At 38.8% G+C, this 288358-nt stretch overlaps 2 protein-coding genes and 1 long non-coding RNA gene across 9 annotated transcripts; 2 read left to right on the top strand and 1 right to left on the bottom strand.

Annotated features, from left to right (window-relative positions):
- Positions 1–63972: 63972 nt before the first annotated feature.
- CCDC91 (coiled-coil domain containing 91) lies at positions 63973–180012 on the bottom strand. Of its 7 annotated transcripts, none has more exons than XM_021535088.3 (14): positions 179859–180011; positions 177326–177476; positions 157513–157555; positions 157330–157408; positions 152233–152390; positions 149210–149377; positions 145059–145163; positions 125934–126011; positions 117231–117338; positions 104197–104289; positions 103954–104022; positions 102329–102505; positions 90662–90775; positions 63973–65156 (listed from the first exon to the last, which is right to left on the bottom strand). In XM_021535088.3, exons 3-14 carry the CDS (start codon positions 157540–157542, stop codon positions 65037–65039), a joined length of 1299 nt encoding a protein of 432 aa, XP_021390763.2. In that variant the 5' UTR covers positions 157543–157555; positions 177326–177476; positions 179859–180011; the 3' UTR covers positions 63973–65036. The 7 variants fall into 7 exon arrangements, 5 of the variants coding, with proteins under 5 accessions (XP_021390763.2, XP_021390765.2, XP_021390762.2 ...); XM_021535090.3 differs by lacking the exon at positions 177326–177476 and adding an exon at positions 171381–171446; XR_002465785.3 differs by lacking the exon at positions 177326–177476 and adding an exon at positions 70128–70292 and having other exon boundaries at positions 65109–65156.
- Positions 179930–206672, top strand: LOC116184824 (uncharacterized). Its single transcript, XR_004149509.2, has 3 exons — positions 179930–179978; positions 204901–205070; positions 206538–206672. It is a non-coding gene; the product is annotated as an uncharacterized LOC116184824 (long non-coding RNA).
- A 60168-nt stretch (positions 206673–266840) lies between these two features.
- Positions 266841–272964, top strand: PTHLH (parathyroid hormone like hormone). Its single transcript, XM_021535198.1, has 2 exons — positions 266841–266958; positions 272442–272964. Exons 1-2 carry the CDS (start codon positions 266858–266860, stop codon positions 272866–272868), a joined length of 528 nt encoding a protein of 175 aa, XP_021390873.1. The 5' UTR covers positions 266841–266857; the 3' UTR covers positions 272869–272964.
- The last annotated feature ends 15394 nt before the right edge of the window (positions 272965–288358 follow it).

Here is a 288358-nt window from a genome sequence, read left to right as displayed (position 1 = left end):
GAGAAATTAGATTCCTTTGGGTTTTCCATCTAAAAATACATTAATGTGTACACATGTATGAATCATTTACATGCACATGCAGGGCCCTCCTTATTTCTTCATAATTGCAGGTTCCAAGCTCTTCAACATTTTACAGATTTTTTTTTTTACAAACTGTATTTTCTACTCTCTGAGGTATAAAAGTATTTTATTTCTGTTTGTCAACTGAAGAGCTGAAAACCTGTGAAGATCAGGATCCTAATAAAGTAACCAGTTTCTTTGGATTTCAGGACCATCAAATTATTTATATACGTCTGAGAAATTAGCACTATAGGCTTCAAACAAGGACTAAGGAGAAAGTCATAGAAAAGAAAGGAGTTGGATACACTTCGAGATTCATCCAGCTCCAGATGAATGCCCTAGTTCCATCCTCTTCCATCCATCCTTTAATGAATTACAAAGCAATTAACTGAGAGTGAATAGAAAAACTCCAACCAAAATATATAGGAAAATAAGATAAAGAAATGTTCCAATTTTACTTGTACAGTTTTCCAGTTCTTCGTTACATTTAGTCTAGACTCAGCTGTATGCTGAGGACACTTTAAATCACCATAGTATATCGGAGAGATCTTGAATAAGATGAAGTAAAGAGGCCTTAGAGAAGACAAAATCTCTTTCTGCCTTCTCAATCCCCTCCCACTGTTTAAAAGTTACTTTGGTCTAATGAATATCATATTATAAGTCTCCATAAACCCCCCAGATTAACATCATTAGAATATTATTTTTTCTATGATGATATCTTCTGAAGGGGATGCAACATGCTGTATAGATGCAAGCAGCTTCAAATTCTGCTTGAAGCTGTGAGAACAAAAGTCTCTCTGCAAACAAAAAATCATAAATTAAATTTAAAAAGCAATATTTCACTTGCTTTATGGGTTGGCATGAGCCTGCAGGCCCACTGTTTGAGTCATTAAAACCATGGATGCACCCCATGAAAGGCAACCCAAAAGTTCTGACACTGAAGCATAATGGTTAGTGCTGCTCAAATATTTCATCTGTTTTTCTCTATTTTTTAAATGACTACATGAAAAATACTTGAGGGATTTTGTGGTTTCTTTTTTTTTTCCCCTCAGACAAAGAGATGGTATTGTTTAGCTCTTAGACAACAGAGCTGGGAAACCTAAGGACACATGGAATAAATAATACAGAAATTGGTATAAAGCCCCTTATATCACATGTGGTCTTATCTATAATCAGCTCTGCCTCAAAAAAAAAAGGCAGGTTTGAAAACTAATGAAAAAGAAAGGATTTCTTCATTTTTGAGAAGAAGGAAACAGCAAGGGACTAGAGACTATACAATGTCGCAGCAGTTTCGAAAAGTGAGAACAGTCACATTCAGGAAAGTCAAAGGACAAGTCACTTAAATATGGTGAAAATAAAACATTTTAGCAGAACACGTAACTATGTGCTTGAAACAAATAATTTAGCAAGGTGAAAATAAATTATACATATATATATATACACAAATAACAGCCCTCTCACTGTTATTTATGGATAAAAGGCTTAACAGTATAATTATTGGGATTAGAGAGCTGGATAAAGAGGATTAGTTTTTCACATGTTTGGAAAATTTAAAAGTTACAAGAGACACTCCTGCATAGTGTCGCTTATTGTCACTCCAACCCCCACCTACTAAACACAGACACTTGAGCTGCAACATTTCTGGTCTCAGGAGAAAGTTCTGAGCATGGTGAGGGGAGAGCAGAAGAGACTGAGTTGCTGCCAGTGACTGAGGAAGGAAGGCCCTTGCAAAGAAAAGGAGGGGAGGAGTGAAACTCTTACAAAGGTGTGGCTGAAGTGCCAAACCACAAATTTGGAGTAATAGAGTTCAATCATACTGAGTGTTTGCCCTTAAAAATGTTCATGTGAAGGGGACTGGGGAAAGACATGTACTAGAAATACATTATTTGCCAAAACCTCGGCGGTTACTAGGATCTAAGAAGAGTTCTTAAGAAAAGCATGTCCTACAGGCATTTGATGCTAACTGGTTTTTTGTGTACCATACCCAGATCTTCTGGAAAATGAGAAACAATGCTTCACATGAAGCTTGCCTAAGATTCTGGTTTTTCCCTACATCCTGCCCCAATTTTTGTGCATGTTCTGTAGCTTCAGCTAGTATTTTTAACTCTGCCATTAAGTAAACTGGGAAAAGAGGAAAGAAATCACCACTAATCCAGAGCATTTATGTAGAGAGGAGGAAGCACTCCAGTGTGCTTGCAGTGATGCAGATGAATGTATAAATAAATGTGCCATGAGCTGTTGTTGAAACCAAAGTTTATTAAACCAGATTCCTAAATCCCAAGCCTGGCTGAAAAACAATTTTCTCCTAAAAGTCCTTTTAATGCTCTATTTGTGTATCAGCATTACTGCTTTTTCTGTTTGAGCCTTTTGAAGTTTGAATTTTTTCAAGCTATTTTTTTTGGATGAAGGACATTTAATACCTACTTATGTATATAGCAACATGTAACAACAACAAAAACCAACAACAGAACAGATGATGTTGGAAGAAACATTCTTGCCTAATTCCTCTAAAACAGGAACTACTTTCTGAGTGTCTGATACTGCACTTTCAGAGACCTATGCCCTCTTGAAATTAATTTTCTACAACTTAAAACACTACTTATTGAAAATACTTACTATTTAATATTTAAACCAGTTTTCAATCAATCATAGAACTGTGGAATAGTTTGGGACCTTGAAGATCATGTTGTTCCAACCCCTCTGCCACGGGCAGGGACAATTTCTACTAGGACCTTGATGTATCCTAGAAAATTATCTTTTTTTATTAACTATGCTTTTGTTGTGTTTTGAATGCTCAGTTTATCAGTAACTTGTATTTTGATGAATAGTCCTAAACATCACTTGCTTAAAAGAAATTTTGGAAAACACAGATTGTATGTGAGACCAGCAACTGGTCTTACCAGTTAGGAGGTGAAATTCTCCACTTCTTTTATAACAGCAGAGTTGTATTAAAATTTTAGTTTTTATAAGAGACAACAATGTATTTATGTAATAACTTTGATCTCAACTGCTCTGAAGAAGCTAGAAGTTCTTTATAAGAAAAGAACTTCCTGTCAAAATCCTCTCAAATTAAATTTTTCTGCACATACATGTGTATGTAAACACAGTATGGGGTTTGCATGCTGCATAGAACTAGTATTAATTTGATTGTATTAGATTAATTAATTAGAAGAAATCTGTCAAGAAAATGTACCAAATGTATTTGAAAAATGCATTCAGACTTTGAACTTCAGGTCTTTTTCCCATTGGTTGATGTGGATTATTGAAAGTCACACCAGGCTAAGCTATGGCCTTGGGGTTGTAAGGAGAAAGCGATTACAAGAATACTTATTGAAAAGTGCTACATAATTAGTATAATATCTGATCAATTAGAAAATCACATCTAAAGTGGAAGAAAACACTTGTGAGTATTTGTTGAAGGGCTTGTACACAAGTTTTAGAAACAAGAAAGAGAAAATAATGAAACCATAAGATTTGCAGGATGAGTCAATAGGCTGTGCAGAATACGTCCCTTCTGAGGAGCACAGCTTGCTTTTAACTGCACTGTCCAGGCCAGTTATCTCCTAGCATATCTTCCTAGCTGACAAAGAAATAAATGAGATGAAAGCCAAAATTTATTATCTGGTAAGAATGAAAACCTGTTGGTTTCACCCATGGAGAAGTGGTTTTCACATTTGAACCATTGTATTGGACTTCCAGGGAAACGTTTTGGTAGTGAGGGGAGTATGGGGTGGCTTCTCTGGGCAGCTGTCGGAAGCTTCCCCCGTGTCTGACAGAGCAAATTTCAGCTGGCTCCAGGATGGACGCGCCGCTGGCCAAGGCTGAGCCCAGCAGGGATGGTAGTTATGCCTCTGTCTCTGAGATAACATATTGAAGAAGGACAGGAGGTAAAACAGCTCATTTTGCAGCTGGAGAGAGGAGTGAGAACATGCAAGAGGAACAGCCCTGCAGACACCCAGGTCAGGACAGAAGGAGGGGCAGGAGGTGCTCCTGCAGCTGAGGCTCCCCTGCAGCTTGTGGAGGGCACAAGGGTGCAGAGATCCACCTGCAGCCCATGGAGGAGCCCACGCTGGAACCGGGGCATGCCCAAAAGATGCTGTGACCTGTGGGAAGGTCACTCTGGGGCAGGCTTGTTTAAGACTGTGACCCTGTGAGGGTCCCACTCTGGATCAGTTTGTGTAGAACTGCAGCCACTGGGAAGGACTCACACTGGAGAAGTTCCTGGAGGACTATCTCATTTGGGAGGGACCCTGCACTGGAGCAGGGGAAGAGTATGAGGAGTCCTTCCCCTGGGGAGAGAGGAATGGCAAAGATAATGTGTGATGGACTGACCACAACCCTCTCTCCCTCTCCTCCTGCACAGGAGAAAGAAGAGAAAATTGGGTGTGAAGTTGAGCCTGAGAAGAAGGGATGGGTGAAAGAAAGATGGTTTTGCATTTTGGGTTTATTGCTTATTGTGCAACTCTGATTCAATAGGTAGTAAATTAAAGTATTTTCTTTCTCCAGGTTCAGTCTGTTTTGCTTATGATGTTAATTGTGAGCAATCTTTCCCTGCCCGTGAGCCCTTCATTGTTTTCTCTCCTCTGCCCAGCTGAAGAGGGCGAAATGATGGACCAGCTTTGGATACCTGGAATGCAGAGAGGGTCAACCCACCACAATCATTTTCTCTGTGTTTGTGACATTCCTAATGAGAAGCTCAGAGCCATGTCACACTGTGGGAAGGGATATTGGTACCCCATTGTATTCAGTAGAACATTTACAGCAAGACTTGCCCATTTTTCCCTTGATGTGCATATGACCTCACGACACTATGCCTAACCAGTTTTGTGGTGTGCAAGGGCTGTGTTATTCTCCTTGGAGTACTATTGGGGCAACCCAGTAGTAAGTAAGCTGTGGATAGGGCCCCTTAGCAAGTCTGTCTTCCTAAACCGCTTGGAAATGTCCTTTAGTTTTGACACACTCCACCCATCCTGCCTGCCCTGGCTTTGTTGGCTCCTTCATCTGAAAAAAAAAGTCCTCTCACTTGCTTTGCTTTGGTAGTCACTAGACAATTAAGAGTCACAAAACCAGGGACTGAGCTGCGTCTGAGAAGCCCTTACTAAAAAAAGCTCCAAACTCCATCTGCTTCCAGTAAGTTTTGCCTCGTTGACAAGTGCAGAGAGGTGCAAGTGCCCCTTGGAGCAGTGTGTCATCTCACTCTTCTAGCAAGTGGTTCGAGAACAGTGAGAGAAGTAACTAGAATTTGACCCTCGTATTCTGAGAACCATCCTTTGAAACCTAAAAGGGCATGTCTGAAGAGGGGAAAAGGTTCTGGCAGATAAGCTTTAGGTACGGGTAAGTTTGTAAAACCTCATGAATAGCCCTGTAGACAGACTGGTGACATTTTAAAAAGAGATGGAAAAAACCCCATTTGCAATAAACAGCTATCAAATGTTGAAAAGATTCAAATACTTACAGGACTCGTAGGTTTTTTTAATTCTGAGTCATGTCAGTGGTAGTAGGGCTGTAGAATCTTTCCCTGTGTGGGCAATTGCCTTTTTAATTCCCAGTATTTTTTAGGGAGATTGAAGTGGTTGTTCTTTCTCTCCCTATGTAAACCCATGATTCATCCATCATGTTAAGAGCATCTTAATAATAAATATACCACCATGGCTGGTGTTTTCCACTAAATTTGGTAAGCGTACTTAGAAATAAATGAAATTAAAATTTCAGTAATTTCCAATTAGGCTTGAAAGTTGTGAAAGAAGAGTGACGACTGCTATCAATGTAAAGAGTTATGAGCTGCCTGGTTCTTCTGTTTTATGGAATAGCTTAGCCATAGCACAGGACCTACTTCACTGCCACTGTGGCCTGGGCCTGGCCATGGCCTTAATTTTTCTGAGGATGTTATTCATAAATGTTCTCTTAATCAAGCTCAGGCCCAGAGTTTTACTGTAGAGGCCAAATTAATTGCCAGGATACATGAGAAGCCAAACCCTAGAAGGTAAAGCTAAAATTTGTGTCTCCTGGCTCAGAGAACCAGTATGTTTCAAACCTGAAATAAAAAGTGGGTTTTTACATTTCTTAAATAGTTGATTTTTCCACTTCATCAATTAGAACTCTGTGCTTCTCAAAGAATTCACACTGATTAACTACATAGCCTTCATTTTTAAAATATGACCACAACAAAAACCTCTCTTTATAATTTTTTTTTTTTTTTTTTTTTTTTAAGAAAAAGAGGTAAGGATTTATTCCAAAATTATCCCTGGCTAGTGTGCATGGTTACCACACTAAAAGAGACAGCAGTTTTCTGGGTGGAATGGCATTGCCCTGTGTGCCAAGACCCACATGGAAGTAATGCCAAGATGTGAAGATTTTAATGTGTCTCCTGCCATCATAAACAGAAATGTTATATCTTTCAACTAGACAGCTGGCATGTACCCCATTGATTATACCCTTTAACTGAGAACGGGAGAGGTGAATGATTTTCTGTGTTCTTTTCACATGTAAAAGCTTCTACAGGATTCACAATCTCTTAGTTCTTGATCAAAATACAGGCTCTAATGCAAAATTCTGTAGGATTTCATAATATCTTATGTTCATAGTATCATAAAACCCTTATGCTGGAATAGTCTCATCTATCCTTAAGGAACTGAAATGCTATTCAATAACTGACATAACATCCATGGTGGGGTTTTTTTAGTTCTAAATCTGCCAGCTCTCACTTCTGTGACATTTGGAAACATTTTGCTTAGTCATCCTCAATCACATGTATAAGAAGAAGTAGGATGAGGAGACATGAGGTGCATTGCCTGGACAGAGGAGATGATGAACCAGAAAGGCTTTTCCTCTCTGCATCATCCCTTGGTTTCATAAGAGGAGGCCACAGCTCCCAGCAGGCCATGCATCAGATCTTTGAGAACAACCTCTCCATCTTGAAAAGTTTTGCTGCACAGCCATCTGGAATATGGCACATCCACAACACCCCCTGGTTGAGATGATTGTGAAAGAGCAGCTCTGGAGCAAAATCTGTCTGACCATGTGGGGTTTCCTTTTCTTGGAAACCACTTTTATGCTCAGCTCCTTGACACTCACCCGAGTTATGTTGCTGGTACATCACTGCCCAGTTTAACACCTTACAAATTTTGGCCCTAATCCCACAGATCCAACTTTTTAGCTTGGTCTCACACCCGTCCTGTCCCTTTGTACTTTTTGACTGGTTTGAGCTATGAAACTGTATGGGATTTTGTAACCTTTAGTAAATGAATGCTACTGATGCAATAGGAATCCTAACCTGTCATCAGGAAAGACAACCCTGCAAACCACTGGGCAGATCCGTTAGATAGATATCCTAAAGGAAATGTTCCTACCCACACCATTCTTCCACAAGGTAAACTTGAAATATTTCACTTGTCCTCTAGAGCTCTGAAGAAGATTCTTCTGCTCTGTGCAGATAGTCAGGGCTCTGAAGGCTGGGTCAGATGAGGGAAAGCTGAAAGAATGCAGCCAATGAAGAAAAAAACTATAAAGAAACCCCCACCAAAATGCAGCAGAGAGCAATAAAAAAAGCACTAATTCTATTTCCTTTAATATCAAAGCCAAAAGGAATTTTGCCATAGACTTGACTAAGAACTGTTGAATGTAGAAACATGTTCTCATCAGCAGTTCTTAATTTATCCTTGCCTGTATTCCAGAGCAGTCATTTAAAATGTTGACACTAGCTGCAGGATTGGATATGGTTTGCGTATCAGAAGCCATTTGCAGAAGGCATGAATTAGACTCCCTGCATGTCAGGAGCAGGTTTTGCTGGAGTTAGATCCAAAGCATTCATTCTGGAGGTTAAGTTCTTCTACAAAAAAGTCCACTCAAGGCACTACTGCTTTTCACTGCCCTCTCTATCTTAAGAAGTGATGTCCAAACTTAAAATATAAATTTTGCAGTTATCTTAGATAGATGAATATTAACATTGCAAATACTCTTCCCACAAAGGTTTTACAGATAACCAAGGAATAGTTTTAGTACCTTCAGCCATGGTCACATCTTGGCAGCACGGACAGGCTTTTGTCTTCTGCCCTTATGCTGCCACCTCAAACCCACTCTCCCACTACTGCAGGGCCATAATGAAACTGAGGAACTAAATTAAGAAAAAGCTGTGGATTGAAAATTACCCATCAGGGAATATAAGAGTTTATTGAAAAGGATAAATCAAGGAAGTCCACAAGTAATTGTTGCCAGAACAATAGGCAGGGCCGTCAGGGAATGGAAATGAGCAGCTGGTGTTGGAAGGCAGGGCAAGGAATGGCTTCAACTGATTTTTTTCAATGAGAAAAATGTCTCTGGAAATGTGATGTGACACAGTGGAAGCATCACTGATTTAAAGGTTGCAACTTTGGACATCATTTTCAAGATAAAGCCACAGGTCCTTGTTTTCTTAAGGGGGTCAGAAGGGTTACTCATTTGCCACAGAAGTAAAAGTATAGATTTGAGCTCAGTATGCAAATAAAAATGAACCATTTAAACAGTAATTTTCCCTCTTTCATTTTTTTCTATGATAGATTATCACAGAATCAGAGAACATTCTGAATTGGAGTGAACCCACAGGGATCATCAAAAGATTCCTGAGGACAGCTTATAAAATACTCATCTCTGCTTTAATTCAAAACATTTGTGAATATCCTCAGCAGACTGGTACTGTTGTGGAATATTGTATGAAATATAGATAATTTCCATGTGCACTTACAGCATTAGGCACTACTGGCCGCATGGTTGAATGGAAAATTGAAAAGTCACGTTGCTTTTGGCTATGCAGTGAAACGTTACTGTGGACAGCTCAGAATTCAAACTGCAAAGTAAAAAGAATGTGTTTTCCATGACAATTCTGCTAGGAAAGCTCAACCATTCAGTAAAAGTGTACAATGAGGGACATGAAATTCACTTTTGAAGTTAAATGGATAGCTATATGACAGATAAAGTTTTGTTTTATTAATTTAAATCTATAAATATACATACATAATAATAGATGAATAGGAGAAACACTGTGTTGTTGTTCCACATAAGCACTCAGAACTGTCAGTTCTTAGCCATTTGTCTGGATCATTTGGGCATGGAAAAGCTGGGTGGGAAATTGTATGAGATTAGGGAAGAAAAGAGGAAATCTCATGAGAAAAGGGCTACAAGAATTGCTGCTTAGAGTGTTTTGGCAGTTTCTCAACCCAGAAGCACAGAACAAATGAAAACCAGCAATAACAAACTGCAGATACTGTTGGTAATTAACCAAACTACCAAGAAGAGGGCAGCTTCTGGGACCCTACGCACAGATAGAGGGCTTGTGGCATGCCATCCTCTGCTCAGTTGCTTGTATAATTGTCCAGGGATGGTGTTTACTGCTGACTCATGCTTGCAGACAAACCTTATTTATTCCATGTATGATACAAGATGTTTTGGAGAGTGCTGGCTGCAGCAGAGGAATCCTCCAGAGAGAGCTCCAAAAGCAGTTAAGCTTGAAAAGAATAGCTGGACTCTGTCCTTACTGTGTCCATTGAAATGACAGAAGTGAGGGAGTTGGCCTCAACCTGCAGCACATAGTCTGTTCAGAAAAAGGTGGGAACTTCAGCTGCTTACAAACTCTTTCCTGACCTATATTGCTAATTTCTAACAGATGAATCATTTGCAAAAGCAGAGCATGCTTGTTTGTCATCTACTCTAACCTTTAGCATCGTACTAGCACTGATTTGATTAGCTTCAATTGCTCTCCCTCTGACACATTCTCTTGTTATGTTAGAAAGGGAACTTTGAAAACAAACACTCTCATGTGTTTTTTGTTTTACATTTGTCTTGTATTGAGTAGAAATTATTACAAGAACTAGAGGAAAAAGAAAATCAGAGTCTGAGGGTGTCTCAGAAGGTAACCTTCCAGTTTGGTCTTCAGAATCTGGTGATGATCTCTTGGTAAGAATCTTTCACAGATGGAGCTGCCATGAAAAGAATTTGTTCTTACACTGGGTCTTATTCTAGAATGACACAGGTTGGCACAGTGCTAGCAAGTCTGACTCTTTGGAGAGACACCCTTGACAAGGGCCTGGAGTGACAGGACAAAGGAGAATGGCTTCAAACTGACAGAGTAGGTTTAGGTTGGATGTCAGGAAAAAATTCTTCCCTGTGAGGGTGGTAAGGCCCTGGAACAGGTTGCCCAGAGAAGCTGTGGCTGCCTCATCCCTAGATGTGTGCAAGGCCAGGTAGGACGGTGTTTGGAACACCTGGGATAGTAGAGGGTGTCCCTGCCCATGGCAGGGGGTTGGAAACTTTTAAGATCCCTTCCAACCCAGACCATTTTGAGATTCTGTGATCCCCAGGCAAAATTAGCAAGACAAGGCCAGCAGCAGGAGTGGAGAAGAAGTATCCTACAGCATTCTTGTAGAGTCCTGCAGCCAAGTCCTGTGAACAAGCAGAAACAGCCAGGCCTGGACACATGATGGGACTAGAATTTTAAGTGGAGCTGCTGGGGCAGTGGCTAGGAGGAAGATAGGCAGAAGCTTTTGGTGTTTTCAGGGCATGGATACTTTGGTTACAACAGAAGACAGATCTTTATGTGAAATTGTGATAGAAATCTTAAGCTGGCAAAAATATGCTGCTAAAAATTTGCCTCTGTAAAAAGGGCAAGATGTTCTGCTCCTAAGTTTGATGACAGATTCATAGTTGAAAATATCTTTAAGGAAAATGGTTAATTTGAAAATTGTACAGAGCTAAAACCACATCAGTTTCAGAGTATGCACCACACTGCCAAGTTGTCAGCACAAAAATGGCACTGAACAGTGGACAAGGACTGCACACATTTAGTCTGACCTTCTAGTGTTTCATACTTTCACTAGTACAGCCTAATTAAATAGTCACTTCATGAAACTTTACTACTATTTCTACCATTTAGAGCTAAAAGAGAAGTGTCTCATGCTTTTGAACAGGCATGTTTCTTCATATGACAGAACAATGGGCTGCAGCTTCAATATCATTACCTTTAGATGGAAGAGAAGTTAATTTATTATTAAATAAAACTCCAGTGCTTTCTCATGGTACAGATATTGACTCTAAGAGTCACTTGGTTTTGAATAAGAAAGATTCTCCTCCATATCATCCTAGAAAGAAAAAGTTTTCACAACATGTGTTTCAAGCAAATGGGAACTGTCTTCTGTGTTATTGCTGCAGTACTTTCAAAGACATCAAAATCAAAAGGAACAAGGAGAGGGAGAAGAAGATTCTCTTAGCTAGTATTTCTGTACAATATTGATATAAAATTACTAAAAGCATCCCTCAGAAGAACTAAATTAAATTATGTATACTGTCTGAAGTAAACCTCTGAAGTATTTTGGAATATCTCTTCTGCTATTTCTATAGTGTGTGGAGGAGAAAGGACTTTACTGCTTTTCTTTACATTAAGGAATGAATTCAAGAATTAACGGATTTGAAGTTTTTCTGATGAGCTGGTGTAATTTCAAACAAAGTCTGATACTCAGCATGATTATTGTTTTGGAGACAGAGTAAATAAGGTGTAGAAACTGTTCTGTAGAAGACATTAAGATGACATCTCGTGCCCTATAGGCATCCAGCACTGGTGTGTCTCTAGGAATATGCACAAGTCCACTTGTGATTGTTTTCAAAAGAACCTCTGATAGAATTTTTGTGCTGTTTGTAAGCCATCATCAAGCTGTGGCTTCAACCATTCTGTCTCTCCTCAAGTGAGATGGATACATTTCCTTCAAGCATACAACACCTGGAAGTTTTCCCCCTCCTTCGGAATAGTTCTGCCCAAACAAATTTCATCTTCATTCAATACAAAAGCCAACATACCAACAATTTATGGGAAAAGAATGAAACCCATAACAGTATTGGGTTTTATACTTCACAGCAAAAATCACAGCAGAAAACCTGTGGCAGAATTAGTGATTCATAGGTTAGATCAGGTTAGCACTTCAGCCAGCTATGTGTGTGACTCCTGCTTGTTCATTGATATGATAGGACCAGAATGCATTTAAAATATTATAAACACATTGTGTTGCTCTCCACCCATTACATATGAGACTACGGTAGTCAAGGTGCCTGCCACACTCAAGAGTTGAATTGGTATTTGATCTGAATTCTCCTTCCTGCTGGTGGATTTCTTTACTTCCCTTGATCACTGTGCTTTTGTGCTGCCCCAAAATCTGATGAGAACAAGTTGATTTTGTCTCTCAGGAATGCTTAGGAAATGTCAAGCATTTTGCCAGTATAAGAAAAGCCACTTCTACCCAAGTTCACATTTACCCACATTGAGTTTTTTCCCCCCAACTTACTTTGGAACTGTCATGCTTTGCTTCAAGTATTGATATGACCTTGCCAGACACAATGACTGAGATTTCTTTGCCCTCTTTGGTTGCCAGTAGCTGCAGCTAGTTGAATTTTGTACCTCTAGTGAATGCCTGGCCTAGAGTCCAAAGACTGGCTGTTATCCCTCCCCTGCGTGGAATAGAGTTAATTAACAGTCCCTCTGAATAACAGGAAACCCACAGAATTTCTTACAATAAGAAATCATAATAATTTTACCATCTGTGGAAGTTTTTTGAGCCACAGCCCTCCAAAGGCAGGATTTCTGATGAAAGTCCACCAGGTATTCACAGTTTTAATTTAATTAAAAACTGTAAAAGCTTTTGCTCCATTGGCCCTGGGCATGAGAAAAATCTAAATTACCCATGCTTTCAAAACACAGAAAGATCAAATTAATTTCAGGTTGTCATGGAAACAGATTGTTGTTTCAATAGCAGACCTCTGTAGTTGCAGATAATTAACCTTAATTACTCTGATGTACAGTTACCAAAAATATTTGGCTACTTATGATGCTTGCAGTGCATAGGTTTGACAATTGTGCTCAGTATGGGCTGTGTGGTTTGATAGCGAAACATATTTCACTGGCAGACCTGACACAGAAATTTGATTGTGCAGCATGATAACATTTTAGCAGCCATGCTCAGGCTAACAGTCCACCTTCCAATATCACTTCATCTAACACTGAGCTCTACATGTTGAAACACATTATTCAGGAAAAAAAAGTGGAACTTTCATTTATTACTCTTGATGTTTTTTTGCCAAAAAATATACACTATGCATCACCTAATTCTTCTTCTTTACTCACCTGGCAGAATGATGAGGAAAAAAAGTTTTTCTAGATCTAAATACCAACATTAAAAACTTGGAAATCAACCCTGTATTTTACTTCAATATGAAAAAAAAAAAAAAAAACTATTTTGCATTTAAAGAATAGTGGGATAGTGACACAAGAACAACAAAAGTCACACTGCTCCCAGCTAAGACCAAGAGCTTTTCTACTGCCATTCTGAAGATCTTATATTTTATCCCTTTTCCTCCTTTTATGATACTCAATTTCAAAGCTGGCATGTCAGTCTAAACCCCAAATTTTTATGGCTTGTGCTGAATTGAGAAAAAAATTTATGTGAAATAAAGTGGTTTGGAAGCATAAGGTTAGAAATACAATTTTAGTACTTAATTTCTTTCTTTTTCTTGTGATGAGTGGGATCCAGTAATAGAAAGAAAGAGTTTAGGGTTCATGTCACATTCCTGACACTGGCTTAAGACAAAAACTGGAGCACCTACTGTTGCTTGCAGAGTATTTTAGGTGCTTGGTCTCTATTTATGATTTCCTCTGCTTTCTGAAATGTTCCCAGCAGCAACTGAGGTTGTGCTACATTCTGTAATTTGAGCTGAGGTTATTACACCCAGGCCACACTTACCTCTTCACCTAAGTGCCTTTATTAAAATTTTTTTGTCTTTTCTTTCAGAATAAGCAGTTCTGAGCCCCTCCTGGTGGGTGCAAGATAACTCATTCTTTCTCATGGCCACAATACAACTGTAAAACTCAGACCCTCAAAACACCAAAACTGTTATACAGCTATAATCATCAGAAGAAGAGGATCAGCATTGTTTTAGAGTTCCTGTCAATCTTTTCACGCATTTCAGCACCTTCCTCAGATAATTCTTATGAATTTGTAAAGAATGTGTAAGTTTCAGAAATAGATTAACTCAGGACTTTTAAAACCTACATTATTAATATGCTATTCTGTTTATTACATTATGGTAAACCTTAGTTAAAGGTTTCAAGTTCTGAAACCAAATCAGAGAAAAATATTATAAAGATTCTAATAAAAACCTTGTATAGAGAAGGAAAGTTTTTGCCACTCACTGCTGGCATCAAAATGAGCACAGATAACAGCTGCTGTTTAGATCAAAGTGCTGAGAGTAAATTGTATTTGCAACTGTGTTCTGGGATAAGTATTGAAAATAGCTTGCCTTTCCCTTGGCCTGCAGAGAAATTATATTCGGTGTTGGTTGGGATGTTATTTTCTAACAGAGACAAAACTTGGAAGGATAAATGCTAAATAATGGTGAAAAAAATCCACCCTAACAAAAAAAAAATTAACAACACCCCCACCAACAAATGAACAATCAGTCAAACAAAGCAAAACAACAAACCCCAAAAATCCAAACCAGTGACTGGATAAGGAATAGTGGCCATAAATACAAACACAGAATGTTCCACCACAACAGGAGGAAGAACTCCTTTCCATGGAGGGTGGCAGAGCACCAGAACAGCTGCCCAGGGAGATTGTGGAGTTCCCCCTCTGGAGACATTCCAAACCCACCTGGATGTGTTCCTGTGTCACCCACTCTGGGTGACCCCTCCTGTGCAGGGAGGTTGGACTGGATGAGCTCCAGAGGTCCCTTCCAGCCTCAGGATTTTGTGATTCTGTGAAATGCATGCAAGAAATGACTCTACTACAGCAGTTCTCATGCCTTTTTTGTTTTGACTTTTGATACTTCCATGGGAAGGTAATGCATAGTGTTGTAGCCAATCACTCCTGTGGCTGTATCAAGTATTTTATCCATTGCTGCATATTTCTTCCAGAGAAACAAATGGACTTAGAGTAGGAAGAACTGGCTGTTGAATTTGACCCTTATTCAGGTCTTCTTTCTCCCAGTTCCCAATAATCTAACCTCCAGCATGGCTTTTCATGGTGTATTTCCAGTGGGGATCTACAATTTCATCTTATTTACAGAAAGAGGAAAAGACAAAGAGTTTAAGCCCTCAAGGCTGAGTTCTGACATCAGAAAAGGTGTCTCATCTTGTGACATAAATTATTATATAATACCAGGATATCTTGAAGTAGATGCCACTTTGAGATGAAGGACATGTGCATTCCAGAATAACTGGTACACCTTTAAAATGGAATCATTATTTGAGTCCCCTAGGCCAGAATCACTCAGAAATTGTTTTTGATACATGTCAGAGTGTGCAGCATCTTTGGGACAAAAACCTTTGTGCTATTATTTTACAATAGAAGGGAATAGCAGTATTTGGATTATCATAAAACAGTGTGATAATTGAAACCTGAATTATGAAATTGAAATTATGAATTGAAACCTGAAGTAGTATGCAGATAAAATGATCTGTGTTGGGTATGGTACTGCCCATTTTTGTTTCTTTCCCATTAATGAATCATATGAACACAATTTGCTGCCATGAATACTCTCAATAAATTTTGAGGAACGCTAAAAGAGCATTCATAAGAAGCAAACAATTCTGACAGATTGAATGAATTCAGAATACTCATTCATCACAGGTCTACTTGAGAACAAACAATGCCATGTGATTCATGCACCCAACTGAAATTGGAGACCAAATATTATATTTCAATATTTAACAGGGAGTGGCTATGTAAGACATTTATAGATGTGGCTTTACAGCCCAACCAAGCAAAATATGAATGGAAGAACATTGAAAAGTCCTTGCAGATGTGCCACAAAATGTAAGAGAGAGTAAATTGAGTGAATAGTGGTTGTTCACAAAGGAACAATATTATACTTGACAGCAAGGCATTGATTCAGATAAAAAGGGGAATTGGAGGCTGAGAAAAAGGTAGAATTATGCAGAGTGATGCAAAGAAAGCCCAAGTCTCGCAGCCTTGTGTCTCATAGTTTAATTCCTTGGTGTTTAAAGGGAGAAGGGCTCATGACCCACCCTTTCCCTCAGAAAGGGTCTTTCTAACCATTGTCAGAAAACTTGGTGCAAAATTCCTATGGGTAAGACTGCACCTGCATGTCTGTGCTCAGCTCATGGTTTCTTATCTGTATTAAAAGACCAGCAGTAATCACAGAATCACAGAATGGGCTTGAAGTAACCTCAAAGATAATTTCATTCAAACCCACCTCCCATAGGCAGGGACACCTTCCAGTAGACCAGGTGACTTCAGAGCCACATCAAACCTCTCCTTGAACACTTGCAGGGATGGTGCAGCCACAGCTTCTCTAGAAAACCACTGGATAGAAATATGCATACACTTTTGTGGGATTGATCTTGAGTGCACCACTGAACTGTGCACAGCATAGGAGAAACCTGGTTTAAATGTCATTCTTCCCAGGGATGCTGTGGGCCCAGGCAGACTTCAGCTGCTCTCAGACACATGGGATTCTTGAGGTGACCTACACAGGGCCAGGAGCTGGACTTGATGATCCTGATGGGTCCCTTACAACCCAGGATATTCTATGATTCCTTGACATGGTTTTTTGCTTCTGCTGACACACAGTCATCCATGAACACTCCACATGTTAGTAAAATTATTTTTTTATTGAGAAGGATAATTCATTCTAAAAAAGAGCTGGAAAAAAAAAAAGAGACATAAAAAAATGTTTATTTCAAATGATAAATTTATGGATCTGAACTCTGAGTGGCATCATCATGAGCCTGGGAGTGAGCTATTACTGCTCTTTGGAGAAACTGTGCTGATTTCTCTTGGGTATTTCTAAGCATAATTGTTCAAGGCTGGAGAGTTTTTGAAAGTTATTCATTAGGTTGGTTGCTTCTTGGGAGGGTAGTTAATCCCTTCCTTTACCTCTGTGTTCCCTCTCTTCCTCTCAGCCTCCCATAGAACTGTCTTCAAACAACCAGGATGCCCTGCCTGGGTGTTACCACAGTGAAACTCACAGAATTCCTCCACAGATTTTCCTGTAAATGTGGAGAAGGACAGGCATGATGGAATGCTTGCAGGATTACGGCTCTGGAGCAGTGTTGCTCAAGGAGGTGATTCGAAGCATGTTTTCTACCACCTACAAGAGTCATGCCAGGTATCCTGCTGGACAGATTCCATTTTCCTTAATGCATCCTTCCATAACAAATTTATAAGGCCACCAGAGGCCCGTTAGCTAGAAACAAATCTCAGATCATTAGGATGGTACAGCTATTCACTCTTTATTATGGAAATAAATCAAAGCAGGCTTTCAGCAAAAAAAAAAATCCCCATGGCTAGAATAACCACTGCCGGGTTCCTGATGATGCCAATGCCCCAACGTCTTTCATATTTCAGTGTATGTTTGGGCCACTGGAGGCTCAGTTTTCCAATTAAGGATCAAAAACTCAGCTTCGGGTAAAATTTCCCAATCTAGACAATGAAATTCTTGTTCTTAATGAGAAATTGTATTTATTTAAGCTTTAAATTTGCATTCATGTTTACTTTTAGAGTGAAGTGGTGCTGGAACTGGACTGTATCATGTTCAAGGAAAAGAAAATATGGGAACTGGATTGAAAACAGAGCAAGAGAGTCACATGAAGATACTGATAATTATGTATCATAGGACAAATGGCCACAGGGAAAAGAGAATTTCAACTCAGCTGGATGTGAGGGCTCTTTTGCTTTTTTGCTGTCTTGTCTGTACTAAGGAAACACATTCCTTGATCAAGCCCAATCCCCAGCTCCCTACAGCCTATAAGGAACATTTTTGTACCACTGTCATTGCAAACAGAGAAAAAAATAGGAAGGTCCTTTTATTTTAATCAGTCAGAAAAGTAAGTATATTTAAAAATCCACATTGGAACAGTTCTTAGATCTCAAATGCTGCACTTAGGAGTAGAAAAGTTTTACTATAGTACATAGTAAAGTTTCCAATGAAGCAAACCAGGTTTTAACTTCTTCTGAGCTACTAAATGCAGGTCTCTTCCCTTCAGAGCAATGTTAATAGTGCAGTGTGAATTTCAGACCATTTGCCTACTTTTATACATTTTCAGGATGACTCTTCCAGTTCACAGAGACATCTCTGGGCCCCTTCCAAGTATTTCGCAGTCTGCAGCAGTAAAGGTAAAACCATAACCTCCTCTTTTACCCTCTTTGTTTTTAAGCCTTTTTCCAGTCATTTTCCAGCAAGAGCTGGAAGGCTGCAATGCCAAGGGAACATGGGTCAGAGAGAGAGAAAATAATTTATTTGTGATTATTACAAGAGCCCCAGTGATATCAGTGTGTGTAACACGGTAGAATCAGGAAGGAATATTTTCACCTCCACTTTAAACTCAAGAAATCTGAGTATGACAGTGCTAATCAGAAGCAATAAAACCACAAAAAATTATGGATAAGATTATGTCCTGGTTTAAGATTATGTCCTGTCAGAGCCTATTAACCCTTTCCTATCTTCAAATATTCTGCCTATAAGCAAAATACTTTGCTTAGCTTTGGTAGTGAATATTTTAAGACATTTGTATGGGATTTCAAGCCCTCTTTTGAAGCAAATATGGATATCTCAAATATATGAACTTATAAAGTGTAGTTGCCATTTGAAGGCACTCAGGAATTCCAGGTTCTTTATATATTTTCCACTATCCATGAAAAGAGCTCCAGCATCTATATGAAATAAATAAATGTTGCTGTGGAGAAGTCTGAGGCAAGAGATATCAAGAAAATTTACATTGAATTTTTTCAGTTTGTAAGTTTTATTTATACAGCATATACTGCAGAAAATTATCACATACTGATTATTTTATCCCATTTTGCTCTCATTTCCTAAATATAAACCCAAGTAATTTATTTAGATATAATTCTAGTTTCTATTATAGTGTCTTTATTCTTCATTAATTAAATCCCACAACTTTCAGAGAAACCTAATATTCTTAGTCATTGCTATAAATCATGACTCTCTTGGATGAGAACACCGAATATTTTCTGTGCAATAACTGTTGCCTACTTATTTATAATTTAACAATAAGTCTAATTTTATGAGAAGAAGGTTCAAGGAAACAGAGTCTCTTTCTGAGGGTTAAATTATTTCAACTTTGTGTAATTTTCTACTCATAGTCCTGATTTAGACACATAAACATTCTGATTGTGAACATGACTGTAGGATTTGGTGTAAAGCTATTTTTCATTTTCTTCCCTCTGAATTGTGTGACTATCATTTAGGTATCTTGGAAGGATATAATTTAGGTATCTTGGAAAGAAGGACAAAAAGATGAGAAAAATAAGGAAACACCCAACATATTCTTTCAAATAGGGGGTAATAGTAAATGTAACATTAGATGCAAGGTAGAGGCAAACATTACAACTGTTTGAGTTTTCTTTGCTCTTTTTAGCCATTTCACAGAAGGGTGACTGACAGACAAGGAAACTCCAGAGCAAAAAGTATGTCCCATACACTTCATTATAAAATTTACACCTTTGTTCTTTAGACATGAGAAGCCTCTAATAGCTCTGCTACCAATGCCTATGAGACTGGAGCCCTGCTGTTATTTACTTGGAATCTCATGCATTTGATTTGTGGTTTCCATCACTTCTCCAATCCCTCCATTTGACAGGGTACAGAAATAAAGCAGAAAGGCTTGAAAGACCAAGTTAACTAAAAATTTACAGTTTAATGCTGGAGTTCAACAAATTGCTGGCCAAAGTTTCAGTTTTTTTAAATAAACAAACAACCCAAAAATTTACAACATAAAATAAACCTGAAGTACTAAAGTTAATATTGAAAAGGCTGGAATTGAACAGCTAGGTGATGCAGTTCACAATATAATACTTTATTGTGTTCATTAGTGGTAACAGTAGTACGAGTAGTGCTAATATTTTGATTATGGGACATAAAAAAGAGCTAACCAGGATGGGAATGCCATTATGCAACATACTGTACAAACAGGGAAGGACAAAATGACATATGTCCTCCAGCTACTTACACTATTTAACAAAAATTATTTTCATGCTCTGCTTCTTCTGAAAACATGCTGCTGAGTGCAAGTGGCTGATATTATGTGCTGGCTCTTTAGATTGAGACATGGATTTCCAAAGCGGTGTAATTCTGACCCCACCAAATTAGGAGTCCAGATTCTACACATTTTCTCAGTGTTACGTGTTGATAGAGTGTTAAAATAGATTTTAAGCATAGAAACAAAGTGATTGTCTTGCTAGGTTTTGCATGGTCATATTGTGTCATAGGTGTGAGGATATGTCCTTACAGTTCACGTTTTTGACTGGTGGCTGAAGGTGATGAACACACCATAGTGCCAGATTTTATGATGCACTTTAGGTCCTGCAGCCATGGGAGTATTTTTATTTTTTTTTTTTAATTATTGCATTCCAACTCCTGTTCCCCTCCCCTATAGTTTGAAGGTATCAATACTTAAGGTCAAAGAGCTAAAAGGCAAGTAAAAAAATGATAAAATATTTTTCCAATCTCATGATGTGTAAGTCTATCCTGTGATTCTGGGAGGATGGACTTCTGAACTTTCAGGCATTTAGATTAAGCCAATTCCAAAAATAAGAAAGAATGTCTGTATGTAGCTATGAGAAACAACATGTTGGGATGGGACACTGCATCTTTCTGCAGCCTGGAGCTTATGCTGCTAAAATGCCACAGATGACAGAAGGGAATCTTTACCCCTTGGCAAATGCCTAGAGTTAGCTAATTATGGGAAAGCGAGCAAGCATGTATATCTGTGTAATTATAATGGTGCATGCTGAAGCCTGTAGGTGCTTAGAGTAGGAAAGTCAAATCCATTGGGCACACAATTTGTCTTAAAAATGTGCCTGGAGGAACAGTAGAGGCAACTGACTAAATAAATGTGAAAAGACCTTATAAACTGGAGATAGAGGAAGGGTTTCTCCCTGGTATCCAGTGTAAAAGACTGGACCCTGTGTCCTCATGGGTGGTTCCTCCAGGTGCTCTATCCTATCCCATCTGACTGTGGAGTTTGGTGTTGTATCCCACTGAGATATAGAGGACAAAAGGCTGGTCAAAAACGTCTGATGAGCAGCTTGAGTTCTGCTTCTTCCACCCATGGAGGTTTTTGTCTGGGGAGCCAAACTGCCAGTATCCTGAGATGAAGGAGACTGGGTATTCCAGAACTGGAGCTGTGTTGGGTCTGGACTCCTGATATGAAATGTGGACTCTCTTAGTTGGTCTGATGGTCTAGCAAGTCAAGGTTACTGAAGAAACACCTTTCCAAAGAAGGCAGTTCATCCCCTGTGTATTTCTGGTACAGCTGCATGTATTCATAAGAGTATTTAAGACCGAACACCTTCTTTAAGCCTTTTTTTAAGGCCAAAGAGTGATATCATATCAAGGACTATAAATAAAATAAAAATCTAAATTAATTTACAAAATCAAGCTGTTTTTTAGATGGTCATTTTGGCTAATTTCAGTAGTTATTGTGATAAACAGAAGTGCTTTTTTGCTTTCCTGAGTGGCATTGAACATGAAAGAAGGCATGGGTTGAGTCATAGCAGCACATGGACCTCATTCCAGCCATGTTTTGCTCAAACCAAGATCTGATGACTTATATTTATAATGCTCTTACTCATTTACATTTTGTATAAGACAAAATTCCATCTTTTGTAACAGAGGGAGAAAAAAAAAAAAGGAAGAGCATTTACATGGATTTTTTTAAAAGCATCTTGTTTTTGTTTCGCCTGACATGAAGCCAAGTGCCTGATTGCACTCCTAAGTACACATGGGCTAGCTTGGGTCAGGGCTGTTCACATTTCATGTCTCTGAGGAGGGGAAAATAGTTGTCTTCCAAAAGTGGGAGATATCTGCAATTCAGCAGAACAACTATTTCTTTGTCCTAATAGTTTGGGGTCAGGCAAACAGTACTCCTCCTCCCCAAAAGACCATGAACAGTGGTTCAAGCACACTTTTTTAGCACTTTCTTGGAAGTACAGGTTGCCAGCTGTAGTAACGAATCAGTCAACAGGAATAGTGCTTTAACAAAATTAGCGTCTATATTTTTCTGTCTCTTCATCTTCATTCCTACCTCTGTCTCTTCATGCAAGTCAGCATCCTCTCTGGGCAGTGATGTTACACAGCACACATCTTCTCTGAAGTGATCTCTGTCATGACTTAAGTAGCTCTAAATATCGAATTTGCACTGTTATGGAGCGCTCCCAGCAGGTTTCAGGTACTGTGAGTCACATTAAATGCGAATGGAATAGCTTGGGTACTCATGCGGGAGTGATACACTTGGTAGAGCACCTATGAAGTTCCCAGGCAAAAAGTTCCCTTATTCCAACTAGCAACGATGCAATAATTGTTGTCAACTACAATGGAACAGCTTCTGGAGGAGGAGAGCAGCAAATGAGTGAGCAAAGAGATGAGACATTACCTCTATTAGCTGGTAATTTTTCTGACACAAATACTGTGGCCAAATTGTTGGTGTACCAAGCCTTTTAATTCTTGTATAGATTTCTATTGGATACTTGCTCTCTGTAGTTCAGCAAAAAAAAATTACTGGGACGATATGGCCAACTGAACGCATTACTTGGTCTCTTGCACTTTCTCTCACTCTATAAAAGATAGACGTTTGAGACAGCCCTGGTAGGATTGGCACCTGTTTCTTCCAAGCAACATTTTATTTTGAAGTGAATACTGAGAGAACTGAAGTCAACCCTTTAGGTGTTCTGTTAGGGATATCTTACATGATCTCCTAGGAAACCAGCTCTCATTCGACAACCATCAGTACGGAGTCTCCAAATTTTACTTATACCTTTGGAAACATGCAGGTTATTCCTGGAACTCTCCTTCTCATCCTCAATGCTCCCACTTTTGGTATAATTTCTCTTGAGAAACAGAATAATTTTTCAAATTACCCAATCCTTTGCTCAGCTACCAGCCAATGCAGTCTGGCAGCAAGATGCATACTTCAAGTTGGAATTGTTCAAGTGTGAGAAATGAGCTCAGAAATATTTTTTTAAGAGGTGATTTTTTTAGTTGTTTATATATATATATATATATATATATATATATATATATAATCTTGGCTATGAACCAATTGAATAATTTATTTATATTTTTTTTAATGTAATCATAATTGTAGAGATAAAAGAGTCATCCTTGCAGGCATTTAGGGCTGTATTGCTGGATGTTCCTGCTCACAGAACACACTGTAATGGGTCTCTTTCCTTGGCCACAGAACCATGGAATAACACAAAGCAGACCTTCTCTTTTGCAATGTAGAGGGACATATTAATTATTTATACCTTTCCTTAATGGATTCATAAAGCTACGAATCAAGCTGTAAAAACACCATTGACTCATATTAAATTCATGTTTAGAGAGTTGAAGATGTAATTTTTAATAAGCTTCATAATTCCTGTGTTTTTTTTATTTATTAACGTTACTTTAGTAGACATAAGTCTATCACTTGGAGCTGTAGAAGCTGTGCTCTGTCTAAATGTAAGTGAAACACTGCTTCCTCTATCAACATTTATTAAACCATTATTTTAAATTAGAAAGTATTTTTGAGAAAATAACAGTTGGTTATCATCTAAAAAAGCCTTCTGCTCTGGATTTATGGCTTATTCTGAGCATGAAATTGTGCTGGCACAGGCAGCATGTAAGAGTACAGGATGTGAAAAATCTCATGTCATTACAAATGGACTTGTCTGTCTTCTGGCTGTGGAATGCTAACAATGAGAACAATTGGGGTGCTTCTGGACAATTTTCAGACAGGTGCAGATGAATGGAAACAGCAAGGAATTTCCTTAGTGAGCAGGAGTGAATTCATAGCTGTCATAAACAGGGACTCTAAATTTGGAAATTGGAAGTATGACCTAAACACCTGTTTTCAAGCCCAAATCTCATTAAGAATGGAAGCTGGAGGGAAGCAAGGAAATAAATGGGAAAAAATTCCCCTTCACGGAAACATTTTCAAAGACAAGTCCAGGATGGGAAAACTATTGAAGTAAAACTTTGGCTTAGAGGAGGTCAACCATAAAAACATCCCCTTAGCTCCTCTCCTGGAATATTGCCCCTCTTGGACAATTCTAGGACTGTAAGAGCTGGAACAGGGCATGCTGAGTAAAGCTTAGGCAAAAGCCTCAAAAATTCCATTATTATGAAAGGATATTAACTTCATGACTTTACCAGACTGACCTCAGAGGAATTTTAAATTAATCTGCCTTCCCTACAGCAAAACCAATGCATTGCAGTGGATACGTCCCTGTACTTCCTGCAGCTGATGTGACAAAGCAAATTTTAAAAATTGGGAATGCACCATAACGGCCTGGATGGCAGAGGCTACATGGAGTCAGCAGCCCAACAGGCCTTGGATTTGGTTACTAGAAAGACATCCCGGTTTATTCTGTGTCTCTGAGAATGAATGCATCAGTTTGGTTATGAAAGTACAGGCCTGAACCTTAGCCTGGGAGTCAGACTTCAGATCTCTTGTCCCACCTCTGAGTTTCCAAGCTGAAGTGAGAAGCCAAGGTGTGAAACTCCCAGGCAATGCCCATCTTTGGAAAGCTCCTCCTGCAGAAAGCCTGGTGAGAGGGAGCAATACCCTAAGTCTTCCTCTCAGGGTGCTCTTGAGTGATACCTGGACATATTTTTAGCAATGTGCAGAGGGTCTGGTTGGGATGGGGTTAATTTTCTTTGGAACAGCCTCTATGGTGCTACAGCTTGACTGGGACACTCACACAATGTTGATAACAGAGCAGTGTTTTAGCTCTTGCTGACCAGCCTTTTCCCAGCCTCAAAGCACAGTCTGTCCTCACTCTCTATGTCCAGTGAGGAGGCTGAGGGCACATAGATGAACAGGTGATACAAACTGGTTGAAGGATTTGTCCATACTATATGACACAGTGCTCAGCAATAAAACTGGGGGGCATTTTTTCAAGAGTACCTGTTGCTCTAAGGCTTTTTGGGTGTGAGTCTGTTGGTTGTGACTGCTTTTGCACCTCTTGTTTCTTTGTTCACCTTTTCCCCTCACCTTTATTTAAAAAACTGCTTTTCTCTTGACCCACAAATTTGTCCCTTTTCCCCATCTGATTGTCTCCTCCATCCTGCTTTGGAGGAGTGAGAGAGACAGGGTGGGAGCTTAAACTGTCAGCTGAGGTCAATAAGCCCCAAAACATAAAGTTCCTAAAAATCATTGTTTTAAATGACATTGAATGAATTGGGTGTGTAAAACCTTGTTTACCTGGGCTATTTGTTGATTTATGGTAAGGTTAGGTGATGAGCAAAATTTCACAGACCATATGATGAGAAGTGCTTTAAGAATACCTGGAGTAATTTCATCAGAAATTTACCTATCTCTGGATTTTTGAGGATGTTTAGGAATGATTTCCATGGGTGTCAGTGATGATGACCTCACAGGCTGACAAATGATAATATTCAGTTCGGAATTTTTCCTCTCATCACAAGCTTGAAACTGACATTTCCAGTGGTGAGTTCCTTCACTTGAATACACATCTTGAACTGGACAGCCAAGGTCTCCTTTTACCTACAGACCTGGCAAGGCAGGGCAACACTTGTGGAATTCATCTCTTCTTTCAGTACATTTTGCTGATGACCTGATTGAAGACATTTTAAAGATGCTAGGTCAACTCCATCCATGAGGTGGAAGCAGCTTCTTCACTTGAACTGCCTGAACCAGATTAGAGGTGAACAGTTCCTTACCTCATGGCCAGTCTCACAACTTGTGTAATCCCATTCAGCTTCCACCCCTTTGATATTAGCAATATTAACAACAACCTCTCTTCTTTAAACTAGAATTAACACTTTTATTTTTGTTTTTATTTTAAGAACAACAAAGCACACGTGCCAGCAGTGAACAAGACATGGGCCAAAGTCTACAGGCTTCTGGCACTGTGGCCCTGCATCTTCCAGCTGAGGAGTAAGAATTTGACACCTTCGAAGCAGCAAGACCTCATATTCTGACAACTGCAGCCTTGTTCTACAGCTCTAAGCCATTTGAACACGTGACAAAAATCACAGTCAGCAACATCTATAGTGGATTTTTTTCTCACCTTAGCAGTTCTTTCTCTCCTCTGATGTGGGTTTGGAGATATACTCTGTGGTATCACTGTTAAGCTTTTCATTTATTTTTCCATGCTTACCTACACAGAATAAAACACTCCTTTTTAGACGCCAGCCCAAATTATTCAAGAATACTTTTGACAGCTGCCAAATAATTTAGAATGATACCTTCTTAACACCTTCTCAAAACAGGCCTGACAACCCTGAAGAGTAAAATTCCCCCACTTTTAACCATTTGGTACATACTGAACTTATCAAGGTTGTCAATTTTACTGAAGCACTCCTTTTTTTTCTTAGTTGGGTGAAGGGGCTTCATCTTTCTTTGGGCTAAAATGCACATTGCTATTTACAAATTATTATAGTTTTCCTTCACTTGTAACCATGATAATCCAGAGTTTGTCTGGTGAGACCTGAACACAATGGGGAGTGTTTTAAAGGCTATATTTTCTTTCAGAGAATGTCCCCTTGAAACACTAGATGGGTTCTGCAAAAAACATGCAAGGTACTGAACTGGTCAAACTAAAGTCTTGCTTTCAAGAGGCTGATTGCACCACTTCTATACTTACAGTGCAGGAACCACAAAATCACCTGATTAGTTTAATTCACTTTCCTATCTGGGTTGCCTCTCATTTTTAGTGCATCAGTCTGGAGTAATTTATTAGAAAATAAGGTGGGATGCTGGTTGATTGCTTTTGCAATCCTGAGAAGTGGTCTATGGGTAGAGCAGGAAAAACCTGGCACATGTTCAGAATGAAGGCTGTCATGGAGGGTGGCTCACTATCAATAAATATTAATAAAACATGTAACTTCAAATGGAGCCCTCACAACGAGCCTGCTAGAGGGCAAGTAGCCAGGAACGCTTTTAGGTATGTGGTCTTCTTTTAGTGCATGTGGCCATGAGCAGAAACCCTTGGGGGACGAGTATTTGGTTCAGGAAACAACCCCAAACTGGAAAAAAAAAAAAAAAAAAAAAAAGCAGCATCACTTACCTAAAACAATATGCCCCTGTGAAATACATGAATACATAATACCTAGGCAGCATAAACCATGTGTTCATCATTATGGATAAATACATCTCTCAGCACTAGACATTTCAGAAAGTAGATTAAAAAAAAAGCCCCAAGCAGTGTTAAAATAAAAGCTAAAATTAAACAAAACCAAACAAAAACCCAGGAAAGACCTGTCAGTGCTGTAGCAATTAACTCTTCTACCTTATCCCTCAATCCTAAGCCCCTAATGACTATAAGTCCAAGAAGTAGGAAAACAAAATTTATATATATATATTTTTGTTTGTGTGTGTGTGTGTGTGTTTGTGTGTGTATGTATTACTGAGAAGCAGGGCCAGGCAGGCTTAGGTTTAATTTTTGGTGAAGACATTGCTTATTGAGCTGGTTTCTTCCCAGAAGGAAGCTGGGAGTTGACATGGAGGTGTTAGGAGAACAAGACAGTAGCTTGCACTTCAGGCCTGCCCTAGAGAGCCTCAGATCCTATTCCCTAACAGGGACACAAGCTTTCATTATTGCAAAGGGTGTTACAACCAGAAATGCACCCAAACCAAGCAGCACTCCCAAGCCACCAGCAGTGACAGCTCCAGAAATAGCAGAAAGAGGAAAATTTGGTTGCTCTGTTTGAACAGACAGGGGACTGCCTGTCCCCCTTCTCTGTTCCCTAAGGAGTGGAGCCATCAGAAATCACATTTCAAGCACTTGGTGTGGCACAGGGATCCGTAAAGATCTCTTCAGCAGCTGGAGTAGGCTGGCACTTGCCCTTCAAGGAACAGACGAGGCAAGGCTTGGGGTCAGCCATGCCACAGGTGACACGGTCCCCTCCTCATTCAGTCCCAAGCATTCCTATGCATGGTGGGGTCAGATATTTTAAAGGCACACAGAGATCACAGTTATCAGCAAAATGGGATCCGCCTCCCTTTCTAATCTCACTCACAAGACAAAGCTGCAATACCTAATCAGATTGTTCCTCTCATTCAAGAAAGCAAGGGACAGACTGAAGAGGCTGCTCATCACCACAGGCTCCCAGGAACATTGGCTTTTCAATTAAGTATTGAACTGACAAAAGCCAATCCAGACCTTTTATTCTTTCATTTCATTATACCAAATATTTTTTATTTCTTTCCTTGTCAAACTGCAAATATGAAACCTTGAGGGTACACCTTTTAGAAATACAAAGATTTTTGGTTTTGTTGCCTTTGGGCAACAAATGTAGTTCACTCTTCCTATCACAGACACCTATCCTAGTGTATGGCCGGTGATTTCACTAATACAGGGTATAAATTTATTTTTTTACATACATTCCGCTCTATATAGGGATGATTGCTCACACTAGCATACATACACACCAAAACCTGACACAAGGTGGTAGTGGAGAGAAGGGAAAGAGGAGGGTGACAGCATTTAGAAGTATTGTAGAGATCAAATATTTTATGTGTTTTCCATGTGGAAAGCTCCCAGCAGACTGGAAATTAAGAGTACAGCAATAAGAATGTGATATACAGCTTTTAAATTTATGTGAAAAGCTTGAAAAGTTTGAACCAGAAAAAAGAGCATTGATGAAGAAATAGTGTGGGAGTCAAAGTTCTGGACATTCCCAAGGAGTGACTTTGGCACAGGATGAGAAGCATGATTGCAGAGAGCTAGAAAATAAAGTTTAAATCCTTAGAGTTGCAACTGGAATAAGAACTTCACGATTCTAAAGTTGGAAACCCTTTGGTAAAAGAGTGTGGAGGAAAGAAGAAGGAGAGGGTTGAAAGGACATGCCACACCCAGAAGAAGGGGAGTATCATATCAATGCTTTTAACAACTGCCCCAAACTAGTCTGCACTAGACAGCTACATGCTGTCTAAAACGGTGACACAACGAAGCGTATGATCTGCACAGATATCCAGGGGAATTGTGTGGTAGAGAAGCTTTGGTATTTATTTATTTGGAACCAAAGAAGGAATTTGAGAGCAGGGATACTTGAGAAAGATGGTATATTTTATAGGCTTCTTTAAAAATATAATTCTGAGATCAATTCATATTATAGAATCATAGGATCATTAAGGTTGGCAAAGACCTCCAAGATCATCATGTCCAACCTTGGACTGAACACCACCTTGTCAATTAGTCCAGAGCACTGAGTGCCACGTCCAGCTGTTTCTTGAACAATTCCAGGGCTCATGAACTTCATCACTACCTTGGACACCCCGTTCATCCTGTGTAAGCATTGCTCAGTGCTCCTCCATCAAGGAACAGACAAAGCTGAAATAACTTACCAACTTCCGATCCTTTATTTTCAATACACAAATGCTGTTAGAGAAGAAAGATGAAAGCAGGGAACTTTGAACTGGGAGTAGGACACAATGAAATTAATCATCATTTTTGGTGCATGGTATGATTAATTCACTGGCTTGGGACAGGTCCCAAGAAAGCCCAGTCATTTTTTCAAAGCAGCTATTTCTGAGCAGATCTGCTGAGCAGGTGCTACCAAAAATGCCTCTGGTAGTGTTGTAAGGTAGTTGTAACTACTCATGACCTTGAGAACAGCTCATGATGTAGTTCTGGCATACCAGAGCTCTGATGAGCTATCAGCAGATACCAAAATGGTTTTTTTTTTGCCTTTCAAACATTTTAACAGCCTGTGCTACAATCCTGGCCATTGCAGGTGCCCTGGTAGCGGTACACGTGGTCACTAGAGGTAATTAAAGAGCAGCTACACCCATGCTTTGAAGTGAATGTTGTTAACCTCAGGTGCTCACATCTTTGAATAAGTCATTTGCATTGAGATACACTGTAAACACACAAATATAAAATTTACACTGTAAATATATAAACACATATAAATAAATAAATAAATAAATAAATAAATAAAATATATATCCAGTGGCTGTTGAGTCAGCACTGCTTTCTTCATACTGGGTGTGGAAAGACAGACACATGTGGGTCCCTGATGCAAACAACTGTAACAAACTTTAAGTTCATTGCTTCAAAAGAAGACTGGGCAAATGCATTGAGGAGAAGAACTCTAACTAACTGGACAAAATGCATCAGACTCAGAAGCTACCTTAAGACTGAGAGAGCTTTGGAGAAAGTATAGTACAATTTGATCTTTGCTTTGCTAAATAAACATCTGTTTATGGCCACTATTGGAGACTACTCCCTTGCTAGATGGTTACAGATGACCCTTAGTGCAGCCATTCTTGAACAGCCAGATGCAACTTGGATTCCCTGGAAAGAGAGATAGATGTAACATGACTTACGTGTAGCATGTGTAGACAATGCTTGTGCACGTGAGATTTGGCTTGAGACTGAATAGAATTCATGCAGAAATAGTTCTCAGATGCAGAACCTGACTGGCATCAAAGAACTTCATTAGTTTACTACAGCCCTGTGCAAAAAAGGTAAAAATTTTCTGATTAAATGCTTCATGTTCTGTACTACACTAATCAGATGAATACAATTAATAAATTATTTGATTCTTGGTTTTGGCATCTGAAAGAAACATTTAAAATGGTTAATGGAAGTGCTTTCTACTTTTGGATAAAGGCTACTAAAAGGGCTGACTCTGAAATATTTGAGAAGTTTGGTTTGTATTAATGTTTAAAGGTTGAATTCTTATCCCAAACCTTTTGGATATTCACGGGGAGTGGATTGTATGTGAATGAGTTTTCCCATGTGGTTTTTAAGCCTTATGCTTGGCAGTGTTAGAATTACCACAGGAAGAGCTTTTTCTCATGGCATTTTGGCTTCCGGTCACAAGTGTAGCCTGAAGTCAAGAGGCGTGGGAAATTAAAACAAGAAGGGAAACAGTTAACCAAAATTCTGTGAAAAGGCTTTGGATTCACTGGAAATTATGGGAAGGTCAGATCCATTCTCCCATGCCTAATAAATTACAGGATTAGATCCACCCAGTTCAATATATAACAAAATGCTAAAATGTCTTATGTCCCTCAGCTTGCAAGCTGGGAGCTTTTTAGCCATGCTGTAGCCTCTAGACTAGCTGAGACAAATGCTTAACACCCTAATTAAGAGAATCCTTATTTTTTCTCTTGGGCGTCTATATCATAACTAAGTTTGTAGTGCCTCAATGCTTTTTTCCCTTCTGGTATTTGGAAGTATTGGTTAATCATATTGTGTTTTAATCTAGTTACTCCTCCAAACTACTCTGGGTTTTATGGATTTAGTTTGTTACATCTCTGTAGAGTAGGAGAACATATTTTCATTTTTACAAAATGCATAAAATATGACATGCAATAGACTACACACAAAATCTGAGACAAATCAGGCAACAGAAGTCAGTTGCTCAGTTTTTGAACAAGTATTTTAACTCCAAGTTTATCCATGCACTGTTGGAATATCCAGTTTGGTCCAAACAGTTGTCCAAAACCACATCTGGTTTAGAAATCATCAACCTGCCCCACTCTCATCATTATCTAATCAGGTGCTCTTGCCTTGGGAGTGTACTCTTCAATTTTCTCCTGAGAGAAGATTTGCTTTATCCTTAGTGCTGGTTTTTATTGTTGTTGGGTTTTTTGTGTTTTTATTTTTTCTTTTTTGGGGGGGGAAGGGTTTGGTTTGTTGTTTTTTTTTTCCCAAAGATTGCCACAGAGCGGCTTTTCCACCAGGGCACAGATCATTGTGTGTCTTCCCTTCATGATTCCCACCTCTGCCTTTTACTGAGAATGAAAGCAACCTCACAGTAGAAAGAGAGAAATAAAGATAGCTTAACCTTCAAGTTTAATGGAAACTTGAAATAAGAAGTGTCAAAACTTCAGTTGCATAATCCAGGTCATTTGGAAATCTTGAGTCTTCTGTCTGAATTAGAAGACCTTTTCAGAAGGGATTTCTAAATTAAGTTGTGTCTTCATCAGTACCCCTTGACCCCATGGCATGGTTCTACCTTGTTTCAATAAAGTCAATCACCCAAAAAAGCAAGATATCTGTTTTTGTATGAAGGGAGGTAATTTTAGAGAAGTGAATTTTGGGTATGCAAAAGCATTGATCTGATTTAGATGCATATTTATTTCCACAAGTATCTAATCTGGAAGTCTAGCAAATAACAATTGGTTTCACCTTCAAGCATTATCACCACTTTCGTTCCATAGAGGGTTATGATTTAGTAGTATTTGGAAAAGTAATTGATAGACACAGTATTTTCCTCTTCTAAAAAAAAAAAAAAAGAATATTCCATATATAATATGTTAGGAAGAGGTAACTCATGTGAAATATTCAAACATCCTAAAAGCTGTTAAAATACAGGAAGTCCACCTCATATATGAGTTGAAAGAGTGTGACAACTAAAAGAGCACTTCAGGGGAGCAGAGTTTGGGCTGTATCCATGAGTTTATGCTCACCAAAATGAGCTAAAGGGATCCTGTTCAGCCCTGTCCTTCCCCATAAGAGAGTCAGCATCTTCCTGTTACATCCCCAAGCTGTTAAAATCAGCATAAGTTCCTGGCTGCGAGATTCATTGGCCCAGAAGAAAGGGAAGTGGTGATACAGGTATGCAATGACAGTTTTCCTTGGGAAATTTTTGGTCCTTTTGATTCTGTCTCCTGAATTTATTGCAACAACTGTCTTTTAAGAAAGACTTCAGGGTGATGGGATATTGCTCACAGGATGCAGGTGAGATAAGGGGGTCTTTGTTGGGGAGAAGGTGTGGGAGAGAGATGGTTTCTAAATGCTTTGTTTCGGTCTCAAGACCCACGGCAGCTGGAATTATTGGTGTGCAGAAATAAGGTTTTAATCTTTAATCTTTGACACGGAATTGATGGCTTGGGAGAGACGTCCTTTTCAACCGATTTGCTATAAATCAAATATTCGTATATGGAAATAGCATTTGTTTAGAAACTGTCTATTTTTCCTCAGCAGACATAAGGGCTCTGGTTTCAGTGCATCCGTCTTAATATGTTTATCTTCAGAGACATCCAGAAAGTTTTACCACAGAAAAGTGATATGCAGAGATTAAATGACTCTCCCAAAGTCATATAAGAAGTCTGTGGCAGAGCAAGTAAATGAATGTACATCTCCTGAATCCTTGGCTACTATCTCAGCCACTTTTTTTTTTTCCCTGCAAAACAAATTTTATGTTAGAATTTAAATTTCTGGGTGCACCTCAATTCTCATTGGGAGTCTGACTCCATACATTTAGATGGGTCACTGTAAATTTTATCCAAAGCTCTTCTGACTCAGAAAGTAGAAAAATAAAGTAGGTCTTTTATGTAACTGTGTCAGAGGCAACTTAACAGCAGCCAAGCCTTTCAAGGAAAGTGGATTTCCCTTGTGTGTTCTGGCTTATAAATCCTGTCTCTTTTATTTTAGGAATATAATTGTTGCACCTTCCAAAACAACACACAATGAGCCAACTGCAACAGTCAGGCTTGTGTGCCTGTAATGGTCTTGGCCAATGCAAGGAAAGAGATATAAAATTAATGAAAAAGAAAGAGAAAAACCAAAATATGTGGGTTTAATCACTGCAAATAACTCTCTTTTGTCAAGACACTGTATGTTGGGTGTACATAGATGAGTCATGCTGTCTCTTGTGATCACTCTAATCAAAGGGGAGGACTGGACCCTTCCTGATGCTGATTCAGTCCTCCTGAGACAGGTTTCTAAAATAAGTGTGGTAAATCAGTTTCTAGCAGCTCCTATCTCCCTTCACTGACTGTAGAGTGGGCATTTACAGTGGACACATGACTTGGACACAAGAGAAAAGCCAGACATTATTTCTCTCATGTAGGTGCCAGTTGCAAAGCTTGTCCTAAGTTGTAGGTAAAGTGATTAGGGCATCTTTGTATTTTCACTCTGATTTGCTCCAGTCCCAACCCCTCTGTAGACATTGCCTAAGAGGAAAAAAACAAAACAAAACAAAACATGGTGAATTAAAAATGTCCAAAATCTTTAAATTTTGCAGAAAATATTTTCTTATACATAAATATCACTTCCTGACTCTATGTGCACTTAAAATTCCTCGTGAAAGCAAAATCTGTTTAATCACTTAGTTGTATTTCTTCTTCAGTCAGTTGATGAAGGAAAGTGATAAACATGAAGTAAAATCAGAATCTACCCTGAAAAGACACTGTGTTATAGAATCTTTTAGTTTTCCAGGAAATCCTGTTTGTCACTTGTCAATACAGAGAAATAACATCAAAACTCATGAGCAGATGAGATGTTGCATCCTTTTACGAGGACATCAGTGACCAACTGCTTCTGCTGCCTAAGGTAAATAAGTTCTTTTAGGGACATGAAAATAAGTAGCTTCCTCTAATTTCCTTTCATTTTCCAGTCTAGCTTTCACCCAACATTATCATTTTTAAGGTATCCATTTAGAGCATTTTTCACTTTAGAATCTTTCTTCAACCATTTGACTTGAGAAGAAATATCTTACCATTTATACTGCCTAACATCTAGCACAAGAGCACGTTGATATTTCTGAGTGCTATGTATTTATTATTAATTATTACAAATATAAAATAATATACTGGAATGGACTTAACAAATATAAATGTTACTATTTATAAACACACAAATAATTAATATTTTAATAAAATACAGACATAAAGTAAATTAAAAATCCAACCTAAGTGATAACAGTACCCACAATGCAAAAGCCCATTGCAACACCAAAACCCATTTTTGGTCCCATGATATTAGAGTCTCATTCCTGCTTTAAAAAGCCTGTATGTTTCTGTAGGGAATTAATATCAAATGAACCTTTGAGAAAACTTCGGAAGAAATGTGCTTAGGACAAATGTGATTATTTCACTTTAAATTCCAGGAACAAAATGGGAAAAAAAAGAAATCATACTTTATTTGTAATGATTGTACAACTGCAAGTACAATCACATAGTTCTTTGCTACTAGTTGTTTAATAACCCTATTTTCCTAGGGAGCTCTTTCTGCGTTTTTCTTTTGCATTGTTTACATTTTTGTGCTTCTTTTCTTAGCTGTTCTGCTGGTGCAGGTTCTTGCACCTGAGCAGCACTGGGAACTACCCATGCTGCCTCTGATGAACTCACCAGTCAAGCTGTTGACTCCAAAACATCCTCTGGTCTCAGGATTCCCTTCTGGCAGCACAAGACCTGAGCTCACATCACTGGGCAAAGACAAAACAGGAACCCAACTTAAAATAGTGGATGATGCCATACAGATTGTCTGGATTTTATTTTTAACTGGGTCAGCCATGTGCCAGTGGAAGTGATGACTGAGATGTCCATTTAAAGTCATGAATTGATCTGGGCTTGCTGGTGAGGATCATCTCCCTCCAGGCTGTGCCAGGGTAACCCACCCCAGAGCTACTTCCAAGTCTGACCTTCCATTTTTCTCTTAATATCTCTCTGTATCTTTGATCATATCTACTATTACCTTTGCAGTGTGCCTCTGTCCCGGCTCATCCCTTCTGCCTGCTCTTCCTGTCCTGTCTGTCTCCCAGATCCCCTCTTCTCCCCTCTGCTAATTCTTCATAGCACTCTGACACAACTACAGGAAGGCACTTCCTATACCACCGCAGAGTCGTTTGGAATAAATAATTCACAGTGATATCATCTGCAGCACTATGGGTCACTTGGAGATGAAACTGAAACGTTCTAATCCTCAACGGGAAATTATCAAGCCTGGTGAAGAAAAAGCAGATGTGTATGGCACTTACTGTGCACCTGGGCTCTCTTCATCAGGAAAGCAGTAGGCTTATGCTCTTTTTCAATGAAAATAAAATAGGTATCCTTTCTTCAGACAACAGATATTAAACTGTGGTGATTGAAAGAAACCATAGTTTTTACTTGCACTAAAGAGTGTTTAAATAATTGTCCAAGAATATCCCAGAAATCTAATTAACTTTTTTTTTTTAAGAGAAAGTGGGACACCAAGAAACTCTAGAGGTTTGATAAGAAACTATTAACAGCTTAAAATTCAGCTGGGACAGGACAAGATGAGCCTGACACTGATCTTATCAAAATCACAGAAAGGCTGCTATGTGACACTATCCAAAAGGAATGAAGAAATTATAACAATAAGATGAAAATTATACTGCCATAAATATTTTGTGACTCTTTTCTGATTCTTTCCTTTATTTTCAAAACTACAGGGTGGATGATTAGAGATAATTGTGTAGACATAATTCTTCTAGTACTCCCCAAAGAATGTAATCCTGTGTGACCTGTTTTTATATCTGAAAAATCAATAAACAATGCTAAAAAAAGTGAACATCAATGGTGCTCATGCAAACATAGAAAAAGTTAACAGATTACAGCAGTTTTTGTGAAAAATAGGTTCTTCATTGACTGCTGCTAATGCTGGTATCCCATGGGCTCCTTTTCCTGGCTGACTGTTACTTGGTGTTTTTATCAGAGATCTCAAAAGCTATAGGCAAAATAAAAAATTTGTGCATTTACAGATGTTGGAACTGCAAGTGATCCCATATTAACCTGGGTAAAAGTTAACAGAGACCATAGAGTAGAGTGGGCTTATTAAAACAGGTGCATTCTAAACCCTGTGAACAAAGAGAGGTTATCATGCCTTTAAAATGCCCAAATCAATGCTGCAAATCAGTAGCTCTGGAAAACATGAGGATTTTAAAGAATGGTTATTTGTGAGTTCTAGAGATGTGTTGAGACTGTCTTTGCTGATATAAATTTTGGTTACAAAAGGAGCAGACAACTGAGTACAAAAATAAATGGAATATTACTCTTTTATTTGGCACCAGGGAGAGTGTTTTGGGAGTCATCTATCCAGTTGGATGTCTACCCTGGCAAAAGAATGTAGAAAAACTGGGAAGTGTTTAGAAAGACCTGTGACAATGACCTGAGATTACAAATACTGCCTTAGAAATACCACAGCCTGAAAGCAATTTCATGTAATAGATAGCTTTTTAATCCAGGATGGGACATAAACAAGATTCAGTGACTGGAAGCTGCAGTTAGACATAATCCAGACTAGAAATTTGCCTTATTAACAGGGTGACAACTCACCCATTGGGATTATGGTCTCAGCATTGTCTCTCAGCTAAGAGTTCAAAATACAGTCCAGGCCTGGACACTTGGCCTCGACCAGCCTGAACTCTGGCCTTGAAGCAGAAATTTCTGGGAGACATGCCTGTACTATGTAATAGTCAGTATAATTTATAATTTTCCTGTGCAGCATTTGAGGACTCTGTGAAATGCTGTTTACTTGTTGTGGAAAACAAGACCAGAATTCTTGTGTCTTCAGGAGAGATGTGGCCATCCATGGAAGTGCACTCCACAGAACTAGAGAAGGGGAAGAGTTTTATGAGAAATGTGTCCCACTGGATTGTTTAAACTCACTGCATCTGTGGCAGACCTGAATGAGGTTTTAATATACATTAAAATGATTCTGTAGGCAGTTATATACTGTGAAGCCAAAACATTTCCTTTCCTCCCCCTTTCCCTCCTCCCAAACCCTAAGGCTTTTGATTTACAGTAGAAAAATGGAGCCTGTAAAGCTATCTGTTCTATAAACAAAGCAGCATAATGTGTGTTAAAATTCTGGGCAATTTCTTGTAATTGTATGTACTTAAGTAAAATTTACATGACCATTATGGGCTGCTCTTGGGCAATGGCTCTTTGTCAGCCTATAGTGATTAGCACATTGGTGCTGCCAGGACAAAATTCTGTCAGCACCACAAGAAGCAATTTCATCAGGTTTCTTTTTACACAGGCTTACAGCTCACACTGGCCCTGCAACCTACTAGATTTTTTTTTTCTTCTTTACCCTAGCCATGCAGTCTGACTCTTCAGATGGAAATTAAAACAATTTCAAGTATGAAGAGTTCTCTCCTGTTTCTAAAAATAGTCCTGATCTTCAGCTGGGGGTGTGATTCCTTAGCCATATGCAACAAAGATGAACTCTTTGTCAGGTCTAGCCTGCAGCAGGAAGTGTCTGCTCCTGGTCTACTTTTACATGGGTTCAAAAATAAACAGGCAGTTCCTCTGGCTGGCCTCCCTCTCTGAAGGCAGGCAAGGAACATTCTGTACAAGCAAGCACTCACAATCATTCGAGGGGCCAAGTCTAATGAAGTTAATTGATGCATCAAGGACCTGTGTTAAGCGTTTAACTAACATGTTCATGAGTTGCACAGCTACATATTGCATCAGTGCACAGTAAACACAGTGCCATACATTTGGGATACCCTAAGGACGTGAGTTGAAATAGAATGCATTTATTTTTGCAAAATGGAGTCTTTGTGCTCAGATCTGAAACTTATGTAACATGCCAGGGACACCAGAATATATCACTTTTCTAAAAACAGTTGAGTAAACCAGAAATGTGTGTGATATTTTACAGAAAAAAAAAAAGCACAAATTAAAAAAAGGGACACTTGAGTTCTATATGAATTACATCTTTTAGAGAAACATAGCAGGGAAGGGAAAATTTTAAAGTTAAAGAAACGTGGAAGTCATTGCAATGTGAACATAGTGGAAAATTAACCCCTCTTTTAACAATCTATAGTATCCAGGAATTAGAAAACTACATTATAGCAGCAGGCTCACTGGAAGAGCAAAATTTGAAGTGAAGAATGGGTGTCCAGTGCCCCATTCTGGCAATGTAAAAGAATTAACTGGAATAAAAGAAAAATGTACATTAAAATATGTTTTCTTTGTGAAAGAGATGCTCAGTACTGTTAGAACAAGAATCTGGGTGGGTCACTTTGACAATTAGCTCCATTAAGATGAGTGGTGGCACTAAAAATATGTTGATATGTTAAAATGTGATTGAAGCTCATCTCCACACAGATAGAGGTGTCAAGGACAAAAAGGCAAGAAGGCAAAACCCTGACGTGGATACTGTCCCAGGAGATATCAACCCCTCAGTGCCTCACCTCCACACATGGAGAGGAACAGAGTGGGAAAACCCCACAAACTCCTCAGAGAAATGAAGCCTCACGTTGACCCCTCCAAGGGCAGCCATAGGGGACTACCAGCCCCAGCACCCACCAGTGGCACCAAGTGAGATAAAATCACCAGAGCATCTCTCCAGGCCACCCCACAAATGGAGGGCTCACAGCCTGGGGGAGTGGGACACTTTACAGGATGCAGGGGGAAAGCATCTTGGGTCTGTACCAAATTTATGGGGTGTTTTATGAAGGAAACAAAAGCTGTGAAAGGGAGAAATCGAGGTGGTTTGGGAAGGAGGAAGCATGGAAATTAGGGAGGAAGGGAACAAAAGGGGCTGATGTAGACTGTTTCTTGCCTATATACTTTTCCAGCTGTGCTCTCTGCCTGGCCATCCCAGTCTGTCCTGCCTTCCCAATACACACACTGCTCCTGAGGGCTTACCTGTGTTTGGAGGTCTTAATGGCAACCACTGAGAGGACACCACTGGCCCAGGTCAGAAGCACTGCACGGTGCTTCTTATGATGAGAAGCAAAATCTACTTTCCCTGTGAGGAAAGTAGATTTTTTTTCAACAGTGTTAAAATTTAATTCAAATAATTGCAGAACTTAGTTTTCTAAAGTAATGATTGAATCAAAAACTTGAACATGAACTTCAGCAGAAGAGACACAGTGAAGTACCCAGAAGAGTGAGTGTGACTGTAGGTACATTATTGAATGATTTTCTGGGTCTCTGTAAGAATATTTTTCTTTTAAAAACCCAAAAAACCTCAAACAACCTAGTGATTCTGGTTCACTTGGCACATCATATGGAAAGCATTTAGCAATAAATGTTAGTGTCATCATATAGACATTTGAACATAGAGAGGAAGAGTGAGCCCATCCTCTGCCTCAGTCTTCAAGTGTGAGCTTAAGTCTGCTGTTTATATTCTTCACTCTGTAGTTATCCCATTTGTAAATGTGAGATGCCCTTCCTTAACTTACAGCAATTTTGTTTGAGGCTAAAAGATGGTATGGGGTGAGGTGTTAAAAGATGTGCACTGTGAAAGATACAAGTGGATAGGTAAAATACCCGCAGTATTTAGTATTTTAGTATTTGAGTATTTTTCCCACAGTCTGCATAAAAAGCCAAAATCTTTACTAGAGAGCTTTGTAGAGGGAGGTGCTTGGACAAGTTGTACAGATAGAAAACTGTGTTCTCATTGCTGATTGTTATTTTATAAAGTTTTTAATTAGTTTTTCTCCACTTAAGCATTCTATTTATCTCCATGTTTCCTGATTTCTCTTTCCCATTTTTTTCTGGCACTGAAGCCACCATTAGGCATTTGAGCCAGAGAATCCCAGATCTAAACTGTTTCAAAGGCTGGAAGATGAGGGATGAAACAGAGTTTTGGCTCCTAAAATGTAAGGTCAACTGGGGATTCAAATTCTACTGAGTTTTGGATTGTGTGATTTTGAGATTCCAGTTCAAGCCCATCTCTCCAGTCATAAGGTGGAATTCATGACATTAAAATTCTTTCCACAGCACGAAAGGGATGTCATCATAAACACTACATTATGACTTCCCTACAGGTTGCTGCAGAAGAGGAATCTAACCCAGGAACAGCAGAGACATTTAAAAAACATCATGACCTTTGAGTAACAGAAAACATGGGAAAATCTAAGTCTTAAAGAAGCTAATTTGATTCTGGTTTGGCACTCTGTGCAAATCCCTTCATAAAGAGAAGTTTAGGCCAGGGATTTCTACTCTGCTGCCTCTTAAAACTTCAGGTACATTTTGGCATATAAATGTTCTAAATCTGAGATCTTCATTTATTCCAAACCAGGCATTGATGCTTCTAAAGTGTAGCAATTAATTAGGAGAGTGTCATTGTGAGAAAGGCAACCACAATAACACTCAAGCTCTGAATCTGGACATGGAAAAAATAACAAAGCAGAAACAAAAACAAAGAAAAGAAACAGAGTCTGTGTTGGAGCCTTTCTAAAAATCATATGCAAGAATCCAGATGGAGAGAGTGCTGGCTGCTGTTCATGTCTAACATGATCAGCAGATAGATGAGTGGCTTGGAGATGTGAGAAGTGGGCTAGAGAAAGTGCCAGACTGCTAGCTGGGATTTCAAGGAGTGTTTGTGGTAAGCCACAGCTCAGAACTTTTTTTTGCTGTGGCCTGAGTTCTGTCTTAGAGACCATGAATGGAAACTTAAGGACCAAATATTTTGGGGCTGGTCATGATTTCAAGATAGTGATCCCATTTTCCAACCTGTAAGCCATTTCCCTTTTAAATCTTGAGAGCACCACTGAATCAAAAAACAAGCCAGTCTCACTTCACCAAAATGCTTGTAGCACACAGATCACAATATTAATAAAGAAAAAGTCTGCATAGGTATTCTCCTCTTTCCAGGTTTTAAACTTTTCTTGTAATTATCTTTCAATTCTCCTGAGCTTTAACTACCCCAGAGTTTGGGCTGGGGAAAGTTTCTTTCTCTTTGCGTCTCCCTACCCTGCTGCTATTGGCGATGCCCTCAGCCTCCCAGCTTCTTCTCCCAGTGGACATTTTAGGTTTCAGTGGTCATTTTCAGTCTGTGAGATTCTGTCCAGGCTTACCCAAGTGGTTTAGACTCTTTTCTTTTCCCTTTCACCACTGCTGTTACGTAAGGAGGCAGTGAAAGACAAACCTGGTAAAATTCCTGCTGTGAGTATGTGTGGTCAGGCTTTTGTGGACAAAAGTGGTGGTTTCCTATTCCCAGACTTGCTAGAGTGCAGAATAAAATGGATGAAAGCCAAAAAGGACATGCAGTGTTTAGGCCATCAAAAGTATCTCAACCCTTTGGTTGGTGTCATGTCCATTGACTCAGCCACAGACTTTTTCTTATTTGCTCAAAGAGAGAAGCATTACAATTTGACAAGTGACAATGTTATCTTCCTTCCTTTCTGTATTCTCTGGAATATCCAATACTGCTTGCTTAAGACCATCCCAGGTTCTCAGCACAAGAACAAGATCTGGAAAGGATTAGTTGACATTCTGATTTGCAGCAGAACCTGAACTAACCCAGAAAGTGAGGAACCAATTGGCCTGCACCTTATGGTTTTTAATCTGCTAAAAATTTTCTACCAAATGGGAAACACCAGGAAAGGCAAGGTTCCCAGATGTTGGAATGATGTTCCAAAACCCTAGGGAAAAATAGTCATTAATGCCTGAGCATTTACTGCAGATGTCACGTTGTTTTATTCAAAATCCATTAAAGTCAACAAGCATCTTTATCTGGGCAGCTTTTGTATATGAGGCCTATGCATGTGAAGGGGTCTTAAGTGACAGCTGGCCTGAGCAGGACTGATAAAAACTCTTTAGAAGGTGTCATGGAAAGGGATTTCCAAACAGAACACCCATGGAGTATTTCTGTCTCTATACTCATGCCATGGGTTAACATGTACACTGCTCCAGAAGAGGGCCCAGCACTCTGTGTATCTTAGTGCTCCAGCACCATCTACAAGCCGGATAGGGAGAAAAGCCCTTTTCCGGTTGGATTTCCCCTTTAGCACAGCTTTATGTGCTTGTATAATAGGAAACAGCCCTTTCTATTTCTGTTCAAGCTCTGGAGGCTTGGATTTTCCCCAGAATTTTTGATTAACAGCTAAGCCTAAATCAGATCTGCCTGGGGTCTCCTTTGCCTTACTCGACACATCATAATATCCTTTCATCTGCTGTTCCAAGTCAGTATCTTCAGTCTCTGGTTATGTCAGGCAGCTCACTCTCTCCAAGAGAGACCACGTCAGTCCCTCTCTCTTTCTTAGATCTTCCTGAGCTGTTTCAAAGTAGGATTTCCACCACAACAAGGAAAACCTCTTTGTCTGACTGCCTCTGAACCAGACTCCAAAGAACACCAGATTATGCAGGCTATGAGATGGATTTTGTTAAAGGTAATCAGCTTCTGCATGCTCAGTTGTACTTCAAGTTTACCTGCGTGGCTCAGAGGCCAGCATATTAAAGCCACAGCAGTGGATTTTCACAGTATCTCATGTAAATTAAAGTACTCTACAACACTAGCTGGGATCTGTACACTATTCCTCACCATCAGTCATACAGAGAAAATCGATCTGTGTGGTTTGAACTTGAATAGACTCATTTCTTGGAGGTAGAGAAGACAAGGCTAAACCAAATAAAACTCATTTGCAGTTTTATATGGGCTGCCATTTAATCACCCCTGAATTAACTGAGTCCTGTAGGATTTTTTTCTGTTCTATTTCTGCAAAGTTGGTACAGCTTGATAGGACTGGCAATGTAAACAGCAAAAACTGTAAAAGGTGAATGGCAAAATGGTAAGATTACTCATGTGTGAATTGCATGAGTAGGAATGCAGCCACGAAAAAGCCAAAGCTCAGATGGAGTTGAAACTATCAAGGAAGGTAAGAATCAGAAGGTTTTGTGTGTACATTGGTGGAAGAAAGGGCAAAGACAGTGTGAATCCATTGCTCAGTGGGTTCAGGGTCCTAGTGACAAGCTACAGGGAAAAAGATCAGATTTCACATGTGAGATTTGTTCTCAGGCCTCCTGAATTTCTGAGCCTCCTATCACAGTCTGTCAGTACCCACAGAAAAAAGAGCTGGGATCCTCTCACCCAACAGAGGCGTGTGGGTCCATCACAACATATCAGGGACATCCAAGGCTGCTAAAGGAGATGGCAATGAGGGAAAATTCCTAATGCCTGGCAAAAGGCAGGTGTTGCACCGGTCCCAAAAAAAGGCAAGAATGATCCAGGGTACTTTAGCTGGCCATCATAACTTATAACCTTGGGAAAATTGGGGAACAAATGCTCTGAGAAGCTTTTTAAAAACACATGAAGGATGAGAAAATGACTAGACGGAATCGGAATGGATTTACTAAGGGAATGTGTTGCCTGCCTAGCTTCACTGCTTTCTATGATAGGGCCTAGCATTGTGGACAACGGGAAGGAGAGGGATGCTGAATGCCCTGATTTTCATCAGGCCCTCAAAAGAGCCTTTTGTAGTATCACAATGAGTTATGAGATATTGTCAGATACAGCTGAATAGGAAAACTGAGTAAGCTTTTCTATTACTCTTTACCCTTACAACACAGCATATCATGCCCTGAACCATTCTCTAAATGACATGAATAGTCCCTTTGCACTATTCTTTATTGTGGGACAAGATGGAAAATGGCTGTTCTAAGGAAAATTAAGACCTTCCCAAATACAGAACCTGCCACCTAACTGGAGTCATGTGGAGACTGCAATAGATGAGACTAGAAAGACAAGAGTGTTTAAAATGCTTTTCCTTCTGGTTATTCTCAGAGAAGACTACAGTTAAAAAAGAAATTTGGGCCAGAATAATTTAACAAAGCACTTATTTAAGCTGCACAAATATCACCCAAACTCGTTCCTATCTCTAAGTAAGCACCAGCAAAACCCAGAGGCACATAATAATGATGGAAAACCATCTTCTTCCCACTCTATCAACCCAAGCCCAGCACTAAGGAAAGCTCAGCCAACCTCCCAAGCTGTTGTCTCCACTGAATATTCTTTCAGAATGTCATATTTATGCTTTAAATTATGCTGGCTACATTTTCTGACTTTTTTCCCCTAAGGATACACATCTGTCCATCCTGCCTTCTAATGACTCATGGAAGTTCCAGATGTTTCATTAACAAATCCATAATTGACTATTACATTGCTCCTTCTTACACAAAAAAAGGACACTCAGGTAATGACTTCAACCATAAGCTCGCTCAAATTGATGGGAATGTAAACAACAGAGGCATGGAACAAAACTATGGAAAGGAAAAGAGGAGTAGGGCATTACTGCAGTGTTAAATTTTGTCTGGTTATTTAAACAAAAATAGGGTTTTTTTTTTCCAAAAAAAAGTGTCTTCTCACTTCATATTCAACACTGTCATTACATAATGTCAAATATGTCAAAACATCTCCAAATTCATTCATGCTGACAATCAGATTATACTTACACAAAGTTTGTGTGTGCTCTTCTCTGGCAGATATCAATTAAACATCACTGTTTTAAATGCTGTTTTTAGAATTGGCTTTTATTTGTTGCCAGATGAGGTCACAAACTGCTTCCTGTCAGTTCCTAGACATTTTCCTAAAACTCAGAACTGACAGCAGAAGTGCTTTCGGTTGTTTGCTTGATTGCTTTATGTAAAAGGAAGGGTTTGGGGAGATGAGAAGCTGTGGGACACTGGTTAAGAGGTTGGAAAATGTTCATCCTCTAAGCAGTCCTTGCAGCCCAGGAAGATTTCAGCCACTCCAAGTTCCAAGCAGACAGCTGTCTCACTCCAAGTGTGCATCTTTCAGGATGTTAGGGTGCTTTATCACCGCTTGCCACAGCACAGCCTTCATACTTCACACAAGTTCCTCACCCAGAATGGGACTTCTCTGTAATGCCCAGTTTTTGCCCAGAGGCAGAGTACCAGAGAAAGTTTGCAGTCCTTGCAGTCCTATGCTGGAAGTATGGTCTGATGATGTGACCCTGGGATACTTCCAAGGAACTCGCTTTTCCCCATCCCGGCAAGTCTGTCGCACCCCATCACTCTCAAGGTGAGTGTCAGGATACATCCCAGCATTTTCCTACTCACACTTTCCATGGTCTGTTCATGTGAGGACCTTCTGTTTATTCCCCAGAGTCCCTGTGTAAACTAACACTAACTCTTGATCCCCTGTGGTACAGGCAGCCCATAACTCTCCCAGGCTTCGGAGCGAAGGCTGTGGGAACATTTGCCAGCTGAACCAGATGATATCCCCTGTCACACCCACTCTAGGACTCTGACAGACCAGGTTAAGTGTGATATTGACATCCACTACATCTGCACAGGCTGACACAGTGCTTTAAAATGTCTGAGACATCAAGATGAGACCCTAGTTGACAGCATGAAAAAAAATAGCATTTTTAAAATTGCAATATAAATTAATTCCTCAGCAAATTACATTCTATTCACTGGGAAAGGGAAAGTTTTCCCCCAATACTTCACCATCTGAAAAAGACAGTTAATAAAACACATCTTCTGGTATAAAGTGCAAATCAAAGTTTCTCTGAAGCAACATTTACCAGATTGATTCTATACACAAAATAAATTCCCAATGAAAATGGCTTAAAACAGCAAGTGAATGGATGTAGTACAAACTAGTTTGGTGACCACTGGATCGCAATCAACTCATCCAGATGAGATTTTGTGGGATGCTGTAGGTGACAGAGCATTTTTCTATCCAGGCTCTTTGGAGAGTATATGATCTTGAAAAAACGGTGTCATTGCTCAGCATGTGTCTCTGAGCAGGAGAGCTTAGATGGCATTGCTCTTCAGTCCTGCCACAACAGTGGTCTCTGCAAGAATGAAGCTGAGGAGCTTTCAAGAAATCAAATAAAATGTCATTTATGCCATGGGGGATAGCAATGCAGTACTTTCCTTCAGAGTCCCGTGCACACCTTTGCAGACAATTCACCTTTCTCCCAAAACAGCTACCATACTCAAGTCCATGAATCAAACAGGAGATGATGAATCTAACCTCACTGAGGGCAGAGAGGAGGGAGATCTGGAGGGATTGCAGCAGCCATGAGTTTATGTTAGTCCTCACAGGTGGAGTCAGATTCTCAGAAGCTGCCAGCTAATTCCAGCATCCAAAGGAAGCTTATGAAGATGGTGAAGGGCCAGAGGAGAAGCAATATGAGGAGTATCTGAGGTCACTTGACTTGTTCAGATGGAGGAGACTGAGATCAGAGCTCACAACCATTCTGTGGCTTCCTCATGAGGGGAAGAGAAGGGGCAGGCACTGAGCTCTGCTCTCTGGGACCAGGGACAGGATTCGAGGGAACGGCTGGAGCTGGGTCAGGGGAGTGTCAGGCTGGGTAACAGGGAAAGGTTCTTCCCCCAGAGGTGTCAGGCACTGCCCAGGCTCCCCAGGGAGCGGTCATGGCCCCAAGGCTGCCAGAGCTCTGGGCGCGTTTGGACAGCGCTCTCAGGGATGCACAGGATGGGATTGTGGGGTGTCTGTGCAGGGACAGATGCTGGACTGGATGATGCTTGTCTGATGCTTGCCTTCCAACTCAGGATAGTCTACAGTTCTGATTCTGTGAACTCACTACAATACCCACCTCTATGTATGCCAAAGCACATCCCATGTTTTGGTGCCTGCCATGTTGCTGAAGCTCTTCTCAGTTCAAACCAGCACTGTGCACCACCACATGCCCCAGTTCACAGTTCCCCACCAAAAGGATTTGGCAGAGCACACACCCCGAAGTTTTAGGTCAAACACACAATTCCCACATTCCTTGCAGCTCCCCTTTGGTTCCAGGCTGTGTGGAATTTGTGGCAGGAGTACATCAACTGTTTATGGACCACAGTGGATAGCTGCATAAAGATAAACCGCATAGAGCTTCCTTTGTCTCACACACATACCAGGCGTTTCAAAAAGTCCACTAAAACACACTCACACATCATGAATTCAGGATTTTAGGAGTATTGGGGATTATTATCTTAATGCTCTTCATTCACTGACTTCCACAACATCTCAGGGAATAGATTTGGATCTCTCACTGAAACCTCCCTATGACGAGTAATTGATCATTTCACTTTTTCCCAGGCACTATGGTTGTACTGGAAATATTTTTTAATTATGAATATACTTTACCTAAAGTTGTCTTTTTGCTCATTTCAATCCCGTTTAAGTCTGTCCCTGAATTCCCCTTGGAAATGCATATGCAGTGACAGAGTGACTGAAGGAAACAGCCGTGCTGGTCTGAACATCTGTGAGATGGGAGCGAAAAGAAAAAAATGTTCAAGCTACCCCTCCTAAAAAAAGTGACAGATGTGAGTAAGAGGTACCACTCATGAGACACCTCTGTGGAGTAAACATTTTGGAATAATATTCCAGGCAACAACTACAGAGGCTTTAACAACAGATTGACCAGCCATTTATTACATTTCAAACAAAATGACTCAAAGGAAAATGTTCCAAACAGGCACCACTGGGCATTTGACTCAGCCCAAGCAGTGTTTTAACTATTTCTTTGCCACACAGTATACACATGTCTCCTGTAACCCATGCCCTTCTACATATGCACAGCATATCTGACTAATTTCCTACCAAGTTTCTAAGGCTTGTAGCCATCACAGGGTGTTGTTGTTTCCTCTCAATGTGGGATGCCAGGTCAAAACTAATTACTTAGCTATTTTAAACTTTTTCTTATTTTGTTTCTTTATTTTTTCCCCCCTTTCTTAAATAACATTAGCATTCTGGGTTAGCTGAAGAGCTAAAACCTGGTTTTAATTTAAATATAAATAAAACCAGAAGTGACTGTGTGATTGTACTAAAAATAAATTGGTTTCTGTTCTAAATGTTTCACTGATCTTAAAACTGGGGGAGGAGGGAAACAGGACAGAACTCTTTTTTAGTCTGAGGGTGTCTTAAATCTGTGGCATTCTGTCTCTAGAGAAGTGGATAGTTTCTGATACCATCACTTTATCTGGAAATGTATTTACCACACTTTACTAGCACAACTATTCAGAATGTGGTTCAGAAATCATGAGAGGAAATCACACACTGTTAAGACAGAGCATTCTTGAGTGAGCCCCAGTTATGGCAAATTCAGCAACAGAAAAAGAGACTGTGGTGAGTGCAGTTACTGAAATTTTCCAAATAAATACAGCAAACAAGTTGCTCCAGGAACAAACTCGTACCTATATGATTTATAATAGCAGGAGTTGGGCCATGAAGACAGGATGAACCCAGCGAACCAGCAGTCACAGGCCACCCGTGGGCTGCAAGGCTGCCTGTGGTGCCTTCGCTCCTTGCAACCAGTCCGTGACAGCCAGGACAGACCTCATCTGCTCCGAGGAGTGTGTGGCTTCTAGCAGTGCTCAGCAACTTCCACTGCCTTGCAGGCTGCTGCTGAGCTTCTATGTGGGTTAGTATCAACAGGAAAAAATATAGGCATCCTATTTACAGCCTGCTGGCAGCAGATAGGTTAAAAAAAAAAATTCCTTCTCCAAAATCAATGTTTGCTTTACTGAGGGCCTCCTTAGGTGTACATTGGAAACAATTCTGTCTGTCTTCCACCACAGTTCAGTCACCCTACAGTTTAGTGTGCCAGCCAGTAGTAGTTAGTAGTCCAGAATCAACAGGTTTCTGCTGTTTAGCAATACCAGACCATATTGGCCAAAAGCAAATGGAAAATATTAAATGTGACATGGCATCTGATGAATGGTGATAAAGAACAAAAAGTAAAGCAGGGACTGTGGGCACCTTGGCTTCTTTTTTTACCCTATTTGTGGCATGACACACTGGCCCACATCTCTGACATGAAGAGTGTTTCAGCAACAGAACTCTTCCTCTGCAGCATAAATCAGCCTCTCCTCTCATTCCTCATCAGCCACTCTAAGCTCAAAGGATGTCACAGGACCAATTGTCTAGTGCTGTCACTGTCACCCTGTGCAATCATTTCATCCTGGGCAAAGCCACTGAAAAAAAATCAGTGTGAGCTCTCAGTTAATGTCCTTTGATAGCAGGAGCTTTACCCCTGCTGTTCAAAACCATGGTTGGCCATCCAATGCAGAGAATGAAGGAGAAGTGCAGTCTCTGAACACAGGCTGATAGTAGGACCTGTGTACTTTGGCCCCTTTCTGATTATCCTGTCTACATGTAGTTCTCTATGCCTGCACCTCTAGACATGACTTTTTCAATGCAAGAGGCTCCTACATGCAGAAACTGTGTGTTACTAACTCTTGGCATTCTAATTTAAGTTTAAAATAATTTTAACCTTAGAATTTTTTCTTTACCACTTTAAGTCATGTTATTGGGTTCAAGTGCTACATACTCCATGTCCATTCTGACTTCATTCTTTAGATTCTAGGTGCTAATGGAAACGTACTATTAAGGCCTTTGCTAAGGGGTATCTGTTTTTTCTCAACAAGTCAGTGGAGTGACCTTTCAGAACCACAAACTCTGTCGTGTTAGATCTGCTGCTTGTTTTTCCAAGTGGCAGATGCTCCTCAGACACTGCATTCCGTGACAAAGGGTTTTGTGCAGGCATGGCAATCTCTGGGTTTGCTAGCACAGCCAGCAAAGCACCTGAGAACCAAACAGCTCTGACACTGCTGGGGATGCGGCGCTGTTTGGTGAGGCTGCTTGTTGTAACCAGCCAGATGCACGCAGGGAATGGAACAGGTGATAGATTTCTGTAGCTAGTCATGTAGCCAAGCAGCCCCGGGCAGTGAAGGCAGGGATGGACTTTGATCGATGTGATTTCATTAGAGACAGAAGGAAAAACTGTTACTTGCTACCTAAAAGCCATTTTCCAGGGGCCAGTGGATAAAAGTGCCGTCCCAGAGACCGAGTGAAGCCAAAGGGACTCGACTGTGCACGACTCAGGTAGATTGCAAGGTCAGGCCGACAGTGTGGGAGGGTTTTTGTGCCACTGGAATCTCAACAGGGAAAAACAGGGAGGTTGGAACTCCAGGCCCTTGAGCAAGGAACAACCCATGCAGTGCAAGTTGACTAAAGGAGGAGAGTGTTTGGAAAAACTTCTCCCTTTCAGTGTGCCACCAAAGAAGCAAAACTGCAGGCCAGTGGACAGAGATGTTGCATTGCCAAAATAGTTATTTCATCTCCAGTTGACTGGTGGCACTGCACACACCTTCCCCTTGGTGTTCCGCTAACAAACAACACACTCCTCAGGGCTTGACTTTCTCCAGGCTGGCCACTTCTGTCAGGGCTTCATTTATGCACCTGGCACAAACTTCATTGAGCCACACTGGAGCAGGCAGCTAAAATAGGCTTTTTTCATTTTTTCTCCTCAAAAAGAGAAGAAAGTGTTTATTGCAAATCATTCCAGTACTATCAGAACCCCTTTTCCTACCCAGCCCCATGTCTTACTAAAAGGAATATGCATGGTTATTATACTGATTCCATGTTGTCACAATTAGATCCTGAAAAGCGTGTCAAATGTGCTTTTCCACATAATTTACTGTTTCCCTGTGATTCACGAAGCCTCTTTTCACATGAATAATTGGTCACTTCTTGTTTATATATCACCATGGTGCACAGCTCCTAGCAGGCCAAAAAAATAGGCGCAAAGCTGACATTTAATCATTAGAGTTACATGCAACCTTCCCCCCACCCTTGCTACCAACTCCTTGCTTTTTACCTCCTCCCATAAAAAGAAAGCAGATTTTTTTTTATGGAGGAAATAGTTCCTAAAAAAACCCAAAATTTTACCTTCCTTAGCACTCATTAACGACTTTTGTTCCATGCTTATTTTGTATTTCACATTTTCCAGTGTAAAAAAACAAATGAAGTGTCCCTTACAAACAAAGTGAGAAGGTGGAGAAGGAGGAATGTTCTGAGTGCATGGCTGCTGGGAATGGCAGCTTTCCAAGTACAAATTTGTTTATTTCTCAGGGGAGATACAGTCAGGACATCACTTACCAATGGTCACTTGAATTAGAAAGCACCTCAGCATATTCTCAGAATAGCATTTCAGCCTCTAGACATTTTAATGGCACTTAGTTTTTACAGTGCAGTAAACTGAGGTACAAATTAATTTATTTACAGTGAGTCACTGATCAAGCAACTCTGCAGGTCAAGCTTTGATTTTCAGAACTCCTCTGCCTTCAACTACAGCTTCTTAAACAAGCCTGCACTGTGACAACATCAGTGATGAGTAAGTTTGGATCTCCGTGTGTGCTTCCTGCCTGGAAAGTTGAGGACCACCTTGTGCAGTATTTTGACAGCATTTAAAAAAAATCAAAGAGATAAGTATATTTGTCTTGACAGTATCATACCATGGCAGGCCAAAAACACATCAGAAAAGAGAAGTCATCATGGACACTTAACAGCACAGGAAAGAAACATATTGGCTTAAGTCTGGCTATCAGTCCAGCCCAGTAGGTCATGTGATTCTACAGAACGAATGCAAAAAAACTGAATGCAAGAAGAAAAGAAATTATTTGTTGAGAATACATGAGGACATTAATCTCCTCTTTTGCCACAAACCAAAGCAACATCAGGTTTTAAGGCTGGAGGAAAAAAATAAAAGCTAAGTGGTTTTTACCTCATATAGACATGAGACAAAACCAAAACCTCAAGATCTGATCTTGTTAAAAAAACAGAAGTGTAAGCTGTAAGTTTTTGTTTTCCTTTATTTTTGGCAGCCAGATAGAAACAGAAGGGAGTGAAACTTTCATGAGTGTTGGGGGTTAGGACAAGGGAGGAGAGAAGAGGACAACGGATAGAGCAAAACAACTGCTCAGAGTTGACTTTTCTGATTCAAATACACCTTAGCAGCACTCAGTGGAAAGCAGACTCAGAAGTGGAAAGAATTTCTGGATCCAGATCAAGACAGAAGAAATATCTTAATTTTTGCTGGACCATAATCTCCTGAGAAGGCTTGTGAGAATTTGATCCTGTCATTCCCAAACTAGAATCTTAAAACTGATTTGGACCAGAATTGTAGTTGGTTTGAAAATATTATTACTTCTTCCTGTGGAAAAAAAAAAAAAAAGGAATCAAAATGGAAAATAATTCAGCCAAACCCAAAGTGCATGGACTCATTACAAGCTCAGGAAATCATCTCTATTTAAATCCCTTTCAGCACCACTCTCCAACTGTAATAGTGCATGAGTGGAAGCAAACATTACACAGAAGTTCATCCTGGTCTCCTGCCTCTCTGTCCCCACCCAACCCGAGTTCTCCATCTCAATGGTCACTATTTGTTTCTTCCTTCTGATTAGCCTTGTCAAGCCTTTCTCTAAGTAACCACCATTTTCATTCTTTTCAGTATTGCTCACTCCAAGGTTTTGGTGATCTTCAGTATTGCACCCTTGCACTCTTGTCTTCATTCCACTCCCAGCTTTGCTGATTTCTCTGGTGCGAGCATGAAAGCGCTGCGTGCTCCTTTCTTTCAAGCTGTTTTGCTGTTCCCTTACTTTGTCTTCTCTCATCCTGTCTTCTGACATTCAGGACAGAATTTCTCAAAGCTGGCTGAGTTCACTCGACTTTCTGTTTGCTGTTCTCCTATGCTGCTGGGACCTTCATCAGGAAATGTGTGCCAAGGAAGGAAGGACTTGGGAAGAAGGAGCAGTCTTTCCTCTGGTACTGGCACTGCATGCCAGCATCTTCCTCTAGACTATGCCCTTTCTCCCTACTTCCCCCATTCTTATTCTCCCACCTTCTGATGGCAAGAGAACAACAGTGTGAGATAATAAAAGACCTGTGGAAGACTCATGCTGGTTTTCCAGCCCTGTTGACATTGGAGTGGGGATCCACTTAAAGGAGCTGTCACTGAGGCTCCAGTGTCAGTGCATGTCTGGTGGGTTGTCCTTGGCTGGCTCTGGATGCCCACTCAGCTGCTTGCTCATTGTCTTTCCTCAACAGAACAGAAAGAGAAAAACAAGAAGAAAACGCTCATGGGTGGAGGTACAGGGAGCTCATCTTACTGTCAGCAAATCAGGTTCATCTTGGAGAAAATTAATTTAATTTGATGCAAATTAAAATTGAATTGGATGGAGAGAAACAAATTAAAAATTAAAAAGCTTCTCTCCCTGGCCCATTTTTTCCCCCAGGCTCAAATTCCACTGTGGGGACAGGCAAGCTCTTTCTGGCACAAGGCAGTTTCTGTAGTTCCCCTTCACCAAAACCTTGAGACCAGTACCCAGTACAGTATGTATTGTAATATTTTATTATTTTGTTATTATATAGCTCCAGGTTCCAGCATCTAGAAGTTCACTTTTTGTTTCGAATCAGCTGTAACTTCTGCAGGTGAATTCACTATCTATGCCTCTGCATGTTGCTGAAAAGATTGAGGAGAGTTTGTAGAACTGCAAATTAGTAAGATCGTATTTATTTGTTGCTTTTCAAAGACTAGCAGCATGTTTCTTATTTTGGTTATAAATGTGTAGCCTTGTTATTTTAATTTCATGCTTAGTGCAGTTTTTGCCTGTGCCATTTTTTTTTTGCCTTGGACAGTCCTTATGTTTAGGCAAATTTTCCTCGGATGCTCTTCATTTCTCTTTAATGTTTGATACTACTTTCTTTAGGAAAATAAACATTTTAAAGTAGCCCTGTGACGCCGTGACTTGGTCGCAGGAGAAGGGGGTGGCGCAGGCTGCTAGCGAGCCCCTGCTTTCCCCTCAGCGCGCATCACGAGCGGCCGCTCCCTGCCTCTGGCACTGGCTGGCAGAGGTGGGGGGGTTTGGCCATCAGCTGTGGTTCCTTACTGATGGAAGCAGCTGATAAGAGTGGACCTACATCGACGGATCAAGACAAAGAAAGAGGGAAGGACCCTTGCTTGCATCTCCAAGCAATCTTTATTCTTCCCCACGCAGGAAGGCAGCAGCGCAGGGTGACACAGTGTAACGACTCGAAGTAAAGGCAAAGGGCACAAAGTAGAGAAAAATAGCGGCTTTTAAGGGAGGACTGCTATTCTCGTAGGAAATTTAAAGGAATGTAAATAATTCTCTGTCTCTCTTGTTGTTCACATTGTTTATAGATATGTTCTGCCACTGTGCATCATTGACTGCACACCAGTGGTGTGCGATGTTTTTACTTTAAGACCAATGAAATTAGTCTGCACGATGCTCTCTATAAGAGCGATGTATTTGAAATAAAGTAGTGAGTGTTCACATCATCTAGCCTTCTGAACTGGAGTTCTTTCATTCCTGTTCTGCCTCAATGCCCGGGAGTGGGGCAGCTTAACAACAAATCAAGGGCTAGATAGGAGGAGTATGGTGTGGATATGTGTAAACATAAAACCAGTAGGGAAGGGGAAGGGGAGAGTGCATACTCAATATGACAATGAGTGACAGACTATATCATAACTGACAGGGAAGCGTCTAGATAAATGGGTGTAGCAAATAATGACAGACAAGCTGCAGGGGCAGGATTTGGAAGATAGACAGGAAAGGGTCTGGAAATAAGGGAGGTATACCCCAGGACTGACAGGGGGAAAGGCAGGAAAACAGGTAGGAAACAACTTTGGGGAGAGGCTATTAGGAAAAATGAACAGGGGTGAAAAGGAACAAACCATTGCAATTATTTTAAACAGTTTCTTAAACATAAGCTTCAAAATTCCACTACCACAGCCCTGAAAGTTGATAGCTCCTATATGCTGATAACTCAAAATCACTTTTTGCAATATTTTTTTTCTGTGCTTGACAGATAACTCTCAGATACCGAGTTAACTTTGAAATGAGAGAAGCTCATAAACAAATAGAATCTACATGGCTCAGAATTATCACAGTAATCCATGGTCTGATCTGGAAGTGGTGAAAACATCTTTCCCAGGGAAAAATAAAACCCTGATTATCCTGAGCAAGTGTACCTAGTTGTTTTTTGATTTTCCTCTAAGCTAATGATGATGAGCCATTTGCTCCACCTTCCTTTTGCTCCTTGTAGCGCTGCTGTCCTTGAGAAATGCATGGCAGCAGACCTACTTCAAAGGACAAGAAGAATGACTTTCCAGCATGGCCATTTATTTGTGTTTTCCATTATCTTACATGTCAAATATTGCAACATTGGAAAAAATAATATTCATATTTCACATTATTAACTCGGTCTTAGTTCAGTATTAAGTAATTATTTACTTACAGTACTAAATTAAATCTTCTTACCCTGCTGATGGATAATTCTTTTTCCATAATTTTTCCCTTTTTTCCATTGAAAGACACAAGTTGCCTTTTGGTACTGATTTGTACAATGAGAAACAGTAATTTTCTACTTTTCCAGTCAATTCAGGGTGTGAATTGCATGCTCTGTGTGCTCTAATGGGTCAAAGTCCATTGCATTGTCTTTGCCTTAATGAATTTTATGAGGACACAATAAGCTTTGAAAATTTCTGCATATGTCTGCTGAGAACCTGTGATTAGACACTTTTATTTATGCTCTTTGTTTTTAACCTTAGTTTAGATATCCCTAGGGTAACCAACAGGGAGAAGGATTACTACTTTTCCTCAGTAAAAGTACCAAGCTTTCCTTCTATTCATTGGCAATCATATTTGAAATACAATTGCTGAGATTTAAGTCATAGATCCTGCAAATGTATGTTTTGACCATCAAATCTCTGCACATTTTATCTTGTTTTATTGTGTACTGGAATAAGGTAAGACTTGGAATTTCTAATGTGAAGAAACCTTCCCTTAAACAGGACCAACATTGACAGAAATCTGACACATGGATTTCCTATGTTTTTGCTTTATCTGCATCCAAGCTGCCTAGCACCCTGCCAGCTTTGTATGGAATTAGTTAAGTAATATGGTACTGATTAATTCAGGGTCTGCATGATTTTATTCACATTTGTGGCTGACCATTAACAGGTACTAATGAGGACTCCACACTCCAAACACAGAGGCTACTGCTCTGGGAACTGCAGCGGAGGCAGTTGGACATTTTTTTATGTAAAGATAAGTCCCTCTGTTTTCTAGTGTATCCTACAGCAGTGACATTTTTGACATTTTCTTCTGCATAATCTTAGTAAAAAAATGTTTGCCTAGAGTTTTGAGGTTATATGATATAGAACAACTTGACAGAGTGGCACAATGCTTATGTTGTCTCATTTGTACCAGAAAACTGTAGGATCTGAAATTAAGATGTTGTTAGTGGAAAGCCACTGTGAAAATTAGCCCCAAGCCCTCAGACTGAGGGCCAAGTGAAGTTATAATAAATGAAGGACAGGAGAAGCAGGACAGAAGTGTGACAGCTTCCTTTAGGAGAGACACATTCCAGCCATGACTACTCCCCTGATGATTTTATCACAGAATTTATAATATTTGATATTTTCTTCAATACCATACATCTTGCAATCCTGGACATCTCAGATCTCATAAAGGGGAAAAAAGACCTTCTAGCACTTGCATTTCCAGTGGAAAGCTTGAATGTTAAGGAGTTTAAAACTACAAAGCACAATAAAAAACATGATTATTTATTATTAAAATTATTAAAGCCACTCTGTGACTTTTAAAAAATACATGAAGATCTTGGCATATTTGATAATAATGTTTGACTAGAATTTTCTAGCATTGTCAAGCATGTATATATTGGGTCATTTAATGAGAGGAAAACACAAGGGTAGAAAATGGGCAATTCCTCAAATCTGTCAAAAGAACTCCACTAATAGACCACATTGCTACCAAATCTGAACCTAATATTGAATGATATGTGATACTATTTCTGCAAAAAAACCCAAATTCCTAAATTGAAGAGGAAGTATTCTGTCCCATCAGCCAATTTTAAGCAGTAAGGACAAAGGACTTGTGTTTGAAGATGTGCAGTAAGATCCACCTGTCACTAGAAGAATGACAAAAGTCTCGCAGTAGTGGCAACCTCCTCTTTCTCTATGCAAAGACGTATCAGAAATTTTCACTTATAAAAAAGAACAGAAAATTCAAAAGCTTTCCATGGTTTCTTTCAGTATAGTATATGAAGTGAGTTTAAGACGATGCAGAAGAAGTAGCTACAGAATAATCAACATTAAAAGGCCAAGACAGTAGCACAGCATCTCAGGAAGCACTGCTGAGTACCAGATGTATCCTGGCTGTGCTAAAACATTTCCCTCCAAGACTCAGGACATGATAACCTATGTAAAGTGGGGGAGTTTCCCCTGCGAATTTGGAGTACAATGAGAGATTTGGCTAGAGAAGTTGAAAGAATTGTGTCTTTGAAGATGGAAGCACCATGTTTCCAGATGGACTCTAGGCTGTAATATTTTTCAGTGGTTTTCATCAGAGAGTCCTTTCTGAGGGTGGTATAGCTGACTTTCCTTCAAAGCTCCATTGTGAAGAAGGCAAAACATTATCTAGAAACAATGAGCAAAATCTTGGCCTTGTTATTTAACAGCATGAGTAAAATCCACTAGCAAACTTTGACTTGCAAAGTCAGCAAACACATGTGTTCTGGTCAATTTCTGGGTGCTTTCATAACAGCATGTAGTCTTTTCAGAGCAATGTGAGAAACACGACTGACCAACAGGCTTTCTTGATTAATAAAACCAAACCAGTTGGCACTCCAGTTTTGCCTTCTTTAAAGGAAAAATTTGTTCATTTCATGGAGCTCAAAAACAGTCTATGAAGTGTGGATCAACTCTTGCTATACATAGAAAACCTTTATTTTAAAGTTGTTAACTGACATTTCTAAGCTTTGTCCTGGAGATGGTCATGATTAAATTTTGCATAATACCAAGACTATACAAGGGATATAAAAGACTTTAATACACTTAGTAGTTTAACCAAGAGGAAAAATTTGATCAAAACATGTAATTGCTACAGACAACTGAGTTATATGTATGAGTCCTCAGTAAAAACCAGCATGAAATTCTGGATGCTTATAATTCAAAATAAATATCAACATTTGGTCCCAACATACAATCAGTCAATCAATCAATCAATCAATCAATCATCCTTTTGAACATTTCTTAGATGTTGTGGAGAATGACTGTGTCATCCTTGCCTTCAACTCACCTGTTCTTTGAAAAATTTGTTGAAGAAAAATCGTGTTGAAAATCTGCACATTGTGACTATGACATTTATATTACATATTGATATAGCCAAATTAAGTGCAACTTGATGCTCACCCTGCTTGTGATAATCTGTATTCTTCTGAGTAGTCTTGTCATTCCTGTGAAACCATCAGTCCTTTGTAGACCTGCTGCACTTGCTGTCTGGAGCTTACAGGAATTTTGTTCCAATCTGTGTGAATGAAAAGTTATTTAATCTGAGAAGCAAACACATCTCTGATTCCCAAGAAGATGATTAGATGATACATTATCTTATGACACAACATCTGGATCCTCTTCCATTTTATTTGGCAGACACATAAAAACTTCTCCATTGTGCATAAAACTTTGTTTTTAAATATTAGTGTGGCAATCAAGCAAGAATATGTTCATCATCCTGATTCAGTGGTACCCCCAGCAAGCTTCATAGAAGCTCCTAAAACGTTCTGCTCAGGATGCTCAGGAAACACTGACATTTGTCAGACTAATGTATTTGAGCATCAACCTTGCAATGCTCCTAAGTTTTAAAAAGCATAAACTTCCATTTTAAAAATTGATTTAATTTAAATTATTTTTGTTTTATTTAGGAGTTTTGGATGTAATTTTGAAGTACAAATTCTCATGTCATATTATTCTAGGAGAACTTCTTAGCGGCAGTGTAGTAATAACAATAGTTATCCCCTCACCAACATCTTCAGCCAACACCACCAACAGAAAAACTCCTGACATTTTCTTCAAAGAACTGATCACAAAATCTGCTCGCTATTTCTTGGTATATTTGTAGAACCATACAAAGACAGAACTGTATTAATTATATTCATTTTGGTCACAATTGCAAGAAATGTGGAAGATATTTTGAGCCATAAATAAAAACCAGCAGAATTTCTGCTGATTTCCTGGGAGCCAGTGCTTCCCAATTATGTTCTAAATATGTAATCTATGATCGTAATAAAAGACTCGGATGTTCAAGTAATGGAATATCTAAAATTATTGCCTCAAAAATAGAGACTGACCATGTATCACCATGACCAACCATCTTGTGGAAAATTTATGCAGCAACATTGATGTGAACACTTAACCAGTGCCCTAATTTGGCAGTAGTACAAGAACTGGAATATCTTTCTAAGCTCATTAAGCAAAAACAGTTCTGTTTCTCTCTGGGTTAAAGAGCCTCCTACTGTCAATGTCTCAGGATTCAGATGGTCAGGGTGACCCAGAGATTGTAAGGAGTCCTCGTTCCCTTAGCCTGTTGCAGCCAAAGAAGGAGCCTGGAATGTGCCCGATTGCACTTTCAAGGTTGTTTATTTTTTCTTATCTAAACATTCTCTCTCTGACCTGTTGAGCTCTGGCTAGCAAGGAGGCCATGGCCATCTGCTTCGAGCCTCAGGTGGCTCCCACATTAGATACTCAAAACTACGTGTAGTATGTTTACAATTGCTTGCCCAATTCCCATCACCTATGTTAGACTGTGAATCTCTACCTTAAACTAATAGAGAAGTGTCACCACCACACCAAGACATGGAGGACAAGAAGAAGGAAATGAAGGCTAGGACATGCCCAAATTCCTCCATCTTGACTCCCTGAATTATATTCTAAAAACCCCAAATTTCTACTTTTCCACCCTATATTAATTCAAATATCACACTACTCAAACCCGTGTGGCTTGTAATTCCTCATACAAAATTGTCAGCTTTTTCCACAGGCTAAAATCGAAGCCAGTGATGTTTTTGACTTCATGCCAGGGTCTCTGAGACCCCTGCCAGGGTCTTGAGACAGCCAGGGCAGCCAGAGGGATGTCCTGGACTCTGACATCCTACAGCATTGTGCAGAGGGGGTCAGTTAGGAGAAGTTTATTTTGAAATGCAGAGAGGCATTTGATGACCATCAATGGACCATTGCTGGAAAAAGAATGCCATTTGCTTTGGCTTTTGAGAGAAGACAAAATATTTTAACATGAAGAAAGAGAACAAATGCCAATGATTTGACTTCTGATAGTGTTCTATACCTATTAATACAGATTCATTATCAAATCTGAATAAAGATAAATTTCTAGCATTTTGTTGGGAATCATATTTTTAGGATATGTGTATTAATAAACATCTCATTGTTTCACTACTGTTCACTGCTACACTGTTTAAAATTTTCATCTGAAAAAAAGAATAGTTTGAGTGTTTATTCAATAATAGTCTGCACATTGTATTATTCATTCCAGACAATGGAAAGAATCTAAAAAATGTTGGTTGTGTAAGTCTGAAATGTGAGGAATTATAGGCAATATAAGCAAATGTGAATCTTTGATGCATATTAAAATGGTTACAATTACACAGCATTTAATACATAGATAAATATTGTAGCTATTATTGCTACTATCATAGGATAATAGCTATAATTATTATCACAAGAATGATGTATCACTGAATAGTGAAACAAATACAAAACCTGAGCAACTTAGCAAACACAAAACTTGATAGTGCAACTCGGGTGGTTTTTCTGTGATGTTCTACTGTTCAAATATGACTCTAATTCAACAGCAGGACTATTAGCTTTATGTGGGCTTTAAAATTAATAAACAATGAAAACAATGGTAGCAGATAAATCTTCTTGAAGCCTCAGAAGAACAATATTCTTGGACAGAGCATAGAAAACATTTTTTTTTGTCAATTCCCACAAGAACATTAAATTGAATGCAAGGCATGAATTGTAACCATGTAAAAAGTGTTTTCCAGTGTTTCTTTGGCACATTTATGGACCATTGATGAAAAAAAAAAAATGCCAGAGATGTTATAAAATCTTTCTATACAGTATTCAGGATGTCCATGTAAAAAAAATTTAAACCAATCTCACCCACACATTATGTCGCTCCTGCAATGGAGCTTACTATACCTAAACTAAGTCCATTTGATAACTGCAATGACACTGTATGTGATCTGAAAATGAGCATGAATTATATAAGTCCCTCTGATAAACAATTTATTTTGGTGGCTATGTCCTTCCAGGAAATAAGACAAAAATCTTACACATATTCCCTTCATCAAAGGGGTGGAGAAAAATCTGTAAGCTCAAACGTGGGCACAGGAAAGAGAGGAAGAGCAGGGTCTCGAGTGTTGTAAGGGAGTATTGATGTGAAAAGGAATTGGCTTTCTAAGGTCATATCTGCATGGATGATTTCAGACAGTCGGGAATTAACCTCATCATTTACTGAGCTGGCAGAATATGACACACTTCTGATCAGAAGCCAATGTAAAGATGCACAAAAAATTCAAAATACTAAAGGGATCTCAGCCTCTGGAATGACTACTGCTTCTTCTTTGTTCTGCCATCTAATGATGGAAGTGAAGGAATTCAATGCTTCAAGGAATTAAGGGTAATTTGTCAATGAGATTCTTACAGCAAGGCAAAAAATCAAATATTCCCATATCTTAAATATTGACAGTATACAAAAAATGTTGCCCATTATTCCCTCTTGTGTATGACTTGCATACACATGGTCTCAGAGCCAATCTAGAATCCTGTAGTGGAAGAAGATAAAGAGACAACAGAAATCTACAGAAATATAACATAAATGTGTTAAGACTGTATGATGCCCCAATGTTCAGCATTAACTTTGTGTAAACTATTGGCTGCAAATCACACAAATCACAAGGTCTAGAACTCAGTCCTAGACCATGGAGTAAAAGTGTTAAAAAAGACTAACACCAAGGAAAGACAGCATTCCAAACACTGTATCAACTGTTGTCCTGCTTTTTAAGTCACTTCTAATACACGCTGTCCAACCCAGGTCTTTATATAACAAGATTTATGGTTTATTTCTAATATGAAGTATATGACCATAGAGATAAAATGCTTATTATATGAGCTTTGTTGATGTTCTAGTTCTTGCATTTTTATTCTGAGGATTAGTTCCAGGGTTTCTTGTTCCTCTCAGTAGTCTTGCCAATATTTAATACTACCAGCCAGGCCTTAGAGGCAGATAAAATTCTACTCCACAGACATACAACATGGTATTTTCTCTTTTATGTCATTCTCCAGTCTGTATGTAGGAATAAAAAAAGAATTTTTTTAAAACTTTGATGTCATCTAGGAGACAGAGTGGATTTGAAAACTTGTCCCTGGCTTTAAACTGAAAGAGAGCAGGTTCAGATTGGATATTAGGAAAGAATGATTCTCTGTGAGGGTGGTGAGGCCCTGGCACAGGTTGCTTCAGAGAAGCTGTGGTTGCCCCATCCCTGGAAGTGTCCAAGGCCAGACTGGGCAGGGCTTGGGGCAATCTGGGATAGTGGAAGGTGTCCTTGCCCATGGCAAGGGATTGGAACGGGATGATCTTTAAGGTCTCTTCCAATCCAGGCCATTCTGTGATTCTGATTCCCTTCTCTCAAATTTCCACAAACTGCACTCTCTTATGGTTAGATAGAAATAATGAGAAATATCCCCAAGCTTTAAAGCTTTGGATGAGGTATGGACAAGGTGGTTATTGTATGCTGTAAAGCTCATCTACTGAATAGGTCTGGTTTTGCTGTATAAGTAAATTTCCTCTCTGAGACTTGGAGTTTTGAATGCAACCCCAGCTCCCAATCTGGTCTTGCATGTCTGTGGTCTAGTCTGTAATTTTGCTTGCAGGATAGAGAGGAAGATAAAAATCGGAGGTAAGAAAAAAATACATACAGTTCTGTGTGACCATCACAATATTCAAGAGCTGAAATTAAATAACACATGATCTAATGGGAAAGATACAGCACAGGTGCCAGTGAAATCTTACTGACTCCAACATAAGCTTCTTCAAAGAGTGCTTTTACATAGTGTTGCAAGTCAGAATACAAATCTCTTTATTAGGAAAAGGCTGATAAACAGGCTCTGGCTTTGAAGGTGAACACTTGGATGTACAGGCCTAGAACAGAATCAAGAAGTTCATTTAGGAATCTGCTCATACCACATTTCCACAATTAAACACACATTGGGAGAAAACACTAGTCAATCAATTTCCTTTTACAGTACCTTGACATTAAAAAAATCCCATGGGGACATCTATGTCGTCTTTGGTACAGTTACAGAGACAAAAATTTTACTGGTTTAGGAACAGAAAATGAGTAGGCAACTCATTAACACTACAGGATTTTCTTGTCAGCCAGAAAAAAATGTAAACTGATCAGTCAACCTAGTATCAAATAGAAGACTGGATTTTAATGAATTTGCAGGGTAAGGTCATCATCTAGTAAAACCAGCAGTGTTTACTTCTTCAGTGAACCTTTGTGTATGTAAAAGACAAAACCTTTGGGTTTGATTACAAAAATGAAGGACAGACAAAAATTTAAATAAAACCTTAATTTTCTGCAATAAATATTTCATACTGCCAATACATGTGCAACATTTTGGTGTTCCTTATTACTATAAGAAAGCAATTTATGAAAAGTGCTGATGAAAAAAAAAATCAGCTTAACAAAAAAACCCAAGCCACCTCCAAATAAGAAGAACCGCACTTAAAAAATGTCCATAAGCTCACTGTAAGAGAGAACATTCTTAGTTTATTTATGTACCTAAGTATGAACACTTATTTTCCCTTATTTTATTCAGAGCTCTTTTACAACTAAGGCCCCAGTTCTACAATCAATAGAGTGTAGGCACAGAAATTCCACTCAATCTGCTGTTAGCAAGACTAGAAAGACCCATGAGCCATCCAAAGTCCAATAATGTCAGTGGGGAGTTTTTCTACTTCTTTCGATGCACTTAGAAAGGGCATGAAAGTCAATAGGCTGCACTCCTTATTCTGTCCGAAATTCCACCGAGGCAGTGCAGTATCAGTCTCCACGTAATTACATACATCTTCTTCCTGAAACTCAGGTCAGTCACATCAATCGTAATTTCATGAGAAAATGACCTTTGGAATCAAACTAGCTTTGTAAAACAGAAATAAAATACATACTATACATTGGTCATGGCAATTATTTACACTACTCTAAACAGATGCACTGTTTTGTTTTTAAATTTTTCTGTTCCTAGAGCTGGATTTGGCTATAAATGACTTAAGAAATGCCTGACAACACTCTTATGGTTCAGTACTGATTCTTCTGTTCTACATCAAAAGCAGTACGAAATAATAAGCTACTCAGGTTCACCTGAGGCAATGGACTTGGGTAGATACTTTGGAAATAGAGATGGATTTGTACCTATAATCAACTAAATGTTTGTCTCCATTTTTTAAAATATCAAAAATAATGGTGAATCACATTAACACATGGTGTCAAATTTAAAACAGACATAATAGGGAAACTTTTGACATGGGCTACTAAAAAATATAAAGAAAGCAAAATCCTAAATAAAACAAATCCTAAATAAACCAATTTTATTCCCAAGGATTTTTTCCCCTCTCATATTTGCTATCTGATAATAGTAGTAAATTAAATAAATAAATAGAAGATCATAATCCACAAACATTTCTATCAAGAATTTCAGATCAATTTTGACTCAATGATACAATCCAAAAAGATTGGAATATATTCATCATTTGCTAGATGGAGATTTGCAGCTCCAAAAATCACACTGCATCATCAGCACTGAGAATGTCAGTCTCTGTTTTCTGCTGAGGTTGGCTCTTCCTTTAATAAAACATTTAACTGTTTCTGTGCACATGACAGGAAAAGTTCCAAACTATGCAGATTTCTCTGACGGACAATTTCATCAAGCTGTTGAAATAAAAGAAAAAAATAAAGATCAATCAACTTTAAGAAAACTTGAAAACAAATATCAGGGTTTGTCAGCATAAATCCAACCATATTAAACAACAAAAATTCAACAACTAAAGAACCTAAGTAATTTCAATGTGTATAATTTAATAACAATTTTTCAATGAAGTATATATGATTTACTGAAAAGCATTTGAATTTTTTAAACATTAATTAATAAATAAAATGCACTGCAAAATTCCTTCCAGCTGAATATTCAAGTTCAGACATCAAACAAATATTATCACAACTGAGAGATGTTTTCAATCTGACTATCCTTTACTCAGCCCAAATTCAACTAAATACCCATATAACAATGACACAGGATGAGACTGAAAAGTAATGATACAAGGCTAATTTGGCATAAAAATGATGCCATATAAAGGGAAAGGAAGTAATGGAATTTTGAAGAAGTCAGCACTTCTGTCAGATTATTGTGCAGAAGTTCATATGCAATGGAAAATGGAAGGTTTTTAAAAACATGTATCCTGACTTACTTATTTCAGACTCACAGCTTTAATTACAGCTTTCAACAAAAACTGATCTGTTTATCAACCAGCAGTCCAGTTAATTGCTCTAACACTTGAATGCCCATTTTGTTTTATAACAGATAGCCTTTTTAAAAACATACCAACATAGAATGCAAGGCAAGGATAGTGACAGTTTCGCACTTTGAAAATGCACTCAGGAAAAGGTTGCAACGCTATGATTTAATACACAAAGGGAAACATTTTTATGACCCTGTGCTTTTCTGCTCCTTAAGTTCCTCTAATTTATTCAAAACTGGGTAGTTAGAATATTTTGGCAATTTGTTTCAGCAGAGATGAATGTATCAAATCTAGTCACCAGCAGAAAAGACATGTATTTTCTAAAGACCACATAATCATAAAACTCTCTTTAAGTAATAGAAGCATAGAATCACAGGATGGTTTGGGTTGGAAGGAACTTTAAAAGATCATCCAGTTCTAACCCCCTGCCACAGGCAGGGGCACCTCCCACTGGACCAAGTTGCTCAGAGCTCCATCCCACCCGGCCAGCCTGTGTTTCCACTTCTGCAAATTTTCAGCTGTTCAAAATTTTGCATCTCTCTGCAAAAGCAGGCATTAAGGCTCCATACCCAGCCTTGCAGCAGCGTGTGGCAGCAGTGCCAATCGCAATCCAGGGAGGCCACCACCAGCAGCAGGGAAAACAAACAAGTCTCTGTTGGGAGCAGGGAGCAGACGCCCAAGAGCCTGAGCAAAGCCCAGAGAGCCCGGAGCCAAGAGCAGAGCAGACCCAGGGCTGTGGGGGTTTATCAGGTGTCCCATTAAGATCAGATCACAGCCTCCTCAGAACAAGAAGGCTCCACAGGCTCCATACACAGCCTGATGAGAACCTAGCCCACTGATTTACAACAGATTTTAAAGCAGAACTAGTTCAAATAAATGTCAGAAAAGTCTGTTCTTGATATATTCAAGTAACAGCTGCTACTGACAAGAAAATGGAAGAAACAGCATACTAATCTCTAAAGAAGCTGTATCTGGAAGAGTGTGGAACAATGGAACAAAAAAATCCCCACTCTGTTGTGTTGGTGCATTTTCTCTGATTTGAAAAGTATCTTGCCTCCTTTGTATCTTTTGCTTGGGAAGCTTGCGGATTTATTTTTTTTTGTGCTTGTTATCCATATTTCTTTGGGGAATGAATGGACAGATAGTATCACCTGTTGCATGTTAAGAAAGAACATGAGATACCTCTTTCTCTAATTAAAATAATTCTTACATTATGTCATCAAATTCCCTTGTTTCTGGTAGGTATATCACTTGGAGAAGCTCAGCATGAAACTGAATTTTAGTGCATGTTTATTGCATGTTATATCATTATACTCCTAGACAATTTTTTATTGAGCTTTGACCATGAGCTTTGGCTAAACTCTCCATTTTCTTTTCATGCAGCCCTTCCATGCAAATTCTGATTTAAAGGGACCAGAGTAGCTCAGCAGATGTATGTTCTGATATGCTGCTGTTCAATTTCTTTACCAAGGCTGAAATCTCAAATTGTATAGGATTAAATTTATTTCACCAAGTACTAAAGTAAATGTTTAATGTGTGTAGTAATTGGCTGCAGCACAAACAAACCACAGTTTCTTCAGGCTTGGGCAAGATTTTAAAAGTCTCAAATGAATTAAGTACACATTTGAGAAGCCTTTGTTGAACTCAAGTGGTTAGTTAGTAGTCTCCATATGTGCATAAGAGAAGTTTATTGCTTGTTAAACATTTATGTAAATGCAATAACATAAAACTTGAGAGTTTAGTTTCCCCTTGTTTGTTCTGTATGTGAATATACATTGCCTTGAGCAGGGCATTCTAAAAATCTTCAATGCTACAGAAAATGACAAAACAATCCAGAAAGACTTGGGATCTTTTCATAACACAGAAAGAGAAGCAATGATGCTGTCTTTGAAAATGGTACATTTGAATGTGTTCAGAAGGAGAACATGTTTGTTAATGGGAAAATTGGCTTGGCTGGGAAATAGAAATAAATGAAGCTTTGTTATATTATATATTGTTTAATGAACTGTTAGCAATGGATACAGTTTTCTTGAAGAGTGCCTCCACATTGCTGTGCTCCTGTGCTCATTATGCTATGTTTGCATAATATACCACAAAATGGAAAAATTTATAAGATATTTTAAATCTCACTTTTCCAAACAGTCTCTTCCCTATATTTTTAGGTCCTGTTAAATTCATTGAAAGACCTCATGCTTTAAACAAACATATATGGACATCTGGCAAATTCAAATGTGACTTTTATGCAAATGTAATTGTTACTAATAACATATTTTGGCTGGAGCATTCACACAACTAAACCAACCCAATTGTTCTGATTCTATAGATGCTGAAAGATGCATCATGTTGGTTCAGATCTGTCAAGAAAGGGCATTTTCTGACACCATACTGACACTGTTGTCATTGCTAGTTAATATTTCCCTTTCACTCTATGAAATCTATTAGTTCAAAGTTCCCAAATTCTTTAGACTATGTCCAGTTGGTGGAACTTTATTTTGCTCAAAGTTTTAATGTTCCAGACCTTCATAATTTTAAATTACCCAACAGTATCTTTTAACTCTGTACAGATTTTTTTTTTTTTTCCTTAAGAACCAGGGATTGTCTCTCTTGGCGCTTGTATGGATCCTGCTGAGAAACTGGATATATGAGATTTGTAAAGAAACACTTCTTGAATTCCACTCCTTAAATTCCCACTACCCTTCAGACATTTCATTTACCAAAAATGACCAGTCTTGCAGGACCGTCTAACACCTTCAGTGCTGTTTGTTCCTCTCTCTTTAAAGCCTCAGTGCAATTCTCAGCTCTAAGTACATTTCCACACTGTTTCTGGCCAAAAATGCCTGGATGAGACACCCTCAGCTGTGGGGTTTTGCCTCAGTAGTATCCCTAGGCCACCCAGGATGATGTGCCCTGAGGCCATGCAAAGCATGACCTGAAGGCACAAGCCCCAGAACTCCTGAGTGGATGCCAGAACTGGATTTGGGAAAAAAAAAAAAAAAAAAAAAAAAAAAAGACAACACTGTATTACCACCACGAGAATGCTTCTACCCCAGCCTTCTCTATTTGACTTTATGTCAACCCATCACTTTAAGTTTCCCTGCATCACTTCAGCCACCCACAGCTCAAACCAAAGTTAACCACCATTCTACATTTTCCTAGATTTATCACATCTTTCAAATTTCCTGTGAAATGGGAAGAAAGTCTACATGAGTGATGTCTAAAGTAGAAATTAGCTTCTTACACAATCAACTGAGCATGCACATCCTTCATACCTTCCCCTTGTGATATCTACTTGCCAATAGGTTTGTTTTCATGTCATTCATACTTATCTTCCTCTATTAAATACTCACCAACTTTTTAAAATACTTCAAATTACTAGAGGAGAAACCCAGTCAGAACTCTATAAATAAATTGCTGTATGTCAGAATTATACTCTCCCATTCTAGTAACTAATAAAATGGCACATGAAAAAATATAATTTTAGGTTAAACACTGAAATTTATGAGATGAAATCCTGATCTCACCACAGTAAAGGTATATTTTCTCATTAATCTCACTGTGGCCTGAAGTTCACACAGAAAAGTGAAGAAAATAAAATTAATGTTAAATATGGCTCTTCAGTTTTCCAGTCAGTATAAATATGACTGTTTAAAAGTCTATTTTTCAAATTTATCTCTCAGATAACACAACTTCCCAATGTATTTGCAGCTGTAGGAATAGTAGCTAAATTTATTCAAACACATATTGAAAAATGTACCTCTACTTCAAATGATAATTAGAAGATTAATGTATTCAGTAGCTGTTCAGCTCACTACACTGGGTCTGTGATACTGACATGAGTAAAAACGGCAATCTTCTTTTTATCATGAAATTGAATAAATACAATGACCAGAGATTTAAAAAGAGCAAAGATGTTGAGGAAGAAAGCTTTTAATTGTACTCTTATTACTGGTGTTTTTGTAGTTAATCACACATAAAATAAATAAAAAATAATGCCATTATACTGTAATGAAGTAGAGCAATTTCCCTGAGATCATAAAATCAAAAATAAGTTTTTGAGTCTTGTTATTTTTCCAGGGAAAATGCAAAGAAGTTCAAAAAGAAAATATTCCAGCAGTGATATTCACACTTATGTTCATCCATACAGGAGGAAGGGGCAGAGGGGGAAGACTTAAAATTCTCAATAGTATCTTTGTTACTCAGAGAAAATCATGTTCATGCAAAGACAGGAAAATTTCAAATGTGAAATGAATGTTTTGGAGAATTGAAAACACAGAGATGGATGTGTGAAGAGAATCTGATGGTGGATTTAAGGGACTGATAATGATTTCCATTTATCTAGTGTTTACAAGTAGCTGCTGGTTGCCTGTTAAATAGGATTACTCACCAAGGCATTTCTTTGAAGTTAAGTATTGATTAGCCACAGGTAATTATTCATAGAGATCAGTCTGGCATAATTTCATATTTTCCAAAGGACTTGCAGTATAAGCATTCTTATATATTTCCTGTCCCCTCTCTGATGAATGTTCAATAGAAAGGGGATATTTTGACACTGGAGGTAAAACAATTGAAGATTTGTTTTGATAATTGGTAAAGTAGTTTACCCTAGTTAATTTAGTCTTAATTTCTCTATGTATTTTTATTCCTGATAAATATACTAAAGCTTTGTCTGTTTGCTCTTTGCAAACAAACTGATTTCAATTTGCTATTAGTCTGTATGGTTTTGTATTATATAAATTTACTAACTAAAAAAAAATTATATTAAAGAAAGAAAACACAAATTAAAGAATGATGACAGGCATACTTCAGATGACATTTTTTTATAATTTAGTTAAACATCTTTTCGGAAGAAAATGAATATAAGACTAAACTAACAATTCCTATTTTTACTTATTTTTATTTTATTTTATTTTATTTTATTTTATTTTATACTTATTTTTATTTTTCTTCTATAGTTCTGACTGTTCACTGTTTCATCAACACTTAGATGGATGTGTCCATGGAGAGCAGAAGACCAGTCAAAAGTGCTGGTGATAACAGACTGCTTTTCTAAATACTTTTATATTTACTTATTAAGGACTAGAGAAACAAATTTTAGTCCCTTTGAAATCAGTGGAATTGGGAATATACATTACTTAAGTGTAAGGCAGAAATTGTAGTGATGCTTGATTTGTTCGTGTATATAAATAATGCACTAAAAAATTCTGTCAGTGGCACTCCCTCCTCTGTGCAGGACTTGCTTGACAACAACAACATGTTAAAAATATGCTGAGTTGCTCCTAGAGCAGGGAATCCAGATGTAACACAACTTCTGGCTTAGAGTCAACCATTGATGTTGCAACTGAATTTGCCTTTAGGTATTTCTGTTTATCCTAATTACCTGTACATCTGTACCTAACAATAATTACCTAACAATAGGTAATTATTCAAAAATAATTTTGGCATCAGTCTGAGCTATAAATTACAATTATGGTCTTTCTGAAGAATGGTCTGAACTTCAATTCTAAGTGAATAAATGGTTGCATTTTAAATCCGTGATACTTTCTAAATATTTTTAGAGACAAATTATTTTTGAAAAACAATGGCTTTTCATGTATGAGCAAAACCTTAACTTTTGCAGGCTCCTGCTGGCCCAATTGATGGTGAAAAGCACTATTGCACCTCAGTGCTAAGATTTCTCTGTACTGGATATTGGCCAACAAATGCAATCCAACAGACCCTTGCAGTGTAATTAAACACTCATCGGTGTCTTTTCACTGCTTGATTAGTCAATGCTCCTCTTTGAGGAAAATTCAAAGACAAGGGCTTTGCTTTGTACAATTTCTATGATATATAGACAGGTTTTGGTTGGGTTTCCTTGCCCCCCCCGCCCCCCCTTGCCCTTTCCCCAACTAACTCATCCAGTGAATCAGCCTGAGACAATCCTGAAAGGTTCTGTAGCTGCAGAAACTTAGCCACATGCTAATCTTTTCTAGTAAAACTGGGTTCAGAAGTCTTTCTCACTGCACTAACACTGAGAAATGAACTTCTCTCCACAGATCCAACAGAAGGCTTTTCAAAAAAAACCTACCACATTAAATAGACCATATAGAAAAATTATTACCTTGAGGAACATGCAAATCTGAGAGTTGGATGATGAAACAATGAACTACTTCCCCTCATTTCTATAGTGGATGAGAAGGAAAACAGATCCAAAAGGTACATATGTGCAGCAGAGCTTATTTCAGAGTTAATCCCAGGACAGGACATTTTTGTCTGTCCACCTGTGAATTTCTATTATTGACCACACTTACTAAGTATATAAAAACAAGGTTCTTCATGCCTGTAATTTATACAGTATCTCCTACACATTAGAAAGTCATCAGTGTTCAAGACAACCTCTAGGAAAGAGTGATGTTTAATAAATTATATTGCCATGTGAAAATGTTTGGGTTTTATTCCCCTTTAAATAAATAATGCTGCAACTTCTAAACCTTAAAGATTTTATGCTTGGAATTTGATCATTAAAATAATACCATATGTTGGACACATCTTTAAAACAGATTTGCCTAGTTTGCTGAAGGTAGTGCGAAAACAGGCTGTCAAACTGCTCAGACTCTCCACTGTCTGCCAGCTGGACCCAGAAAAGTGAGAAAATACTAGCTTTTCTTCATACAAATGCAAGAAAGAAATTTGCTTTCAATCAAGGAAATCAGATTGTGTGCAAAAAGAACTAAAAACCATTGCAGTATCTGCTCAGACTACTGTAAAAGGTGAACAATAGACATTTTCTAAGCGCACAAAAATAATAATGAATATTTATGTGTATTATCACATGAGAAATCTCTTCAGTGACCTACCTGCTTAATAGGTTACTAACATGGGGTTTCTTCTTTTCTAGAAATTATTTATAGACTATCGCCATACACTAAAAAAAAGAGTTACCATACTTGCTACTATAATTGCTGATTGGTTCAGCAATCTGATTGTTGTGGTTTTAAGTCACAGATTCAAGATCCTTAAAACATACAGAAACACATGCAAACTGTGTCTTCAAAATCTCTGACTGACAGATAGTTAATATTTGGCCCTGGCAAATGCCTACACATCTTCTGAAACACAATGGATTACAGTCTCCACAAGGCAGGCACAAGCAGAAGACTAAAGACAATGTGACCAAATTCACCAGATCACTTCCTCTGATATGAAAAAAGAGAACTTGAACTTTACAACAGCACCTAAATAAAGGATTTATAAGTGACTATCCCAGATTGCAAGGTAATGGGTGTATTCTTTTCCCATCTGCAAGAGGTATGGCAGTTATCTTCTGTTAATTGAGTGGCTTTCTTTATCTCTTCCACAAACCAATCCTCCCTCCCTAGGGGAGACATCTGCTGTTAAAGGGCCAGTGAGTGTCCCTGCACAGCTGATAAAAATTACATCAGACCATTGTGAGATGATCTGCCCAGGGGGAGGAGCCAAGCATTCCTAACTGGATATAATCTGAGATTCTGGGACACCAGGACAGCCTTTTCCACTGGATTCCCAGAGGAAGACCAGGCCCATCTACACCACCACAGGATCTTCAGAAGAAACCTCCACCCTTCTACAGGATCACTGCTCCAAGAGAACCACAGCTGGCACCGCAGGAGTACTGCAGCAACCATTTCAATTGCACTGCTGCCAACACCCTGACCCACAGGGTGTCAGATTGTATCCTGACTCTGTCAGGTTTTTTTTATTACTGCATTGTTTATTTTATTTTTATTTTCTTCCCTAATAAAGAACTGTTATTCCTGCTCCCATATCTTTGAGAGCTCCCCTTAATTTCAAAATTATAACAAGCAGGAGGGAGGTGGTTTACATTTCCCATTTCAGGGGAGGCTCCTGCTTTCCTTAGCAGACACCTGTCTTTCCAAACCAAGACAGTGACTCAGACTGGTTTCTATCCAGGCTTGTCAGAGCCTGAATGCTCATCGAGCGTAGAAGTCTTTAACAGCTGTCCTGGTTCAGGGCAAATTTGGGGAAAGAACCCCAAAAGGGTTCCTTCAGGAAAGCAGATTCAATTGGCCCCTCCCCCCAACCAATTCGGGAAAGATACCTCTTTGGAGAAAAAGTGGAAAAAACCTGTTTATTAAACAAGCAAACTTAAACAATATTAAACAATAAAACTTCTTGCCACTCCAAGAGAGAGACAAACTCAGAAAGATCCCCCGGGTTGCAGCTGGGCTCACTCAGTCTCTGATCAGTCCCTCCGGCGCTGGAAATGCCACGGCCCTGGCCCAGCCCGCTGGGCCACTGGTGCTGCTGCTGCTGGTCTCTCCTGGTGTTCAGTCCAGAGAAAGGGAAAAAAACACAGTCCAGGGAACTTCTTTACCTCAGCTAGCTAAAACTAACTAGGAAAAAAAAAAAAAAAAACAAAGGACAGCTCTGTCTCGTTGTCTGTCCGTCCACAGACAACTCAGTCCAGGAGCAGGAATGTGGAGGAGGGAGTGCAGTTCTTGAAAACAAACTCCGTGCTTCTTCCCCTCATTTCCCTTCACTCCTGGAACAAGTCTTAAATGTGTAGAACTTATTATTCAACATAAACAGGGCAGACGACTGGGGATAAAAGCATCATACAGTCAACCTAGGACAACAGTTTTCTCCTAATCTCCAACTGCGTTAAGTAATCAAATCAGTCTTGGACACTATCACATCCTGATTTAATACAGCTACATATGACTTGGTAGAGATTACACAGGGCTTCTGTGGAGCTTCATAAGCCCAAATTGCCAGCTTTCCAGGAAAATGCCTGAACGCTATCCGACTATGTTTCCTGAAAAGTCCTGAGTGCGGGGCTGGGTGATAAATCTGGTATCAAAGATCTGTTCCATTCGTCAGTATGCAAACATGTTCCAAATTAGTCAACAGTAACCAGTTTAAAGCAGCAACAATCTTCCTACACATAAAAATTTTTATTGTTATTCAGCCAAAGAAAAAAAATGCTATCTGATGGGCTCATGTTGAGTCATGCTCACAGAATTGCTTTACAGTACCCAGATGATACCTACAGAACTGGATTAATTAAGCCTAACTGAAAAACAAACAGCAAATACAGGCATTAATCAGAACAATATTTTTTGTTATTGTGAATATGCTTTGCATTATCTGTGAATAAATATGTAAAAAAATCATTGCATCATAAGTGTTTGCAGTGTATACAAATTGGAAAAAAAATACCCTAATAATGTGCACGACAAATAATGTGAAACCACAGTTGTATAACTGCTAACTCCATTGCCATGGGTGCTTTCTAAACATCTATATCTAATGTGATCTTCATGAACGGAAGGCTCAGCATAATGAGCACAATTTCCTTGCTTCTAAGAAGCGTAACAGGTAGTTGATAACACACATGACAGAGAATTACTGCTTTAGGATGGGAGGTGAAGAAAATGTGTTATATGGGAAGCTGAAGCTACAAATAACATGAGTCAGACTGTAATTAATCTACCTAGGTATCAAGGAGACTGCAGTTGCACCATGATTATCTGAAGGTTCCTGTGAAACTTCGACACTATCTGCCACAACCTCTAAAGCAAAGTGTCCCCTAACAACACTGTTTGGTAAATAGAAGCAGCAGGAGAAAAATCCCACCTCTTGCTTTTGAGGAACACTTGATTTAACAGCCAGGTTTTCATTTTAATGAAACTTTAAGATATGACAGGATGAAACAGGACATTCTAGAAGTCATGGGCAAAGGTGATATCACATGAAATACAGGTATCTTTCTAAAATTACCAGTGTAGGTTACAGTTGATGGATTCACATGAAGAAATTAATGAGGAAAAACAGCCTGCAGCAAATCTGTGATAAATTTAGCATTAAATCTGTGGCAATATACATGCATTAGGATAAGTAATTATACATCAAGGTTCAGGAAATACAAAATTAATGTCCTGCTATTCAGACAGAAATTTTTGAGCCCACAATTACTACTGGACTTCTTCAGTACTGAGAAAATTGAATACAATGTTTTTTACTGACAGTAACATTTTACTGGAAAACTCAGTTTGGAGTTTGAAGGCAAGCTACTGCAGCAAAATTCAGGGCAGCTGCTGGCAAAATAGTTCATAAAGCTGCAGCTGCAACAATATCATCAAAGGCAAGACCTCTTTGTTTCAAAACACACACAGATTGAGTACCCACGGCTCTCAGCATGTCATCACTTACAACACCACAGGCAGGAAGATTCTAAAGGAGGAGGGAGAAATAACCACCAGGACACAATAATCTGCAGGCATTCTGCTCCACACTACTCCAAATCCTTCCTGCAACTGCGAGCCAGTGGAGACTCCTCAACAGCAGGGATAGAGTGTATTCCCCGAAGCAGTTTCCTTTGGGTACCTGCCTGGCTATTCTGCTGCTTTTCCAGCTGCAAATTTGTGTCAAGGCTTTGCTGAAAAATGACACCCAGAACATACAATTGTTGTAGTTGAGATGGTCACAATACAAAGCAACACGCCATTTTCAGTAGGCTTCAAACCCCATTTTATTATAGCATGCATGCTTTTTATGCATTCCTACAAACCTCCTAAGTTTACAGTTTACTCATTGGTCAAGAAAGACAAAGTGCTCATTGGAATAGGCAGCTGCAGGTCTCTCTTATTTATCCTTCTTTCTTTCTTGGTTTCTATGTCAATGACCTTGGTAGAAAATTCTTTCAGGAGTAAATATCAAACTTCTCTCTGGCTCCCAGAAGTTTCTGTAAAACCTCTTCCACATACAACCACAAAGTAAACAGGAGTTTCTTACATCAGCAATACTTCGTTTCACATTACTAAAAAAAAAAAATCAAATCAGAAGAAACTGTTGCTTAGCTGGGTGGGGTGGAGGGAAAGGGCAAGGGAGGGAGAAATATACTTGACCAAATTATATGAGTCAGTAGCCTTCAGCCAAAGCAGAAAAATAACATATATACTTATTAACTATAAGTCATTGAAACATCTTGCTGAATTTCTAACACACAGGTAAATATTTGAATGCAAAAAGTAAACAGGAAACCACATACCTTTGCTTCATCTATCTAATCTTGCTATAGGTAAGAAAATTTATTTCTTTACACATTTCTCTAGCTTCATAGACAACTTGATAAAGTCTCAAATTTTGATCCCACTGGCTTTGCTGCAGGAATCCAATTGCAGGAAATAATTACAGGAAAGATTAATCAAAACACATATGGTACGGCCAACTTTCCCATTTACTTCTTAAAAATCAGAGTACAGTAGGAGGATAAAAACAGCAAAAGACATGCCTGGAAAAAAAGAGCAAAGAAACTGCAGATTTGGATAAAAATACTCCAAATTTTCTTGCATATAACCAACTACAAAAAGTCTCAAATAATTCCCCAGCTAAAAGACTAAGCAGATAAAACTATTAAGGTTCAAGTATCTCCACATAAAAGGACTTGGGTGTAAATGAGAAGCAGTACAAAAACCCCAAAAACCCTGGACTACGAATATTCTTCAGCTGTAGGAAAACACAGCTCAGAATAGAATAAACCATCCTTATACACAATGTTATCTATTCATTTTACTTGTGCAGCGAACAAGAGAAAAAAATAATATGCCCTCAAAACTCTACAGCCAAGACAATATGCCAAGTAATATGACTTTGTGGGGGTTCTGCAGGGCCACTAGACTTACCTTATCCTGGTACATGGACAGAGAAAATCTACAGAGCATCTCATTAAAATGACTGCAATTTCTGGATCTTTGCAACACAAACACAGAGACCACAATACTGCCCCTGAATGGCATGGAAACAATGGAGAAAAGGGGTTTCTGTGTTCTGTCTTTGTCTCTTTGGGCCTCAATTCCAGTGTAATTAAAATGGTATCACAAAAAACTAGGGATGGAAGTGACAGTGACCCAACTTCTGATCTCTGCACTGGGAACTCATAATAAAATCAGAGCAGAACAATTGCCTCTTCTCTTTTGCAGTGTGACAGCCTTGCAGGTGCATGCCAAAATGCCTTTGCTGAGCAAAGGCATCATTAACGTTCTAAGACTCTTTAGGATCCCCTTGGTGCTAAAAGAATGGTACAGCAGGGACTTGCAAAAAGCCAAGAAGTTGACCTATGACTAAGAAAATAAAACTGCAGATGATATTCTTAGCTTTAATTAATCCAAGTGATCATATTGAACTGATTAAACTTTCCCTCTAGTACAAAGCAATGTGGATTACACCAAGTTAAAGATCAAATTTATAACTGCTGTTATGTTACAAAAATACCTAGTTGTACTTTCTCATAAATTCTGAATCAAGAAATGACAGTGAAATACAAATACCGCTACAAGCATATAAATGAATTTGAAAGACAAAGACAGCAAATAATTAAGGTTTTATCTTAATAGGAATGACAAAAAAAAAAAAAATCCCTGAAGTCCTCCTCCTCAAAACACTCACTTAGTCTAACAGAATATTAAATGTTTAAGCTTCAAAATTCAGCTGACCTAGCTTTCTCATTAGGATGGCAAGATAAGGGTATTCATGTTGATTTGGATGCATAGATTTTTCTGGGGTTTGTTGTTCTTGTTCTTTTTTTTTTTCCTTAAATTACCAACTTTCGGTTAATCAAAAGGTCTCTTGAAAACGTCCATGGACAAGAGTCACAAGTTGGACTAAAAATGGTTAATCCCACACACCTAATCAAGAATTTTGAATTTTTTTTCTCTACTCAATAGCAAAAGGTATTTTGAGAAAGTCATACAGAACACAAAACAACCAGTCTTCAAACAGATGATCTGGTTACAATTCTCACATTTCCAGAATCACATCATGAAATTCTAATACTGAGGGATGAATCAGAAGTAACACAGGAGAGCCTCACTTGCAGGGGGCCAGAGGTGTGTAAGGATGCCTCGCTTCCTCCTGTCACAGCCAGCCTTCCTAATGAACAACAGAGACATTTGGGAGCCTCCTCTGCCTTCTTATCAAATACCTGCAGAATAGAGGGACCGTGGATGGCAGATCTCGCCTTTCCCTGGACCTTAGGTGTTGCCTAATCACCTGATGATGAGAAAACCACACTGCTGTCCACTGATAGATATATCTAGATCTGGGTGACATTAGTACAGTGCACACTGCAAGTCTTTATTCCTGAGAATACTCTGTATCCACAGAGACAGCTGAATAATTATGTGTTTGTAGAGGAAATCCAAAGTTACTCTTACAGTAATTAAGATGATATACATTGGATCAAAAACACAATACATCTCAATCACAAGAGTAGCTTTGAAATAGTGGAGTATGCAGTCACCTCACTGCTGAACATTATAATTCATCCTGTTATTTTTTTCACTTTTTGGCTTTGATAGCACAATATTTTCTCAGTAATAATACCACTTGATTTCAGTTTCAGCTGGAATCTCAACTGACTAAAGTGTACAGGCATAATTTCACTGTTTGTAGATTTATACACTGTGGCACAAAAGGATATATGAAACAGTTTTAACTTCAGAAAAGAATTTCAGACTCTGGCAATTTTACACTGAAGTAATTGCAGAAAACCCTACAACAGGCTATGTATGTAGTTTCAACTAGCTTTCATCAGCATAAATGATCATTCAAAGAGTTTGGAAATTATAATTTTGGTTATTTAACAATTTTCTTTGTATTTCAATGAAGCTAAGTGGCAGGGAATTGTATTTTCCCCCCTTTTCCAATTGTTAAAGACAGAGCACTATAATTTCCAGGAAAATAAAAAAAAATCTTGAATGCATGATGTTTTGATATTTAAAAGTGGCAGAAAAATGCCAAAATGTCCTCTGAAGAAAAATGCCTGATAGGATCAATCAATAGAAACACTGCATTCCTCCACAGGAGACTATAATTTCCTTTTAATATTTGGAAACAATAATTTCAAAGCTTATAGAGACCTAAAAGTTTGGGAAGAAATGTCAGGATCACTTTTGTATCCCCTGCAGATACATCACACTGCTTCAGGATCCTTAGCCACAGAGGAGAAAAGGAGAGCCAGGTGCACCAAAGTCATCTTACACTACAACTTCCCATAAATCCCTGGCTTAATCCTTTGGATTTGTACTGCTCTTTGAGTGGGGAAAAGGGGCAGTGTGAAAATGTTCCTAAAGCATCAATGTAAATGTTTCTTTAATCCTATTAAATCCACAAAACAGGCCCAGCTGAAGGAGCAGAAACTGAGCTAAGGAACTCTCAATGACACCATCACAAGAGTCTCTCTTGGCACTGACCTGTTGGTCACAAGTTCACCCTGGGCGTGGCACAGATGTCCTGACATCAGGTGGATTCAGGACATCACCAATGGGTCCCCTAGGATGCACTGGATGGTGGTGTGCTCTGCAGTAACACCAAGTTTTGCACTGGTAACCTGCAGCAGCTGGGTTATTAAAATAGCTGATGCAGAAACAGAAGACAGGATTAAATATTTTTCAATGCCACTTTGTTGCATCACACAGAACTTTATGTCCCCCAAACATGACACTGAATTCAGCCAAAAATGATAAAACTTCATTGCTTTTCTTTAGAAGTCCGAAAAAGCGGGAAAAGTTGAAAGAAAAATACTCAAGGTGACACCACACTTTAAAAACTGGGAAACTGGTCTGTTAAAATGTGTTGGTGGTAACATTTAGGGTTTGGACTCCCATTAATGGGGCCCCAGGGAAAATATAAACACTCTTTCTGAAATTAAATCTTTGAGTTTGCCCACCGCAGTCTTGTTTTCAGCTTCATCTACTGGCACGTCATCCTGCAATTGAGGCCTTGCATCAAATGCCAAGCCAAACATTCAGCAACAAAAATGGTAATGATACCCTATTTTGTTCTAAGGCACATTAAAATATAGTGAGTATTATTAAAAAAAAAAAAGGCGAAAAAATAATTTATTTGAGATTAATAACATAAAAGAAACTGACTTTCATAACCTCTCTCACTTGCACTTGTCTTCAAATAATAAACCTTCAGAGGAAAGCTGTGCCTGACTCTTGAAATCAAGCACACTTGCAAAACAGTAACACATATCAAAGTTCCGATAATAACTGCCTAAGGGCAATAAACTTTACCTACAAGAATTCAAAACTAAATTCCCTGGTTTTGATACATGATTTTGCAAGTGGCTTAACACGAATGGATCAATAAATTGAAGTCACTAATTAGTAATGTAAATTTCTCAGGTGGGATCCTTCCTATTCACAGGGATATGACATACCAATATCAGAACCCTGTTACTGGAACACCTACCAGCAACTCTTTAAGTTATCACTTGTGTTCCCACATTCTTTTCCTATACACTGTGTTCAAGGTGAGACTGTGTTGCTCCAGCTATTAGTTTTTCCCTGTCTCTCTCTCCCAAATCTCCAGCTTTCTGTAATCCCTCCATGTAGATGGATTTAGAGTAAGGGATGCAATGAAAGATACAGCCCCTGTTCCAGGTAAGGGATTGGGATCTCTTGCCTGAGAATGGAATAGTCAGCCCTGCCTACCCTAATCCCAGCTTCTGTGATGTCTCATGATGCATAGGAACTACCCCTTGTATGGGAAATACTGCAGTCTGGATCTACATGGGATGTATGGAGTTTCTAACATAAACACTGCTAAGACATCAATCCCTGATGTGAAACTGGGTTGAAAATTGGTCTCAGAGAGCAGACTGTACCCATGACTTAAACCAGGATTAACAATAACTTACCTGCCATGGGTAGGGAATTTGAAGAAGCTGCCAATTTACCAAGGAGACAGAGGAAAGAGTGCACCAGGAATTGGTACAGGGACTTGTTCCACTACTAATACACAATGTTAACTTGCATAATATAAGATACAACATAGTCTAGATTGCAAACCCAATAAATGGAGTAAATTCCAAGCTTTATCTTTAAAATCAGTCCCTCAATGTGAATAACAAAGTGAGACCAAGAAGGTGTCAATTCATGGCCTATTCAGCAGCGCTGTGTAGAAACCCTGCTTTGTTATTTGCAGACTGCATGGATTTCTTTAATCAGAGGGTGGTGAGACACTGGAGCAGGTTGTCCAGAGAATCTGTGGATGCTCCATGCCTGGAAGTGTTCAAGGCAGGTCTGGATGGTGCCCTGGGTCATCTAGTGGGAGGTGTCCCTGCCCATGGTGGGGAGTTGGAACCCAACATGACCTTCCAGGTCCCTCCCAAACCATTGTGATTCAGGTCTGAAAGCAGCAGATTTTTGTGTTTGTTGTACCTCCCCTGGAGTAAGGAATTAGAAAGAGGGCAGAGTGCTGGATCCTTATTCTTCTAAGCTAGATCCAAAAATGGTTGTGGCAGACACACTTTAACCATGCAAGCACATCAGTCTTCAATAGAATCACATCAGCACTCCTGCTGGAATCATAAAGTCAACCATAAATTAAAGAAAACTGAATATTAGATGTAATAACCTGCATTAACTACACCAGTCTAGTTACTGAAGATAATGTGTACTACATGGGAACAGTTCTTTTCTGTTCAAGACATTTTTAGGTAATTTAGAAGCCTTTCAAAGCAATAGTTTCACATTCATATACAGTACTTTTCTGAAAGGCAGGTATAGGGGTTTCTTATTTCCACTCATTATCATGTCAGTTGTGTAACTATCTACTTTATTAGAAATAAAATAATTGAGCAAATTTACTTAAAAGAAAAAAAATACTGGCTGTGCACAGTTGAAAAAATTTAGGCAATATAAGAAAATCAAAAGCAGTAATTTCTACTCGAAATGAGATTAGCACCCAAAGAATCTGAGCTCTTGGGTTTAAAGCTACATTAGGATTTACATTTCAAGAGGAGATTTTGTGGAGTTGCAATGGTTACTGCCAGTAGATGTATCATAAAAGGAGCTACCATCATACATGGAAGCACAGAGAGGAAAGCAAAGGTGCAGTCAACAATAGAAGGTCAAGGATTTCTCATCCAAATAGAGATGTTACCCATATAATGAAAATCTAGAAAGCATACAATTCAATATCTTCAGGAAAGACAAAATATAGATAACCAGTAGTTGAACTCCATGTCAATTCTTAGTTGGACAGAAAGCCAAACTGCTTTTAAAATCTCTTTTTAATTTTAACAATTTGCTTTGATTGTAGTTAGGACAATAAACATGATGACTGGTGTATGGATAAGATGAAAATGGATCCAGCCTCCTGACACTTCCTCAGTGGCAGAAACACTAATTACGTATAGAGATTTTTCTACAAGGATAAAGTCACCTTTGAAAGTAGGAAATTAAAAATCAATACCAAGAAAAAAAGGGGTTTTTTTTCTGTCTGATAAGAGGGGCCAATAAGCCATAGTTATTTCCAATTAAACTGATGTTTGAAGGTGTTTTCTGATAGTAATATTGTTTTCAAATCATTTTTTACAATCATAGCAAATTTCAGCCATCAGACAGACATCTTATTTCTATTCTGCTGTTCTGAACTTCCTCATTAGTTTGATCTAATTCTTACTACAAAAACGTTTACAAATTACAAGGTCTTTATATGATATTGATATATGATTATATGACCTATATAATAACTAAGGCATTTATGCCAATATTGCAAAGAGGTAAAAGGTTATTTCAACTCCAGCACTTGAAATATAAAGGAAGAACTTTTAGTCAGGTTTGTTGAGAAAAACTTAAGAAAATTCACCATTTTCTGTGACAGTTCCAATGGATGAATAACAGAGTAACTATGAAGAGGTGCACATATCTTCTCATAAGGTCAGATTTCAGGAGTGAATTATAGACAATTCCTCAGACAATTTGAAAACTCAAATGAATTTGCAGCAGCCTCTTCTCAACAAGGTGGATAAATCTTATCAAGCTTGAGCTTCACGCATTCTTTTTCAGTCTTTACCTTAAATAACTAAATGTAAGACATTAGGTTTCATCATAAAATCTTCTCTTAAAATATGAAAGAATGAGGCAATTGCACATAAAATACTTCACATTTTAAGGAAAAAAATCTACATAGATAACAGGGGTTATAGCAATTGTAAAATATATCACCTTCCACGATCCGTATCAGTAAAGGTGCTTTCACAATAGATTTCTATGGGCTTTGCTGCTAAACTACAAAATCAAACATAAAACCCCCAAGAAGTTCTGAAAGTGCATTCATGATAAATCAGATCTGTGTGAATATATTTATTTATGAAACATAGCACATGCCACTTAAAAATCCCTGCAATGGGATTTTGTGCCATAACCAGCCCCAAAAGTCAGTGTATATCTTAGAAACCTACTCAAAAGGTGGAAGCAAAGGTCTACTTGTTTCCTTCAGACACAATAAGCATACAAAATACACTCTAATACAGTACACTATTAGAAATACCCCTGAAAAACAAGGATAACCATGGAGGAAAATAGCAGTTTTAATTTGATTTACTGTCAGATAATGTCAGATATGTCCTGCTGTCTTGGATATAACTTGATCACTATTTTTCTTCCCTTAAAAAGCATTGTAACTACATTGCATCTGTGCACAGAATGAAATACGCAATTCCCCTTTCAAGTAGTAAATACTTGTTGCACTGCAGAATAATCCCACTGAAAGTGGGAAAAGGTATGACTTGCTCTTGCCTGGAATAAGCTGACATTCTATAAAGGTGTTTTATAAGGGTAAAATAGCATTTTCCATATATTCCAAGTCATTTTCAGAAAAGAGCAAAAATAATTCTAGTTCTACTGGTTATGTGGCAAAGAGCCAAGCAAAGAGCCAAGCTGCCTGTTGTAGCACATCCCACACATCCCTGGGATGAGCCTGGAATTCTGTTTTCCAAAAGCAACTGTATTATTTACCAAACTAAAGGGGTAATTCCTCTATGCAAAAGCAGGAGAAACTTCTTGGCCTTTTTTTTTTTTTTTGCTTTCCTGTGAGACAGACATGGCTTATAGCAGCTTGCCAGTGATTCTTAAATATAAATGCTGGGGTTGAAATAGGTCCTTTTTTCTGTAATATCAGAAAAAATTATCTAATATGAAACCCTCAAAAGTATCTCTTGGGCTATTCTCAATTCTGCAGTATTTTGGTAAACATTAGTCAGAGAAATGTTTAGTTCTGTTTTCTTTTAAAGGTTATGAGGCACAGCTGCACAAATCATATGGGAACACACAGTAGTACAGGGAGTTTTGTTATAATGGTGACATCTCTGCTCTCAAGACTCTGACCCTTAAATCAGGATGGGAGTGCATTTATGGCAAGTGTCTAATGGCCAGGGAAACGGGCTGCATTAAAAACAAATCTGTCATTCCAGTGATTACTCAAGCCCTAACACATAGCTTTTTTCCTGACAGGCCAAAATATGTCCTCTAAAGCCAACAAAAACCGTGTACAATTAGCAGACAAAAGGCAACTGATTAATATCCTCAGCTTTGCTGTCAGAAAGCAAACAGTTGATTTTCCTGAGGGGAGATGAATGTCAGTGTAAATAGGAAAAATTAAAATTTGCTTGTTGGCTAGCTACTCACCTCATGAAGTGAAACTTTGTGATTTAGAGAAGTTCTTTAAATAACCTAGTCAGCACAAGCTTTATTTGGTAGAATACTTTTCTTCTTGTAACTTACACTCTCCTTTGTATACCAACTTCAATAACTATTTTTTTTGTCTATACAGCTAATGATCACAAAAATTAATTAGGCACAAAACTACTAGAACACTTGTTTTTTTGGCTGCTATAAATACATAATAAATAAAACATATTGAATTAATATTTTTAAGCATTCAATTGGAGTGAATAGGCAGTAAATTACTGAACCATGACATTTATAAACAACTTGCAACCTGCAGCACAGGCAAAATACCTGAATATTATAACGGAATACTTTTGTAAACTTCTATTCTACACAACTTCCTAACATTTGTGTGATTTTAGAATTAACAAGGCTTAGTTTTTAACAAAAGGTTTTGTTGAAAGTTTTTAACATTTGCAGATTATGTTCAAGAAACCAGAACACTGTCAAGTATGAAAAAATAAGAAGCAGAGCAAAGAATTTCCTGACCTTTCTAACAACAAATAATTGTATATAGATCTTAGTTTGAAGTATAGTAGTGACCAATCAATTGCCTTGATCATCAGAATTTTTATGAGACATCTGGAAATATAAAGCCCCACCAGAATTCTCTGGGTGACATTCTGGTATGTATAGATGTCCCCTGACAAACTAACATACTTGCTTAAGTCCGTATTACATAGCTTTCAACATTTTCATTCAGTTATTAAAAAAAAATATATAAAGTTTGTTTGTATCTTTTACTCCCTATCTGCAAGTTAATTTAAAAACAAAATCTCAGCCAGTCATATAAAATGTAAATATATTTCCAGAATTGTCTTCATAGAACAGCAGGAATTACAGAAAACTACACAACATCTGTAGGTTCCAAATCTGAATGCAAAGAAAAGGCCAACACACAGCCTCAAAATAAGATTAAGTGTTGGGAAGGATGGATAAATATAATTGCCTGGCAGAAGATTCACAATAGGACAGCCAGGATGAAAACAATCCCTCCTACTGGCTGGACAATACCCTTACCTACAGATAAGTCCAAAAGTCAAATGGACTGTTCCATCTCACCCCCCAAAATGTATGATTCACCCCACACCTGTAACCCTCCCCTGAAACATCAAGTGTCTGTGACCCCATTGGCCCAAGTCTCGTTCCAGCCCACCTTGAAGCCCCCTGATAAGGGGTCTCCGAGAGGGCAGACGCTCTCTTGGATCTTCCCCCCTCTTAGAACTTCCACCCTCTCCTAGAGCATCCTCTCTACCCCTTGTGTCTCTCCTCCCCCATCCCCTCAAGCCTTGCCACGTGCTGCGTCTGGCAGCTCTAAGCAAGACCTTTCTCCATCCCTAATAAACCTGATATCCTAAGAGCAGCCTTCAGAGATCTCTCGTCTCCATTCATCTAAGCCGTCCTGGAGCTCAGCGTTCCCTACAATTAAGAAGCAAGGAGACTAATATATGGCAATACCAATATTATTTTATTCAGATATTGCTTATCTGCTATTCTACTATTTATTTTCAAGCTTATTTTCAGTTCAGAGATGAAGCATTACTGTCTTAAGTCAGCTGGCTTGGCTTCTCTCAGACCAGTGGATTCTGAAAATTCACCTTATTACCTTAAAGCAATTCTTGCCTTTCACTCTTCAGCTCCTTGGACCATCAGCTGCAGGCAGCACCTCCTTCACATCTTGGACCAGTGAGAGGAGACAAAGTGCAAGCAAAGGATGAGGGAAAAACTGTGATCTGCACCCCACCTTACACAGGGAATGATCACACTTCTCCTTTGCTCACATATCTGGAATGCTTGCAACACACCTCCAGAATTTCAGTCCACGTTGGAACTGCATTGTATTCAGGAGCAAACAACAAATCTGAAAGTTCCTTGGAGCTCTTACAAACTACGCTTTGGGAAAAAGCTTTGTTTGTATCCACTTAACTTCAGCATCAGCCAGATGAAGCAAACTATTTAGTAAATGGGCCCCATATGAAGTCCATAAAAAGTGGAGCAGGGATAGGCCCAGACTGTCTTTACACACATATAACCATTGCAAAAGAAATGCAGTTGTACAGATCAGGTAAGGGCACTACTATCCTTCTGTTGCGTAGCCCAGGGATCAGGGTTTGGAAGCTCTAATCCTAAATCAGAATTTACAACTCTACTCCTTGCTCTCTTGCCCAGGTAACAAACACCAAGGTGGACGTATACACCTATACCTGAGAGCCTATGTACAGACATGTACATATATTTCACCACATTAACAAGTTGTTTGAGCAGAATAAAACCATTAATCCTTAAAAAAACCCAGAGCTGTGCTACCTCATCTAAGGGAATACCTCCACAAGCGTTCAATATAAAGACAAACACTAGAATTTTTAAACAATTAATGCAAAAAGCTGACAAACACTTCCTGTGCTCACTAAGGCAGGCACAGCCTGAGGGGCTGGAATGTGACAATTAGTGCATCTCAGGGCAATTAATGTGCTGGGGCTCCTCACAGAGCTGGGTGCTTCCAGAGAACTCAGGTGATCAGAAACCACAATGCAGGGCCAGAGGTTACAGGACGGTGAACATCAGGCAACAAAAGACAATACTGATAAATAGATCTGTGAATCTTGAGCTTTCATCAAAACACATGACTTTGGATACTCAAGGACAAGTGCTTCTTGACTCATTTCTAACCAAACTGAAATATTTTTCTTTCCTCTACATCTGTGTCTCAGACAGAGCTCTATGGCACACGATATGCATTGAATCCAAACCAAAGAGAACGTTTATTTGCATGACAGGAGTGAAAGCAGTGGCTTGCCATTTAGCCCTACTTCAGTGTTTTTTTATCTGTGTGCCACCCTTCACCTCTCTCCCCTCATTGTCCACCCCACCAGCAATAAATTGAAGCATTGTTTTGCCTTCTTGATATTTATTGCAGATGAAGGCAAAGCGGGACTACACAGTCAAGTATACCTTCAAGCAATTAACAAAGATAACTTTTGGGACATAATGCATATGGACCTTTAGTGGGGAAAACAATTCTGGTTAACATGTGCATTTGAATTTGACTCAGATGGATTCTTCAAGGTGTTACAAATGTTGAAATAAATCTCTACGAGTTTGGTAGAGATGAAAAATGTCTTTGAACAGACAAGACAGCCTGACTCCAGTTCAGTTTTGATGTCTTCTTTGGAATGGTGGTGTTTAGGAAATAATCATGACATAACAAAGAGTTAAATTCCTGATTGAAATTTCCTTCACATCTTAGATATCCACAGTTTTTAAGGTGTTAACTGTGGCAACATTAAAAAGTCCCCATTTTTTTAATATAAAAATCTTCATTTATTATAGAACAGAGAAAATAAAACTAAGATTGCAGTATATAATTAGAACTGCTTCCAACATTGTGCTATATATCTGTTAAAACCTGGGTTCATATTGCATAATTACTCGGCATGCCACATCTTCATTTATTGTATGAAAATATCTGTTTCAACCACAGTTTTGGTTTTTTTTTTTCTTTTCTTTTAGCTTTAGTGTTCATTTTTTGAAGGTGGAAAGACATGCCAACAAATTCTCCCCTAGGTTTGGTGACTTTTTTTGCTTCAATACAGAGGAAGTTACATTTATTCTTATCAGCATTTTAGCATCATGATATTGTTGCTTTTTGTTAAGCAGCTTTCTACTAATTCAAATAATCCCCTGCTAACCAAGTACAAAACTTCTGTGCCCATGGTTTGAAGGGTTCTACAAATAGATTTTCAAAACAATCATGACACAGAGTGCCCACTACCTTTGCAAGTTTGTACCTGAGATGCCTGTGGCAATCAAAAAAACCCCAAAAAACTCTCCAAATCCTAGAGAAGGCATTTTCCCTGAGTTCTTTCTAGGAATTCCTTACATATACTATTACTTAGCACAGTCCATAAAGTATATTTATACTCTTATAGGTGTATGAGTTTTGACCATTTCCTCTGCCTCTTATGTAATCATATAAAACCTATTATGCTATTTGGAGTTAAGCAAGTCTTGCACTTCCAACCTGAATACAGGCAGTCTTTATAAATCTTATGCCATAAAAATCTAGTTCTCCTTATGTATGATTTAAAAAAAATTATAGATATGTGTCAACTGATCAAAAAGAGAAAAAGGTTGGCTGAAATAATTGAATATGCTCTATGTAATGAAAGGAGTTTGTGCTCCTATCAGATAAACCAAAGATTTTGTTTCTTTGAAGGTGATATTTTCATATACATCTGCACTGGATGCCTTATTGACCCATTTATTTATGATACTTATGATAAGTTATGGTAAGTTACAATAAGTTATTTTAAGAGTAGACCTACTTTCACCTTCCCCACAACTTATCCTTCATAAAAAACTGACTTCAGATATGCTCAAACATCCTTATGGATCATGTTTTGCACTGGATTCTGTTTAAATTGTCTTTCCAAATCAAATAAATCCTGCTAAAAGGAAATGTCTCCATACACAGAAAAATGGAAGGAACTCACCCAACTGCAATCTTAACTACTAGCAGAGTGAAACTTCTGAAGGTAAATCCTATTTCCCATAGTATTATTTAACCTATAAAAGCAGGGAATATATAAGCAGAGGCCAAACTCATTATTTCTACTTCCTTCTCAGGACAGCATTCCCCATTAGATTCAAGCTGAGTGATTCTGTTTATTGAGAATACGGAAATTTGAGCTCAGGCTGCTACTGCCATATGAAATAGGTTTCTAAAAATTATTTTTTGCTTATGTTTTTATAAAGAACTTCAAAGGGGAGAAATGTTTTATTTTTTCTTTTCCTACTGAAAGCAAATCAAAGTCCCTTGAGCTACATTTTACTGTTTATACACAAGCATTAAATTGCCAGGATATAGCATGAATAGAACATCTGAAAACAACTTTCAGAACATTGCAACATTTCATAACAAGACCAATGCACTGACTATAAATCACACTTAATAGAATACCAGTACATTTTCAGGTTCTCAGATAATATGGGTTGAGAAGAAAAAACTAATGGCCTTTGTGTGCATAAAAACTGTCCAATAAAGTTAATTTGTGAACATAAAACAGAACCTGTTATTTGTACTGAAATGTTTTCTATGCTCTGAGCTCAGATCACAATTTAAATCTGATAGACAGCATTTATACCCCATCTTTATGTTAATTTATGTAATAATAAATGCTATAAATTTTAACGGAACAATTAATGTATGCTTTTCAGCTTGTGATGGACTTGAAAGTCTACCAATATATAGGAAGAAAGGTATCATAATAACAAATTGTTTGAAAAAAATGTGTGAAAGATCCAAAACCTAACTCCTAATTCTGTTTTCCTGTGAATTTTAAGAGAGGTTTGAGGTTTAGCAAACTTTATCAATTTCTCAGTTCATGATGAAACCCATTATCCACTGATAACTCACCCTCTTCTGCTCTTTAATATATTCCATCAGTTCCTCTGTTGTCCTTTTTACTGCTTCTTCGATTGCCTTTTCACTTTGTTTCTGCTCCTCCATTAATGCTTCCTTGACAATTTCCTTTCCAAAAGAAAAGCATGTAAGTGTATATGAAAAAAAAAATCACAAATGTGATAAAAGGTCAATCCTTTTCTCCTGCTAAATTTTAATTGCCTCTACGCTCTTTTCCCAGTTATAGTTATCTTAAATGTATGCAGTATCATTATAAAAATTGATAAAGGCGGGTAAAAGGGTAAATAAGAAAGAGAAAAAAAAGAGAGAAATTATCACTTTAACGCTATGTTAATAGAAATACAATGTTTCCTGAGAGCAGAAAATAATAAAGCAATTCAGGTTTTACCTTCCATCAGGAGCAGAGATGGCAGGGATTTACCAGTTGCTGTTATCAGGCCAGATCACTTCAGTTGGAAGAGACCTACAAGATCATCTGCTCCAGCTGCCTAAGCCCTTCAGGGCTGCCCAAGAATTAACTTATCAAGGGATTCTCCAAAAGCCTCTGAAACACTGGCAGTCTTAGGGCCTGACAAGCTTTCTGGAAGCCTCTCCCAGTGTCTGACCACCCTCTTTCAAAGAAGAGCTTCACAATGTCCAGTCTGAACCTCCCCTGATGCAGTTTAGAGCCATTTCCACAACACCAAAGTCGGTTTGAACATGTGATACAGATTATCACAGCTTTGTGTAAACGTCTCCAAAAACTTGTCAAAATCCTTAATTTGCTTCCAAGCTTTGGGAATTGCCAGGGACATTCTGTACACAGCAGCAAAAAGCAGCAAAGATACCCCCCTAAATCAGCATTACTATACATCAAATGCATTACAGTAGAGAAAGCCAGGAACAACTTCTTAAAACATCCCTATCACCTGCAGTATTTGGTTAAGGAAACAAATTGCCGGGCTAAAGTCACTGTCCCTAAACTGAAGTCCCAGCTTTACAATGCCACTCATGGAATAAGTAATGACATTATTAATCCAAGTGTTCTGTTTCCAAGATTCAGGAGAACAAAATGACAAGACTCAGATTCCTATAAATCCTGAAAATGTAACATTTTCAAAAAGCAAGAAAAGCACCCAGTAAAAGTAATCACTTGATCTTAAATGATTTTTCAGGGGAAGATGCAGAATGCCTCAGAAATCAGGGAGAAATTGGCAATTCCTATGCATTTGTTCTAGACGTTCGTAATTGGAAGAAACAGAAACACTAGTGGTGCCCCTGAAGAATTAAGCAGGAAATGGAAAAAACCTCAGTGGTTCAAATAGGAACACAACACGACTTCTAGTGCATTTATTCACATACATGATTTATAATTATTTTTTATTTTTAAATCAAAATTCTTAGAAAATCAAAGGCAAATATAAATGGAGTCCTTATTACTCTTCGCTGGTTAGATATAACACTGCATTGCTCACAGATTTGTTTACAGGTTTACTTGACTGTAGAGCAATACAGACATTTTATGATACATATTTACAACTTGGATTTGGGGGAGTGGGGAAGGTTGGCTGGAGGACAGGTGGAGTTCTAATAGAAGATATTTATGAAGTTGCATAATTCATCTGTATATTTAAGTGTGGCATTTTACAGTATGCTATTAGTGCAAAAAATGAATAATCCACCCACTTGGATCAAACTAAATTTTTTTAAAGTCCCTTCAGTGGAATTTATTCAACTGAAAAAGAAAGCTCTATTTCTTACCTTTAGTTGTTTGCTCTATTTCCAAAACAGAGTAGTTTCTGCAAAACTACACTTTTGCTATTTTTATAGCAGAAAAAGTCAAAAATCCCAAATTTAAAATGTGTAACTATGTAGTCCCCACTGTTCTGGAATGCAGTACACATGAAAATCATAGTTGTGAAAAGTGATTATGATTTTTTTCTATTTTAATTCAGTTTACCAAAGAAAACTCCCCAGAAAAAGGTTTCTTTCACTGCAGAACTCTGGCAAAATTAACAGAAAAAGTAGTAGAAAATTACATATCACAGAATGGTGCTGTTCTTATAATTATATTCTCATGCCAGTTTAATTTGTCAAAAGGAGCCAAAATACTGTCTTGTGTTAGAATGGAAAAAAAATTCCATAATCTATCTCATTAAACACTTCAAAGCAAATTACAGTACTGATAAACTGCTATATCTTAATATCTAGAAAATGTTATGCGTATAAAATACTTAAAATCAACTGAAGTATGTTAAATATTCTTGATATAATACTAGAAACTCTACATAGTAAGTCCAAATAAGTATTTGGACTATAAAGTCCAAATAAAGCCACAATCAAATTCTAAAAGTCTATGAATAAAATGCAAGGAAACAAAAACCACTAGCAATACCCTTATGGAATTGGGTACTGACATTAAAACAGAAAAAGTATAATTGGAAAGAATTCTTTTTCATTTCCGTTGGTATTGGCACAAGTCTCCAGGGCTGTGGTTAAATCACCATCCCTAGAATTATTTAAAAAACATGTAGGTGTGGCAACTGGGGACATGAGTTAGTGGTGACCTTGGCGGTGTGAGGTTAACAGGGGGACTCAATGATCTTGAGGGTCTTTTACAACCTAGGTGATTCTATCTATCTATCTACCACATTTTAGTTAGCCAAATTAAGTGCTGATGTATCTTCCCAATTTATAAACAATTCTGTTTCAGACACTGATCACCTCCTGATAACCACCTGAAAGTCATCTCAACACTTACTGTCACCAGGCAGATCCTGTAGCCACCAAATAGGACAATCTCATGTGACAAAAAGACTCCTGCTTTAGTAGGCTTCATCCCAATGTTTGGATTTACCAGACTGCTGGCAGTGTCCACAACATTTTTGATTTGTTGGGGTTTTTCTGTGATTATTCATAGGATGAATCATACGGATCCATTTCTCTTAGATCCGAATATCTGTTTCTCATCTGAGCTGAAATGTTATTCTACTGACTGGATTCAGGAGAAATTAAACAGTTCCATAAAACACACAGCTTTCTTCACAGGTTATGTCTTAAAATGACAGGCCCTACAACCTCTTACAATGCTCTTGAACTGGCTGACATGGTTTGTACTGTCCCATACCTACAGTTCAAAATGGGCAGAGTCCTGTGAAACAATGACACTTGAGACTATCTAAAGACAGCTTTGCTGTGATATCAATAAATGGAAAGAAAACCCTTTTCAGTTCAGAAGTCTTCAAAGAGAAAACACTGCACAATAGTTCCCGAGTCAAGTCAACTCAGTCATATACTTTTGATCTTAATCATTGATATTAGTTTTTCCTTCTGTGACAAGAATCCTCACTTCTTTTGTATGACCTTCCACTAAGTGCTCTAGTCTAGGTACTCAGTCACTGTCTTTGCTCTATTTTTGTCGTTAGAGTAAATTATCAACTAATATAAAGGTATTTAAATTCAAATATTACATATTCCTCTTGAACAAAGCCTTAGCTGCAAGTACATTCTCTCAATACATGTGCTTGACATGACACCAGTTAAAAGATTAGGAATACCTAATCAAAAATAAAATAAAGATATTCAAATACTCAATTGACAAATCACAGTCATCCATGTATTAGAAATGACAACCACACAATCACAACATATAAATCTGTAGGAAGACAGAAATAAAAAGCAGTGTACTGAATACACCAGAGAACTTCAGACAGTATTTAAAAAATAAAACAAGCCATATGTAGCTTTTCCATTTTATAGGAAAATTCTTTTGTTTCCACACAAGGATAAGGTGGCAGCACTAAACTTTATCTATGAAATGTAACCACAGACTGCAATGTTAGTGGTTTTTCAGAAAATAGTAAGCGTCAAATTATAATGTCGGTGGTTACAAACTACTACAATCTACTTCTGCACTCAGACATGGTTAAGGTCTGTATGCTGCAAACTATTCCTTTTCCAGACTTTGCAATCATATTAAAAATAAACTCATCTAATGTCAGGGATCTCTTTCCACTCAGCACTACTGAGTTGTGTCCTTCCTCACACATCCAGGATTCCACAGAATTTTCTTTAATGTGTCTCCACAAACACTGGCCACACTAATATTTCCGCAAGATGGTGGAACACCAAGAAGAAAGTAAAACTGAAAATAATGATTTGCTACCTTGTTGAGAGAAATGTAAGCACACACTCCCACTGATAGCTAAACAATAATGGGAAGAGGAATAGGAGGAGAGGCCCTTTGAACAGCAAGTTCTTCTCCAGCACATTGTGTGATATCATTATCAATAGACTATTTAGTTGGGAATTGGGATATAGAGGAAAAAAACCCAACAACTTCTTGTATGAGTTCACAAAATACTCAACATAAAGAGCAATGTAACAACAGTCCAAACCCCTTACTGAAAAACCATTTTGTCTTCCAAAGATTACCACTGACCTACCCAATCAAAATCCTATGGGGTCATTAAAAAATTATTTCTGAAATTGCGTTAAAAAATATGGTACTTTGCTAAGTACTTCAGAAACAGAATAAAAGGAATATTTTAAATTCTGACTCCTCCACAGGACACTGAAACCCTTGTAAAAGATTAAAAAAATAACAAGTGGACAAAGAGAGACTGATAAACATAATAATTTGTATTCCCCTAACTGACAATGCCCTCAAAGCTCTGTATATCACAAACACAAAGAGCTTTGAGGATAAAGAAATTAAATTTCAAGGAAGTTAAATTACTATCGACTGATGTTGAAATCCTCCCTAGTAAAAAAGAAATCATAGAAGAAGGGCAAGCAATGCCAATATAGGTAAAAGTTGATCTTCTGGTAACAAACACTATAAAGAGAGTGATTAATGAGGAAAAAGAGACAACAGCAAACCCTGAAACAGAGGCAAAAAGCAGTTCACAGCCTATTTAACAGAAAAAGAGTGATGGAATAAAGGGCTGGAAAGTTGCAACAGTAGTTATAGCAGCATTTACAAAGGACAGAAAAAAATGCATCAATAAAAACAAAGGAAACGTGAGCTTTGAAGATTGAACTTTGTTTGAAGATTGTACCTCTCTTTGTAGATATGATACTAAATGCATGCTGTAAACAAAAAAAAAACATATTTACATTTAGATCTGAAACAAAACCATTATACATTTCAGAGCAATAAGCAACAGGGTTGGTCTTGTGGGTGCAAAAAGTATTTGGAAAGTGGGAAAGGAAAAAAGAAAGACTGAGAAACCTTTGAGTGATAGTGGTGCATTTATAAAGAGATATTACAGAGATTTATCAGGATTTTCATTATATATAGAAATAGCTCACAAAGGGGCCATGGAAGAAAAAGTGAGTTAGACTTCTAAATTTCATATGAACCAAGAGGCAATCTTGAACAGAACTAATTTATTGAACAATGAAAAGACAAGACAGATATATAATCCCCATATATTTCTTCTTTTCTCCTTACACTGTCCACCAAAAAATTCCTTCAATACCTACTCATTTGATGCATGAGAAAAAGTTAATTGGTTTTTTACAGATTACAGGGTTAAGAAAGGGCCATTTAATAGCTAATAAATCTGACTGAAAGCTAGAGTGGGAAATAACTTTTTAGAAAACCTTTTTTCCTTCTTAGTCCTTAAAACTTTTTCAAATGCTGGGCAGTGGGGAAAAAATATTTAGACAAATAGTAATTTTCAACAAAAATTTAAAAGCAAATTTTAGCACTCATAGAAAAGAAACAAAAGCCAGATCCAAACCCTTCTAAGGTTGTTTGCCTTAGAACAAAGGCAACAACTTCATGTTCTCATTTATTTATCTTTTATTCCCTTACACATGACTGGGTATGAAAATCCTTGAGAATTTCAATACCAAATTCCTTCAGGCTTGCCAAACTACCAGCAAAAGCACTCTCTCAACTAGATGAGAACCAAAAAACTTATGATAATGTAGCAGGTAAGGAGCCACTCATTCTTTAGGATTTAGGTGATCTATACATTTTTATTTTAGGATTTAGTTTTCTATACATTTTTATTATACCTTCTAAGCAAAGGCATATGCTGATATTCATAAATCCATGGAAATGCATTAAGCACCATTTAAATAATAAATTATTTTTCAACCATCTAGATGTTTGCCAGTAAAATTGCATTAATGCTTTCTAAGACCATAGATTACAAATTTATTGCTCTGCAAAGAACACCACAACATGAACCTTCAGAAATGAGAACATACTCAATAGTCTTTAATTCTTGAAGATTTACTCAGTAAAGACCACTGAAAAGTTCATTTTTTCCCCTTTTTTTTACAAGTGTTTTAGTTAACTTCTCTTGCAAAAATATTTTTTCTTTGTATATCTCAGCTGTGGCTTGGCTGAATGAGATACCACAGCCTCAGTTTTCCTGAAATACTTTCCCATTGGTAAGATAATTTTGCCTTACTGCTTTTCCTCATGTCCAAGAGGAAGCAGAGTTTATGTTAGTTCTTTTAATAAATTAAAGTTTTGTTTTTTTTTTCTTTCCTAAACTTTTGCAGCCTTCAGAGCACTTGAGCACTTGAGTCTCTAATGAATCTGCTGTGTGGATTATGGCAGAGATGAACTCAGGCTCTTTTTCCCTGAAGCATTAGGGTAAACTACACTGGATTATATACAGTATTTTAAATTTAAGCCTTCAGGAAATGACAAAGGTGATTCTTTGCTTCAAATACCTTAGCAAAATTATTTATTTCAAGCTGTGAGATGGACTTAAATTTCTAGGGCTCATCCTGCAGCTGCCAGCTTTCCTTTTACTTTTAATGAATTTATTTTAAAACAAAAATAGTGGTGCATAAATTCTCTTCCATTTCTTTTGCTAATTCTCTTGCACATCACCATGGATGTCACCTCCTTTGTGTAGCTGAGTATTTGGCTCTGTAAAATGGTAACAACTGCCATGCAGAGAGCTCTGTGCATTATAGCTATAGGAGCTACTCTTCATTCCCCACTAATGATTAACTTAATACAGCAGCCTTTATTCAGAATTGTATGGATATCATCATCCTATATCCCCAAAGAATTTTTGGACTTCAGTTTTTTCAATGAGTAAAAATAAATGTAAAGAAGGATAGAGAGAATTATCCACTGGTTTTTTTCAGTCTAGAGTCATACCCCAGGAGTTTCATTGCAGTTTTGGATTCTGGGGTAAAATGCTTCTGCCTCAGCCACACTACCTCTTATACTTCCTCCTTATTTAGAGGATACCCACTTTTTATTAAAATAGGTGTTCTAGAAAAAAAAACTCTAGTGGAGGAATTTCACCACTCTCAACACTGACAACTACCAGATGTTAAACTCTCCTTGCAGGGAAGATGCCACTGTAAAAAAAACACCAGAAAAAATATAAAAGAAAATACTGGAGACATGCCAAGATACATCTAGTCTGTTAAAAAGATGAGTTCCTAATCTATGATGACTTTTCAATGTGTTGTAAGAGGATCATGAGGTTCCTGTGCAAATGAACATTATCTTTAATCAGAAGACTTCTAGTTCTTTTCAAGGAGAGCTTGTTCTTCCTAACTTAAAATGCAAGCTTGCTCTTCCCCCAAACTGAGAATGCTCTTCTAAATAAAAAAAAAATAACAAACAACCAAGAATCCACAAAAAGCCTCTTATAAAAGCATGAAACATCTGAAAAACGCAATTATAAAATCTGAAGATGCTGCCAGTCTCAATCAAAATCAAAATCATCTGGACTTCTACTACTTCACAACCTCGAGAGCATGAACTAAAAAACATTTTTCCATTTCCCTGGTGATGTTAAATATCTCATATGTCCTCTTAGAGTTATATGGCTTCAAAAATAATACCTTTAAGTACAAATACCATGTCTCTAAGTAAAGATCCCAAGTCACTGGAACAGTCAAAGCTTTCATGAAAAGCTTCCATTAAAAAAAATCCCAAAACAATATTCCTGTTACTGTAATCCTTTAATTTCTTAAAGAAAAAGCAAGGAAGGTGGTATGTCAAAGTTGCTCCATAAAGTTGAGATATTAACTCAGTATGTTTTAGTTCCTAATTTGAATGTAAGTTTATCTTTACTTGGCTGTTTCATATTTGGTAACAAAAAAATGATATTAAATATGATTTCTTTATTAAACTGTATCTAAGTCTTCCAATTTTTCTCTGGCAATGTTAAATTAGTATAATAAATTTTAAATGCAAGTAGCGTTTCCTGATCTGCAGACTTGACAACAACTTGATTGAGGACAAATATTTTTTTTAAGACAAAGTTTTGTCAAGCATGAATATCTCACAAGTAGAAGGCATCTGCATAAACCTTCCAGATTTGGATCCCCTCTGGATCTCTTTCCTGGCCACTCTGCAACACCACCACCAAAAAAGTCTAAACCAATACCTATATCATCCCTGCAAAGCAAACATTCATCTTTTCTTCTTTCAAACAAATTATTTACATGATGAAGGAAAATTTCACCACCTAATTTAGCACAAATGTGATCTTCAAACCTTTGTTTTCTTCTACTAAAACTGCCTAACCAATGAAATGTAAACAACCCATACTTTAATGTTTTTTTCCATTTGCTTTCTCATATATAGTCATATAATTTCTAGTGCATGTGTTCAAAAACTGGTGGAAAAAAACAACATAATTTATTTTAATAAAGAAAATTAATGGATGGCAAATTACTCTTTTAAACCAATGAATCAAAACTCCTAATCATGTTTCTCTGGTCTAGAGGGTAAAGGAGAAGTCAACAAATTTATTCCACTTTTACATGGAAAATTATTTTTCCTCTTTCATAACCTATATGTTTAACAGTAAACAGTGATGTTACAGTTTTTAAAATATGTCCTTTATGAACTCTTGCACCATACAGATGAAAACGCCTTTTTCTCCATGGGTTTGCATTTTGAAGAAAATAATAAAATTTTCAATGCTTTTGAATTTTTCCATTAATTATTTCTAGAATTTATTTATGGGCACTTTGACTGTAAGCCATTCTGCCTCACCTATTTGCAGAAGACCAGACAGACCCTTTGTGATCTTCCCATTTGGAGATTTACTGCACCAGTGAAGGAAAAGTCCTTCCCTTTAATACTAAGCTTAATTCCTTTTTTAGTTCAAATCAATAAAGTAAATCTCTTTGAAACAATTTACAGCAAAACACATTTTTTTTCTAGGATTTTTTATATTTCATTGTCTAAAATGTTAGACTCTGTGTTTGCATTTTGGCCTTTACAGAGCTGACAATTTATTGCCTAAACAATAACTACAAGAGTCAAGAGTGCAGTTATAGCTTTTGTAAGGCAAATCTTGCAGAAAACAAAACATAAATAAGAAATGACTCTCTGTGGAAGGCTCTACACATAAAAAACTACTGCCCACACACTAAGTGCCTTGTAGGCCCAAGAGTTTTTCATTGTTAAACCCAAGCTGTATCTGACACCACATATAAGTAATCATTTGGCCCATCAGCTCTACATTACTTCTTTTGCTGACAGAAAATTATGAGCTTTTTTGGTGTATGCTTATAAGTGCAACGGCTTAAAGGAGATATGCAAGTTCTTGGCATAGGAAGAAGGGAAAATTTCTCTAAGATGCCAATTTCTCCATGAAAGTCCATCTTCCCCAGGGAATTTGTATTTATTAATTAGAGAATAGTGTAACTTCATATATACTGTGTATAAAGAGTGCAACTTCATATAAATAATGTAACTGCATAGACATATGTGACAATTTTGGAAATCTCAAGAAAAACTGCATTTTTCCTTAATTAAAAATAGATCAGGTATTTTAAAAATGACATTGACATGAAGGTGAAATAATCATGTATAATAATAATCAAATAAGAGAAATTATTCCTGTTACAATAAAAGTTGTTAGAGATGTTTCGTATTAAAAGAAATGGAATTAACTAATGACAGTACTAAAGGAGTACATAAAGTGCAAGATATTTACAACGGAATTAATCTCAAGAGCCTCCAACACCTCAGTGCTGCTCAGCACCACAACAAGTACATCACTAGGCACTTCCACACTAGGAACTACTTGATCTAAAAGAAACTTGAGTGAAAAAACCTGTCCCTTGGAGAGGCCTGAGTCACTTCCTCAGGGAAATGCAGACATGGCAGCAGATTTAGGACTTTATCAAAGAATATATCCATCCATATTAAACTACTTTTAAAATCATCCTGTCTGGTGACAAGTTCAAAGGCAACATCAACCATGAGAGAGTCTGCAGCACCCTGCAGAGTGAAGGCAAACCTGCCTCAAGTCGCTAGCCCAGCTTAGCCCACATCTCTCCCACACTCAGGCCACCCAGTGCCCCCAAATCCATAAACACAGAATCCTGGCTGAACTCCAGCACCCAGCCACAGGACTCTTTCACCTGAAATCTTCAGCATGCATCAAAACCTTTCTCAAACTTCATTACCATAGCCCACCTCCTCTTAATCTCTTCCTGTTCCACAAGCTACAGAATTGCTGTCTTTACTCCAGTAAATGAACACTTCACCACTCTCCCTTCCAGGAACAGATTCTCTACACCACTGGCACCAGTTCTCATTCTGGACAGTCTGAATGATTTGTACCTAACTAAAGCCCAAGCAATTGTTCTCAGCTTGAATTCACCTTTGAACTCATCTGTTTATCCTTCTGTTCCGAAGAAGAATTTGACTGCCTGAAGGCTCACTGAAAGTCTTGAAAATTGAAATTTCACCATTTGATACTTTACATTTAAAAGTAAAGAAGATATAAAAAATAAAATCTTTGTATTTACACTAGGAATTTAGACAATATAGAATACGATAATGTCAGAACATCAAAACTATTTTTTGTAGCTGATTAGGTATATAAGGTTATTTATTTTGTTTAACACCGGAAAGGGAAATGGTGTCTATTTCCAAAGAGTACTTTTATTTCACTTCAAATTCTTAAGTTTTGGGTTATTTTTTTTTTCTTATGCAGCACATAAAAAAATACAGCAATATCAAATTCCAACACACTAATGAAATATATACTCCTTAAATTTCTGAAGACTATAACATTCAAATATGCCACCAAGAAATCAGTGAATTCACAGGCTGCCCCTCCAAAGATTTCCAGCATCACAGACCAAAAAATGCAACTTTTGGAAGAGCAATTTACTTGCAATTTTAACATATTTAATTTGCAATTTTTTTAGAAATGCTAAAAGCATAGTTGGGAATGTCCCTCTCAATTTGTGTTAAGTGACATACATTTATTGTTATAGAAACACCTTTCCAATGATTGCAAACATTTCTGGTTCATTACTGGTTTAACGTTTCCAGTTTTTGTAACTCTCTCTTTATTTTGTACCCATTCTATAAGGAACAAATGTAACATCTTTAGTCTCCCACAGGTATGGAAGTCATCTGAACTTTTCCAGCATAAATACCACTCTCTGAGCTGCTCATCCTGGGCTCCTTTTGAAGTCAGAGGACAAAACCAGGCATGATTTATATAATTTCAATATATGTACCTTTATATTTTGTTCTGTATGTGCCAGCCTCTCTCCATACACACAGTCTAGGTGAAGATAAACTGCTTGCTGTGCATTGCAAATATCAACTAAGTGACACATGTCACAGGAAAATCTCCCACAACCACAGAAGACATACAAAAGTAAAACCAAAAACACATGAAGCACGTGCATGGAAGGGTAAAATATACTAACCTGATTCTGCTTTCTTTGCTCTTGCATGGCTTCTGAAACAGCCTGGGCAATCTTCTCTCTATGACTATCACGTTCTGCTTCCCACAGTTTTCTTTCTTCTGCATGAATCTTCTCCATATTTCTCCTCTCCTCCTCTACTGCTTTCATAACAGCTTCCTGCACTACTTCTTTTTCAGCCTTTGAAACAGACCAGGCACAATTAGATGAGCAACACAGCCAACCTGAATGACTCATATATATCACCTTCTTCTAATGAGGGCTACGAGCTGACAAGATATGGGATGTAAATATTTTCACTTCTGAACTATGAGGTTCAATTTTTCTTACAGTGCTACCAAGCAGGTATTACCTCTGGGTAATGACTCAATGACTTGTGTAGTTACAGAAAGGAAAAGGAAGTTACAGGAAGGCTCTTAAATTCCACCTACTGAAAACACAGGCATTCATAACTATTTTGCTTAATAAAAAAAAAAAAAAATAAAAAAAAAAAGGAAAAAAAAAAAAAGAAGGTAGCAAACCTATGCAGGAATAGGCACATAATGGGCCTCCTGTGATATTCCCATGTGACTGTTGAGGCAGGATGGGAATGAACAGACTTTGTTCAGAAGGCTGAGAGTATAACTCTGATTTATTTCAAAATACATCGCTCTTTTATACAGAGCTTTGTGTAGACTAACCCTATTGGTCCTGAGGTGAAAACATTTCACTTTATTGGTGTGCAGTGAAAGACGCACAGTGGCAAAACCTAACTATAAACAATGTGAACAACAATAGAGATAAGGAACCATATTTACATTCTTCTCAACAGTTTCTCAGGCTTCTGCCTGGTTAGATACTTTCTGTTTCTCTCTGAGAATATCCGCACCCATGTAAGAGATATTCCTGCTCTTATCTACAAATATCTATAGTGCAAAAACTGTCTGAGCATTTTCTGTAGAAAATTAGCCAATATACATTTGTTAAAACAAATGTGTCTTCCCTCCCAAAGCTTCTTAGCCATGCTACAAGAAGTACTGTTTTATTTTCTCCCCAATCATTATATTCAACCATTATCAGCTTAAAATTTACAAAATTATTGTCCTAACACCAATGCACTTAATGAAATACAGAAGAAAACATATTTAAAAACTGAATAGTCACTTTTAGCCAAACATCAGCTTATATAAAATAATTCAAAACCTGTTAAAATTGTCCCTGATTGTATATGATTTTAATAATAGTTCTCTCCTCATTGAAGATGGCCATATTAAATGAAAGTTATATGAGACATAATTGTTTTATAAAGATCATCAGTTGACCCTGCTACCTAGCTCTTCACATCAAGATACACTGATGTCAAAGGACCACAAAAACAAATATTTAGGTAACAGCCACAACTGAACTGTGATTTTGTGACTTCTTGTTATAAGCAATTCAGAGGATATTGTCCAAGAGAAGCTACTTCTCTGCATCAAGGCATAGGATATAGCAGATATGTTCATCTTCAGTAGAATCAGCTTCTTCTAAGCACAGATGAGAACGCAGAGCTTGATACAGTTATGAAACAAAAGTGAGTGACTGAACTTGGCATTTCTAATGACACACACACAGAACCCACATGGCATGTCCACTAATTAGAGAGATACCTTTGCAGCAGCAGCCAGAGCCTCCTTGCTTCTCTGTCTTTCTTCATTCAAACACTTGTCCAGCACTTCCTGTAAATGTTATGAAAAATTAAACTGCAATAGACAATAAAGGAGTGGCTAAAATAATTTCAAACAGTCAAAGTGCTTAAGAAAGCTCCTCTTCCTGTCAGTAACCGCGACAGGATCATTCCCAATAAACTCCATGTGCTGGTCTCTTATTTTTTTGGTAAACGAAATCAGTACCTTGTGCTTTTGTGACTGCTGCATCATAGCTTCTTCTATCTTTTCTGCTAACACTTCCTTTTCTGCTTCCAAAATGTCAAGAAGTCGCTGATGCTAGTGGGAGAAAACATTCATATTTTGCTAACCATGGCCAGTGAGTAAAATAGACGAAAAGAATTCATCCAAGACACTTCGACTTGTTAGTTACTCACAAAATTACTTCAAATGTAGATTCAGTTAAATTACATTCCCAGCACTCCTTTAAGAGATTTCATGTCATGGAAAAATTCCAATAATAAGAAATATTTTGTTTCCTGAATAATTAATATTTCCTTTCAGTCTAAAATGTATTCTGAAGGAACTTGAAAAATGAATCACTATGTAAAAGCAACACTTACACAATTGACAAAGATGGTCTAAGCAACACCACACTTTATTTCATTCAAACAGTTGCAGAATTTAAATTAGTCTTGCACTACCTCATTGTATGTCTAGAGAGTAGAAGGCAAATTTATTTCTTTCAACCACTTGTGATGTTGTGACCCTGGCGAGCCAGGAAATGTGAACAAATGAGTATTCTGCTGTTTTGTCAATTTCCTGTCATCCTAAACATTTTTCAGGGAGAAAATTATCTCTGAAGTGACCATGTATTCTATATGCAGATATAGAACTGCTCAAAATCACATCCATTTTTTCTCTCTGTATCAAGTAAAGAATTTGCAGGATGTGGGCTTTGTCTCTAAAAGCTAAGCTGTTTCCCAAACTCAAAAATTATTGCTGGAAATTATTGATGCTACCTATTTGTCATTATATAATTGCTAACAAGTCATTCATTTTTTTACAAATTATTTAAGAGATTATCTATTATAACCTGAAAGTACAGTATCAATGCAGTAACATTTTACAAGATCACCGAGAGGAAAGTTATAGTAGAGTTTTGTATTAGTATAAGTGTATATAACAAATTTTTTACACATACAGTTAAGCAGGCAAATCCCCCTTTCACCAGCATGTCTAAGAAACAGTAATTTCTGTTTCACAAATTCTATTATGTTTTAATTTTAAGTGTCTCTAATGGCAGGTAGAAATACATTACCAAACTGCAATACTATGTTCTGGAAAATATTTTTTCATTTGAAGAATAGAAAACTTTTAGACTGCTTTATAAAATAAAACGCCTATCTGCCCTTCCAGGATAAACATGTAAAGAGGCATTTCCTTGTGAATTTACTTAAAATAGGTCTGAATGTGGCAGACATATTCTAATGGAAAACATCTGTGGAAGGAGTAGCGAAATTCACATCATGTTTATACTTAATGATGTGTAACTCACTTTTCTTGTGTTTTCAGACATTAGCTTTAACTATCAGGGCACTTACAGAAACTACATTTTCCCAGTAAGTCAAAGATGAAACAATAAATGGATTTTATTAGTTAAATGCTCTCCATGACTCTTCATTTGACTAACTGCACAGGTTACAAATATGCTATTTCACATGACATAATATAAAACAAAAACATGCAAATATTTTTGCAGACATATGCCACAAATCCAAGCTTACTAATCATGCTAAGCAAAATACTGAATCTTTATTTTGCTCATTGAGAATTGGCACAGGAGATTCTAAGGAGAGTGCCTCAGAGAAAATCACCTCTATCTTGAAAACACCTGCAATAAAATAGAAGTCCATTTGTTCAGAGATGAGACTTTCTAGTTTACACCTGAATTCCAGCTTGAGTCTGACCATCAGATTTCTAGGTTTTATATGAAGACTGTCTATCAGATTTCTGAGTTACCTGTATCCACATTTCAAGTTGCCACAACAGGCCAGCTACCAGACATATTTCACACCATTCTCAATGGGACCAAAATTTTCAGCTCCTAAACTCCAGAAGAGCTTTAAAATTTTATTTTCCATGTACATATAAAAAAATCATTCAGCCCATCCTGGAAGTCCAGTAATGCAGATATTTGCATTAATACAATATAGAACATGTCCAGAAGGCCAGTGGAGAAAATCAATGTCAGTCCCCATGATGATGATGAACCAGTTTGATGACCACAGTGCTCCACCTAATCTAAACCTCCATGCAGAGTTAATGTCTCGTTAACCTGTCAGGGATCTGCAATCCTAAAAAATACAGGTATCACAACCAAAACTCTAACTACAAAAAAGTTGCCTAGCAATTAAACAATTCCGAAAACCTGAAGGCTGCTGTGACTGAAGTGTGATTACTTTGATTAAGCTAGGCTCTCCTATTTCCTTGGTAGACTAGAAAATCTATATGGTATTGCATTCAGATTTATATGGAAATCACAGAAATTCAGCAGGAACTTTATGAAGAACTGTATCTGTTTATAAAAACACATTATTCATATTTTTCAAGATACCAGAGTCAAGTATTTGTAAGGGCATTTAGAATGCTTTCTAAATGTCCTTACAAATAAAAACCCTAAATACAAATCCTATCAGCTTTCAAAATAGAAGCTAATAATTTCTGTCATAATTTAATACAACTTATTTTACATTAAATAGTATAATCTACTCATGGAAATACAGAATTTATAATTTCAATACTGTAAGTCTCTTGTGAATAGCTTGGTATGTCCTTTCTTGTTGTAATATAAATGCTTATTCATGTGGAATAATCCTCCCATAGATTATTACCTTAATATCTGAACTTCCAAAAGATCATTTATCATCACAAATGTTGCAACACCTGTCCATACAACCCAGTAAAGCAAATTGTCTTGTATTAGTCACAGAGAAATACCTTGGAGAACTATTTATTTGGCCTCAGAATCTACAGCTGGTAACTCTTGTTCTTCAGAGAGAAACATATATTAAGCTATTGCATTACATAAATTTTATGAAAAAAAAAAGTAAATGGAAATGGAAAATACAGAATAAAATATTATGTGAACTGCATTTCCCTCAAACAGGTCTTATTCCAGAAAACCCATATAACATAATTAGTATTGATACAACATTAAAGCTTCCATTCTGCATGTAATTAATATGCAATTTACTTCCTAATCAAGAATGTCTTGGTTTTCACCACAGTACTATGCCCCACAGCCTCATATAGAGGCACAGAATGTCCCAGAAAGTTGTGCTTATTAAAATGATGTAGAGTGATCTTGGTGGTACTATTAATCCATTTTCTAGAAAAGAATGTACCTGAATGCATCTGAATTCCTTATTTCAGAAGTACAGATCTTTCAAAGGTATATTCAGGGATCTTGGTTCTGCATATCACTTAAGCAGGAAATCTTGGAAGTTATGGATAGTAAAGGCTTCTGTCAACAAAGAAGTTTTAGCTCTCTCTGTATAATGACAGCATTCAGACAGATTTGGCCAAAAAAGAAAAAAAAAAAAGAAAAAAGAAAAGCAATTCAAAGGAAGTTATTAATAATTGTACCAACAGAATTCCAAGCTGTTAGTTTTAATGGATCTGCATCACAAGCTATTCTAAGCCATTTGGAACTATTCTTTAGTTTGGGCAGCTAGGTTTGTATTTCAGATTTTAAAATAATCCACAAACTCTTTTAAGTAGAAATTACTATAGAGAAGCATCTGGTACTTTGAATTTCTAGACATGCAGAATGACTTTGGAGTCTGGTACTAAATGCTCACAGTGAAAACTTTACATACCATCAGTGCTTCCTCAGCTGGTCTCTGAAGGTTAAAAACAAACAGAAGATGAGAGCGTTTCACTTCAGCCCTTCCATGTTCTAGAGCTTTCAAGTGTCCTTGTATTTTTAGCTCACAGGAGATTACAAGAAGTTTTAGGTTCATTTACTTGGCTTGTAGATTTTTGTTCTGTTATGGTAAAGACCTCTGAACAATAGACCACTGCAGAATTAAAGATCGTATCTCTTGAGTTAAATGGCTACAGCTAAGTAGCTTTATCTCACAAATCCTCCCTTTCTCACCAGGACTTAAACCCAGACAAAAGCTGAGAGTTGAATGAATCTCATTCAGCATTTGCAGTTTCCACAGGTAAGAATTATCAACATGTTCCTCTCTCTCAGACAGTATTAAAGGAATAATGGAAGAGCTCTGAGACTTCAGGTACCACTCTGAGCTATATATACCCTGAACTCTAATTCCACGCAATGGAGAGACCACTTTCTCCTTGTAATTGTACACGTCAGGAGCACACTGCCCATGCTTCAAACAGCAAACCTAATAAAAGCTTTCAAGACAGAGTGATTTGCCTCCTGTAAGCAGGATAATGAGTTCATCAGACTTAATGGTCCTGTGAAAAGTAACCAAGTATCTTCCAGGCTTCTTGTGAATGTTAGGAGGGTGATTTACATAGGAAGCTTTAAATTTGGAAAAAAGCAATTAACCCCTGCAAAGGTCCATGAAGTTTTTAAACAGAAGCTGAGGTGATGGTTTCTTTTATGAATCAACAACCTAAGAAGCAGAAAAAAAATCTAAATATGTTGGAACTTTGAATCCAATTATCCAACTGTTAATAAACAAATGTATCTTACTGAGTTTCTGGAATGAAGAGCAAAGATGGAAACTGATAAAAAATGATGGCTACAGAACTGGAAATAGGATGAATGAATCAATGAGGGACAAAAGTAAATGTCAGTAAAAGCTGCACTTTGGAGCACCAGGGAAATTTTCACCCAGTGTAAGTTTCCTAGGCTGCACATTGACACGGTGTATGTTATCTGCAAGGCACAGCAGAGAGTTAAACACTACTGAGAGATACTCAGAGAGATCTAAAAAATCTTCAGCTTAGATACAACAAATACTACAGCTCTTCAATACATCACCTTATCTGGTTTCCATAGCCTAGCACTCTCACTTCTTTCCAACAAAGCTACAATTGACCTTCTTTTATTCCTCAGACAGGGAGTATAGGGTTAAGAGGGCAAAATCCTGAGTTGTAAAACTTCTGAGGAGCAAATTGTCTCATGACATGATGGCCCAGTAAAACATAGGAAAAAGATTTCCAAAAAAAATAGAAGAAAAGCCCCAAGTTTTTCTAAAATGAGATATTCCACAGTGGAGAGAAATACTAGTATTTCTACCCTATCCTCTGGAAAGTAGCATGAGGGTCAAGAAGAGTCTTGTGAAAATCAGCTTAAAACAAAAGGCATTCAAAAATAGGCTATAATGTTTTTCTCCCTTCAAGAAGTTCTCTAGGCAATGGTTCCAAATGAAAATCGTTTGATGTAGACTCAAATATAAATACAGAGGTCCTGTGGTTTTTCTTGATTCCTGTAAAAAAGAAATCCAAAAAATCTTTCTTTTTTTCCTGGAATGTGAGTCAGAGAAGACATTGTAAACAGATTTAATCACAATAGCAACTCGTCAGTCTTCTCTGTTATCTTTATATATTGAACTCATTTCTGAAGAATTGTGAAATTTTTCTTTCAGGTAAGCATAATTTGGAGGATTACATAGAAGATACTAAACTAACTTATGAGGTGAAAGAAATAATTCATGAGATGAGCTCCTTTACAGCTAAAATGATGCATTAAAGCTATCAATAACTAATTCTAACTTAGTGCAGTTACAATTCCTTGCATATTCCTATTAATCCTAAACTCCAAATTTAAAGTCAAACAAAAAATTGAGTGTCTTGCATGAACTGGAATGCTTTTTTAAAACAATACTTTATTTCTGAGTCCTGTACTGTTTCATTTAAAATGAAATGTGTCCAGGATTTCATCCATAATTAAAAGTGTATTATTTTTTGCTATAGTAATGGACATCCAATTTATGTTTCTGCAGATTGGTTCCTTCTCAATATTGAATAAATCATCATGCAAGGATCACCAAATTTGGCAGGGATTAATTAATTTTGTCAGCTGCTATTCATACCTTATGTAAAAGTAGTCAGTTAGGTAATAATCCAAAAATTAAATTGCAAAGAATATCACGGAACAAGCAAAGTCAATATGACTATCCTAAAACAAAACAGGAAAAAGAGGCCTTGCATTAATTGATGTATCACTGCAACAAGTTATTGGTGTTTTCCTCTTCCACAGATCTTTCATCTCAGGAAACAACTATCATACACTAAAGAAATGATATTTAGAAACTTCTTTAAATGCCATCATTACCAAAACCAGTATATTGAGACATTCATATGTCCAATTCACCCTTAGTGAAAGACCAGTTTTCTTTTTAACAAGTATCTTCTCAATTTTTTAATCTAATGAAACTTCATTGTAGTTAATTGTTTAATAGAGAAAAACAAATTAATGTCATCTGCAATACTGGGTTTTTTTTGTACCTTCACAATATATGGACATAGAACCATCCTTCTCCCTCAAGACTTGAGGAAAATTATCTTCAGGAATATTTTGTAAATGTTTCAGCACTTCATTCACAGCATGGAAAATAAAACACTAGATGAGGCTTCTTAAGAATTCAACACTTCAAATCTGTTCACTTATTTTAAAAGAAACATTAGCTCACTAAGTTCTACTTTTATTTCTGTCTCTAATTAAGGGATCTAACAGTAGGAAGAAATAATACAGGTTATGGGAAACATTATTATCTATGGGAGAGGAAGGTGATGTAATAAAAATACGTCATGAATTTGTAATGTTATCAAAATATTCCCATTTCTACAGCCTATTCAAAATATTATCCTGAGGAAAAAGGCAACCTTATTAAAATACTAGTAATGGTTTTCTGCTCCTTTAAATAAGGTTGTCTACATTTAACAGCATTTTCTTTCATACTGCACCTTTTCTTCAGCACTGCTAAGCTCTGCCTAAGTCAAATTATAAGGACTGGTAATTGTAACTGGTTTCTTACACTGTCCTCACTATCTGTGGCATCTCAAGTGTTTGGCAATGCAAGGTGGAAAATCTATCAGGAGAATTCCAACATCTGGTACATATTTCCACTTCCTCAAATTATTACTGCATGGTTGAACTGTATATTTTTGCCAGTTTGAGAGCCAAGTGTCTAACAAAGCAGCAGAGCTTTTCCAAGCTCAGGAAACAGCAAAACATTATTACATGAGAAAAGCTAAAACAATGTAAATGAAAAGAAAAAGTGTAATAGCTGTAATAAAATAACCAAGGATAGGTTTGTACTCGGAGTTCCCCTCAGCAGCATACAGTGAGTGCACAAACTGTATCATTTGAGCTATATCAGAGGATGAAATTAGGTTCAAAACATTTTGCTGCATAAGTACTTCATTGTTTTTATAAATAAGTAGGAAGATATATGAAGACATCTAATAATGAAAATATTTTTCTTGGAAAGCATACATAGTAGTAGAGATGATTAAAAGCCCTACACACTTCAAGCTCCTGGGGATACAGAGATAAGCAATTTCATAAAAATGTGACAATAATAAAAAAGTATCAATTACTTCTTCTAGTTTGTGATCTAATTCATTTCCCATATGAGTTCTTCATAAATTGCTTCATTTATCAGGAAGAAATAAAGGAAATTAACTCCTAAAATATGATCAATGTAAACAGCAAAATATTCAATAATGGAAGACAGCAAAACAGAACAAACCCATTTTTTTTAAACTACAGTTGACAGAAAAATAACTGAGGAGAAAAATCATTCTGTATTGCTTAGCTGTTCAGAGTATCAACAAGAGTTGAGGGCATAAATTCCTAGCAAGTAGTGAATGTTTAAAGATAACAAGTTATATAAGCAAAAGAGAGAAAGTAAAAAATAATCACTCTACAGACCTACTTTCAAGTGCCATTTGACAAATTCAAGGAAGCAAATGTAATTTCAAAATAAGATTTTTTGGTGGAGACGGTAAAAGTATCATGGCTGAATTAACAGTGCAAAGGTATTGCAAAATTAACCTCCAACTGGCATGTAAGAGTGGGTATATTGAAATTGAGTCAGTAAACTCTGGTAAGGGTTTATATTAAAAAAAAAAAAACAAAAAAACCCAAAAAAAAAACCAGTACCAACTGGTTTTTTTCTTTTTCTTTTCATGGAACGACAGAATCACAGAATGGGTCAAGCTGGAAGAGATCATAGTGGGTCATCTGGTCCCACTTCCCTGCTCAAGCAGGAGAAATCCTGAAAAAAATTTTCAGAATTTAGAAAAAAAAAAAAAAAAGGCAAACAAAAAGCCATGCCAGCAAAGGAAAAGCTGATTCTTGCTCTTTTCATTTTGATTCTGTCTATATACATGGCAATCAAGGACGTATCAGGAATTCAGAAATTCATTTCTCAAATTTGTCACAGGATTTTAATCAATCCTTGTTTTTTGCTCCTTTAAATTCCAAGAAAGTGAAACTTCACTCTTCGCAAAAGAGTAACAGATCTAAAAATGCACAACTAGATTAATTATGTGAAGGTGAATTACATGAAAACGTAACAGGAAAGACTGATTAGAAGTACTTGGTTTTGAAGAGAATGAATAAACAAATATTTCTGCAGCAGCAAATGACAAGATTTCTGGGAATTGAGAGGAAATGCTCAAAGAAGGCGACAAGGTAAGTACTCTAAGTAATTTCCAAACCTATTATAGTTGGAATTATTGAACCAGAAAAGTTATGCCCACTGCAGTGTTAGTATTTTCAGTCTGCTAGTCTTCAGCATTACTACTCTCATTGCAAAAAATTTGGCCAATGTCTCCTAAAAATGCAAATATTCACAAGATTCTCAGAATCTAGTTTGCATATAGCCCCTTCAAGATCAGGCATTTAAAAAATTTAATAATTACCACCATCAGATGGGAAAAACACAGAGCCTCTTTCAAGAGAAGAAAAACATAATCAAAGTTAATAAAAAAACAATTATTAGAGAAGCATGAAGCACATTTTGAGTAGTTATAAAAGCAATTATTTGGAATCAAAGAAAATTATATTCTGAAATTATATTCTAAGAAAATTATTATCTCCTATGAAACTGAGTTTCCAATTGAAGTAAATATTTTCCCTGGCATACAAACAATTGCTGTAAAAGAATAGTACTTCTTACATTCTACATTCTAGGAGTTGTTAGGAGACATACTGGTACTTTTATAAAAGATTATGCAAAACATGAAAATGAACCATCCAAATACTAGAGAAGATAAGATATTCATATTTCAGCAGTTCGTGACTATTGTCACACCAGTTTCCTGCTTGTCCACAGGCTGTTCTTGAAAGCATCCTAAACTTTAAAAGATTCTAGCCAGTGGAATTTTTATTCTGACTGATCAGTTGTTTTCCTATTGAAGATAAACCAGCACTTCTCTGAGAGAGTCTCAAAGAGACAAAAAATTTCATGCAAGAGATTTTGAACTGCTATTTATCATACAAATGACAACCAACATCATGACAGAGTGGCAAAAACATTAAAGATGTGGAGGTAACTCTAGTTGTTTTAAATGCTGCTGCATCTAGAAATGTGAGACATGTTTCAGACACATAAAACCATCATGAAAAATAACTGCTGTAGATATTTATATGTGATATTTTCATACACATATAATTGACTATTTCAGCAAGAATAAAAATTGTACCTTGCTATAGACACATTTTAACACCATCTGCTTTGATTGAATAGTATGACAAATTTCTGAGTATTAAAAAAAAATCTGTTCAAAAATTTGTTGATTGTTTTTCACCATGTATTTTCACACAGGACATGAGTAAAATCACAAGACCACGTCTGATGTTCCTTTTCAGAAGGCGTCAAAGGTTTGCATCTTAGAAAAAGATGAGGATGAAATTTGTGATTTTCCAACTTGTAAAGAACTGATATGTTTTCTCTTGGCATTTTCTGATATCATCAGACTCTAATAAAGTAAAACTGACAAGCATAGCTTTCCTAAATATTCAGTATATGACATGAGTGATTTCTGGCACAGAGAAAAAGAGTTCTCTTTGTCCTGTTCATTGATGGAGGACACCACGACACTGGTGTCCCTGAATGTGCCACAAGAATGTGGCAAACCAAAGCCTGGTTTGCTTTGTGAAATATTGGAATCACAGAATGGCCTGGGTTGGAAGGGACCTTGGACGTCATCAGGTTCCAAACCCCCTTCCATGGGCAGGGACACCTTCCACTGTCCCAGGTTGCTCCAAGTCCCGTCCAACCTGGCCTTGGACACTGCCAGGGATGGGGCAGCCACAGCTTCTCTGGGCGCCCTGTGCCAGGGCCTCAGCACCCTCACAGGGAAGAATTTCTTCCTGATACCCAGCCTAAACATTCTCTCTGTCAGTGCAAAGCCATTCCTGTCACTCCAGGCCCGTGTTGAGTCTCTCCATCTTTCCTGTGGGCTCCCTTCAGGTGCTAGAAGGGCACAATGAGGCAATCCCAAATCCTTGTCTGAACAATCCCAATTTCCTCAGCCCTTCCTCCCAGCAGAGCTGCTCCATCCCTCTGCTCCCCCTGGTGTCCCTGCTCTGGCCTGGCTCCAGCAGCTCCCTGTCCTTGCTGCGCTGGCCCTGGGGCTGGAGGCAGCTCTGCAGGGGGGTCTCAGCAGAGCGGGGCAGAGAGGCAGAATCTCCTCCTCCCCTGCTTCCCTCACCACTTTGGATATGGGAGTGTATTTCCTTGGGAGAATCAGCAGCCCTAGAGGCTGTCACCTGGGAAGGAACCATTCCAGTGATCATCACCCAAGATGCTAGAGAGACATTTTGCTGACAAGCCTGACACATAATGATCAAATATTAACTGCAGGTATTTTTCCAGCTGGAAACTGGGATAGGACCATGCAGTGAGGTCTTTCACTTCTTTCCCCATCCTGGAAAACACAACCTTGTACACTGAACATTATCAGCAGAATAGCGCCTCTCTGGACAGGATTTTCACCTGCACCTCCACCTAATATAATTAAGCTTCAAAATCAGAAACTTCAATAAAGTCTAACAAAAGGTCAAAGACAAAAAGAGAAAAACAGCTTTTCCTCCATCTCAAAGACACTTTTGTGAAGAAGGGGCATGGGAATTTAGAGGAGAAACGAGAGTAAGTAGAAGACATGACAAAGGAGTTATCATGAGATAATCTTGTTTGTGTGGAACTGGAAATAAAACAGCAGAAAATTTAAAAGGAATGGCAAATGATCACAAAATCTGTATGGTTTGACAATTTTACACAGGCTTAAAACTTTGAAGGCAAAATACTGCTTGTAAGGCAAGAATATTAGAAGGTAACAAAAAAGGGAAGCAATTTCTGTGTTGTGTGTATACTTGTTACTGCTGCACCAAAAAAAATTCTTTACAGTGATACAAACACTCATAAATCTCCATGTAAATGTGGCTATGCATCTACAATCCAATAACATAAAACAGCAATGAAATCTGTGTATAAATATCAGCTGTAATTTCATCAAACTCAGTTGCTAGCACATAAAATCATTTGAAGAAAAAGAAGTGTGAAAATAAACATGAAAACATACATTTAAGAATAGATATGTTCAAAAAGAATAAAAAACATACCACCCACTTCTCAGATCATTCAACAAAATTTTATGAGTGAATAAAATCTGCCAGTATAAATCATATTTAATTAAACCTGATAGCTCAACCACAAGCACCCACACTTGTCTATTTGTTTAGGCTTCAAAATCTCAGTGTTACATTACAATTAGAGGTGAAAAACCTCGATTTTATTGAATGAGAAATGACTTGAAGTTAGTGAACAAAATACACACTTTTTCTGGGATCCAAAGGGGTGTTAAATGCAGACATGATGTGAACTGGGCACTGTGTTTTGTTGTAACCACTCCCTGTACTATGAAGAAGAACAGTTTTTTACATTGTTGGATTCTCCCCAGGTAAATCTGCACCTCTTCAACATGTTTCCACACTTCTTCCCCATTTTTGGGGTTTTGATGCAAATCTGACTGATCACAGGTGAAAGTTATTGCTCAGTCTGTAAGAAAAATCTCAAAAAATCTTCCTGTGACATTTCTGTATCTCATGAGGTTCATTCCTTTTTAAGATTCAGAAAATGATATCAAGTTAGCAAATGATGTGCTCATTTCAGAAACGCAAACCATTTTTTAAAAAAATTTATTTTTACTTTGTGTTAGACAGAGCTTTATAGCAAGTATTAAATAACTGCAATTTGGTGCAATAACCTCACTCATGATGCAATCAATTTCTCCACATTATGACATCTGTCCTTCACACTGTTTACACAGATTCTTATATATTTAATACCCATTTGCACTAGGTGTTAATTGATATGGTTAGAACAGTCAAATAGTGCTAAAACACTTCTGGAAATGGTGGAGTCTTTCAAGGGCGACTTTCAATGTATTTAGGACTAAGATACGCCACAAAAATTTAAAGAAATATCCTCGGTATTTTTTGCAGAATTGTTGCTAACACTACTTAAAAGGTAACTTAGTTGCAATATAAGTGACTCCAGGGGGCTATTAACAAATTAACTTCTTGGGTTTTAAACTCCCTTGCTCATGGTTATTATTACTTTGATTTAAGACCCGCACTTCAGATCTTACTGATAACAAACCAGGTTGACACTGTTCAGAGACTCATCACTAATTGCTCTGATCTCAAATACTTGCTGTGCAGTGTGCTTTTACTCAAGTCATGCCAAATGAGCCAATTTAGGCCATTAATGCATATATGTATTTCCAGATATTATATAACCCCTCATAGCTTTTTATTTTTAGGTAAGATTTCTACAAAATAAAAATAGGTGTGGACAACACATTTTCATCTACCATCTAAGAACCTTCTCAAAATTTGGACCAAGAACTCATGCAAATCTCACATAATCAAATCTTGCATTTAACCGCAAACTGAAAATTAATTGAATGGTTTCTCCAAGACCACAGAAAATGGCAGCTGCTAAGAAGTAAGTATTAAGTTGCTCTTTTTCCTCAGTGCTACACTCTCCTTGTATCTGTTCCAAGCAGGCTCCAGTGCTATAGAACATTTTTGATCCAAATGGATGAAGAGTCCTTATTTATTTCGCATTTTAAAATACTTGTGTTTAGTGGCACACTGAGGAAACAAGGTGAGAGATGGATCATTTTCTTTGGGGATCATACGTGTTAATATTTTTTTTTAAACAGGAAAAAGTTGACACTAAAAGAAAATTATGGAAATTCTTGCATGTGCACATCCATACCTGAGCATCAAGGAGCTCTTCACATTTGTGAGAATGCTTTTCAATGGTTAATATATACTGCTTTTCAATAGCTGCCTCTTGCTGCTGAACTGTAGACTGTAGCAGTGCCTGCAAAAAAAAAAGGCACAAAATACTCAACAAATATATAAGTGGGATGTTTATTGGTAATTGCAGATCCACTAAGACTCATCTATAACCAGAATGTGGAATGCTGTTATAAATTGGAATGTGCAAGGATTAAAGTACCTTTCTATGTAATACTACCTTGTTTTCAGTCATGACTAACATTTTTTGTATCTCAGATTTCTTATACAGTCTGCCTAAAAGACAGCAGCACACAGAAGATAGAGAGGGAAAGTATTTCTGTTAAATATATTCATTTTAGTGGGACCACACAAGAAGAGGAGCATATGAAAGCTGCTGAAGAGAAGGAAAAAAAAAAAAAAACCAAAAAGAAAAAGGCAGACATATTTCACTGGCTGACAAAACTCCAAATCCTCTCGCCACTGTGTAAGATCCCATGGGCCAAGCATGATCTTCACAACCACAAGTCAAGTAAAAGCAGATGGAAATTCTGAGTAACATAAAACATAAAAGAATGCCCCCCCAGGATGTTCACACTTGAATGTGAAGCAGTGGAAGGCAAAGTGTGGAAAGCCAAAGTACCCAGGCAGTAACAAACAGCTGATGGGAGCAGGAGCTGTGAGTGTGTGAGCACATGTTTGTGCACACTTCTGAACTCAAACATGCTTGGCTGAGCCCTGCAAAACCTTCAGCACCTGAATGCAGAAAGGGAAAAAAAAAACCTGAAGATACATGAAAAACCAAATTATGATTTGGAGAATTATGCTCAGGTTTCCCTAAACAGTGATGGGAGCTAAACATTAACCTGGCTCATGTGATTTAAATCTTTTTCCCTGATAAAATCTTTTTGCCACTTTCCAAATATTCATCAGGCTATTTATACACAGTACACCAAACTATTCTTAACTAGTAATCAATATACTGAATTAGTCAAAATGACTGGGTAAGTTAAAACAGACATGACTTTTACAGAAAACAGACCTCTGGCCCAAATGCAGACAAAGGAAAAAAAAATCCCCATCTTTCAAACAGTCTTTATTTTAGAGATGCATTTACTTCATGGAACATAACACACACATCAAATAAAATTTCGAATACTTTAAAAAACCCCTAAGAATGTCTAAAAAAGATAAAATCTCCTGACAAGTTTTCAATTACCTTTCCAAACTTTCCACTAACTATCCTTTTATGCCAAAATTGCTGTTCTTCAGTAATGTACCATGGTAGCAGTTCTCAGCACAAGTTCAGTGATTAAAAAGGTTAAAACTTGTGCTTAATCAAACTGTAAGAATGCATTTATTGGTGTTTGCAACATATTTAGCGAACTGTAAGTTTACTTTCAAAAAAGCCAATTTATTTCTAACTAAATTAAGTTCTTTCATTCATAGAAATTTGAGCACTCAGAAAAACTGAACGCTCAAAGAAGTGTAACCTCTGTACATGAATCTTTATACTCTGCATAAATTAGAAATAGCCACATATCACTGGCAAAAGTTAAGCCTGGACCTTGGGATTTGGGTTCTTTCTTTTACCTAAATTATTGTAGCAAGGAATGTTTCATGTAACCACTACAAAAGAAAACAGAATAATTCCATTCTTAGGGAACACAGTAGCAGAATGGTCATTAGGCTGCCATGGCATTTCTCAGACAGTTTCTTGCTCATGCCAAGGGTTGAGTCACTTTATGCACTTTGCTGTGCAGACTTCACTGGCAACTTCTAAAATCCTATTAAATTGTATAAAGAACTTTCAGTTTTCAATGGAATAATTATTATTCATTGCATGGCATGTAGAGGCTGTTAAATTTTTTAAATTAACTTTTTAATACTATTTATCTTTAGAAAATACATAAAATTCCATGTTCAGAAACAAAAGTCTTCCTTTTCTGTTGTACTCACTATTAACTCAGTTTAAATAGTACCACAGCGTTGATGCTGTATTTGACTCTTCCACTAGTTGGTCAAGTGAGGAGAAAGAGAAAAATCTCCCTACAGGTTTCTCAATGGGAAATACAGCACAGATGTGTGATACCTATCCAAATCTCTGGCAAATTTCAAGATAATCAACTACTCAAATTTAATAATTTAAAGAAAAAATGTTTACCAATTAGCTCATTTGCTAAACTGAAACACACATTTGGCTAGTTGATAATCAGTATCTCTAATCTTATAGTTACAATCACACTAAAAGACTTTTGATTAATTGCTATACTGGGCAAATACTCTTATCACTGCTGAAACACCACTTTCTTCCTTAATTAGTTAAGGAGGAGCTATTTATTATGCTGCTGGGCTGACATTCCATAAATCTACAGCAAATGACCTAATACCAAGCTGGCATTCTTGAAGCAGTCTCCTTTTAATGGAATAATTTCAAGTAAGGTTACAGCAGAATGTAGCCAATGGCACCTCTTGCATGAAGTCAAGGGTAGGATTTCAATATGAGTACTCTTGCTAATTAATTTTTCCTTCTATATATTTTGCAATGAACTTCCTTGACACTGGTTGGGAAGGGTTATCATAGAATCACAGGATCATAGGATTTTAAGGTTGGAAGGAAATTTAAAGATCATGTAGCTCCAACTCCCTACTATAGGCAGGGACACCTTCTACCAGACCAGGTGGCCCAGAGCCCCATCCAACCTTGGCTTCTTCCCCACTTTCTGATCTCACTGCTAACTCAAACTGTCAGAAAATTGATACTGCTTTTCTTTCAATAACAAAAATATCATGGTGGCTTCTGACAGAACAAAGAGAATGAAACCCCCTTACGTTCTCTGTAGAGTCTTCATGATAGTTTGATACATGATGCATTATAAAAATCACAGAAAAAATGTTATTTCCTCAAACCATTATAAAAATCTTCACACATCTAAATGACTGCACAAAACACTCTTAAATTAAACTAGGTAAACTAAGTAAATTAGTCTGAACCCCTGTTTGAGCTCAGATAAAGAACTAACCTTAGCTTTAACTTTCATACATTGAAATAATTTTAGAAGACCTTGAGCTAAAAGTAAATTCAAATATCATAAAAAGATCCATGATAACCCTGGGAGGTTCTTAAGGGAATACACATCTATTACATGTCTTAGCACTGGTCAAAGTATGTAGTCCTGAAACTGACAGCACACTATCTGTGTGGTGGGAATCCTGGAGAATGGCATTCCTGCACACACATCACGGACTGAAAAATTGCACTGGGCCCAATATAAGAAGAAAAGCTTAAAACCAAGAATGATCACAACACTTCATCCTGTATTTCTACAGTGTGTTATATACTGAGTACCCGATTATCTCTAAAATTTCTCCTCATACTTAAAAGACAAAAGTGCAGTAACTACGCTTTTGCCAAAAGTGGACACCCCAGCCTATTTTTAATACAAACCTACTTGCACAGCCCCAGTGCATTATGTGTTCATTTTAATGGCAACAGAAACCACAGCTACTTGCCCAGACAAATTTTTTTGTAAGGCCAGGAGCTAGACTTTATGAGAAACCTTCTTGAATTAAATAGCCAAAATAAGACCATTATCCAATTTTTCCTGAATTCCCTAAGAGTAACAAATTACCAAAACCCTTTCTTTTAACTCCCTCTTTTTATTTTAGGAAAAAGCTAGTGAGAATAAAGGCAATGGGAAAAACAAAGCAGAGTTCATTATTCTCTCCTATCTCTTCTGCAAAAAAAAACATTAAAAGCAATTTTGACCCATGTAAAACACAAGCTTCCAGATGCACAGCATTGTGTGAAAATGTTAAACCTGCTCATATGTAACATCAGTTTGAAAAACAAATCATGGTGTATGCGTTGCTGGGTTATCTTTTAGAATGCTTCTTAAAAGCACTGCATCAAAAGTCAAAGTCAATCCAAAAGAATATCCTGCTCAAGCATCACTGGCTTGTTTAAGTAGCTAAATGGAAGCCAGTACACCAAACCACCTCTTTACTTAAAAATTACTGAGTCAGGATGACCAAAACATGTAATTTTTTAAAATAAAATTTACTAATGAAGTTACCACACTGCTTCAAACATGTGAACTGTATTAAATACAGCAATAGTACTTTGGAATTTTTATGCTTTATAGCATTAGACAATGATTAATCTAATTCAGCATCCAGTCTCCACCATTTAATAACTTGCTACTACTTAATGTACGGGTGAAATGCAATTAACCAATTGCTGAATGATGAAACAGAGCAGAGGACACAATGCAAATTCTTTCCTGACCCATGGAAAAGATGTAGTAACTCAATAAAATGCAGTATTTTACTAGTTGTGCTATTATTATAATAGATAATTCAGCTATTAGCTAAGGCAGAGATGATACAAATAAAACTATTTAGAAGACTTCTGAAAATGTCTTTTTCAAAAGAATTCAACTTATCCACTTCAGATTTTGCAGATTTTCATGACTGGGCTATTTCCAGGTGAGCTTGCCTTTTTAGTGAAAATGAATCATATCCACTTAGGTGCTATGGAATAAGGGCAGTTAAATAAAAAAAGGGGTAATGTATTTTTTGCAGTGATAGAAAAATTGAATTTTATTTGTTGAATATTTGTGGATATTTGTTGAATATCCACAAGCATATTCCACTGCTTGTGGCTGAAACTGTGTTGATCCATACCAGTAAGGATCAACAGCTTACAGTTTGGATACTATGCTGTTTATCTAGATAGCTCAGTTTTACTGGTATGTGAGGGTAAAGGATTATTTTCTACAAAACAATGTTCTCTCAGACTCCTGCCAGAAACAAACTGCAAACTCACTCTTAATCTTCTATTAATCTTCCAATTTTTATACTATTTAACACTCGATTTATTATTCTATAGTCAGAAGCACATACAACATTCATCCTTACTAGAAAGGGAGAGATTCCTTGCAATTTTTATAATTACTTTCAAAATGTAAAGACCATTTAATCAATGATAAAATACTTTTGATAGCCAGATCTCTGAAAGTATGAGACTTGATTGTACCTTGCTTGTATTGGAATTCTGTAGAGACTTCCATGGTAGCATCACTATTGTACAGAAGTACTCTTATACTGTAAAATCCCAAGGAATCTCTTTTTCCAGCCACCACCTCTTCATAAGAAAAAATAACATTGTTTCATATTCTAGGCTCACTTGAACTCTACAGTGACTTCCACATGAACAAGCATAGAAGTTGGAAGTGAAATACAAGCCCTTGCAACAATTTTGGATTTGTCCTTTTATTCATGTGTCAGGTCTTTCTGAGCCAGGAGGTCAACTTGGAAACTTAATAAACTAAGCTGATGTTTAAAAGAGCTGAGAACTGGCCACATTTCAGAGTTTTCCCTCACTAGGGATAAACCATGTCTAAAAAAAGATATCCTGATTCTAGATTAACTTCTTTTGTAATGAAATCCTTCAAAATTTCCTTTGTTTATTAGAGGGTAACCTTTCAGTTCAGAGGTGTATTATTGGCACAAATATTTTTGAAAGAAAATCAGATGGCTCCCACATATTCCATGCTTTGAAAATCTGTGTGTTCTTACATTCTAAGAATCTGAAAAAACCCCATCATCTTACTCTGAAAACTGATGGACAAAACTCTTACTGCAGCAAGGGCTGGGAAGAACTTTTCACCTTGTAGTTCATTTCTATAAAGGGAACACACATCTGATTCATGCAGGTTGTCTTTTAACACTATTAATTGCATAAAATAATCTAAGGAAATAAAACCCATCAAATAAATACATGTGCCTGTAACCTCATATTCTTTAAAGCTTACATTAGAGGATATTTCACAGGATGAGAAATAAAACAGATTAAATCTATTAACTCATCTATTTACAGAACTGTGACAATTTCAGAACAAAAGCTTGACTAAACAAGCACAGGAGAAATTCTTATGTTGCTTGTGGTAAATATCTTAAGATGTGATGTGATCCCACAAGCAAAACTTCCAAGATCTCCATTTACTTTTCTTTACCGTGGTTAATTACCAGGGATAAAAGTTTAAAAAAACAATGACATGAAAGACAGAAATAAAACAAAATTAGGTTAACATGAAGAGGGGAAACTTGGCCTACACAGAACACTGAGTTAATTTTTAATTTGCTTTCCTGTGGTTTTTAATATAAATTTTGTGACTGTATTGTGGATGGTTGATTTGTTATAAGGAAGATTAGAATGTGAAACACTTAACAATGGCCAAGGCTTTTAAGGGTTTGTGTTACATATCATCTAATGGTCTCTATTAATGGATTTCTCAACACATTCAGCAAGTGAACATTCCAAAGATAACTGAATTTAATTCTAAAAGCTTTGGTATATCCAGGTCCTTGAAAATAGGTCATTCAATGTTTGACTTGTGTAAGCTGCATTTTCAGCACTGCTGCCACATTAAGAAGGACCAGTCAGCAGTAGGAATTGAGGGGTTTTGTCCTCAAACTTGAGTGCCTGGTCTGTCCAGGGATACTACACTAGTGAAAGATCCATGTAGAGAAATCCTGTGTTTCTAAACAATGCTTATATTTAGTGTATTACTTCTCATAGAATGTTTATATTCAAGTTACATAAAGTCACTCTTTTAATACCATGGAACCATGACATACCTCATACAAGACTTCCTGTTGCCTCATGTGGTTACTTGAACACTCTGATGAGAAATAATATCAGATATGCCAAGCTCTGAGTAAATTACTGCAATCAACCCTGTCTACAAACATGAGGTGACTTATTCATCAGGGTTTTTAAAAAAACCCAAGCATTTTTTTGGGTGGTTGTTTAATACCTTTCTTGTAATCCTTTGCCATGTACTTTAAAGAAAAAAAGTAACACCGTACCATCAGTGGAGGCAAAATCTGTTCTGTAATTTGGTTTCATGGTATTAAAGAGTGATTTATGTAACTTGAATATAAACATTCTGTGAGAAATAATACACTAAATATAAACATTGTTTAGAAACAGAGGGTTCAATTAACTCCCTAATCTTTTGTGCCAAATCACTGAAACCAATAAATATAAAACTTATTTTCCAGAAGGCATGTCAGATCTACCCAGCTGCTGTTGACTGGCAAAACAGCTTTCAAAAATTATTATGGCACATAAATGTATCCCTTTACCCAACTACAAAGGAAGAAATTATTCCTTCATAGGGCCAATATAGCTCATGCAGAGTTCTCCTTTAGTTCACACAAATCAATTAAAATGGTGAATAATTACACCTTGAAAACATTCAAAATTTTAATTCAACACCATAAAATTTCTGGATTTCACAATTTTCTTATATTTTCAGAACTAAAAAGAAGGAAATGTAAGTGCAGCAATTATCAAAAGCTCACAAGCTTTTTCAATTGTAAGTCCACACAGGAACAGACAGATATTTTACACATATCTAGAACAAAACAGAAACTAAAAATGCTGCCATTGATGTTCAGTGGCACATCCAAAGGTGCACATTCCAAATAAAATTCCCTGTTGAGAATTTCTAACGCAAAGGGTTCCTCAAAGAATTAAGGGACGAGGAGTAAAATTCTCCCCCAGAAGTGAAGTGAGTGAGACATGGAGAAGTGGGACACCACCAGTGGCCATGTTTCAGCTTTCTCAGGAATGGAAACTTTGAAATATTTTTCTGGACAGGTTCAGAATGAAATTAGTATAAGTCATATTGATAGAGACAGACATCCACAGAGAGCTGATTGCAATATTAGTTAGAACTCTACTACCAGTTACTAGCAAGATTATTAAAAGGCTTTCTTATTATCACAAAATCATTAATATTGGAAATGATTGCTAAAATCACTGAGTGCAACCCCTAATGCAGGACTGCCAAACCCACCACTACATCTTCCTGCCAGATCATTCTTTGGTTACAAATTTCTGCTACCAAACATTAAAATCTGAAATTCTTCTTCACTAACTACATTGTCAGATTTGTGTTCTCAGCTCACAGTTGCCTACCAGGTCTTAAGTTTCCCTTTTCATTTTCAAAACCAGCCTTAATTTCCATTTCCCATTATCAGTTTTCAGTCTAATTAGAATTCTTAGCTTTACCTTCTCTTCCTAACTTGATTCAGTTTTTGTCCTTTGTGAGTTTCTTACTCAATAGTTTCCATAACAGAACAAAAGACACAGATTTATGCTCCATGGTAACATCCAGTCCTTTCATCTTACAAGCTGATTGGAACCAAAACAGGATGAAAGAAGAACTACAGATTCAGCTTTATTTCATCCATAGCTCCCTCCCTTAGTGCTGTGTGGATAAAAACGTGCTGAACTACTCTGTGATGCTGCTTTCCTGCAAGTGCAGCTCTGGAGACTGAAGAGGTCCAAAATGTAGATTTGTGATAAACAATCCAACCCAAAGTTTACCACAACTGACTGAGAATTTTGGGTTTGTTCTGGTTTTAAGTTTCCTTACTGAAAATGGCTAACCAACTCTATGTGAAGTTTTCCAAAGTGCAGACTGGGAAAACATGTAATGCAAAATTTCAGACCAAACAATCTAAATTGAAAGCAACAGAAAAGACAGTGAGAGAGGTTGAGCAATCAGCAGAAGCAGTACTAATAATTGTGCACTGCAGGCAGTCATCCTATCCACTGTTACAATAACACCATTTGGAAATTGTGTTAGCTTGGCAACTCATTTACCTTGAATTCTTCAACAATAATAGTTAAGGCTTCATGTCCAGCTTTTCTCATGTCTTCTAATTCCTGCTTATGCTTTTCCTGTACAAAAATACAGAAAACATTAGGCACATGGCATAACAATTTTAATTCATGAGAATGAATGAATGAATAAATAAATAAATAAATACCAATTATATTCCTGTTTTGGTATCTTTCATGAAGAAATGCACACAAGTTGATCCTTTAGATATTATATATAATGTATATGAATGTATACATATATATATAATACCTAAAGTGTGTGTGTGTATCTGTGTATATATATATGCAAAATTCAAGTAGGTCCCAGTATCAAACTTGTTTTTATTTCTTAATTTTACTTTATAGACCCTATACAGTTCTAAATAGCTCTCCAAATTTTTTTTTCCAGAACTTTCTTTGGTTTTTTGGTATACCTATGGATGGCAGGACTTCCAAATCACCTTCTTAGTAAATGTTATTTACTGCCTATACCAATAAAAACGTTGAGATAAAGTAGTATCAGATTGAGTTTCCTCAGAAATGCACATTTTCTTCTACTTATTGTGTGACTCCTCTTCTATAATTTGTTTTATTCTTAAGATTCCCAGGAAAGTCTCCTTGCAAAAGCAATCCTAAATAGATTTTTCAAACAAAGCTGCATTGTTCACTTTTTATTGTCTGCACAGTTATGTAAAAGGAACCTGGAGAGAAACATTCTATTATTTTTTCCTTTACCTAATAGTTTGCTAAGGCTGCAATGTGAATACCTCACCGGATTTTCACCAGCATCTCCCTCTTATCAATGAGCAGCACCACTTTTTCCAATCACCAATTACTAAGATGAAAAACATTCCCTCCCTCCTTGATCTTTGCTTCAGGGTCTGTTCTTGTATTGGCTCATATGGCATGATGTAGTTGCTTTAAATTGTCTTGGATTTAAATAATTGGATTTTCCTGGTGCAGAAAGCAGAAACACATTAATGACAAATGTTACTTTGCAGTGATCATAGGACAAAACCACACACAACTTACACATATAATTTGTTGCTTTTTGGGTCATAATACAGTTCAAATTAATTAATACAATTCTATGCTTCCTAAGACCTGTGTGTTTGGAATAAGAAAAACCTAGCATCTAACGAAGCATGTAAGACCATTAAAAATTAATTAATCAGACTGTATTTAACTAGAGATTTCTGCTCTGTCACTCAGTTCCTTTCTCTTGAAAGAGTCATTCTTAGCAAAAAACTAGGAGACTACAGCTACAAAATCCTCTTACCTCTGGCCCAAATTTAATGAGACATTTGGATTTTCTTTAATAAAACTGTGGGCTTTTGTGAAGCCCAGCAAGAACAACTGCTAAGTAGAAGAAGAATTAAAGATGGAAATATTTTACTGTGCACATTAAATACTACATCTGACAACAACACACAACATGGGACTACATCATTTCAATCCCACTGTGATGCAATAATGTATCACTAGCAACACAAATCATTCAAAATCTGATATTATACAGATTAAAAAACCCCAACTGTTTTGACTGAGGAAGGAAAGATATCCCATTCTGCTAGAAAGCACAGTGCCTCTCACTCGCAATACCAGGCAAAGCAAAACAGAGAGAAAAAATTACATTTGTCCCTTTACAATAAATTCCTCAAGTTTCTAGAACCAGTGACTTGTTCAAGGTCATGTCCTAAATGTGAACTGGTAACACAAGTTGAATCATCTACACCAAGGCATTCCTGTAGCACCTGTAAAGAGTCTTCTATTCCTGTAGGAAATGTTCAAGGCAGGTATCTGAGTTGCTGCTGACTGCCTGTCTTCTGTAAGGCTCTGGTACCCTTAGAGGTAGCTGACAGTCTGAGCCAGTATCTCAGAAAGTACTGCACTCTCTTCCCTCTTAATTTCTGCACTCATGCTAGAAGGCAAACTGTAGCTCCCTGCTGGTAACTGAAGTAGAAGACAAATTTAAAATCCATCTTATGCAGCTTTGCTTTACACAATTACATCATTAAAAGTCCTCATAGTGGTGTCCATTGCACAGAGATTTTTTCTCCATAAAATCAACTCTTTTTCAAGAGCACCATTTAAAAAATTACAAATAACATTTAGCATCATAACATTTTTGTTAAGATACAGGTAAGTTCTTATTTGAAGATATAAATATATCCTTCAATTCACCCAAGTACAGAGAAAAAATAGTAATACTGAATGCAAAGGAAAACGGGGTAAACATGATGAGAATCAATAAGAAACTGAGGTAAACATGATGAGAATCAGTCCATAATTGCTAATTAATATATACACTAGAGTGTGCTATTGTGTATAAAATAGAGATTGGTCACTATTTCTGTTCATGTGAAATAAGAATGTGAGCTCTATAGAACTAAGACACGGGAATATCTCCAGGTCTCTAGCAAAGCAAGTATTTTCACTTTGGTCCTATCATCAACATCCTAGTGAAAGATAGAAAGCTAAGAACCTAAAGATAAGGAAAAATACAGGGAGGAGAGAAAATATTTCAGATATACCAAGATAATCAAAACCCCTACATTACACACAAACTCACCACAGGAAGCAAGGAGACACTGATTTATTTCATACAAGTAAACATAATTTGTACCTGGAGCATAACAATGGAAGACTCTGAGGTGAAAAATGAAGTGAAGTAGCAAACAAACTTTCACGAGCAACTGCCTAACATCGTGGTGCTGAGGACATTTCCTGCTGAGTTAGAAATGAGTTGAGCCAGAGTTGAGTGAGTGTGAATAGATCAGCCTGCTGGGAATATTATGACTGATTAAATGTAAAAAACTATGCAAAGGAAATAGTATGGAAGAGCCTGCACATGCCCCAAACTAAAACATAATTACAGTTCCCACACCACTCTCTGAGTATTTGAGGTGTACAAAAGGATCTCTACTCTGTCACATTTAAGACATTAATATTTTGTGAAAAACAATTATAGTTTATATCTTCTCTTTCTTCTTCCCTACAGGATGTGCATACACATACCCTCCACTGAAGAGGACATTAAACGATAAAAATAAGTGCTAAAGCTAAAATGTTGTTAGTATGAATGCATGTTTTACTACCAAAACTGCATGATATATGGTAAATAGCACCTACACTTGGCTGAGAAAGCCTTCTCTGGCTTCCTTGAGGTTTTTAAAATATTACACAGATAGTTCATTGGGATGAAGCAGGGACGGGAACACAAGACTCTAGTATTCAGAAGGTGAAAAGAATGTGTTTAATAGAAATTAGCACATCTTTTATAACCTGACTCTAAGCTGAGACTTGATTGATCTTAAAGGAAAAACCTCTCACACTATTGATGAACTATGAATACCACACTCTGGAAAATCATATCTATAAACAACATGTGCAGAAAGAGAGATAATAATTGTTTTAATTCTTCCTCTGAGTTTTCTCACAGCTTCCCAGGAAAATCCTGGGAGAGCTATGTCCCTCTCTGTTCAGAGGATATGTGATTACCACATGAAGCTACAAATGTGGCAGGGCAACTTATATCCTGGATACTTTCCTACTTCCCCAGATAATCTATGTGGTAGGGCAGGATAGCAAGAGGAAGCAAGGAAGGAGGAGTGAACAAGAGAGCAATGCCAAGGAAGCTAACAAGAAGAGAACATTTCCATTCAACAACACAGTAAGCATAAAAGGAATTCTGAGCTTCATTAGGATATTTTTATATCTCTTATCTCAAAAGCATCAGTCTTCAGATCAAATGAAATTCCACCATTGTCCATAAAGAATAAAATATTAACTTGGAAAGGGTTGCAGGTGTCATCAATGGCTACTGATACTGAAGCCAGTTTTAACACCCAACACAACTTTACATAGTGGATGTATTTACAAATATATCAGTATAAATGCAATTCTTTACTGTAGTACACTTCATGATACATATAGATATGTAGGAAAAAACTATACTAGGAAAGTTTCCTTCTTTCTATAGATAGGAGACTGACCTGCACAATGCAAGGGTCTGGAAAAAGGGTAGCTTAGGGAAAGAGAATCATTAAGGAAATTGAACATAATTAAGTCTGTGATGCCTGACAGGATGACCCAAGTGCTGAGGGAGCTGGCAGATGTAACTGTGAGGCTCCACTCAATACCTGTGGGCTGATCACAATGACTGGAGAAGTGTCAAAGAATTGGAGGTAGTAAATGTCATCCCTGTCTTCAAGAAATGACAAGAAACCACAAGGAGCTAGAGGCTAGCCAGTCCCAACTCAGGACCTGGGAAGGTGACTGAGCCAGCTCTTCCTGTGACAGAGGGAAGTCTTTCACAGTAGGGGGCTATGTTTTGGATTTGTGCTGCAAAACAAATCTGTATCTCATGGGTATTTTACTTACTGCTGGCTTTTGACACTTCTCTGAAATCCTCAAGGACGAGCTGCCTAAGTGCGGTCAGGAGAAGCTGAAGAAGTGGATTGAAAACTGGCTGAACAGCCATACCCAAAAGGTGGCAGCGTGTCCCAGGGGACAAGGAGCTGAACATGAGGCCAACAATCCTGGACTGCATTAGACTAAACACTGCCCCCAGGTCACAAGAGGTGATCCTACCCCTCCACTTAGCACTGTTAGGGCCTGTCCAGCTCTGGGCTCCACAGTAGAAAAAAACACATAGGTATACTGGAGAGAGACCAGCAAAGGGACACAAAGATGATGACAAGTCTGGATCATCCTTCACATAAAGAGAGACAGAGAGTTAAGACTGTTATGTCTGGAGAAGGCTCAGGGAGATCTTATCAATGTATATAAATACCTGAAGGGATGATACAAAAAGAGCAGTCAGGCTCTGGAATGGGCTGCCCAGAAAGGTGGTGGAATCACTGTCCCTGGAGGTGTTTGAAGGGAGACTGGATGTGGCACTCAGTTTAGTTGATAAGGTGATGTTAGGTCATAAGCTGGACTTGACGATCTCCAAGGTCCTTTCCAACCTAGCCGACTCTGTAATTGTTTTCACCAAGTCCTAACACACCACGTATTAATTCTGAGGCTACTAGGTTTTTCTCAGAATTTTTCCACAGGAAGTACTAAAAAAGATCTTACAAAGCAAACAACAGTGGAGTGCAGCATATTTCTCACAGGTGAGTCCTTTCAAAGGACCCACTGCATACAGCTCACTACAGTACCCATACTGTTTTCCAATATTTATTCTGGATACAATATTTTATTACCAGTTTCAAACATATGAAATGTCAAATGTCAAAACTAATAGTAATCAAACCCATAATTTATATCAACAAAACTTTAACTAGAGATACCTTATGCACCAAAAATTGGTAACATTTCCATCCAGAGCTTGCTAACCTTTGAGAAGTAACTAACATATGCTTTAGAAATATAACTAATTGAAAGAATATAGATTGAATTTTCATAGAGTTGTACTATTCATAACACATAATGATGTTCACAGCACATTCCTAGAGGATAACTTCAGTCTTTTCATAGATGTTTAAAAACCCAAGATGACTACAAAGAAATTTGACAGTCAAGTAGCTTCAAAAGCATGCAGGAATAAATTTCACTTCAGCATGAATAAACTTTCCACTATTTACTTCTAGAAGATATAAAAAAAAAAAAACTCATAGCATCATTATATGTCAATACACTAATAATTTTATGCTGAGCTCTAAGATTAGCATATCTTTGAAATTTTTCCAATGTGATAAAAAAACCTAATTGTTTTCTTCCTTGTTTTTGAAGTATAAAACATAAGTTTCATTATAACATGAACAATCATACTTAGCACAAAATCAATAGAAAGGTAAGTTACATCTTTACATTTGAATCTCCTTTTCATTTTCAGTATGTGAACTATTTTGTCTGCCTCTTTAATTAAAACTCTGGGAGCAAACAATGGTGATGTACTTATCTCTTCTTTCAATCTTAACTCCTTTTCTGTTACTAATCTTCAGTTACTAATCTTAACTGATTAGTAAATATATTTTTGAACAATGAAAGCATTCCAAAGCAGACATACTATATGAAAACTAGCTGACCAACAGCTATTTTCCTATCAAAGTACAAGCAAAGCATCCTCAACACAAATTGTTGCCATACTCATTCTGGGCAACAAACACATTTTTGTTTGTTGGTTTCCAGAAGACAAGTGATAATGTGCAAGTTGAACAAAACTCAGAGAATTCACTGGACAACCAGAGACACAAGTATATTTGCATCAACTCACTGTATTTGTTTCATAAGAAAATTGACAAGAATTTAATCAAAAAATAAAATAACCATCAGCTTAGGAAATTGAGCATAAAATCAAAGAGTTTGGGATAAGTAAATACCAAGAAATACAGGCACTGAAGATGACAATACAGCCTTTTAAATTCTTTCTTAGCTGAAGATCTGCATGAAAAGCTTCTCTTGATCATGTTATTTCAGAGAAAAGAGGGATATGAAATAAAATCAGATGCTCATCAGTTAGACCATATTGTCCAAAACAGAATGCAAACATCATCTGCAACTGAATTCCCCAAATTTTCCTCCATGAGAGAACTGTTATCAAGCTGTAAACTTCAGTATTAAATTGTTGGTTATTTGTTTTACTTCCTGAAAACGTCATAAATAGTCTAAGCATGAAGGGAGAAAAAAAGAAATCCAAGGAGATAGAAGTTACACCTTTACCACAGAAAACAAAGAAGTACATAAAGAAAAGAGGAAAACTAACTACTGCTCCCTTATTTTAAGATACTGCTATGAAAGGGACTTTTGCCTAAGCTCAGAAAAATTCCAGCTGGAGGAAGCATCTGCCACAGTCTAGAAAAAGGTAACCAAATCAGAGATATAGATACAGATTTTATAAGGAGGCCATCACACTTCCAGTGTATCTTAGGGAACTTTTAGTGCAGCTGAACAACTCTATTCTGCTTCCTGTAAAACCTCACACTGAACATGGATAGGTTTCATAGTACAAGCTCCTATTCTAACATGGCAGATATACTGAAAACCACCAAAAATGTTCTATTCCATACAACAATTATTTAAGTTTACAGTAACTGATATTTTGACTAGTTTACCATTTCAAATACTGCATTAATCAGATTTTTGGTTCAGGCATTCCTGACCCTGCCCTTAATTGGCAACGAGGTAGGCCAAATTGGAGTAAAATATTCCAAATAATTCAGCCTGGGGAATATCCCCTGGACTGCACTTAAAACTTTAGTGACTGGAAGTAGGTTATTTATTTTTCTCAGTTTGTAACCAAAGTATTAAATCACAAAATCACACAATCATTCAGGTTGGAAGGAACCTCTCAAGGTCATCTAGCTTAACCTCCTGCTGAAAACCAAATCAACACTGAATTCAAACCAGATTGTTCAGATCCTTGTCTAGTGAGATCTTGAAAAAGTCTGAAGATGAGGATTTCACAACATCGCTGGCTAAGACATCCTAATGCTTATCTTCATCATAAAATGCTTTTTTCCTTATAACAAGTTGCAACTTCCCATGTTTCAGTCTACCACCATTTCCTGCTACACACCTCTGCAGAACATGCCTAGCTCTATTTTTCTGACAACTTTGTAGATATTGACCATCTGCTATTAGGTTTCCTCTAAACCTTCTCTTCTCCAGACTGAGTCTGTGTACACCTCAATCCTCTCATCCAAAATCTGGGAGTTTCCTCACAGAAGGCATGTTGATCAGGCATAATTTGTCTTTTGGTAAATCCATGTTGGCCATTTCCAATCACCTTATTCATGTGCCCAGAAATGGCTGCCAAGAGCACCTATGTGATAATCCCAAAGATCAAGAGGCTGATGTGCCTGGATCCACCCATCCATCAACCTTCCTGTCTCTTTCCAACAACTAGCAGCTTCCCCTAATCTCTAAGTGGATGCAGAACTTTCTCATGGTGACAGCAAACTCTCTCATCACTCCTGAGCTCTGTGGGCTGAAGCTGCTCGTTTTCACAAATGACATCTCTTCTCTCCCATTCCTTTTTCCTGAGACGATGAAGCTCAGGTTCTGCTTGCTTCCCAAACACCGTGCATTTGTATGTGTACATTTGGCATGGATCCCCAGAATCCAGTAAATTGTTGTGCTGGTTGAAGTATGAGAGCTTCTTTGGGGTTATTTCTTTCACCACCTCCCACCTCTGAGGTGACTAAAACCCCACTTACAAAGAGATGTCAAATGCACACATGGAAGAAGAAAGAAAGCCTTGCTTTGCTCTTTTACAAGCAACAAGATGGACAAATTAAGATGACAGTACTGAATTCTTAATAATGATTTAAAGAACTTGGACTTGATTAGCAAAGATCAATGACAACATCCTGACATCATCCAATTTTCTCACACCAATGAAGTTCCAACTCTACAGTATTTGTAACAAACAAACAATCAACACCCCAACCTCTCCCACAAAACCCCCTTATACTTTGGATCCTAGATATAAACCTGGACATCTAAAGAGCAACCCCAGGTGAAAACTATAACATACATTTATTAATGTCTCTATTTTAATTACTGTGAAACACTGATGGTACTGAACTAACTGCAAACCTAGTTACTTCAAAGGAGAAAAGTTGTTTGAGGATGCGGGGTAGGTGGTAAATCTAATCAATCTGTTAAAAAAAAAAATTAACATAATCTCTTCCTCAAAGCAAAGCAGTCTCACTAAAATCACTAAACCAAGGTAAAATCAATTTTTTTTCTAAGTTAAAACAGAAAACATCAGATGGAACCTTCAGAAAGAGTCAGCAATGATTGATGCCACATTAAATTTCTTAGAGGTAACTAAAAGCCATGCTGGGTTTTATTTGGTTTTTGGTGGTTTTTTTTTTTTTTTTTTTTTTACTTAAACTGTGATTTAAGAAACAGTTTTTTAAATTTAAATTTAAATTTTTTAAAAATTACAGATAATTAAGCTATGTCAACTAATGAATTTTTAATATGTATTACTATTGACCACAAAAAGAAAAAGTAAATGGATTCATACAGATAAATATTCAGAATTACAGAGGTACAGTGAAAATAACAAAAATAGACCTGTGCTTTTCAAAATATAGTCCAAAAGTAATACAACTTAAGATTCTTGACATTTTTATACACTCCATTTACTTCTTCATCTTGACAATATTAACACTTAAACAAAATTAAAAGAAATAGTCTTTGATAAGTGCATAAATATGAGGCAGGGACTGACTTTGTCATTACTGTATCTGACAGTCATTCACTGTCCAATCTTTTCCTTGTTGCCTTTTCCTTGTTTCTAGAACACCCCCTCACTTTCTTCCACCCCTCAACTCCATCTTTCACTCCAATGATGTTAAAACCACGATTCTCATATTTGAATTTTTTATTTTGAATTACAGCTCCCTCTTTAATCTATTCAATATGCTGCAGTTAAGAACAAAAAGGCAATCTCCCCCTTTCCCCCCTAAAAAAACCCCAAAATCAAAAAACCCCACAAAATATCCCACAGCAGCCAAAACGTTTCCCCCCAGTAAGAACCCTGTTGTTGCTGAAAGATTGAGAGGGAGAAGCAGAGGAATTCTAATTTGGACACAAATATTGTTTCCTCTAACTCTACAAACCCAGACCATAAAAATGCCGCCCCTTTCGAAGTCCCTCAGTTCCTTTCTCCAAGCCAACTGGCAAGGAGGCAAAAACAAGCTCACTCTTCCTTTGTTGTACGTGAGAAATTAAAATATAAATATATTTTTAAAAGTCTGTAGCATTAGGACTGAATTTGATAGAAATCTTGAGCTGTGTTTTAGCTTGGTTTGAAACTTCTTGGTATTTTACACTATGTCAGACCTCCCACAAATTGGCTTACCCAGATGAGAAAAATCATGATTAAGACACGTTCTTGTTCTGAGCAGCTCCCCTCTTCAGAGGGACACAAACATTGCTTACAGTAAGGCTCTTGGCTAAAAGTGTTTGCAAAAAGGGAAAGTAAATCCTGCTGTAATATAGCCTTCTCAACTGGATGTATGCAGATTTATTAAGTATATGTAAAGGTATTTAAAGGACTGGAGGCCACATTTAAAAATGTAAAATAGTGCAGCACCAGTTAAAAATACAAAATATCATAAAAATTAATAAACATGTTGTTCTTTCTTAAAAAATACTACTGTGTTTCTGTTGTGCAATGGAAGATTCATCAGCTATGTCAGGCATTGGTACAGGATAAGGTAATTTAATTGGTGGCGACAGAATGGGACTGTGCTGAAAGTTGATAAAATATTGTCACAGAAGTTGCAACATGCCTCAAAGAGCTGCTATTTTTATTTAACAAATAATCATTTCTCAAAAAAATGTGAAAGTAAAGGCAGAGAAATTTGATGTAAACAGGATGGCAAGTGCCACTAGAGCCCCATTTATGAGAGAACTCACTAATGAAAATATGATGCAAAATATTAGGTATTTTTAAACTATTCCTGCAGTCTTTGTTAGCTACAATATCCCCTTTCTTCTGGCATGGGAGATGTCCACTGCATTTCTGGCTGGATTCCATAAAGCCCTGAATAATTTTCCTCAGTAGACAACTGTCACCACATTTATAGAAAATAACAGCATAGGATATAGAAGATTAATCTATCTTAAAACACCACTGAACATGTTAGAGTGACACAGAGTTGAAATGTCTTAATAAGCAGTGAGTCCAAGTCCCAGGGACTCAGGGAACTCCCCACCAGCCCAGCTGAACGCAGCTGTTTTCCCACTGGGGATTCTGTGCAGGTAATGGAACTGCCAAGGGGCAGATGTAATCACACTCCATATTAAAACCCCAGAATTGTTCCCTCTACTGACCCTTCTCAGGTTTTTTCCCCCCCCTTTGTTTTATTTACTCTTTTAAACAAAATATTTCACAAAAGCAGGCATTACACACTGTCTGGAATCAGGTTTTAGCTCAAAAAGATGGAAATGGATCTCCTCTTCTGCTTATCACTAACAAGAAGGCTCTTCAAAAAGCACCTTTCCAGTTATAGAGTTTGAATATAAGGGAGCTTCAGAACATTTTATATGCTTTGTTGCTTATGAGCACAAACGGTGTTTTTCTTCTGAGCTTCCCTGAAGTTAACAAGACTTACTGCAAATTCTCTGCCTAGCAAGTCACTGGAAATTTGATTTTCAATGACACACTCACTTCTTACTTATCTCAAAATTCAGACAAACTCAGCCCTTTGAAAAACTAGGACAGAAACTTTACATTCTCCCTACATAAACAGGAAGTACATTAAGCATAGACTTACTGTCTGAAAGTATTCTAAAAATATATTTTAAAAATTATAATAACTGAAGCAATTCAGAAATTCTCTCAGTCCTTTACCGCAATGCCTAAGATTATTTTTTAAGCATTACTCAGACCTTCATTTTCATAATTTCATTTTTTCATTATGGTACTCACTTCTGGAAATTAATTTTGATCATCCTAAACAATTATTTCCCTGAGAATGGTTTAATTTGTAATGCATATCCAAAACCAAAACACTGCATTGTGTTTATCAATACCTTCAAGTAAGGTAGGCTTATTTCTAAGGAATTGGATAGAACTGGGAAAATCTGTTTTATCTCAATATCCTCCAGGTTTAAGAACAGATGTTCCGGTTTTCATCAATATCAACTTTCTTTCAGTGATAAAACTTTTGCCAAGAATAGTAAAAAAGTTTTCAGTATTTTAAGTACATGATTATTTTAAATGTCACATGCTCTTCTGGACCTTTTAAGTCTTTAGTGAGGAAAAAACCTTATACAAGTGTCAGCAGCAAAACGTTATTTATTTAGGAACAGCAACAATAAAGTAACCAATACTTTATGTCTGGAACAGCTTTCTCAATATCAGGAGTTATATAGAAGTGACCTGTTACACACCTTTAGTAGTAGTTTAAAATATTAGTTATTTGTTGACACTTTGCCTACATATTAACATTCTGGCAGCTCACTCAAATAAAAAAAATGTATAGTCATAATTAATAAGGAAGTTACCAAGGAAACTTGAAAGGGATGAATAAGTTAAACTTTGATATGTAAATCACAAGTGTTTCTTGGCTATAATTTCCAGTGTGTGAATTAGTTAGATTAGAACACATTTACACAAATGAATTTCCTTAATTCATGGCAAATTACATGTTCCAGCTGGGTTTAGAAACACAAGCAAACAGTGCTTCAATACCAAGTGTATGCTATATACTAATAAAATTTAAAACTAATTTAAAAAGTAAATTTAAAGGTGTAGCAGGTTAATTTAGCAATAAAAGTTTCAGTAGTGCATTAACCTGCATTCTGCAGTCATTCATAGTTTATTAATGAAATATAAACTGAATAAGGCAATTTAACAGGTAAAGGACAATGAAGGGACTATCCTTAATATTTCTCCCTAAAACATCATCCTTATATTTGCTGTGCATCTTATGTCTCCAAGTGTATAAACAGGAAGTACAAATTCTTTTAAAAGTATTGACTGATTTTGACTAATATTGGCTAGGATTTACTATTTTGGGGGTGAGTAATGCTCAGGCACTGACAATAATTACCCTGTCTCAGATGCCTCACACTGAACACATACAGGACTGGAGTGGACCCAGAGACATGGAGATGCTTTGGCACCATTCCCCACATTTTTTAAGGAGGTGCATGCCAAGTAACAGGTAACTGTCCTGCAAGCATTGCAACATTTCCCTTTAATTGCTAAATCAGCTTGCCAGTTCACAGTTCATTAATAAACTATGAATAGCTGCAGATTGCTGAAAGTTTTATAGCTCATTAACCTGCTACACCTTTAAACTTTTTCCATCTCTATTAAATTTTATTCATGTAACAAATAACTGGCCTTAAGTATTGTCTTAGCAATACAGCTACCCAAGTTCCTTTCTACATAGGTTTCTTTTTTGATAAATTTTGCACATTTTCATTATTCCCTCAAAAATCCAACAAAATACTACTCCTACCTACAAAAGCTAGAAAGATCTTGATGTGAAAATCTTGCTGTGACAAGACTGGTGGTAAAGAACTCCAACCAAGCAGTGCTAAATATATCTGGGCATTTCACAACCCCCTTAACTAGAATTTCCATATCAAGTAGGAGAAAAAAATTAATCCCTCCAAATGCACTCACTGTGAATGTGCAAATGAACATGTGCAGTAGCTGTCACAGACATTAACACACTGAACATAAATCAGTAAATGCACTTAAATCCAGGATGCACTGGCAAAAAACAGATCAGGACACACACTAAGCAGTCAGGACACAAAACCTAGTTTAAAAAAAACCTGTTTTGCTAATACCTACTTGCACACTAAGAAAATGAACATTATTTAAGCACCATTTTTTGAATACTTTTAAAATCAGGAAGGCAAAGGAGGCACATAAGTGTAAAAAAAAAATGCTTGTCATGCCCTATGATTGTAACTGAATATCAGATTATAAGGCAAGTTGGGCATCTCAAAGCTGTTTAATAACACCACAGCATAAGAGAGGTATATTTTTAAAACAAAATTAGAATGCTTAGTCTTACATCCACTCTACTAATTAATAATCCTGAAACAAGACAACAAAACAATTAATAAAATAATTGAAGTTTAAAAGGAAAACATAATCTTTCTGTACAGAAATACAGAAATCTTTCTGTAATACAAATATTCATACAGAATATTTGTGTAATACAAATAAAATGTTATTTTTCCTCATAAATGGAAAAATAATTTAGAGGAAATAACACATCAAAACTGGGGGGGGCAGAGTGGGGCAGTTAGAGTAGGGGGGAAACAGGCCAAAATGTAAACAGCTCTGAAATTATTAATAAATAAAGACTTTGAATAAAAATGAGTGTCTGAAAGAAGAGTACAGAGTAACATTAAAAAAAATAAAGGTGAATAAATAAACGTGAGGTATCTGGCACTCACTTGAAAAAGAGGATTGTTGGCAAGGGATTGTTGCCATATCCATAAATACCTTTAGCAGTTCAGCAAAAAGATGCACTGCTATCTGTTAAAGTGTTTTTTCTAAATTCCCCCTTTTTCCATATTCCATAATTTCAAACCCTGCTGTGACCCATGAAATTTCCTGGAATCTCATTTATAAATTTGTTTGCAGGTACAGAAAATCAACTTTTTTTTCACACCTATGTTTTTTTGTTATTAACATTCTGTCTCCTCTATGTCTGCACCTAAAACCAACCTAAATATTTTCTTAGAAGATAGTGTTTAACAGGATGTAAGTCATATATTAGTTTTGTAAGAAAACATACATTTTCTAGTACTCCAGCCATAAAAACCACCTACCTCCAAGACCTGTTTCCAACCTCCTGCAGAACACCTTTTCCAGGATCATAAATGCACTCTCCTGGAAGGAAAGGCCAGGAAGGCGATGATAGGGCATCACCTCGTGTGTGAGGGAGGAGCTGGAATGTGTGGAGCTCTGCTTTAGGATAGGGGATCAGTGAAGGATTTGGGGTCAGGATTAGCAGGCCAACAGTGGGAATTGCTATGCCAGACAGTCTCCAGAAGGATGAGGGCAGGTGAGACCTTCTCCAGACAACAGAAGGGGGCCTTACGTGATTCCTCACAAGGAATGTGTCCAAGTCCAGAAACTGCCAGTGGGACAATGCAGAGATCCAGGAGACTCCAGGGCACACAGATAACAAGCCCTGGAACACAGGAAGCTGAACAATCCATAAGGCACTCTGCTGGACCCGAGCCTTACAAACAAGGGAGGACTCTCTGAGGATGTGAAGATCTGCCCTGACTGCAGTGACCATGAGATGGTGAGCTCAGGAGAAGGACAAATCCAAGGATCACAACACTGGACTTGAGGGATGAAGGCTTTGGACTCTTTGGGATCTGCCTGGGCCATGGGACACCACCCTAAGGAGAAAATTCCAAAGGAGCTGGTTCCTGCTCAGGGATTATCTCCTCCAAACCCAAGAATGGTCCACAGGGACAAGTGGGAAGTCAAGAACAGGCAGCAGGAGGCCTGCATGGATGAACATCACTAAACTCTGGAATAAAAGGGAGGTAGAAGCACTAACTTCAAAAACAAGGAGACAGACACCACCAAATAGGCATCCTGGTTCATGTGAATTTGTATGATACATGGGTGGAATATATAAAAACCTCCAGAACGAGATATTAATCAGAACAAAGTCATCCTTCAGAGTTAAGAGGGAACAAACTGGCCCAAAATCTCAGGTTTACCATTTTCTATCTTTATATAACTGTGTTTAAAAACTCTTCCTCGTAATTTGAAGCTGTATAATTTAAATGTGACATTTGTACAGGTACTCAAATGAAAAATCTCCCAAACATCAACAGCCACGGAAATACATAAATGAAACAATATCTAACACCTGCAATGATTGAACTTAGGTTATTGCTATCTTTAATTCCAGGTAGGTGCTACTGCATGACCAAGTGAATGTCCTTTGGATCATCCTGTACTGCTCTGTCAATGTTTTCCTTAGGATAGTCTTCTTCTCCTGCCCTTCTGAAAAACCACTCAAACAAGGAGCCTTATCTTACCTGCTTTCTTACAGACAAAAATGTTACGTAAAGTCACACTAACAACCAGTTCATTTCCAATCATGACTCTTTGCAATAACAGTAATACTGCTACATAAAATAAGCATATTAAAGTCCCTTTTAAAATAAAAATTTCTAAGATCTTTCGTAAAGGAAGGTTGAACAGAAACAATGGTTTCTGGTTGGTGTTTTCATAACAGCTACAAGTTTGTTAAGTTAGAAGAACAGAAGTCCATTGTCAAAAAATAAAGAAGTTTATTTCAAAAAGAAAGGTCACCCCACAGCAACTATATTCTTCTTTAGGAAAACAGCCTGCATAACTTCTAGAAAGGGATGATGATGGGAAAAAATGTGTTTAACTGCAACTAGAATTTTCCAGTGGCAATGCAGCACTTCTTCAAATGTGAGTGTGTGGTAAATCAAACAAATAGCAGTGAAAAGTATGATCCAGTTCTCAGTGAATCATCAAAACCAATTGTCTGTAGACAGACCAAACATCAGGGGCCTTATCAGCTAAACAATCTGTCCAAAGAATTAAGTTCCTGTTCAGAGCAGTGGAAAACAGGCACTACTTTGCCTTCTCAAATTAAGTGTTCTCTCAGTGATTTGTGAACAAGAGAACATCACCTACTGAACAGGAATGTTAATTTTGCTATTGATGGTTTTCACTGTATTACAAATTGGAGTTTGGTAGTTTCACAATGCAGCTTTTTCTTATTTCTACAACATATTGTAATGTGGCTACCACAAAATTTTAGATTTCTAGGATGAAGTGACCACTAAATCTGCATTATCTTCAAAATCTTGTTTGACTTACTATCTTCAAATAACTGAAAAATACATAGCAACTCACACCTAAGGAAGAGCTGAAGCATTAAAAGTTGAGATGAATGTACATCAAAAAAGGGAAAAATATAAAACTGACATACTAACCAAGAAAATATAAAAATCAGACATATATTTGCACCTGTTTCTCTGCTGTCTAAAATAAGCATGGAATTATAAGACTAAGATTGCAACTTTATGGTTGCAACTGCACACAAGTCAAAACCCCTAAAATTACACTTCCCACAGCAATTTTAACTCGGTTCCAATTTGCAAGTAAAGAAGTCAGAAATATACTGTTATTCTGCCTCTTAAATAGTACAAACACTGAAGCAGGAATGTGGGAATCATAACTCTAATTTTATTAGCTTATACAAATTCAAGATCTCAAAGAGACCATTACATTAAATATCCAAACAACTCTATAATATCAGTTAATAGCAATTTGTTTATTCGGTTTATGAACCCACTGCTGCCCCTTTATTGTCTCTGGTAGTTGCAGTTACATATGGAAATAATGTTAAGAATGTGAAAATACTACATGGTCTGTTCAATCTTGGTTTTTTTAAAGCTAATTTTATTTTGATGAAACACAGAACTTTTTACTTTTTAGATTTACACAATAATAGAAGTGGTATGATAACTCTATTGTTATCCATTAGATAAATGTTAACACTATACCAAAGATTCGGAATTCTGCATCCCATGCTTAGGAATAGTGATTCTCACTGGCCTTCAATTCTTCAATTTTCAGAACTACCTAATTCAGCTTAGGGCTTTTTTTGCACACCTATGATGAAGAAAGTTTGTGACTAGTCCAGAACAAAACTTCCTTCATTAAAATGGTAACTCAGCTTAGAGAAAGTATTTTTATGTTCCTACCTTGCCTTTCAAAGTTATTTTTTTCTATAACAAAAAAAACTAAAACATATTTAATTGATGCAATTTTGACACAAAACTGTGCTAACATAACTGTCACCCTTGACTGAGGCAGAAACCAATAAGAAAAGATGTAAACAAAAATTAGATTAGTAACTTAGTTGACAAAGATCACTGAAATCTTCTCTCAGAACTAAGCAAAGTAACTTTTTCTTCTTAATAAAAAAAGGGTGTTATCCAAATACCGCCTTGTTAAAAATCAGATTAACTGAGTGGCTTTGTTATATCCAGAGCAGCTTTTGAGAATTCCCTGCCTCAAGTGCCAGAATACAGTTAATTAGTAAATATAAAGGTGCATGAAACAGTGCATGTTCATGTAAAAGGCAGTTGGAAAAGTCTCCTGAGGCATTGATTTTATACTTTTTACTCAAACATTAACACAGTAATTCCATTTAAAAGGAATTAAGTCAATGCGCACCTACAGCTTTGGATGCTGGCATCGGTCCTATTGGAAATCTCATCCTGAGAGTTCCCAAAGCTGTGCCAGAGGATCCACTGCAGTCTGCTTTAAAGCTTTTCAAGTCAACAGCACGAATAACCAGTGGAAAAGGCAGAGCCAGTGGGACAGACATCTGCCCTCGGCAGCTGCCAGCTCCATGTGTGCCCACAGGTGGTGACCTTCGTGGTGCAGGAGCCAGAGGAGAAAGACAAAAGAAACTAAAAGCTGTAGTAACAGAAGGCATCCACAATTCAAGTCTAAGGAAAATAACTTTAACAGGCACCTCTTAGAAGCATGAATCACTTTTCTCCTCTAGTTTGATTCTGGCTGTACCCAGAAGACATCAGGAGGAAGCATCAAGAGGAACATGAACATTTCTACAAAGATAAGGGTTATGACCCTTTTATTGCCCTTTTTGAAAAATGTAGTACCTGACTCAAAGAGTTATGATACGACTGATGACTGAAAACCTCAGTAGCATTTCCACTATTCAAATTCACAGTGATCTTCAATCAGAAGTTAAGTATTAACAACACAAGTATTAACATCCATTCTACTGTTTAGGATAACCAATAACCACTGTGGTACTCCATAAATCATGAGGGTTTTAAGTTAAACATCCTTTTACATCATGGCTAAGCAAACATTTCTTTCATTGAGTAAAGTGTTACACCCAAAAAAGGAAAAAGACCAGTATTAGATAATTATATTACTGTAAATTCCAGAATATACTGCTGTCAGGAATTCAAAACAAATTACTACAGCAACTATGTAAATAAAAATGGGAAACAATGCAATAGCTATTAAAGACCATCCACAGCAGCAAAAAAATTAAGTGAAGCTGAGTTACAGACACAAGCTTCTGAAATGCTGAAACATAGTTTGCTTTGCTCTAACACTGGAAGATGACTGAAAACTTCAATGAAAATTTTGCCTGGGATGTGAAACTTTACACATGTATTTAATGGAAGATGTTAACTTTTACAATGGAAACAATTCTAATTACTGTCTATCATCTAATTACACTTAACAGATTTGTATTATGCAGCATAAATTATTCTATATTCAAATTAGGTAAAACAGCACAGTTGGCCATAGCACTCTAGTACATGCTAAGTCATGCTGTTAAACACAACTACTGAGCAAAGTGGTTTTCTTTTCATCTGTTTTATGAAATAGGTCCTAACAAGGAAGAGTGTTCTGAGTTACAAGAATGTAGTTAGGCAAGTAGGATATTAAACTTACATTCCTGCTAATGTGAAAAATAAGGCTCTGATCTAAAAACCTTAGAAACTCTTCAAATTCAAAACGCTTTGGAACAGGCCTACTGTTGCTGAGAAGAATATTTGTTGGACATAAATATACTATATAAAAAACCCTCCTGAAAAACAAAGATACTACCAGAAAGAAATTACCTGGAGTGTCTTGTAATGATCTTGATGTAAAAGCAGCTTTTCTTTTTTTTTCTTCAAGAAATCCATTTCTAACATGCTATGTTTTTCCAGCAAATATTCCAATTCCTATAAAGTTTGTAAAATAAGACACATGAAATTACAAACATTTGTGAATTGTGAAAACACAGATTCGTTAAACCATTCAAACTAATTTCTGGTAACTGTGGTATTTGGTCTACTAATTATCACAGAGATAAAGCGTTGTGCAAGAAAAATCTGACTGTAGTCTTTAAATTGGCACAGGTGTGAAGTATTTAATACCCAAGGCATGTCCCATGTATAAGGAATCACATATGTGAAGTGGCCAAGGTGCCCTTAATAACATCCTTTAACTTCTTCTGAACTCTGAAGGGTTCAGGCAGCTGGACCTGTTGTTACAGGTCCCTTCCAGCTGGAGCTATTCTATTCTGTTCCAATTATTTTCGTATTTTTAGTATCTTGCTCTGCCTTTCTGCACTTGAAAAGTAGCATATTAAATGTATTGTCAGCAAATGTTTTCACTGAAAAGCTGTGATAGTCTGTTATTTTGCACTTTGTTCTTCTGTAGTATGTTTTAATATTCCTTGTTATAAATTTGTAATGGTTCGTTCTATGTACCCCATTTGGCTTCCCTAATGGCTCAGTCCTGAGTTGCTTTCCACAGTTTTTCCTGCCAAAATGTATGTCAATCCACAAGTCAATCCACCTGTATACCTCCCTTGTTCCTTTGTCTTACCCCTGTCTGTCAAAGATAGCACACCCTTTTGGTTCTGGAGTGTTCCCTGTCTTTCACCCCTTCCTCAAAGCAGAATTGGGTTGTGAGGTTTGCACCCTCCCCATGTTGGCTTCTACTGGGAAGCCCTTACCCTGCACCCCTGCCCTAATGCCCTCCTATTGCTCAAAGGTTGTGTCCTCCCCGTGTTCCCCCCCCTTTAAAAGTAGTCCTTTCATCTTCAGATTTGTCACTTGCTCTGCCCCCACTTCGAGATTAAAGCCTTGGAGGCTCAGACAAGTGTCCTTCCCTCATTCCTGTGCTTCGGTTTCCCCGTGCTCTGTGTCTCTGCTGCGCTCCCCACCCGCAGCAATCGCCGCCACCCGCAACAGTCTCGGCAAAGACTCGGGGGCAGCCACTCGTGTGTCTGTCCTGCGGCCACTCGTGTGTCTGTCCTGCGGCCACTCCTGTGTCTGTCCTGCGGCCACTCCTGTGTCTGCCCTGCGGCCACTCGTGTGTCTGCCCTGCGGCCACTCCTGTGTCTGCCCTGCGGCCACTCCTGTGTCTGCCCTGCGGCCACTCGTGTGTCTGTCCTTGCAGCCACTCCTGTGTCTGTCCTGCGGCCACTCCTGTGTCTGCCCTGCGGCCACTCGTGTGTCTGCCCTGCGGCCACTCGTGTGTCTGCCCTGCGGCCACTCGTGTGTCTGCCCTGCGGCCACTCCTGTGTCTGTCCTGCGGCCACTCCTGTGTCTGCCCTGCGGCCACTCCTGTGTCTGCCCTGCGGCCACTCGTGTGTCTGTCCTTGCAGCCACTCCTGTGTCTGTCCTGCGGCCACTCCTGTGTCTGCCCTGCGGCCACTCGTGTGTCTGCCCTGCGGCCACTCGTGTGTCTGCCCTGCGGCCACTCGTGTGTCTGCCCTGCGGCCACTCCTGTGTCTGTCCTGCGGCCACTCCTGTGTCTGTCCTGCGGCCACTCGTGTGTCTGTCCTGCGGCCACTCCTGTGTCTGCCCTGCGGCCACTCCTGTGTCTGTCCTGCGGCCACTCCTGTGTCTGCCCTGCGGCCACTCCTGTGTCTGTCCTGCGGCCACTCCTGTGTCTGTCCTGCGGCCACTCCTGTGTCTGTCCTGCGGCCACTCCTGTGTGTCTGTCCTGCGGCCACTCCTGTGTCTGTCCTGCGGCCACTCCTGTGTCTGCCCTGCGGCCACTCGTGTGTCTGCCCTGCGGCCACTCCTGTGTCTGCCCTGCGGCCACTCCTGTGTCTGTCCTGCGGCCACTCCTGTGTCTGCCCTGCGGCCACTCGTGTGTGTCTGTCCTGCGGCCACTCCTGTGTCTGTCCTGCGGCCACTCCTGTGTCTGTCCTTGCGGCCACTCGTGTGTCTGTCCTGCGGCCACTCCTGTGTCTGTCCTGCGGCCACTCCTGTGTGTCTGTCCTGCGGCCACTCCTGTGTCTGTCCTGCGGCCACTCCTGTGTCTGTCCTGCGGCCACTCCTGTGTCTGTCCTGCGGCCACTCGTATGTCTGTCCTGCGGCCACTCCTGTGTCTGTCCTGCGGCCACTCCTGTGTCTGTCCTGCGGCCACTCCTGTGTCTGTCCTGCGGCCACTCCTGTGTGTCTGTCCTGCGGCCACTCCTGTGTCTGTCCTGCGGCCACTCCTGTGTCTGTCCTGCGGCCACTCGTGTGTCTGCCCTGCGGCCACTCCTGTGTCTGTCCTGCGGCCACTCCTGTGTCTGTCCTGCGGCCACTCGTGTGTCTGCCCTGCGGCCACTCGTGTGTCTGTCCTGCGGCCACTCGTGTGTCTGCCCTGCGGCCACAAGCGGGACAGCCGGCCGGTGAACCTCCATTCCGTGGCCACTGAGAGCCAGACACAAAAAGGCAGGAATCCTATAACACATATGCAGGTATACAATGATCTCTTGCTGCATCTCAAAAAAACCTTAAAATATTGTGGCATATTGCAGGGAGCCACTCTGGAAGCCTGACCAACATGAACCTATAGAGAGGAAGGAGAATAACACCACTGACAATAAACTTCAAAATTATTTGCTGTACAAAGAGCTAAATATTTTTATTTTTCCTTTATGCAGCCATTGCTATTGTACATAAGCTGCTGGCACCCTTTCAGTTGCTCAAGAGCAACTATTTCTTCAAGCCATTCAGGCAGCCAGTATAGAAACAAATTACCTGCCAGGTCACTACATGGCTATTCAAATAAAGGCACGACTGGGAGAGTCATGAGGAGGACAGAAAGAGCAGGTCTTCTTAGTTCAACCCTGCTTTTGGACAAAACAGTCAAACAGACTGTGGAACACCAATCTAAAGCCTCTCTCTCAACCTGTCTCCTCTTCCAGACTGTATTACTGCTTCCCTTCAACCTTTCCTTCACACACTCAGCAAAACCAGCCCATCACAGACCTCCTCATCCTTAGCTCAAGTCATTCACCCTCATTTTCATTTCTAAAAAGCTGTTTTCTCCTTCCCCATCATAACTTGAGGCCTCCCAAGAAACAGTATTAAGAATAACAGAAGTTAAACTCACTCTCCCATGCCTCAATGGCCTTTTGCTAACTCAGATATGTAACTGTGGGCACAGCCCTGCTTGATGCTCATATTGTATTCAGGTCAGAAGAAATATGAAGTATTTAGCTACTAGAGCTCCCACCCCCAAAAAAAAATCAAAACAAAGCTCATGCTGAGAAAGATTGTATCTTTTTTTATAATATTTTTTAATACTTTTTTTTTAATCAGTTAGGCTAAAAAAGTATTTTTTCCTGAAAGTTTCTAATAATTCAACCTAAAATAAACATCAGAGCTAAAAAACCAGTATTTTGGCTAAATTGAGTGGTGTGCCCATTTCTAGCCAGTCTCTAGAGAGCATCCAGAAAAGGACAAAAGAGATGGGGAAGGGTTTGGAGCACAAATCTGATGAGAGGAGGCTGAGGGAGCAGTGGGGGCTCAGCCTGGAAAAAACAAAGACTCAAGGGGACCTTATCTCTTGCAGCCAGGTGGGGGCCAGGCTCTGCCCCCAGGACAAAGGCACAGGACAAGAGGAAATGGAATGGCCTCAGGCTGTGTCAGGGGAGGTTCAGGCTGGACATCAGGAGGAATTTCTCCATGGAAAAGGGAGTCAGGCACTGGCAGGGGGTGCCCAGGGAGGTGGTGGAGTCCCCATCCTTGGAAGTATCCAGGGAATGCTTGGATGTGGCACTCAGTGCTGTGCGCTGGCGAGAAGCTGGGGATCTGGCACAGGTTGAACTTGATAGTCTTGGAAGTCTGTGATTCTAAATTTGGCCAGTTTCTCTGGAATTTGGCTAATTTCTATTAAAAAATTTCATTTCAAATTAATTTTAAATCTCTTCCAGCTCCACCTATAGTCAATTCCTGTATAAATACCAAATGTTTTCCTTCAAACTGACTATTCATACCTTTTTGATTTTTAGTTTTTCCTCTTCAGCACTGCAAAGCTTGGTTTTGAGGTTTGCAACAGCTTGTTGGAGGCAGCTCTTGGGTTCATCTGTTCTCTTTGCCTCAACATCAGCTGAAGTCTTGTCTTCAATTACATTTGAAGAGGCAACTGGAATATTTTCTTGAGCCTAGTTCATAGGAGAAAAGTGGAACTGAATCATCTCCCTCAATGCCTCAGGGAAACAAACTCTCCTTAGATTAGTCATTCCATGTTTTCACCCAATGCACACTGCAATCAGTGGTCACAGCGAGGGAATACAAAGGGTTTGTGGTAAAACAAATATCTCATCCTTAGGCTAGACTAACAAAATAAAAGAAATCCAGACATCTCTAAGCATTTGGTGACTGCTATTTCAGTAAACTGTGGAAGTACAGAAAACAGGTGAAACACTAACGGTAAGCCCACACTTTCAGAAAAGAACATAGATAAATTTGTTTAAAATGTTTAAAACATTTTGTGGTATAGATAACAAAATTCAAAGCTTTATTTCTCCCCTTTAAAATAAATAAAAGAAGGGGCAAAAACTTGTTATTTTTGCCACAAAAGAACTCCAAGGAAAAAAATGGTACATTTATTCAGCTGCCACTTTTTCAACAATCTGAAAGTCAAGCACGCTTGAGATTTGGGTGGTGAAAGGAACATCTCAGTGTATTTATTAAAGAAAGGTTTGACTGATCTGACCTCATTCACCCCTTAGCATCTTTTATTCCAAACATACATTCAGATAATGCGTTGACTTTCCCATAAATATATCTCAAATTATTCAAATAAAGTAACAAACAAAACCAGCTGAGATCTTGACTGTGCAGGAATATAGAGGATACAGCAGACAGACAGAGAGAAAACTGTAGTTTGTGCTCTGAATTCTCCCCTAAGAACCAAAGTGAAGCCATATGTGCCAATTCCATTTCTGAGTACTACTCAAGAGTCTGGTACCACCAAAAACTCTGAGTATGGAACCCGTAATGGGGAAGGATTTTTTTACCTGAAACCTCAAGAGCCTCTGGAGATAGAATTATAAAAGAATATAGTTCTACTAACACCACCCTCTAATAGGTATAAGAATATTTTAGTTTAGTTTTCTGCCCACCATTTTCCTTTTGTTTACTCCTTAGTGCAAAGTCATCTCCATTTCAAAATAATGTTAAAGGACCTGCTCTCAACTCCCTTCAGCAGGACTTGCTAATAAAGTCTTTTAATTTTTACTATTTCCTGCATTGCAGAGAATTTATAGAATGATGGGTCTCTTAGTAGCTGAACAGAACAAGATGAGAAAAACTGAAATATGGACTACAGCTAGAATTTGCACACATGCTTAGTCTGAAGTAACAAAGTCTATTTTTTATTTTTCTGTAAGATTACCTGATTAAATGTATAGTTTAAAAAAAAAAAACCCTAAGCCTTAGTGTTCTGGAATCACCCAAGTGCACTTTCCAGGGAACACAAAAGCTAAAATTGCTGGCCTAGCACAAACAAGAAAGGTTGACGGTTATTCACTGTTAGCCAAAATTTTAAAAGGTGTGGCTGAAGAAGATCACTTTTTGATCATGCATCCAGTAAAAAAAAAATTACTTATCAAAACGTGGTCAAAGAGCCAGATGAAGAGCATTCAATACAGAAAATTACCCTGTCTGGCATCAGTTAAAAAAGAAAACAAAAACTCCTCCCTCTCAAGAAAAAAAGACCCATAACTTTTGGATTTATAAATTTCTTTGATATCATTTGCATGTGAGCACATCTCTTCTTCACTTTTTATAGGCTTTCCCCAGAACATCAGCCTGGGAACAAGCACAAAATGGTAACTTATTAATTAATTAATTCAAAATTTCTGCCACAGTCTTTCTGGAAATGTGAACATACAGATGCCCCTCAAAAAAAAAAAGAAAAGGCTCAGTTAAACCAAAATCTGTATTTTGTGCATTTTGTTTAAATAGCTCTAAAGAAATGTATTTAGATGGTCAGAAAATGAATATCTGACTTAATCGTGAAATTCAGCTTTCACCAGAAGCAGCCTCAAGACCTGATGAGTCAACCTGAAGAAGAAAAAACCAAGGAAGTGCTGAAAACAGGAGGGTTGACAAATAGCCCAAAACACTGACTGCTTCACAGTGAGGCAAGAGCCTTTTCTAACTGAAGCATGTACTACCCCACATCCTGAAACAAGGAAGTTTACAATGAATTAACAAGTTCAAATGGGGGTCACTGCAATTAATGGTAGTAAAAAATTCAGAAGGGTAAATTCTTCTGCAGCAGCTCTTTTGCTCTTATGATTCTGATAGACTTCTTATGATAATCTCCAGGCAGAAAGGCTTTTTCCTTCGTTGCTCACCTAATTGTTTAGTTAAAAATGAAACATTTTCACACCCTAGAAAGAAACAAAGCTCAGTTCTCAGCAGCATTGCAGCCACCTGACATATTTCAACTTTGGAAGTAATGTGGGAAAAAACAAAGTAAAGCAAAAGTTAAATTTAACCCCCCCTCCCCCCACATCTTAGGTAAAGATTAAACATTAATTCTTGAATCATAGAATGATTTGCATTGGAAGGGACCTTGAAGATCATCTTGTTCCAATGCCCTGGCATGGGCAGGGATGGGATGCCTTTCACTAGACCAGGTTGCTCAGAGCCCATCCTTGAAAGTCCTATAAACCTAGTCCTCAAATACTTGAGAAAACATACAGGTATGACAAGCATTAAAAGTAGACAGTTTTTTTGAGAGAACCTTTCTGCTGATATTTCCTTCAGGCATGCCCTTAACTTTTAAGAACTCCAATACAGTTCTCGCTTTTGCAGTTCAAAGTAGTATGGCTTCTATCAGTTACAGGTTTCATAAACAATCTAAAAATCATTTTGCTTCAAAGTCTGCATCCAAGAAATCCAAGACCTTTTGCCCTTAATAAGCATTCAACCTAAATGTGCACAGAAAAGATGCAACACTGATATTTAATACATTGAGTTCTTGAACTGAAGATCAAAAATTTACCTGTTCTTCAGGAACAGCTGGATTTATCACACTCTTGCCTGTTTGAATAGCAGTTGCCACGTTATTACTTGATAAAATGAAAGAGTCAGAAGGAAGCAGGGAGGAAGAAGGCGCAGAGTGCTCCAGGAGAATGTCAGAACATCTATGGACTTCAGGTACTAGAAACAGAAAACACACACAATATGAAGAAACACCTAAAACTTAGCTCTGTTTCTGGAGTCCGTTCCTTGTAAAACCCATCATAAGTCTAGACATACCAATGTAAGCTCATGTACCTCTTATAATTCAATTGCACTGAAAAGTAATTCCACTCAAAGTGCCTCTGTTTTTCACTAGTATTAACTTAATGACAATCAAAATCATAGTCACAATAAATTTAGACTTTTAATTTACACTAAGGTTTTATAAGACAACAGCCCTCAAAAGGATGAGTTTTAACTCTGTTTCTTTTGATTCACACAGCCTTAGAGCTTCAACATGATCTTTAATCAGTTTCAGTCAATGGGAAAACTATACTTATAATTTCCCAAGTTTTATACCTTTTTAAATTTAAAAAATCCACAACTGACTTAGAAGCCACATACAAACAGCTTGCCAGGACACACAATCAAACAGCTTTATATTTTTTAAGACATAAAAAGACAACAAAGTAAATAACTCTCTAGCTAATAAAATTGAAGTGGAATCAATTCTGGACTAAGAGCTTTTCTATACCAAATTACAGTTATGCCATAAAACCTTCAACAGTGGATCAGCATTACCAACCCATCACAACAGAAAATCTTGGTTTGAAAAAAGACATAAACTAAACAAACTAAATAAAAAGAAAGAAAAAGAGAAAGTTTTGCACACATTTTTCATTTAACAGCAAAGTCCGGCAAACTTTGACACGGTCAGCTCCAGGTGTGTCTTTACAATAGGCAAAAAGAGCACATCCAATTGTTTCAGAAAAAGCAGCTCCCATTATTGTTACAACTCTGTAACATGTAAAAGATGCTCAACCTCTGAATATCCCTGTTTTATACTGCACAAGTACTCAGCACAAACCAGGGCGCATAACTGGCCTCAAGGCATTCAAAAGGACACACTAATTCTTGAATCCAACACTCTCTGTCCCATCTTCTTCAGATGTCAGTTCGAAGATTCAGGTATAACATGGAGGAACATGCAAATCACATTGAATGAAAAGAAGAAAGAAAATAAACCATGAGGAAGAAAAGTATCAGTAGGGTAACCGCAATGATAGTAGATCTGGATGTGGCCAAAAAAATAGAGAAAGAAAAAGTCACAGATCAGCAAAGATGGAAACTTGGCTAAAAAGGTAGAAGAGTATTTCAGCAAACAGAACAGGAACCAGTCTAGGTAACTGTATTTTAATAGTTACCTCTTCTCCAGAACTGGAAACGGGACTTTGTGGCTTTCTTTTAAGTAGCATATGATAAAACTCCCCTCCCATTCCAAATGTCTCCTTTCAAAGGCAGCTTTCTATAACAACTACCTACTCTGTTAGTTCAAGTGGCAGTGAAGTGTTATAGAAAAAGATCTTTTTGTATCTAAACAAACCTTAAAGTCTCAGATTTATGCTATCACTTAATGGCCTGAGTCTCAATTTTAAATCAATTTCCATCTGATGGAAAAACAGTTAAAATGTACCAGGCAATTTCTGACCAAGCAAGCAAGTAGTAGTTTTCTTACTAAAACTGTCAACTCACATGGAAAAACTGACCATGATCCTTGTGATCAGACTGTTCAACCTTTGTTGAGGATTACCATAGCACAGGCATAGTTCACATATAAATAATTTATCACAAAAGTAAAAACAGCCACGAAGACTGGGCACACAGGAGGAATGTAGACTTGCTGAGATGAGAGCTTTAGACAGTCACATATTTTGGGGTGTCCAATCCTAGAGATAAAACTCAATTTTTCAGGTAGTAGAGTTTTATGTGAAATCTTCTACAATCAGGTGGAGCTTTCGGTAGTTCTAATTATAATAATGAATGCCTTGTATCTTGAAGGGGAGAAAAAACCAAACCAGAAACAAAATCCCCACTCCTTAAGTTATCAAAATGAAACCTAGGAAATGAGGAGCAACCACTGGTGAGTACTTCTAAACATATTGGTTTAAATTTTTCAACTAAACACATGACCTTGCAGAAGACAAGAAAAGGTGGCAACTTTCCAAGGTATTGTTTGAACATATTTTTTTACAATACCTTCTTTTCATTTTTCAGCAATGCTAAAAGCTTCATAAATTAGACATTCTTAGAACTACATGTGCTATGTCTGTAATTCAAGCTCTCTTAATTCATTCCTCTTGTGCAGATACTGGCGAAATTGCATTAATTCAGCACAAAATTAGCTTATAAAGAGAACTCCTAAATAATTCCTGCTTACCATGCCTTATTTACCATAATGGAACAGTTTCACAACCTCTGAAACAAAAACTTGCCTCTGTTGGAACTACCTGACCTGACTCCAACAGGCTAAGACTGATGAATTTTCAAATAAATTTATTTTTCGATGATCAGAGGTGGAGCACTGTAGAGAAAAGAAGCATTCACTCAATTACAGGTATATCAAAAGTTATACACCTGAAAAGGCTGAAATAAGATGCAGATATAAGTTATTGCCAGAATTGTACTTAAAAAGTATTTAGTAATTTCTGAAGACCAGGCTTCCCAATATTAAGAATATTCTGTCATAAGTTTGTACATAAGAACTGCCAGAACCATGCAGTTTGTTAATAGCAGCAGAGATGAGGGACAGCCTGCAATCTCCCTGATGGAAGGAAAATTCTGTGTCTTTAATGAAGCTTAAACAATTATTAAAATTCCCTGAGAGAACAGAAATTCTGAAAACAAAACCAAATGGATGAACATGAACGGTTAAATCAACATTCCATTGAGTCTTATCCTTTGTACTGAGTTTCAGAATGAAGACATCAAATACCAAATGTACCACATGGGTAATATTTACTAATAGAATGTTACTTATATCTAGCAATTAAGAAGTCATATGATAGCAGGGATCTGAGAAAAAGATCATATAATAATTATTTTATATATTTTTGTAGAATGTTGCAAACTACTTATAGCACAGTTCCCCTACATATAGCTTTCAGCTGTAAAAAAATTTAAAAAAACCCAAAAACAAAATTAAATTTCCTTCCTAAACTCCCCTTTCTTGACCTTATAATTCAAGGAAACTTTCAGTTATACTGCATACACTGAAAACTTTATTCTTGAACATTTTCATTAAAAGTAACATTCAGGTAGAAAGTTTGAGTTTAAAACTGGTTTTGTGACTACAGTGGGAAAAAACCACTCTGATGCACTCTCAAGATGATTTCTGGTAACTTAGCACACAAAACTCTTCCTCACATTTTATTCCTCTAAAGCCAAGCTATTCTATAAGAAAAGTAATTTCATCTACTATCCTAACATTTTAAATCTATAGCCATGTAGTCCATACTACCAAAAAAATACTAAGAAGCCCAAGACCAGTTTCAAGAGCAAAATTGCAATGAAGTCACCATTGAGGCCTTAGAAATAATTTCTGAATTCTGCCTGCACACTGAAAAATGCAGCCACAGGCTTCAATGTTTTGTTTTACAACTTCCAAACAGCAGATATGTAGGAAATTCACAAGAAGAGTAACTCTTCTGAAAAGTTTATCAACTCTTGGGTGTATACAATGTTATCACTACCCAAATTTATCAAAATCACCTCAATAGCACCATAATACACTTGAAATTTTCAACAAGCCTTACTAAGAAATTTCTAGGGTAAGACAGGAACATCTTCATATATAGATACCATTGGGCAGACAATTCAGTTATTTCTGTTACTAAAAACATCCATCTACCAGTCAGAGCCCAAGAAGCACTTCACCAATACTATTAAAACCTTGCCTGTGGCAATAAACTAATTTATTCACAGCAATATTTGCATGAAAAAGTCATGTGCATGAATTAAGATTTTACAGTAATAAAATATCCAGAATACAGGAGTTTTCTTTTAATTTTAAATGTTTAAAATATCTGGGTATAACTTATCCTAGGACCTCTATATCACTTAAAATCATACAAAAAACTGTGTTCGTACAAATAATTCCAATTCTACACACCTTACAGGGTTTTAATTGGACTTCACTGACAAACACTGCACAGCTGTATTGGATTTAATTTATTAAACACACTAAAACATACTAGTGAATTTAAACAGCAATTTTACATATCAAAGTGACATGATGAATAATAAAGTTATTTGGAAAAATATTGTTTCTGTAGTATTTTTTTTCCTCTGTTTCAATGCTAATTATTCTGTAATAGATGAAAGCCAGAAATAAATTAATAAAAAATATTTTAAGAACATGATTTATATAGAGCTAATGTTAAGAAAATTCCCTGCTTATTTTGCATAAGTTACTCTGCTTAACAACACAGTGTGCAATGTTGGTCATTTTTTCCTGATGCTGCAAAAGTGCCATTTTGTTTTGTGAAAAGAATGAAATCTAGATCATAACAAAATCAGTAACATCTCCATAATATTTTAGTTCTACTGATAATATACATTTATCAATAAAATTTTATCAATGCAGACAGGCACCAGGCACTTGTATAAATTAATAGAACAGTTCCCTAATGTTCCTGCTTGAGATAAAGAATAGGTAATATATTTTTCAACTATATAAATGGTTTAAGTAAAAATGATCATTCTCATCCCTTCCCTCTTCCCCAAAGCAAGTAAAAGACTTTGTCACAATCCTATTTTTAACTTTTTCTGTTTTCCCACAATTTGCAACAGATTTTCCACACTCACTAGAAACTAATATCCTTTGAATGAAGAAGTTCCATTCCTTTTCTACTGTATACACTGAATTTCTCTTTCATTCCTCAATAAACTTTAACTTTGAGAAGTGCAGCTTCCCGAAATAATTGCTCAGGAATGTTCTTATGCTCAAGTTTTGACTGCTGGCTATTATTTTATTGTGCATTATTTTATTGTATACACCCTTCTAAGCCCTGATTTTTACAGTGAATACATAAGGACAGGAATAGAATATTAAAATTTTTTACAGTGATTCTGTTAATACCTGTAGGAAATGCTGCCCAAGCAATAGCAGGAGATGTGGTCTGCTTTTCACCATTTCCAAACTCATAACTCTCTGCTGCCTGGAAACAAGAAGAAACTGTTACATATTTTACAAAATGCTATAAATGCTATAAAATAGTTGAAAATTGTTAAATTTCAAAGCAAAGTTATCCAAATGGCATACCTCAAATCCTCCAAAGTCATCATCATCCATCTTTCAGCAGGCACTAGAACGCAAAAGAAATCTTGATTTTACATTTTCATAACCTCATCCCCTGCCTGCTCAGAAATAAGCATTCAGTCCTTCCCTCCAGTCTCATCTCCACAGCCTACCTGAAGTCTCCATCATTTTTAAGTCCTAAAACAGATCAAGGAACCTAAATAAGAACTTTTTCACACAGAGGATGCAAGGCCAAGAACTGCAAGATCTCACTTAAAAAGTGCTTTTTTATTGATTGAGTTAAATACAAAACATTGGGTGTTTTATAACAGAATTTGAGTAACTTCAGGGGAAAACGTAAGCACTGCCCATCAACATAGTCCAACATCTTTTGAAAGTAAAAGTGCAGGAAAATCTTCCTCATAGAAGAAAATAGGAAGAAGTTACCCAAAAGTTATAGCTAAAGATTTCAGGTATAGCAAACAGGTCCCCAGTACCTCAACAAATGGTATTTATTGGGTACAACCAAATGGTTGTAAATGGTACAACCATCAAATAATCTAGTCTGGATATCTATATATAAAATAAACAAATAAATATATAAATATGTCTAGGAAATAGGATTTCTGACCACCAGATTCCAAAATGAAGGGTTATCTTCACTCATAAGGAAAACTATCTTAATGCAGTTGTGATCTACCACGGAACTTGTATAGTTTTGTGTTTATGATTTAAAATATAAAAAATATTTTCCATTGTTAAGCTGCTTTTCCAAATCAGCACTATGATTAAATCCAAAAAGATTTCCTGCTTTTCCCATATCTTCTTAGCTGTCTGGCAACATCAGAACAAACTGCAGCTCGGTAAAAGACTGTGGTGAATTTCTGGAAATTTTTCTACTACCACAGAGGTCTGTCCCTAGGTTTCATGGAGGGACTGATTAAGATTTTACAAACTGATCAGCATTTTTGACTTGCAGCCCTGAATTCTGTGGCATTTTGAGATATTTATTGTTAAACTGCAGTTCCTTTAAAAAAAAGCAGGCTAAGTTACTCAGCTAATGAAACTAACTCAAGATATACCAAGCTGTTGAAAGAAAGATATTACGTATTAATAAAAAATATATATCTGTAATTCTGACAGGTAAATGAAGCATAATCCAAAAAACCTTTATGGTCATTATAGGATGTTCAAATATTTATAAAGCTAATTGACTTTGGTTAAAACAGTGTTAGGATAAACTTTGATTACTGCAGGAAAGATGGAAAGGGACTGTTTACAAGAGAGTAGGTTCAGAGTGGATGTCAGGAAGAAATTCTTCCCTGTCAGGGTGGGGAGGTCCTGGCACAAGTTGCCCAGGGAAGCTGTGGCTACCTCATCTCTGAAGTGTCCAAGGCCAGGTTGGATGGGGCTTGAAGCAGCCTGTTCTGGTGGAAGGTGCCCCTGCCATGGGACTGGGTGATACTTAAGGTCCAATCCAAACCAAACCACTCTGTGATCAATGATAAATCATCGCTATCACAGTTTAAGTAGAAATATTTGTCTAAATTGAAGTATTGCTCAATAGTCTTATGTGGTATAAGAACTAAGTATCTTTTTAGGGAGTATGAGAGGTTTTGTTGGCTTTGTGTCAGTTGGGTTTTGTGCTGGTTCATTTTCCAAGAGAGAAAGAAGGTAGTTGAGTATTTTTCCAATCTGTGTTAAGGTTAATTGGTCAAACGTTCATGCAGTCTACCAACATTCAGAGCTTTAATATACAGCTCAAGAATGCAGCATGTGTGTTCACAAATGATGGATGGAGATTGCGTGGACAGCACAGGACTGCAGCTGGAAACAGCACGAACTGAGAATGTAGCTGTATTCATACCACATTCTGGGAAAAACCAACCAAACCAGGCTGGTGATTGACACAATCACTGCACAACTCAGTGTTCAGGCAGCAGGCAGAGCAGCCAGGTGAAAAAAGTGAGCTTTTAGAAAGGGAAACAGTTATTTTATCAATTTTATCTGTGATACATTCTGTATCACAATCAACAGGTCTTACAGGCTCTACACAAAGTTCCTTCAAAGCAGATTTTCTCCACAAAGTGCATGAGACATTATTCCCATCCTCTCAGGAACTGCTTATGTCTCAACCAGGGAAAGTACATTCAGCACTGTATTTTAAAAACACAAACTGGAACAAGTTCAGAGGAGTTCAACAAGAATTAAAGCAATTTTGGAAAGGCATGTTAAGATGGACAGTCTCTAAAAAAAATAAAAGGCAAACAAAAATAGAAAATATGTAAAATCATGTTCTAAGAAGTGATTAACTACTTTGATTTCTCTTCAAATAAAACACTGACCTGAGGCAGTAAAGACAGAAGGCCCTGTAAGGAAAACATGTGAGGATTTCCATTTCTCCTTCAAGAACATTTACAAGAAACTGTGCATAAATATAACAGAACTTTTGATAGAGAAAAAGAATGTAGGGCAGAAGAAAAACTGGAGAGCAACCTGTTATTTAATCCATCAACTTTTTTGCTGCATTTCATATACAGTTTTGTAAGCCTGGTAACAATCCCAGGACTATTCTGACCTAAGATTACCTTTTCCCCACAAATTTTAAACACAGAAATTTTGTGGCTGTAACAGCATGATTAATTTAGGAACTATTCCACATATCACTCCAATTAAATAAAAGATAAACAAAACCCCAAGCAAGTCTCTATAGTACCAATCATGTTTTCACACCTAGATGTTAATCCTCTAATTTCCAGTTCTTCAGAGATCCCACAGGAATTCCAGGCCAAGTGATTCTCCCACAAATGAGAGAATTCTAGGTCTGTTTGCTCTTTGGTTTGTATAATATATATTCATACATGTATATGCAACCTCTGTTTCAAAATGAAATCCTGATTTGTTTCCATGCTTTGATTGCTGTGGACAAAAAACCATCTAAAAATACCAGAAACGGCAAACTCAACGTGTGTCATAAATATGCAGGCAGTAGATTAGGATAGAAAGCATGGAATAAATCATGAGGGATGCCAATATAAGGCACTTCAAAAACACAAAGGCTGAGGTTCTCTTCAAAGAGCGTTGGTGCAAGAATTCTTACTAGGCAATGATTTTCCCAAAATATGATCTCTTGCATAAAAAGGGAGCCTTCTGCAGGGAAAAGGACCACATCAATGTTATAGGAAATTTATAGAAAAAGAAATAGGAGACATTCATAGTCCTCAAAGTCCATGTGCATTTAGCTCTAAAAATGTATTAATACCTCATTATAAATTTAACTGATAACAAAGCTGAAAATTTCTCAATTCTATCCCTTATTTTCATGATGGAAATGCATTTCTGGTACAAATAAATAAAAGAAGTAGCCTAATGCCTCTCCTTAGAGCTGCACCAAATCTGGGAGAAAGTTCTTTTAATCAACCATCTATTCCAAAAATGAGGAATCAGACTTTTCTTTCCTCAAAGGGTAGGAACATTATTTGTGGCACCAGAATAGGAAAGAATACATTAAATGCTGACAGTCTTCAGGATTTGAAAAATAACAGAAAAAGACAAAACAACCCACACAGTCTAACCATGACTAAATGTGGTCTCTTGAAATATGCCTGATACTGGATTAAGTAACTGTAAAATTGGGCAACAAGAAGTCAACCTCAAAATTACAGAGTCATAGAAATTATGGTTGGAAAAGACACAGTAGGTCATCCAGCCCAGGTCATTTCCAAAACATTGCAGTTCTCAGACAGTCATGTCTTAAAAGGACAGGCTGAGAAGCTCTCCAGTCACATGCCGTGAAAAGAAGGAAACTTTCCATGGACAATGAATATGCAAGACACTGAATTTTGAGAAGGTTTTATCAACAAGTTTGAATCCACCAAAGGGAACAGTAAATTCTGTCAAAATTCAGACCAGCAGGTCATCCAACCCAAGCTCTTTTTCAAAGCATGGTCAACACTGCATTTCAGATGAGGTTGCTCAAGACTTTCTCCTGCATGGCTGGTAAGGCAGCATGATGAATTTATTCAGATTGATGTGCATACCTGAGAAGCTCACAAACTTTCCTGTGCCAAATACAGTCACCAAAGCCTGGCCAGCAGCTTAAAACAGGTCCATGAGAACTTTGTGAAATGCGCTTACCTGACAGACACATCAAAAGCATGTTTTATACACAGCAAGATCAAGAGCCATTCCAAGAAATAAGACAGAAAAATGTAAGCTGATGCTGAACTACGAAGAATTCCTCATTCCCATCCATCTCTGGCTAGTGAGAATTCAAATCAATCAAGTCTTGATAATCTAAATTTGACTAGGTAATAGAGATTACCTCTGATTCTGCCATGCAAAATAATGTGATTTCTGTATAATCTGGCCTGTAAATTTGAGTTTCAGACTGAATTTTGTACATTTTAATGGAACAACTGACAGAATATACTACTTTTTGTTTTGTCAACATGGTGTGTGTGGAGCTGCCTGAGGGTGGGGCTGCTGTATTTGTATTTCTGGCAAACCCCGGGGTAACTCCCTATCTATGATAACCTATCAGTTTTACGTTCATTCTTAGGTTTCCTAAATGCCTCATCCAATGTGTTCGGTCCAGGACAGGCTTATTAGCTGTCCCTTAGCTGGACACAACATAGACCATGGCATTTAAAGAATAATCTTAGGTCAAAACTGCAGGTTCCAAAAAGTCTACTCAGGATAAGTATGAGATGTTAAAAAAAAAAAAAAAAGAGAAAAGAAAAAGAAAACCTAAAAAAACCCAATAAAACAAAACTAAAAAGACAAAATTTAGAAAGCATGTACAGTGGCAATACCTTTGTGATAAACAGCAGATAAATTTCTGTATCACCAAGATCTAACCATGGCTCTTTCACCAAAACTCCAAGTACCACTTACAAATTTTAAAATTCAGGAACAAACTTCCTTCTTTTTACCTAGCTGATACAGGCTTTCCTCCTAATCTATACCAATGACTGCTGCAGGATAAGCATTTGGCATCTTAAAAACTTATAATAGCTACTAAGCCATTAATTGGAAAAATTTAACTACAGAATACACATACCCCAAAGGATATCTAGCTCAAGAAAGACCAGAATATGAAGGCAAAGCATAATGGAAACTAAAATACATTTAGAGCATTTGTAAGATTTCCTACAGAAGAAAAACCACCCTAACAATTCTGCATGCTTTGTCTCCTACCCTATCGTAAGACAGTGAAAACCAGGCAACACCAAAACACCAGTGTTCTCCATGAAGTTCTGTCACAGGGACATCTCTTTCTCTTTCTCTCAGGATTCTTCATAGAGGTGCACAGAGAAAAAGAAAGAGAAAACAATTTCTATTTCTGCTCCTTGTTTCTTGCATGTGGAATGTGCTCAGAGAATTGTTTACCTAGAGTGATTGCTTGATTGGATTCTGGTGAGGATTGTTTGAGCCTGATGGCCACTCCAATCCACATGTGTCTGGACTCTGGTGAGAGGGTCACAAGTTGTGAGTGAGTTACATATGGTAGTTAGAACAAGTAGGGATGTAGTTTTAGTATCTCCTTTATAGAGTATATTAATGTATTATAAGTTATAATACAGAAATTATTCAGCCTTCTGAACTGAGTCAGATGTCATCATTTCTTCCCACTGGGTTTGCCTGCATTTACAATAATGTTGCAGTATGGCTCCTGTCATAAAAAAGGGACATGTGGGAAACCTGCCCTGCCAGGAAGCAGAGTGCTGGTCACCTCCCAGAGTGAAAGGAACAGGGACAGGGCTGTTAGCACCTTCATTTTAACAGGGGACAGAGGCCTGCCCCCCACACACAGTGAATTAAGGTAGTTCAAGGTTATGGGGAAAAAGAAGGCAGCACAGAACGTGTCAAAGTAATTTTTCCCTTGGAACTGAGGCTGGTTCATTTAGCCTGGAGAAAAAGAAGCTTAGGAGAATATTATCAGTCCTTATCACACCTTTACAGGAGGGTGCAGCCAGGTGAGGGTCAGGCTCTTCTCCTATGTTCAAAGTTATAGGAGAAGTGGAGATGGCCTCAAGTTGTGCCAGAGGAGGTTTGGATGCGATATTAGGGAAACTTCTTCACCAAAAACGTCAAGCATTGGAACAGGCTGCCCAGAGCTGTGGTTATATCACAGTCTCTGGAGATATTTAAAAGATGTATAGATGTGGCACTTGGGGATGTGGTTCAAGGGTGGACTTGGTAGTGGGAGTTTAATGGGTGGACTCCACAATCCTAAAGGTCTTTTCTAACCTAAATTATTCTCTGATTTCACTTCCAGTACTGACTAAATAAACACTTAGTATATTAAATAATGTTAAAACTTTTCTACTAGAAAAAAAACCAAAAAAGTCAGCAGTTGCAAACCCTCTTATTTTGCAGTAGTAGTTACTTATATCACAATTGATTCCACTCAAATCTATGGTACTTTTAAGAAAAAATTAAAGCCTGGCCCATTGTAATGAATTTTCTTAACAACCCAAGTAAAGCACACCAACATTAAAGTTATCACAATTTAGTTTGCAAAGTCTCTCAGGACAACTCATGCAACCCAACCTGAAAGCAAGGCCACCTCTGGCACTGCCTAAAGCCACACACAGTCGAGTTCAGAATATCTGCAAGGACTGGTCTAGGAAGCAGCAGCAGTCAAGCTCTGAAGAAAACACCCAGAGAATTTTCTTTTCCTATTCACCTTTCAGGTCTACCCATTGATCCATTTATTCTGAGGAGTTTCCAGATGGTTTCAATGTTTAGAGATGAGAACAGCACACTAAGGAATGAGACAATAAAAGTCAAGGATCAATTTACACAAAATAGAATTTATAAAGTGGTTGAGAGGGATGGAGGGAGGGATGGGGAAAACCACATTCTATGGAATTTCCCCCAGCTTTGACAATCTTAAAAAATACCAGCTTCTTTTCTCTAGATATTCAAAGATGGTTTCAAGTAATACCTACTCCAGCAGAAGTATTATTCAGCATATTTCAATACCTGCAGAACCTATCTTTCCTAAGACTTAATTCTAACAATTTTAGGAACTCAAAGGTTAGAGCTTCAGTCTTCACCTTCTTAGATCTTCAGTCTTCACTATAATTGGTGTCCTGTGACCAGAATATAGAAGGGCTAGTTTTTGCTTTATAAAAATAAGAAATCACACAGTTAACTATTTTTCACATTTCTCTATTGGCCTTGTCTAAGCTTTCTCTATCACAAATATCCTTTTACTTCAAAAGCCAGACATTTTTACAAAATGCACAAAAACTTCTGTGAGAATTCTGGCGAAGTGGATACAATTCAAACATTCTGTGCTTTGGAGGATATCGCTTTCCTTTTGCCATGCCTTCTCCCTATCCACCTCCAAAAAATATCAGGAAGCAGCTTGAATTAAACTGGAATTAATCATTTGTGTTAAGTACAGCCAGGCAATACGTATAATTAATCAACATCAAATCCAGAACAACAATCTATGAAACCTGATTCAGACTAATGATAATAAGAAGGTCGGAATTTAGTTTTTATTCTACAACAAAAACAAAAAAAGAGAAAGGTGAGAAAAGCCTGACTTGTCATGTGCTAATTAGATCACAAAGATGATCATGAGTCCCACAAATGCTTGAGAAAAAGTGGCCATGGAAGACTAAAAACTCCCATACTTAAAGTATTCTCATTTTACTGGAATCCATAAATTGAACACAGACCTCTAAATGACAGAGCCAGGCTCTTCTCAGAGCTGCACTGGGATTATGACAAAACCCTTAGGACAGAAGTTGGAATAGTGAAAAAATTGTGACCAGATATTGGAACAGGCTGCCCACAAACATGCTGGACCAGAGGATAATCACAAGGAATTATCCTGTAGAATTACCCTATGACAAAGAATTATTCCTGAGGATAATCACAAAGCATTTGACTGGACAGGGCCCTTACCCACCTGTTCTAACCAGATATGCTTTACACAGTGGTTTGGATTAGAAAACTTCCAAATGCATCTTCCATGGATGGTCTATGTTTCAATTAATTCAGTTTGAATCCAGAACAGTATCATTAAAAGAAAAAGTGAATCCACTTTTGACATTGCTGAACCATATTTATAACTACCAACATATGTCCAAGATCATTTATGACTGGGTTTGCTGATGACAGAACCAACCTCAAGAGAGGAGCATGAAAAGGAAAGAGCAGCCCTAGTATCTTCATTGCTGTAGGAGGAATAAAAGGAGTGAGAGCCTACTGAAATGTACCTGAAGGGAGCCCACGGGAAATAGACGGACTATTGACAAGGGCCTGGAGTGACAGGACAAAGGGGAATGGCTTCATACTGACAGAGAGGAGGTTTAGATTGAATAAATTCTTCCCTGTGAGGGTGCTGAGGCCCTGGCACAGGGTGCACAGAGAAGCTTTGGCTGCCCCATCCCTGGAGGTGTCCAAGGCCAGGCTGGATGGGGCTCCAAGCAACCTGGGATAGTGGAAGATATTGGAAGTGGAAGGGGTTGGAAATTAATGAGTTTTGACGTCATTTCCAACCCAAACCATTCTATGATTTTATGTTTCTAAGAAATATTTTCATCACAATTTCAAAGAATAAATGTCTTACATAAATCTTTGTACTCAACAGAACATTTCTTGAAAAAGGCTGAGGTGAACTTTTAGCATTAAGGAAAAAAATATCCTGACAAGAAAGCAAAACTGCATGGGGATGCTTCTTTGGAAGTAATAAATTACTTTGTTAAATTCATTAATTTATTCAAAACCTTTCCTAGGAATCATTAAATGGTACTATTTGATCATGAAGATTTACAAACAACTTTTTCTCAAAAAGAAAAATCTAATGCTTCAAAATGAATCAATGGCTCTTTGAGCCAGTTTCAGTCGTCTCAGTCTTTATCTTCCTCTCAGCCTTTGAACAAGACACAGTGCTTTGTAATTCAGGGCTTCCCTCTCAAGAGAAGAGCTGGTATCAATTCCAAGAATTTCATGCAACCGGTCACTCCAACAATATGCTTGACTTTTCTACAGCGCTGATTTAGGAAAAGAATCTTTTTACTTAGAATCAAATAGAGGGTACAGAAATATCTCCTGTTAAGAGTTTGGGAATGCTAGAACAAACTGTGGCCTTTCTTCTACAGTTCATGTCTGCTAAGTTTAAGAAATGGAGGGTTTAAAAGCAGAGAAGGGGTCACATGTTTCAAATGCATTCCCACTTAAAATATTATTGAGCTTCAAGAACTCAGACTGACAGCTGAAATCCTTCTGCTTCTCCATGTTACTGTTAATACGCAGCATTAGCAAATGCAATCAATTCTTTTTACCTGCAAATCACAGTAATATGCTTTAAGTTTAAAGAACTTAAAAAGAGGTGTCTGCACAATGGAGAAGCTTTCCAAGAGTAAAAAGCACCATGTTCTGCCTTAAGCGAACTTTGTCACAGAACAGGTATGTGAAAATAGAAGGTTTGACACAATCTTACAGTAAGAGCATCACAGCAACACAATTTAATACAACAACATGTCAAACAAAAATCTAGGTCTTTGAATGCATGCTCATATGAATGTGTGGTAACTTGCACTAATAAATGTCATTAATGTTATGAAAGGAGTGCTCAAGACCTTTCAGATTAAGAAGGAATATATACAGGAAAATAAAAAGTAAAAAAAAAACAATTAAACAAAACCAAACCCAGGGTAATACCAGGTTTTGGCACGATGCACTGCCTAGGAAAATCTGGTGCTGAGTGAATCACTTATTCTAAAAACCAACACTCCTTCACAGGAAGAACAATCTTTAAAGTAAAAAAAAGAAAAAAACCCCACAAACTTTAAAAATTCTGTAGATCATCTTGTTATGCACTTAAAAATGAGGATTTTTTTTCTTTTAATTAAAAGTAAAATGAGATAGTAAAAGTCTAAATATAAAGGATAATCAGTATACCTGATAGTTATATATTATGAAAAAGATACTCTTTAACTTACATATAGACAGTTCACAAAAACTGTGAAATGTCAGTATGTACAGGTTATCATTCTAATCTTATGTTAGGAAAGCTGATACATGACCATGGATACTTCAAAAATACACACAAAACCAAAAAAAAAACCCCAAAGAATAAAAAAATCCCACAAAATCAGCAGCATATGATAAGACAGGATTATACTAAATTATTTAAGATAGGGATGTACTAAATAAAAATACACAGCATTCTTTTATCATTCCTCTATGTCTCCTAATGGATTGGAAGACTCACTTTTCCAATTAATAAAACAACTCCCCTCAGCTTCATCCAAACTCAGAAAGTACAGCACCTCTCACAGGGAAAGGTACTCTTTCAGACAAGAAAAAAGATACTAAGATAATTCTCTGACATGACGTTAGGTCTCAGATTTTCAAGTCCTTCTGATTTTATATGACTCAGTTGCTGGTCTCAAAAAAGAAAACCTTAAATAATGCTAATAATATTTATTTCGCCCCAATCATCTATTAGAAATTCAGATTTTATGGAAGTTTAGTGCAAAAACTAAAATACAACACAACCGGTCATTTAAAAACCCTTTTAATCCCTTGTTTGCAAGCTCTAGATATATTGTTAGAAGCAGAAAAGGCCAGATATTACTCTCCCTCATCACAGAAAGAATAAAGTATCATCATTGCACCTTTCTCCCTTTACTAATACTTAAAAAGAAGACTTGATGACTTTTTGTTCACATATTAAGCAGATTAACTTGACTTTCCATGCTCTCCAAAGAGATAGTCCAGTTCATGAAGAAGCAACTCACGATGCGACTTAAAATTCCTTTTCATACGACTCTCACTAAGCAAACTAGAGGTTTCACATTGTCCAACTCCCAAGTCATAAAAAAGTAAAATGAAAATGTGAATGTGCTTTCCAACCTAAAACACTGCTGCCAGAATGTCTGTGCACATTATCTTCCTTTTTTTTCATCTTCATGTTTGGTCTGCTCCTAAGCATGCAACACAAAATTTTAATCACATGACCTTTGACCAAATGGATGTCATCTTAATTATATGTTCTCTGTTGCAATCAAAAAATATAAAATATTTATTTCTCACAGAAAGAGCTGAGTGCCATCAATGCCTTTGTAATAAGTTGAGGGAGCTGCAGAGATTCCAGAACAGGCCAGAGCGAAAACAGGCTTTGAGCCAACACCTAAATGCTTTCCTTCAAATCAGATCACAATACTTTAAAATAATTTATCACTTCAGATTGATTCTTTTTGCCTACTATGCATTTCTAGAATACAGCTCTTCTCGAGGCCCAAAGCTTTTGACAAAGATTTGTTAGAAGTACCAGGCCCTTCTCAGAAAGAGGGAGACATTTCCTAAGAGGTTCCATACTCAGCAAGTTACTAGGACATTTAAGGACCAAGCAAGTGAGGAGGGCACATTCCAAGAATATCACATCAGTTAACAATTAAGAAAAAATTATTTCTCATTCAAGAAGAGTTAAACTCCCTCCCAACCCCAAACAAACAGACAAAACCAAAATGATCCACATCTTCCCAGTTTAAAAGAAATCAATTTTTCCTTCTTCTAGCTAATTTATTTTAAACCACAATTTTTAAGTCCTCTAAGACCTTTGTTAAACTGGAAGTAAATGAGTAAATGCATGCCTAACAGATATTCATCCCAAAGTGTACAACTTCCATGCATGCAGAATTCATGTACAAAGAACAAAATGGGAATAAGTTGTAGTGGACAGTTTTTTATACAAGCACACAGTGAAATTAGAAATAATATACCTGGGAATTCATGGAATTATTTAAGGTAACAAGGGCCTTACATATTCACAGAGACTAATGGCTTTTGAAACCAGCACTGTTTAAAGAGAACTACTGAAGTTTATTCAGAAATTACTATGCAAAAGTATCCCTTCTGGCAATGCTGCAAAAACCAACAGAACATTCGGGTTCCAAAGTGCAAACTACATGTAGAGTGATATCTTTTAACTATGTTAATTACTGGGCAATTACATAGTCTTCAGTCAGCAAAATTCCCAATGAAAATAAGTTCTGCTTGACTAAAGTTAGCAAGAAAGAACTTGAATATTACAACAATGACCATTAATGCCCTACACTTATACTCAATATTAATAATAAAAAAAAAACTAAACACATTTAGCAACTTAAAAGTTTCAGGTGATAACTATAACGTTCTGTAGAGGCTTTGACAAAGAAATGTAGGTGAATGGCCAACCTCAAGCTAATCCAGCCATCTTCTAAGATGTATTATTGTTAAAAAAAAAAAAAAAAAATCAACTGAAAAGCTCACAACTATCTCTCTTCACTCATAATTAATAGATCATTCCTATCACCAAATGACTACTTTCCCCAGGACAAATATTGCACACTGCCCAACTTACACAGAAAATTAATATTGTAAAGCATTTCACTAAATAGGAACAAAGAAGAAACCTGTTAAAATGCTGAAACAATTTTAAGAAATCTAAAGCAGTGCATTTCATGAGGGCAGCTGCTCAGGAGGGAGCCTGGCTGGCTGGCATCAGAATTCTGACCAGAAGCCGGCCTGTAGTCTAAGACAAGAACTAAACTCAACTCTGAGACTGTTGGTCTCCTTTCAGCCTTCCTTCACTTTTTTATTTGGTGTGTGGGTTTATAATTCAAACCTTATGGAGGAACCTGGACTGGATTAATAAGCAAAAACTAATCATTAGCCCCTGCTGTACCAAAGACACTGTCAGTGTTTCATCCTTTATTAGCTTTACCAACTTCACATGTACAGTACAGTCATGTAGTTACACCAGGTTAGATACACAATTTTTTAAATACAATAATTTTTCCATGTGATTCAATGTTGACATAAAATTTGACATAAAAAATATTTAAAAAAACCCCTCAAAACCCTTATTTATTAACTAGAGACTCTAATATGATTATGATGTATTTTACACTACGAGGAAATTGGAAATATTTTAGCATAGATGTTACTGGAAGACAATAATTTAAAATCAAATTGTATTTTGTTTTTGCAACAACTTTGTTCTTGTCTCTTCTACACTTAAATGATTCTTAAAACAATATTCTTTCAACACCAACATAAGGGCAAGTCAGGCCTCTTTATAAACGTTAAAGGCAGTTCATAAGTAATTCGTAAGGATAATTTAACTAAATCCCAGGTACATTCAATATTGATGGAAGTTAAATAGCTGTATCACACACTTTTTGAGCACTCTTTAATTAGAAAAAGTATTTATGAAAGTCCCAAAGCAGAATCTCTATTTTAGCTCCTAATAATAAGGTTAATCTGGTCTCAGAGTATCAGTATCTCATTTTATCATTCATCACACTGTGATTAATCCTAAATTTCTGTTAAGAATAATTTTTAAGTGGATTAAACAAAAGTGGTTTTAAACTCATTTTCTGAGACCCCTTCCAGAGTCGGTTTACAATGCTATTGTCCATCAGTGCTAAAAAAATGGGCGGGAACTTGTCCAGAGGAAAGAAAAAAAAAAAAAAAAAAAAAAAGCGGAGGTGGGGGCAGAAAGTGTTTTGGGTAAAAAACAAGGTAGATATCCCAGTGGGAGTGTGTGTTACAGCCCCCCCCCAACCAGGATGGAGACAGATTAAATTCTCTCTAAAGGACTGGGAGAAGTCTTATGATTGCTGGCCCTCTTACTGGGTGTCTGCTACAAATCTAACCCCGCAGAGGGGAGACAGGACTGCAAGGCAGGCATGAGGTTCTGCAGGGAGGAATCCAAGAGAGCCTAAGCCCAACAAAAACTTAACCTGGCTACTGCCATAAAAGACAATACAAAAATAACTTTATAAATACAACAGCAATAAAAGAAGGGTTAAATCTCCATCTTCATTGGATGCAGTGGAAAATAATAGTGAGAAAGAATGAGGAAAAGGCTGAGGTACTTAGTGCTGTCTTGCCCGCAGTCTTCAGTAGTAAGACCAGGTGTCCCCAGGGTAGTCAGCCCTGAGCTGGAAGAGAGGGAAAGGGAGCAGAATGAACCCCCACATTCCAGAAGATGATGCTGCTGTGCCTCTCAGACACACACAGATCTACAGGGCTGGCTGTAGATCCTCAGCACGAGGGTGCTGAGCAAGCTGCTGAGAGAGCCCACAGAGCCACTTCCAACCATGTACCAGCAGTCCTGGCTATTTAGGCAGGGCACAGTTGCTGGACATTAGCAAATATTCCTCCCACCTACAAACAGACAGGGAAGGAGGATCTGACCTGATCTCCTGTGACAAGGTGACCCACATTTTGGATGAGGGCTTTGGATTTTTTTTACCTGGACTTTAGTAGAACTTATCTTTTTCCAATAACTTCACCTGGAGAAGCTGGCTGCTCCTGGCTTGAACTTGTGAACTCTTTGCTGGGTAAAATAAATGGCTGGGTGAACAGGCCCAGAGAGTTGTGAATGGAGCAGCTGAGGGAGCTGGGAATGTTTGGTCTGGAGAAAAGGATGCTTGGGGGGGCCTTCTGGCTCTTCACAACTCCCTGACAGGACAGTGTAGCCAGATGGGGGTCAGGCTCTGCTCCCAGGGAACAAGGGACAGGAAAAGGGGAAAGAGCCTCAAGATGTGCATGGAGGTGGTTAGACAGAATATTGAGAAAAAAAAAAATCTTCCACAAAAGGGTGGCCAAGCACTGGAAAAGACTGCCCAGGGTAGTGGTGGAGCCACCAACCCTGGAAGCGGCACCTGAGGACATGGGTTAGTGGTGAACTTGGCAGTGTGAAGTTAATGGTTGGACCCGACCATCTTGGAGGTCTTTTCCAACATTAACAATTCCAAAAGTACAACTTTTCTTCAGCCTATAATGGATCAGGCCAAGATACTGATTTTTCACTGTGGTAGCTTACAAACTAAAAGCAAGCTGATTGTGGAATATGTATCATGTGGAAACCTCTTCAGAAACTCACACTATTTCAGAAGCTGCACCCCGTGGAAAGTCCTTTTAAACGCTTAACTGGCAAATGCATGCTAAAATATTTCAGCTTCCATTTAAATCGACACTAAATTCCAATCCTCAGAGACAGGATTTCCACTTTATTTCTGTCTGTACGCACACACTAAGCTCAAGAACAGTAACACAGTAATGTGTTGTTAAAATTTTGAAAAAAGCAAGCCTAGCACAAAGAACTTGATTGTAGGTCTCTCTTCCTCAGAAATTTTTACAAAATCACAAACATCAATGTGTTCTGCAATAAACAGAAAATACTTAAATGAAAGCATAGGTATATAATATAAATGGATACTAAAACAAATTCAAAGTAAAGCATTTCCATCTTTCTGTAAATAAAAAAATTCTAGCAGTGGGTTCTGGCCAAGTATTTAGGTACAAAGAACTACAAGACCAAGTTTTCACAATACACAGAATATTGGATAGCTTTTACCTACATTCACTTTATTCAGAAACCTTAAGGAGACACAGAATAAACATTAAGGAAACACAGAATGAACTCCTAATATTTAGTATATTTATTTATTTACAATCTAATGGAAGTTTAGATAACAAAATAATTTCTAAACCTTTGGAAGTTTTGTATTTTGAATCTTTAAATTTTATGTGGAATCATTTCCCTTGAATGTAATCACCTGAGAAAGAGACAAAAAATTTAATTAGGAGCTTCTAATTTTAAGGCTTGTAAGATTATTACAAAGATTCCTTTCATAATCTTGTATATTGAGATCAAATTGCTTATGAATTGATGTGTTAGTTTATGCTTACCAGGCGAAGGGGGTTTGTTCAGCTGGGTTTTTAAACATTAAACTACTTCCAGCATTAGGTTAAGCAACCTGTTTTGCTGCAGGAGATTATATTCTCTTTTTGTGAGCATAGTTATTAAAGGATGAAGCACTTCGAAACCCATTCACCTTCTTCCAGATTTCTTCTGCCTCCAGCAGATGTGTCCAACAGCACATGTGCAACAGCAAGGATGTCTACAGCAGTGATTTTCTTGAAATGTCCATAGCTTAGAGCAAGCATCTGTCATCCCTTTCAGCTCATATTTATTCAATATCCCTTCTCACAGCTGCATCCCCTCCCCAGTGTTCACAGAACAGAATAGTTCCAGCTACAACAGACCTACAACAATCATCTGGTCCAACAGCCTGACCCCTCACCAGAAGTTGGAGCACATTTGGAAGGGCATTGTCCAAGTGCCGCCATGGCACGCCTGGGGCACTGACCACCGACCTAGAAACCTCTGCCCTGCCTGGCCACCCTCACAGAGGGCACCCCTCAGCCTCCCTCTCTCCAAACTGGACAAATCCAAAGTCCTTGGCTGCTCCTCACAGGACATGCCTTCTATCATATCTGTATCGAAGTATGGAATTTCCGCTCCATTTTCATACACACTCGTTGTCACTTGAAAGAGATTATTGCCATTTGTGAATTTTTCATCTTCCACTCAGATCAAATGATGCAATGCTTTGGTGTGGCTGTGCTGAGAGCTCTCATGAATGGAATGGTTCATAGCTCGAGTGCAATACTCCAGTATGTACAAAAACAAAACCCCATCAGCCAGCACACTCAAACACTGATAGCAGTGCCCCTGTGAACTGCTTTTCTATAAATAACACAGCACATTAAATCCCTTTAAATCCTTTGTTGAAGGAAAAACAACAGCTCTAGTGACAGATCCAAGACTACAGCCTTGAAATTACTAGTTTTCACACTGGAATAATTTGAGTTTGGATGTTTTGCACTTCAAAATGTGCTTGCACACTCTAAATCCATCCTTTACAAAGATATCAAGTTTTAAATTCTGCCAGCCCTTAGTGCCAGATTCCAACTGTATTCCTACAAGCAACCTAACCCCCAGCAGAGATTGCTTTGGTTGACCTGCTACAGCATTATAATCTGGAAGATGAAGAGATGCAAAAGTCTCAATTTAGCACCACCTCTACTATCAGCATTAAATATTTTAATTACTTTTTCTGAAAGGAAACAACTCCAACCACTACTGCTGCACAGGCACCTAAAATCAATTTTTGTATTGATAAAAACAGAAATTTGCCATCTTTTCCAGGACTGCACTAAAATTAGAAGAATATTCCTGGAGTCTATGGAAGAATGGGTCTGAATGGGTCTTTGGAAGAAAGGGTCTGACCCTTACTTATGTTTCACTGCAAGTGAAGACTTGCCTATTTAATATTTGAGTATTAATATCTGAGTATTATGATGCCATATGTTATCAGATAAAGAAGTTCAAATTTGGTTCTTTAATCAAGGAAAGTGCTCAATAGGTGAAAACTCTATATTCTAAAACTTACCACAGATGTTCATGGGAGCCCTAAAAACCAGGATTTAGCCCTATATCATTTTCACTTAGTGGAAGGTTTTTAAAGACCTCAGAGTTCTACAAACTGCCTGAGATTTTAAGTTGTTTTTTTTTTTTTTTGGTAACAAATTAGCAATATAGTTTAGACATGCTTGATTTTCTTAAAATTAAAACTTAGAAGTTTTACAAATATGACACAAGACATTTTTAAGCTAAATCCATTTCCAAATTCTCCATTGGCAGACATTCAAATGAATGCATTTTTATCATTCCAATGACAAATAGAAAAACCTGCCTTTCTCTTATGGGTATTATATAGGTATACAGAAATCATATGTTTCTGAGGATACAAAATGACTTTATAAATATTATGCTCATTCCTCTAGCTGTGATTCAAAGGATGGAACATTTACTAGGCAGTGTCTGGTACAAGGTGATCAGAGGAAATTTTAGACTCATGAACACCAACAAACTTAAGGCAGACACAGATGTCACATAAATCTGATGGGAAACTGCAGAAAAACTCTATAAAAATTACTTCCATGAAAACCTCTTGAGGAACATCCATTGCCTCTTGTATGTGTAAGTAAAAAAACTTAATTAACTTTTTTTCTTAATTCAAAAAGTCCTCTGATTACTTAGAAAGAAATTTATGGGTACATAATTCTGTTTCTCCACCCACTCCCTAGAATGGAATTTACATTTTAATGGTTTAAATGAAAGAGTGGACAGAACCCCCAGAATTCATTTCAGTCACACCTAAAATAAATCTGCCAACTGAACAATGTAAAGGAAAAAAAGCCTGCTATGTCAGAAAAGCAGAATTCTTCATATTAGTCAATCCCAACGTTTCAGGACAAAGTAATGCAAATCCTACTGTATGCCAAGAAAATTAAGATAATTCTACATTAAGAAAATTACAAATAATTTAATTTAATAATATGTAAAAATAGTACTACTTCTGGAGACTCAGGTCTAGAGATCAGATACCTTCGCTTAAAGGATGCAAAATGATGAGGGAAGATTAGGGTTGCAAGAGGCCTTATCAGAAAAGATAAAGCCAACCTTCAAATTTAAGGTATTTATTTTTACTAACACCAGCAGGGATTATTTCCACATAAATCTTAAGTCTTTAGAAGAATGAGATAGAAAAAAAAGAAAAACAAGTCCTGCACTTTGAATTTCTGATACATTCCTACATTTACATACATCAAAGTAACGAAGTAATGAAACATAACAGATGTTAAAATACAGTGCCTGAAAGTCACCTTGAAACACTTTTTAGATGATCTGCCACTTACACTACACTTAAAGGTAGATTTATTCCACATGGCTCAGAATTTAAGAGTCTGTAGCCTGAAACTTGGAGTGTACCGAGGGGAAAGCCCTACACAAAAAGCAAGCAAGCAAACAAACAAAATAACCCAGCTGAAAAAATTCTGAGCATCAAGACTGGTTTAACAATTTTTCTCTTTTGTTATTATAACCAAATTAGTTTTCCTTGAGCAGGAAGAACTTCCCTGTAAGGGTACTCGAGCATGAAGCATTGCACAGAGGGATAGCAGCAGATTACACCACACATGAGGATATCGGGCCCTGCACAAACAAATCACATCTTGCGTACCTGAACATGGGCAAGAAGGCACTGTGAACTTCAAATTTAAGGACTCACAGAAAGTGTTTCCATCATACCACAAACCTTTTCCCATTTGGTGTTGCAAGCTTTCCTGGAAGCTGGGTTTTAAATAGGAACCCAGCCAAGCCCTCAGAGAGATGCTTAGATATGTCTCAGCAATTCCGTAAAGATCTGGGGAGTTATTGCCCTTCAGATTGCAATCCAATTGTTCCTCTGGAGCAGAAATATGCTTCATAGCATAACTGCATTTTGGCATCTCTAAATCTGTATTTCTGACACCACAGAAGCAGTTAACAGTGCCTAGACAGCAGATACTCTTCACCAAGCTCTAGTAGTAGCTGTGTCACTTGGAAATAAATGTGAAGGAGCTGGTCCAATAGCCCATGGTTGTTTTCAAAGACATGAAGAAAACGGCCAAGGAGCTCCTAATCAATTGCAAAAGAACTAAACCTGCACTGGGGAGTTCTAGTGAGGCATGGTCTGATCACTCTGTCCCCAAATCCTCATGGAGGTTTCTGTTTGAATGCGACAGAAGCAAATGTGTCACCTAGTATGCTCAGTTTTCAACCATTCCAGGTAGAATCAAACTGGTAGGAAGCCTAAAACTTAATTATAGCAATGGTCAGAGAAAGATTTGGATGAAAACAAATCCAAAGGCGACAGACCCTGTTTTAATGCCAATTGTCTCTATCTGCTGTGCATATGACCCACTCATCCCCTCAGATGAGCTACAGTAAAACATCATCTCAGCTTCAATGTCCCAGACTAACAGCAGAAAGTGTTATTGGTGGAACAATTCACACAGACACACTGAGGTACAGAGCACATAAACTTATCTCCTGTGTTTAATTGTCTTCCTTTCAAAATATGCTTAAAAATCTCTTTAAGAGGCTCTGAGATTATCTATCCTTCATCGAGCTTCCAAGCATCACCTGTTTGAACGCTACTGTGATTTTCTTCTTTCAGATCCTACCAGCATGAGGATCACTACTGCACTCAACAGACACTGTCTGCTCTGCAGTCTGTGTTTGAGGATGGTCAGCAGTCTGCTTCCAGTAATAGGGAGTGAGAAACTGCTAGCCCCTGAAGGAAAAACAAGGAAGTAATTACAACACTTGCATCAGCATTTACTTTAGACAGTCAAGCCATGGATGCGGAGGCGCTCAGCTCATGGTCATATAATCAAAAAATATATGTGGAAGAGCAAAATCTGAAGAACAGAAAGGCAAACAGCCAGGAAGCGCTGAGAACAAAAGCTATTAAGCAACTCTAATGAAACCAGTATTCAAGCACTGTGACAAACACTACCCAAAGGTCCACTAAAATGCTGCAGTAAGGTGGCAAAAGATGCGTTCACAGTGTGCAATTAAGAGGCAAAAAGAATTGCTAGGACAGAAAGGAAAAACTGCTTACGAGATAAACTAGAGTCTCCTAACAAGAACCAAAGCTGCAGGCAGAGCTCATCATGACAACATCCCAGAGCAGAAGGGTGGGCTCGGGCACTGAGGTATCAAGATGACACAATCAAGCCTCTTACACAAATCAGAAGCCTCAAAACTCCTAAAATCTTTAAAGACCAGATTTACAGAAAGTGGTTTAGATGCCTGAAGATTCTGAGAGATTTTCAGGAATACTTCAACGCCTACCTCCTTTTATAGTAACAGATACTAGGTGCCCATGCACCTATGAAAAATCACGTAGGATATTTCACAATTAAACGATTCTGGACAATGTCTGAAAACTTGGCTGTGTAAAGTTTGGCCTTGGAAGCAGAAGAGCAAAGAACTCACAGCCAGGATTTCCAAACCTCTGGGCTAGAGAACTACTCCAAGGGTTCTCCTGTTAATAGAGGCACCAATTTCCTGGTACAGGGAATGAAGGCAGGCCCCTGCTGCTCCTCTGAACTAATTCTGAAAACCCCTTTTGTAGCGTCCCGTATGCCCCGTCATTAAGGACATCACCAGTGCCACAAACGGCTGTCAGTGCTGGGGCACAGGGATGGTCGGGCAGGGCAGTCAGGTGAGGGGGCAGATGAAGGAAAGGGGAAGATAAAGGCAGCTTTAAGTAGGAAAAGGCAGGAAAGGGCAGGTCCTGACAGGAGGAGACAGGTGAGGGCAAGTGAAGGCAGGTGGAGGCAGGAGGGAACATGAAGCTGCAAGCAGTCGGAGGCAGGAGAATGGCAGCAGGTGGACCTCGAAGGGCCCATCCCTGCAGCCACGCTCGGGCCGGGCTCTACCTCCCGCTCGGCCAGCATAGCTCGTGGCTGTGCCCTTGGACCGGCAGGGCCGAGCCCCGGGCCCAGCAGGGCCGTGCCCAGCCCGGCAGGGCCGTGCCCCGGGCCCGGCAGTGCCGTACCCAGCCCGGCAGTGCCGTGCCCAGCCCGGCAGTGCCGTGCCCCGGGCCCGGCAGTGCCGTACCCAGCCCGGCAGTGCCGTGCCCAGCCCGGCAGGGCCGTGCCCCGCCCGGCAGTGCCGTGCCCGGCCCGGCAGGGCCGTGCCCCGCCCGGCAGGGCCGTGCCCAGCCCGGCAGGGCCGTGCCCAGTCCGGCAGTGCCGTGCCCAGCCCGGCAGGGCCGTGCCCCGCCCGGCAGTGCCGTGCCCGGCCCGGCAGGGCCGTGCCCCGCCCGGCAGGGCCGTGCCCGGCCCGGCAGGGCCGTGCCCCGCCCGGCAGGGCCGTGCCCAGCCCGGCAGGGCCGTGCCCAGTCCGGCAGTGCCGTGCCCAGCCCGGCAGGGCCGTGCCCCGCCCGGCAGTGCCGTGCCCGGCCCGGCAGGGCCGTGCCCCGCCCGGCAGGGCCGTGCCCGGCCCGGCAGTGCTGTGCCCAGCCCGGCAGGGCCGAGCCCCGGGCCCGGCAGGGCCGTGCCCCGGGTCCGGCAGTGCTGTGCCCAGTCCGGCAGGGCCGTGCCCAGCCCGGCAGGGCCGTGCCCCTAGCCCGGCAGTGCCGTGCCCGGCCCGGCAGGGCCGAGCCCCGGGTCCGGCAGTGCCGTGCCCAGTCCGGCAGGGCCGTGCCCCGGGTCCGGCAGTGCTGTGCCCAGTCCGGCAGGGCCGTGCCCGGCCCGGCAGGGCCGTGCCCCTAGCCCGGCAGGGCCGTGCCCGGCCCGGCAGGGCCGTGCCCCTAGCCCGGCAGGGCCGTGCCCCTAGCCCGGCAAGGCCGTGCCCGGCCCGGCAGGGCCGTGCCCCTAGCCCGGCAGGGCCGTGCCCCTAGCCCGGCAGGGCCGTGCCCAGCCCGGCAGGGCCGAGCCCCGGGTCCGGCAGTGCTGTGCCCAGCCCGGCAGGGCCGTGCCCCGCCCGGCAGGGCCGTGCCCAGCCGGCGCCGGCACCAGCCCCGCTCCGGCCCGCCGGCCCGGCCCCGCTGCCGCCGGCGCGGCCTCACCCGGATGTGGATCCGGCCGCCCCCCCGCTCCTCGCGGCCAGGGTCACCTTGATGCCGCCCGGCTGAATTGTCTGTCCCCAGGCTGGGTTCTCTCACCTTGTGTAAACGCAACTGATGGCGTCAGATAACTTCTACAATACGAGTTGCTTAACGAAGGAAACAACCTTGTGTTTGAAGAATTGCGTAAGATTGCATCACGGGATAAATATGCATTAGGTAGGCGGAGAGCGTGGATTAGAGAGGCGGGGTCCATGTGAGTTTGGCTTTATAAAAGATTGCAAATTATTATTACCTGAGCGTGGTTTGTGGAAAGCCCCACTGTGCGCCCTTTAGAGAACCGAACAGCATTTATTGTGTAACCTTTCTAGAGTGCTCTGTTTGTGTTTAGGCAGCTTCTAAAGCGGAGACCAGCCCCCGCAGCGCTGCTGCTCATCCCGGCTGGGCGCCGGCCGCCCCCGCCGCTCGCTGCTCCTGCCGGGGAGCTCTGGAATCACGGCTGGAGTCACCGCTGGCATCACGGCTGGCTGGCATCACCCCCGACCCTCCATGGAGCCTCTGCCCTTTGGTTCCCGGTCCGTGTTTGCTCGCCCAGCCCCACCGTAGGCTCGGTGCTTGGCGGAGCACCAGCGGTGCCTCTCTAGTGTCATCCCAGAATCGCAGGATCCCGAAGGTTGGAAGGGACCTCTGGAGATCATCCAGTCATCATCCTCTGCCAGGACAGGGTCGCGTAGAGCAGGTGGCACAGAGGTGGGTTTGGAATCTCTCCAGAGAGGGAGTATCCACATCCTCCCTGAGCAGCTGTTCAGTGCTCTGCCATCCTCAACGGGAAGAAGTCCTTTCTCATGTTAAAATGAAACTTCTTATGTTTTAGTTTATGGACTTTGCTCCTCATACTGTCAATGGGTACCACTGGAAATAGTCTGTTCCCTGCTCTTGGCACTCCTTTGAGATTCTTACCTGCATTAATGGGGTCCCCTCTCAGTCCTCTCTTCTCCAGAATAAACAGCCCCAGCTCCTGCAGTCTCTCCTCAGCAGAGACCTGTTCCACACTCATCACCTTTGTGGCCCTTCTCCAGTAGCTCCTTGTCTTTCTTGTACTGAGAAGCACGGAAATTAATCAGGAGCTGGCAGGACAGTGAGGATCATGCCACCCCTGGGCTGGGCAGGAGGAGATCAGCCTTTGTGCCATTCTATGAGAGGACGTGGCATAAAGAGGCCAAAGTACGGGCAAGGAGCTGAACTGTGAATTCATTGTGATGAACTGGGAAAACAACTGGTTAATTTCATTACCGAACCTCTTTTGTGAACAGAACTTTGTCAGTATCTAGTAGAAAGATACTTAATGAACAATAGATTAAAAGTCATAGAATGAAAAAGATGTAATATTATGCCACTGGAGCAGTACCTTGCAGCAGTTTCCTATTCCATACTAGGTGAAGATACATAAGACCACAGAATTACAGACTGATTTGGCTTGCAAAGCAGCTGAAAACTTTCAGGTCCACCCCTTCCATGGGCAGGGACACCTTTCTACTACCTCAGACTGCTCCAAGCACTGTCCAACCTGGCCTTGGACATTTCCAGGGACAGGGCAGCCACAGCTTCCTGAGTAACCTGTGCCAGGGCCTCACCAAAATATTATTAAAAATGAAGAGATATTATGGTGTAGATTTTGTGTCCCATTATACCCGATTGCAGAGTTCCCGAAGATAGCTATAGGACATGATTTTTTTGAGCGGTAAATAGCATGCAACTTTATCAGTCTTCTAAGATATACCATGGGAAAAAAAAGCTTGTGCCTATGTGCTGAGCACTATAAAATTTGACATTTTGATAGAAGTTTCTGAAACATTCATACTCAGCAGATAAAAACAGCAATTAAGGGCTTGTTTTCTGTATTAGTTAATCTTCTTCTGCAGTGTTAGCCCAGCTAAAGACCATTACATCAGTCAGTCAGATAGTAGAATTTCTTCTTGTATGTACAGGGGAGAAGGACTCCCTAAAAACACCTTCTCAATATTCTATATTACTGTTGGTACATTCTATAGTTTTTATAAAGTTTTAGTCAGTAGTTATTTGGTTGGTTTCTGTAATGCTAAAAGTGAATGTTTAGAATTTCAGGACTTCTGGAGGTTCTTTCCAGGGTGGTGTTCAAACCTGCTCTGAGGTCTGGGGTGCCTGCTCCTGTTTTGTCAATAAATTGAAGATTTCACTTCTTTTTACTATCAAGATATTATTCTCTTTGTACAGAGTAATGTAAATTTGGATTACTGAAGGCAGTAATCCATAAGTATATTACATTCATCATCAATGTGTTCCTGTATTGCATCTCTGTAGCATGTTACTTTTCTGTTTTAGAATTTACTATACTGTTTTTTGCAGAAGGAATAAATATATTCTCAGCAAAAATCAGAAAAAAAATAGCTCTTACCAAGCCAAATTAGATAATTGCAATTTCACTCTGTCTTTAAAGCACAGCTGTGTCTTTTGGGTTGTGAAAATCAGTATTTAATACACATATCTTTACACTTTTCTTCTTATCTAAAGAAAAATGTCCCCTCAAAATGTAGACTCCTCTAATTAGCTTGTTTTCTCCATTTTGAAATTTAGTAGAATTAAATGTATTCCTTGTTACAAATTATTATTATTATTATTATTATTATATTAATAATTATAATAATATATAATATATATTATATAATATATATATTATATATATTATATATTATTATATATATATATAATATATATTATATATATTATAATATATAATTATAATAATTAATAATAATAATAATAATAACAACAACAACAACAATAATAATAATTTTTCTGAGTTTCATTAATCTTTTATAATGGCCAGTATCAGATTTCTCTTTTTTTTCATGTCAGAATTTGTTAGATGAGCAAAATGAAAGCACTATTGTTTTGATTTTCCCTGAATTGACTGAATTAGTTTTGTATCTTCTATTCTTAATTTATATACCAGGAGCACAAGAGGAAAGTGTGCCTAGTATGCTAGAACTGTTCCAAAAAAAAGAATTCAAATATTAAGTTTTTTTTTGTGTATGATTATATTTAGCTTGTCCAAAAATCCATTTCAACATCTCTTCCACGCAATTTAGATCTTTGTAACACAGGCCTCTTATCTCTGGTTGAGATTTTTTGTTTATTTGTTTATTGGGTTTTTTAAGGCTATAATTTTTGTATTTTTGAGGTTTTTTTAAGGCTATAATTTTTGTATTTTTGGGAGTTTTTGTTGGTATAATTTGTATTTTTGGTTTCCTTGGGGTCTGATGTGGTTTTGTTTTGATAATAGTCTTCCTCTCTTCCCTACTGATTTGCCACACTGTAGTCCTTGAAACAAGCTGCTCTTGGTCAATCTAACTTCAATTTTTTCTTCATCTGACCTGTCTCAAGGCACCCATAAACTCACTTTGAAAATCTCACTGGATAATGCTCCTTATATTTTAGGAGTATTTTTTGTTGTAGCATGCCCTGAGGAAATAGAACCAAAATTTTATTACTGTCCTGCACTGCATTTCACTGAATACCCCAGTTTGGTCAGACTGTCAGTATAAATTGTTGGCATTTTTTTCCCAAAGCAGTATTGATTCTTGACACTGTATTTTGGGAAACTGAAGAAGCAAAACAGAAACAAGAAAATTAATTTGTCTCAGCCTCAGACTCATTCCTTGAAGAGGACAATTTAATAAGTGCAAATTCAGCAAGTAGAGAAAAAAGCAAGAGGCAAAACCACATTGCAAATCATACACTGATTACAGCTTTTAGAAGGAGTCAGGAAGAAGAAGCTGTATGGGGGGCTTGTATTTTGGCTTAAGGTTGCATGTATAAATAGCAAAAGGTTGATAGTTTATATTTTTTAGCTGTACTCAGCTTTAAACTATGTTTCTCTCTAAAGCTTTGTGAAATATGAAAAAGACTTTTCGTATTACTGAAAAATAGAAGGTCCAGTATAATTGCACCCAAAATAGTTTGAACCAATCTATGATCAAAAACCATCTTAATATGGGCTGAATGTTATTGTTTTGTCTCCTAGAGAGCAAAGTTTATAGAGATTCCTGTCAGTTCTGGAACATTTTTTTTTTAATTCATTGAGCCTTACATGGTAACACTGGGTGGTTATAAATAGGTGGGTGATACCCCCCCCCCTCCTTCATTTAAGCATTTTTTGAGCATTATGAATCCAGTCATATTTGTGGGTCTTCCAAAGGAAACAATGTTTGTAATGCTGTTGGACTGGAGGCTTTTTTAAATCCTAGTAGAGAAATAAGCAAAACCGCTAAACAAGCATGATTTTTAAAGTAGATATGGATTGATTTACCACTCTTAAATTAACCTACAGTGCTGACTTCCATACTGAAGGAAGTTGGTGATAGAATACAACAAAATGAAATATTTACTTTTCTTACCCTGAAGCAGGTGGAGACAATGGGGCGTAGGACAGTGAGATTCTTTGTATGAAAGGTAACCTTTTTTATTTTTCTTTTAGATACAGCCAAGCCTTAGGGAATCTAAAGTCTTTTTTATCCACTGTTTAGTGATCAGCAGGGAAGAATGGACCAAATTCATCTATTTGCCAAACTACCATTTCCACAAGAACCAACATTCTCTCTCATTCTTGTGGTCACTAGTAGAAGCAATGTCCAGTCAGCTTGAAAGGGCAGGAGAAGAAAATGTTGTATTAACTATGCAGGTAGCCATCATGTATAGGATAATTTAGTCTGTTTTAACTTAAACCTCTGATTTTTACCCTCCTGAGGTACTCACCTGCTTCAGACCTCACAATTGGCAATAAAGCAAGAAGTGTATTTGTTGCTAGACCACAATCCAGCTTAGCAAAATTCTGCCACCCTTTTCTACTTGCTAAAAAACCCACAGTCAAGGCATAGTTGCTTGTCTTTTAGGGTTTTAGAGAAAAAAACATAGTATAGAAATTACTGTCATTTTCTTTCAAGAAGATTTACTAAAAGTAGACAGCTAAAGCTCTTGCTGTAAAACAAAAGCCACTATAGAGTAACATTTCTTCTCTACCATTTCTTCTCTTAGACAGTAGCAGAACCCAGAGGCCACATTCTAAAATGTTGGGTTTTGTTGTTTTGTTTTGTTGTTTTTTTTTTTTTTCTCCACCATTTATACAATCTGTTTATTGGCAGAAATGCCAAGGTTTCTGCAGCTTCACCAAGAATCATTCTGGGAACATGTTGTACCTGCCATCTTGAGTCATGCACTCCTGTCCCTGCAGTCAATTAGTAGTATCTGTCTAACTGATCTTCTGTAATTATCACAGCTTTTGTGCTTCTAAATAAACACTGTACTAGGTAGCTTGGTTTTTTTCTGGGTTGGGAGTTTTTGTTTTAAATATTGGATCCTGCTGGTTTTTAAATCCTTTGGAAGTACTTTTTAATTTGTAATCAGTGATCTAGCTTTTTTTCCTGGTGTAATTGATTTGTCTGTTAAGTGCATTTGTATAAGCAGCAATGCTACACTGGTGACATCTTTTTGAAATCACGTTAAAAGGTTTAAGAGAGATTTTTGGTGCACAAACACAATTATTTTTAAATCAGCTTTTGCTTACATCTGTAAGAGCAATTATGATCGGTGCTTTTACTTCAGGTAGTGTTTTCCTACAGTATTTTAGGTTCCATTATTTAATGTCAAAAGAAATAAATATTTGAGTTTACAGAAATTCCAGAGTAAACAATATGGCACAAAGAGGTCACCTAGTTAATCACAGAAAACTGCACAAGTGTTTGGAGAATGGTTTAGCTGTGGTGGAAATGCCCAAGTAGTTATTTTTAAAGCCACTATGAACATACTTCAGACCCTTAAAATCAGCCAGACCACAGCCAGACCTCACCAACAAGAAGTAGGGCTGGATTCTTCAGCTAGCACCTAATGTACAAGTATTTTGTGGGTGTTTGAAAGAGTGGACAAACAAGGTCCATAAATTCTCTCAACACTGAGGGTAAGAACTCCAATCTTTACCCAGAAGAAAAAGTTTTGGAGGACAAAAGTATTGCCATTTGTAAACAATTCTATTTCCACACTTTTCTTAGAGCTTCAGTATTCAAGACGTCTATGGATTAGATTGAAACACAACTTTATTTATAACATCATCAGTATCTTCTCCACAATGCTGACAAAATACATTAAGTTAAGCATATGTTGTGGGTAAATGTCCAGTAGCAGAGAAATTCAACAGACCAAAAGTTTTCCTAATTATTTTGGTCTTCTTTTTAAGTTTTTGCTGTGTTGTTGTTCTTCTGCATTTATTTTAATTTTTAATAAATACTTGAAAAGAAAATGACAGGCTTTGCAGCACTACTGGATTTATCCCATCGACTCAGTTTTGTGGAGACTAACTCAAGATATAAGAGAGTTAAATCATTCCATTTCCTTACATTTAGTACCTCTACTCAGAGTACCTATATTTGAAAGATAGAGCTTTATCATAGGAATTTTGGTTGTTTATTATTATTTTGCTAAAATCACTGAGAAAATTTGTAATAATGTCTGCTGTTTGTAGTAATGACTTGAAACAGACATTAGGTAATCTAGGAAGTCATGCAGTCCATCCTAAACTTCCCTTAAACAGGTACTGGCATGGTTTTCTCCAAGCTATGGAAACCCAGAACTGAATCTCAGAATTTCTAGAATTTCAGAAATGTCAGGTAAATTATCCAACAGCTAAAAAGGTGGTTGTAAAATATTACAGAGAACTTGCATTAGCAACTATTCCAGTTACTCAGGGAACAAACTGGAGCCCCAAAGAAGGACAAATATTGTTTTGGAACAGCTGCTTGGAATTGTGTGTCCTACTGTGCGAAGCATGGCTCTAGTATAGTAGTTGAATCAGATGCAGTGCCACATTATTCAGTCCTGGAATCCTCTCAGACCAAACTTGCTGGAATCAGGTACTACCTCAGATTGTTCAGCATATTAGCATGTAATTCCTTATGACTGTCTTAATATCCACTGTTAAAAATAGCTTGTGGTAAGACCTAAAAATCTTCAGACTGAGCATCTGAATGCAATCCTGGAGTTATTTATAGCCATCTATGAATTTGTTATGTTTGAGAAAGATTCAGGCAAACAGCCAGAAAGGTTCTGGAAGGAAAAAAAACCTCAATTAGTTCTCATTGTCAAAATTGTGCACCTTTTTGTGAGACCTGGACTTTGTCAGCAGCAGTGGCTGCAGCCATCACTGTTGGACAGCTCTTAGACAGGGAATGGCATTCCTTCCACTGGCAGTCAGAGGGGACTGACCATTCCTTTCTCCAGCAGTAATCCGACATTGCCGGTCCGATGCACCGCTAGGAATGTCATATCCATGTCTACATATAGTCAAAGATTGAGCTTGAAATTACAGAGCTAAAAGGAACAGGTATGTCTGTTCCACTTCTCTTTCTTGAATGAAGACATGTTTTGCCATCTCTTCACATTAAATTTTAGGGAGACGGATTAACCACGTGGTCCTTTTTGGGGGGATAACGTCATAGTAATAACTGTCAAGCAAATAGGTGATTAGTATTCTGATCCTGATTATTCATTCATATACTCGAGTTTGTTTTTCTGTTTGAAACACTTCCAAGTAGTTAAGCTGCTGCAAAAGTTTAATTAAAATCATAAAAAGATGGTTTGACTAGGTATTTTTATTGAAAATAGGCAAATGTTTGCTAGTTGCAAGTGTATCAGAGAAACCTCCTGTCAAGCAAAGGATTACAAGTAACATTGGAGACTTTTGATACTCATATATTACATTGTCACACAGGGAAAATAATTGAAAAAGACACCCTTAGAGATTATTAAAAAAAAAAAAAGTTATTTGGGCAAACCCAGAAATTGCTAAGCAACTCACTGTTTTTACAGGGAAAATCTGTTGATGCAGTTATCAAGATATTGCTACTTCAAAAAAAAACCATCCAAGATAAAACTATGTTAACCATTTAGCAAGTATTTTAATTGCAAAAGGAAAAGCAAAATATTTGCTATGCTATAAACCAAGATTCTTGCATCTAATCCTCAAAAGATGCTGCTTTAACATTAGAAATTAACCTCTACTCATGATCTGCTAGTGGTAGTTCAAATGCTTGGCAATTATTTTTACCAAAAAAAGCAATTAAAAAAATGGATTGTTGGCTTTCTGGTGAGATATTTCAGTGGGCAAATTGTGATGGCCACTATTGCTGGTGGTTTTCATGAACCAAAATTTTCATTTCACAATGAGCAAAGGAATATTCCTATTGGGAACCCTGCAGATAAATTAATGGCACTAGAAATTTGGGTCCCAATCTTTTGTGGTTTTGTACCCATTAAGACCACAGAATCATTGAACGGTTTGGGTTGGAAAGGACCTTAAAAAAAATTTATTTCCAAACCATCTGCCATGGGCCATATTAATTGCATAGAATTACTTTGGGCAATCAAGAATTTATGAGACAATACTGAATACCTGGCATGGCTTAAAATGTTACAATCTCTCAGTTTACTTGCAAGATGTTTGTAAGACAACTTATGCATATAAACAAAATTTGCATTTTTCAGTTGCACAGAAGATTATTAAACCTTTAAAGTAATGGAAACATCTGTAATTTGAAAATACGTGTTAAAAAATGTGTTCACATGTTAAAAAAGTTAGATGAATGCTTGCAAAATTACTCAGGAGAATTTTGACCTTAATCCATTGATCCACATTTTAGTACACTATGTACATTAGAAATAACATTATTTATTAGCATATTATAATGGAATACCACACCAGTATATTGTTTGCATGAGTGAAGAAAGCAAAAATGTATTTCCAAACTTGAAGATTTCATTATTTAAACAAGAGTCTTGGGGAATCAGTTGTGCTAGAAAAGACTTGGGAGTTCTGGTGGACAGCAAATTGAACATAAGCCAACAGTAGGCTCTTGTGGGAAGAATCTTAGTTTCTAGTGTAGCAGACATTTTACTTTTTTTTTTTTTTTTAATTACAATGCTTAATGGTTAGCAGGGTTTTTTCTTTGGTTTTGGTTTGGTTTAGTTTGTTTGGTTGGTTTCTTTGATTTTTTTAAGTGGCAATAGCTTGATAGCTGCATCAAGCACTTACTAGCAACTTGGTATTGCCAGCAGCTTGAGGGATGCTTCCTCACAGATCTGGTTTTATTAGTTGGGATCAATGGAATCACTGGGAAGTTTCATGTGGGAGAGATCTCAAACCCTATGAAAGGACTGTACTAGGTGCTCCTGCTGACACTCAGCAGGTACTTTCCTGTTCTGTGGATTATGAGCTAAGTATTAGGACAACTCTGAAGTTCTCTTCATTGTGTCAAAACACTGCTTTCTTTGCAGCTGTGTATGGAAGATTTCTTCTTCCAATGCCCCAAAGCAAATAATCCAGCATAGTGGTTTTGTGGCCTATGGCTGAGATGGAAACAAGACTTGAGTCTTAAATACAAGAGAATCAGATCTTGTAACACATAATCACCTCAAATACTTAGTTACTATCAAATGTCTGTGTATTGCTAAAGGAAGGGGATTTCTGCTCATTTGTTCGAGAATGAATGAATGAATGACTCTATTGTTAACTAGAATCAGATTGCAAAAAGTGTTTGTATTTCTGTGAACAAACTTCAGTTTGCAAAGTGGCTGTTCAGTCTTGCCCATGGTTTTGTGCACATACTTTCTGAAGTGAGCAAGTGTTGGCGAGCTCTGTAGCGCATAAATGACACTTGCATGTCTGTCTCATGTGAGATTGACCTCACAGGCTGTAGGGCTTGCCTCCACCTAACCCTTCACATTCCATAGACACTGCAGGGAAAAACCCAGCTCACACTCATAAAAGTGCCTGTACTTTTTAAGGTTCATAATTAGTAATGTTCTTCTACATAGCTTGTACGCCTATTTATGAAGCAAAGTGTGATATCCCAGGGAATGTACATTTTCTATTCACTCAGGTTTACTTTGTGATGGTTTTCAATTTATCATGCTATTTTAACTAGATTTGTAGAGAATTAATTTTCAGTCATGCCAAGAAAATTAGGAAATATATATAGAATAAGAATTTTCACCAGATAATTGTTTAAATACCTGTTTTCTATAGTATGATACCTATTTTCTTGTACTTTGCCCTTCTAGTATGTCCATATTCTTGTGTTTCATAGAATATGAAAGATCTGAAAGGTGCAGCCCCTGCATTGTGCACAGACTGTCCCCACAGCTTATGGTTACTCATCCTGGGATCAAATAAATGGAACATTTTCACAGTAGAATTTTAGATTCCCCAGTTTTTCCATATGTGCTGCACCTTTCATGACAGACCTCACACCTGTGCTCACCACTGCAAACATCTGCATTACACCTGTGCAGTCAACAGGATTTGTTCTACAGGACCTGCAGTGATGGTCTGCAACTGAGGTGTGTGTAGGATCCACAGCTGTGGCAGTGGGACTTCCAAAATCCACCTTGTTAGGGTCCAATGCCCTGTGGTCTCATACCTTGAGTGCATTGTGGGGGATATGGCCTAACTTACCTATTTCACTTGTGGTCCTGCCATTGAATTACAGGGGCTCAAAAATTAAATCATATAGGTTATATCCACCCTGCTTTCCATGGAACAGGCATGTGTGTCCCTGCAGGGCTGGTTGATACTGAGGATCTGTATGAACAAATATTAAATTCTTCATTATTTAATCTTGTATTGTATTCTCCTGTTGCATCCAAATCAGAATCATATTCCCAAAATCAAATATCCTGCCTTCTTTGTTTGGTGGTTAGAGGAAAACTTTTTCTTTCTTATTAAATATTTTTGGAAATTTAATTTTTCTCCTAGGCTCACATAATTCTCTTCTGTACTGTAATTCTCTAAGAGCTATGTAATCCCATAAAGACTCCCTCAGGAGGCACAAGTGTGTTTCATGCCTAACAGATTTTTAATAGAATTCTGAGATTATGTTGCTATTGAGTCATGGTGGAAGGACATGGCAAGCTGATATGGTTTTTGAAGGACTGGAGCCAGGACAAATTAATTCAGCCATGCCCATTGCTTTCTGTAACAATAGAGCTGAATCATAAATCAGATCCCAATCCTCTGATTGTGTTCCTTCTCCAGCACAGAGTTTCCAGCCAGTCAGCGAGCATGGTGGTATATGCTGAAGCTAAGTCTGAACATGCATTTACACATAGACAATAAAGCTGTTGCAGAAACTACATTTTAAGCTTGATATTGTGCACACATGGCAGTGCAGGCCTATCTCAAGGAACCAGGAAATTTTATGCCCTGGTGCAGGGCCTGCTGACAGAAAACATCCTTTATTCAGGAGACGGCTGTCATTCTGAAGTCCACTGACACATTTCAGGTCTACTGCTCTGTTCTAGCAGGCCTTGTAAGAAGCCATGAGAGTAATTATGTGGTACTGATAGAATCTATCCAGCTTCAGGAACACAGGACCAAACCTGTTCTTAGTTTTGGGAAGGGATTCATTCTCAAGGATTCAGTTTTTGTCAGGGTGGGTTAGTTTTGGCTTTACTCCAACAAATATCCTGAGGTTTGATTGAAGTCAAAATTTATTTTTTTTTAAAAAAAAACACATTCATTAAGTACATTCTTTTGAAACAAATGTTAAGACTTACATCAACACTGCCAGTTATGATTCTTTTGTGCAGCAAATATGAAGTGAGAGAAGAAAACCCCCATGAATGATGCGTAGACAGCGTCTGGTTGTGACAGACAGACAGTGGCAGTCATGGCTATATATCAGGGATTTGAAAGGAAGGAAACTATCAATAATCATACTATGGACCTCTTCAAGTAACATTCAAAGGCAGGGGTTTTAGTGGAAAGTGCTTATGGATTCCAGAAATGGGTAATAACTTACTCTACTGAAACTGGAGAATCTTGAAATTATTCATGTTCTGTATTTTTACTTATATTTAATTTTACTTCTTTTTTTCAGGTTTTTGTTTTTGTTTTTTAAAGATGGGTATTGAAAGACACCTTTTCCTTCACAGAACAAAAATATCCTGCCCACAATCCCACAAAAGATACTCTTCTATGTAAAGACAATAAATAGAGCAAGGCATTTGTGAGACAGGTTAGTGGCAGATGCTGATTTTCTATACTTGCTTTGTCTTACCATCATGGAACTCAGGTATTATTAATGATTAATTACTGATCACCTGATTATGCTGCCCTGATCAACCTGAACCATTAGTGGTTTAGCAGTAAATAACATGGTGCTGTAATAATAATGATTATATCTACCTAAAGTTCACAACATTTATTTGCTCTATCTTTCCCTTGCAAATTATTTTTAAGCCAATGCCATTCTCATAGACAGCTAGAAGAGGAAACATTTAATGTGTGGGTATGGATGTGCCATAATAAAGATATTTTATATTGTTGGACCATTCTCTAAGTAAATTTCAGGGGTTTTGAGCTTAATTAAAGTAGATAATAAAATATGTTGCCACAACACTAGTAAAATAGCTTCAATTTTTTTCAGTTGGAAGGGAAATTTTCTTATGTTAAAAAGAGGTATACTGTTATTCATACTGCATTTAACATTATTTTTTATAATTGCTTTCCTTGATTGCTCCTACAAGGCTTTCAGAGAGCAGTGAAAGAGAAAAGCACTATCAAAACATGGTTATGAATCCTTATATTTAAGTACTAGTATTTCAAGTTCATTCTAGAAACACATTGAATTTCATTCCATTTTGCACATAGCACATTTAGATTTTTGTTTCCCCTGGAAAACAAAATAATCAGTCTGTTTGTGAAATGTTTTAAAACAAATATGAAATGTAGTTTCCTTTTGTGAACCCATTTTGTGTTTTCAATAGAAGCGTTATCAAGTAACATTTGATTTTGGATGCATGAAAACAAATTTAGCAACTACATTCTACCAAAATAAACAGCAGTAGAGGTGATTTGTCATGGAATTATCTACTTAGCCCATGCTGTGGAAGATGTGTCTGAATGGCTTCCGTAGAGCTTGAGAATGCAGCATTTTCTGCAAATATTTTAGTTGGGGTTTTTATTGAATATAAACATGAACTGCATGAACTTTGGCACTTGAAGGACTCCTGAGAAAAAGCTACCACCAGGAATATAGAAGTGTAAGTACTCATATATTGTAAGGATATTGCATCAAAGCTGTCGCTTGGTAAGCAGATCAGCCTTTCACTTCTGTCTCAGAAACCAACAGGATGCTATCTAAGCATGTTTAGCCAGCTGAAAGCTATCAGAGAGCTCCTTCAAACAAACATTGTTTGAATTAATACATTATTTCCAAACCAGTTACATTGGCAAGGTATAAGGTAACATGTGGTTTAGAAAAATAAACCTAAATAAAATGAAAACAGAAGCAGCAGAAACTCTGTTTGAGTCTTCTATGAACTGTGTGTGGATTTCATCTCATATGGCAAATGACCGAAAATTAGAAGCAGTATTCTGAGGAGAAAAGGTCAAAACACACAGGGAAAATTTGAATATAGTGGAAGAACCCATTAAGTCTTTTATGTGTGGAGGTATACATATAGTAACGTGCCAGTGAAATTGACTATACCTGTTATATAGGTATTTTTCAGTTCTCATGGTACTACTGCCACCTGTTTAAACAGATTTCCCTTACATTTGAGGTGTGATCCAAAGGACAACAATGTCCATGGGTTATTTCTGTGATTTTTAATGGCCAAAGGTAGAGGTTTGGAGAAGCTGAGAGTATTATTTATAGATCAAGGATGACTGGCAGACAGGATAGACTACAGACACCTGGGTTCCCTGCAGGTTCTCCAGTCCTGCTTCAGCTTTGGTTCAAGGCGTTCTCTGATAAAACACTTGTTAATCAGACACTTCTCATGCCAGTAGCCCTGAGTTATGAATAAAACAGGATTATGAAAGTTACAAGAAATTCTGTAAATGCCGATTACAGTTTGGGGTTTTTTTGTTTTGTTTTGTTTTTTTTTTTTTTAACCTGAAAACATGGTTAGGATGGTGGTAGGTGAGGTTTAGGGATAACTGGGGAATGAATCTATAAGGCCACATTTCTTTAAAGATACTTTTTCTATACAAATGTAGCTCATTCAGAAAGATCTGATCTTTGGAGCTGCAGTTTGCGGCATCAAACCAGTAAATAGTGCAAGAATGGGAGATGAAAACCATGAGATACCTCCTTTTCTTATATAAAAGAATATTAATGTGGGAGAGGTTAATGGAACAAGAACTATTTACTGGACTTAACTGGTTTTCTGTTTGCATGTGAACTCCCATTGATAGTAAACATTAATTTCTAAAACCTGTACAAATACTTACATTTTGAAATGTTCACTGAAAAGAATTTACATTCTTTAAACGTTGATACTTTTTAAAAAATAAAATCATATTACTTTTATATTTTTAATTTGGTGGAATCTGTCGGTTAATAACATGATATCTTTAGCATTCAGTAGATAGCAGAGCTCCGTTGCTGATAAATACATAAAAGCATGCTTGTCAAGAACAAGGCACCATGTGGTTTTCAGGACATTTTTGCATTTTAATTATTTCTATTAAGGTACAAAGTTTTCCTGTTCTCCATTTCATTATGAATTACATTTGTTGTCATAGCCATGAAAGTAGACAATGCAGGTGGACCCTCAAAATGATCTGTAAGAAACCATTTCTTAGAAAGAAAGAATTGTGTTTTGTGTTCTTAATTCACAGAAACACACAAACCAAATGGATATTTATTTTTTTAAAAAACAATCTAATCTTCTCCATGTATCATCTCCTACCACAAAGCTGTTTCCAGAAATTATTTTAATCCTTTGATAAGAGATTGTGCTTTAGCATTCTTAAAATATTAAAATCTATTGTAATATGCTTAATCTGTTGAATTTAAAAAATGCTTCTTTCCACTAACAAGAAATCAAATCCGTGAAAATATATTTTATTTTGTTTTGGCTTGTTTCTGAATAATCTTCCTTGTTTAGTAACAGCACAAACTAGCAAAGGACTAGGGAAAAAAAGGCTGAGAAAGCAATTAAAATAAAGAAGGAAGAGGTGTAAAGCTGTGTCACCCAATTTCCTTGAAGTTGTTTGAACACCGTTATACCCCTTTAGGTCTATTTGGAATTACACAGCAGGTACTAGAGGGGAACTGAGGGGACCCCTCAGTTTCTGATCTTCTCTAACCTTTATTCTGAACTGAAGTCTAGAGGGACCTCAAGTTTTGTTTGAATCTATCTGTATTTATCTAGAGTCTCTCACTGTCCAGGCTGTAGGCATGCCACTTCCTTTCCATGAAGCATTTCTCCCCCTGGAATCAGAGGAGTTCAAATTCACTGGCCAGATATATGTGTTCAATAAATTTTCAGTGGAGCTGTCCTTGGAAAAAATACTAGTATAAATTACTACCAGAGGGTTAAGGGAATATATTCCCAGTGTACCATTATCCTTTCTAGATCTTATGTCCCTTTTTTTTTTGTACTTCTAGTCTTAAAAGAGGTCTCTTGTACAGGCTACATAGCATGATCTCCTGAGGAAGCCAGTGATCACAAGATGAGAAAACCCAGGAAATGACAAAGAAATTGTTCTTTGACAATGCTGTAAATATTTTTCCAAGCCTTATAGGCATGATTATATGTCCATGCAGTTTTTACATACCACTATTTTTATACTGTCTTTTTAAGAATTTAAGAATTCTCTGAGAAATAATTTGAATAATTTATCAAACATGGTATTTTTATGAAATATCTTTTCCATTTTGGCTTGTATTTAGTGTTCATTCAATTTAGTCATCTGCTAAAAGATATATTTTGGAGAAATTTAGATCAACCAGTGAAAGTTTAAATTTCCAGCATCTTCCCTCTAGACCTTATTTTGATACACTTGCACTTTTTAATCTTCCTTTGGTTACTGTGGAGTGATGAGTGCATAGGTAATTCCATGTCATCCAGTACATGTACCATGCTAAGACAAAACATTTGGTCAAATGCTTCTTCTGCATTTAAAGAGGTTGAAATGGGCTTGGAACAAATTACTGGATTCATTAGAATTGTATTCAGCAGCAAATTTTGTAGCCAATCTTTATTTTGTAGTCAAAAAACTGAGACAGCTTCAGTCTGAATGTGATGTTTGACTGCTGTGTCTTGCTCTCCAGAACACAGTTTTGAGTTGTATATTCCTTTTTTGGACAAATAAAACATATTAAATGTTGGAATCCGCATATTTAAGCATATTGCTGCCATCATATGGCTACATACTTATTTGTCAGAATAGTATAATGAAAGCAGTTCTGCATCTGAAAAGAACGATTTTTACATATGGGAGCATAAAGCTGCACAGAGAAGCAGTAATGAGTGTTATGATATTTCTAATCCTTTTTCATGTTTAGGCTGTAACAGTTCTGCTTGTCTCAGAGTGTGAAATACTTGTCTCCTGAAGCTAAATGAGTAAGATCTGTGTGATCCATAGCAAGGTAACATAGAGATAATGTATATAAATATTAGTCAGACCATGGGAGAGAAGTTAGTGGGAGTTTTGCCTGAATAATGAGTGAATAAAAACTAGGAAAAGCTGTCAGAACTCATCCCAGGTTGTTACAAAAGTAGTTGTGTCAGTGTATTACAGTAATTTAAGCCAAATTCACTCTTGTTCCTTTTGTCTCTGATCACCCCCTTTTTGGAACTTCTCATGCAACTTCCATCAATTCATATGTTAGGAAGTCTTTGACTGATTTAAAAAAATGAAATAAATTGTCTTTCCAATCTCAAGCCTATATTTGTGCTGGCAGGCATGTTGAAGTAAACTCTATTTCCTTTCTCCTTATTTCTCCTATAAAGGTGATGAGCACAGCCAATCTGGCAAACACAGTAACAGTGTGGCTAGTAAGGAAAAACAGAAAGGACGGGGATAGTAAAGGAAGAATATACCCTTATGAATATGTTATATAAAAACTTTACTTGGGATAGGGAAAACTAGTTCCAAAATTAATGCAATTTTTGACCATTTTTGGAAATCATAGCTATCCGTATGATGAAAATGGTCAGTAAAAAATTGCTTTTTTGTCTTTTAACTTTCAGTAGTATCAAATTTCACATTACTGGACCTGTTCAATTTACCTCAAATCATCTACCCTGCATTAATTTTTACCACATATTATTATATATTTTGAAATAATTCCATAGGAAGTGACTGACCTAGTTTAAACTAGATGGTTCATTGGGTTGTGTGAAATGTAGCCAAAACAACTTACTCAGCCATCATATAATGGACTCTATAATCATAATGGAGGAAAACAGTAGAAGAAAAAAGTGATAGGAAGGACAATAATTGAATATTCTGGTCCATCAGTGTAATGAACTTCAAAAAGTTCAGAAAGACATTTATGTAACATAAGGATCTATCATTTCCACTTGAACTTTTTTGGATTGGTCCAAAATTACAGATCACCCGAACAGGCCATTCAAAGGGGATTTAAGTCCCAAATAAAACTGCCATACTGAAGCAGACAACAAAGATAAGCCCAGGTCTCACATATATTGGAAACAGATGTTGAAATGATGTAACAGTTTTATAAACATGAGTTTGGAATTGCTACATTGCTCATAAGTGATGAAATAACAAGTGCAGATTCTCATAAGCTCTCAGGGTTTTATTGGTCCAAAGAAAGGTATGACAGAAATAAAAAACATCTCTGATTGTGTTCTCTCTCTACAGAAGGATTTCTTTCACTTTTTTTTTTTTTTTTAATTAATGGGGTTGCAATCTGAAACTGATTTTGCATTTCCTATTGCCCAAGGACACTCACCAAATGGCACAGGCCAGGCACCTTCTGTGTCCCAGGTATCTTCAACATTTGTGTTTAATGAGACTTACAGGAAAGCACAAGAGGAAGACTGTAAATCCTCTGGCTATCCTTGCCATATATCATAGGAATATTATCCCAAATCTCCCTCAAAATCCCACTTCTGTGGCAGACAGCTAAGTACTTCTGGCATGCAGTGGGGGTCAGGAGGAGAGGAGAGGAGAGTGTGTCCTTCCAAAGCTGAGGTGTGTCAGCAGAGGATACTCTGTGGGTAACCCGCTGTCCTTCAAGTCAGGAGAGATTTTCCAATATATTTCCACTGAGACAGCCTTGGGCCAAAAAGACACAGTGTGTCTACTCAGGCCATGAGAACCCAGGCCCTCAGGACTCACAGCCAACACCTTACAGCCAAAATCAAGTTCTTATATTCCAGCTAGGAATCATTCCACAGCAAAGAGCACTGGGGGCATATATTGATCTGCTAACAGCCACAGTTCTTCCTCTGGTGCTGTGTCTCTTAGGATTTTGGATTGCACCCCATATATTTTACTTTGAGGTAGTCCAGTTCTGAAGTATGAAAGCAAGGATCCTAACAGGAAATTCCACAGTTAAAGGTAATATTTCAAGCATAGGCAATACAGTATTTTGGTAACTTCTGTTCTATGATCAGAGTGCAGCTGCTATCCATCAAAACCACAGGTTTGCAAAAGTAAGAAACAGTGAAACAATGAAAGATTTAGGGGTTTTACAATTCAGCTGCAATGCCCAACCATGCCATCAATTTATTTCCTGTCGAGCTGGATGCATCAGCGGATTTCACCCTTCTGCTGTTTGCCCAGACTTTTGGCAAGGCACTACTGTTCTGATGGCTGGAGGAGGGATACAATTGTGATAATACCCTAGAAACAATACCTGGAATCCTAGGTACCTGCCTCTCACCCAGCAGTCTCAAATACACATTGGACAGGAAGGATGACAATGCAGATCCCCAGTGTAGTCACTCCTCAGAGAGCCTTCAGGCAAAGGAAATGAATTTTGCATGAAGTGTTCTGGGAAGAGCAAATTAGGGGAGAAAATAGCAATTCAAAAGCAGTTTTTGCCATTGTTGTGTAATATGAAAGCTAGTGAAATGTGGAAGAGAAATCTTGCAGTGTTACTGTAGCCAAGAAGTCTCAGACTGATGGAACCAATGAAATTTCCATCCCATACCTGCACAAATAAAGGGATTGAGAAGGATCATGGGGCTCTGACATAGAGAGATCTTTGGGAATCTTCTTTGCCATGGGTTTTGATGTGATTTTAATGTCAAATAGGATACAAATAATAGGTTGATAGTTAATTAAGTCATTCAACCTTGTGTCCATCTTACTTTGTTACAAAAGAACAGTTTTTGCATATCATCACACATAGGTAAAATTGTGTTAAAAGCCTTAAAAGTTTTTATAGTATGATGAAATCATAAGACTGTCAGAATTTTGTGTCACCTTTTGTATATCTATTGAGATAGTGAGATTAAAGACCATATGGTTTTTTATTTTCCCCAGGGAATCTCTGTCTCGTTGAGGTCAGAGAGTGGAGACACTTCAGTTAATGAACGGGCATCTTTAATACAGGGTTTTCCTCAGCATGTGATTTAGTGCCCTGTTTATTGCAAGACCTTTGATCCCTGATGTAAACCCAGAATTGTTCCTTTCTTCCTGGCCTATTTTGTTTAATATTCATGCCTACACTTTATGAATGCTTCATGAATATTTCTGGTATAGTTTTCACAAGACAGTCTCATGGAACACAGTATTATGAGTAGAGAAGCACAAAGGTCTTGAGGTCAGAAGCTTTCACTGATTGTGGGTTGGATCTTGCATGCCTAGAAGTTGATCTTTTCAATACTATCTACTACTTCATGTGCTCAAAGCACAGGTCCCATATATACCCAATGTAGTCTTGAGCTACAGGCATTTCTATAAACCAAGAAGACACCCAAATAGGGAGAAAATATTTGCAGATCATCTGGGAAAGAAAAATTTAAGTCAGCTGTCTCTTATTACATGGGAAGTACCAGAATCTAGAAGAGAATCCTCCAGGCTGGTATCTGATAGTCATTAGGACATTATCTTAAACTGTGTTCTCTGCCTTATTACTCCTTTTGCCTTGGACTTCTGCTGTAGCTAAAGTTTCCTTCATTATACTGAAAAAGACCTGGGATCTTGTGTATAAATAACTCTTCACTATGTAATTAAATATGATATTGCAACCCAGTATATGGTGGCCAAATGAAGGTTGCATAAATAATTCTAGTTTGGACTTTTCATAAATGCTAACAGTTGACATTATGACCATAGTGCATAATTGCCATGTAGTGTTTCATTTCTTCTTAAATTTTTAAGAAATGAACTGGAAAAAAGTACTGTATTCTGGCAGCATGTGAAATGTCAGAAGGATTGGAACCCAAATCCACTGTACTTCTTTGTACTACATGAACTGACAGAGTGATTGATTGCAGGATGACTAACCATTGTCTAGTTGAACCAGCATAAACAGAAAGAATACTTTTTTTTTCTTACCAAAGTAAGAACATGATGACTGATAAATCCTGATTCCATTCAGGACCAGTCTCTTTGCTTCCCTCTGGGATGTTTTTTGATCCAGATTGACTTTCTTTATACAGCTACTGAGAGAGCCAGCAGATATTCACTGGACAGTTGTCCAGCTCTTTCTCCTCTTACTCATGCTTGTGTACATCCATCACAGTGGGAATGTCTAGGCTCAACTTTCCTTTAGTTGGAATTTCAGACAGTTCCAGTTCCAGGCTGATGGGAATGACTCCTTATCAATCCCTTCCGCTTCTCTTCTGTGCCCAGACCTCACCAGTATCTCCCATGATATGACCTTTCTTCCTGTCAAAAGCCAGTTCAGTATTATTCCCTCCTCCAGTCTTCCACAACTTAACCCCTCTTCTTCTCGTCATTATGTATTCAAGCATCCTACTTCCCTCTCCCTGCCTTTCCTTACTGAAACAACAAAATATTTTGAACTGTGGCTTCAGGTTACCTAAACCTGACCTATATGGCTAGCACAAAGCAATCCTGTCAAATGAACCAGTGGCCATTAGTTCTCATTCCAGTACATCCCTGTTTCCTACTCTTTCTGTAAATAGATAATTCTGGGGTTTAGGTTGCTTGGGTTTTTTAAGTCCCCTCTCTGCATTCAGATCAGCTGCTTTCTTGTTTTTCCCTCCAGTCAGCATTATTTTGGCTTATCTGTTTTCTGACATGTACAGGACACTTAGTGTGCTGTGGAGTAGAAATGCATTCTCAATCAGATATAATAAAACTTTGATCTCTGCCTCATGCTATAAGTTTGAGCAGGACTGGTTCTATCAGTCCTTCTAGTCCCCACCTTCCCTCCAAAGAGAGTGAGATTTTACATGCAGAGTAATAGTGTGTAAGTTTGAGGGAATAAAATATCTTGTCATTATGGGATTATGCTTATAAGGAGGTGCAAAGAAATCCCACAGACAAAACCTGGTGATTAATTAGGTATTGCGGGTGCTTGATGTTTTTAATTTAGGCTTCCAGAAGTTCACAGCTGCCCTGTGGTGGACATCTTTCTTCATCACAACATTGTAAGTATTCACAGCTTTTGAGCCTACAGACTACTGAGTAATGGAATTAAAAAAAAAAGGAAGAAATCTTGGACTCTGTATTTGGGAACATTAGCCCTTGCATTCAGACCAATTGTCAACACAACTGCATTGAAAAACTCTGCTTCCTTGATTTTTCTGTTATTATTTTGAAGTGAATGGGGTATTATTCATCTGTTTTGAAATCCTGTATATTGGTAAATGACTGCATTTTGGTGGGCTTGCTTTACGGACTCAGCTTCTTTCCAGAACAGCTGCTCTGCAGCCACGGGAAGGCCTTTTGGAGAGAGCTGGGGGCAGAGAAGGGGAAGAGATGTCAAAGGTACTCAACATGTTCCTCTCCTTTGGGGCAGCAGCCAGCTCATCCTGAAATTGTGCAGCAGTGAGAACATGTCCCATTTACTGCACATCCTGGGCAGGCTTGGCCAGAGCAGGTTCAGTGGGACCCCACCCCTTTCTCTATTCATGGTAACATTTCATTTGCTTTTGATTGCCTTTCCACATCAAGCAGATGTTTTTATTAAGCTCTCCAAGGTGACACACAGGTCATTTTCTTGGGTGGTTACTGTTAATTCAAAATTCAACAATGTGTGTTAGTAATATCCTTCCAACACACCTTATTTTGAATTTTCCATCATGAACTTCCTTTGCCATTGTGCTGCCTAATTGCCTAGGTTTGTCTTGACTAACTTAAATAACTGCTCAGTTAAATAATTGTTCTTTGTTAAAAACAGTTCCATGGCAAATCATGCCACCATGCTGATTAAGGCCTTTTCCAGGACAGCCATGAATACGGTGAAGTTCTGTCAGTGCTCTGCTGCTAACCACTGCCAGAGATTTTTATTCTGTTCTGTTCTCTCCAGCTAGCTTGTGATCAATACACAACTACAACTCCCACCTCACAATCTCTCCGTTTCCTTACTAGCCTCTTGTGAGGCATATTGTCAAAAGTACTTTAAAAATCCCAATAAATTATGTCAGTGAAACAATTCTTGTTCTTCGTCCAGCTGAATTCTTTCAAATGTTCTCTGAAAACTTTCAAAATGCACTAATCTAATTCAGAAAAAGAGTCAGAAATGCTAGTAAATTATGGTTGACTTGCTTGTTTTTAGTAGTTGGCAGCAACTCTATTGATGCTATGACTGGCTCTAAGCCACTTAGATTCCTGTCAGAAAAATTAGTAGCATTAATTGTTGCTCTGGGATTCTGCTGAATCCCAAACAATTTCCGGTACCAGAGGGAGGCACAGAACTCTCTGCACACCTGGTCTGTCTGGGAACTCGGTGTTCTGGGCAGTAGCAGCAGTGGAGATGCTGGGCTGGAGGTCAAGGAGCACTTTCAGAGACTGGATGAGGTCGAAACTCTGTGTGAAGTGGGTCCCATCACATCCCACAGTGTCTGCCTTCCCGCTGCCAGAAAGCCTTAACTGCTTCCATGGAAACCTTGCACAGCTGACCTAACTCCTCACTGCCAGCTCTCTGTGTCTGGGGGACAGGAAGTGTTTTTGGCAGGGAGAAGACAGAGAACATGCTGAAGGCACTACAGAGAAAGTGCAGTCAAAAAGGGCTGAAATTCTTTTTGGGGAGTTGTTAAACTGGTGGGAGGCTAAGGGAAAGTAACTTGGTTCTGCAAAAGATAAAATGTGAGATAGGAATGTTGGTATCATCTTTATTGCTAAGAGATACAGTAAGTTTTAGGGAGAATGCCTGTTGTCTGTGGGACCGAGTTCTACTGATCCTTTTAATTTCCAGAGTTGAATTGACATTGACATCTCCCCTCAAAGATCTAGCCTGGAATATCTGTCATATCATAGTGGTCTGTCGAAACAGTCACAGCCCTTTTAAAATTTCATTGTCACTCATCAGTATGCACATTTGCTCAATAAACTGCCCTAGCTCCACCAAATACATATATTTGAAGCAAACCTCAAAAGATAATAACTTAATATCATGGAAGTAATTACCAGGAAGTCATGTTATGCTTCTTGCCAGTTCACAAGAATCCTATTTTTCCAAAATGTGAATGTTATATTGCTGCTTAATAGACTCTAAACTTCAAAAGAAATTGTGAAAATCTTTTATCTTGGCAGAGAATAAAGGCAGCTCTGCCATTCTCCCCAGCTTCAATCTAGAACTGCTTTAAACTGAGTAAATGGTCCAAACATTGTTAAAAACTGGAAGGTGAAAATTGTCTAGACTGTCCTTCTGTATACCTTTAGTTTTGGTGTTATCAGGGAGCACAGCTTTGACATTTCATATATTTGCAGTTCCTATTAAGTAAATTTTCCTACAGAGAGGAAGTTATCCCTTTTTTAATATATATATAGATGATACACTACTCAAGTTTCATCTCTTTGTTTTCTTCTATCACACCACTGAAGCCTCATAGAAGCAGTTAAAAATGTGGGGGTTGAAGCCTGGCCTCTCATGCTGAGGGGAGTTGCACCATCAATTTCTTTTGAAATGTGATTTATCAAAGGATCAGACTATGAGTGGTTCTTGTGCAGTGATGTAAAGCAGGAGCAATGCCACTGAGGTTCTTCACACAGTGCCAAAGCAAAGTGGATGAAAACCACTGCGAAGCACAGCTGTTGACTCAGGGGCATTTGTTTTTCTTTGCTAAGGCATCTGCAGTTTTGTCAATAAGGGGCAAGATAAATTAGTGTTTGTTGAAATATTTGCTGCCCTATGTTACACATAACTGGCAGAGAAGTGCCACGGGTGCTCAGAGCAGAGCTGTTCCAAACCTGCTTGGGAACATCCCTGTCGTGCTGCAGGCAATGGCTGTGATGAATTGTCCTTTACCTCTTTTATTCTTGTTTTAAAATAGAGTTATTTTCATAGTCCACAGATGGCACCTGAAAGTACAGTGTATGTTCCAAAAAAAATTCCAGGCTCTTTTTTTCTCCATCTTCTTCTAAGTACACATATTTTTTCTGTGTTACGGCCTTCTGTGGGACACCACCCTCAACCTCACCCTTTTTTCCCCTTCCATGCATAATCTTTTCACAGGGTGGAGAGGGGATGGGATGGGAAAGAAAGAGTAGCTTTCATGTTTTCTAGCAATGATTTTGTCTACAACTATTTCCTTCTTGACTTCTTACTCACTGTTTATAAAATCTCCCTGTACTTTAACAATAGTATTGTTGCCACAGCTGCACTGATTATATTTCTCTAACTTCTCTCATTTTGGGGCTTGGAATCAGTGTGGTTTGTTTTCATACATGGTAACTTGGAGCAGCCTATAATAACATTACAGAAAGCCTCGATAATATAATTGTAATGTGCACACACACTACTTTCTCTGCTTTTTTTGTCTCCAGGATCAAATATCTAATTTGTTGGGTTTTTTGGGGTTTTTTTTTAATACTCTGCCTACAACAAAAAAGTGAAGAGTTGATTCCAGATAGGTACATTACAAAGTGTAGGGTTTTGACAAGCATATTAATAAGGGGTCAGTGAATGTTTTAAGTGTTTCATTGCATAGCCATGTATCCATGTATCTATGATTCATATCCATGTATCTCCACATGTGAGATTTGGGCTTTTTTTTGGTGGAGGTGGAATATTTATTTATTTTAATCTGCTATATCCATTCTCCTCTTCAACATAATAATAAAAATAATACCAAGAAAACCATTAAAAAGTGTAATGCATTTTAATTAGTTTTATTTTAAGTTATAAATTTTTTTTTCCCTCCAAAGGTGCTACTCAAAATGAAGATATGGTTATTTTTTGTACTGAAAACCTGCGTGAGAACTCTTGCAAGACAAAGGATCCTGAAGGTGCAAGGTTCCTCCCTGCATGTCTGAAGTTCAACCTTTGAAATTCAGGACAAGCCCCCCCTTTGCTGGAATACCTCTCAGTGTTCTTGGTATCCTTAAATAAAAAGCATGTATATTAAATATGTCAGATTAAAAAAGCCTTCACTTGCTAGAATATGACCTGGAGATGTAGAGGTGCAAGTCATGAACAGCTAGTGCAATCAGCAGCTCCCCAGCACAAAAATATGAGTTATGGGACATTCACTTAGACATGTTAGGTAATGCAGCAGGTCTGTCTCCCTTTCAGATTGCATCAGATACCTGTGCAAGTCTTAACACACTGAATTCCCCTTTGGTTTTGGGCTGATTAGTGCTGACAGATGAGGGCTCAGTGGCAGTCAGGGACACGGTGTTTCCTTAACCTGCAAAGCCCAGGCAGGGTGAAAGGAAGTCAGGGCATCACCCTTCTGTCTTATTTTGCTGCACAGATACTCTCAGAGAACTTTAAGGGGTGGGGTGCACATGTTTTGAGCTGCCCTGCTGCAAACCAGCCTCTGGGATGGGCACTCAGGGACAAAAACCTGGAGCAAGGTGGCCAGGCCCCTTGTCACCTACAGGTGAGACAGAAGGAAATATCTTCCAGGACTCTCCTCCATTAGAAAGCTCACTCGTGAACACTGATGTCACCTAGAAAAGCAAAAGGAAATGGGCACTAATGGTATTCCGTTGTTACCACTGAATCAACCAGTCTCAAACAAATATCTTAGAAGCAAAGTAGACTGGCGTTTTTTTAAATTATTCCATCAATTATTCCATTCCTCGTGTTTTATATAATCCATCCCAATTACAATATTTTTCCTAGCATGTGGGATATAAATAAGGTAGTTATTAAATCCAGAGTTGATGAATAGCTTTAAATGCTGGCTTGGCACTGTTTGCTTTTAAAGATGCTCTCCATAGGATGACTTCTAATGAACTATTGCATAATTCACAGTTGCTTTTTCTGGTGTCACTGCAAATATTTAGCTGATAAGAAGCAGGAGGCAGCATGCTCAGATTCCTGGTACATTAAAGGAGAAGGTAAATTTAAAATCCATAAGGCAAGTTCTTCTGCCTCTTGCTAGTAATTGCTTTTTGGCAAATTCTATTTGAAAGAAGAGCCAAAAACTCTTTAGAACCAAGCCTGTGAAACAAACATGTTTCCAGGTTAATCGATGGATCAAATCACCAAATGCTCTCAGGCACTGTCTAGCAGATTCCAAAAACCCTTAATACAATTAAAAATCTGGATTGTCTGCACAGGCCATGATAGATTTTACTCTCAAATAAGTAGTTGGTTAAAAAAAATTAGTGTCTGATGTTGAAAGAAAACATTTGCACCAAATGAATTACGGAGGTCATCAGTCAAGACTCTTTAATACAAGTCAAAATATCACCATCGCAATATACTGGCAAATTGAACATCAGTTTGAGTGCCTAAGGGAATCTGTTGCAACTTGCATATACTTAAATCTGTTTAAAATGATATTTTAATTTTATTTTATGAGCAGAGTTTTCTATTTCTCGTCTCTTCACAGGTAGGTTGCCAGTTACCTTATTGAAGGTGTTTGGGAAGTACAACATGCACGTTTGAAGAGGAGCCATGCTGGTGACTGCAGGCTAAGGCCAAATTATAAACCTGTTGTGAAATAAATGTAATTCCTAGGAATAACTTACACAAAGTTGCTTGATTTTTATTGAAGTCAAGAGCTTTCTCTTAATAATGGCATTGAAATTTACAACTGCCCCTTGGATGCACTGCTGTTATTACTCCAGAATAAAAAAATCCCAAGAACCATATGTATGTTACACTTGGGATTCAAATATCAGCCAATTCTCATGGGGTTTGAACACAGCCTGAGTTCATCTACGAGCTCTGAGCAATTAAATTTCACATTTCTATTGCAGATCCCTGGTTTTGCAAGCATCCATGCTTCCCCCTTTCATCCAGTATTTGAAGCAGAATACTGATACACACTGAAACAGCTCAAAGAAGAAATCGTACTGATTTACCCCCCTCCCCCGCTAAAATTTCAAAACTGCATGCCCAAAAAAATCTGGTCAATGTGTACTTGCTTAAGTACTTTCCTGAACATAAGCTACCAAACCCTTCAGTACTGAACAGTTTTAATAATGTAAGGGAATTCTTCCAGAAAAGACACTCTTGCAGAGGTTAATGTATAGGTCAAGGGGCATGAAGGTCTCAGTCCTTTTTCTTCCTCTTCTGAAGAGAAGGACCTATGACATCCCTAGGCTGTGTTCTATAATCCTGATAGTGACAGCCTGGGGGAACTATTGCAAAATTAGGTCCTTCTCAGTGTTAATGAAAGGGCACCATGAAGTTTCGAATTTTTTAAAGGCATCCCAGAACTTTGATTCAGTGTAAATAAGACCCTTTGGTCCCTTTGGTACTCAGAGTCTCTCTCTAGAAATTCGGGGGAACTAAACCACTTAAAAGAAAACACTGACATGTTAGATTTTGGGGCTGTAAATGTTTCTGCAGATGCTCAGCTTTAAGCACATGCCATAACATAAACATTAGTTTAGGTTACCTGGTCCCAGATGCAGCAACTCAGAGGTTTATGTAAGAATATTTGCAGGCTGGGAATTTTATTTTCCCAAAATCAAATAACATTCAAGGCATTTTGGAGGATGTTGGGAGCTATGGATCCCTTTGCAGCCCTTTTAAGGTGTGATGCGATCAACATTCACAGAAGCAACATCATTTGGTATAGCTCTACAAGCAGGATTCAAATTTGAACTGAATGAAGGTTCTGAATGAAAAGATAACAGCTTCTGCTATTCTGTGCTTCTGCTTAATGGGAAGCAATTAGTTGTGTTCATTTATACCCTCATTTGGTGAGGAAGACCCAGCCTAAAGGGAAAATTCTCTGTATTTGTCTCTTTTGCTGTTTGAATGTATTAAAACAGTTGCTACATGACAAAAAATTGCTAGTTTTAGAATGAAAATGTCTACTGTAGTCCTAGGAAGAAAGATCCTTTTTAACCCATATTAGCCCTGGCTCAGTCTGGCCAATGGCACAGGATGTCCCTTATGCTCATGTAAATGACTTGGATAGGGAAATATTCTCCTGCTCACATTACCAATGTCTACCAAAAAGAGGAAGAAAAGGTTACTTCATATGCCATTGGAAGATCAAGTCAAGATGTTCCAAGTGTATTGATTTTTTTTACCAGTGGAAAAAGATTGTGAGTTATTGGACCAGTATCACTTCCTATGCTGTTTTGGCAGTTTCTCCAGAATTAGATTTATAAATTTAAATCTGTTTTCCTTCTAGCAGTAAAAGCTGCACAGTTTGACTTTGTAAAACAGTGAAGTGGTGCTGTGCATCTTTTAGGGCTTTACCTCTGTACCTGAAGGTATCCTTAGGAAAGACAATTCTGCTGTAAACATTCCTGCAATTACTGAATATTCTGTCTAATTGGAAAGAAGCAATATAGTGCTTATTTTAAAAATATATTACAAAAATTGTGGCATTATTTTTTGAAGCACAGTCAGAGAGAGGCTGGAATTATTATTTTTCAATTGTAAAGACAAGGAATGGCATTTTCCTTAAAGGATAGGTTTAGATTTCCCAGGAGAACTCTGAAATGTGGAAATTGATCCCAATAGCTTCTGCCTTAAGAAGCAGTCACAATAAGTAATATGCTTTGCAAAATACAGGGAAGCAGGTGATGTTCATACAGCCCCCTGTGAGAGACGATAATTGCATTTTAGAGAAGTTTGTGTGGAGAAAAGGAAGATCTGACCTGGCTTTGTTGTGATGCCTTTGGGAGGGCACTGCAGCTACTTCAGGCAGCCCGTGGGGAACCTGACGGTCCCTTAATCACCTTCCTCTGTGTTTCACTGTTCAGACATCTGGGCTTTGTCACAAGAATGTTATGACTCCTTTGCTCCATCATTGCCATTTACCTTTGCCAGACTTTCCTCTATCAGACTATCTGTCTTCTATTTCACGCTGCAGGAAGACAAAAGCCAGAGATGAGTCGTCACTAGAAATCTATTTTACTAATCTCGAGCTTGTTTGAACAGGAAGGAATCTGCTTTCCAATAATGTTACCACTGGGACTGGTTTTTTCACATCACTTATCTCACCTGTAGCAAAGAACACACTAGAATTTAGACATGCCACAGAGATAGGTCTTTCAGAGCAGCTTGCACTGCACTAAATCACAAAATAATCTGGAGGAATTTTTTCAGAGCATGCTTCTTTTCGGAGAAAAACATCCCTCCTTGCTGCCTTGATGAAGTTAAGGACTGTAGAGCCTACTGGTGTTTTGATAGCTATATTTTTTCCTTCTTTGTCCAAAACAACATGGTTAAAAGTTCCATCTTTCTCCCATCTTTCCCTCAGTTATGATTAAAGAGCACAAGCTGTCAGGCAGGGTAGTGATTATATTTTCATATGCCATCAATAAGCATTAGGGTTTTTTTCTTTAAAAAGAGAGATGGTGAATATTTGAGATGTCAAGAAAACTTTAATACTTTTATAGTACTGAAAGTCTCCTCAGACAAGCTGGATCTAAAAAACATCTGAAGAAAGGGGATTACACAGCCCAAACTTTACCAGCCTGTCTGCTTGCAGAGATGTCTCACCATCAATAAGTGAGGGCTTGGCTTTCTTCTGAAGTCATCAGTTGTCATTATACATGGATGGGAATGTTGCTGAATAAAGGGGCTTAATGAATTTTTTCCTACCTGGAGAAATTATTAGGAAGAAGTGTCTCTGAGAGCTTTTGGTGCCTACCTCAAAATGGTCTGAATAGAACCATTGAGAGACCTGAACTCTTCCACATGCACATCCTCACATCCTTCCTATGCTGTATCTGATGGTTATCTCACCACAGATGGCCACGTCAGGCAGATGTAAGAGGAAAGAAGACACAAGACTGTATCTGCTTCACTATTTGTTCTGATCTTACTGATTACCTCCAATTTTTTTTTATTTTTAACTCAATTTCTAGTTCAGATATGTTCATAATAGTGATGAAGTGGGGTAAAATCTTGCTAAGAGACTCCTCTTTGTTTCCACATCCCCTGGATTTGATCAGATTTTCATAAGTTCCTGTTCCAGCATTGTCAACATTGGCATCACCTTCAAGAATTTTTTAGTCCTTTTTATGCCTTCATGGTGATCATGGAATATACTACTTGCTCAGTGGGAGGAAGATAAAATAAGAAAAATGAAGACTGGAGTAATATGGAAACAGATGGAATCTATAGAGTGAAGAGGAAAAGTAGAGCAAATGTTGAATTCAAGAAGCTTTCACAGTAGAGTGGGAAGTCTGTGGTTCACAGGAAAGGACCTCAAAAATAAAGAAGTTTAGAATATTCAAAGACATAATAAATTATATTCTAATAATTATTCTAAGGAAAACAAACCCAAAGTGGGGGCGGGGGGTGGGGGGTGGAACCTCAACAAACAATACAAAAATCAAAACAACCCCATCCTCCCTCCAAAAAACCAGCAAGGACAAATAATGCAGAAAGAGTAGGTTATTTATAGCTGTCCTGCCATGTTAGTCAAGCTGCATAACATTAGTTTGGATTTCATATTTAAGAAATAGTGCTAATTTCTAACCCACAATAATTTCCTCCATTACTTCAAGGGGCTGGATGTTGTGTGGCAACTCATCACTTAAGATCTGAAGTTTTTTGAACAGTATAAAAAATAATTGTGAAATTCATAGATTTTCTTACACTTGCTCTAGAGTTCTAGGGTAAACTAAAACACTTTATTTGGGTACAAACTTTACTTCTCCCACACAACTTCTAAATTTAAGTGAGGATAATCAACAACCCTGGTAAGAACTCACCTCCTTTTTTGGCTGCATATATTAATATTTTTATTGTTTATTATGTTACAGCAGTTTTCCAATGGCCCTTTCTGTGAGAAACTCTTCACAAACACAGAGCCCTTGTCCTGAACAACTTCCAATCACTGGATATTTGGACTGACCCCGAGTAACAAGGAAATAAACCCACCACTTATAATACTGAAGAAATTCAGTGTGGGAGCACTGGTACAGTCATGATCAGATCAGAAGCTGCACACATATCCAGAGTTACATTTAAATAATCTTAAAGGATATTAGTTTCTAGAAAATAAAATCTGACAGGAACCTTTTTTGTTTTTTCAAATGGATTCTGGAAACATCCAATACTGCCGTGTCTGCCATGCCTGGATCTTGACAAGTATATTTACTGATTGGTGTGCAAAAATAGAGCTTTCATGTTATTCAGAGCACCTTAAACAAGGGGGACATCAGAAAATAATAGTGGACTTGTTCATATTAAGACAGAATGTATAAACCACAGTATCTCTGTGAGGAAATAGACTTCCTGTCTGCTGGTTTTGTGTGTCTAATTAAGTACAGATTTTTTGGCTAGTAAAACATTTTTCCAGAGTTACCAGGAAATAAAACTTAAAGAAGTCCAGTAAAGCCATGAATGGATAAATACTGTGGGAGTTTTTCACAGCAAACCTTGAAACCCCCACATGTAGGTGAGCCCAGTTCTTCTAACGTGGCTATTTTTTAGTCACAGTATTTCTAACAAGCTCTTACTTAGCTCTCATGGGAGAACCATCTCTAAGCAGTGTTATTTGCTCAATAAAATCAGTGTAACTCACCTTTTGATCCTGTAACTGCCCTCATTTAAAAATAAATGCTTGTATCAAGCAGACAATCATGCAAGTGTCTTCCAAGCCACCTAGCAGTTAAAACAAAATAAAAGAAGGAAAAGAAATGGGCAGAGAGAATGGATGGAGCAGAGAATCAGAATTCCTAGTAATGAAGATTGAGGTTCTGCCCCCACCTTGTGAACTCCTAGGCTCCATGGAAGGAACTACACTAGTATTTGCCCCCTTTAGCTGACTGACATCACATGGAACAGGCCTGCACTCCCTGACTCTTACAAGAGCTCTGAAGAGTGAAATGTTGCCTGGTAAATCCTCCAAGCCCCTGTGTACTTTTGACAGGATGACATTCACTGCACACCATGTTCCTGCAATACTTCTGCACATGTGTTCTGATCCATCAGTGAGGAAAATTGCACAGCTTCACAACAGAGCTTTATGCAAGTCTTTTCCTCCCAGAAGATACTCCTGTGGCTCCCCCCAGGCACATTTGACCTACAGATGAGGCTGGAGAGTACATGAAGAGATTTTCGGTGAAGACAAAATGGCAGGGTTTCCTTACGGAGATGTGGGAAGAGGTGAGGTTTCCAAAAAAGCATAGCTGACATTAAATCAAAGGAAACAATTTACAGACATTTTGAGAGTACTATGGAAATTGGGAACTCTGATTACAGTCCTGACCACTGTCCTGTAGCAACTTGTCTATTCCATTTGATAGACACAGGCTGGTCATGCAGCATGTAGAGACTCCCTTTTCTGGCTAACAGGTAACCACCGTCTCTCCCTTCAAAATATTTGAAATGCTTTTTGTACTGTTTCCCTTACCTTCCTACCATGCAGCAAGGACACCTGAAGGAAAGAAAAGCTCACTAAAAGGTCTTCAACAGCTGAGTACCACCACTGGCTGATGGGAGTATTTTTGCAGAAGGAAACAAAACACCAAACTATCTCAGAAAACATCTGAAGTGACTCGTACTTTTTCTAGGAACTCCCACAGAAACCAAAGCAAAAAAGCTTAAAGTACTGCTAATGACAACAGAAAGCCCAATCTTGGGAGATTCTCACCGAAGTTCTGAAGAGAAGAGGCTTCTTACCAATGATGTCAGACAGTTTTACAGAGGCTTGTGGGAAGTGACACAGAGAACCTTGGACAGTTAACAGATTTATTTAATCCAAATAATTCATTTAAGTTTAGGCAAACTGATGGGTCAGGGAGGCACTTAGTGCTTAAGAAGTCAAATGATGCTGTCCTAAAGGAGGAAATGATAACAAGCTACTTTTCTTGCTGGTTCCCACTTTGCAATGCACTGGGGACATCCTTGTTGCAGCAGCATGGGGCTTTATGCACCTGCACAGTTTCACAAAAGCTCAGGTGCTAATTTGTTCCTTAATGAAATAACAAGTAGCTGCTCATTAACTCTTCCATTTCCAGATCCAATGTCTTCAGAGTACAATGACTTTAAAATGAGGCAATTTCTTACTTTTGTAAGATTTTCACTATTGGCTAGGGAACAAGTTCTCAGATGAAAGTTTGCCTCAGCTACTCTACTGATGTACTGAGAACTTCATTGAATCCCCAGCTCTCAGTTTTTACAAATGGGAAAACTGTAAACAAATATCTTATCCTGAAACTTGGATTTTATCTATTCTGTATCCAGACAACGTCAACAGGAGACTAGTCATCACAGTCAAGCTACTAATTTAATTTTCAGATAGGAGTAAGTTGAGAAGTTGAATGCAAAAACATGGGATTTTGAGTATGTGTGGTTAGTGCAAGAGTGAAATAAGATGAAAGGTTCATCTTATTCATCTTAATAAATGCAGGGAAAGCCACAAATAGTATTCTCATATTCTTTTGTTTTTGAGCCATGGGTCTAAAGGGTATTTTTAATGCAGAGGAACGTAACCATGTTGTCCAATGTATTTTCCATCAGCTTGAAGTTGTATATCACTGTGCACATTTACATGCATTCAATCTTTCTGCTGTGTCTTTGTGGCTGGTAGCCAGTGGGATTAATGGAATGTACGAAATAGCAGAGAAACTGTGTAGATTGAGTCCCAAAAACAAAAGCTAAAAGGCAGGGTGGTCCTCTGAGTTCAGTTTTCACTTAATCTACTGAGTCATTTGGTGACCTTGGACAAGCAAGCTGACCTCTTGGCACTGTGGTGAGGTCAAGTGTAAAGCAGTGTAAAACCAAACAGGGAAGATTAATTGCTGCAAAAAGAACTGAATCAGTATGACATGATAGTACCCCCAAAGCACCCGTCATGCTCATCAGAGAAATCCTAAATAAGGTAATATATCAATTTGTGTTTGCTTGTGTCTGTAGTGATCAGGTTTGAAAACACAGTTATTCTTTGAAAGGATTTGCCAAGTCTTACAGAGCTACTTCCTCTCTCTGTACAGTTTCTTTTCTAGAGTTCTTCATTGCCAGATTGAGTTATAGACTCAATGAAAAAAAGAGGAAAAGACACATAATCTGCCACCAGGCCTTTTGATGATCCCAATTTTCCAAACTTGGGAAACAAGAAAAGCTATTTCAGAGGAAGCTAATCACTAGCTTCTGAAAGCAAAATTTTGAGGTTTGAGGAGTCCCTCTGGTTTTACTTGTTTTTGGTTTTGATTTTTAATGTCTGTGAGGTGAGCCCAATGCCAGACTGAGGATTGTATCAGGAAAATGGAAAGATGAAGAAAAGGGAGAAATAATGGCCTCAGCCCTAAAATAGCACTGTAAAGGGCGTTTTACTTGGAACTTTCTTCAGCTGACATCAGTCAGAGTAAAAAAAAAAAAGATATTAGTTCAAAAGTGTAAAGCTAAAACAGAGATTCAAGGCTGGAGGTAACATTCATATCTATCTGGTGTTGTGGGAAAAAAAAAAAAGTTCCACCTGGACCATAAAGATGATCCACCTGGACCAGAAGCTTAATGTTTTTTTCAACTTCAGAAACATTTGTTTTGTTTGGATGTCTTTGAACCTGGACTAGAAAAAGGGAGCACACACATAAAGACACACTCAGAAAAATAAGAGGAACTGAAGTGCAACAGAAGCTATCAGCTTTTTATTTCTTTGTTGTTGTTTTTTTTTTTTTTTTTTTTTTTTTTTTTCATTCCTGGTGAGCTGGAAATTTCAGGAAAAGCTAGTTTAGAATAGGAGGTTTTCAAGAAGGGCTTCTGATAATCTCTGATGTCCAAAGTCAATGCCAGTGGGATTTTTCCATCAAAGCCAACAATGCTGAATTTTTTAGTGTAATATATAAAGAAGAAACTATTTTCTTTCTGTCCAAAAACTACAGTTTCATCTGTGGAGCTCCTTCAGCCATGACTTGTAAACCAAAGTGGGTTTTTATGCATATTTTCACTAAGCAAGTCAACATAGCAGGCCTGGGAGCCACTGTGGCTGTGCTCTTCAGCAGGAAATAAGTTTGTTTGCACCAATATCTGCAATGATGCCTCTAAGGTCTATCCCATACTCAGAAAATTGAATTAAATTATCATGTTACCCAGACAAAATAATCTTTTCCTTCCACCAAGTTGTCTGTCACAGATTCAGATTGTAGTGCATAAAACTGACAGCAAGCAACTTGCACATGAAATCTCAGCTAAACCTCAGCAGCGAACAGTCTCCATCCACCTGGATCAATGGGTGGGAAAACAGTAAAGGGAAGAACAACAGCAGGATCTTGGGCCAAGGTATGAGACCCCTCAGTGATGAAGAATGAGAGGATTTGTGGTTGTTCATTCCATTATTTTGTGTTTCTTATATGGTTTTATGCACCTAGAGGTAGTTTCAACCCTGAATAACTCTTGCTGGGCAAGCCCCAGCTGTAAAGGAATGCTGGAAGAAGTGTTCTCAAAACAGTGTTAGCTCCTTATTGTAAAACAGCTCCGTACAAAAATTAATGTTATCTCCAAGAGGATGGCTTCTTTAATGGGAATGACTTATGGGGATAAAGTGGACCACTGACAAGTGAACAGATTGAGAATCTGCTGATCAAAATTCTAACAACTGTGCTACTCCGTCTGTGTTTAATTTTTGTACTAACATTAAATAGAAAAGAAGGGATGAGGGAAAAGGAAAAACAAGTCTTTTCTTAAGGCAGGTTTGTACATGCTTAGCCAGCTCTTCTGTTCTGGTTTTAGGGCAAAAATAAAAAAATGCACTGAAACATAAAGCAGTGTGGATTGTATGGAAAATTTGACTCAGATTGAGTGCCTGGCCTGCACCACAAAATGGACTGGAGACAAATCTGATAATTAGAAAAAGCAGTGAATAACAAAATATTTTTGACTCATGCCATATCAGGCAGCCTCTGAAAATTCCCAGAGGCAAGAAAAAGGGTTTAATTCCCTGCAGTTTTATTGCAGTTTTATGTTAGAGCAATGCCACTTATTTCAGAGGTATTATACTGGTGTAATACTGGAACTGGCAGGTAAGCCAAAATTCACCTTATTCTTCCATGACAGTTGATTTTGACAGCAATTTGCCCAAATTGCACAAACAGCCAGGTAAACCAGGAGGGACCATACTTACGTCAGCTTGCTACAGCTGACATAAACAAGGTCAGAAACACTCCTATTGTATTAATCTAATTTACAGTGCCTGAGGTTTGTTTTTGGTTTATTTTTACACCAAGTGGCCAGGGAAAACACATATGCTGACCAATCCACAGCAATGGTGGGATAAACATACTGACCATTACACCAGGGACGCCATATAGGGGTAAGAATATCTGATGCCTGTTTTTCATCTCGTGCTGCTGCCACTACTTCTGCCAAGTCCAGCAGGTAGTGAAGGCTGGAAAAGACAAAAGACTTGTCAGAAAACAGTCAAATAGGAGCAATAAAAGAGTAATGCCTGCAAAGGAGCCAGCACACACAGCAGGACAGCACAAGGAAATAGCTGGACCAGGCAGTAAAGTGAAGAGATGAGGAAAGCCTCCTGGAGAAGCCAGAGCTGAGGAGAGATGATGCAGGAGGAGGTGTGAAAGGGGAGAAGAAATGCCTGAAATCAGGTAAGAGGATGCACAACATCTTGTCACAGCTGTTGCACTCTGCCTTTAACTCCATTCAGGAAAGCAAGATGATAGTAGCTGTTCTTACCTGGGTGATTGAAATGGCTACAGAAGATTAAGGTCAGTCTGTAGAAAGCAGTTCCGTGTGTTTCTGTTTGAAGAGAATCAGAAACATCCAGCATGGCCTCATGTGGCACTGTTTTTCCTTTGGAGATATATTAGGAAAGTCAGGTGAGCAGAGAGTGAATTCATGCTGTCCTTCTCATCAGAATTTTTGAATTTTATAGGATTTTCAACAGGATTTTCTCAGTTTCCTATATATTAATGAGCAATGAATGTTGAAATTGAAGGAGCAGGAAGAGGAGGAGGAGAAAGAGGAGGTGCTTTAAGCGGCAGAAAAGAGATTCTTCTGAAGACTGGGAAGGAGAGGACAGTGGAGCAGATTATCCTCAAGCTGATGGAAAGGGCCATGTTGGAGCAGATTTCCATGCTGCAGCTCATGAAGGATGCCAAGCCCCCTTTCACCATCCCAGGGGTAAGGAGAAGGATATAGAGAAACTGGGACTGTGATTGAAAAGAGAAAAAAAGGAGGATGGTAGTGTTTAATTTTTTGTCTGTTTCCTACAATAAATTATTTTTCTGTTGAGTCTGTTTTGCCTATTGTCAGTAACTGGGAAGTGCTCTCTGTTTTTACATGAACCCATAAGCCCTTCCATCTTGGGGATGGGCAGGGAGAAAGCCTCTGGATGGCACCTGGCTGGCAGACAAGGTCAGTCCACCACAGTGATACACATTTTTGTTTTGCCCCTCCCCTCTTTGTCTCATGTCCTTTAGCTTCCTTCCTCTGAAGGAGTTCTAATAAAAAAAGAAAGGTACCTCATGATATAGTGCCCACAAAGCAGCAGGTAACCTGGAACAAAGACCTCAGTATGTAAAAACTGATTAAGATTTTGACTAGAAACACTTTCAAAAATAACACATTAAGCAGAAAAATGACAAAGTCTGAATAAAGCTTCCCCTTTGGAATTTGCATCCTTGTGCTTCTATTGTTGGATGAAAATGAAAGCCTTTTTCCAAGTGAGGCACAAAGTCACCTGCCAAGAGCTAAGTACTCACTACTTGAGGATGCGCATTTGCAAAGCAAGTGAAGGAGATACAGAAATGCTCTTCACCTTCATGTGCTATTCTGCCATCTACATACATCACACATGGAAGCAGCAATGCCAAATTTGAAGAAAGTTTTAAATCCAAGAATCCTGTCAGAATTATATCTGTCCAGATTTATGCAATGAATGTTACTCATGCAACATCCAGAGCTCACTGAAGTCACTGAAGTGGTGGGAGTTTTTTTACTTGTGGCACTGAAATTTGGATGACACCCATAACACTTTATTAGCATCTATAAAATGCTTTAAAAATAAATGAGGTAAGGAAAATTGTCAGTTATGGAGTTTTTCCTTTTCATACTTTGTGTCAGAAGCAAAGAATGTATTTCTGTGTTGGGAAGTGTTTTATTAGCATATGTGAGGTGTAGATGGAACAAAGATTTTAAAAAGCAAAGGAGTTTTACTGTTCTCAAATCAGAGATTATGGCACAGAAAGTGGTATCTTTGTGACCGGATGGACAAGTTGCACTAAATGGTATAAAGAATGTCTGGTTCACTATGAAAAAAATAGCAGAATTAGGCTAATTACTACTTTTGACTTGGCATTATGGCACACTTCAAAATCATAGGATCTTCTGAAAGATGAAGCATTTTGCAAATATTCCTGTACCATTCATCTTCTTGAAATATTGCAACCTTCTACATGTTCAGTTGTATATTCCCAACACAGAAAACTTTCTGTTCTATGGCTACTGCTACATAAAAGGTAAAACAGAAGGTAGAAAAGGATGGATTTTTTTAGACCCCTTATCGTTGGAAAGGCATAGCTTTCTGGTATGATCTAAATGCTGAGAGGGCAGTCACACCTGCAAAAGACATTCTTCAGATTTAAAGGGAGAAGAGAGAAGAGCAGAAATTGATGAGGACCTTTCTTTGTCCTGTCTTGATTCCTGACTTCCTTCTGTCATTTTTTATCCTTGAGCCAGCTGTGAATATGGGTGAAGTGCTTCATCCAGCCTGTGAGCTCCTTGTGTCACCTGATGGCTCCATACATGTAGTGCCAACCATGTTCAAGGGAGATAACTCTTCTTCATCCAGGTCCTCTGGCTACAGAAGCTCTACATCAGTGTTTACAATAACCTCTGCTGTGATTTCTTCAAATAAATGGAAAGAAATAAAATCAGCAATTCTGCCCTGAATTTTCTGTTCTACTTAAGTGGAGAGAAGCCTTGGCAAGAACATTCTTCTTGGGGCAGTTGCAGGCCATGCAGACTTTGAGTGCTTTTTAGAGAGAAGATTAAATTAGGTCAAGAATATCTCAGCTATTTAAGGTATGTCAAGTATATAAAGAAGCTGTTGAATTCTGATCTGTGACATTTCTGCTGTTCTAATCTTTAATCCCCCATATGGCTTTGCTAAAGCATCGTAATTTTAACCAACAAATAAATCAGCTGCCATTGAAGAGGTTTATACCACCTGTGGATTCTCAGATGGCTCTTTCTTACATTATAAAGTAAAACCATGCAGTTTATACCAAAATATATCTATCTGACCCATAATACTACTAGGTTTTCCTGCACTTCATTTTTGCTGGTTGCTGCCACTTGGATTATGGTCCCACGTGCCCCACTGTGACAGAGTTATAGCGTTACAGAAATTGAACCATTTACCTCTCCAAAAATCTGTTAAAATTATCGGGTGTGACTTTTTTTCCTAATACTAGATGTTTGTAAAAAATCAACACTTTAATAAAAGAGCAAAAAAACAAATTTTTCACTTTCAAAACATTGCCAAAAGGAAGAGAGTAGGAAAAAAAACGCAAACCCCCTAAGGTCTGTGTCACCTGCTATGAGATTTATGAGAGTAAAATAATATAGTGAAGATTTGTTTCAAGTTCCCCTTCCTTGCTCTTTTAGCTGCCATTCTATTTCACTAACACCCCGCATTTACTGAATATGTTATAAATTATATCTAATTACAAAATACAAGATCTTACAGTTATTTGCATTGCATTATTTACAGATGGGAAGGTGACTGAAAAGGACAGTTATGATGATGTATAAAGCTGAAGCTGGTAAAGTGGGAAACAAAAACCTTAACATTTTTTAATATATTTGCACAACCTCTCTCCTACTAGTTGTTTCCAAGTTCTGGTCAAAGCACTTATTTTTATTTCAGCTGAAGACTGGCCCTTTTCCTGTACAGACATTGCCAAATGTGACAAACCATAAACTGTTTGTCAGCAATTTAGGACATGGTGAACATAGGGCTCCATGCTGAGTTTATGGATGAGTTATGCTGACTGCTCTATTAAAAAAGAGTGTACTCAATCATTTAATCAATTGAAAAGAGAAACACTTTCAATTTTCATGTGATGAAGCCCTCATTTATGTCAGACTGACAGCAGTGTTTGGCAAGAAACTCCTTTTCCCTTTGGAGAACTGTAAAGGAAAAATAAAGTTAGAGAGCAGGGCTTTTTGCATTGTCAGTGAACAATGGAAAAACAAAGGTGAATTCTATGCCTGAGATACAAGAATGACCATAAGGGAGTTTGAGCTGAAGATGCTTGCCTCAGCTAGGATTGGATACGAATTCCTGAATAATGGATTAAAAATCCATTTCTGATGTAGCATGTGTGGAGATCACAGAAGATGCCGTCCATGAAGGACCACCCTGCAATCCTTATATTGACACTGTTGACACAGGCCTCTGGTTGCAGTTTGGACTACTCAGGACAGGGACAATCAGGAGCATTGAGATCCCAGACCTTTGTTGGCTGGTTTAAGAACACTCTGACAACTGGTACCCTGCAAGCACCTGGTACCTGTGTCATTTCTTGACACAATGCTAGATTGCATAAGCACAGCTGCTTTGCTGTAAAGCAAAAAGAATTCTGGAGAAGTCTTGGAATAAAACACCCTGGAGCTGAAAACCTTTCAGATTACAGCAATATTTTACACTGATACATTTAAAGTATTTATGTTTACCTATCCAGTTTTTCGCATTTTCCCACAATACCCTTACAACTGCCTTTTATTTGATGTTTCCAGTTATGCTCTGAGGTCAGAGCCTGATTTATGAGCTTGCCCTAAATGAAAATTGAAAACGTTTGGTGGCTGGAGCCTGCCATATTTATGCTGCACTGTTACAGAATCCACCTCTTGTTTATGTCTGGAAATCGGAGTCCAATTTAATTTTTGAATTTTTGTTTGCTGCTTGTTTTAATTAGTTCATATCTGTGAAGTTTCCTGTGATGTTTTCTGAATGATGGTACAAAAAACTGTGGTGAAAGACCACCTTCTTTTAATTATTAGGGCACTCTCAGACCTGTGAAAATGCAGAGCAATACAGAAATCTCAGCCATTTATTTGCATTAAGTTTATTTTATGCTGAAGGAGGTAGTAAAATGAGATACAAGTATTCTAATACATAAAAGTTGCATGAAATATGGCCCATAAGTACATAGATGGAAAAGTTTCTGAAATACTGGGTCATTCTGACACAAAATTAGCCTGTCTTTACAAATAAAACCAATATATCAAACCTTAGCAAAACCTTGCCCTAGATTCTTATCTTCTTGTTAACTACCTCTACTCCTGCTGAATTCTCTCCTCAGAAGATTTTCTGGCCTCTTGTTTTTCTCCTCAGCCTCTCTGGTTTTCCCTCAGTACAGAAATCAAGTAGCATTTCCATCAGTGCAGAATTAAATAATATTGAAGGGCTGGAAAGTCTCATCTGTGAACCTAATCTGTGCAAACACTGGGTTGAAATTTCAACATCAAGCCTTTATATTTGAATTTAGCAAAAATTAGCCTTTTAAATTATTATTTTAGAATTGTTCTATCCTTATTAGGTGACGATCCTCTGCGTGTGGGACTCGGTGGCTTTCAGGAGAACAGACAGGAGGGAAAGAACAGCAGGACTACTTCATGCCATTGCAGAGAAAATGAGATGTAAAATAGATGCCCAAGGACAGCTAAAAAGGATCAAGCAGTGATAGAGAATAATCACTCTTTCTGCTATGGAAGGGAATCTCCACCCAGCTTTGCAATTGCTGCCAGGGACTTGCCCCGAGCTCCCTGTCTTCTTGTAAGAGGGGAAGTAGAGAAGTAGTGAATGACTAATTCCAATAAAGTGTTTACCTCCATTTCTGCTAACACATTTCCAGGCACTAAAGTCAAACCAAAACTTTTCTTTCAGGGCAATATACTTCTCTCTAGGTCCTTTTCAAGTGAAGGATAAATTCTTGCACCCCTTGCCGAAAGCTGCCTCTCAAAAGAAGAGTGATTAGACCTAACAGAGAGCAATGTTAAATAGAAATGTAGCATAAAAACAGATAATGAAAGAAACAGCTGTCACTGGGCTAGACTAAATCCTTTCAAAACAGCCTCAGGCAGGCTTTACTGGAAGTATATGAGGGTATAAACTGAGCTCACTGAGTTCCATTAAGTACCCTTTCCTTCTCCACAAGAGAAATTGCCCATGACAATCCCCATCTGGGGGCAGCCGGTGGGAGCTGTGGGAAAAGCAAGATGGGGAAGGAGCTCCTTCAATATGTCCATCAGGTGCTTTTGCCAAGGTCAAGACTTCAGCTTTTCATCACAGTGCATTTTTTCCAGCTGAAGAGAAAAACTTCATTGATCTCAAGCTCTCTCTTAGTTTGGTATAGTTCAAAGACAAAGTTTTTGTTTTCAAAATAATATTTGAAACTCTGTACACTATGAAAGAAAAAAATTACTCCCAAATGCTGATGCCATCTCCTTATTCAGAAGGCAATTGCTACATATGCAGCAGAAGTCTAGCCAGGACTAAAAACAGCAGAAAAGGAAAAAGAAATCTCTCACAGCCTACTACATATTTTCAAGCCACCCATTCATTCACCAGAGGTGTGTTTATTTCCACTCTCCTGTCTCAACAAGACCTACAAAAGAAAGCTGAATGACACCATAGGAATGCTGGAAGCATTTACTCATGGAAGACCTTTGTGGGAAACATTTTACAAAAAGAAAAACAAAATGATCTGTTGGGAGATGTTCTGGACTGAGCCATGTTCTCTTTTCACTGAGCTCTACATATAGCCAGACCCAGCTGGTAAGGTCAGAGAACCATGCAGTGTGTGCTGCTGTTCCAAGATGCCAGGAGCAATGGCAAAAGCACATTTTCCTCCTTAGGAGCCATGATAGACAGGTGTTTATGAGAGATTTTTGGGTGCAACATGCATGCCCTGTTTCCTAATAGGCACTGCCAGTTCCTCAAGAACAGCAGAAGTCAGAGAAAGGGCACCAGTGTCATTTCAGAAAAATCTACAGAAAAGTCTCCTGAGCTTTATCTTTCTCTCCATCATTTTGGGCCATGAGCTTCTGGGAGGTGAAGAAGCAGCTTTCACCTGCTTGTAGCATTTGCAACTTTCTCCCTCATATGGCTGATGACCCTTCTAACACTGGTCACACATCTGACATAAGCAAACCATTGGGAAATTAGCGTGTATATATTGTTGGGCACAATGTGTGTGTATAAATATGTGCAATATATAAGTAAATATATATGAAACTATTGATAATGGCCTTCTGGACTGCAGTGAGCTGTGGCAAGGCAAAAAGCATATCCAAAAAGCAGAAGGCAGTCTTTGATTTGGCATCCTGGGGAATGAGACAACAGAGTAGTTAATGCCTTTGCCCCTTCTTGCCCTAAGCTTGCTGCAGTGAGAAGGGTGTGCAGATTCAGGCATGTTATGATTCATTCTCTATGTGTCATCTGGTAGAACTTAGCTGTAAATGCAGCAGTCCAAATTACCACACAGTTTATAACACGGCCTGAAGTGCTGACCTATACTACTTCTCCCCTGCTTTTTGTCCCTTATGGCTTATTATAGGATTTGTCAGGAGTCAGAGGAAACCAGATGATCACTAAGCCTTCTGGGAGGAGGTGAGAATTTAAGGCACAGGCATCGAGCCACTCATGACTACCTGACATAGCCTCAGTTTGTTTCCCATCCAGGACAGTGAAGATATAAAACCAGATCAAAGATTTCTCAAAGGAACAAATTAATGCCCCACCCTAATTCATCACAGGAAAATTACCCTGTCTAATACTTCCTGTCATTCTGTCTCTCAAGGTTGTTGAAAAACAGCAACAGTCAGTCTGCCAAGCCAGAGTACCTGTAGGAGATGAAAGAAAATTATTCATGATCACACTCAATGAGCTCCTAAAGACCTCATGAACCTGATCCAAACTCCATGGAAAGGAACAAAATCCTTTCCATGACTTGCTGGACAGGGAGTATCCATATTCACATTCTCTGTGATATCTGGTTCTTACTGGAGAAACAGAACAATAGCAAAATACTTGAACAAATACTGCACCAAGAACAGTGTAAGTGTGCCACGAACAGCCTCCCAAACCCTGCAGTTCACCTCAGCTGTGGCATTCAGACATGCCCCTAAACAAACCAGGAGCTTGTTCTGCTGTGGCTTGCTTTGAGGTCTCTGAGTTTGGCCTCCCTTCCCACTATCTGGGGTTCATTAGCAAGGATCAAAGAACTGCTCTTTTCAACCTGAGCTGTGGGAACCACAACCTAACCACAGGTAAACTTTGAAGCAGACCACATTGTTCCCCAGCTAGCTGGTGCTTCAAGCCTTCACCCTTAGATGTTGGCTCCTCCTGTACTTTCAAGCTTTGGCTTTTGAAACCAGGCTCAGGTGCTTTTTGATTCCTGCTTCATTTGTTCCACTTCCAAAAAGCAGCAATGGACCTGGTGAAGGGTGTGGAGCACAAGTCCTTTGGGAAATGGCTGAGGGAGCTATGGGGGCTCATCCTGGAGAAAAGGAGGCTCAGGAGTGACCTTACTGCTTTCTACAGCTCCTTGACAGAAGGGTGTAACGAAGTGGGTGCCAATCTCTGTTCCCAAGTGACAAGTGACAGGACAAGAAGAAATTGACTACGTTTGCACCAGGAAAGGTTTAGATTGGATATTAGGAAAAAATTCTTTGCAGAAAGAGGTATCACGCTTTGAAAAAGGCTTCCCAGGGAAGCTGTTGGTCACCAACTCTGAAAGGATTCAAAAGATATCTAGATATGGCACTTGGGAACATGCCTTAGTGAAGGTCTTGGCAGTATGATGTGAATAGTTGGACCTAAAGGTCTTTTCCAACCTACACAATTCTATGATTCTATGATACCACGGATTTTTTTTCTGTCTTGACTCTGGCCCTAGATACTGTGCATTAAAAGGTTCTTCCTTTCATGACTAGTTTCTGCTGTTTTCCTTTCAGGTGACTCTTTCATGTGAGTGCTTCAATATTTCACATCAGGTTTTTGGTGTTTGCTAGCAGCCTTGGAAAGGCACTATTTTCAGATGTAGAAGACTTTTCATTAAAGTACTCTGGCACAGCAGTGTCAGCAGGATCAAGCTCTACTTTTTTGACTAACAGCTATCCCCTGAGCAGGGAAACAGTGGGACTCAGATTCCCCTAGGGACTCTTTCAGCAATTCTATCCACTTTAGGGAACAGAGATTGGCAATTTGAGCACTGATATTCCCAAGGGTTTTGCTAGAGAAAACTGAATTCACAGTGAAAGAAGACAATATGAGAAGTCAGGAGTGAACATCTCTGTATGTTCACAGGAGCTGTGTGACACAGGGAGCAGAAGCATACACTCCATCAACTTTATTTTGACAGTGCAGCTGAAATTTTCCTGAACAAACCTTATCCAAAGAGTAAAAAAGTAATTAATTCCCCTTGTCCATTAAATCATTATTTTCTCTGAAGCTGCCTGAGGAAAAACTAGCTCATTTCAGCAGAGATAATTTTATTAATGGTACAGACAGCCTTCTACTAGAAATGGAATAAATTCTTACAGGCCTCCAAACACCTGGGAAGTGTTTGGCATGAGAAAGGAAGCACCAAAATAGAGCTGAAAACACTCTGGTCTTTTGATAGACATGATATTCCACCATTGTCTAATATGGAAAATCTAAAATGCTGTTTTAGATACCTTTTCTCTTTGTATTTGCAGTCCCACTGCTATTAAATGGTTATTAAATTGGATTGACATTTTAGTTGGATGGTCTAAATCTAAAATGCTTCAGCTATCTTCTTTAAGAGTGCAGTGCTCAGCATCTTTGCAATGGTTTAATGAGCTTCTAGAAAACTGATTTGAATGTGGTGCCTGTCTCTATGTGTCCTAAGAAAGAAAAGTTGTTTACAATGAGCAAGTAATGGCCAAAAACTTGTTTAAGCGATCTGCAACTAGTTAGAAGTCAAGATCTGTCTGCATGTGGATGTGACAGGAACGTGAGTGTTGCCATTTACAAGAAACACATGAAGCTTATAAAGATGCTGGTTCAAAAGGGTAACATCTTTCCTTGCTTCATTTTGACATCTGATCTCACAGTCACGTGGCCTCACAGGGAAGTGAGGCACACTTGTTCTTGAAAAATTATTGCTTATGTTGATTCCAACAGGGTACAGTCAGGGCTGAGGTGAATCTCTAGCAGCTGTGGGGATAGCTTTGACTGGTAGGACTAACTACAGCTTTGTAAACAGAAAGTGTCCTTTTCTGTCTCATAACTAACTCATATTCTTCCATTCCCTCACAAATCACAGTATAGAACAAAGCTCTTATTTCTGATTGCTTGCAGAAATTTTCCCCTCCCTATTAAATCTTCCTATTGGTTTCCTGCAGAGATTTTTGTGGCAATACTTTAATGGATTTTTGTATAAAAATAAAAAGTACCTTTTTGGTGTTTTCAGCTTAAACCTCAAATCATTCTATAATGATATTATGAGTTAGCATGAATAAACAGGTCTAGTTATAATTGTTTCTACTGTTGACAATAATGTGTAGTTTACACATCCTGAAATAAAATAGTATATATTGCTTCAAGGACTCATGCCAAGCACAAAAGTAAATTGTGTCACCCTTTTAGCCTCAGTGGTTCCAAGAAAGCACTTTTATGGATTTAACTTATGTGTCTAATTACCAGAAAAGAGCCCTGAAGGTCTGTGTGTCTAATAAACCCCAACCATTCTGCTTTAAAACTGAGTGCCATAAAAATGGCACAATATCCCATACCTTGTATAGATCATACTTAAAGAATGATTTCATATTAAGAATCCAGCTCATGCAGAATAATTTATTGAAAAATCCTTGATATTTCTTTCAAAATACAAGTACTTAAAGGTCAGAACCCCTCTCTACTGGCCCTCTCTGGTTTTTCCCCAAGAATACGAAGTCCTTACAAAGACTTGCACTAAGTATATCTTTTACAACCACCTTCAGCCATTGCTCAGAACAGAGAGGTATAGTCTGGTGCATTTTTGAAAGATTAAAAAAAGTATTGAAAGATTTTGGTTTTGGACTGTTAAAAAGCTATGTATGTAGAACTGGTAAAACAATGATGTAGTAACAGTCTCTGAATAGTCAGAAATGGGTGAACAAGGTCAAAGATGTAGCTGCTGTTTCTGGGATCTGAATGGTGCATGAAATGGTTTCTAATCCCTTGACTGGTACTTGAACTCTCTGAATGTGAGGTTGTTTTCATTGGAGAGAGAACTATTCCAAGTTTGGAAAAAGTGAAGATAAAAAAGAGGAAGATGGGGAATTCCCAAAGAACTGTGTGACAGTAACCCAGGACCACTTCCACAGAGTCACAGGACAGCTGAGTTTGGAAGCAGCCTCTGGAAGTCTCTAGACTAGCCTCCTGCTGTCTGTTTTGTAAATAAATTCAGTTGCTCAGGGATTTGTCTGAGTTGCAAAGATTTAAGGAAATCCAACAAATTCTGTGGGTACCTTTTCCAGTATTGTGCTTCTCTCAAGTAAATACATTTCTCTTATGTCTAAGCAGGACCTCCTGAAATCTGTTGCATTTCACTGCAGAAGTTTGAGAAGAGTTTTGTGTTCTCTATAATCCTTCTCTAGGTACTTGAAGACAAAAAGGAAAGACCTCCCATCCTCAACTCAGCCTTTTCTTCAATGTAAACAAATCCATCTCTCACAGCCCCTTTCATGTCATGTGCTCCATGGACTAACTGCAATATGCCAACATTTTTCTTGAATGGGAAGCCCAAAACTGGACCCAGTAGTGCAGAAGCCACCTCAAAAGGGCTGGGCAGAAGGGAGGAATCACCTGCTCATACATCCCTGGATGTGTTCAGCCTTTGTCACCTCAAGGACTTCAGCCATGGTGGCACCACCCCAAATTTGGTATGGGGGTCACAGGCAATGGTGACATACCTGATAAGAGATTAACATTTGAGTTGTTCTATTGGTTGGAAAATTTGGGGCATGAAGAACTAAAACCACTGTCGCAGACCTGCAGGTACACATTTATCTTTCAGGGCAGAAAGAACAATTTCTCCAAACAAGTCAAACTATACAGCAATGAAGAGAGATGCCTTTTCTGGAGACACATGGGCATGTCTTTCTTCTGGGGCAGATCTGTTTTAGACAGAGGTTCCTCCAGTAACAGGAGGCAACAGTTAAATTCATTAACACCCTTCATGAGTTCCCTTTCCCCACATGAATTATTTGTGCTGAGTCTGATTATTCCATCCAAGAGTAAACCTTTAATTAGATAACTGCAACTCAGGGAAGATGATAATCTCAGGCCACAGAAATAAACATTTCCAGCTTTATTGTTTTTAAACTTAACTCTAAGCTTTTAAACACAAACGCAATAACCCTGAGTGGCCATATCTGACCTATAAACTAAAGGCTGTAGTGTATTTGCTTTGTTCTGGAGATATTAGAAGGATTTCCCATGAAATATGACAGGTTCAGTTAATTTTATTTTAGACAAATGTAATGAGCATCTGTTTTGATTTTTCTTAGTCACTGATATGATTCCTTTTGAACTTGATACCAGTTGGTTTATACAAGTGTGCAAAAGTTGTAAGCAGCCAAGGATGAAGCTATTACAATTCTGAGGAACATTTATTCATTCCACTGTTATCTTTATGCTAATAAATATAATAATAAATTAATAAGAAGAATAAAAAGCTAGGAGTATTTCAAAACACAGCAGGACATGTATCTATAAATAGAATCCTCTTTACAGAAGTGTTTTATGTGTCTTTGCAAATATTATATACAGCATGGGCATAAATGTATTCGTGGTGTTATCCTCCCAGCAAGATAAAGTGAAGAACCATGCACTACATAATATTTACAACATGGCTTCACAATTTATTATGTGCTTCTGAAAACTTCATCTGGCCTTTCCCTACTCACCGCCCTCTTCTGGGACTATTTCTACCATTCCATACTTCTTGGCACCTTCCAACAGCTGTTCTCTTCCCTCTGGGTAACCTACAGCAAAAGGGTGGTTTTCCTCCTCAGAATATCCCTCTGTAAAATTGGGATTCTTGCCTCAGCTCGCTGAGGTGGGACAAGCAGCTGGCACCACGAACCTCTGCAGGGTTTCCTGAGCCCAAGAGCCAGCACAGCCCACGCCTCTCATCACTCCTGCCCTCACACACCGAGATGGGGCTGGAGTGTCATCCCCACTGCTGGGATACTTGTCAGCACCCCACAGCACACACACACACACAGAAGGAAATGGAGGGGCTGCTTTTCATGTAGCCACAGAGTCTGGACTCTGCTAAATTGTGGATGTGAAACACCACAATGCTTTGTGCTACTGAATGTAGGGTTTTGACCTGTTTCCAATGCCTTCCCTAAAAAAAACCCAACCCAAACCTCCTATACTATTCAAATTATGGGCTGAGAAATGACTGTTCCACAATTTTGAATCAACCAAATGTAAACTGACATTTTTGGAACCCACAAAAGGCACCTCCCTAAGCTGGGGTTTGTCCTTCCATGAAATTTTCAATCATGCTGTGAGTGATAGAAATATTAGGATAATAAAAAAGGGATGAGTTTATGTGTGCTTGCAGGCATGAAGGTGCAACAGTAAATACAACTCTTCTAACAACAAACACAGTGAGGAGAAGAGCACTAAATGTCTTCCCAATGACTTGTGATGCAACATCAGCTCTGACATTAGATACTGCATTTGTTTGCCTAGCATTTCAAAAGCTCCTGGCTAGGAATCCTGACCACATGGCAATTTTCAATCCCTTTGTTCCATATCTTTGGGGAAAGGAAGACTCATTCAGTTTGCTTGAATGCACTCAGCTGTTGTGTAGAGGAACCATTTCTCTCTCTCCATTTAAATTCCAGTGGATCTTGAGAATAGCTCAGAGGTAAAATGAAAGATAAAGAAAAGAGGGAGATAGACAAGTAGTATGTAGATTAACAGAATAGAGAGGAAGATAAATAAATCTGTCATCAGAAATTCACTCCTGTATTTTGTAAAGAAGGTAGATGCTGGAATATTCTTGTTTAGTATTAGTGACAATACATGATGAAGCCACTGAAACCAGTGCAAGGGAAGGTGTTATGATTGTTTTAAATCATCTAGAAATGGCTTTCTCCTTTGAGAGCTAATAGCTAATGAAGCTAATAGCCGTAATGCAAACAGTGGGTTATCATGCTCTCAGTTTCCTCCAGTAGAGGTAGGTTTTCCTCAGCATATGGCATGGATTTTATTGCATATGGCATGGATTTTGTTTATTTGGGACAAATAACAGTCTTGCATGGGAAGGAAATCTGTATCGATAATGGGTCAAAGGGAAAAGATTGTGCAGTATTTCTTTGTGTATTTCTTTGGTTTAATTGCTATGACATTTCTTTCAATCTGTATGTTTGTTTTCCTTTCTATTAAAGTGGGTGTGTAATGACTGGCATCTATATCAGCCACAACTTGGCCCAGTAATTGTGCATATTGCTGATAAACAAGAAATATACAGACTGAAATACCAACAGGTTGCCTGCAGAGATTAACTACCTGAAAAGGCTGTGGTCCTTTCTTCTACTTTAAGGGTAAATGGGACAAAAGAAATACATAATAGAATCATATACAGTGTGAAATACGTAATATATAATCATCTCCATATAGGACAACACAACCAGTAACACTCTCAGTACTCAATTTCATGTGTCAGCATAACCAATTTAGCTTCTCAAGGGGAAAAGTAATATTTGTTTGTGATTGTGTCCCAGATGGTAACTCCTCAGAAGTTTTATAGATAAGTATTTCTTTCCTCCCTAACAAAGCTTTTTTTTTTTTAACTGAAGGAGTCTTGTAAATGGTCCTGTGTAATTACAGGGTGATATCCCTATTAACTGGTTGTATACTTGAAACCTCTGGAATGAAACTTCATTTTGGTAAAAAATGTAAACACAAGTAGCTGAACCAAGATCCCAGCCCTGCAATCAGATCTCTGCAGGTGGTCAAGTGCTCCTAGAATGCAACCATGGGAAAAAAAAAAAAAAAGGTAGCTGTGCCATTCAAGGAAACAAGGCTCTCTAGACAAAGAAAATATTTGTCAAAGAATTGTATTCTCAAAAGCAAGACAATTTTTCAATGTGTTTCATGTCAGCTCTTGCTGATATGGAACAAAAGAATATAGCTTGATTCTACTTTGACTATTCTTAAGATTAATAAATGTCACTCTGATGGAAAAGCCTTTCATACCTTTTTTAGGGACATATTCCCTCACCTTTTTCAGCCTTCTTAAATAACTCTGACAAATCAAAAATTTCTAGTTAACAACCAGATCAATGAAAATGCTGGCAGCAAAAAGATCTCTGTTTTATTCACTGGCCACTGCTACCTGCAAGTTCTATAAAACCTTACAGCTGTTAGAGCAGACCCATGTTACCACAACTCTTTAAGATTTATCACTGTAGCAGTCCCACTCCCAGAACAGCCCACTTCTTTTAGTGAAATGTAGCTTTCAGTTTCATACTGTAAAGCAATCAGCCTTTTCTACAAATTACCCATTTTTCTGGAGTAGAGACCTGCATTTCCTACACAGGGTGTGCTGAAGGAAACAAATCTGGAAAAGGCATTCTCTTCCTGTTAGAGGCACTCCTTCTGTGGAGTTAGTAAGAATGTAAATCTTTAGGCAAGTTTAGCAAGCATTTTCCACTTCTTTACATCAATCTTCAGAGGATGATAAAAAAGAAATGCTGTAATATTGGTGTTTTAAATAGCCATGTGAAATGAGGAATGAGGAAGCAATCTACACCTCTCTGTCTTTGTAAGGATTTTTGATTGTTATCTGATGATTTACACAATTCCATCCATGGAAATCCTTGATACACTGTTTCCAAAATCCACACTACATTTCCAGGATTCATTCATTCATATTCAGCTTCATCACATTAAGATCCTGTCTTCAGGAGCATGTTCTCTCTATTAGCATATTTCTCCTTTCCAATTAGGTGCATATTAATCTGCTAAAAAGTCTTTCCATGTCATTCTTTTTGTTAAACTGAGCAGTAGGAGATTCTTTCTGTTTACCATTTATCATTCATCATTCTCTTGTCTCCTCTGTGAAACACCTGATTTGCCAACATAACATTTTTATTTTCTGGCCCAGACAGAGTGGCTGTATCTGGTCTCTTCTGCTGGAGGCTCTGCTCAAGACAGGGTTTTGCAGCAAGTCCTCTGTCTGGTAGGATTTACTCCACCTTGGTGTCATGGCCCTGTGGTTCTGCCTCACCTCCAGAGCCCTTTTTTACCTTCTCCTGCCACCCTGCAAATTTCCCTAAGCTTCTCCAAACTTGTTACTGTATTGCCACAATGTTGGGAAGCAGGTTAGTTGCCCTGCTCATGCCAGAGTTCCATGCTTCCTTTGTCAAAATTACTTGTGGTTTGAAAAATGCTTGTCCCCTCCTGGACTCTTAATATTTGAATTAAACTGGAGAATAAGGTTTTGCTTCTCACTGCCATCCCCAGCTTAGAGAATGTGCTTGACAACACTTCACACTGAGACCCAAAATATTCAGCTATCCATCAGTGTAATTCCTTCCTATCCCAGTGTAATTCTTTCAGACATGCCTTCCTGGTAGCCATAACCATGGATAGAGGAAGGAAAAGCTGTGCTCTGTTCCATGTTTAACATTCCACAAGATAGGTAGAATCTTACTTATCTGTCAGATAATAAAATCATTCCAGAGGATGCTCCCATCCTGTTCTCGGTCACATAGAATTTGCATATAAATTAACTTTGCTTCTTATTTGAAAGCAAGGTTATATATATTAATATTTTCAATATATTTTCAATTGTGTGGTTAGATCAACATGTGTTACCATTCCTTAAAATTAATTTGAAAAGGCTTGTGATGAAAGTGGCCACATTAAATGTCTTTTGCTATTTTACAATTAAGTTTGTGTGTATTGCCGTATAATGTATACAGATGTGCTCAATTTTAGGAACTAAGGTCCTGTTAAGTCCTAAGAAAAACTAACAGTTGTAGGTCAGATCTTTCTTGCAACCCCTTTTCTGGATGACAATATAAACATTTCCAAAGAAAAACACATTTTGTAAGAGTCAATACTATTCATTTGCCATTAAGCAACACAATAATTATTATAATAAAGTGTACCTTACACCAAGTGACATTGCGGTTCTTAAATGTCTGCCTGGCTTTAGTAGTTAGAGCCAAATTTTTCTGCCCCTCAAATCAATGGGGAATTCTGGAAAGTTCAATGAGAAAGAGGCTAGAACCTCCATCAGTTGCAAAAGCTTCTTTGTCTCTTCAAGAGCCATCAGTTTCAGTTGTACACATCTGCAAACTTGTAGCTTTCTTAATGTTAGCCAAGCAGAAAACACTTCCTCAGAGGACTTAAAAATGCCTAGTTAATTATCTTCACTGTACTTTTAATCCTGAAGCAAATTTGAACCTCTACATGGCTCATATTGCAGTTTTGAGGGTTTATTCTGGGTTAGCAGTAACATCTCTTGGTTCTAATGTGCTGCCCTTTGTTGATTTCTTGTCTAACACTCAGTTATTCACTTAAAGAGCCAAACTTTCATACTCTATCTGATGTGAATTAGAGGGGACTTTATTTCTGGAGAGATGGCCCAAATTCAAGTATCTCAACAGCAGCCCCGCTCTGCTGTCCTCCCCAAGGAATGATGAGGGGACGCACGTCAGCGCTGAGTTACACAACAGGCACCAGAAAAACCTTTCTGCATTCTGTACTTTTCCTGCATTAATGGGAGGGTGATGATAAGGTGTTACAACACAAGTGTGCAAGACTGGGCACTGCTTGTTACGACAGAAGGACTAGCTAGGTTCACTGGAAACTATCTAACCTCTCCCTACCAGAAGAGTGAGTTCTTAATTAGCATGATGGGCTCAAGTTTCAGTCAGCACCTTGTAGATTTACAGATCCTGATGCTTGTGCAGGTACAGCACTAATTAAAGATCCAGGCTTGCAAGCTGGTAGTGTAACAAAGTCATGCCACCAGCATATTGCCCAAAAAAGGAAATTTGTAGCACAAAGCTACCAAAGTAGATATCCATTTTGTTTCGTCGTGTGGAAGTGGAGCTAATCTTTCTATGTGCTCGATTTTGTTTTCAACATGAGACAAAAAATGAACTGGAATGTATTTCTGTTGAAATGTGGTCTCAAGCAAGACCACTTTGTTATTTCCTAGTCTTCAAGGGATTTGAGAGAGGGTTGGTAGCATCAGATAAAATTTAGATTTTATGATAGTAAAGTTTTAGGTTAAAGACCTAAGGTGGTAAAGCTCTTTTTTTCACACTGTGATTAGCTTTGCCAAACCTCTGACTCCAGAATGTGACTCAGCATGTTGGTACCATTTTCAACTCTTACATGACTGATGCCAGAGCAGCTTTGGTCACCAGGCAATCTAGGCACAGCACTGGCACTTAGCACACCACAATCTTGCCAAGGACCCTAAAGGCTCTTTCTTCTCTGTGAGAGGTGTTGCCACGGGGCCACAAGGGCACATCAGAAAAATTCCCATCTGCTCCTTCTGCAGGTGCATGGGCGACGTTCACCGCATGTGAGCAAAGAGAAATTGTGTAAAAAATCTGGTGAGGATGAGGGACTAAACCCTCAACCCTCTGAGCCAAGAAGCTTTCGTGTGAAACAGGAAGCAGGGAGCAATGGAGGGGAGGAGCGCCGAATCCAGACATTACCTCAGGCATTAACACCCTAAGGCCTAGTGAGAGATATGTTGGTGTGTTTATAGAGACAGATTAAAATCAGATTTCACACATAGATATCTAGCACACCAAGGGTTATGAAAATCCTCCTTGACTGGTGAAAGAACAATAGAATTGTGGTTGGTTGCCCAGCAAGCCTGAGGAAGCTTGGCTCTGCTCCATGCCAACAGACAATACAGAAACCACACAATGAACAAATGCTTTTGTACTGAGCTGAGGAAATCTCAAGTGAAGGAGGGCAAGATCTGAAAGGGAAGCTTGTAGTTACACAAATTCACCCTATCTTTTATATACACCTCAGTAAACCATTACTCAGCCTGTGAAACCATGCATTCACCCCCTGTGCCTTTTCACAGCAGTGTCACATACACTCAAGTGCCTCTTTAAACCTTTGAGCAACCTTTTTTTTTTTTTTTTTCTTTTTTTTCGCTTTTCCCAACATCCTAAGCTAGCATGGTGGGAATGCCAACATGCCATTTGGTCTGCAGGCCAGAGCCAGGATTGCATGTGCCTTGAGCAGCTGCCAGCCCAGCCTGCTGGCTCTCACAGCTGCCCAGGGCAGAGGCAGCCAGTGACCAGAGTGTGGTCAGTGCTGAGCACAGCTCAGGCTGCTGTGCCAAAGATAACAACACTTCTCTCCCAGCTGAGCTCACGGAAGCTCCATGGTGGCTCATTCAGTGGCCCAAACAGAGTCCTGTCAGCCTGGAAAATACCACATAGGTAAACCCAGAGTAGCTTTCAAAGGAAGAAAGGGTGTGCATGCTCATGGGTGGAAGAACAAGCTCCTCACATGCCACCTGGATCTCCAAAAGCATTTAGAAGGTATGATGCACACCAAGTCACTTCATCTGAGCTCTGTCCTGCTCCATCAGTCATGTATTTCCTGTTATTGACTGCATTTAAAACACTCCAGCATGCAGACCTGAGCACTCAGTGAATTAGTAACTATTTTTACTCTCTGCATCTCAATTATGCAGCCTATCTACACTCATAACTGAAAATAATATGGGACTTGGTTAAGACGTGATTCCAGAAGTACTTTCTCATGCTAAAAAGTTAGGAAAAAAGAGGGTTCAGAATCTCTCCTTCCTCCCAAAGTCACAAGAGTTGAAGCCATACACACTTATTTTTCAGTCCTAGAAACTTACTAGGTAAAATTAGCCATTTCAGTGCTGTCTCCCAAAGGAGCACTTCTGGATATTTCCCATTAAATAAAATGAAAAGGTAGTATTTCTCATTTATGTTTTTATGTCATTCCAGGTCAAGGAAATTCATAATCATGAGTCCCACTGGGGCCAAGAAACAGGTATGACAATGTCTTGAACTGTAGGGACAATATTCATATCCCACAGGCAAGAAAAAAAGAGCATGTTCCTACCAAATTCCTGAGAGCTAACAAAACCATGTACACATGGAGATGCATTTATAGACAGTCAAATCACAAAGCTTAACTCACCTTAAGCTTAGGGAACATCAGTGAGGCCAAGGGAAGGACTTACATATGTTTAGATGAACTGGAACGCTGTGTCACAGCTATAAACAATCTGACTACACTTCAGCCAAAGTTGTTATTAAGACAGCATCTTAACTGACTTCCCCTGCTGTTTTTGTGCTTTGCATAAGCACAGATATTAAACTCACTCTATATTGTCTTTATGGACACAGAACCTTCTGTGAAAAAAATACGACAGGTCCATGAGTAGAAATTTGCATATCTCTGGAATATTAAAAATGGATCATAAAAGAGTGATTTCACATACTCTCACTACCTGGGACCAAAAGGCTGTAAAACACTTTATAGAAGAACTGTCAGGGGATTGCATGTCAAAATGTCAGTAAAGTCATAGAAAATAGTCCTGGAAAGGCCTGGGTGGGTTATGGAGTATATCCTGCTGCCTCAAACAGAACCAAGCAATTTCAACTAAGCTGAGGCAACTCCAGTCTCTTCTCACAGTCAGTAAACTCCAGAGGCAACTCTTCCTAACATTAGGAAGATTTTTCCCTAGTATCCAGATTAAACTCTCCCCCATTAACATTGCCCTATTACTTTTAGTCCTATCCAGTAAAGACATAAGAAAATACGTCATTCCCTTTGTCTTCATATAAATTTTTGTATATATTAAGATGAGCTGCCTTATTTTTTTTTTCTGTAGACTATTCATCCATAGTTAATTCAATTTTTCTCTACACTATCTTTTTCCTAAGCCTCCAATCATTTTTGATGCTGTCCTGCTGACCTTTTCAGCCTGCGAAAAATCAGAGTTGGAAATGGTTCACACAGCCTAGTAGGAATTTTGACCTTTTTGAAATTGTATTATTATTGAGTTTTTTCAATCTGTAACCTCTTATCTATAGTGCCTCCATGATCCTTTCAAATACAAACTTTATCTCATTCTTCAGAAGGCAGTCTGAAAATTTTCTCCTTTGTTTTGGAAGGAGTTGCAATAGATAGAGTAATTAAATTTCAGCCACATAATTTGCTTCTAACACACTAATCCATCTTCTTTAATATAGGAGGTGGAAACCACAAAATAATCTGATATTCTTGCAGGCGGCTCAACTTGGGCAGGGCTCTGTCACAGGCCACAGCTTTTGTACCTACATGTACAAATATATATATAAACAAGTAATTATCTTAAAGTCACATAAATAGAAGCCCTTCAGGTTTAGATAAGTGAACTTTATATCTTTTGGAAGAGAGAATTTCCCAGCATCTCAGTGAAACACACAACTTTTGCTTCTAGCTATGTCAGAGCCCAGAGTAAAACTAATTAAACACGAAGACCAGTGTAGTTAAATTTCCTATAAAATTAGCCAAAAATAGCCTAGCCTGGAAGATCTGTGCTATTTTATTCTGCTCTTGAGTTTCACATGTATTTACAATATATAGGATATTATATGTTCAAAAGAGAAGGAAAAAATAAGCTTTAATGCTTTCTAAAAATTAATTTTTGTGCACATATTTATATTTTTAAAAATTACTCAGCTGAGTTTATCTCCACATTTAATATTGCTTATTGTCTCTGACCCAACCTTATATTTTACCCATCAACTTGATCACCATATATATGCAAATATTTTACATATTGAGACAGACAATTGATGCACAGGGAATTGCTGTGCTATAGGTGAAATTTTCTGAATTGTTAAACATGAAATTTTGAAAACATAATCCAGTAATTTTCAACATGTGCAAGCTCAATTAGCACTTCTTTGTGGACTGATTCTTCAGGAAGCCCTACAACTAAATGTATCAGCTTTTTAACCTGCCTCACACCAGACCAGGTATAAAGTCTTTCCCATTTTTAGGATATGCCATCTTCATAATTGCTTTTAGTGTGCTGTGGGCCACTTCTGCATGGGCACTACTTATTAATACAAGTACAAAAGTAATTAACAATTACAATGAAATATTTCAGCTTTGTACTGATCTGATCTTTACCTCTGTGACTTTTTAGATCTTTGCTTTCCACCTCCCTTTCCTCCCAAGGTAACTTTAGCAATTTGTACAGTAGAACTAACAATTTCCAAATGCACTGAATTAGTTTGAAATATTAAATTATACCTAAAAGCTCTTTAAACAGCAAAAGATTTGTTTAGAATACTGCACATTCAGCTTTTGGAAGCACAGATAAATCAAAGTATCCATGTAGTAACTTCTCTAAGGTCCCCACTTCCTCAGTCTGAGCAGCATCACTAAAGTTATTAAAGTCTTTCTGTACACTCTTCCAAAGATTACAAAAATTCTTAGTTTGGCTCTTTTGAGACTACGTTCAGAGAAAGGTGAAAATAGAAAAACACAAACAACTGTAAGGATAATTCATCTGAACCTTGATGGATACCAGAGATGCAAATCAGCTCTTCTGTCTTTAAAAGTATTTGGAAACAGTACTACAAAATGAATTCCATAACAGTTTGGTCTTTCCAGTGCAAAGGACATTTAGAGTCAGTAAAAGAAAAAATTCATTGCAGTAGATCTAGTGTAATTAACAGCTGCTCAAAGGCATCTCCAGGAAACTCTCAGATGGAATAAAAAGTGCTACTTTACTTCTGTTGATCCTGACATATATTGTGTTTAAGGTTTACCTTAATTTACTCCCAGAGAAGAGATCTGACATCAGAGGATTATTTGGAAGGTGAGAGAAATGGGAATTGATTAACTTTACTTGCACACAGACCTGTCACAAACTTTATGACTTCAAGTTTAAACCCTTACTGAGAGATACTTGCATAGAAAACAAGTAGCGTAGGAAACCCTTAATATGTCCTGAAAATCAGTAAATCTTCCTTCTTGCCCTTCCTCTCTCTTTTGCTTCATTTCTTCTTCCAGGTTTCAATAGGATGGAGCTAGGAACTGCTCCAATATGTTTGGAAAACTGATTTGCTCAGCAACCATAACTTTCACACAGAGGCTGCAAGATCCTCGAGAAAATCCCTGTTTTGCCTCCTTCAGATCAATCCCTTGAGCCTGCATCATCTATGTCTGGCAGGAGCCCTGTGGGCCAAGGCATTTCATTCTTTCAATCTCTTTTTCTGTTCTTCTTTCAGTTTCTGAGAATTCGTTACTGATTCTTGTTTCCTCACAACAAATGTCATTTTGCAGAAAGAGCCACTTCAGCAGGTCAGCAGTTTGAACAAACAGTAAAATAACTAGTGGCAGATAATTCTCCGCTAGCTCTCTAAGTGTTTCTCCTGATATCTCTTTCTGGATAAAAGATCCTATCGCTGTGATTCCAGGGAGAGAAGCTCTGTGTTTAGTTCATACAATTACTTGGAACACGAGAACAGAATTTGGCCCAAGCAGATGAGTGGAAGGGAAGTCTGCAGCAAAGTACTAGACTCTTTTGAATAATATGAACCACATCTTAGAATAAACAGTGTTTCCATTAACCAACAGGTCATGCTTGTTCCTTCTCCTCAACCTCAAACAATGCCACAAGGGAACATCTCTTCTTTTCTTCTTCCTGAAATGCCATTCAGAAAAGGGAAGTAGCAACCAATTGTGAATATAGAGGTGAAGGAAAGTGGGATTGTTTGGGTTTTTTGATGGTCAGGCTGGCAAGAAGCAGTGACAGTGTCAGAGGAGGAGGAATAGAAGAAAGTCTGGGAAGGACACCAAATCATTAGGATTATATTCATCCAGTTCCAAACAGGATTTACCCAATAGCACCAGAAATGTATTACCTAGAAATCCCATTTCTTGTAGTACCCAAATCGACGTTGAGTCAGTTATGAGATTTCCCATACCACTATTCAGTAATCACTCAAAATAGCAATGACTTCAGTAATTTCTTGACAAACAGCCATCATGATGACTTAAAAATTGGCAAGAGATTCTTGAAAACTACTTTCACTGTGGCAAATTTAAAGGGAAATTGGATTACTTCAGAAAACACTACCCCTTCAATCTGTATGGCAGCCACTTAAGGACTGGACAAACTGGAAAATAAAAGCAGTTTTTAAGCCTTCATTTTTCAAGTCAAGTCCCTCCTGTTTGACCACAGTTTTAATTGTGTTTTTCTAGTTATCAGTGTCTAGGAAATGCCCATACACTGGTTTCTCAGTTGTTTTTCTTGCTATTTCCTGTTCTACAGGGGGAGAAAAAAAAGAGGTGGTCTAAGTTTTTTTGGTTCTTACAATTGGTTTCTCCCCTGATACTGCACAGAGGTGTTCTTAATGAAACACTGTGTAAAGCACAGATTAATGTCTTTTTATTCATTCAAGGAAATGGCATCTCCATCTGCTCTGACTGAGATGAAGTGAAACAGTGAAAGCAAGCCCATATTGCAAGTCTATCTTTTATATGGAGGGAAACGGACCACATAAAATACAAAAGGATAATAAACCTGCAATAAACCAGGACAGTTAATAACTCTTCCTATTGTAAATATCCACTAAGCCTTTTTTTTTATTCCTTGCAGTCTTTTGAATTCACCATGTATCATCTTGATGAAGTCCGAACACTTATTATTACTTTAAAAAAGGGAGAAAATAAAAAAGACAGGGGCCATGAGAGAAAAATTAATTTTCTACTTTGCACCACACAGAACAGTCAGGATACTTCTTTTGTTTTAAAGAATTGAAATATTAGGCAATGTATTTAATGTGTAAGGAAATAACTTATTTGGTTGAGCTCCCTTGAAATATGATAGATGGCAATTAGGTGAATTCTAGCCTACAGGATGATACATTTTATTCATTCACTACCAAACAAAATCAAGAGTTGAAAAGATCTGAAAGAATACATTTCGCAAAGCCAGCACAATCCTATGTGAAGCTAATCTCTGCTAACAACCCAACAATGTTATCCAAATTGCCTAAGGTGAAGAATGAATATAAAGGGAGAATGCACATTATGTTTCACTAAAGAGAATAGATGTTAATTTAATTAAATGAAAAGGCTTCACAGTGCTTTCAAAGCAACCACAAATGTAAACACATTTAATCCCTGGGAAAGTGGCTATTAGAGTAGACAGTGCAGCTCAGCCAGTGAAACTGCCCTGGAAGCGTGAGCAGAGCCTCCACGTGGAAGCAGCACTGACCCAAACCCCTCATTACAAAGTAGCACTTGTTGTCACCCTGACTTCTGGAGCTCAAAAGGACCATGCTGGTGTCACTGCCATGACCACAGCTCACTGCTTTTGGGATGCTTGATAAGAGCAGGGCTCTTCTCAGCCACGAGAAGCAAAACTGATGGTTTGTGTGATATTTTTAGTTAGCCCTTACATATCTGAGAGCCAAATCTGACCATCCATCTGCAACACAGCAATGTTTTCTTATGTCACAGAGAGAAACTAATACCCACTGGCTCTAGAAATCTGGTAAATGTCCTTCAAGTTATACTCCAATTTAGCAAAAATGATCCAACAATGCTTAGGAGAAATGTGTGCCTGAGCAGCACACCAACATAATACATCCAAGCTCCATTAAATATTCAAATTCAGTATGAACAGAAAAGATGCCTTTACTTCATGAGCCCTCTGTATAGGGGCTGAAACAGGGATTACTAAAACAGACCACCAGAGGACATATAAACATGAATGGAACAAGCACATATAGCTTTTTGCTCAGGTGTTCCCCTTCCATTCTTTCCCCAAAACATTTTTAGTGTGATCAGCAAGGACCAGATTTTTTTTTCTCTTTGTTACTGCCATCTCTAATTTTGTTGATCCTATTGGTTCTTTCAGCTGCATAAAATAAATATTTCACAAGGCTCTCTCTTACCACTGTAGGGCCACAAAGGGAGCACCGTGCCTGCTTACACCCTTCCAGAAAGATTTAATAGAGGAGAGAGAAAGTGCACGTAGACTTGCCTACACAGAGGTCCTGTGCATACACATGAGGGAATAATTGCCTTTGTTCACATTGCCATAGCAGGATAGAGAAAAAGAGTTATTTTTCTGTCATGTCTGTAAGTTAAATCAGTGAAATCACATGTGTCTGTGGAATCTTAGGAAGAAGAATAAGAGAAGTGAAGGAAAAAAATATTACTTTGAAATGTCTGAGAATTAAATGAATAAAACTGGTTCAGTGACAACTAATAAAGCTCTTCAAGAATGGAAAAATATCCATCAAGAGTTCACTACAGTTACTAATTACCACCATATCAAAATTTCTAGGGCGTTTTGGAGTGCAAACAATGAAAGGCAGTTGTAGGCGACCTCCAGCACATCCCCTCACAGGTATTTCCCTAATGTCTCTTTATTGCCATTAAAAGTAAACCTCTTTCAAAATGAATGCAAACCTTATCTGGAGGACAGCTCAGTGTCATTCCTAATTTCTGCACTGTGTCACCTACAACGAGCGTGTTGTGCATAAGGGTCTTAAAGGGTGGTGGACAGCTCCCTTCTCCCCTCAGCAGCTCTGCTCCTGGATATCCAACAGGTCCTGGGGCCATCAAATGCTCTTAATTTCCAAGGCCTTTAGTTTCTAATGCAATAGAATCATTTGGGTTGGAAAAGAACATCAGAGTCCAACCAGATCCAGATCATGGATGAAGACATTAAACAGAATGGGTCCTGGGGAACACCAGTGTGACAGGGCACCAGCTGGATCAAACCCCACTTCCCACCCTCTGGGCCTGACTGTCCAGCCACTTTTTCACCAGTGAGTTGTCCACCCATCCCAGCCATAAGCACATTGTGGGAGACAGTGTCAAAGGCTTTACCCAAGTCCAGGTGAGCAACACCCACAGCCTTTCCCTCATCCACTCAGTGGTACATCTTGTCATGGAATGGGATCAGACCAGTCTTTTAGAGCCCTGGGCTGGCTGGGCTGATCCTGTGTGTGTTGTGTGGTGGCACCCAGGAGAATCTGCTCCAGAATGTGGTGGTTTGGACTCTCTCCTGAGCTGGGCCACATGTACCTGGCACTTTTCCAACACTAGAGACAAACAGCAACGGAAACTGAGAAGTGTCCCGTTTCCGGCATGCTCAGTTTTGTATTTGAACATGCTCTGAACTAAGTGCAATACAACTCCTCCACTCTTCCCCAGGGACAGGGAGTTAAATACTTCCTTTTGCCAAGTTTGCCATATAAATCAGAGTAGGTTCCATCACCTTGGGAATGTATTCAGTGTCCTTGTCCTTGAATTTTGACATTCCGTGCTCTGCAGTAAATGCAGTAGAGTATTATTAGTGGAAGGGGAGAGTTTCCTGAGGACGTGAGAGACCCAAACTAGTTTGAAGTCATGCTCAACTTAAAAAAAAAAAAAAAAAAAAAGTGAAAAAGGACATTAAAAAGGTTTTTAAAATAATGAAAATAATAAGGACAAAGGAGAATAGTGAGAAAAAGGATGAAGGGTGAGAAAAAGGGAGAAAAGGGCAGAAATGGAAAAGGAGAAGAGAAAATGGGGGAAGAACAAGAAAGAGAAAAGTGGAAGGGGAACAGAAAGGGAGAGGAGGAAAAAGTGGGGAGAAAAAAGGGCTGGGGAAGTGAATATGCAAGCAGAATTCCAGTCAAGACAATGTAGATCTATACAGTTTCAGCTGTTACCTATTTTAATGTTTTTGTTTATCTATTTGGAGACCCTGGCTGCTCTTTTGTGTAATGTAGCAGTCTCTCATACTTTCTAAATCAGTAAACACACTAAGCCCTTGCACTGCCTGGGGGTCAAAATGACACATAAAGTCCTTATCAGTCACCAAAGGATTCTTCCAGCTATAATTTTGATAACAGAGCTTCTGCTGTATAACCTTCCAGAGAATTTAGAATCTTTCTGACTAGCCGAGCAAGGGAGGAAATCTGTCTGGATTTTTACTGTATATTTATATATGCTAAATCTCAGGAATTCTACCTTAAGATTATTTTTGAGCCTCATGTGTTGCATGAGCCTCATTCTGACTTCCAGCACAAATAGGATTCCTTTCTCAGTCCTGGCAATTCCATTCATTGCTATTCAAATATATTGTTTATTAAATGGTTTCCTTCATATATTTGTCTTCATTTACACAAGCAAATACACATACATTTGTAGCTTTAACAAATGCCAAGTATTAAAGGAAATACTCATTGATTAATTCTTTAGTGTGGCCTCAAAGAAGAGTTTCAAGAGCAATTAGTTGATGTGAAGATTAAGACTTGGGAAGACAAAAACTTAATTCAGAAGAGTTGTGGCAAAAAGGAATTAATAAAACAATTCTCCCAGACTTTCATGTAGGTGGACCATGGCCAGAGGCCCCCCATTTTCCACCTCTTCTTCCTCCTCCTCAAAAATCACAAAACCACAAAACCTCTTCTGAAATAAAAAAATACCTTAACAGAAACCAAGACTCAGCATGTATTCATTAGTATGGTTTAACAAGACTATCATGTGCTGCTTTTATTTTGTTGTTAATAAAATTTTATAGATTTTATTTAAATTGTGTAAATGTTAGAAGATGTTATAATAGGCAAGAGAATTCTTCGAAAATTAACCATAAAAGACCTGAGATGGGGGGAAGTAGGCAAGGAAGTGAGAACAGTACAACTGAATCCAGGATTTACTTTCTCTGACTCCTATTAAATTTTTTTTTTCTCTAACTGTGGGGAGCAATGATCAAACCAAAAATAAAGAAAAGTAGCAACTGGAATGTACTTGTGTGATGAAATGCTCATGGCACCATTCACTGGAATCCTGTAATTCCAGATGGTATTGAGGAGGTGTAAAATAATAGTTCAGACCTGGCATAATTATGACAATTGCTACTTGAGTCAAGTATTAATTTTGAGGCTTCTAATGAGGCTTTTTTTTTTGGTGGGTTTTTTTTTTTTGGTTGGTTTTTTTTTTTTTTTTTTTTTTAACAGTGAGTAATGTCCCAGACCATACAACTCCTCTGTCTCCATCACCTCTTTAAATCAAAACTGCTGTTAGGACACAGTTTATATTTAGCAATAATAATGTATCTAGTCACAGGAATCCATGAATGAACACGGGCAGACAGATTTTTCCCTATAATCATGCTTGCCTGGGCAAAGTACCTAAATGCAATAGAGCTACATGAAATTCTTGTGCTACGTGTTGCTTGAAAGTCTTTTTTTTTTTTTTTTTCAGCATAGGAAAGATGGCATGTGTAGATAGTTATTTTTCAAGCTACCCTCATTAAGACACCAAGAGTTAGTTGGAAATGGTTTCCCTCCCCTTCCTCACTACCTGTTACCTAAGTATTTCACCTAAACCCCAGGAGACTGAGGGGTAGTGATGGAAAATTCCCCTCTGCTTGAAGGTGTAGATTTTACCCTCTGCCAAACAAAATTAAAAAAGCAATTATTTTGAAAAAATCATCTTCATTATGTGCATCTGGATTGAGGATCTTGGCAGAAACCTCATCAGGACGCAGAGTTCCAGTAGCCTGCTATACATTCACAGCAGCTGGAGTTGCAGACCCTAATTTGGAGTTACAATGTAATGCTGTAAAGGCAAATGCTTATTTGGGTTTGGTTACAGCCCTTCAGCTTTCACAACATCTGTCCCCACCCACATAGGGCCAGTTTAATCTTACAAAAGCAGGGGTAACCCTATTACCTGTATCCTTTGTCAGGAGACATTTGCAGGACCTACATTTCCAGACTGTTCTGGCAATGATTCTTCTAGATTAATTCCTATCCCCTTCAAGGCTTAACTTCAGCAAGTTGCTTGCCAGTTCTCAGACAGGTCCCCTTCTACCCAGCCCAGATCCTTGCCATCACTGACCCTCTGTGGCCCCGAGATCCTTTGAGCACCCCACCTCTCCAGCACTGACTTGGTGCTCAGGGAGAGCAGAGCACAGTCCTGCATCATGGGGACTGTGTTTTTTATGCACAGCAAACCCTTCTGATCTCACCAGCACTTTCTTAACAAGAGGCCCTTCAGCACTCAAAAAGAAAAAAAATGCCTAAATGTTAAAAGCAAACAAACAAACATCCTTGAAATTTTAATAGCTCACTTAGTAGTGGTGGCAGATGTCAGATTGACAGCGCTGGAGAAGACAGCTTTCAGTGGTGAATGCACAGGTCCTGCTGGGGCACTGATAGTCCTTTCTGCCTGCTGTGCCACCCCAGACCTCCCCTCATGAATGCAACGTGGTGCTGAAGCCATCACCTGGAGAGACCACCTTGAAGGACAGTGTAATCCCCATGCCAAATTAATGCTTAGGCTGCTGGCTGACACTGCCAAGAGAGGTGCCAGTCCTGATGGTCTTTTTAATGTAGATACTGCCACCCACTGAGAGCCAGACTGAGAGACCATCAATTCATAAATTTATTCTATTTATTTTATGACATCACATCAATTAAACTTCTATTCCAAAACCTTGGGTTGTAGCTGAAAATACCTCTAGGCAATACCTTCACGTTTAAATTAAAAAAATATCTCACTTCATCTGGCTTCTTCTGTTCCTCCTTCCCCCTCATTGTGGCTCAGAAATGACATACAACAGATGAAGGCATATGGAAACAAACTGAAAATCACAATTTTAGACATTATCCCAGCAGGTGTGCATGCTTTTCTTGGAACTTATGAGAAGTAGTAAATATTGCTAACTCACCTCTGCCCATCTTTTTGCAAACTGGCCATCTTATAAACACCATCCCATTGCTACTGGTGGCAGTGGACATGGCCATCAGAACCCACTGTGGGAGATCCTAAAGAGCTAACACCTTCTAGTATTACCTCATATTGATGCTTTAAATTTTTCATTAAAGTTTTGGGTTTTTAAAAATTTTCTCTGTTTGAATTAGCCATCAGCAGAGCAACTCTCATGGAAAAGTAATGGTTTGGGGCCCTCTCAATTCAGATGTGAATCATTTGGCCTAAATAAGCAGCCTGTCACTGCTGAATTTCATTACTCATTTCCTGTCATTAAATTAAATGAGATTAATAAATAGAAACTGAAATACAGTTGGCCAAATTCAGCCCTCCAGTGAAGCTCATCCCCAAATAAAGCTGTGAAGAGAGCCCACTGTGTGTGCTGTGGGGTGTTTCTTGCACCTTTTAAAGATGCTCAAGCAGAGTGGGATTGCTTTTCCTAATCTCCTCTCTTAATCCCCCTTGTCCCAGGTAGGCATCCCAGACTGACAGGAAGCACTGCTGGATGCCAGACAGGTTTTGAAATAAATGGGAAGAGAATCTAGCCCCACAGCTGAAGGGAGACTCATTAACGACATTTCATTGAGACCCTAATGCACCAGAGAGGAGAAAACATCACAAAGAGAAGCCCCAAGCAGCCTACACAGCCTTTGAGGCTGTTTTTGCTGCCAGAGGATCCTACTCCCCACACACCATTAGTGCCCATCCCTCTGAAGTGCTGAGCTGAAGCTGTCCCCCACACTGAGCTCCCCACTCTTCTCTGGGATATTAGAACCATCTGGTTAAGCAAAGGGAGTAAGTGAGAAAAGCTGAAAGAGGAATCAAAATCAGGCTGTGGTTGACACTTTGCCCCAGATCTGATCCTGGGCATGGTGAGACAGACGAGACTGTTGTTGTAGTGGGAGCTGGCACCAGCCCCTGTGTGGAAGTTGCTCAATGCTTTCCATCCTAAGATTCTTTCAATCAAATTTTGAACAACTTTAACACCTCCATTGTTTGTCTTTGAAATCTGGCAGAAGTGCGGATTGCCCAAGGGCCAGTGTCATGCCTTTCGCTGGTACTGTTAATAAATTCAAATTTGGACACATAACAGAGGTGTTGAAAATCATCATATTTCTCTGTATTTTCCAGAACCCAGAGTTATTTTGGCAAGTAGCAAACACCCCAGAGATTTGCTGTGTCTGCCTTTGTGCTGCACCCTGAACATCTCCATGCATGGCAATGCCTTGGGCTGGTAGAGTCAAAATCCCTCTGCCAGTCCACCAAGGGGACTTGGTGTAATAGACACAGGATTACAACAGCAAGTGTGGGGACATGGAATAGTGGCAGGAAACAAGGAAGGAAGAACAAATCGCTGGGATGAGGTATCTGGAGCGTGGGAGCTGTTGACAAAGAAAAGAGAAAGGAATGAAAGGAAGAGGGAGGATTACAAATAAATATGTAATAAAGACCACTTAAAAGTAAAATTAAGAACTAGAACTCACTGTACATCTCCCTCAAATGTCCAGTTCATACAGGGACTGACCTTTTATACTGAACTGGATAACCTCTTTCTGTCTCATGATGCTCAATTGAAAATTGCTTGCATTGCTAAGCCTGCAGGTCAATTGTTATCACTGGGAAATGATAAATGACTGTTTAGAGTAGAGGGTTTTTTTGTGACATCTATTAATTAAATCCTATAACAAATGTGAAATTGCATACATATAGCTAATGAGAGAAGGCTACAGTTTTACTTTCCATTGTAAGTCTTCCAAAGGTGGAGAACCAAAAAAATTCACAACTGCCTTCTGTAAGTCGATGTATTGCAGACCTCAATGGCAGGAAAACATTACTATTTTGTCACAGGAACCCTGAGTCCATCTGGAAAATGAGGAAGCTCCTGGTCCCCCTGAAGATGTGACAACTTGAACTAAATACACCAAATTAATCTGGACTTAATACACCAAGTGTTGGAGAACAAAAAGAAGGGGGAAGAGCAAGGGAAAACCAGAACACCTCCTAAGGTCAGGCACATGGTCATAGTTCCCTTCATTTATTTCTGTGCTTGGTGTAGACCCTCAGAGCAGCAACAGAGAATGATAGGAAGCAAGTGAGCAGCACAAGGTTACCAGAAAACAGTGAACTGAGATTCTGAGAAATCAGTGAACTGAGGCCCTGTTGCTGCTGGAAGCAACAGCAAACCCACAAGGCATCAGGAAGAAAAGCCTGTGCTAAAGGAAACGGGGAGCAGAGCTGCAATCTGATCTGCTCTGGATTAGGCAGAACTGCTGCTTTTGGGCTGAGCATCCCAGCACAGCCCTGGGGACAGACACCTACCTCCTGCCCGAGAGCAGCTCTGTATCATTTGTCTTCCCAGCATCCCAACAGGAGCTGTGGTTGTGCTGGGAGTGCTCCCAGCTCTCTGACATGCAGCACTTATCTGCTGCTGCCTTCAAACCTCAAGAGCTGAAGGCCTGAGCTGCACTTGTGCTGGCAGAAGTTGCAGTAGTTGAGTGCTACATCCAGCCCTGCTGAGGCTGCTTAGGTATGGTTACAGCAAGGTTTTGCAGTTGTTCAGCAGAAGCTGAGCTCAAAACATTCCAACAAGGCAGGAGTAACAGTGGCCTGCTCTGGCAGTTGAAAGGAAAATACAATTCCCATGGTTTCTGTGTCATCTCGAGACCCATTTGTGTAATGAGCTCAAACTCAGTGTGTTGGAGCAGCAGATATTCAAAGGCCATCTTGAGAGGACTTCTGAACTTCCATGAGGCATCTGACTAAAGGGAAGAATTATGCAAAGAAGGGTCTGGAAATTAAAATTTCCATTCTGGCTGAGACTATTAGGATTACCTCTGAGATTACTATTTCATCACTTTCCAGCAATGCCTGTAGATTAATTATTTCAAGACAATGTTCCAAACATTTTTCCCAAGAAGCCCTGTTAATGTAACCTTCTTTAACTACTTGTTTGGCCAGTATATACCAAAAAAAGGCTAACAAAAATTTGAGGAGGTAGAGGAAAGCTCTTTTGATACCTAAAATTCCATAGTTCTGTAAGTAGACCAGGCAAAAATAATGTTCATGTCCCACTCAAACTTTTCTCAAGGTACTGCATTTAGTTTTGCTGCAGCTTTTCAAGTGTGTTATGTTCTCTTCTTGTGTGCATTTTCAGGAAATAGTATGGAGTACTGATGTGCTTTTTGATACCATCCTGTGTTAACAATTAATAAAGTTATAGAATCTGGGGGCAATGTAGAGCCATCAAAGCTAATAGAGGTCATTCCCTTGGCTTTAAAAGAAACTCATGTTAAGATCTCCAAGTTATATTTTAAGTCTGTATGGTATTTGGGAAGGCCCCTGAAGAAAGATGCTCCATAAAGAAGAAAAATCATTGTGGGGTATAGGTGTTCCTGCAGGATAAATTATTCTTCAAGAATAGAATATATAATGTAATTATTGTAGAATTGTTTACAACAAAATATTAAAAAGCCAACGCACACTGTTTAAACACCCATTAATCACAGTTTCACAATCTAACAAGACAATATATATTTTTTTTTAATTAATAGTTTCCTACTTTCCATTTAGCAGTCAGAGCGTAGTGGGAGTACTGAATCAGTAATGACATGGAAATAATGCTCAAATAAATATATTTTACTTTAAGGAAAGGGCTTGTTCATGTCTGCATTAAAAGGAGAATGATTAATACTTCAGCTATTGTTTGAATACCTAAAGGGCATCAACTACTATTTTCCCATTAAAGCTAGCACTGACTCAGCGTGTGGTTGCATGAGGTGTTTCTCTTTGGATGTGTCAACTGAAAAGGAGCCTGCTGAAACTGCAGCCCAGCTCTGAAGTCAGAGCAAATGGAAAGAGGCACGTAGTCAGGGCCTGATGGTGCTGAGAAAAATATGGTAAAAATAGATTTATTTTTCTGTCAGTCTGCTTCACCATTAAATGCCGGTTTGGTTTTAAGGTTTTATTATTTAATCCCTCATTACAGTCACACCTGTTAGTCTTCTAACTCACCAGTGCTGTGCACTGCTAGATGTGTGGTACCCTGGGAGAAACCAGGAAAACCTCACAATGGATGCTTTCTAGGTGCAGATGTGCAGTTTACACAAGTACAGTTTAGCATTTTGGATCATAAAAGTTCATTTCAAGTGGATTGACCGAGAGAAAGGACGTTCAGCTCCCTTCAGTACACATTGGTTGCTGTGGTGAATGTTTCTTTACCACAAGATGCAGTCCCAGACATGAGGTTTCATAACCCTTTGCCAACCCTGTCTCAGTAACTTGATCTGTCCTAGGCCCTCTCCTTCTCTACACATTTTTAATCTTCAATTTTCTGTTGGTTAAAGCTTTCCCAAACTAATCCACTTTAGGAAGAAACACCCTGTGCCCACTTTCTACCACTAGAGAATTTCCTCCATAGCTGGATTTCTATCTGAGCAAATCTCATTTATGTATATCTACACTCTGAACTCATACATCTCCCATCCACTCCAAGGAAAGTCTTGCACTCAGACAGCTAAAAATCACAACCCATGCTGCACCTTTTCCATGTGGACATGTGCAAAGGTTCCTGAGTCTCCTGCTGGTGTGACTAATGGCATTAAATAATAGCATTGTAGCTGCAGTCATAGCTGCAGATTTCAAAGGGCGTCTCATGGAGGTGGTGCCACCCTAAGGAGACAGAAGCTGGGAATAAAAGCATAACATGAATTGAGCAATATGGGAAATTCTGTCAGATTCTCAAAAGTGGAGTGAGCACAAATGCCCTACCTTGATTTTTTACCTCCAAGAGGGCCTTTCTAGATGGAAGAGTTTCCTCTGTTACATCCCAGACTTACTATTGCTTGCAAATAAATAGATCTATATGTAAATATATATAATGTGTGTAACAAGTATAAGCACATGTATACATACCTCCATAGGTACTGTACACATACAAAATACATAATAGAAATATTTTTATATTGCATTTAAAGAACAGCCCATCTAGACCCACATATGTATAACAAATCACATTTTCTTTTCCTATGTAACAGTCCCATAAATGCAGAGGATTAGGACTGAGCACCCTGAAGCAGAGGATTCCATTCCATTCCCAGATCTCTCTGTGATAAGTGGGCTTCTCAAGAAAGCTGAGCTTTCCCCCAGCAAGAGACAAATTAAAATGCTGGGTTTTTTTCCTCTAGCCAGACCACAAACCCCTTTCACAAAGAAGAATGACCTCATATTTTATTAACCCCAGCACACAGTGAGTGAGCTCACACACACACACATACATGCAACCACATACCCAAGAAAAAACTGAAATATAGACTTTTAGAAACAGGACTTCCAAGGAAAGGTTAGTAAACACAGATTCTGGAATCTAAGTTTCTTATAAAAGTAATGTCTGACAATGGTCCTTCTAGAGTTTGAAAAATACATGATGAATTTGCAGACATATTTTGTACTTTTTGTACTTTTACATTTCCTTTGCCTTCTCTTCTTTGGATGTAACAGGCAAATAAGTAAAAAAATACATATTTTTCTTATTGGATCACTTAGAGGGGAAAAGCAATTTGAGATTTTCTTTATAAATACTCCCATTAGACAGAATGCACAGAAACTGTGTGGAACAGAAGCATTAAAGCTGCACACAAAACCTGCAGAGCAGCAGCAAGTTGCTGGACATTGCCATGGAAATGAAATCCTATAAAAGCAAGGAAAAGCAAACTGAGCTTCTGCATATTCTTTCAAGGTGTATTTGCACCCATCAGAATAGTTTTCTAATTCCGATTGTCTTTTGATAATTATGACCCAGTAGAAGTGGAAAAGATGCAGGGCATTACTCTGCTGAGAAAACTTAAAGAAAGGCTTGCACAGGAAGATAAAGGAAAAGGACTACAACTTCACTGCTGAAAAAAGAGATGAGACAAGAGAAATATAGTAGCATTTACAAAATTCTGAATGGCAAAGAAAAGATGAGCAGAAAACTACTCTTCCCTTTTTCTCATGACATAAAACATGAGGGAGAATTCTGTTCCCTCTATATAAAAAAAAAAAAACAAAAAAACAAACAAAAGGAAATACTTTTTCGCACTACATAATAATTAAACTGTGGAAGTCAACCACAGGATGTTGTGGAGGCCAGCATTTTAACGAAGTCCAGAAAATATTTGAGTAAAAGTCAGGGGAAATAAGTTTTATTGGTGGCACAATGCATCTACCAGTCCCTCTCTAAATCAGCAATTATTGAGAGATAGGAGAATTTAGCTGGGAGATTACTCACTTTATATAAGTATCTGTGTCTGCTGTTGGGTCCTGCCACAGGAAATCAAAAAGTTTAGCTACAACTTGGTGCTACACCTTGATTCTGATTTAACAGGATGATTTTCAGGCTCTTTGAAGATTTTAAATGTCAAGGTTGGTGTAGGTGTAGGTCCTATGAAATAATGCACATACACCGAGAACTACCACATTTGCCTTTTATGTTCATGAAAATGTAATAGCCACAAATTGGTGCAGAGATGAAGGGAGCATACATGTTAACATGAAGCCAGCAAAACACATGTGAGACAGGGTCATTTTTCCCCTTAATCTCTCCCCAGTCTCACAGTTGGCTTGCTTTTGGCCTGTGCTCCTGTTTTAGTGTGTGACTGCTCATTTTAAAAGGAGTTCTTGCAGATTAATGCTCAGCGTGGTTTCTAGCATTGATTTAATAGCCATAACAACATCAACAAGTTGGTTTTTTATGAAATTGAAGAATATATGGTGAAGTCTGGCACAAGGACTGTGGGATTTCAATGTCCATTGAAGAAGCAACACTGTCTGAGGCCAGGCAAGCATTAGAAGTTTTCCATATAGTCCTTCCATGCCTTTCAATCCTTAGGCAGGTTCCAACCATTTTAATATTTTAGCCCCTGCTGGGCTTGGTTTTGAGCTAGAACAGCTCAGCTATCCTTACCTTGAGCACGTGGGTCTCCCTCTCCTGGGATGTTTGTAGTCCCAGTGTGCTTTCTCTTCCAGTGGGTCCAGTGCACAGCTCTGGCTTCCAGCACAGTTTTTGTCCCTCTTCTCCCCTTTCCTCCAAAGTATGGATTTTGTAGTACCTGTATCTTTGTTGTTCATTAGGTATCAAGGTTAAGAAACTGAATTCCTGTAATCCTACACAGGATGTTTGCCCAAATCTTGTGAGATGAAAAGCCAGCCAGGGCATAACTGAAAGGGCACGCCAATGTCCCAAACTCATGGTTCATTCCTGACAAATCCTACTGCAGTTTTCTTAGGATTGCCATAGATTTTTGAGAATCAACATTATTTCTGGAGTGCAGACTACCTAAGCAAGGATTTTATATGAAAACTGGGAGTGATAAGTGGTAATTTTTAAATTGGTTTCCTTTGAATTTCTGGAAGCAGACCTTGTTTATGATCTTCTCATTTGCATTGTTCTTTGAAATGCTGGGAACTTTTCTGCCAGCCTTTAACCCATAGTAGCTGCTCATATTTAAAACCTGTCACACTCCTGACATGCTGGGAAGTATCTCAGCCCAGTATAATATTTGGCTTTCAAATTTTTATTTTGCAACAAGAGGACCAACAGTCTCGATCAGCAAGAGCAACTTTGGTTATTAGAGTTTGGACACGCACTTGGCTTGCTAATGCCAAAGAAATACAAGAGCCTTCTTTCATGCTCTTAATGAAATCATTAATTATGTCAGCAGCTCAAACGATACATCTCCAAACACTTTACATTACTTTGCAAAAGGGTAGTCACATAGAAATTGTAGGGAAAAAATATTCTTAACTCCTAAATTCATAAATTCTAATAATAAATAGATTTCTGGTTCCAGGCATTTGTACAGTCATTTTGTCTCATCCTCCCTCCTATTCTATCATATAATGTCTGAGGATTCTGTTATTGCTTGCGGAAAAAAAATGAAACTGAACAATATATCCATATACTGTTGCCTTGATGCAAACTGAATTAACTTCCTGAGCCTGAAAATTTGGCATGCATCTGATTAGCAAAGAAACCATCTCAATAGACTTCTTTCTTTATAGCTAAGAATTTGCTGTACCTTACTGTGACCCTTGCTATATTTCCTATCATTACTAAATAGCTGTTTTGATTAAATAATCAACTTCTTGACAATGTTATAAATAACAATTAAATTACTTATCTTTCAGGACTTAAGTAGACATAGCTTCATGCTTTAAAACAGCCTCTGTTGCAGAACTGAGCTTCTACAGATGATAAATAGAACCAGATTCCAACTGCAAAAGTCAAAAGAAGTCTTGGGGAAAACTGTTTCCAATCACAGAACTATGATAATGCTGTTTGTGCTGTAATATGCTGGGGGACACAGAGAATTTTTGAAGCAAAGCAAAGACTGACATTCAGATTGGCTTTGTTAATCTTCCACATAAAATATATAACTTAATTTTTTATTCCAATAAGGCCAGTAAACAGCCATTGTCTTTCTCACACCATCAAAGATGGAGGTTATCTGCTTTGTGGTGGCATAATTAGAATAAAAAACACAGTAGAATGGAAAAGATAGCAAAATTAACAAGATAATATAAATACATAAAATTCATTTTTTCTTTATGACCAAGTGTTCATATGACTCATCAGAAGATCATGAAACCTATAGTGAAATTTATGTGAAAGAGGCTGGGATAAAAGTTCCAGTGTTCCTTCACACAGCAGTGATTTCATGGAACTTTGTACATGGAAATTTTGGGACTTAAAGGTGTGATTACATTATCTATAATGTGTTTCCAATAAGGCCCTGGAAACAATGAGAGAAATTCAGAAAAACTTCACCTATGTCTCCATGCCAATATAATTGGGGAACCTTCCAGTACTGAGCGTAGATTAAGCGATCACGTTTAACTGGGATTTGAGACAATGGTTTCAGGTCAGTGAACTGGCTGACATGATTTGGTTCTTTGGAGAAACTTGAAAGACTTGGTACCTTGTGTGAATTACTTCAGCAGGTAATGTAAAACTTGAGATGTTTCTAAAATAGCTCTGATAACAGAGGGGTGTGATTGAACTCTACACAAAAATAAAAAAAATCAGCATGGAAAAGCTTGGGAATCAGGATATAAACCAACTTATAAGAGGTAAACTTATTACAAAAGAGAGACATCCACAATGGGCAATGACAGATTTGAGAGATTAAAAAAAAAAAAAAAAAAAAAAAAGAGCAGAGAAAATACCTACTTTTCATACTAAGGTTAAAGTTCCGGAACAGGAAGACTCAAATACTCTGTGTTGTAACCCAGCTGTAGTTGATTGAGGTTCATATAAGAATTATAGTTCCAGCAGAATGACTTACCTGTGAACTTTGCACTTGGCAAAATATTTCTGTCCTACACTAATGGGATGAAATAAGACAGAAAAAGTAACAACATTTTTTTTAAAATGCTGCAGTTCTTCCTGTCTTTAAGTAACCAATACTTGACAACATTCCCATTCCTTTCCCCCTGCAAAGGAGGTTGTGTGACTTTTGCAACACCAAAGGAAAAAAAAAACAAAACAAGCCCTAGAGTTCTTCTCACTAATACTATTCACAGCTGTCTCTAGTTTGACTTTTAGCCTCATCTTTTGGCTAATGCAGCTCTCAGATAATTTTCCAACCCCTTTCTCTTGGCTAAGTCCCAAATCTCCTCCTCCACCCACATCCTCATAAACGGCTCATTTCTTCTCTTCAGCAATACCCTGTTTAAATTTCGCTTTGCACTGGGCACTGAGTTTCATTGCATTCCTATACCTGGCCATTTAGCGCCATATCCAGATGATCTTTCCTCCTTTCACACTTTCCTTTCCTTGGGCTTTTCTTTTCACTGTGTCACAACCCTTCCTTTGTGATTGTGGTGTGTTTGCATTACTATAAGAGATAAAACATCACTGTGGACTGAGACTCAAAGAACACAGAACCTTTATTCACTCTCAAACTGCCTTTAGAATGATGATACAGGAAACTGCCTCTGTCCAGTTCCATCCTTCATTTAATCTCTCACTTGTATGGTCTTGAACTTCAGCTTAACATGGTTAAAATCTCAGCAGAGCTCCAAATCCACACACTATTTTTATTCTTTCTCCCTGTGGATAAAAGTCTTATCAAACATGCAGTCTCTTAGGTGATGGTTCAGGACTTTCATTTTGATGGTGGGGAAAGGGAATTTGGGGCATTTTTTTCTTTCAACACTTGTTCTATGCTCAAGTATTTTCCTCTTTCAACATCTTCAGAAGATATCTTGAACACAAAAGCTTTCATCAAGGTGCTTCATCCCTAAATCTTAACCCTCAGCCACTGCAAATTATTTATCAACTGGTCTTTTAAAGGAATTGTCCAAATAATTTTTTTCCTAGTTATTTCAGACCTGCAATTTCTATAATTCACAATCTTCTGCTTCCCCCTCTTATTTTCTAAAAGGGCAAACAAACAAATGAACAACCCCCAATGAACAACAAACACAAATAAAAAACAAACTACCTTTCATCCCTCCTTTTAGGTCCTTTCACAACTGAACTTGGCCTTACCTGGCTGTTCAATTCTTTCTATATTCATGTGTTTACACTAATAGCACATCCCTCTTTCCCTGTCTGGTCATCCACATCAATCCTTATATCCCTTATACCATTAAACCATTTCCTTGCACGTCTTTAAATTTCACCTGAAGCTTTACCTGCCTTGATTCACAGACAGCAGGCTGGAGTGATACAAAGCTAGCTGAAATGAATTTGGGATTATTGTTATCCCTTTTTGCTTGTTTTGTTCCCCTGTTGCAATTTGTCCTTAAAGTGGGTTATTAAGCAGGAGATATTTTTGTAGCCCAGGACTCCACAACGCACCAAGTGCAGCAGTCCTTTGGCTCACAGGCAGCCTGGAGATATTTTATATTGTGCAAAACGCTGTAGAATATAGACAGGGTCTCAGAGGCTTGGCAAAACTTAACAAGACTGTCTTAGTTCAGCTTCTGTGTGTTTATAGGGAAAGGCCATAAAGTTTAACAAAGGTGCTGTTTTGTGCATTCTTACACTCACTTTTTTTTTTTTTGTCAGTAAATGTATTTTGAGGCATAACAAGTAAACAGCTTATACAAGCCTGAACCTGAAGCTGAGCACCTGCACCTCGAATAAGATCATCATTGTTTGAGTAAGGTTTAAATAATTTAGTACAAATTGGCTTTCCTATAGGTGTTGACAAGCACATCATCACTAGTTACTAATGAGTACAGGATTCCAGAGGTCTGCACAGATATCACCCTCCTCCTGTGACTGTGCATGTGTCCCTTGAAACAAAGTATTTCACAAACAAGCACCTGGAGGCCTTGATTACAAACCACCTGCTCTGAAGTGCTTGGGAAGACAGAGTGCGCAGTGTGCAGGTGGCCTCCGCAGTGCAGCTTGCTGATTGTTCTGATAGCTGGAGTCACTGAAATAAAGTTTGCTTCCCTTCCTCCCACGCACATACCCAGACCTTTGTGATGGTTGGCCTCATGAAAGGAGTTTATGACTGTGCCCTCAAAGAGCCTGACACAGCCTGACTGCAATGACAAAACTGATGAGTCTAACAAAACCTGCCTTTGTGACAGGATAGGCCTTTCTTATCACTGGTTACCTTTTGGCCTGATACTGCAAAAAGAGTGATATTTGGTGAAAAGAAGACAAAAGCATCCCAAGGATATACATCAGTGATAAGCAACCATTTGAGAAGCTTCATCACCTGTTGCACAATTTTCCCCTATTCATTCCTGTGACTCTATGGATGGTTAATGAAAAACCATACAGATGTAATGAGATGTAATGTCATTACAGATGTAATGTCATTACAGATGTAATGACATCCCTTGCCCTGAGTCCTGCAGGCTCTTTATACAAATGGGATCCCTTCACTTTAATGTCATTTTTTTCTGGTCTGCTGGTCTTGGCACAAGGTTCTTGTGGGAGTTTAGGCACTGTGCTTTCAAAGATGGAACACAAGAAAGTGAGGAGGAGCTCTGTTGGGTCTGAGCTCACATGAGAAATTTCTGTGGTGCCTTGGGTCTAGAATAGCCACACATCCCGAATTAACTCTTTGTGGAAAAGCCCAGGAGCCTTTTCTGTCTGTGTGTACACATCATTTCAAAACTGATACATCAGTCAGAGCTGAAGCAAGGAGATCATGACATTTCCATGCCCAGCTACAGGCCTTTGCCAAAAGCAGGGACCTCTGGATCCTTTAGGTCTGCTTGCCCTGCTGCAGAGACAAGGCTTATCCAAGAGGACAATTCAAGTTAGTCAAACAGCAAGGGCAACACTTCCACAGGACAAAGATGGGAAACCAACTTAAAGATGGTATTTTTAACCTGATAGCCTAAAAAGCAGTTGAGAAACACATATATTTTCAATGCAATAGAATGCAAGCCCTTGCTGTTATTCTGATCTGCAGGTTGAAGCGATGGCTATGGCCTGCTCATGTCAAGGTGTATGTTACAGCCTTGGACCTCAGTTCCTGGCAGCACAGCCACCTCCAGCTCCCTGCTGGAGCTGTCCTCAGGCTGCACTAAGTATAGCTGTCTTTGTTTCCACACATGTTGTGTGGGGCCAGCCCTGAGTCATCCAGGAAAAACACCTGGCTTTCACTCTCTCACCTGCCAGCTCCAGAACCCAGGTTAGACTCAAGGTGCCTCAAGGACTTGCAATATCAATAAGAGCAGAAGAAACCAGTAAACATCCAGTAAACATCCTGTAAACATCCAGTCTTACCCAGAGCCAGAACTCTTTTGGGCACCTTTACTCTTCCATCTCCCACAGCCACTGAAAATTCATCAAGCATCTGGCAAAAAGAGACTAAATTCCTAACAAACAGAAAACAGCTTCTAGAGACCACCATTTCTAAGTCAGACCAAACACACAGAGGAATATTTCTAGTTTCAGGAGGGATGAAATCGGGAGGTGAAAGAGCAATTAACTTAATCTCAGTGTAAGGCACGTTGTTATAAGAAACATTTTTCTTGGGATAAACAAGTAATAGGCAATAGCTTTTATAGTTTATCCTTACTTATATCTACAGGTTAATTGAATTTCAAGTTTGATAATCTAGTAAATTTAGAACCCTAACCTGCAAGGGTTAATTGAAACTCCTAAAAGACATGCTTGCTCACTTTTCCTGCTGTCCAAGCTTATTATACATTCTGCCATGTGTCTCTAGGCTACATTTCACTATGCAAGGCCTGATTAAAGCAAGTGAGGTGGTCATTCCGCTTTGCTTATTGCAGCTTAGAGTTCACAACCTATGGGACATCATGTCTGGAAAATAAACCACACTAAGATGAAAGGACATTCCATATTTAGAGAAGGGGTGGCCATATAAGATGTTGATCACCATCCAAATGAAGTGAACAAAAGAAGCAGTCTGGCTTCAATGAGAGCTGGACAGGATCCCATGACTTCTGGGAAGAGGTTAAAGATGCAGTTTGTTCAGTGGGAGTTAGGGATATGAAAACAGATAATTAATGTGGTGTGAAAGAAGAGAATACAGGATCATTTTACTTGCATAGGAGCAAAGGAAGGAAGAAAGCACATCTGAGTCAAAGCAGAGGATGCACCTAACAGCTGCAGTAATCACTACTTTTTAAAACAAACAGCAAGAAGCAGAAAAATTCCTCGAAGGCAAACTGCAGATTACCAAAAATAATTAGATTAACAAAACCAAAATGCATAAAACAAAGATATGTACTTCAGAACTGTTAGCTAATAAAGGCTATGCTCAAGGTAGAGCTTGTTACAGTACCTTGCTGCCCAGAATCACAGGCATGACTTCAGGCTTCACACAAACCAGTTCTCTCCATCAGTGTGGAAAGACAGCCTGTCTTCTTAGCTGGGAAGTCAAAGGAGACTAGATGATCCAAACTACAGCTTTCTCTTGTGTTCCATAAGCTAAAGGAATAGAAATGATTGAGCAATACCATATCTAAAGAAAACACACCCTAACTCCACTAGGCCTGTGTGGCTATGGGAGAGCCATAGCCTTTTTGCTCAAATAATCTGCAAAGATAAAGATAAAGAAAGTATGTCTTAAACACACCAGCCCTGTGTGCCACCAGAGAAGGAGACTTGTTCCTTTTTCTTAGCTCACCCCTTCTTTTCTCAGCTTTCAATTCCTTTCCATTGTTTTATGATGGCTGGCTGGACTTCTCCTTGTTTAACCAAAAAATCCAAGAATAACTTCTCAGAATAACTGTTAGGTGGGAATTTTTCCTTTACAAAGCATTTAGTTTTTACCCATTGAAAAATATAAATTCATCACAAATGTAATCAGAAACGGGTTTAGGTCTGGGATGGTAGAGAACTGAGAAACCGAGAGGCCAGGAATTAGGACTCTGAATCAGAGAAAGGGAGGACTTGACCTCTGGTGTCCCAAAGCCCAGATGAGTACATTAACCACTAAGCTATTCCAAGGCAGGAGGTGAGTCTGTCTCATCTCAGAAAAGTGTCTAAAGGGATGGACTTTGTTCCAAATAGCACAAAAACAAATTACAAATCTTCACCCCCCCCCCCCCCCCCCATTTCCCCCTGCTTCTTTAAATTGAATTCTTGTTCTCCAGCCAGCCCAGCTTGGTATTAGTTTTGTGTGAGTTAAACAGACCAGACATGTTTCTTCCTGTTGGTATTTGATAGATATTCAGCAAAAGAAAAAAAAAAAAAAAAAAAAGAAAAAAGAAAAAAAAAAGAGCTCATTCTGTGTTAAGCTATATTTTAAGCTGAAGTCAAGAGCAGACCTAGCCAGAGAGGGAATGTAGGAGCTCAAGGCCATGGCCGCACCACCATGGACAGCGCCCTGGGGCTGGAGCCGGGCCACGCTCCGCCGGCCGCAGCACCGGCACCGCCGGGCGCTGCGGGGCAGCGGCAGCCCCGGGGATCCATCACCGCCTCCTCGCCCTCAAATCTGAAGATTACTCCTTTCGCTGTCTTCTGGATTCTGGGAACCAGACAGAAGATTTGGCAAAGCCCTCCTCAGTTCCACGCAGCTTTTTGTGTTTTTGCTTCACCCCCGCCCTTTCTCCAGTGCATTAAATTAAATGCATATTGTCTAAATAAGCGGCGCATTGTGTCAATGGCTGAGCTGGGGGAACTCCGGCCGCCTCTCGGGTGTGAGAGGCAACTCTGCTCAGCCACTTTTATCACTGTTTGATAAATGAGATTAGTGTGCTCGCATGGAGCACCACGGAACGTCTGGGGCTTGCTGATGGGGAGGGGAAAAGCGGGTTTCTCTTTCTCCTCGAACAATCCTTTCACTCAATGCGAAGATAACACTATGTCAGACGTGGAAGAAGGAGTTTCTCATCCCCGACGGCCACCGGGAAGTCAGAGGAGAGGAGAGCACCCGTCATAAGAGCTGGGCACTGCAGAGTACAGCAGGGCTCGGTCGTGGGCAAAATGAGTGTGTGCTAGAAAGTCTGTGAGCAGTCGTGCCTGCCACCAATTCCCTTCAGCCTTGTCCTTAAGCCCACCCTGGGAGCCTTGGAAAAATATTCTGGGGCTTCGCACCTTGCCTGCAGGGAGCCGCGCTCGCTGGTTTTAACCTCGCTGGATCAGAGAGGTTGAGCAAGTCAGGGTGTTTCTGGTCCTCGCAGGACGAGTCCAGCAATCTCTGTGGTGCCGCTCCCTTCCCTTCCCTTCCCCGCCAGACTCTCCAGCCATCAGCCTGCCTGTGTTTTTTTGCTGAATACCATTTTTTCCACCCTGGGATGACTGGAGAGGTTAAACGCCCCGTCTGAACCGAAGCCCTGGACGGGTGCAACTGAGGTTATAGAAATCCGGGAGGGGAAATGACGAAAACGCTTTATTGTGAATAAAACAAGAGGGAGGAGAGAGAGAGGCGGAACTTCACGGAGGTGAAGGATGGGAAGTTTGCGGAGCTGAGGATTTAGCCCGTCTCCGAGCGCCAGGCGGAGATTTAGTCATTATTTCCCTCTGCCTCCTGAGGCTGCAAGGGCACCTCCTCCCCGAGGAGCTGAACCTGTCCCACTTGCTGGCTTTTGTTTCGCTCCTGAGCGGCTTCTGTTGGGAGCCCAGTCACACACCCGCCCGCACCCCCTGGCCCTATTCCTCGCTCGGGAAAGCCTGGAACAGGGACTTACCCTTTTAGCCAAGCTCCCGGATCAACTTCCTCGTAGAAAAGCTGATTTATGCCTGTTTATACGTATGGAAAAAAGGAGGCAGAAGCCAAGAGCGGCATCCCTCCAAAATCTCATTGTGTTTGAGGCGGGAAGACGGGAGATAGTGGAGTCGGAAAACCTAAAATGATGAGGTTTGCCTTGTCGCGGCAGAGAGGGCTTGGCCAGAAGGGCAAATACGAGTTTTGCCTCATCTCTCGACGGCTGAAGCCTTTCCCGGCTCAGACAAAACCGCCGGTTCTCTCCGCGCATCCCGGCTGGAGAAACAGCGGGCAGCCTCAAGCTGCTCGCCTTGGCGGGGAGCTTTGCCGTCACTGGGGCCCCGGCAGGTGAAAGCCCCACAAAGGTGTGGCATTCTCCCCTCTCCCAAACACTGGGCCAGAGGAGATGCTGCAGGTGGAGGCGGGTCTCTCCCGGGAGAGCATCTCCCGCGGCACCCTCCAGGGAAGGATGACCCAGGTGAGGGGTCTTTTCTCCCCATCCTGCCACGGAGGAGGGCTCAGGCTTGCGGTGAGGCTTGAGACCAGGAGTTTGCTCACGGGTACGTGCGTTTGCTCATTTGTGTACGTGGCAGGTGACAAAAGGCTGTGCCCGTGGTTGCAGATGACAGCCCTCGGGGAGCAGAGGGGTAAGGGGTGCATGAGCTGATAGTGAGTCTCCCAAAAGCCTTTGGCATTGCTCAGGTCCTGAGCATTAGCACAGCCATAGTAGGGTTGTGTTATTTTTTTCTCTTCCCGCTTCCTTTTTTTATTTTTTTTTTTTCCCCAAGCCCACTGAGGCAGAGAAGAGGCAAACTCAGCCATAGGAAGGTTGTTAGTGATGTCACAAGTTTGGTCTTTTCAATAAAAGCAATGGAGAAGGGTCTCCCTCGCTATATATATTAGGGGAAGCTTCTGTTCTTCATAATAAAAAGAGCAGCAAGGGAGAAAAGCACCTGCTTTTAACACCCTTTATTTAGCCGTAATCTGTTACAGGCAGAATCAAAGCTCTGTACGCTGGATTTTTAAAAAGTATTGCTTTTAATTTTTTTTTATTAATTTAACTTTCTTTTTCTTCTTTTTCTTTTTTTTTCTTTTTCTTTTTCTTTTTCTTTTTCTTTTTCTTTTTCTTTTTCTTTTTCTTTTTCTTTTTCTTTTTCTTTTTCTTTTTCTTTTTCTTTTTCTTTTTCTTTTTCTTTTTCTTTTTCTTTTTCTTTTTCTTTTTCTCTTTTCATTTTCCTCCCTCTTAAGCATAGAACATAGTCTTGGAAGCAGTTGCTGAGAAGAGCAACCACTGTTGGCCAGAGTGATCTCTGAGAGGCACAGACAGCTGTAACTCAAGGAAAAGGTGAAGTGATAAATTGAGAAGAAACGTAAGGATTCTGAGTTTATAGAGGCTATTTATTTTTCCTGAGGCTGTAAAGGATGATGTGTGTTGGTTTTTGGTGTATTTTTTTAAAATCATTTCTGGGGAGAGGAAATTCTAAAAATATTTGGTGGAAGTTTTACTTTTAACATGAGCAATACATCTTATGAGTTTGTGGGGCTATTTTCTGGGGATGTCACAATTATTTTTAATTAGTCGAAAGGACAGTGTAAATCAAAGATGCCTATTAGCTACACACTTTAAATTATAGCCTACCAGGTGTTCAGGGAATTTATTTACAGTATTAACGATTTAATGTTTTCAGTATGATTTCTATTTCAGCGCTTATGCTGTCGGTTTTATTTGCCTGCGTAGTGTGGAATCTGGGCTTTTAAATCGTGTCAGCAAGCGTCGTTTAACTTCAAATAACCTGCAGGTAGAAAAAAGCTTCGCTTTGCACCTAAACCTTCTCACAGAACCTGCTTTAATTCGGGGGCAGGATGAGAGGGCGCAATCAACCGGCACGCCTCAGTGTTTTGCTGCGGCTTGTGAGGCTGTTGGGAAAGCATTCCCGGTAAATCAGGCTGTCAGCGGCACAACCAGAGACCCCGGTGCCCCCGCCGCGGTCTCTGGAGGGGCTCCGGGCTCAGCCTGCCGGGATGCTGCGGGCACGGAGCCGGCGGTCCCAGGTGCGCCCGGCACGGCACGGCCCGCGCCGTCGGACGTGAGGAGATCGGCGTGGAGGGCATTCCCTCCGGGAGAGCCGCCGGGGCGGGGGCCAGGGGCGCACTGCCCCTCGGCTCTCTCCCCCAGTCCCCTTGTAGCAGCCGGAGGCAGCTCCTTGCACAAACTGGCTGGAGAGGCGGGCGGGCTGCGTCACCTTCGGGTTTCACACCAGCGCTGTCCCGGGACGGATGGATAAGTTTGGTGCCTCCGTCGCAGGGTGGCCGGCCGGCGGTGCCCACTGGGGTTCGGGACTGGCCGGGGCTGGCCGGGGCTGGCCGGGGCTGGCCGGCCGCCTCCCGCCGTTCCAGGCACCGCTGTCCCGGCAGCCCCGCCGCGCTGCCCGCCTCGCACGGGAGCTCAACCTGACGCAGCGGTTTGCAGGGCCCTGGCCAGGCTGAAGGAGGGCGAAGTGGAAGGCGAAAAAGGGAGAGGAGGAGAAAACTTTCCACTAGTTTACTTTTTTGGCCAAGAGCGCTTGTGTTCATAGACCGCGAGTCCTTCCCCCGGCCCTCCCCCTGAGCTCCCCCCCTCCCTTCACTAGCGTACAATTAGCATCATTAGGAACCGACCCTCCGGCTAATAGGGGAACGGCGACCAACTACGGTAGGTGCGTGCAGGGAAAGGCGGCAGCAGTCCCGGGCAGCGCTTTGGGACTTGACTGAAAAGTGCTCCCAGCGATGGAGGAATCCCCGCGGCAGGGGAGGCGCTGACCCGGGGGTAAACACAAAAAGGGAGAGCTGGAAGGTGAGCGAGAGAGGAGTGCGGCTGCAGAACATGCGGAGAGCTTGGTCGGAATCCTTGGGGTCTGCTGAATGCATGTGCTGTCGGGTCTTTCCCTTTCTTCTCTCCTTTTTGATTGCGGGCCTGGGAAGCGCTGATTCGCAGTCTCCGTTTTGGCTGTGGGTATCCTGCCCTGGCTCTCGCTCTCTCCGCACATGTTCCTAGGGCGCCATCTCTTTGCAAAACCCTCCGTCCTCCCGCAGGTCTCCCAGAGGCTGCTCTGGAGCGTGTGAACATCCCAGGCTGCAGCCCAGTCCAACCTGCCGAGCCAAGCATGCTTCCCAGCCCCTGAGCCTCCCGATCTACCGCTCCTCCCAGGCATCTCGGGCTCTCCAGATAGGCAGCGACCTTTGCTTGTTTCTCTCGTCACCGCTTGTCTATCGCCTTATCACTGTTGGAGACCAAAACTTTCTGCCAGCTGGGGACGTGAACCTGACCCTTTTTTTTTTGTAGAGGTATACTGAAAGACAGATGTGGAGATGCATTCCCCCTCCGCCTCAGTCTATGTGTGTTTGTGTGTCCGCGCGAGTTTACAGAGAAGCGATCAGCTAAGCTGACTTTAGGGAATCTTTCCTTATCTGCAAAGAAGACTTTCTGATGTAATATAAAGCCCTGAGAGAGTGGCTTAGCGGACTAGAACTAAACAGGGCTCGGGGAACTCACTGAGCCCCGCTCCAACGCTGTTGAAATGAGAGCTAGATGCTTTTTGAGCTAATACTGAGAGAGATCTTGCCTGCGGACGGCGAGAGACAGAGAGAGGGAGGGAGGGAGGGAAAGAGGGAGGGAGAGGCAGACAAGCAAGGAAGGGAGAGAGACGGAGAGAAGTTTGGAAGGAGTGAGCCGAGAGTTCAGAAAGTTTGTTTTTCCTTCAGAGCCTCGGAGCTGGTAGAGCTGAAGGGGGACTCCTTGAGGACGGCGCTGGCGCATCTGTCCCTCCGGACTGACCTCTTTTTCCTTGCAGGTTTTAAGTCCCGGAGGGTACAATGTTCGCTAAACTCTTCCAGCAGTGGAGTTTTGCAGTGTTCCTGCTGAGTTATTCCGTGCCCTCCTACGGGAGATCAGTAGAGGGGATCAGCCGCAGACTGTGAGTTTCTCTTTTTCTTTTCTTTTCTTCTTTCCCTTTATTCGTCCTCGCTGCGGCGGCAGGGAGGGAGGAAGGCAGCCCGGGAGGCTCCGCAGCGCTGCCGGCTCCGGCGGGGCCGGCCCGGGTTACCTGCCCCAGGTGCTCACTGGCGCTGCCTGAGAGCCAGGAGAGGCAGAGACAGAGCGCTTTACAGCTTTCTGACCTTGCAAAGTTCTGGGGAGGCGATGTGAAAACTGAGGGGCTTCTCTTCCGACACGCCTGGGTGATTGTTGTGCAGTTGCCCGGGACCCTCGCAGGGAGCATCCCGGTTTATCCAAACGCTGTGTGTTACAATAACTTACAGACATTTCTCGGCTCTGGCATGAAGCCAATGTTGATAGAAGTAGAGGAAACACGCAGAAGTGAGAGCCATCATGACACTGAAGTACTGAACAATTTCTTTGGATTTCTGCCACTTCAGGGGAAAAAATCCCAAGGGAGTCTAGTATCTTACTTATAGGCAGAGGTATATTTTTGATAAATGATAGTGTATCTTAAGACAGTCTGTTCAGGAAATGATCTTTTTGCTTCTTCCCAAATAATCAGCCTGGCTTATAGTAACACCCATTCACAAAGTGCAGAAGCCTCTGCTGATGCAGGAGCAGCTGTCTCACACTTCCAACTCACTGGCTTTCTCTGGACTTGCATCAGATTTTCTCAGGAAGAAACACCTCAGTCACACTGGGGAGGGCTGTATTGTTATTCAGCTCTGAAGGAAGAGAAGCTGGAGCAAGAGTGCTGGAAAATTCGATCATAACTTACAGGGAAACATGACACAGCAAACAATTTCAGATGGGTTTCCTTGTAAGTGTTTTACTACATACATAAGGACAAGACCTCCAAATAGCATTTCCTCTGCCAGTTAGGCCACACACATAAAAATAAAAATGAAAATGAAAATAAAAATAAAAAAAAATAAAAATAAATTTAAAATAAGAATTAAAATTAAAATTAAAATTAAAATTAAAAAATAAAAATTTATATAATAATAATAATAATAATAATAATAATACCCCAAAACATCCAAAATTAAAAAAAAAAAAGCCCCAGGTGAAGCAACTACAGACACACCTAAAGTTTGGCACGAGGCAGAGAACTATTACAAATCTCCTACAGCAAATTGTGTAGAACATGTTATTGCTGATAATTTTACAGTATTATTCTCAGTCCATTAACGTTTAAGTGTTTTGTACTCCTGAAAGCTGTTCTTGGGCTATTTCTTTCTTTTGGGACCATGTTATACAGAGGAATCACATTTCAGTTTCAACAATAAATAAAAAAAAAGAAAATAGTTGAAGTGCAATTAGATGCTGCTATTTTCTTGGCTAGGAAACTCTAAACTGGATCTAAGCCAAATTTTGTTGTTAAAAAAAAATCAGATTTGCAGAGAAATACTCTCTTTTTGAAGTTAGCGTAGTTCTAACACTTGTTTTAAAGGTCAGGATTAGAGGTCTTCCCAGCTTCCCCATTCTGTCCTGACAGAGGGAAGAAAAGTGTAAGCTAACCAGAAAAACACATTTCTCAGCTCCCTCTTTGCTCTGGCATGTAAAACACACACAGGAAACCAGTCAGCTGTCAGTTAGTGGCATTCATGTAGTTTTGTTTGTGGGCATAGCACAAACACAGACACCACACTCAAACACGTGTCCTGTTTTAATATTACCACAAGCTATTCCTAGAGTTAATAGCTAATAACTCATTTAGGCATTGAGATTATTTTTTTTCTCAGTCAAAAACTTAAGACAGTAATGGATGAAAATAGTGAAGCGCATTATTATAGACATGCACAAATAATCAAAATTACATAGGCCTGGTTCTACAGACTTCGCTGAGGCAAATATCTCATGGAAAGCAATAGCAAATTTTCCCAAGAAAATGTTTCCAGACATGTTATTTGTTATAGGAGTGCTATAGCTGCTAAAGAACTTCTGAGAAATCAGTAATGCCTCAAAATGAAATTACATATTTTTATCATTATTTCCAGATATCACAGAATCATGTCCCTAGATCTGTTCAAAATATTTTTCTGAAGCCTGAGATAGGTTGAGCAGATTTCCCTCCCTTTGGAGTCAGTGGCAAGGGCACTCAGTTTTGCAAAATACAGAGAGCTCACTGAATCCTCCTCAGTTATTTTCCTGAATTTAGGATCAGACCCAACATGAACAGTCAAGGATAATAACAGCTAAATAAGAGCAGCTATCTGAGATAGAAAGTGGTAGCTTGAAGAATGTTGCCTTTTAAAAATGCTAGATCTCTCGAGGGGAAAAAAAAAAAGAGGAATGTGCATGAAAAGAGCAGCTTATCTGGAAGTAGTCACAAGTCATGGATTTCTGCTGCTCTCCCCGTGATGAGACACTCAGCCTCAAATGTATACGGTGTACTTGGATCCAGCAATTAGTTTGGATGCTCTGGTCAAGTACATCAAGTACATCAACATCCCTCTCTCGAAAGTGTCTGCCACATGTAAGCTTAGCATTTACTGCTCATGGTTTGGGTACAGGATCCTTTTCCTTGGATGAGAGGTGTGTTTTATAGAAGGATGGAAGGGACCTCTAGTGGGTCATCTTAACCCTAACAACCTAATATTGTTTTCCATATTGTGGCCAATATGTGAATGCAATCATTGCAGTCTCCATTCCCTTCCTGCTCTGAGTGTGTGGGTGAGATATTGTTGATATCTCCATTTTGAAGCACTTCTTACATCAGTCCTCTTGGGCAAGCCTTTCTCCATGACTTAGAAACATAGGAGTTGTTTGAATAACTGAAGCAGAAGGAGGCAGAAGGTCAAAGAGATATGTTTCTACCACATCTTTGTTTCAAGGAGGTTTTTTGATCTAGAGTATAAAAAGGAAGCCGGTAGGCAAAATGTAATCCTTAAGTCTGGCTGAGTAATAAGTCATGTGAAATGTAACACTACATAATGTTATACAATCATCTGGAATAGCAGAATGTTATTTGGGGCTAGACTTGATGCTAAATATCATACAGACATTTAAAGAGAAGCCCACCCTCTTTGGCACACCAATCCCTCACACGTCAATCCCTGCATTATTTTGGAAATGCATACTCACTCAAGATGTAGATCTTGTAATGCTCTCTGACTGCCTTGTGTATACTGGAACCAAATATTTAAGTTTCATCTCTGTAAAATGGAATAGGTTTTCAATCAAGAGAACTTTAATAACAGGCTTTGGAGAGTCAAGATTTTGTCACAGTGGGGAAGCTGACCAAATACACATTAGAGGATTAAGGCAGCTTTGGGTTGTCTGTGATAGAATGAATTATCCTTGGTAGTTCACAAGAGGCAGTAGGAAAGCTTTGCTCATCACATGAGACACTGGTTTATACTCCCTAAGGCACATAGATTTCATATGCTTTCTATGAACTAGAAGAATGAAAGCAAAACTACATTTCCCACGCAAATTTCCTGAGAAAATGAACTACTGAAGCTCAGAATATAACCTGGGTCACACTGGACAGCCTGACAGGCAGCACAGAAGCAGTCACACAGAGGAGCCCAGGGTGCTGGCTTTATTGGCTTACTTGCCAGTCAGACTTGAAAGGTGTTGGAGATGGCTCTTGTTCAAAAAACTTCTGAGGGAGATCACAAGTTCTGTTAATGATCACAGTTGCACTGAAGAAAAAGACACAATATGGGATCAGCTTAGCATTATCACATTGCATTTTTGCTTATGGACATTTAGAAGAGGGGCATAAAATATTTGTCCTGAAGGCTGAAGTCATCCAGAACTGATTTTGGGACACTTAAAACACTGACAATATTTGATTACATGTGTGCTCACAAACCTCTGAGCAAGATTTTGAGCAAGATTTTGACAGTCATCTTCCAGTCTCATTGTGGAACGGGGGAAAGCTGCTGTTTGAACTTTGCACTGAGCAATAGAGATGTAGTATCACTTCAATCCATCACTTGAACCCAATGCTCAAAAAATGTAGCCCTACAAAGACAGAAAATGAAGGGGATGCTCTTAAAACAGAGCTACTTGAAATTGCCAACTTCCAACAGCTCCACCGTTGGTCAAGTCATAAACCTGAAGAGTTTGGCTGAGGGGACTGAGAAAGAGAACATGCAGAACACTCCCAAATATTTTGCATTTTCAAATCTGGTAATGTAGCAAGAAAAGGTGGGATGGGATGGAAAGAAGGAATATTTACTCTCAATGACGTGTCTTCTTCCAGTTCACCCACATGCAGAAACCTTCTTACCCAGCTAATTGACCAAATGATTACAGGACAAGCAAGGCAGTGAATGGAATTTCTTTGGCCAGTGAGAATCCAGTCACATGCCATACCCTGATGCAAGAGAAGAGATTCCATAGCCAAACTCTGCATGCTGGAGTAGAGCAATTGGAAGGATAAACTGTATTATTGCATTTGTGGGAACGTGGCTAAAATCCCAGAGCTTTTGCTCTGTCTGTGGTTCACAGCACAGCTGTGCATCTATTCCACTTCAAGAAAAAGGCATGTATTTTCTCACATTTTCTCTGGTTATTTATTATCCAGGTGTCATTTGTATCTTCTTTCCTCAGATGTTTAATACATTCTTTGCCAGTACAACATCTCTAAAAGACAGATAGCTACTCAACTCCCAGTTCCTTGAAAACAAGACAGAGCTCAGTGTACCAAAAGGTCAGGATGAACTCTGGAAAAACCACTCTAACAAACCAGGATGCTCTTGAAGAAGATCCAGTGAAGAGGGTTAGCATAAAATTCAAGCAGACAAGAAATTTGGCCTCAAAATTCACACTTCAAGCAACACTAGGAGGGCATTTAAAACCATAATTGGACACAAGTGACCAAGCAGTAAATCTACAGGAGTGGCTAATGCTCAGGCTGCCTCCTTGGATAGCTCATCATGGACTGAAGTGCCTGTGCTTTAGGCACCCCAATTCAAATATTTTCCCTTACACTCCTGCAATTGCACTTATTTAAATGTAGGAGTAAAATGTACTTTTATGTGCTTGTTTAAGTTTTTGAAGACTGAGCAGAAGAAAATCACTAGAATGATGCTGTATAAACACTGCTTCCGGCTCCAGTATGTGCTGGGTTTTCCCTTTCTTGCTGCATTATCTGACCCTTTAGTTTTCCTATCTCTGACAACTGCCTTCCTGCTTTTACTGCCTTAAGTGTGATATATTAAGAGCCATGATACTTTCCTAGAACACAACAATGACTAATCCAGCTCTAGTGGTGTGTGATCGGTCAGCTGAGAATTATAGCCCACTTAGGTCTTCTCTGCTGAGAGTAGCTAGTCTGAGGATGAAGCAGGAGTTGCTCCAGCAGTCTGGCTTCACTGGATGTCTCCAAGCCTGGTACCTGGTCACTGTGGTCACCACAGCCAGAGGAGAGAGGAGCTCGGACAAACACTGGGCAATAACAAATTCCTAAACATTTTTTCCCTCTCCTCTCTTTTCTGCCTTTAGCAAACGGGCTGTATCAGAGCACCAGCTATTGCATGACAAGGGCAAGTCAATCCAAGACTTACGAAGAAGAATATTCCTTCAAAATTTAATCGAAGGCGTCAACACTGCAGAGATCCGTGCAACATCAGAGGTGTCACCTAACCCTAAACCTGCCACCAACACGAAGAACTACCCTGTCCGGTTTGGCAGTGAAGATGAGGGTAGATACCTAACTCAGGAGACAAACAAATCACAGACCTACAAGGAGCAGCCCCTGAAGGTCTCAGGGAAGAAAAAGAAAGCAAAGCCTGGAAAACGTAAGGAACAAGAGAAGAAAAAGAGGCGAACCCGCTCAACTTGGCTAAATTCTGGCATGTACGGAGACATCGTGACTGAGAGCCCACTCTTGGACATCTCTGTTACTACACATAATCAAACTTTAAGGTAATTTTGTTATATTCTTTTGGAGAGCATGCCATGTATTTAACTGAAGTTGTTATCCCTTGGTGTGAGAGGCCAAGGCCAAGGCCTGGCTCACGCTGGGAGTAAAAGTAGATCTTTGTGCTCATGACTGGGCAGTGGCTTCAAGCACAGTCTCAAGGTGCTCTCTGCAGGTAAGTGCCTCTTCCACTTTGCACTGGGGACAGAGCCTTTCTTTCCTATGAGACACAATTGATGAAAAATATTGGCAAAATCTGCTTCGTGAAGCTGAGTAGTAAGTGAAGGTAAAAAGGAAGCACATCACTAAATTTTCCCTTCCTGCTTTAACCATAGTATATCTCACATCTTATCTTGGTCCCATACTTGGGCCTCAACAGATTGAAAGCTTTGATTTTTATTTGAGACTTTGTATCTATAAAAATGGCGAAGTTTTCTTTCCTTCCTCTCAAGACCTCCCCTTTTTGGCAACTTTCCTACCCTTGCTTTACAGTTTTTCATTTTACTGTTTAACCTTAGGGGAGAACATGGAAAAATTATCTCTCAGTAATATCTGCAAACAACACAGACCAGCCTTTCACCATAAAACCTTCCTTGCCATTAGGATTTTTTAATTCAGCTCCATCCTTTTGCCAGCTTGTGAAGCAATTACATTGCTGCTTAAAAATGTTTAGCATTGCTCTTGGAGAGGGACATGCTTCCCTCATGCATTACAGTGACGGGTTTTTAGGGTGGTGTCCTGGAGACATCAGCTTAGATGTCCCAAGTGAATCATCCCCTTCCAGTCATCTCAGCTTGAGTGGAAATCTGCATATTTGCAGACAAAGCCAAGTTCAGTTCTCCCCAGATGTTTGCATTTCACCAGCAAACCTCCATCCTTTTCTCTCCTTCTCCCCTTCGCCTTGGCAGAACAGAGACATCAGAGAAGTGCCACTTGCTTGCAGTAAATCCCTTGGAAAGAGACACCAGCTGTGGGATTTACTAAAATCCAGCCTGGGGTTAAGCTTTACAGGCCACAGTTTGCAATGTGCTCCATCACCTCATCTACAGGAGCTGCCAACACCCAGGGCTGGGCACCCAGACCAGAGGCCAGGGTATCCCAGACCATAAACCAGGATATGCCAGACCACAGACCAGTTGGCATGGCTGTAGCAGGTAGGAGGGAAGTAAGAGACACTGGTTTGTCTCATCACCTTAGGAAAGGCAAACTTCAAGATTCTGCTCAGGAGATACCTGAGGTTTCAACAGATATCAAAGGACTGTGTTGGTCAGTATATAACACCTGTCTTGAGCACAAAGAAATCTAGAATATAGGGAAAAACATCCTAGTTACAAAAACATTCAATAGTTACTTCTTTTTCTTGCTGTGCTGTCTTTGTTGTTCATCTAATGAGATATATAAAAAAGCCACAGGTACAATCCTGTTGATTTTCTCAGTTCAGCCTTTCTGTTTGAAGTGTGTCTGGATGGCTCCTTCACTGTGGAGTCCATCCAAATGCAACATTTCTCACTTATTGCTAAAAAGAACCTATATTTTAGATAATTAATTGGGGATGAACAAACAAGGAGAACCCATTGAAAAAAGAAAAGGGAATTCCTCCTTCACAAGTGTGGAGAACATGTTGGTGCAGCCCTAACAAACTTCTAGTACCTGAGTTTTTAATTATCTCAGTAGGCTGGCAAAAGATGAATGATTTAAGCATGATTTTCACTGTATCTCTGTGCTTCTTTTCTGCTGAACACCCTGGATTAAGTCTTCAGGACAATTCTATCTGATTAGTCTTGAAAACAAAATTGTGGGTTTAGGTCCAAAAACAAAATGGACAATAATAATATAAACTCTAGATCTTTTGACCTACTACAAGGAGTATCTCATGGAAGAAGCCAATCTTGAAAACCTAGGTCCAAATCACAGAACACAGCTTGCAAATTATTGTAAGTATAGAGCCCACTGTCAAGATGTGGCTTAGCTTAAACTTTAAAACCAAGCCTAAAATCCAGGCTAAATTGAAAATGTCACCCTCTTAGAAATAGGCCTGAGTAGTGCAGACACACACACACATACACAGCCATGTTGTGTGAATTATGTGCCATTGTTACACCTGTTGGGATATATCCTGAAACGGACCCTAATATTTTTGCTAACTAATTATCAAGGAGCTTCAATGCTAGCATTTCCATTCCAGGCACTTTAAAAGTTATTTCTCATTAACATTCCAGCTATATTCCCATTTAAATTAAATTAAGGTGCTCTTACTTAATTTCCAAAAAACCTTTTGAATGAGAAAACTCCTGAATGATAGATGTAGCTTTCCTTTCAATGTGCACATTAAGGAAACCTTTTAAACTCTCCAGGAGCTGTGTTTTGTTGTGCCTCACACCCACACACTTTTGCTACATGGGATGCTACCCCCAGCTCTGGTGATCAGTCCTGCAGCAGAGAGAATCCCACTCCATCCTGGATCTCCACATTCCACCCTTAGATGTTTCCCAGGGAATCCCTAAAGAACATATGCTGTTCACAGGGACAGAAGGGAAAAAAAAGCCCAACTCTTCAGCATTTCCTGCAGCACCTCTGTGCAACTTCATGTTGGAGTACAAGGAATGCAATGGCAGGGGGAGCAGGCCCTGCTTTGCTCTCATGGGGAGAGAACTCAGCAGCCTGCAGCATTCCCTAGAAAACTCCCAGGTCTCAGGAGTGGGTGCAGCTGATCGCTCCAGCTGGGCTGAATGCAACAGGAACTGGAGGGTAATAAGATGGGATGGTTGCTTTCTTTCAGAACCAAGCTCTCTGGCTCCCAGAGGGAAAGTTTCAGGATTAGAGCCTTTTCACTCAGGCACAGGAAGAGATGCTATCAGGGGTGTGCTGACTCCAAGCCCCAGCCTTTACTCACACATACCACAGCACCCTGCCTAAGGGGTGGTCTATCAGTGGGAAAAGAGACCAAAGAAGCCCCATGGCACTGTTTCATCAGAACATGGCATCACCCCCCAGCAGTTAACATAGCATCACCACAGCATTAACAAGGTCTCAAAACTATTCTTACTTTTCTCCAACTGTATTTTTTTTTTCTTTTCAGCACTTGACATTTTTTTCATAGGGTGATACAATTCTTCTGCCTGTAGCACTCAGGAATCTTCTGACATGAGGTTTTAAATTTAAAAAAAAAGCCCCTTTCCGTTCCTCTGAGGGTACAATGGCCTCAGTGTGTGACAAACTGTGGGTCGTCACGCTTCTAGAGGGCTTGCATTGAGAAAAACATAGCAGAGATCTTGAATAAATGTCTAAAACTGCGACATGGTCAAACAGGCCCTGTTATGGCAGATGGTTACTAGTAAGGCACACCTGTTACAGTCTGTGGCACTCTTGCTATTGTTTCTATGTCCACACATTTGAAGCGAAAAAAATTAAAATCAATTAATTTTTCTGTTTTCCTGTCCTTTCTTTTCTTTGCAGGAGGCGCTGACATTTTCAGCAAGAGATATTCGGAAGACACATTGCAGTATTCTGTAATAGTGAACATATGGGAAGTATTAAAATATTTATTACCTGTAAATATTGTAAATGCTCAGAATAAAACCTTTTCCCCCCATTGCTCTCTGAAACTGCACATTTGGTTATTGTGAATTTTCCTTTTTTTTTTTTTTTCTTGGCTAAGGCTAGGACAATTATTATTGTCACATTTACCATAATTTATTTTGTTGACTGGTGTATTTATTTTGTGAACGTATCTTGGTGCTGCTGACTTTCTATATTTTTTGTAACGTAATGCACTTTAGATATACATATTGAATACATTGATAACTGACATAAAATGTTCCTGTTTTGTGGTTGATTTCAATGAATGCCTACATACAATTGTTCAAACTGATTTTCCTTTGTGCATGTATAATAGCAGTATTTTAAAATTTCTAAAGAATGTCTAATAAAATATAATCTAATTAAATAATGACTCAGAAGGAAAATATGTTGAGAATTTCAAGATCAGGAACAATTCTTTTATTTACTACATCGGAAAATTGTTTTAAATGTAATGTGTTTACATTGGTCTAAACTCCCACATTTTCACATTAGCTTTTACATGAAGATGACTCAGAGTCTATTTTTGTTCCAGTGTTCTAGTTCAAGTTAGCTCGGTTGCTGAACAACCTGGGGGTGATAAAAGGTCCCAGAGCTCAGAGCTCAGTGCAGGGGAAGCAGACTCCCAAGCTGCCAGGCTCCAGCCCTGCAGGGATGAATGAAGCCCTGCACTCCCCAGACTGGAGGGAGTGAGAAGCAGCCCTAGGGGAGGCTTGGCTTCCCCCACTCTGGGAAGGTGCTGGCAGGTCCCAGCCTGCCCAAGCCCAGCCTTGCTGTCCTGGGCTCCCAACACCTCTGCCCCAAGGGCCAAAGCATGAGCAGAGCCTCAGTTCTTCGTGCTTCTGTGTCAGGGGGCAAAACCTGTTTTCTGGGTGAATAGAAGGAGGGAAGAGAGACTGCAAACTGCACCAGGGGACACATCACCAGGTGCTCTTGCATTGCTGGAATAAATTTCCCCCTCTCCCATCACAAAGAAGCCTCATGTGGCTCTCTTTTGAAAACCATCTGCATTAATCCTGCTTCTGCCTCATCTTCATAGATGAGACCAGCTAAGTGAAAGACCCCCTTCAAGACTTCATGTCTACTGGCTGAAGGAAACATGAGAAACAAAATTATAATCTACCATTTTTTCTTGTTTTTACCCCTTTCGCGTTCACAGCAGCTGCTGTGGGGGCAACCTGAGTAAAGGGGATTATTTCACAGAGCTATCTGAACTTCGCAAAGTCCGAATTTCCTCTGTCCCACTCCTTTAACACCAGCAACGTGAGAAAAAGGCAAGCATGGAAAAATAAATTACAAATCCTGGGAATTTTAAGATAGTTCTTGTAATTGTTGCTTTGTTCTGTAGTTGCCAAACTTTTCTTTTTTATTCTTCTTTCCTTTTTTTTAAGTGCCATCTTTTTCCATTGCCAAAGTACAGCCATCATGTAATATAAACCAGATGTATTTCTGCTCCCTACCCAATCTTGCAGAAAACTACCTCCAAGAAAATACTAAAAGCAGGAAAACTTGAGAAAAAATTGCCCATCCTTCCCAACCTACTTCTCTGAAGTGTGAAATTCAATGTTTCATTATGTCCAGTGAATTACAACAGCCACAAAGCACGTGCATGCTGTTTCCTTTTCATATGAAAAATATTAGACATGATGAAGCATAGCACTAAGGAAAAAATGCAGGGTTTCTGCAAATTTTTGACTTGGCCTCCTTGCACATCCTGCCTATTTATAGTATCCAGCTAATGCTTGGATTTATACAACTGAAGTTAACTGCAATATATTCAGAAGACAAATTTGTATCTCAGGATTACCAGCATATCCCAGCTGGAAATAAACCTGAAAGCTCTGGAGGGCAGAGGCAATTTATCTTCATCAGAAAGGATGAGCCTTGGCAGATAGGGACGCAAAGAGCACAAACCAAACCAAAAATCCAAGTATTTAACCTTGGCTCCATAGAAGTGGCCTCCTCATAAGAGGAAAACTGATTTTGAAGTGCCTCTGGTCTGCCTTGTATCCTTCCACTGTCCACTAAGGACTTGTAATTTTTTTCCTAGTTTCCTATAGGTAAAATCTGTAATTATAGAGAGTTTAAGCAAAAGTCCTGTGTTTCTGAAAGACCTTTGCATAGGCCTTACACAATCTGTGTGTGGAGCCTGTGCTTCACAGACTGTTTTGAAAGTCTATGCTGAAGACTCCACCAAGCTGAATGCAATATTTTTTGAGCTCTCATCTTTGCAGGAAAACAAGTCCTGAAGATCCCCATTTCTGAGACAAACTAGAGCAGCTTTGCCTTTCTTGTGCTGGGGGGTAAAATCTACCAGAGATTTCAGTTTCTCAGACAGTTAAACCCTAGTGGTTTAACTAAACCCTAGAGGTTTAACTAGTCTCAAAGACTCCTGCAGGGGTCAGGACATATGAATCAGGACTTACCTTGGTATTTTCTAATGTCCGTGACACCAAATGCTGGAGGAGAAAAGAAATAATGCTCAAACGTCAATATTTCATGTTTTACTGAATGACTTCTAGGAAGGCTGCACTCTTGTATTCATGTCCTTTCAGCTCTGTTTCTCTTGCTCTCTCTATTCCCAGCTAATCCCAGACCTCACCTCCCCCACAGCACCTTCCCTCACCAGTCTCTTGTCTCAGCAAGTCCTTTCTCCACATTCCACCTCACAGCCATTGATCTTGTATTTCTCCAAGCTCTTCATCCCAGCTTTTCTGCTGGTGGGTTGTGCCCTCTCCGCAGCATCCCCACCATCTTCCTCCTGCTCTCTGACCACCTCCCAGCAGGAAGAGCAGCCACAACAGAGTGGGGCAGCTTTCTCCTCACTTTGCTTCACACCACCCTATCCCAGTGCCTTTTCCCAAGCAGCAGCTGTGGGGAAAATCATCCTTTGCCTTCATCGACTATGAGCATCAGTCTGCTCAGATGGCAGGGTCTGCACTCCTGGAGGGTGGTGGAATCTGCACAGAACGGCCACTCATGTACAGGAGCTGAACCATAATGTAGGCTTTTGCTGATAAAGGAGATTCCATTAAACTAGTGTGATTTTTCAGAGGCTTACAGCATGCCAAGATGTTCCTCAAGGTGATAAAAGAGCATTCACTATGCAGAATGATTTTTAATATGGGCTGGTTTTCCTTGGTTTACATTTAAACACGTAAATTTGGCTGAAATCTCCTGAAAGGCAGTTTCCAAGGTTTCAGCTGGAGAGGTCAAATATGAGTCAGAAATACAAAGAAATGAGTGAGGCCAGCGTGTCACATCAGGGGATGGTGGCCTCACTCAGGCACGCCCTAAGCAGCAGTCCTGCCTCCCAGATCCAACCAGCACAGTCTGAAACTGTTCCTGCCCAAGACCTCCAAGGGGAGCACAGGTTTGGCACCCCACCACCACCCTGGTTTTACAGCAGTGTCCGTGTTTACTACAGAACTTAAAAGTGGTTAAGAGACATCACATGCTGACAGCTCTTCCCAGCAGCTCCCCTGTGCTGGATCTCCATCACAGACCTTTCCAGGCTTCGTGCACTTGGCACAGGGAGCTCATCCAACAGTAGAGTTCCTCTCACAGAGTTTGTTTCATGGTCCTTTGTAAATACAGACATTTATATGGCCTTCGAGATACACAAAAAACAACCAGTGCAGTTTATGCTTGTCCTCTGGAATGGCTCTATGCTCTCAAGGAAGGCATTTCAGGCACAGGAACTGCTTGGCTTGGTTTGAAGCATTCCCCACCCCAACCTGTGGACAGCACTACCCCAACACAATGCAGCCACAGTGCAGTGATCATGCCTGTTCACTTATGAGTAAGTGCCCTTGATCTGCTGAGCCACCACAGAGAACTTGGCTTTCTTGCAATAATTCAAAAAGTAGGGGATTGCTGACTGTATTTAGTTACAGCCTTTGAGGGTTTGAAACATTTTGTTATTTGGTCATAATTTACTGCAGAGAAAAAGTGCTATGGTAGTTTCTGTGGAGTCTGAGGAGCTTTGTTTATTTACAAAAGAGATACTACTAGAAAAGGCACAAGCTATCTTTTAAGCACCACAACATGATACCTCCCAAAATAAAATGGGAACCATCAGCATGAGGGGTTGGGCCAGATGAGCAACAAAGTCACTAAAAAGTACATTTTTCAGTACTCTACTGAAACCACCACCAGTTTCTGTGAATAGATTCAAGAACAAAGCAGGGAAAGCGGTACATACATTCTTCCCCAGTTTTAATGGGGAAAGCACTGGGGACTCCTTGGAAAAGAAATTTCATTTTTTTATCCTAGTTATTATTCAAAATGGAGTCAGATTTTCCCACTTTTCTGAAGGTTTGTGAGCTGTGTGAAAAGCTTGGAGCAGAAATGTAAAGCATTGGTGTGTAGCCTGCTCCCCTCCTGCCATTGGATTGGTTGGTTGGTTGATTTTGGTGGTGGTAGTTTTGTTTTGTTTTGTTGGATTTTTTCCCATGGTTGCTTATCCCAGTTTTTTAACCAAGCTATGAACACAGTCACCAGGTAATAAATGACAGGTTTCATATTCACCCAGATAAAGGTGACAATGCTTAAAGACATTTTCTCATGGCCCATCCATACCCCAGGATGCCACTCTGGACACTGACTTCAGTGGAAGCTATGCACACAACTTCCCACACAGTTCACTGAATACATACCCCCTCAAGTCCACTTTTTAAATTGCTTTCCTGGGCAGTTTCCCTCACAATTTTTTTCCTGCAGTTAATGTTAACAAATTTGCTGTGGAAAATGTCTATGATCTAACCTTCTCCATGCCTTTTTTTCCAGATGTGTGAGTGATCCAAAAGAGTGGTTTGCAATGCCTATGCCATGGACAATCCAACAGCTGGATTCTGCTCTCTGACAGGGCAGATGAGCATCCTCTGCACATTCATGGGCCCACTGCTGTGCTGAAGTACAGGCCTGGACTTCAGAGAGCATGTTTGAGGCCATTCTGCATATTGTAGAGCAAGCTTCCTTAAGAAAAACTTCTGAACATTTGAAGGGATATTTTTTTTCCAGTGGAATTTACAGGAAAGCTCTACATATCCACTAAGGAAAATACTTCCTTATGTATTGGAACCACCTTTCTTGCCACGGCTGTGCATCTACAAGCATGTTAGAGGCAGGAGGGATTTGTGGGGATTACTGTTGTTAGAAATACATTTTACATCTGGGTCACTCAAACAGAAAACTAGGGCACAATAAAAGGTAAAACAATCCCATTTTGTCATCTTTTGTATCCATTTTCCCCACTTTGTCACTGCACTAGAGGAGTGAAGATCTACTCTGACCCAGCTCAAGTTTTCATACTGTTAGACATTTTACCCATTTTCATAGACTTGTTCTTGCCCTCCCTAGGGCTAAAAGGCCATGGAAACACACAAGCACTGGCAGCAGCTAACTCTGATCCAAACCAGATCAGACCTTTTCCCAGTAAAAGGAAAAGTGTCTGTGTAACATTCTGTCAGAGGTTCAGGTCAGCAATCAGCTCAACCCCCGTGTGAAGTGAGAATTACCCCCTGGCTCCTCTCATCCAGGCTGGAGAGCACAGGGGTGGTGCCCATCCATGTGAGATGTGGAGCTTAAGCAGCCAATTCCTCAGTCAGGCTTTTAGGCCAGTATCCTTTTGGAATTCTTAGACAAAACAGGGAAGATTTAGGGCTTTGCTGTACCCACTTTAAAATGTCTACAGTTTCCAATGACAGAAGGCAAGAAGAGTCTGTAAACAAATTATTTTCCTTTCTACCTTTTGCATTCTCGTGTTCCTGTTCCAATAAAACCAGGAGAGATTTACCAGGAAAGCACATAGGCTCAATACATTTTTTATAAGATAAAATGGGTTTATCGTGCTTTTGGGGATAATGATGGATCATCTTATTGTGTAGTGATGACATTCCACCAGCACAAATCAAATCACCAGATATGAAGGATAAGACTCCTTGGAACTCCCCAAATATCCTGAGAAATGCACCTTGGGTTGGCAGGCTTGCTGCACAGCCTCGAGCAGTTTGAGTCTCGTAATAAAATGAATCCCACACCACTCCCTACACATAAATAAGCAAGGATTGCATGATTCCTTGAACCACAGAAGGGTTTCGCACATGCACAAGTGATCCATCCCTGATCACAGGAAGGCTCGGGTGTTTGCTGGATACAGAACTTGCCAGTCACTCACAGTGAAACCACAACAACACACAGACTCTGCAGAGAAGGGGGGAAAAAGAAGGCAAGAGCAGGGGCAGAGCCAGCGCCAGAGGCTGGGAGGATGTGTGGGCTCATCTCCTGGGACAGCCAGGACAGAATTACTAACAGCCACATAAAGGATACACAGTTCCAAGTGATTGCTGGGAGGAACTGGCATTGGTATAAAAACTTAACAAAAGTTTGGGATTTTTGAGTGTGAAAGATCCAGAGAAGCTGTTCTTCAAAAGGCCTCTTCTCAAGCAGCCTGGATGTTGTGCAATGGCTACAGGAAGTTCCTTACAGGACAGAGTAGATTTGTTAATATCTAAAACATCAGATCATGAAATAAGATACAGAAAATTATATCCACATTAATGAAATGCAGCTGACATCTACTGATTTTGGATTTTATTTTTGTATTGTACTTACCCTTACATCAGGACTCCATAGGGCTAAGCAGATCCAGAACTCTCAGATTTTCTCAGTTTTAGAGCTCATTATTGGCACAAGAATGAAAACTTTAAATAAATATAGCACAATCACTATGACTGTATTTGAGCTGCTCAAGTAATGATAAGATGACATGGGGTAAATACTAGGAGTTAAGAGCAGCTCTAACAACAGTTGATTCATCACTTATATTTAATCAATTTAAGAGACAGTTTTTATCAGACAAAGATCCACCCACTGAGACCATTAATAGTTACACTTATAAAAAAAGACAACAGCCAGAGACCAACAGAGACAGACGTAGCAGTCTTGCAGTTGAAAATCAGAGGTAAATTTGGAGCAAACTCACATGAACTGTTTGCTGTGTGTGTTATTATTTAAACAGCATTGTAGTAAGAGCATATGCATGCATAATCAAAACCATGCCCAAGGATCTAATGAAAATACTGGGAACAAAGGATCTCAGGAAAATGCCTGGCTCTTCCTAGGTGATTTTAGCAGATGAAGAGGAAAGGGAGCACAAAGGCAAGTTGCCTGGAAGAGCAGTGGTTTGATTTGTCAGAGCCTAGGTGGGATTACATGGGACAAGCAGCAGAACAGTGCCTGTTAGCTCTGGAAGCACTATAAACACCCTGCAGAGCTTTTGTTGATGTTAGCAGGAGCTATCCCTGGGCCCAGTAGATGGCCCCGGGCACTGCTGGATGTGCTCACCGAACACCGTCTGCCTCCTGAGAGAGGGGGAGGCTCACGGAATCACAGGGACACAGAATCAGTCACAGAATCCCAGAGTCACAGTCACAGAACCAGACAATCCCAGAGTCACAGAACCATAGAGTCACAGAACCAGAGAATCCCAGCACCACAGATTCATCGAATCCCAGAATCACAGGATCACAGAACCAGAGAATACTAGATTTACAGAATCATCAGAGAACCCCAGAGTCACAGAATCAATTCCAGAATCACAGAACCTCAGAATCACAGAATGAGAGAATATCCTGAGCTGGAAGGGTGGAGCCATAAGGATCACTGAGGCCAGCTCCTGGCCCTGCAGAGTACCATCCCCAGGAGTGATGTCCGACTCCTGAGAGTGTTGTGCAAATACTCCTTGAGCTCTGTCAGGCTTGGTGCTGTGACCAAGCTCATCTCAAGGCAGGTTTTTCATCCATCTCACAAAAATATCAGTAATTAGCCCAGAAACCAGATGCTGATCTCACATTGGATTTTCAGGACTCATCCCTCATTTCACCAATATTTACCCTTCTGCCACTAGACAGGGCTATCAAGAATGAGGAAGGCCACAGCAGATCAGACACATAAGCTATGTCCAAGAAAAACTGCACACTGCAGGCATTTCCAAGCTGGGAAATTTACGTGTAGATTTTCCCCGACACAGTAGTAGACAATAAATTTGTTTGTGAGGATCTTCCTTAAACACCCAGACTTCTGTTTTTTTGATACTGTTGTGGGGCATGGACAGACAGGGCAAGGGAGGCTGTAGGGCAATATTCAAGGGCCTTTAGTCATGCAAACCTTCTCTTGGGTTCACTGGTAAAAATATTCCCAAGGATCCCTCTGAATTTGACAGCATTTGACTAATTTTTAACACAATTTCTCTTCCAGTCTGTGGTGATCTGTCTTTTCTTTGCCTACAGAGATGTCTTAGTCTTAGCCTCTGATGCTCTCCCCTTTCATTCCAGCCCTCTGTAGAGTACAGATTTATAAGCTGTACATATAAGGTGAGCAGGCTTATAACTTCAGAGCTTCTGGCACAAGGTACAAAGTAAGAGCAACAAAAACACTGACATATGCAGCTGTTTCTTTAAATAAGGGAAGGCCAAGCAAGGTGACTGCTGTCAGCCAAGTCTGAATTTATAAAGAGAACCACTTCCAGAAAGAGGGCTCACAAAGTTCTTGAAAGTGGGACCACCTCAGAGATGAAGTTAGTCCCTTCCCCTCCCCCAATCTTCCTTGACCTGCTTCAAACTTCAGCAAATCAGTTTTTCCAAGCCTCTCACCCCCTCCCTCCCCTTGTGCAGCCTGATTTTTCTATGTGAACATTTTGGCAGATCTGAGAACAGTTTTACTCATTCATTTAATACCCACAAATAATGGTTCTGTTCCACCAGTTAATTATTTCACCAGTCTCACAGATGCACGTCTTTCCTTCATGTTCAGTGGGGAGGAATCCAGTGCCCACACAAGCAACAATAAAAATCTGATTAAAAGCCTGGTCACTTCAATATATTTTTCTCTGTGGATGTTTAAAAAAAAAAAAAAAAAGAAAGAAAAAAAAATAAAAAAGGAAAAATATTAACCCAGCTTTTTAGAGGGACACAGCATGAAGGACATAAATGAAGTGAACCACTGGAGGTCACTGTGACAGAAAAGGAGTATGAGTCAGATGAAAGCAGGACCTCCAATGCACCAGCCAGTTTGAGGTGGTGGTGGTGGTGGCTGTGGAGCTGAAAGGGTGAGAGAAGAGACTGTATCTTCAGTGTGACTTACTGGAATTTGGAACCACTGGCTGCAGAAGCAAGGCAGGAGGTGAGGCTTGTGTCCACATCAATCAAAAGCTTGACTTTTGACCAGGCTTCCCTCCAAAGAAGATCAAACTTTTATCTCATCTAAGTCTTTACCATCTTCTGTCTGACTGTGAAGTGTCCTGCTCAGCTCAGGGTCTCCCAGCTCTGTGCCTTGCTGAATGGGAACTTTCGCAAAAGACAAAGTCATGTTATATCTTACATATATAATACCAATCTGCATTCAGATATACTGTTTTTCCCAGCCCTGACGGAACTTTCAGCTAAGACTTTGCCTCTTCCCCAGCTGGCAGAGAGGTCCCAGCACTGTACATAGCACATGGAACTCGTTCCTAAAAGGAGAACCACACACACTGGTTACAGCGCCGTTGGCTCTCCAGCCTGTTTCCAAGAACTGCATAACTTGAAATCCTTGTTTGCTTTATTAATGTGTGTGTAGGAAGGAGGAAAGGAAGTGCTGTGGGGGCAAGGGGGACAAGCAAGAAACATCACACCTTTCAAATGTAGGGGGTAATTTTCTGCCTTTTCTACCCTTCCCCCAGCCAGCTGCTAAATCCTGTTTCTCCAGCCATTCCTGCTGCCTCTTCAACAGAGGAATGCGCAGCAATCACCACTTGCAATGGCTGAAATCACTTGGCAGGACCCACAGGAGAAGAGGCTTGCAAGTCCATTTGGAATAAGAGCCCAAAAACCTATACAAGGTTTTTTTTTGCTTCCCTTTAGAAGTACCCCCTCTTTACCCTGCAGCTTTCTTCCCACCCCATAGACTGTCTCTAAGTTTTTGATGTGCCCTGTTGCCCTCCACAAATTTCTGGTGACTTCTTATTCAGCTCAGAATACCTTACAAAAGAAGAAGAAAAATGAAATATCTGCTGTCAAATACAAGAACAAAAATCAAGCTGTAAGTGCTTGTGAGGGATGTCCCCTTCAAAAGCAGCTTTCCTTTCTGTCTTATATTTTGGGTCTGTCTGCATGTATTTTTGACTAATAACTATGCATACATGCACATGCACGCACGAGCGTGTGTTAGAGTGAGTGCCAGGGAGCACATAAAGGGTATCTGGGGATTCTTTGGTTTTGGGCTCTCACACATACTTGGGGGAGGCAAGTTATAAACATATAGGTAGGTCCAAGAATGAATACTTTAATATTTGCAGATCCTGGTGGCTGCCAAGTGCTAGCATTTCAGGGATGCATATTCACATGCAGCTGGAGACATATGTTGGAAGGTATCCAACATTTTGCCAGTCAGGTTCCAGACTTGAAATATCTCAGCAGACCCACATGTGGATGTTAACACAAAGCAGGGAATGTTTCTCCTTATTCTACATACTCATTAACTAATCAGCAAGAAAAACAGTTTGCAGAGAATAGGAGGATGGAAATCAGTCCTTTACTGACTGACTGAAATCAGTCCTAGAAATCCTTCTTAAGGCCTCCAAGTCGACCTTCTACCTCCCCAACCTGGAGACAGACACCAAAGCTTATTAAACTCCATAAAAACCAGCCCACAGTCATCCTCCTTTGGGATGCCTCACCTTCAGGATATTTTCTAGGCATTTGTGCTAAATGGTTCTTTGCAGCTGGGTGTTTTATTTAATTTCAGTTTCTTAGGGCCATCTCCCCGCTCCAACATTCCCCAGCTTGTTTACAGCCAGACTCACCCGTGAGCAGGGTGCCAGTTTCATTTAATTTGTTTTTCCAGTGGCAGCAACAATCTGTGTGGAAAGCATAAACAGAGGGAAAGAATCTGGAATCAGCAAATGGTGTGCACAGCTGCACACCATAATTTCTGCTAGTGAAAGTTTTAATTCCGGTCATCAGAAGAAGAGCAGAAGAGTTGGAGGCAAAGAAGAGGTGGAGTAGTGGAAGAAATATAGCAAGAGGAAATAGTAAAATCCAAGGCAGCTGGAGAATCTTGGAGTCATTATAATTAAGGCCCAACAGGTTACAGTTTCTCCAAAAGAAGTCAAAGCCAGAAAGCAGCCAACAGGTCTTCAGGAGGAATTGCTCAAAGATGCGAATTTAAAAAATATATAATAGTAGAAACAGGAAAGTTTGTTCATTTCTCTTGCAGATAACATTTCACCGAGATACAAAATGAAGGGAAAAGAAGTCGTAAGAGAAAGAAAACTACATCAAATTAAAAAAAAAAAATAATTCGGGAAGGGAAGGGAAGGGAAGGGAAGGGAAGGGAAGGGAAGGGAAGGGAAGGGAAGGGAAGGGAAGGGAAGGGAAGGGAAGGGAAGGGAAGACCACAGCTCACACCTCCCAGGACAGGATGTACTGGGAGACCTTCCCTCTATGCCCTCACTCCCTTCCCAGATAAGAGCTGCAATGGTCATTGTCTGTTTCAGATTATTGCCCAGATAACTCTTCTGAAGAACTTAATTAAGAACTTAAATGGCTGTTGATATCAGCATTAGGTGGTGTCATTAGTGCAGACTGAGGTGGTCCCTCTGTGATGCCTCAAAACCTGTGATAGTTGAATTTGTTCATGACATCCATGTTGACAGCCCTCACAATTTTCTTTTGACCCACCATCACTCATGCTTGAAGACACACAACTGATTGAAGACTACACTTTTAGCAGTGTCTGGTGTTCATATTAATTTATTTAAAAGAAAGAGTGATAAAATACATAAGTTCAAGTTCTTGCATACCAGACATGCAAGAAGAACTCTTATAAACTAAATAAATTAAATAAATATATAAAATAAAGACTTTTGAAGTTAACATTA

The sequence above is a fragment of the Lonchura striata genome, chromosome 5 (assembly GCF_046129695.1).
Source record: "Lonchura striata isolate bLonStr1 chromosome 5, bLonStr1.mat, whole genome shotgun sequence".
Classification (NCBI taxonomy): domain Eukaryota; kingdom Metazoa; phylum Chordata; class Aves; order Passeriformes; family Estrildidae; genus Lonchura; species Lonchura striata.
The sequence above is the reverse complement of the archived record's forward strand: the minus strand, read 5'-3'. Positions and strand labels throughout refer to the sequence as shown.

Bases quoted from the DNA above. Each gene is read 5' to 3' on its own strand.
- CCDC91 (XM_021535088.3), bottom strand. From the start codon at position 157,542: ATGGATGATGATGACTTTGGAGGATTTGAG. The intron at 126,012-145,058 runs GTAATTTCTTTC...ATTTTTGTACAG, and splicing joins ATCATTACAAGACACTCCAG to GAAAAGCATAAGCAGGAATT. The intron at 104,290-117,230 runs GTATGGATGTGC...TTCTCCCACTAG, and splicing joins AAGAGCTCCTTGATGCTCAG to CATCAGCGACTTCTTGACAT.
- PTHLH (XM_021535198.1), top strand. From the start codon at position 266,858: ATGTTCGCTAAACTCTTCCAGCAGTGGAGTTTTGCAGTGTTCCTGCTG. The intron at 266,959-272,441 runs GTGAGTTTCTCT...TTCTGCCTTTAG, and splicing joins GAGGGGATCAGCCGCAGACT to CAAACGGGCTGTATCAGAGC.